The 288,358-nt window shown below is 32.9% G+C and overlaps 1 protein-coding gene across 2 annotated transcripts; it reads left to right on the plus strand.

The window, feature by feature from the left end:
• The first annotated feature begins 6,814 nt into the window (after window positions 1-6,814).
• olf413 (DBH like monooxygenase olf413) lies at window positions 6,815-184,617 on the plus strand. Of its 2 annotated transcripts, none has more exons than XM_076413598.1 (8): window positions 6,815-7,278; window positions 56,826-57,148; window positions 139,624-139,788; window positions 159,212-159,496; window positions 171,757-171,986; window positions 174,014-174,610; window positions 175,766-175,934; window positions 181,053-184,617. In XM_076413598.1, the coding sequence occupies exons 2-8, from the start codon at window positions 56,882-56,884 to the stop codon at window positions 181,341-181,343; spliced, it is 2,004 nt and encodes a 667-aa protein (XP_076269713.1). In that variant the 5' UTR covers window positions 6,815-7,278; window positions 56,826-56,881; the 3' UTR covers window positions 181,344-184,617. The 2 variants fall into 2 exon arrangements, with proteins under 2 accessions (XP_076269713.1, XP_076269714.1); XM_076413599.1 differs by having other exon boundaries at window positions 7,261-7,389.
• Window positions 184,618-288,358: the final 103,741 nt, after the last annotated feature.

A 288,358-nucleotide genomic window follows, 5' to 3' on the forward strand; every position in this document is an offset into this window, starting at 1 on the left:
CATTTGCATTGATGAAGCTTTGAAGTACAAAAACTGTACATTGTCCCATATAGCTTCCTTTGGTCGCCAGCAGCTTTGTTTATCGATGTTAACATTAATTCCAAAGGAGAAACAATTAATTAAATGGAATCGATTTAATATCATACTCACCTGATATGGTTCGTGAGAGGTTCTTTACTATTTCACAAGATAAAACCGTTAAAACAATAATAAAATATAGGTTCATTAATCTTATAATATGGTAGTTTTATGCAGTTGTTTTCTTTTAAATGGCTTGCCTATTGTGTCAGGAGTAAGTGTCGTCATAAATTGTCCAAAAATATTTCGAAATCAGCTGATACAAATGTGCCTTCAAAAAGCCCAATAAAAAACTAGCCAAAAAGAGCAGGGGCGGGATTGATTAATCTTGAGATACTAGACGCTGTTCACCAAAGAGATGTTTGTTCATTGCTTTTCAACGTAATAGTGGAAGCAATTATGCGAGAGGTTAAGATGAAATGTGGACGAATTCCTTACGGCTTTCTATAACAAAATCTAGTATTTGCATTATAGAAGTCCCAGCAAGCAGCTTCAAAAATCACATGAACCAAAATGCGTGAATTGGGTCAATGATGGTCAACTTGACGAATATTGAAATAGCCACTCTCTAGGACTGCCGATTATGGATTGATGATAATGATGATGCTGCTTCACTGAATGTTAATTTTATGTTAAGTGCATATGTACAGGCAACAAAGAATTGGAAAGATAGTAATTTATAGATTTAAATTGTATAGTTTTATTTATTTACCAAAACATTATTTTTAGCTTCGCACATAAACACTAGTATCTAAAATCAATCAGCCATTATTTACATTCTTTCAATTCAATTTAGCTTAATTATTATTTGCTTAGTAAATACTATCTGATATTTCAATATTATCTATGCAAATTTCTCGATAACTATATATTTTCAAATATAAATATCCACAAATATTTTCCCTCTTGAACGAAATGCATATCGAATATTGACCGAATGAAATACAACATCCCTCTCATAAATATCCCATTCAATTTAGATTTTAAAAGCCTACTGATTAAATTCTTCACAAAAATTAAGGGGCAGGGGATTAGGATGCCCGGAGGGCGGGGCGGTCCTGTCTCTGTGATTCGCATATTCTGCTTTGGCTTAACTAACCGAGGGACAGTTGTATAACAGGAATTAATAAAGACCTCTAGCATTTGATTTTGGAAACGTGGTTTTAATGCTTCGTCGTGAAAGAAGTTATTTTTTATGACTAGACTTGTGATTGGCATATGATCTTCGGCTCTTTTTCTTTGTCTGGACAATAATCAATGAACAATAATCTCATTGTTTGTTATTAATCAATTGCATTAAGATTGTTTTAATTTGTGGATAGTGTTTAATTAAGACTGTTAAAGATTATATAGAAAATTGTATCCGATATTTATTGAAAGGTTTAACTATATTAATTAAAAACAAAAAACTTAGGAATAGGACAAAATTTAGGAAATCAAGATAACATTAATGAACACTTTTTTCACACCGCAATTTTTCAAAAATATTTTTAATTTTTTTATCTTTATATTATAATTGGTTTTAAGTAATTTTAGTATAATTTATTTTTATAATAACTTAAATAACTAGGTATATATACTTTTTACTACATATTCTACATCAGTTTTTACAGCAATAACGTTCATATTCAAGTTTTAATTGACACTGCTCTATGTTGTGTTAAATACACCTTAGGGCACCAGAAAATCAAAATATTTGAATTTTTCTGTTTCTCTTGCTGCAGTGCCATCCTCAAGAGTTGTGATACTTCGGTATTAACATGAAAGTGGAGTCCTCATGTCTCGTTGAAAATTTGATTATCTTGATTTCCAGCGACAGTTGGTGCTGAAAGTCCTTGGTATAAGAAATCATTCTTATACTATCTGAATGCATCTACGGTACCCCTTAGGTGCTTCTTCTAAAAAATTTTTATTTTATTTATATTATTTAGGAAACATTATATACTGATGATTGGGAGAAAAAAATTGGTTATTTAGTTTTCCAGGTTTGTTTCATTTTGTAACTTTGTAAAATTTCCGTTGATTAACATTAATATTCCTACTCGTAACGATATCCTCAAAGCGCTTTTTTAACTTCTAGCTGATCTAGATCTAGATATGTCTTATGACTTAATCATAAAATTTTAGTCTTATTTTTATCACAGTATTAGGACAGGAACCAAATGAACGCAATATTTCCTGTAAGCTATCTGATTTCAAAGTATGAAAAATGTGCAAACAATGTGTCATTTAATCCCAATAAAATATTAGTTAAGTGAAAAAATCATAAAGCAATATCGTTCATAAAATGAATGATAAGAAATTATTAGACTTACAGTTCCTATAGCCGAGTATATGCAGGAAAAGACTTCCACAATTCCTAATTATTCAACAATGCTTTCGTTATAACGAACATAATCTGAGATGTGAAGCTAAACTATAGAGATATCGGCCGCGGAAAAAAATATCGATATATCGGAGAAAAAATATCAATCTATATTTTTGTTCTCTAATAAAAATTTCGATACTTTACAAAAATGAGTAGATATTTAAAAAAACAAAGAATATTGATATATCTGCCCAACCAAATATCGATATTCTCCAATTACTTTAAAAATAGAGATATTTTTAATAAACCTTTAAAATCAAGTACCAAAATGCACTAAACCTTCAACCAATTTTAAAGTTTTATTAAATATAATAAAAAAATTCTATTAAACGTTTAAGAAATATCTTTAGTTAAAAAAAATCGAAAAATATCTATATTTTTTCGGCACCACTAACTTACACCACCACATACTCATTAAACTTATTATTAAAATTTGAAATAGATTATGCTACTTTTTATAAGTTACACTACAACACGATTTATTGAAACGAATACGTCAAATAGCTTTCCGATATTCTAGTACATATGTAGGTTAAATTTAAACGCCCAACATTTATCGGTTTTTTACTTGTCAGTTTTCTACTTCGACGTACGTAACCACACCACTTTCCTAGATAAAAATACATTCCTAGGTACGCGTGTTTATACCATACACGTTAATAGACAGGCAAAGTTTTAAAAATGTATTTGTGTTAGGATAAAAGCAGTTCACTGACACAATAATAAACAATGAACCCAACCAATATTTACCATCCTATTTTATTAACCGAGTAAAACAACATAAATTGAATAGTAACATATTTTTATATTATTCTCTACAAAAATTTAATTATGAACAAAAATTGATTTCTATATTTTAAATGGAAAACATTAAAATTCACTGCAACATAATATAATAAACGTTTTAATTTCTGGCTTCAACAAAATTTTATATTGATTTGTACATTTTTCTTTAACTTTTACATTTTAGCTTATAATATATATATATATATATATATATATATATATATATATATATATATATATATATATATATATATATATATATATATATATATATATATATATTGATTTGTACATTTTTCTTTAACTTTTACATTTTAGCTTATAATACTAATATCGAGATTCTATCAAATATCTCCATTAATTTGTTATCCAAAAGCAATATTGCGATGGTTTCAAAAATGATTCCTGTCGCACTATGCAGAGAGTGTTATAGATAGAGAGATAATACAGATAACTAAAAAAATATTCGTTAAACAAAAAGCAGAGTAGATCTGATTCAGAATCAAACAACTGTGCTGGGTAGTCATGCACTCTCAATTTAACCCAAAAACAAAGAAATTGCTTTATCAATCAATTGTAAAACCAATTTGGCCTATTGGGATACCAACCTAGGGTTGCACTAAAACATTAAACCATCTAGCGATACCACAACAAAGCTCTACGGTCAATTAGTAATGCTTATCGCTACGTAACCAACGAAGAACAGCACGGTGAGCTCGAAATCAAATGGATTTATGAAGTTGTCTAAGATTTCGCATCAAAACTTGAAATAAGGTTACTAAGTCACAGCAATATGGATGTAATACAGCTACTGAACAACGCGCAGAAGAAAATTGAAGCATACCACACGAACTTGTATCGTTTATAAGTGTTACCTTCAATTTTAACTCAGTCTAACTTAATTTTAAATTTTGAAGTGCACACAGATGTATTTATCCTGCACTTGTTTTGCTCATGTATCGATTTAAATACAGAACTAGGATTGTTAGGTGAAATAGAATAAACAAAATAAAAAAAACACATAAAAATTATTAAATTATGACAAAAGTATTGGAGTCCCCTGAGACCAAGTGACAGCCAGCATTTTCAAGACTCTGTTCATGATGAGCATAAAATAAAGCTATGATACTACCAAGGAACAGCTTTAAAACAAATAGTTTATAAAAATAACAGTTTTTGTAACAATTATGCAAATGAGGCTGCAAGGCCTTCAAACAAAAGTTTATGGTAGTATTTATAGTATAGTAAAGTATTTATTCAATTAGTAATATTGGATTTCCTTTCAGGCTGCGACTGTATTAGCTTTAGAAGATAAACAGTTTAAAAAATAAACTACTTGTAGAAAAGTCTCAAATATTGACAACATATGTGGCATTTAATACAATGAAAATCCGATCTCACATCTTTAGAAGATATCTCAAATATTGACAACATATGTGGCATTTAATACAATGAAAATCCGATCTCATTGCTTTTGATTGCTGACAAACAACTTTAATAAATGTTAAAATTCACAAGTTTCATAAAAAATCTACATTGATTAATATTATATAGAAAGATATGAACTATAAAACGAGTAAGAGAAGCCAGTCATTAGAGTAACTCAGAATAGCTATATTTTCTAATCCAACAGTGGCGTATTGGATAAATCTGTTTTTCAACATTTTGCATGATGAATCCGTAGTCCGGCTAGCTCCTACATCTTTTTTTCCTGGCTTTAGAAGAACTGAAACAAGAAAAAAAAACTTTTAAAATTATCTATAACAATTAATTTTTCTCTTTTATATTCTACTTAATATTATTATTTTATTTATTAATTCGTACTAATTAATAAAAAGGTAATTTTTAAAAAGATCTAAATTGTTATATAATAACCAATTATGATTATGATAATTAATAATAATAATAATTTATTATTAATATTAATAATAAATATTAATTAATTAATTATTAATATGATTTAAACACGATATATAACATATATTAAATAAGGAAACAGGATATTTACATATTTATATTTCTATTTACATTAAGGTATATTAAACAAGATTATATATAAATAAGTTATTTGTCGTTCTAAAAAGGTTTTAATATATTATAATTTTATTGTAAACAATATAACAGTAATTTTTGTATTAAAAGAATGAATTGTTCACTTGAACCTCACTAAAAATATTTCAATAAATTATTACCTGACTAATATCGATCAGAAAGTAACATTGAGATGTCTATATCAAATACTATTAAATTAATTTAAATTAGTCAGTATTTAAAAAATAAATCTTACAAATTCTACAAAATTATTATTTTATTGTGAGAATTATTATTTATTTAAATATATTTATTATGTTATAGTTGTTTGTATAACGTCTGTTTTAACAAATAATGCGAATTAAAAAATTTATTTTAAAACAAACAATGTAGGAAATATTTTTTATTATATTAGTTGAATGTTATACTAAATGAATATTAATTGAAAAAAATTGATTAAAAGAAAGTGTTGTATAATTGTTATAAAAAATATTAGGTATCTTATTCTCTATAATATACGAAATTGTTATATTTATAGTAGAAATTCTTCTTATGTTTATTATGATTATGTATATTTTTACAAATTAAATATATAAATTTTAAGATTTTAAATTAAGGGGCATTCAAATATGAGTGAATAACATTTTTAATTGTTGTAATTGTTTAATTTAAACATTTCTATTATATTTGTTATGATGATTTATGTTTTTACAAGTTAAATATATAAATTTCTTCAATTTAAGGATAAGTAAATAAGAAATGAGAATTACATAAGGGATGTTAATCAATATTATATATGACCAAGATAAAAATTTATTATTAACGTTATAAGTAATTCGCATATATTATTATATATTTGTTTATATGTTTCCAAATTCTAAATTGAAATAATGTTAATTAAAAAATATTTATTTAACATAAAGTATTGTTGTTTATTAAAGAATATTAATTAAAATAAAATCTCGGATATTTTGTACATTTATTTGATTTAAAAATTCTTTTAATTTTTATTATAATTGTTTACAGTTTTACAAATTAAATGTGTTAATTGAAATTTCTAATTTAATTTAATTAATATCATTACTGTCATGTTAAACAAGAAAGGTTTCTTTGCATTGTGATATGGTATTTGGTCGTTATTTGGATAAAAATGATTTTACTATCAAATAATGATATGAAAGTGATTGTACTTATAAAAGAAGCATCGGACATTGAGAACGAAAAGCTTGAGAAGTCCCTTCTGTTCGCAATCCGGATCCCATCACCAGGTCGTCATCGAGCGGAAACACTTTTAATACAATGCGAACCAGCCGGGAGAGTCAAGTTTCGCTCCTTTTTACACCCGGACGTCATCATCAGCGTCTGCTCAACGTGTATACCGGCCAGGGTATCGTCATTTGATCGCGGGAGCATCGAAAACCCGACAATCGCAATGTTGTGACGTGAGGTTCGACAGTTCTTTTCGCGTTTCCGGCATACGGACTCATTGTTCGACCTCCGTCCTCGCCGCACACCAATAAGAGCCGAACGACGCCGGGTGCTCCAGGTAGTAGTAGACGATGTAGGGAAGCGACGACGGGTCGAGCCGTCGGTGTGGTGGGGCGCGAACGTTCTCCGCGAGCTTCGAAGTCGGACGGACTGAACGAACGGTCCTCTCTCGGCCCGACTCAGTTCGTACGCAGCTTTTCTGACGGTAGGACACGCGCGCACCGCGATTTCGGGGCAGTCGCCGTCTGCACTGACGGGTTTCGTTTTTCGCGATAAATTGTCAGTTGGGATCGCGCTCACGCCAGTTCTCTATAGGACACCAGTAGGGATGCTAAGGATCGTCGTCCAGGCCGATTGTTGTTCGTGCAGCCCGACGATCATTGGAATTTACGCGTTCTAATCCTCCCGATTATCCGGAAAAGTGATTGGTGGTGAAGCTGGTGGGAAACTAGTTGTTTTGTGGATAGATAGCGATTGGTGACTGTGCGATAATTCAGTGAGAACTCTCCTAAGCCCGTGCGCTTTTGGTGAGTACCTTTCATTATTTGTTTTTCCTTGGATTGGAGTACCCCACGACAAGTGCTACGATGAAGTGATTTAAATTTGGATACCGTTATTTTAAAACTCATTACAACAAGGTAACACCAAAATCAGTTAATAAAACACAACCGATGAGATAAATTGCGGTGTCCAACACGTTTTCCCACACACGCATACCGAACACAAAGCAAAATTATCCTCCAGGAAATTGTTCTTTTAGACACGCCATGCATTGATTATGAATTGATTAATACGGAACAATAATGACGTGACATACATTTTTCTGCTGCCTACCATAAAAAGGAATATGTTAATTCCCCCCACCACCACCGCCGCCAGCAAATTAACCCGACGATGATAATCTGGATAACGCCGTGAACTTGATCACGTGAAAAGTAGATTAATTCGTTTAAATGACAATTATTTTACCAATCAAGATAGGTGGAATTGCATGAGCGTCATTTAGAACTGGGGTAAAGAAATTTATTACCGACGGAGCTCCCCCCCTCCACCCTGAAAACCTGCATTATAAATCAGAATTTTGAGGAGGTGAACTATGAGTTATTACCTTGGGTGCATTTTTAGCTGGCAAATTGAAAATTTGCATGTTGCAGGTCGTGTAACTATAACAGTGTAAAATCGAATAAACGAAGGGAGTGCTGATATATTTTATACAGTTGTAATCAGGAGTAAATACAGTACCATAGTTATCGGCCTTTAACTGGTATCTTAGTATGACTAACATAATTAATAATTATTATGTATTGTATACATGATTTCTTTGTTGTTTTTCTCGGTAACTTTACGTTTACGTCTAGTCGTCTAGTATGAAAGGTAATAAGTTATTAAATTTTGACACTATTCTATTATAACATCTGACTAGTCACTAGGATATTTATTATATTTATCAGCCAAAGAGTATTCTGATTTACTATAAGTCAGCTTGAAATAATTCAATGATTCGCACTTCGTTTTTATAATGTGATATTTTTCACGAACAAGTATAAAACTTTTTGACTATTATATGAGAAACTGTGATAATGTCGTTATGGTCAATGTGATTGATTAAATTTTCTAATCCTTTAAACTGGTAATTTAAAAACTGCAGAATTTGTGTCAAAACATTTGAACGTTTTTAGTTTTATTATTGAGATGTATATAAAATAATAAAATAAAACTAAATCGGACCGTTGAGTGATTAGAAAAAGTATTGTGAATGATTTAAATATTATATATTGATTTTATCCAAGAAAAAGTATCAATGTTCGAAAATGTTTAGTTTGCTTATTGAAATTTATATATATTATATAACTATTTTAATATCTGCACAAACTACATCTGGTCAATAAAAGAGAAGAATGAATATCATGAAAAATATGTATTCGCTAATGAGTATTGTGAATGATTATTATTAATTAATTTATAGAATATTTCAATCGTTCGTTTCGATATATATATATATATGTAGAACTTTTTTAAAATTAATTTCTTAGAATTTCAACAATCTGCCCATAGGCAATAAGTTTTATAATATGATTTCCGTTATATAATATAACTCTACTGACATCTAGAAGATCGCTTCAGTTAGTGATCTGCTGTACAAATTTATAATCTAAATCTTATTCTACATACTATTCTAACTTATTCTAAAGTTTATCCTAACTTATTCTAAAGACTATTCTAACTTATTTTAGAGATTATTATATCTCACTCTATGTTCGTTTGGTAGTTGTAAGTTTAGTAGTAACAGTCTTTCACAGTACTTCGCACTAAAATTTCGAATCACATCGTTATGGGTTCTAAAAGACTAAAAAAGTCACTAAAAGATAAATTACCTGTTTTTTTTTGGACTTAATATTTCAACAGATTAAGGTATTGCTTCTGGTGATATTAAGAAAATATGCGTATTAATATAATTGTTAGTAAATTACCTATTTAAATGTTAGTTTCTGTACTAAATTTGTACTTCAGGGAAATTATTTTCGTTTAAATTTTTAAAGCTTTTAACAGTTCGAAGGTTTAAAACAATTGTATTACTGAATCTAAGTTATAATATTTTAGTAAAATGGCATTATTTGCTTGGGCATTATGTTATATATGTCATCAAATTTTCAGGTGTTAGTAATTTTATGTTTATGATATATATTTCTTAGTATAAATAAGAAATATTTAATATTCCTCCTCTCCATTTCATAATTACGCGTTACATGTAATCGAATTCAACGACCAGCTGTCCAACTGTTCAATATCAGAGTCATTCCACTCTCATCACGTACATCTCGAACGTTTCTTTGAAGCTATAAGGAAAAAAATCCTCCGTCTAAAACAATGACCAGGTCTATGGCGAGCATTTAACCCGACCATCACGACCACTCTTCAAATTTCATTCGTCGACCATATCCGAAAACAATGAGGTCTTTATGAGCCGAAGCCCGGCCATTAGAATCGAAGGTTTTTCGCCTTCACGGACCTACATCGTTCTTCGGGACCCCGTATCCATCTTAGTCCGGCTCCATGGACCGACCGAATGACAAATCGGTTTCGAGACGTAGCGGGTACCGCGGAGATCTTGATGGGCAATGAAATATTAAGATGGAGCGACGTATAAAACACGGCAGGGGGAAGGGAGGCGCGGACCAGCGGTCGGTAATACTAGAGAGATGAACACGGCGTGGGTCAAGAGTGATTAAGATGAGATTGCAAATTGGACATGATTGTGGTTGTATTTCGAATGATGCTCGGCTCTTTATGTCGGGTCTGACGGGCGGTTTTTGTTTTTTTTTTCTCTCTCGTTCTGGCTTTGTTGGTATTTAATTCGATTAAATGCCGAATAAAGCGCGAATGTTGAGTCGCGCTCTTGACATCGATATATCATAAAAGACGGTTATTGTGGCGTGTTTTGTGGCTTCGGGCGTTCGAATTTGTTATTCTAATTCGTGTTTATATCATTAATTTTGTCGGTGTACAATGGACACTAAATTACGTTCTAATAGTGCTTCAGAATATTCATTTATAATATGTAATAATAACAGATACATTGATTTCAGCACTGACGAGCCAAGCATCTTCTGAACCATCGTGCGAAATACTGATTTTATTGAGACGAAAGTACGACCACTCTAATTTTTAACGTTATTCATTGGTTGGTGGTTTCGTCTTCGTTTTTTTTTTAAATTCTGAATCGCGACGTTTAAGTCATCTACATATTTGTTCTTATTTTTCGAAATTGCTCACTCACTCTGTTATTATTTCAATGAGACGATTGTCATGAGACTAATACCAACAGTTAACAATTCTTGGATAAATCTTCAGCAGATGGATATAGACGTAAATTCCGCGAGAGGCGCCTTCTGCACATCTTCTTCTGCACCGTCGTGTTAAATAGTGATAAGCGGATACTGATATTTATATTGACTTTTTAATGTTACTTTTTTAAATAGACGTTAAATACGTGGAAGAATGTGGAAATATCTCATAGAAATTGCACTTTTGCAGTGCTACTTTTAGAATAGGAATTTCGACATCTACCTGCTTTAACAAATCAGTCTCTACAGAAATCATAGCAAAATTTTTTAACCGCTGCTGGCACATTAGAGATCGTAAGTTAGATCGATTCCTTAATTAATTCTAATTTAAACGATGATCTCTCAACTGTAACTCCAGAAATTGGTATAGTTAATAATATACCTAATACAGTAGTAATGTATGGGAATGAATGAGTTAAGTAATTTGTCATAATGTGATTGAGCTCTTAAATACTATAGATGACGTCGCATTGCGATAAAAATCGATCTTGAGGAAATTATAAAAAAGTATGTGTCGTCTGTATCTTCCTAATTTTGATCTTTATCAGTTAAGGCTTCATAAAGCTATTTACAAGAATTGTTTGTCTTGGGCAAAATACTGGGCAAAATCACCAATATTCTATAAAAATATCAGAACGAAAGGATAATCTCTCAAATCTTTCATTAAAAGGTGAAAAAAGTCTAGTACTACAGAAATAACTCACTTTAATTTTTAACTCTGGACTTTCAATTGGCTGATATCCACTTACGTAAACTCGTAAAATTTCCGAATATTTGAATTTCGCATCTTCCACATCAGATTTTTATCGCATTTTTTTGCAGAAATTGTAATCGATGCATAATTCTGTCCCGCCTGTATCCTTTCTATTTCGATCTTTGTTGTTTAAAGCTTCATCAGACTTTCTACAAAAAATAAATTAGTAATGCTGTTCATTTATTGCAAGTTGTCAGATATAGTTAAATTATACGCCTGCAGTTTTGCACTTTCCACTAAAATCAACGTTAAGAAAACTATAAATCTATTTTATCTTTATGCATATATCTGCATGTTCAACTGCATAGTGCATCAAATGGTATCGGTGGTAATTAAGATCCAAATATGTTAGGTACGAATATATATATCGAACTAACTCAAATTCAGACAAACATATAATCACTTTAAGTTGTTAATATACTGATTCTAAAGGTTATATAAAGTTACGCGCTTCAGCTTTTCAATAAGTATCCATGCTGATTCAGTTATCCTTAGCTGAAGACTAGTTGACTATCTAAATACTAGTCCATTTCTTCATTATCTATTATAAATAATAATTATCTATATAGTATATATATGATTTTCTCACTGATTTAGTCACTTACCTATTTCTGTGACTTATAAAATTTTTAGCTGTAATTTAGTTCAGTTTATTTCCAACAGATGGCGCTATGCTTCCATCGCCGTTCCTAAATATCAAATCTCAATATAAAATGCGCTACAAAAACATCGACGACGGAGTCCATGTAATTATGTCCTTAATATTTCAGCGATTCCATCAATAAAACAATTAAACCCGTCTGAATTAGTCATTCAACACTGACCTTTTTTAAGTTAAACTCGGGAAAATAAAAGTTTCATCGGTCTTTCTTCGAATTGGCCCACTTAAGTACAGCGTTAGCTTCGGGTCCCGAATACTAATAGAAGCGGGACTAAACCACAACCCTTGAAACGACTTGTATAAATTTTTAACGACGCTGTGCCTCAATCAACGGACAATTTCGACGGGCTGCCTCCGCACCAAACTTTCTTGGTGGTAGAGTCTCGAAGGGGATGGGCTAAATTTAACTTGTGTTCCAGACGAATTCTCCGCGGATGTGGCGATGGCTGGACACCATGAATTCTACAATATTTTGGGTTCGGATAACTGCACTTCTCAGGCCGGGATAATCTCTTAAATTAGTTAAGTCTCGAGATAAATTAGTTAATTAAAATTCATGCTTTGTGATATTTTAGTGCTTCTTTAAGTAAGCATTGCTAGGTAGTTATCGTACAAAAACACCCTATTGTTTATACCGCCTATAACAGTCAACGAATGTCGTTTTCCTGTCACATTTTTTCTAAACTTAATTTAGAATTTAATTAATGTAATAAAATTAACTAAAAATTCAAGTTCAATAACTTATTAGGATAATATATATATAACGAAAATAAATATCAATAAAAGTACAAGAATCGAGTATTTCAAAAGTGACTCAGGAAGACTCTAATTTTATAGAAAAAATATATTTTGCTGTATGAGCTGTACTCGGATTGATCCTCTTCCCTAAGCGTTTTGTTATATATATTTTTTTAATTAATTACCCCTTACATTACATTACATATGCTTAGTACAATCTTAATTTACATATTAATTTATTAATTATTTTATGTTTTAAGGGAAAATCTTGGATACCTTCGTATATCTATTTGATTTAGAAGTCATGGTGCAGCTCTTTGTTGGTTACGTAGCGATAAGCATTTGTAATTAAACGTAGAACTTTGTTTTCGGTGCGTTGGATTACTAAGTTGGTTTGACGTTTTAGCGCAACCACATATTTGCACCCCATAGGTCCAAATTGGCTTTATGATTGACTGATAAACCAATCTCGTTAGGTCAAGTTGAGAGTAACTTCCGACTAACTAAGCCGTATAGCTGCTTGACTATGAGTCTAATCTGCTCTGTTTTTTTGTCATTTCGCCGCAATGCAAAATTAAAATGGACAATTCAGCTGTATTTTCCAGTCTTTGTTGATAGCTACTTGTATTTTCTCTACAGCCTTAGACAGAGATACATCTTTTGTCTTGATAACTCTATCATCGGCAAATGTTCCAGGTACTGTTTAATTTTTGAAATACGTTAATATAATATTGTCGTTGTCGTTAATGAGCAGAATAATATTGTTTTGTGCTTGTAACGGGGATATAGCTTCATGAGTGACGGTCTCCTCGATCTGAATATCGCGTCGGAGATGTCAAGATGATTTGACCGACGATTTCTCATAACTATCAAGCGAAACCGTCACATTTTTCACTGTCCATCTCTAAACCTGTATAAACAGAAACGGTTTCACAATATTTTTTCCTCGACGGCATTTAACGCCGCCGTATTTCACGAACTAACGAGCTCCAGTTCCGGACCATCGCGTCACCGTGTACCCGAAAGCATCGCGTTTCATTAGCTCTCTCGGTGACAAACCCGAAGACGCATTAATCAAAACTTTTTGATCTCTTTCCATTCCCGACGTTAATGGAGCCGACAACCGGCTGCTGCTGCCGCCGTTCTGCTTGACGATGGACCCGACGCACACGCATTTTTTAACCGAACCGAACAAACGTCGAGATATACGAAACAACGCTTCCTGCGTGCCAGAGAAAGCCAGAAACAACGCGGTGACGTCGGGCTCGTCTGCATCGGGTGTATAATTCATTTATCATTTTAAGATGTCTCTTTAAGGACAAGCTGTTAAAAGCTTTAGCATGTTGTGTTGAGTAAATCTGTGAACGTTGCACTGCGACACTTCCTATTTATAGATCGGGGGAATAAAAGTCGAGGGGATGGGATTTTCGGCATTCGCTGGATGACGGCGAGCTAAAGGGTTCAACCCCCCGGAAGGGAACTTGTTGATTGTTAACAGTTTATCTTCCCGTTTCAGAAAACCTTGCTGTTATGTTAGAAACTGCCAAAGACAATCGAAATCAGCATATAAGACGCGTTGAGATGTTCCTTTGTGCATCTGATCACCTTTAATCTTTAACCAGTTACTTGTATAAATATTTCACCTTTTTAAATCCTCATATATTATCTTAGACGTTATGTAAAAATAGTTTGTGCGTCTTAATTGAAACTATTGTATTTAATTTATCCAGATTACTTGGCATTAATTTCTTAAGAAATTATCATACATTTTCATATATAAGGTGTCACATCGCTATCGGTACATAGCAATTTATTGAGTAACAGGAATGTTCGATTTTAATCCTTCAAGTTTCCAGCGACAGTCGTTTTTATTAGATATTGGGGAAATATATAGTTCGGTGAATGGAGGCAAGACGAAATAAAATGGCGATGGTTACCTGATATGATCGTTTTTTGCTGACGTTATAAAAAGGTGAAAATACAAAAAGATAAGGCGATGCCAGCGCAGTATCACCTGTAGAGACCTGGGTGGTACACCTAAATTGAATGCCGGTCAGTATCTGAATGATACAAAGCGCCCTTTAATGATATCCGAAATCAACTTATGGGGGTTTCTAGATCTTCGTTATAGTTTACTGGGCGTAGCTATTGGCATCCTCCACCTCTTCAGCGTATTTAGTAGGCCGCTATTTTAAATTGTAAAATTCGACATGCCTGAAGGTGGCTAGAGATGTTTTTGTTGCCAATACGGAGTCTTCAGTTTATGAAACACTACTGTACCATTTGGTTGGTGAATGAGTAAATTTAACACTGAAATTTTGTACCGTTTTGGGTGTAGTTATATTTATTCATCACCTTGTCCAGTGAACTAGATATCTGTACATCAAGACTTCAATAATTGAAACTGTGGGTAGTGGAGAAGCCTTTAGATTATAATATGTATTACATTTACAATAATCTAGATCGTTATTTGGTTTACTGGTGTATGGTTGCTGATCGAAATATTTATATCATTTACTTGACATGTTTTAGATTATATAATATTATTTTCAAGCAATATATTATATGTAGTTTTATGTTGTCTCATTATTAGCATTGATGACACAATAAAGACTATCAACTTATGATATATATACATAATACAAATACAAACCCGTTAGACAAATAGCACAGAAGAGGCAGAAATGAAAGAACTATACTGATTATTCGGAAGATTCTCCTCACTTGAGCTAAAATTAATGAGGACTTATATTTTTATTTGAACTTATGGGATTCAAATTTGAGGTTGCACTAAAACATTAACCCAACTATTGATTAAACGATGCCAAAACAAGTTGTTCGATTAATTACCAATACTTATCGCTGCGTATCTAAAGACATAAAAACTTGTAGCGACATTGAGGCAAGTCGAATTTTACATAGTGGAATAACGGTCTACAAAATACCCAGAAATATAAACCCAGATGTGGAACACGGGCTGCAGGGTCAACTAGAACCCGATAACGAATAGCAGGCAACCCCGAGACGTTTATCTGGGATGTTATTGAAGGGTATTTCCATTCATTCAGTACCCGACCATCGTTTGGTTTAGACTTGCCACCATCGACTGCCCAAGCCTCGTCTCCAGGTAACACCGCTGCCATCCGTTTTATCTCTTTTGTATTTTCCACATTTTTATATTACTTCAATAAATAACGGTCACATAATGTAAACACCACTGTTTCATTTCGTTTTACCTCCGTTCACCGAGTCATATCATTTACCCTAATAACTTAATTTCTAATTAAGAATGTACTAAGCACATTTAACGTAAGACTACAGTAAATTATTTTCGATTGTTCACTTCTACGATATTTTTGTAATGATAAATGATAACTGATTATAATAATTGATATATGATAACCCTGGCTTTATTTTGTTTATTAATTAATCGATGTTTGTTTAATTAGTTTTTTTAGTGTAACAGTACCGTTTCATTCATCGTAGCCGATAAAATGTACCTACGTTCTCAAAAGCACACACGTATAATTGGTTTCCGAGCCTCTCGCTCGCATCGCCTTTCTCTCTCTTGCGCTCTGAATACGAATATGCCGGCGCAACATTAATATTGTCGTTTCTAATTTAAATTATCATCAATCACGCCCGGGAGGAGACATGTAAAAATGAGAAAATTTTAACAAGTGTCAGCCTACACTTCCCTAAGCTCTCGTCACACAGACACACTTAACGTGTATTAAAAAAAAAGATGACTTTAAAAACTCGGAATAATATTAAATGATTTATTAGCTCGAGAAAAACAGCAACGAATGCTTAAATAACTTTAGTTACTCAATCTCGTTCACCAATTTAATTTCTTTATGGATAACACGAGTTTACAAAGTCGGGTCAACTTTTAGGCCCGAACAGATGAGAAGGATTCTTAATATTAATTGATGCTCTGAATTTAGATCTTCACTCCGTGTGTCAAGATTCACACATAATGGCAGCAGTATGCTCTTACAAAGACAGTCAGTTGACGGCGTTGCATTAAACATGATTGGGAACTTGATTTTGTACTCTGCCTGTACTTCGAAACTTGCGAAAAAGTAGAGACAATGTTGCAAAGTCGATTAAAATTATTGTGGATATTATAACAATTAAGTCACTTGAAAAGTCCCCGACCTGACACATATATACTAGAATTAAATACATATGTTTTTAGTTAGTTCTAAACGTCAAAGGATGCGTGTATAAATTTGACAGCTCTCGGATCATTAGTTTGTGAATCATAGCATTTTGAGTGAAGCAACTTTTGTTATTGTGAAAAAATTGATAAAAAGGAATTCCGTATGTTGATAAAATATTGATTTTCAAGGGAAAGAATACAGTTGAAGCAAAAACTTGGCTTGATGCCGAGTTTCCGGACACTGCCCCAGGAAAATCAACCATCAAGGATTGGTATGCTAAGTTTAGACGTGGTGAAATGAGCACCGAAGACGGTGAACGCAGTGGACGTCCAAAATATGTTGTTACCAAAGAAAGCCTTAAAACAACCCATAAAATGATTTTAAATGACCGTAAATTAAAATTGAGTGAAATTGCAGACACTCCAATGATGTCAACTGGACGTATACATCATATCATTCACGAATATTTGGGTATGAGAAAGCTCTCTGCAAAATGGGTGCCACGCTAGCTCACTTTTGATCATAAACAACGACGATTTGACGATTCGGAGCAGTGTTTGACGATGATCAAGCATAATAAATCCGAGTTTTTGTATCTATATGTGACAATGGATTAAACATTGCTCCATCATTTCACTCCGAATGGACTGCATACGATGAACCCACTCCAAAGCGTAGGAAAACGCAACAGTCGGTTGGCAAGGTTATGACGTCTGTATTTTAGGATGCGCATTGAATAATTTTCATTGACTACCTTGAAATAGGAAGGACTATCAACGGAGACTATTAGATAGCGTTATTGGACCGTTTGAAGGACGAAATCGCCGAAAAATGGCCGCCTTTGAAGAAAAAGAAAGTGCTGCTTCACCAAAATAATGCACAGCGTCGAAAGTCAGTGAAAACGATGGGAAAAGTTCATGAATTGGACTTTGAATTGCTTCCTCATTCTCCATGTTCTCCAGATCTGCACAAGGTTCGAAAACTAAAGGCTGACGCAAAGTTTACATTATTTTAAACGCCCAATGAAGCAGTGGTATGGGTAAAGTCTTCTTCACAACTTTCTTCAACCACAAATTACCGCTTACAAGCACATAATGGACAATTTGTTGCAAAATTTGGCAAAATGCCACAGGATTGGAGCTCGAATGTGTCTCAAAATACATTTTCAGTATTCACTTCCTGATTTTTTCGCGTAGAACTTGGGCCACACAAGCGACGAACAAGGAGAATGTCCACACCAAGATATAGTGAAAAATCGAAAGGCAATATGAATAATTTTAGGACGAAGGCATGATGAGCGATAATTATTGGACCCTAATGCCTGGAACAGATTCCAAGTAGTATATAGTCTGTTCCTACCTTATTTATACCTTTTAATTCAATAAAAGGCCATTAATGGAAACCAAGAACGAACTTTAAAAAACGGGTTGCTGATTTGGATTCAGCCGAACAGCTTATGGTTTCTCATGTCTATAACCGTGAATACTTGTGTAATTATTCTAACTAGAGATACGGCCAGTATATACGACGACATTAATCTTCTGTTTCCATTCATCTCGATAAATAACCGAACAGAAGTCCCCGTGATTAAAATTGTCGTTACGTCGTACCGATCTCAACCGTTTAATTAAGACGAATTCAGTTGTCCATCCGTCATCGCCGCATCTCTATCCGAGTGTTATAAGGAGGAAAATCGAGTTCAATAACATTCCTCTTGTCGCTGGCATCAACGAAACGAAAATAAAATCGTTTTATCAACTAAAACCGAACGGTTTTTTACGAGTTTGTCAATTAACAACCGCAGCCGTTGTGTTCGATATCATCGTACTGAATCGTTGAGAGATGCTATCGGGCAATTTAACAATTTCATTAAGATTCTTCAAGCCCAGGACATTGGACACTTTATTTTTTAATTGAAACGATATCCTAGAAAGGGAAGGCGCTAGTGGGAATAGAGTTTCATCGCTTGATGCACCAAATGGTCGTTAGTTATTAGCTAGAAGGTTTAATTCATGCGTGATATTGGTGGACAGACTGCATCGATAAATATCTATTCATTCGGAGAGAGATTGAAAGCGAGTGCAACGAAACGAGAGTCCTGTACATCGTTTCGATTTGGTTTGTGGCTAATAAGGTAAAAAAAACAAGGAATGATGATTTGCACGGAGGAAAACTAACCGACCTTTTTGGGATAGAGATTAATTCTTTTGTTTAGTTGAGATTTTTTAGATTAGTTAGTTCATGGTGGTCTAGACTTTAAAGCAGTAGATTCTCTAATACATTTTTCTTTAATATAAAAGCTGCTTTCAAGACTTTTGTATGTGAAAATAAATTATTTAATTTTTATTATCAAGAGAACTACAACGAACATGACGAAACTACTACACTAAAACTGATAACAAAATATATTTAGGAGATTTTTTTATTATATTTTAGCTTAGATATACAATTTTAATTTACAAACAAATTTATTAGTATTAACTTTATTAGTATATACTACTTATACATTATACAAGTTCGTGTGGTTTCGTTCGTTTCAATTTCTTGATTTCCTGCACTTATTTCAATAGTTATATTACTTCCACGTTGCTCCAATTTTTTAACCTTTTTTCATATTATGAGTCGAAATCTTGCATAACTTAACTTGCATAAATCCATGTTGTATTAAGTCAAAATAGGCTTTAGAAGTGAGTGATTAGCGAATATTTTCGACTTTCTGAGCTTGTTTACTTTTTATCTATGTGAAGTGATATTTCTAATTTAACTAATAAACCTAAATATAAATCTCTAATTTCTAATAAATTTTCTACTATTATGGAAACGAATTCTGAAGTATTTCATTGAACAGTGACATCATCAGACTTTTAGCTATTAAACTGTATTTTCCAGTATCTAGTCCATTTTGGATATTTTTGACTGCCACTTGTACTTAGGCGTAGATATATAATTTGCCACACTGACAATGAAGAGAAAAATCTTTTATTTTATCCATTTGTTTACTGATATATTTATTTATAGATCCAAATATTGATTTACTTTTTTAATACTTTTAATCTAATCTGAAAAAGAAAGATGTTGTGGTCATTGTTTGATTTCGATTTTAAATAATATCATCATCAAGTGTAAAAAGAATTATGCATAGTTTAATGTCGAACTGAACGCTTGCCTACCGTACAAAATATTTAAAAATAAAAACTATACAGTTATTTCGACCAGTTTACAGAAAACATGCCCGTATAAAGAATAATATGCAAATTATCACGTAAATATGATGATAAAAAAATGGTTGGGAACCAGCGAATTTCTAGCTACTGATTCCACTTTATTTAACTGGTCTTAACCAAATTTAACACACGCTGTTTTTACGTGAATTATTTCACGTAGTTTGTGGTCGGATACGTAAAAATTGAATGAAAACCGAGTATTCTGAATAGTATAATTTAATATGCCGTAGAAGTGTTTTTCGTTTCTTGTTGTGGTACTTAATAAATAAGCATGAAACCATTGTTATAAAATCGGGAAAGTAATAATGAAGATTTTTATGACAAAAAATGTTCATCTTATACTAAGAGCAGAGCAGATCAGGCTCATATTCAAGCAACCGTACTAGTTATTTGAAAAATATACTCTCAATTTGACCTAATATCAAAAATATTCATTTATTACTCAATGATAAAGCCGATTTCAACCTATGATGTGAAAATATGGGGCTGTATTAAAACATCAAAGTGTTTTAAGTGTCAAAGTTTACTAAGTCATAGCAACCTGAAAGCAATATAGCACTGAGCAACGTTTGGGAAATACCCTACGTAAAATATTTTATTCCAAATATTGTTCCAAAAATATAGTCTGGCTACTGGCGTGATTGGGATCATTTTCCTTGTCGGATTTTGCACCCTTGCCTAGGGATAATCACAAATGTTAAACAATTACAAATATAAATTCGTGACCATGCCCCGGCATGATTCGAACCCGCGACTATCGCAACAGTAGGAGGACCATCCTGACGCTTTTGCCACTGCGCCAACCAAAGCAGCTATAAATATTATTGATTTGAATTTCTATAATTATTCTTCAAATTTTAGTATCCCTCAAAGGAAAACAATATTATTAATTTTATTGGTATTTCATGAATATAATTTTAACTTGCATATTTTTGTACGAAACAATGGGTGGGTAAAACAAAATACAAAATATTGCGTTTTTCTCTTACCAAATACCGAAAAAAACCTAATCCATTCGAAGCTCTGCTTCATTAAAACCATAAAAGTTCGATTCCGTTCAATTTCTACTCGACTGTGAAATAAATCGCTTTTTCTTGTTTCAAAAGAACTATCATTGTTTTTGTGTACTAATTGAGGCAAGATGGAGTCGCCCATCGTCAAATCGGGAACGTCCCACCGTCTATCGATTCGTTACCGATAATTGATTCCGCGCTGTCCCCGGAAAAGGGGGAAAATGGAAAACTGTTCGTTTACATGTCGAATTAGAACGAAAGAAATCCAAACATGACGGTCGTGGATTGTAATTAATCTTAACAGTCGGGCTTGGTCTTCTTCGTTTGTATCGTGACCGTACGGGTTACGGAATAGCTTTCTAATCATACAACACACGTAGATGATTGACGCGTTAAATTTCAGGGTTGGCATTAAATTTGATTAATTTCGTTAATAAGCCTCTATAGCCTGTAATTATTAAATTGTTTTACTCGGTTTTGAAACGTGTATAGTAGGCTGTGGCTTGTAGTTTTGATATTCGGGCTTAATTATAGAGATCTTCCGACATTTCGCGGTGTGTACTACATTTTTTTTATAGGTTACAGGAAGATAATTGTTTTTTATGCTGTTTTTCTAATTTTTCAGCTATTCGGTTTTAGTTTAAATAGCGAGTCATATATATACTACAATGATCGAAAAATAATAAGTGAATCATGGTGTTGTTAATTATGAATTCCCCTCTGCTGGGTTTAATTTAAGAGTTATTATTGAATATTGACCAAAACTGTTTTTTGAGTCATTGCCTTGTCACTTCAGAACCAAAGTCCCACTAGTTTATCTCGATCGGACTTCCACTTTTCCATAAACAACTCCGGAGATTTGATTGTGAGTCCTCCATTTAGGTGAACAAGGCTTTAAAGATCATTATATAGATATTCCTTGGGAGAAATAAAATAAATGTGGACATACATTTTTGACAGTAATTATTCTTTACAATTGCTTGCAGGTTATTGCATAAAATAATATAATTTTCTGTAGGTTTCCCTTGTTCTTTCTTGGTTGTCTCCTTCTGCTCCTTAGTCAGAAGCTACATCAGAAACGACCACTATAATATATTTACTCTTCTTAAGAACGCTCATTAGCTCAATCATCGATTAAACTTATGTTATGTACAGATACAGATATCGATCTTTATATAGTTCTTGTGTCCGTATGTATGTAATACAACTCCTCCTAAACGGTTGAACAGATTTTGATGAAATATTTTCTGTATATTTGCGTGCAGAATACAGTCAATATATATATATATATATATATATATATATATATTGACTGTATTCTGCACGCAAATATATAGACTAACATTATACATTAGACTTTTTCAGATCGACAGCCTTAACTAAAAAGACTGTCCTTATCTTTGCGGTGAAATTCTCTGAGGGGCAATAAAATCTCATCGCGACCACGACCAGTTTCGGCACGAAGATCGTGCTCCAGTCGTTAACCTATATCCGACATAGTTCATATGGATGACACTGGGGGTCAGCGACAATAACAAACAGTTTTATTTCGGTCTCCCAGAGATGCGCGACTCAATGATATAGATAAAACCGATATCATTCACGAATTAATTTGTTTTCTTATGATATCGATCTGAGTTAGATTGCGAGATATAGATCGATAGAAGTTGTGATATATATTACAAAGATAGGAATTATCGTGGCTAAAATTGCAGGCCTGGTTCAGCTTATTATAATGTACATTTTAATTTGTAAAATATAGTACAAGAAAACAACTAATTAATATGGTGTATTTAAATGATATTTTATTAATTAATATGGCTTGGTGTATGAACTCCAAATATTGAGATGTGTTGCAAAATCGATCATGTATGAAGAAGAAATAGTACAGGATAGTTAAAAATTTGTTACAAAGTTGCTAAAAGGTTAATTTCTTAGCAATAATTAAATCTCACATATGGAAGAGTTACTTATTTTTACAATGTACTGTTTCAGTATTTTGTTCATATTGTGAGTTAACTCTCTAAGGCTTATATGGAAATTTTGGAAGACTAGCTTCTTCATTTTTTTGATCAAGAAGCAGTTTTTGTATGAGACACCGACTTGGATGCTTCTTGCTACTGCTTGGATGACAATCAGAATTGTCACTCTACAATAAATGCTTATTAGATAAATACATTTAGAAGACAGCCTGCAACTATGGGCTTGCATATATAAATCTAATATCAATATAATTTAATCTTATGAATGTTCTCTGCAGCGTGGTATATTAGAAATAAGAACATCTACAAACACCTAGGAATACTAAATGTTAATGAAGAAATACCAAATGCTTTTGGCTGAACTTAAAAACCTCGAAGTAGTACAATCGCTTGACAAAAGTGGACTCTAGCGTTGAAGAACAAAATTTTTTTTAACGGAAATCATTTGACTTGATTGTGAGTGTGTCTATTAATATGTCTATCAAGTGTATGCGAATTAGGTTTGGATCAGAAATATAAAAATGAAATTCTAATGACAGTATAATGAAAATTATTAGGGAGTGAATATTACGAACTAGTAGAAGTATGTGTTCCATGTGCTTTTTGAATAAAATGAGGAAACTAACCTTCTCGAAGCAGATTCAAAAACAAAACTTACACCAAGCTAATTAATGAAACATGTGTCACGCATTTATCAGTCATCAATCATCAGTCAGTCAATAAATGATCTTATAGAAAAAAACCCTTTAAGTTCATATTGCATATAACACATTCCAGATATTTTTTTTACATAATATGTTTACACATAACACAATATGTGAATTACGAGTGTAATTCAACGTGTTCGTGTGATATACTTTGAAAGAGTGTCAGTGCATCTCAATGTACTCGCTAATCAGCTAAATATGCGACGTGATAGTGAAGTGCGTAGACTAAAACGTCTAACACCACCGGATCTGATTACTAGACATACGTAGACTTTAGAATTAGCTTTAGAATAAGTCTAGTTAATTAAGATAATACTTTATGCAGAAGATTGCTTAATGAAGTGATTTTCTACATTCCATGTATAATAATATAGACATAAGAATTACTTATTGCCAATAGGGCAAATTGTGGAATCACGAAGAGTAATAAAAAAAAATTAATTATGGAATAGTGTAATCTGCAGTTTCCAAATATCGCGAGTGAAAAGAAATAGTGAAACAGTTTAGTCTCTTGATTATTCCTCTGTTCTCGCCACTAGATTAAAAGTTCGCGGCAAACTTAAACTTTATATATACCTCTATTTATTTTCGAAACGCAACCCGAGTACTGGAGACACCGAAGTTTACTACAGTATTCCATCCTTGTCAACGTCTCCTGAGCATTAGACGGTGACAACTAAGGCACTGTTTCCAAAGCAGTTGCTTGAATTAAGTAAAATTTATTGTTTTCTATAACTCATTTCGCAAGTGGAATTGTTCCCCTTGGTGGTTTTGACAGGATATTATTAACGAAACTGGGCTCGTTATCTCGAAACATCCATTGTATCAGGATGTTTCGTTCGCATCTACCCAACAACTATTCGTCCCGGTCCCAACAATATTTAACAATCGCATTATTTAACATGGAAATATATCTCGCTTTAGCTTAAATGGATAATTATTTCCTTATTAATTATTATTTTTTTGTATTGTTACAGTGTTCTTATCATTTTTTTCTTTTAAAAAGGCATTTAGCGAAAAAATTGGTACAATGTATATTAATCAAAATATTTTGCAAAAACTTCCTAACGCTGGTCTTTTTTGCAACAACACCTTACTTAATTTATTCAATTTATATTGATAAATATCTAAATTAATAGTTTCAACTGGTTTTAGCAGTTCGTACCGCACGACACCTTGTTGATACCATCATATGCATAGCAAGACACTATACGATGAAAATACTGCTACAGTGGCGATATGCATGACACTCCTGATCTAATTTATCACTTTTTACACTTGGGATTGTCGTGGTACAATTATTTTTCATGCGAAACAAGGAAACGCCACAGCAAACTCCCCTTTTTGTCTAGTGGGCAATGAAAACAGTTTGAAATAGATCATCTAGTCAATTTATGTGATAGCTGTTTCCCACCTTCCATCTGCTAATCTAAGTGTGAAACTTGTTTCAGAGTTAGAACTGCATTTTTCTTCTATAAATCTTCGAATTTATTTAGTCTTTTGTCATTAACATCGAAATTGCCGCTTGAATGATTGAAACCAAATATTTTTTATGCAAACTTCTTCAGATCAAGCAACAAAAGTGTGTTTTCCAAGATTAGAGTATGTATACTCTGAATAGCTTAATATTATTAAGAGAAAAACTATTATTTTGTGAATAGAAATGTCAAAGCCATCGAATACAATTAGTAGTTAAGTTATTTAACAGTTCTTAACAGTTCTTTACATTGATACTTCTCAATTTTCACCTATAGATGCGGTAGGTCAACATACAGACAAACATCTAACATTGCAAAAAGCATAGTGTAAATAACAGGTGCGGCAAAAATCCCGCTACCATTTTGATTGTGCGCCATCTTGATTACGTGACGTTTAGCTCAGTTTCACAAGAACGAGCAAAAATAGCGATTTATCATGACCAGTCATATCTCCGGATTTAACAGCACCGGACTTTTTCTTATGGGGTTTTTTAAAATCAATAGTTTATGTGAATAAGCCCCAAACGATTCAACATCTTAAAGACAATATTCGTCATGAAACTGAAGAAATTCAGCCTCAGATGTTGCAGTATGTCATAAAAATTGCCTCAAAAAGTTACCATCTAGCCGATATGATTTTTCAATCATAATGATAAAAAATGTAAACACCAGATAAACTTTTTATGGACACCATATTTACTTATCTTTTCTTTGAGCAAAGTTATAGGCAATCAAAATGACAGCGGAACTTTTGCTCCACGTTATATATTCTATTTATTTGAAGAATTTGAGATATTTTTTAGGTCAATTGTTTCAACTATATCGCTACAGGGCTAACTCAATAATTTTTCATATATTATATTACTTAATTCATGAAATTCGATTCAAATTTGTAATTGTTTGTTTTTCTTTTTCTCATACTTTCTCCACATTAACCATCACTAATGCTATAAAACTGGTAATAATTTGTGAGTTCTTCTAGAACTTGTCAATGTTATAGCTTTCAATGAAGTATAGTTACCTCTGTATTTTTTTGGATAATTTGAGCTTAATTTTTATATATTTTTACCGTGTTTGCGCATTTGTATAAGGGGTGAATATTATTAATTATAAAACGGTTAGGAGATGATGTTGCTACTATACGTTTCCAAAACTAACTTTCCTATATCTAATTTGATGCAATAAAGAAACTAACACCTATTACTGAGTCATTTTACGCCTACTATATATTTATTACATTTCAAACAATGCTAGTTTCGAACAAAATCGAATGCCCTACATTTTCGATAGTATTTCGATAAATACGGCTGAATATTACGTTTTTTTTCGCAATTACAAAATCTTTTATATTCACCATGTACCGGAGGCAAGGGCGTAGGACCCAACGACCCTACAATTCCACGCGGGGCTAAGGCGTTATTGATGGAATCTGAACACACAATGGGGATCCAGCCGGCATAAAAAGCGCGTCTCATTTCACGGGCATTATTTCAATTCAATGAATCGCTTTTGGCCGGCTTCTTTTGTGACTTGCCTACGAGAGAATATATATCTATATATGAAATTGTGTGTTCCGAAATGGTCTCTCCCGACAGTAATTTAGAATATGTCGGCGTGCGTAGTGAGAGAACAAAAAGAATCGTTTTCATAAACTTCAGTTTGTTCGATGCTTTTAGAAGTATGGTTAAATAATGTTAAAGATATTAACATTTTTATAAAAAGTTTAGAATAAATTAATTATCATCATAAACTATTGGGTTCTGGAATGGAGTTTATTGATTGTTGAGTTACTCTATTAAGCACCTGTTACTGATGAATGATATGGTCTTTGTTTTTTCATGGTTGGTTTATGTCGATGTCGTCAGTCTTATAACCCCCTGTCTTTGTTGAGATTATGTCTGTGTTGGTCATGGTGATTTTTTTTGGTTTTATCTTCTTTTTCTCTGATTATAGTTAGTGAATACTGAATTTATTGCTCATTTGGCCAATATTAGATATAATAATAGATTAATATCTGTTGGTATGACGTAGCGCGAGGAAATACGTTTGTCTATGTGGCTTTCCTGGAAATCTCAGGCTAAAATATCTAAGAGTAGAACTTTTTGCATTTAGTTTATTTTTATTAAAAAATATTGTTCTAGTAATGAGAAATCATAGCTACTTGAAGTACTAAATAAGTCAATCTAAAAAATTATTAAGATGCTTTAAAATGTCGGCATTGTTGTTAAGGTTTACTTATATTCAAGCTACTATAATTGTTATTTTGTATATTTTCATTTAATAACACATATATTTTTTTCCTATGTAGTATTTCAGACCCAATAAGATGTCCAAGATATGTATATTTTTAAAAGCGCCACATTTCCAGCTAGTAGTATTACGTAAATTATATAATGTAAGAAAATGTGTTATAAATTAAAAATCGTGAACTAGAGGATATTACGCAACTCCTCCTATTACTCAACATTCCAGTCCAGCATTGTATTCTGAAAAAAACTAATAACAAGAAACGATTTTAAAAACATTACGCGTTTCATTTTGATATTGTGGGCCTCCCATTATTAGTACCTGTAAACGTAAACGTTTTTGCTTTGTTGATTCGGCTCATTAAAATATTTCCTTTCAATCACGACATTGTGTTTGGACATCGATTTCATGAATTACGTTGGTTATCATTTTTTTAAATGGACCTTTTAATGCAAAAAATTGATTATTCCTGAAATACACATTGACGGATATGTGGCATAAAATCGGGTTTCGTATTCAAGCACGATTTTATATTTTCAACCTTGTGTTTGGTTGGTTCAAGCAAAAAAACGATCGAAAGTGATTATTGTTTCCATAGGATATTAGTTTAGACCAAACCAAACTTCCTGTTGTGATTTATTTTTCCAAAAAGTACGAACAATTGAGAGTGTTATTTTTAATATTATTCGTGTTATTAGTGAATATATTTTGAATGTGAGCAAAAACTTGTTCATGTTCATTTAAAATGATTAATTTGGTACTAATTTTGGATATTTAGATTTGAGAAGATCCGAATTAAACATAAGAATACCTTGCTTACCTACGCCTAGCGTTTAGAGGCATATCTTTTGAATGAAAGGCGAAGAAATTGCTCACGAGTATCTGTGCCGAAATCGAGCTTTTTGCTCCGAAAAAGACGTGGATCAAGATCATAGAAAACGACTTGAAAAATAGAGGATTAATATTATCCGAGGCCAAAACGGTCAAGAACATTCGAAATCTTGTGGTAGCTACAATAGTACGTTGGTTGAAAAGTAGACACTCCCAAGTTTCTAATATGCATTGATGATGATGGCCATGAGACTAATGATGGTCGAAAACGTAAATGTCATTACGTTTGTTACAGAGTGAAATAATATGTTTACTGTCTGACGTTGGTTGAAAGGCGTAAACAAGGACAGCATGAAGTAAAATTTTTAAATTGCGATGACAAAGGTACTAGTACAAAAGACTAGGGAAACTAATCATTTTAATTAAAAAAACGCCTTAAAATTACTAATTATTTGGAAGATACATACAATTTTCCACAGCAATGTGGAAAGTCATGTCATTTCAGTCATGATGCTAAATCGGATGAAAATATATTCGAAAAACTTTGTCTTTTTATGCCATACCGAATCTCGATTTCGTATAGGTTCCTTTATTAATATCATGACCTCAACACTAAATCAAATAGAACAAAATAACCACAGCTCTAATTATCATTATTCATTTTGTCGATATTTGTGATACTTTGATCTATTTGAATAGTATACTCTGCTCAGCCCAGCAAATGGCACCACTTCTTATCTATTTTTGGTATTGCCCATTTTTGTTGCTGGCGTGATTAAAATTACTGTTTCTTGTTGACAATTATACTGCTTTTTTAACTATAGGCAATCACAAACTAAAATTAAAAATACTCATTATAATATAAAGCATACTCTCGCCTTGACCAATACTCTAGCAAAATAGTATGAACCAATAAATTAAGTTTAATTCAGAGCCACAGTGATTTAAATAGCATTGATTGATATAACATTGGTTCAATTTATTTCAATCAACTCCATGCTGTTACATGACGAATAAAAAACAATTCACGTGTTACAACTTAAGAACATCTCGATAATTAGTACTTCCCAGTTAAAAATAAGCTGTAACAACACCTATGGTATCACCAGCGAGACAATGACAGCCCGTCATTTAACACCAAAATTTTGTCACGCCTCTATTCCGTTTCAACGACGGCGTATTTGACGCGTCAGTGACGATACAGGCGGCTGTTGCTTCACCAATCAGCGATGCCAACTGTTCCCGTTCGTCAGTAAACCCAAAATCTGCAAGTCAACCCGTCTTTTAGATCGCCGGCGCTCATTATCGTTCTCAAAATGCGAATTCCGACTTATTTTAATTTAACGATCTTTCCACCACTCTCTTTCGATAGCACGACGTCAGCATTTCGACCCACCACCGTTCGAAAGCTGAAAGGTAAAGTTAATAAAATGATATGCAATTTCAGATCGAACCGACGCTGCATCGGTAACGATCAAACCGGAAAAATCGCTCGTCAAATACGTCCAGAATAAATGAACGAAAAAAAATGAGCATCGTCTGTAACCCCGATTACAATCAAGGCCTACTAATTCATTTAGTTTACGGGAAATAAAATGGAATTCCTTATGTTAAATATAGAAAGTAATTTGGTGTTTATATAGAGGGCAGGGGGAATTTCTGGTATCTTACCATACCCCGGTTCCCCCGTCAGACTAAACAACCGTCAAAGCCGGCGAAATCGTGAGTGATGCCCAGGGAGGACGAATCAGTTTCCCCGCAACGTTTGCATGTCCTCGAACTGGGTCGTGGAGGAAAATTTGATTAGACCGAATGAATTGTTTTAACCCCTGATGCTAATGTCACTATTCGTTAGCCTACGTCTGACTAACGTTTAATTAATTTTCGGCAAAGGGTTTCGGCCCGCTAAACCGCAAAACTGGAGACGATTCTGGAAACTGTTGGCGGTGTCAAGATATGTCGAGAGTATCCTAAACTGGTTTTATGGTGTGGGGCGGTGGGCGGTTGTGTGTGTGTGAACGTCTATTGTACGCATCAAGTTTGGTCTCTGTGTTTCAACTAAAGCGGATTATTATTGAGGCGAATTCGTTTGTAGTTATGTCTTTATCTCTCCAACTCTGTCGAGCTTTGGTTTGGTTCATTACTCCAATGAACAACATTACACAGAACTCCTCTACTGTTATTGGTTAAAGGATTTTACCGAAATCGTCATGAGATTAAGGATATTTGAACAGTAACAAATTATTTTCTTTAAAAGCTTTTTTTATTTCAATATTGTTATTCAATCGTCATTTTTTGTTATATGGAAATGCCATTAAGATTTATAACAACATATTTTAAGATGTTTCGGTCGAGACATTTTAATTTATTATTATTTTTTGTTGTACTTGCATCAATTCACAAGCAGGATAAATATATCACAAAGTATTGTCCAATATAAAATTAAATTATACTACTTCAGCTTATATTAAAAGTAAAAACTTAGACACTATACAAGTTCATGGGTTTTGGTTCGCGCCAAGCTTCTATTTCTTGCGTGTTATCCAGTATAGGTTCTGCATCGCTGTGATATAATAACCTTATTTCATGTTTTAGGGCAAAATCTTGGATCACTTCGTATATCTATTTCATTTGAGGTGATCGTGCAACTCTTCGTTAGTTACTTAGCGTTAAACATTGGTTATTAAACGCAGAACTTGGTTCTGTTTTGGTTGGATTACTAGTTCATTTGATGTTTAAGTGCAACCCCATATTTGCACCCCATATGTTCAAATTCGCTTTATCATTGACTGATAAACCAAAAAGGATAAAAGGATAAAACCGACTATGATCACACAGGACTTGGACTTTACTTGACCTACGAAAATTAGATCGATTCTCAAGAAATAGAAAGTCGAAATCTTATCGGCATGTAGTTTTGGAAACGTATATCCACTATTGTTATATTTGATAGAAATTTAGATAAGATGTATAATTTGCGAATATATCTTGAAAAAATAACTGGTTCAGTTTCGTACATATTTCTCTAAAACTTTTACCATTATAGTCGATGTATGGATTACTGGGAATATTTAGTTTTTGTGGTCTAAATCTTAACATATGTAACTCTAATTAGCTAGAGCCACTTGCTGTCAGCTTATCCTGTAATAGCGAATCTTTTCAAAATTTAAGTAAAACTTCTGTGAAAAAGTAGGTGATACCTTTCGAATATACAATGAAAATATTAGTGCAATGTTCGATTTTTATTATTCTAGTATGAAATGTGAGTCGCTCTGAAAGAGCTGATGGAATCGTTGGATGAAACTTCAGCATGAGTTAAGTATCAGCATTGTCGATAATGATATGCAACTAGTCATTGACCACATTATTCTTTTGAAGTAGTTACACAATCCCAGCTGTAAAAACGAATGTCTCATAAGTTCTGGTGAAAATTAAAGCAAGTCAAATCAAATACCAAATATAAATACTCACAATGGACCTCAAATAATGTGATGGAACAAGAAGGAGTCGTCCACCATTAATTTATTCCTGCCAATCAAGTGGTTCTTAGTTCTACTGTAGACCTTCCATCATAACAATACCCGATTAAATATTTCTTTGGTGATTAATTTTAGATCTGGTTGGGAGCAGGTATAGTGACTCCGACTATCATTTGTCACTTATATCATTCAGTTTTTCAGCGACAAGCTATAGAAATTCATCATCGATCGATGATAGTGTCTGAGTATTTCTGAAAAATTGTGAAACATTGTCAATAATTCTAGTGTCTAGTCTAGTATAGGTATTCCAGTGTAGAAATTGGAAGAATGGATTTTTTCTTATTTTGAAACTTTGAAAAAGTTTTTAACTATTTAAGAATATCTCCTAAAAAGATTTCTCAAAATTTAAATTATTTTCGAAGATATAGTTGTTTAAGTAAGGTGGCATCTAAAAATAAAAATATGAACGCATATTTCTCGAAAATGTTGTTTTCTAGACGATTGATATGGTTACACTGAACCGATTTACTTGAGATTTGATGTAAGCCTTCTTTATACATTCTTCTATCGCATCAAAGTAAAAATATAATTTCTAAAATATTATAAAATATTAAAAAATTGTAAAAAACAATCCTAATTTGGTGACAAAAATGTGTTTAACTTTTTCGATTCCTTGATACCATAGACAAATGATGAATAGTGAAGACTCACACAAGAGCATTAAGAAAACCAAGTGAATTTTACTAGAAAAAAGCCTTACATTTTTCCTACTCCCGATATTTGTAACAATAGTACCACAAATATTCCGTATTATTAACTTCAAGTCAACTATTTGGAGTAGTAATTATTTTCCATGAGATTTAATGGAATAGCTCTATTCCATCAGATATCCGTCGGTTTATATTCAAGTCGTATTCCCATATATCAGCACTGTAGCACTTGTAAATCCTTGTTTGGATGTATTTACTGACTGAGACTGGCAGATTAGAAATTAGTGCAAACATCTAGCGAGATATCCACGTTCCTCTGTGACACCGCCCTCGTTATCTCCACGACAGCGGTTTTACTCTTAGCGTAGGTCCCACTCTCCTCGCCTCCCGCGCCGCCGCCTCCACCGCCGACCTTCGAAAGTTAAAGGGGTTGATAAAGAAAGCTTCTCGGGCTTTGTTCCGTCGACTTTTTCAAACGCAATCTAATCACTTCTGACTTCTGGACCAATTAATTCCCGTTTTACTTCTTGCGGGAGTTCCGGGGCCCTCTTCAAGCGCCAGGAAAATTATCTCGTTTGTTCCCGCCCTTCTCTTTTTCTATATTGATATTACACACTCCTTTCCGTATTCGTATCTTTTTTTTGTCGTTGTAATTAATCGTCCTCGATTCTTGCTGCAGTTTTTAATTAATTTAGTGCTCGTTTTAGTTAATATATCACGATATCCAATTAAAGTGCGTCCGCGCGGTGTATAACGTCCACAAAACGAAATTATTCATTTTATAATGTTTACAATGAATACGTCAAATCCCTGGTCGCCAGCGTGGTTCGTTTGAGAGTCGTACTAATTAAATTTTTACACTTTGTTACCCTTTGGCTTTATTATCTAATTAATCTGATCATTTTGGTCCCGGCGAAAGGGCTTATTAACTATTTCGTTTTTTTTCTCCTTTCGATCTCTGGTGGTGGTCGATGGCGTACGGTCGGTGCAGTTAAAACGAAACGAAATTAATCAAATAATAAGTTGGGTGGTCGATTTTGGTGATTGGGTTCATGTTCATTATCAGTTCCCAGTGGTGAAGGCGTACAAGTTTTAGTTGCAAATTTTAAAATTCATATTGTGATTTTGACCACCAAGCGCCTTCCATTGTATAGCCATCTTCAGTTTTAAATTGTGGTGGTAAACCATGTACGTCCAGAGAATATATACATTTAGTTATATAGCTGGCGGCTTCGTCTTCGATTGTGACACAGTCGGTAGATTTGAGTGCAGAATACCAACGATTTGAATCTGAATTACGATGTTTATAAGCTACCCATCAATCGTAAGAATAACAAAAAAATTAAAATCCGAACTTAAATAAATACAAAATAAAGAACATTACAATAACGATATTACATCTGTATAATAAAACTTAATTAATTTACCCAACTAAGAAACTGATTTGCTCTCAAATTAAATTTTGATTATTAGGCATAAGGATAAATCCTCACAAAAAACATCATATCAATCTTATCAGTACAAATGCTGGGTATTCGGTAGCTTAATGCCGAAGTAAAATTAACGTTAAGTAGTCTAAAATCTGACTATGCTAGACTATCCTTCCGCATAATTTTCCTAAATATTTAACTATAATATTTTAAACACATGTATTAATGAGGAACAAAAGAGAACAAAATATGTAGACTTATAAAACGATTTAGAATAAAATTTTGAAATAATAGTTCAAATTTCAGCATTTTGAGATACATTGAGAATTTAGACATTTTGAATTTTTGATTTGAACAGTACCAATTTTTATCAATAAATGCTTTTCTAAAACGAAAATAATATCAGAATACAAGCAATTAAAAATATAATCATTAAAATAAATGTAACTTAATATTTGATAGCTGAGATGCCACAAAACTTTTAACAGGTATTCTTGGAAGGTTACTGCTTTTCAGCCGACGTGTTATATATTCCCGAAAAAACGTCACCAAGATAAAGTAAAGACAAAATAAGTTATGCTCAAGGGTGAATGTTCAATATGAGTTAATATTCTCGAGTGGGTAATAGAGAAAGTTATGTTATTATATAAGTTTTTCGCTGTGAATCACCGACAACGATACGCTCGTAGCGGAGTGTGCTAAGTTGACTGGAAAAGGGAGAGAAAAAAAAGTCTCCTAAACCAAAAGTTTCGTCGATCGACTTTGCCGATGTGTCGGGCCTGTCGAGACAACGGCGGCCCTGACCGAAACCTTATATAACCCGTCAAAATGACGTCTCGTCGATCCACGATGCCGGAATAAAAGTTAAATTGATTGTAAAATTGCTGATAAGATTCGGCGAATAAAAAATGACGACGTGTGCGTGAAGGTCCTGGACCTGGCCTCTGCTAGCTGGGACGGGTGTTTTATGAAGTGGATCTCTGGCGCTGTAGCGGCAGTAATTCCGAACCGGGGGGACCGTTTTAGCTCAATGGTTTGAGACAAGGCGATACGGCGAATAGGGCTGACATTATTTCGGAAGTGCCGTTCATTGTTTCGGGTCGGGGTATTAACGGGCCGATAATATTTCAAGCGCGTAGAAAAACCCATTCGGCGAGAGGACGGATGGACTCCCGGACGAGCGCTGAAATGAAACTATCGCCGCGTTTCGCTCGACTGGATGAACGCCTTGCACGCTGCACTCGAACAAAGATCAACCGCGTTATTTTTCTCGCTTTAATACGAATAGTTTCGCGGTTTTATCTCACGTCGTCTGTTATAAATGTCGTGGAATATTTCGTACCGTAAAAGAGGCACTCAAAACTTGGTCTCCTACATCAACTGTTAATTTATTCTTAATATTGATATACTGCTTTCTCATTTTGTACTTGTTTTACTCTTGAAATTTTATACAGCCTCCAAGGGATTGATCATTTTCTTCCCAGCTTCCTCTTCGCGGTTCTTCCTAGGTTCCGCATCAAGTCACCATAACATATTAACATATTATTAGTTATTATTAACTGTCATAACCAGTCATTATCTTATTTTGTTCTGGCATTTTACGTTTTCCTCCAAGAAGCCAATGCAGCTATCTATACTTTATTTTCAGTGTGGCTAATTTTGTTCTTAATATATTCCCTTCATTCCAATCATAGCATCCTATCGATATATTCACTGTTATTCATAGATTTTTTTGAGAGCATCCTTATTAGATATGCTGAGTACAATCTTAAGCTATAGTTTACACTAAAGATATACACTTTATATAAGTTCGTATGGTTTGGTTTGCTTCAATCTTCTGATATCCTGCGTGTTGTCCCGAAGTTGTATTGCTTCCACGTTAGTACGATTTAGTAATCTCCTTTCGTATTTTAAGACGAAATCTTAGATAACTTCGCAAATCCATTTGCATTTCCTAGTAATCGTCCAGTTCTTCGTTGGTTACGTATCGATTAGTAATTAATCGAATAATTTTGTTTTGACAGCGTTGGATGCCTAGTTGATTTGAATTTTTAGTACAACCCCATATTTGCACCCCGTAGGTCCAAATTGGCTTTATGGTTGTCTGATAAATCAATCTCTTTGATTTTAGATCAAGTTGAGAATATCTTCCGAGTAACCAGTATGGTTGTTTTATTTTGGTTCTAATGTGTCTCGCTTTTTGTCTAACATAATGTTATTCATAGATGAAAATCATACATCCCTAAATGCTTTAACATTTTTCTGTATTCTATTACAAAGATATTTTAGGAATTTAACTTAAGTCTAGTGAAATATTGGCACCGAAGCTGTGGGGCAAATAAAAATATTGGTCAGAATCGGTTTTAATAAATGAATGTACTCTACAGTCCACGGATGCGTCTACATCCTTGGAATCAGTCTTCCATGAGTTTCATATGATATATTTTCACAAATAAGTAGTTCTGGTATTATATCAATATTTAGGGACAGTAATACATTATAATATCCACTGAATAACAATTATTTTTCGTTAAAATCAATTCATCTTTTTTTTTACTGTCATAAGTTTTTACGACATCAACATTGTTTAATGTTAAAGAAAAAACGAAATACAGTTATCAAAAATCACCTTTTTTAATTAGTTAATAATCAATAAAAATCATTATCGTTAACTCGATATTAAAAATGTTCCCAAACTTCGAAAACTGAAGTCAAATGTTTACTGATGCTAATTAATAGGCATAATTAACATTTATAACGAGCTCGTAACTTTTTGCGCCTTGAAGTTCGGAACGAGTGGCGTTGTAAACTTTCTCTGTAAAAAATCAAAGAACCTTTTCCCTCTGTACTTTCCTTGTTATCGTAAAAAAATTGCCGGTGTTTCGCCGAAGCTCGACATTTCGATTGCTTTATTCGCGGATTATACTAAGAACCCATTTCTGCGTCATTTAGTTTTATTTTTATTATTATTGAGTCGTAAAAACGGAAAGGGGCCAATAAGAATATAGGAAGTCTGAAGAAGTCTTCCCCATATCTACCTATAAAAACTTATTTCCAACAACAACTTGCTCAATTGAAAAATATCCTCGAGTATATAAGTTCATTCCTGTGGAAGAGTTTGAAGTTTTTCAACGTTTATGTTCATGTTAGCTCGGGCTATTACAGAGTTGACATAATAACTCCACGTTGGCTTGTACGATTTTTAATTTAACGTCTCATAAAAACATGGGAACTGGCCTAGAAATGCCTTTTAGTTGATCGTACTACCTGGTTGTAAAACATAACTAGATTCCATCGATACAGTGGTGAGAACTTCGACTTGCAGTGTGGAAAAACCACTGTACATACCGCTACGTCCGCTAGCGAATGGGTTTGATAATTTAAGTGTTCAGTATGTGTCAAGAATTTATTGGAAATCATGTATAACAAGTCGTAATTTATATTCTATCGTTATCTAACAGGTTTCCTTATACGTATGAAAAGCGACTGAAGTATTATTCTGTTTTATTATTTATTCTTCTGCGTCGATTTTCGTGAATATATATCAGCTGATATTAAATGAAAATAAGAAGAGTTTATACGGCACCTATTATGTTGAGACCTGTATTGAACAAGCAAAACATATAAAGTATCAGTGCCAAGGACAGATAAATCTGCTCCCCTGGTAAAACATGGAGGAAGATTTATTAGGAAGCGTTGAAAAATGCCCAAGCCTACTGTTCGATACAAATTGGCCATTGGTTCTTTGACAGAATCGCTATCAGTACCTGATACCGGCTAAAAATGATTTCCAGTCAGCCCTCTGGGGGGTTAATGCTAAAAATGCGATTGGGGGGGGGGGGGGACTCCGGAAGATTAATTTCGCGCGATAACAGAGGAATTTTGTTGTTTCGTAGGAAAAAGCCGTGATTTTTATCATACAGTATGCGATGGGGGAGACGGTAATCTCTGGTGGATGTTCGTAATTTTTTTCGCTGGGCTTTTCCCGATGTTATCGCGTTGTTTTTCGACCGGAATTTAATTAAAATGAATTAGAACGGGGAATCGAATCAGCGGATTTAACCAGGGGAAGAATTAACGAAGCAATTAATATTCTGACAAATTGCTACTGATTATACTTTACCTTATGTTTATTTGAGTCTTTTTTTGTTTCAGGTAAGGAGACTGTTCAATGCTGTGGTGGTGGTAAGTTTGGTGTGACTTATATCCATATACACCAACAGTAGTTTCTTTTTCATTTCTTTATATTTTAATTTGTTCACAAATTATTTGGACTAGCAGTATCAGTATAGTCAGTGGCTTTTATATTATTTGTAAGAAGTAATCTTAATAATATATATTTTATTATAGTTTTTTATTGAAATAAGCGGCGACTTGTTGAATGGCGATACATAACGACACTGTGGCATTCTAAAGCAGGTAAAAATCGCTATCTATCGACAACTTCTATTTTTAGATATCTCATTCATTCAACCGTTCAGTCTTAACACAAGCACTTGAATATATGTAGTCAGTAGTCAATGATGTAAAAGTCGCTCGATATATTGTAACATATATTGGTCAGAGATGAAAATACGAAGTAGCAATATAAACAATTGTGAAAGAACCGAACCTAACTACTTACTATATTTGATGGTTTGATATTTTTTTGATAAAATAACAGTTTTTCATTTCGTATTATTGGGTTACTAAATATATACAAATAGTTATTATAGAACGCTCTAAATCGTATTTTCGACGGTCATTACTTTTATTGTTTGATTTTAAGATATCTGTTTGTCGAAGCTTATCAAACAGTTTTCTAAAACGAATGGTGTTTCTACTTCGTCCTGTTGTCGGTTTTGGTTTTATCTATCTTAAAGTGGTAACTTTGACATAAATAATAAAGGACGGTGTGGATGATAAAAATAGTTCGAAGACAATGTACGGAAGGACTTATTAGATTAAAACCTAGTTCAAACTCTCAAACAACCTCCAAAGATCTTCGCAGTTAATCAATTTCATTGCTTGGGACACAAAGAAAATTAAAAATCAAATTAAAAAGAATATTTTGTCTGAAAATGAATCTACTTTGAAAATATCACTTAGAAAAAGGTCATAGGTCATCAATGTTAGTAGTAAGATTAATCTTAAACGAAAAAAGTCTCCAAAGCGTCGCCAGTATAGCCTTGGTGGGCATATCGTTGGATCAGCAAGGTATAGTGCTGCTAAAACCGAACCGAACTAATACTGAGATGTCTATCAACATCAAATAAATACGTTGAATAATGTCTATGATGTATTGTTATAAAAAAGGCAGGATAACAAGCAGAATACAAGAAAACACCTGATATTAATATTTCCGCAAAAGAAGTTCGAAGAAAAATTTGTACATATTAAATCATACTACGATCCAATATTTTTATTATTGCATCTAGCATACTAAAACCATTTTTCGAAAACTGTGATATTAACAGACATTCTACAGTAAAATAGACCTATTACTTGATATTCTGATCAAACAAAACATTGTTTTGGATAACCTGTTGTTGATACTAACTTCCGAACTAGATAGTACACCCAAAACAAATCTAATTAAATCGACGTAATTTACATAGCATCAAATTTCTATTTATTAACATCCCCATAACCCTTCCAGTTAGCGGGATCATCATTAATCCGAAGTCGAGCATTAATGAGGAACTGTCACCGTAATAAAACCGACGAAACTACAAAACTGGGGCTCATTAATAACGGCCGATTCGAAATATGGCAATTGGAACTGATAATTTTTGCCGTGACTGTACGATGTACACGGAAGAACCCAACGACAAAGCATTCGCTATTGTCGAATGGGTTTCGTTTAAACCCTCATCATGAGGCGAACTTAACTATCTCGAATATCTCCAAGTTCGGCATTGATAAACTAGTTTCCAACTTTGTTAAATAAGGGGGGCGCGACACGAAGGGGCCTCGTATCCGAGGCGTTTCTTTGTTTTCGCGAAACTTTTCAGTCATAACTGTTATTTCGTCCTGATTAGGACTAAAAATGACGGTTAGCGAAATGGGAGACTGCTTTCGTTGACAGTTTCAATTACGGTACCGGGTTATGTGGCTATGTAGGCGGGTAAAACTAACGCCCTATTTTGACGTTAGTATACTTTTCGTGTATTTTAACATTTATTTTCAAATGTTTATGTAGTATTTCAGAATTTAAAAATTATTCAGCACCCACATCATAAGTACCTCTATTGTCTGTCTGCATTTGTTCTCTTTGTTCCATCAACAATATCCGTTATATTCACCAGATAGTTATCTTACATATGTCCATGATGCAGATGTTCCCGAACCTTTAACAGAAAGTTTTTATATTAGCTGCGTGCGTGTGTGATAATAACAAAATTATTCACGGTTTCGGATCTGAGTACCAAAAAGTCGTTTTATAAAAGTGATTCTAGTTCTCGAGATATTCCATAAATTCATTATTCTACTATTTTTGGCTATTGAGTAAATATAAATCACAAAATAAACACAGGACGAAATGAGTCTTGTGTCCAGTGTCGAAAAGTAATCGCTTATCAGATCCTCGTCCCAAAATTCTTCTTCACTTTTCGATTTTCGCTTTTATTTTTTGACCAAAAAACATCAAGATGTGAATGCGGAAAATATACGATTCAGCTCCAATGTTGTGGTAATTTTTCAGTAAATTGTCGATTATATCATTGTAATCCGGTGATTTCTGGTTACCGAGAAAATTGTGACCAACACTTTAAAACTGTATTAATATTCCTTCATCAGGCATTAAATATCTTGTAAACTTTGCGTTATTCATTAGTTTTCGAATATCAGGCCTGAGCAATATTCCTTCTATGATTTTGCGGATTGAAATTTTGGAAACAACTTGGTCAAGTACTGAAAAGTCGGTCTTTAGTGATTGAGCGCTTTGACAATGTTCTCAATAAGGCCATGTTTACTGTGGAGAAGTATACCGATGACATTCGTCGAGAAAAAGTTGCAGTTATCAATATGTTCTCTCCATATCATTGACATAGAAGATGAAAAGTATACATTTTCGTCAAGTGACTTGTTCAGCACCAGTTACAAAACAATTTCGGTACCCATAGTTTATCAGTGTTAACTACAGTAAAACAGAAGTACTGCAAATAAGCATATTTGAGTATATTTGTCATGACATTTCCAGGTTTTCCGAACATATAACTTTCACATAGGGAACGAAAACATTTTGAATCGACTTTTCGACATTTCACACCTTTCGAAACACAATCACAGCAGAAATACAAATTCCAAATTATCTTTATTGCAACGTCGTTAAACTCAAAAACTAAAACCAATCTTGACACAGGGATTCATGAAGATCTAAGTTCAGGCCATCAAATAACGTTAAGAATAGTTATGATCTGGTCGGGTCCAAAAATTGACCCGAATTTGTAAACCTGTGTAAGACATTTGTTAAGAAAAATTAGTAGAATATATATTAATCAAAATATCATTTATCATTTTATACGTTTTTCCATATTTCTGTCGTCGAAAGAATTATGTTTGTTTGGCAGTGTTCCAAGCTTCGATACATTTTCCCACTTCTTATGCCATGCTTCATAGATCTAAACAAATATTAATAAGACTGCATTACGTCTGGTAAATATGCTGGGTTCTGCAAAAGTTCGTGCAGAAACAGTAATCATTCACAACTTTTGCAATGTATGGCCGAGCCTTGTCATGACTTTGCATCTGTTACTCACTATTATTGTTTTGTGCAACAATACGTCTTTCAATTTGTTCAATTGAAGTCAGTAGATCTCTGTAGTAATAGTTTGATTTAGTTTTAATAGCTCCTAATATACTTTGCACCTTGCTGATCCCACCAAATGCACTGAAAGCCTTTATGTCCATGAATGTTCAGAGCTAGCGTCAATTTAGGTCGTTCTTCTGGGTTAACCCAAATTTCTTGAGTGGAATGGTCGCAGTACTTTCAGTAATCATCGGCAGTTGCAAATACACTACAGAAAACTTTCTTCTCGATAAGTGACCAAACCGCGCTGTTAAAATTAGGTTTCTGACTTCTTTTTATTATTTTTAGATGTGGCAATGTATGGCCACCATAGGCTACCAGCATCATCACTCATATATTGAAAAGCCCTACATGTATCGCAAAGGGCTCAATATGCCCAATGAAATATATGGTTTTAGTACAAAGGTCTCTGATGGCTTCACAGATAAGAGAACAATGAACAACGAGCTTACACGTCACGAGATAGAATAACTAGGATTCTTAACAAGACCATCATTAGTTTGCATCGCGACAGAGGTACTTTTTACGTCACCGAATCTCGTCGCCAGACATCCTGCCGGTTTTTCCATTAATACTCCATTTTATTCGCAAAAACCTACAAAAGCGGCGAGCAGTCAAAAGCCGAAACTAATGCTCCCCAATGTAAAAAGGGGCCCTTTTTACATGGATACATAGGGACACTTTGTCAAACATCGGACGTCTCGAGGAAACAAAAATTGAAATTGCAATTTTCGCTTTTTGCCTGCGGACCCATTCGTACCCGGGGAAAAGTTCATTTATTATCTGGATCTTTTGTTCCTGGGAACTTTTCGGGGACTTTATCTCGATCCGGTGGGACCTCATAAGGAATCTATTAATATAAATCTCGGCGCGGACGATCGCGCTCTCTCCGGCGCCCTCTCTCGGCCGATTTTAAAACCGTTTAAGGGCGACTCCGAAATGGGTAATAATTTGTTTTGGGGAAATCATCCTTAGGGCAATAGTTGTTACACGACGTGAATTATAACGTAGACAGAGGGGAGAAGGGATTAAAAACAGTGTCGCGATGTCCACTTAAATCAAGTTCTTTTATATTTCAGACGAAATAATGTTTTATAAGGCTTGGTTTTATTTATTTAATTTCGTTGTAATAAAAATATAGTAAGGCTGTATGTTATTCTAGTCTGCAGATTTGACAAAATCGATTTTTTTCTTCATATTTTTATAAAATTATTTTTGGAGACATAGCTGTTGAGGTGACACGGTATCTGAAAACGAAACTCTAAAGGATGTTTTTCTTGAAATACAGTTTTTGTAGACGGTTGACATGATATCTCAAATTCTACCGAACTTAATTGCTTGCAATTTCGCGTGAGTCTCGTTTTGTGTCACTAAAACACCTGTATCTCCAAAAACATTTTAAATTTTAAAATCTATCCTTAAGGACTTATTCCTAAATTTCGAGAATCCAAAATAAATCCATTTTTTCATATTTTCAGGCTAGGGTATTCTGTAATAAACATTCGGCATCCAATATATCCAAATATCTATATTTTAAACAGATTTATTATTTTAATAATACTACAGTTGAACATTCGTGCTGTATCATGTATTATCATTCGAAGGTTTCCTATAAATCTTGTATGTATCTCGACGTTCAAGCTACTGTGTGTGTGAATGACGAATGGTGACATTTTCAAAGGGACTAAATATCCTGAAAACCTCTCTCATTTCGCTTAAATAAATATCCCTATGCTCCTGGAGTTTAGAGTTTTGCTAGTTTCTGAGAAAGGTAGTCTACCTGCACCTTTGCCTACCTATATATTTTATATTTTCTCTTTTAATATAGCCCGCCCATTTAATCTTATTCTGCCCTTGAGATTTCTATGTTAGCTGCATTTTATACGTAAATATATATTTTTTGAAAAGTGTTTGCTCTGGTTTATGTATACCTTGGAAAAGTTATAATTTACAGAAGGGTAGTTCATCAATCAGAATTTGAATAAAACTGACCACGTTTTACATAGACAATGACTTCATTTCAATTAATTTATATTTTCATTAATACTCAATTCACTGTTTGGAATAATGGTGGCAAGTTAATATATAAAAATTATGGCGATTATATATAATTATTACCTAATTTATAGGTTTATATTTCAAATGGATTTTTAAATATTTTATTAAACAAATATTGCAATCAAACTGCCCTTAAACATCAATCATTAATATTTTATATCGCTTCTAAGAAACTATTTCATTAATAGTTTTCCACCATTATTAACTAGATCAACTTTTAACTAATCTGCAAGTTTATTTGTTTTTTTGAAAAAGAGAAGCAGATCTGTTATCATATAAAACAATATTTCCTTAAATTAATTGAGTTGTCTTGGAGCTTTGCTTACGAGCTTTTTTCTACCAATGTTTTCATCAAATTTCTGTTTCATGTTTAAAGTTTCTATCTTAACGGAGATATAGGTTTTAATTAATAAATAATGTTTATAAATCGATAGATATTTACTTATAAAATATATTATATATGTATGCACCGATGCAAATTTTAAAACCAAGTTTGTTGTAAGGGGATTAACTCTTTAATACTGTCTAGGCCCCGAAGACTTAGAATCCTTACTATTTGTCACGTAAATCGATGCAATAGCAAGCCAATTTATATATATTCGCGATTTTTTGCGGATTCATACTAACCGAACACCGGCTAAGAATAGTAAAGATCTATAATATCACCCGAACAAAACAATTTCCTGTTTTTTTTTTAATACAGTAACAAATGTATCCTTTAAGTTAATTTAGGATATATATTTTAATTTTTTTTTAATGATTAGGATTTACAGGATGGTGTTACTGTGTATTAAATCGCATCGGGTACATCTGTAACTCGCTTGATGTTAAAGCTTCACTAACTTCCAGTATGTGTTAAGTCAACAAAAAAATCTTTTAATTTGAACAAAACGACGACTGAATGTCATTAAATACTGTGCGAAAATTGTGGGAACTAATGTGCATCGATTTCAACATGTGAATACTGATTTTGATCTTTTAAGACTGGTGATTTTCACACTGAATACAGAACGTTTTGGACAGGCAAGAAACTTAGACGGCGAGGATTGGAAAGCACTAATCTATGATTATCTGTATAAAAAGCAAAAGGAATATGCAGAGTTCTTGGATATAATACACGAAATAATTTCCAATCGCTTAAATAACATGGGAGTGATTCAAAAGTTTGGATATTTGGTGCCCTATGAATTGGAGCCTAGATATATTGAAAAGCGTTGGGTAATTTGTGAAATGCTAAAATATGATGAATCCAAAATGAAAAAAATTATGGTCATGAATTAACATCAAGGGCAAAGCCGAACACCGATGGCTCCAAGTTAATGCTCCGTATTTAGTTGAATCTGCTTATATTATGAGATGGAAAAGTCTATCATAAAATTATTATATCATTAAATCAATGTCTTAAAAATTATAGCCTACCAAAATATTGGGTATCAATGTTGTGAAAGCTGCACCTGAAATAATTTGCAAATAAATTGATATTATGTAAATAATCTACGAGACATCGAGTGCTACACCTTTGCGGTTTCACCTCCCCACTTATCTCTCATTATTTCGTGACGTCGCTCAAACGACACGGGGACGAAAAAAACCAGAAAAGAAGAAAGCGTAATTACGTAGTGACAAGGCCCTGATTAGAGGGCGCTGGCTCCGTACGAATACTGTGGCCAAATTGAGGCGACGATAACACTTCAGCGGTTTCGAAAATGCTTAAAATGCAAATATGGCCGGCTTCGAATGCCATATTAGACGCTTTCCAGGTATGCACGCAATTCGCTGCTTAATTATACATACGTCGTGCAGGCAGTCTTCTTGGTTCCGACTAATTGCATGTCGATGGCCAGGATCGAAAAACAACATGCTTAATGGTTACGAACTTTGCACAAGCAACGTCTAAAAATATATATATTTGGTCAAGCACGGAACGCCGTTATTAATAGAAATGTTTTTCTTTTATAGTAAAATCAATTAATGCAACCAAAAATAAATGTAGCTTAACCCAGAATTACATGAGATATAATATTTTGTATTTCTATTAATTCGAGGCCATTTATTTCTAATGAGATTCGATTTGTGGGCGGAGGGGTCGACTGTCTTATTTTGTCATTTCACAACGGGTAGGAATGGATATTTGATAGTTTTTATATATGATCACAAAAATAATGAATGGTAAAGACTTTAAAATAGAACACAAGTTAACTATTGTCAAAAAATAAAAAAAAATTTGGACGTACAGGTAAAGGGCCCTAAAATTTATTTGTGTATGTTGTACAAGTGTTGTCGTTGTTGATTTATCGAAAAATCTTTAAAAGTCTTTTTTGCGTTTCCTGATTATTACGTGGTATTATTTGTTGTTGAAATCTCCTAGAATGTATAATTTTCCTTCACATTCGTCCGTTATAAGTGTAAGGTTCTCTCAGAACTTTTCTTTATTAGCAGTCGTATTGTCTTGGCCTGGAACTTTAATGGTAATATACTTTTTGAATGAACTGTCAATTTTCATCTCTTCTCATCCATCAATTTGCTGTTCTAGATTCTTGTTTTTATTTATAGATGAACGTATTGGCTTTATTCATTCTATAAATATAAGAGCCCCTCTTTGTTGGATGGTTTAATGTTAATATATCCAACTCAACCTATTATATATATATATATATATATATATATATATATATACATATATACATATATATAATATATCCTATAGCCTAAAGTCTCCTTTTTACCACCGAGGGTTTATCTGCCCTGGACCTACAATTTAACGTGGGCTCCGAACCACGGTCCTCGGCATTAAGCCTACCGACTGGCGAGTGACCAACTTAGAAATAATCCCAGAAGACATCCGGTCTTACCCAGCCTCGTTACTGGCGTGACTGGGATCCTTGTCGGATTTTGCAGTCTTGCCCAAGGCCAACCACAAATGTTAAACAATCAAAAGAGTAGGAGGTCCGACTTTACCACTGCACCAACGAAGCCGGCTTTCCCCATTTTTGTTAAATTAAGGTTGATTTATAAGTTGCTTCCTATTTTACCCGTTGTTTCTTTCCAAACCTTTCATTTTCCCGTTCCATGTCTACAAGTGGCCTTCTTCCTCTCTTCCCTCGTTTTATTTATGATTTTTCTCTGCATTTGTCTCCATTAGACATGCCTTTATTAATATATGTTTTGTCTCTTAATGTGATCAGTTCCATAATTAACTAAATGGAATTTAAACTATATAATTGAATGAAATTCTATATATCTGTCTTGCTTTTATTTCTATTATAACCAGATTGAACAAAATTCTTTCCTGCTCCATGATTTTTTACAACTCAGTTACTTCCAAATACTCATTGTTTACCTCATATAACTAGGTCCTGAAGCATGCAGATATATCTGGAAGAAAAATCAAGAAGACAAAATGTTCCATAATATAGATATATGTATAAAAATAATAACAACAGTATAAATAAGAATAAAATAGTAACATTGATCAAGGTAAACTTGAGTGAGATTCAGCATCCAGAAAGACAAACACAGTAATTTAGTCTAGTCTCATTTATATTAGACAACACTTAAAAGGAATCCTGTCTTTTCCAACTTGGTTACCTTGGTTACTGATTAGTAACAGTAAGTTAATTTTTATCAGATTTTATACTTTTACCAATAGTAGAAACACAAACATTCATATTTTTGGTTTTGGATATTCTTGGCCGATATTTATTTAACCGATATATCTATATTTTGTTAGTCGATAGTTTTCCATATTTTTTCTTTATTATAGAAAATAAAGACATTTCTTAGACAATTAAAAAATCTTGCAATTATTTTCTACAAACTTTTAAAATTGTTACTCATTATTAAATGTTATATTAGAAATATTATTATGACCCTACCCACTATACTGCTGCTACAAATATTCGTGAATAATATGATGTACATGTTCAGTTAATATCGTTAAAGTGTCTGCTATTTCGTTCAATTTTAATTTACTGTCATTCAAAATGATTTTGTGGATTTTTTTAATGTTTTCCTCTCAAGCATACCAATCCTTGATGGTTGATTTTCCTGCGTTAGTGTCCCGAAACTCGGCATCAAGCCAAGTGTTTGCTTCAACTGTATTTTTTGCCTTCAAAAATCAATATTTAATCAACACGTGAAATTCCTTTATATCCATTTTATTCACAATAACAAAAGTTGTTTCACTCAAAGTGCTATAATTCACATACTAAGTATCCGACAGCTGCCAAATTTATACACGCATCTTTTGAGGGTTATGGCTAACTAAAAAACATATAGATTTAATTCTAGTAGTCCTTCTATATGCCAGGCCTGGGACTTTTCAATTGACCTGTTTCATTACATGCCTTACTATTAAGTAAAACATATTATTTAACACCACTGCAGAATTATTTATTACGAATGTCGGTGCAACGTTTTATTTAAATGTATTAGCCCCGATACTTTAGATATTCTCTAATTTAAATTTGAAACAAAATCATCGGAGCAAAGCGACTTGAGCTCTTGATTGCGCAAATAATAAAGTAATTAGCGCCTATCGATAACTTTTTTATTATCTTAAAAGTTTTAATATATTCATAGTATAGAAACTCTTATCGATAATAACAGCGAAAAAAACCCATTAATGTATCTATGAATTATTTTATTGTCATTGATTTTTTATCCCTCGACCTTTTGTTGTCGATATAGTCGAAGTATCGGAACACCGACCGCGTCCACAAAAGCCAAACTAATGTCGTGATTATCGTCATTCTTTTGTTCTTTCGAATTTACTACACTAATCTCTTACAATCAGTCAACTGATCTCGACATCTTTTGTGGTGGATCGGCCGGGTACCGCAACCTTGGACGGGCCCGACGCACAGAGAGCCGTCTAATGTTCTCAGGGAGGGCCGAAGATCATTCTAATTTTCGCTGTTTCATCGACATTACGAGAAAAGGTCGAGCTCCGACGATAATTACGAATTTTAATTCGAATTCGCGACCATATCGTGTGGAATTTACAAATAAATTGATATTATGCAAATGACAGCGGCGCTGGCTTCTCGTGCAGACCGTAAAAGTAATTTACCTTTCATTCCTACGTCCCGGTCACAATAGAGATACATTTAATAAATTAAGCGGGTGAAACAAAAAATCCGGACAATAGAAAAGAAATCCAACCAACAAAACTGTGTATTGTTGTTTGACTATTAACGTTCCCATGACATACTTGATGAGGAATAATCGATATTTATGTAATAACATAAATTGGTTGCGTTTTAAGTTTTTTCTTATTTAATATGTGTTAACAATAATGTTGTCAAACATGTTTTAATAGTGAACAAAAACGATTCAGAAGATTGTGGACATTACTAAAACTTATCGTCAGGTTGTATCAATTAGTATAATGTATGGGATAGTTTAATTATATTGATAATCTAATTAACATCTTCAAAGATACCAGATCTAGGAATCCTTGAGGTGTCGAGTCCTATAGCCTTTAAAATTGGTTGAGTTAAGAAATAAATAAAAAGGGTATTTTAAAGGACTCTCTAGACAATATCAAAAGCAGATTAATCGAAAATGCTGGATATATTAGGCTTATAAATTAGTTTTAAAGGATTTTTCGAGTAATGAGTAATGCTTCAAATTTACCTCTTCTATTATTTTTTGATGTCCAAAATGGTTTTTGTCCTCGGTGTCTTTTAACTTGTAGTCCTATCTAATAACCACTTTTAAAAAATTTAAACCAATATTCATATGTTGAAATCAATTGAGCATGGTTGGCATAAATTTCACACAGCATTTGATGCCCTTAAGCCACCTTTCTTCTTAAAATTGATGCGAAAAAGAAAAAGTTTTCGAAAATGAGATTTTGTCGACACAAATTCAGACATTTTTGACAGACAAACTTGACACATATAGAAAAATGAGATCTGTAAGAGAGGCTTCAACATAAAGAGATGAACAACGTGCGCGATGTAATTAAGTACATAACAAGACCATCTGTTGTGAATCTTTGAATCCCAATAGAGAAATATTGCATTAAATGCAAATAAATAGACAAACCCGAAATTGATATGTTAGTTGTTAAGTTGTGAATCAAAGAATATACAAATGTTTGATTAAAAATTTAATGCATATTGCGTCAGAACTATATTAAATATTAGGGGATCTAAAACATAACGTAATATAATTATAATGTCTTACAACTCAAAAATTAATATATACATTTAAAACGATATACAAATAATATGTGAAGTTGATAACAATCAGGAACATTGAACGTAACATTTCAGCTAATGATTTTGCGTAACAGATCTAAGATACACATATAAAAAAAACAGTCATTTATATGACGAAACGAATTAATATATAACTAGAACTGGTGTTATTTAGGTCGTTTTTTACCTCTTTCAGATGTCTATCAGTCAGAAATTATCGTCAAAAACTTAAAAGCTTTTGTAATGTATATGTACGCGGCTAGGCTTTACGTTGATGATAGTGATGACAATGTTAACTCAAATGTTTAATTGAATCGAATAATGGTAAAAAATGGGGTTATATTAAGTGCTTTTAATAACAGACATCTGTCAATAATAGGATGATATGGCACAATAATATGTCTATTGTATCGCTAGCCTCGGATCCCCTGTCTAATAGAATTAACAGTTGTAGAAATGGTTACCATTAGTCGCATAAATTATAAGATTATTTTAAAGTGTTAAAAGGTGGTGTTGAAAACAAGAAAGAAGAAGGTGATTGAAATCAAGAGCTTTAATTTAAGCGATTGTATCTAATCAAAAGGTATAACATAAAGAGTTTCCTTTTATATTTGGCTGAATGCCCTTTTTAACAATTTTACAATTTAAATGTATACTATATAACCTGGTGAATTTCGTGTTAACCACATATATCTAGCAAACTTTCTCCAACAATCATAATAGCCCCCTTTGAATGTCAAGAAGGACTTAAATCACTTCCCATATTAGTAACTAACAAGATCGTCTCACCATATAAACCCTGGACTGGAAATATTTGAAAACCAACATTAGCCAAGTGTTGATTGAATTTATTGATTACTTCCAGCGACAGCGTTTAGTGTATATTTTCTGCGTTTACTCTGAAACTACAGTATAGCTGATCCCCTTGCTGAAGGCAAGAAACTTTTAACACCATAGAACCTCTTCTAACCTAAAACAACTAAAATTATCTAAATCTAACTTTATCAGTTGAAAGTTTTTTCTTAGATCAGAAAATCTATGCCTGTAACACCAGATAATTACATAAAACCTTTAGCAGTATCGCTCTCCGGAGGTAGGCCAAAACCAAACCAGACCTAATCTGTAACTAAATCTATCCTGGTTGGGATTTAATCGATTTTTTCATCGAGAAAAAATAGCCTCGGATAATGTTATTTTAACGGCGAGTAGAGTGAAGGAATCTTTCTCCCCCTTACCTGTAATTTAACTTATTTAGAATGATTTTTTTTTATATGAAGCCAACTTTTTAATAATATATATTCGATTGATTTTTTCAGTTTCTTGCGGTGTTGTGGTATAGGAAACGTCTCGGTCTCGCTACTATTTACGCTACATTAACTATCGTGGAGAAGAGACGTATAAATCTAGAGACATTTGAAAATTATATTTGTACAGTTTTGTTTTCGAACATATCCTAAATAAACAGAAATTCTACTCCGCAATAGACGTCTATCCGTTGCAGCATCAAGCTGTGGTGGATGGCAATATCAAAATATCTGTCGTTATGGCGAACGTATTTCGTATTAAATGGAAATAAAGTTCCTACGAAAATATGTGGTCTTATTTATGTCCAATCCAGAAAGGATAAAAATAACATTTTATACGAGTTATTAGTAGAATATGGTTAAATTTTCTCTATATAAAAACATATAGTAGTTGCTGGACGTGCTGCAAACATATTATATTTATACTTACTTTCTGAAGTCTATATTTTTGTTAAGGCCAAGTTACTTTTTCCTACTTTTTGTAGAATTAAAATTAAATTAGACCACTTAAAGGAAAGTTGGGATTAAACACTTATATACTATACAAGTTTATGTGGTTTGGTTTGCTTCAATCTTATAATTTCATGCATGCTGTCTAGCCTCCACATTGTTTTGATTTAGTAACCTTATTTTACATTTTAAGGCGAAATCTTGGATAACCCAACATTTATGATTTATTATTTCTTTCATATCGAATTTTATAGCATTTTACGAAGAAAGGAAAAAAAACTGACCTAACTAAAAAACAAGTGAGTTATAAGTAGCATACTTAAGCTATCTGACTACCTGTTGACCTTTCGAAAAACGTTTTTTGTTGTTTGATGATCATTTTTGATGAAAAGCAATAGTAGAAGTTCATCTCAACTAACACCTGATCGATAAATTTAACGAACACCTGATCGATAAATTTAACGCTTTATCGACAGTTCCGGCACTGAGCACTGATTCGTCATTATTTCCATCAACTGCATATTATGTCGTGGTAAATACTTATTTTAGAGAACATATTTTTATATGATTACTTCATCAATTTGTCTGCCGAACAGCATCGGAGGTATGATTTTTCTCCCACTATCCCTTTGATCATTAAGAATTAGATGGTTTATGTATTATTAACTTTTTGGTATCGTCCTTATATTTCCAACTAGTTCCAAGTTATTTCAAATTATTTTGTTCTATATTTATATTATTTAACATAAGTATCCCTTTATTCCTATAGCAATACACAAACTTACTGTTACTAAATTATAATGTTTCACTAATAATTCATACCTTGTACAAGTATTATGATATTGTGTGCTACTAATTATTATTTCTATTAATATATGATTTTATTTTCTCACCAAACGCATTGAAGAACAATGTGAACGTAAAATTAACCTAAAAAATACCACCTAATGAAAGAATACATCCCTGATGAGCCTGTTTAAGCTTTATATAAGTTCTGTTTGCTACAGTCTTTTGTTTGACAGCAGCTTTGTCTGTTTAACAGAGGTCTTAAGGATACAGTGTCTTCAGCTACAGTGATATAAGCTCAATCTTCAGTATTCTTCATAATATAATATATCTCTAGAAACTGATGAATTTATCGATAAAATTTCACTCCACTTTGGAAGCTATTCTAGGTCCATCGTTTTCAATGACTCGTTGATGGGAAAAAGTACGTAACATACACACGAGTGAGAAACAAAGAGAAAGCCATATTTCTTAAGAAACACGCCCACGAATAACTTCATTAAATGGCATTGGTAAATATTATATATCGATTTAATCAACATGCTATTGAAAAATACTTTCTTAATCAGACATATTTATGAATAATATATATGCGAACGTTCTACGCAGCACACACTCGAACAATAGACCCGAACAAAAAATCATTAATTCCAAACAGTGCGTGTTTTATTCAACGATTGAGTTACAAAATCAGAAAAGTCACAATACCCGGTGAAAGTCAACGACATTCAGACCCGAACGGTCTATAGATAAAGGATCGTAACTTAATTAATAAAGTGATTGCCAAATAATACCAGACGCCAACGCATCGGCCAGCGATTTTTTTTCCATCCATTGTGAGTCGTTTTGTCGGAAATAATTCGTTATTTGCTCATCGGATGGTAATGGGTGCGTTGAAGACACAAGAGTCTAATTCTGGAGGGTCATGAGATGCGCAGGAGGATCTGACTCTGTAAGGTTGCTAGCTCTTGCAAATTATACGAACATTTGAAGACTAATTAATAAAATAAATTATCTTGAAATCACAATTTGGAGTCCAGAAAAAATGTAATATGCAGAATTTTTATAACATTCTTGATTTTAAAATAACGTTGATAGGAAAAACAATAAAATAAAACTATATGTAATTATTAATAATATAAAAACGTTACAATAACAAAGTTAAAGTTCTTGTGAATTATTCGAATTTACAAGTTAAACCAAAATATCCCTTGAAAGTCAACTTCAAAATTATTGTTTATTAATATTAATTACTGTCCAAGTTATTTACCCTTTTATAAACGTATTTAATTTTAAAATGATACTGGGAAATTAAAACAATGTGTAAGATAACAAACATAATTTACTTATCAATATATATAAATACAAGCATCCATTTGTCTTTAAAATTACTCAATAATATATTTGCACGGCACTAAAAAAATATCTTCATAGCTTCCTCATCAGATATGTTTGATATACAAAAACAATATGCAATTCAATAAAATACAATTCAATACAAGGAAGGAATGCAATTCAAATCCATATGCATTAAGTTCTTGTGTGAAATCTACACATGATAACTATATATCATGATAACTATATACTTTTAACATTTCATATTATCCTTCATTCATCATGATTACCATAAAACCTTCTTCTTTCAAAGTGATACCGATCCTACTTCATACCTTCCAGAAACTAACGTTGTGGTTCATATAACAGCACACATCCTGTATATTTTACCTCATTTACCCATGCTTCAATATTTGTAACGTCCCTTTTTTGCCTTGTACCTGTGAAATTCAACTTGGTTGCTTGCTGAATATTATATAAATCTTTACCTGTCCTTGAATCTAGCCTTGCCTAATTGTCGCTGATTATTATTAATTATTTCGGATTTCATTGATATAACATCCATTGATAATTCAGCAGCTAGATTGGCAACAAATTTTGCATCACATTTATCTGATTTTTTACCTCTCTTCGGCACACTCTTATAAGTTCCCGATCGATTAAACTCAAATATAGAAGTCAATAGAATATTTTTACGAAAATAGATATCACAACCTTAAAAAGTTAGGATTTAGTTGTTTTTTCAATATTATCTTTCCTAGCATCAAAATCTTCTTGAATAATCAGCGAGTTGTGATTTTGATGAGATGCTCACATAAAGGATGTCCAGTTATATTTATCTGTACTTTTACTTTTGCATGGGCAACTGTGATTAAAATATAATGAATTTGGTATAAAATGGAATACAATGTACAAAACTGAAATAAAAATTGCAGATAGGAATCTGAATGTAATATGCTCATATTCCTGTTCAGATTAAAAGTATAAACGTTTTTTGACATTATGGTTGTAAATTACCACCTACTATTCATAATCTAGATATGAACGGTACAAAAACAAAAAAACCCTCTCGATTTTTTTGCAAGTGACAACATTGCAAAATCAGGCGGAAATTACCGAAGTTTTCCGACTGCCGAATCGTTCTCTAGAACTAACTTATTACTATTGAATACACGCTAATGAAATCTCCGTTTTCGACTAGCGGCTCCAATTCTCTTCGAAAGGTCACTCTTAGCGTTGCAAAACCTGTAGAACGTCTTGTGCGAGAGATTGATTACATGGAACGGAACTGTGACGGGCAGGACGTAGATCACATGACGCCGTAACCATATCCTCGGTTAGAATTTCGTGATATTCCCAAAAATGGTCGTTATAAACTATAAATTTCGTGTTATTAAGGACTTGTGCGTGAGGCGGCTTGATATATAAGTAACAGGATATTTCTGGTCTAACTAGTTTGGTCTAAAGCGTAAGAAAATCAATCGCGGTTCTATATAGACTAGTATAATTATGATTATATAGTTCTTATCATTCTGTATATGGCTTAATAGTAGATTTAATTGGAATTTTTATTAGATGCCGTTGACTAATTCATGATATATATAATTTATGTTTCATTACAATTATCTAAAATGGTAATGGTGCCATATTTATTATATCAAGTCAGTAATATATGAAGGCGTTTATATATTCATATGACCCATCATTTCATTTCTTAAAAGTATCTCAAAATATTTTGTATCACATCCTTATGGCTCCAGTAAATCGAGAGTGTTATTTTTTGGTAGAAATCTACATATGCATTGCTATTTAAATTAACTAGCGATTACCAAATTCAACTGTTTCTCTGTAAAGGAAACCAATAAAAGCATAATTTAATATTTTTAAAACAATATTCTGGGGTCTTGCTTATGCTTTTTTAAAATATTAATGTCGATAGGGATGTCTAACAGTTTTATTTTGAAATATCTTTACAACTTCGTCAAGTAGCATCGTCTAAAGTTAATGAAGTAATAATGATATATACGAATATTCAGACTATACAGACCTTTTTGCGAATTTGCGAATGATTACACTGTGATTGAATGATTACACACACATTATGAATAATGAAATTGATGTCAGTGGTCTTAAGCTAAGACTTTATTTATAAACTTTATCATCGTTATTTTAAATTTTGGGTATCGAAAAGTATCAAAAATAAAACAAAAGGAATTGAGTTAGGATTCAAAAGACGCTGTTGGTTATTTGGAAGAAAATCTAAACTATCCTTATATAATAAGTTGCTGATTATTATGTACATACAAGCAGATACTCAAACTTATATGAACTGATGGAATTTAATTATTGGGATGTTCTGCGAGAAGTAATTCAATTGGTTCTGAATAATGTCCTGAAAAGTGTTGTGAATGCTACCAATACGAGCAATTACTTACCTTCAGATTCTTACTGTCGTAGAGTAAAACAAGAGATTCCCAACAGGACATGAGTAAAGTCTCTACTCGCCTCTAAATACTGAAATGCTGCAACTCTTAGACAATGAATTAAGGCACTGACTCAAGAGAACCAAACCTTGTGATCGCGTGTAGTTGTCTAGAGATGTGTAGTCAATGACAAAAACACCAAAAAGTGCTACTAACTTCTATTTTATTAGAAAGTAATAATAACAGAGTAAGGGCGATTGAGTATATTCCTTGATTGTAGCTGTAAAGACAAATTTTTAATTAATCGCCTACAACTAGTAATAATATATTAGTAAATTAAAAAAACATTGAAATCGAAACGTTTTTTACAAGATATATTATTTTTTAAAAGCATCGATCAGAATCAAAATTATTTGGAGTACTTCTGTAATTAACCCAACTTTCTAATTTTGTTTCAGATAATGCCAAAATAAGTGGTGAACAAAGACGAAGTTTAACACACAAAACCGACAATATGGAACTATACAACGGAATAATTTTGTTCCTTAGTGCGGTTGCCCTTTTAACCGACACCGTCTCCTCAGCCCGATGGTCTCACTCCACCTACCTTAGCCCGGACTACAGACTTCTGTGGTCTTTGGGGCCGGGACCCCAAGATATCACGTTCGAAGTTCAAGTGAGAACATTGGGATACGTGGGATTTGGATTTTCCAAAGACGGACGGATGGCCGGCGCCGATATGGTCGTGGGCTGGGTCGACCAGGGACAAGTCTATTTCCAGGTAAGCAGAAACTTTATCTAGATCTCCGTTTAATGAAGCTGTTACTTTAACGATACCGCTGTCGTTAAATTGATGCTGATGGACTTGACGGTTTACGTTTATAGACATTTTCGTGCTCGAAATTATAACCATTAATATCGCGTTTCATAACGTATTTTTAATTAGGTAAATGGTCGGTTTGTGTATCAAAAAATGCTGGGCAAACAACCGACGATCTAATGGAGAGCCTTCGTAAAATTTGATGGCTCGTTAATTGAGACGGTTTCGTCTTTTGCTGGCGAGGTGTCTTTTAGATTAGTGGTATTTCGGTGGTAAAAAACCACTTCGCTCGTTTTATTATGCAATTAGTTAAGAATGATTATTATACGGTGAGTAAATTGCAGATTTTTATGTTTCCCTCAACACGTTTCATTAAGTTATTATTTATATATCTTAGTCTCAAAATTTAGCCTGAAAATGATCATGTTAAAATAATCTCCGAGCTTCCTTATTACCATATTCTGCTTCTGTGACGAGATGGACATAGCCCAATGTTTTTGACACTTGATATATATCCACTTTTCATGGCCAGTAACAGTACGTCATAGAAAGCTCTTTCTTGTCAAAGGCAATGGCTGATCGTCAAAATATTGCAAACATCCATCATATTTTCTATTAAGTCAAATTGATTACATGATATATGATCTCACATAATATTTGTAATCAAATATCTCCTATAATTCCTAAGAACGGTATGGGTATATTGAAAGTAGTAAAATTCAGTGTGAAAAACAATGGTATTAATTACAATACAATACTTACAATAATATTATATACAGCTATTGATATAAAAAATGTTGCGTCTTATATTTATGATTATCAAATAGTATCCATCTATATATGCAATGGAAAAGATTTGAGACTGAAATCTGAAAGAATACGCTAAATAAAAAGCCCCACTTGTAGGGGACGATTTGTAAGATTTAATACGTGGGGGAAGAAAGAAGCCAGCCTTATTTTCGGTGACACTAAACAGAAAATGCCACAGCGACATAAAAATTATGGCTATACATATGAGCAGGAGACGGGGAAAATGGTGGAAACGTTTGCAAAAAATTCCGTCAGCGTAATCACACGATATTACACGAACTAACGGAGATTAACATTTTTAGGTTCAATTCTTTCATATAATTGTATTTTCGACCTCTTTCAGCTATCTATTAATCATCGATGTTAGTTTAAGTTGACTTTAGCAATTTTCTGCTGATAATTTACAATTGCCATGCTATTTGATAACGAATCAAAGGAGATATAATGACGAGTTTCAAATGCTTCTCACCTTTTAGTATGTAATTATGTATAATACTTGATCGATGACGAGAAAATCTAGATATAATTAAATCTAGATATGATTAAGATAATTACTGGATGAAATGACGTTTGCCCAAATGCTTGTTCGTTTGGCCATATCAGCAACTAAGAACCCTGTCCGTTATCGCCTACTATATAAAAGTAAAATATATACGGTGCAAGAACAATTAACAATATAATACTTTACTCTACAGATAAAATAAGTGAATAAACACAATACAGACGGTATAGTCTTATCAATAACTTCTTAACCGTGCTTATAAAATGAAAAATGTATTGCAGGCCAATACATTAGTTTTAGAGGATCTAATAGGTCAATTGAAAAGTTTCCGACCTACCATAGTATAACACATTTTTTGGTAAAATTAGTTTTTCTTATTCAACATAATTGCCTTCAAGGCTGATTACACTGAATATAGCGACTTTTCGATACCATTTTTGTAGTATGATTTGTCCTTTACTTCAAAATAGGCCTCAGTTTCGGCACACAGCACATACTGCTTTTTTCAGTATGTGTTATTTCGTCGAACAAAACCTTTTTCAGTGCGTTGAAATGAATTTGTACGGTGTAAATTGTATTTTCGGGAAGCTTTCATTTTTTAGTTCAATTTTCAATTTTTTTTCTCTACAGCGATGCTCTATCGATTTCAGCATATGAGTACTTGTTTTGATTTTTTATGTGATTTTTGTTTCGTTCGTTTGTAATTTTTGCACCAAAAACACCTTCTGGGCAGCTAAAAACAATTAGAAGTCGAGTATTTGAAGGCATTACTCGATGAAAATATCAATAGGGATCGCTATCGACTACAGCTGATGGGTTTAAGCCGAATAATGTGTAAACAACGGCCGGATTAGGAGCAAAAACACAACAATGTTATTCTTAAGCATGACAACGCTCGACAAATGTTGCAAGATAGGTGGAAACATACTTGGCAAACTTTAAAATGGGAAGTTCAATTTTATGCCAATTTTGCACAATGAAGCTTCGAATTTGAGAAGAAATCTTTAAAACTAATTTATAGGCTTAACAATAAACTGAAATATAGGTAAAATAACGATAAATTGATAATAATGCACAATACAGAACCTAATAATAAATAATAGCTCTAAATCTCAGTGAGTGATGTTATATATTTCGCCAGTCTCAGGACCAAAACAAAAATCGCTGTATTGTGGTGACTGGAGTATACTTCTCGATTACTTGCAAGCGACAACGTCGCCAAATAAGGCTAAGAATGGTTGAGAACCTCTACTACAACTTAGTCCAGAGAAGGTATAGAATCATTAATAATGGCCTTACTTGATCTAATTCAGCCAAAATAAAATATCAATACTGTTTTTGTGGCCGTTATTTAAACGCCTCTCTATTTAACGTCTCCAATAAACCTTGAACTGAAAGAAATCAATGGTAGGACTGGGAAACCGACAGAACGCAAAAAAACACCGCTTAATCCCGCCTGGAAAATCCTTAAAAGGCGACCGTTTTTAATTACGACGTTTAGTAGAGGGCGCTCGGGTGACCATTCTTCATCGCGCCGACCCTCGCACCAGTTTTCGTTTGCATCGCGTCTTTTCTCTCCTTCATCCGAGCGGAAGAATGACGGCGAACCGGCGTCGTTAGGCAAAACCGCCGCGTGTCTCAAAATTTGAGGTTCCTCTAATCCTCCTAATATCAATCAGGCCGGTCTCGCCGCGGAGGTCGTTCGTATTTTACGGACGCGGAGAAAAACCGGGACGAATTTTTTCCTTAATGGGACCTGGAGGGTCGTTCCTAATTCAGGGCGAAAATATTATTGCGATTTCGCCAAAGCGTTCGACGCTAATGACGCCCGAAACTTAAACAGAAAGGGAAAAGGGGTAAAGATAAATAAAAAAATAATTGAAAGGGATTCCGGATCTCTCCGGTTTTTTTCTCCGTTGCGAATTCGTTCCGCTTCATTCCGCTAAATTGACTTATTCAAATTTTCTCGCTCCGGACCATTTTGAGTCGTGTGGTGCTGGACGATATAAATCCGACGTTTTAGGTGTACAAAAGCTTTGGTTTATTTTTAGGGTACTCATTCTAGTCTAGAAAGTTGAAAATATCGATTTATTTTCCTATTTTTATTACAAAGCAATATCAAGATATTTAATTTTAAAAAAGATTTGATTCTGGGAAAAAATGTTGAAAATAAAACAATACGTGGGAAGAACATTGAAAACTGAACTTGTGATATTCAAAGCTTTATTCCACGTCATAACACAATTCTTCAAAGATTAGCTATTCCGGACCGACTTCCGAAATGCTCTTGAATGTTTGCTGGAACAGAAGTTCAACCGTCCCCTGGTCTCCGACTGACTATCGGTCATCCATACCCTCTATCTGCATGGGTTCTATCGAATACAGGCACTAAATGAGTTTTGATTGAAAAAAAATTAAATATAAATAGCACATCAGTGAATCTTCTGATGTATTCAAGTAGCTTGCATTAATTTTTAGGTTGTCTTTTTAATTGCAAAGCTGCTAATTAATTAATTTTTTATTGACACTGTGATTTGGTATTCGTTTTCTTTGTTGGAATAATACAGTCGGTAAATGATTCGAGCGTTTTAAGATTTGTGTTGACGTATTGACCAAATCGATATTGCTTCACAATCTCAAAAAATCGATTCTTCGATTAACCTATCTCAGATCGCCAACCTTATAATTGGCAGCCTTGAAAAGTTAGAGAGAGTATATATTGTCAAGTCTTCGAATGTATTAAGGTCATAGAATAACAATTCATGTATAGAGTGGTGGCTAAATTTTGTATGTTTTAGATCCAAGTGGGCGCACATAAAAATAATTTTATTTATTTGTTTCGTAAAGAGTCACTGCTTTATTAAAAATTGGACTAACCTTGATTGCTACTCTTTTACAATGATATTTTTTACGTTTTGATGTTTTTTATATTCATTTTGGGATTAAGGATGGTTGAAAGAAAATAATTTTTACATTTTCCGTGAAATTTTTCCAATATTTTGCTTCATAAAATCCTTAACCAGACTTCAACGCGTAATTGGCTAATTTGGTTTTACGCTTACGAACATATTTAACAGGTCAAAAGATGGCGCTACTAGAACTAAATCCATATGTTTTTAGTTAGCACTAACCCTCGAAAGATGCGTGTATAAATTTGACAACCGTCGGATTATTAGTCGTCGGATTATTAGTTTGTGAATTATAACCGTTTGAATGAAGCAACTTTTGTTATTGAGAAAAAAATCGATAAAAAGGAATGTCGAGTGTTGATAAAATATTGCATTTTGAAGAGAAAAATATAGTTAAAGCAAAAACTTGGTTGGATGCCAAGATTTCGGACACTGTCCCAGGAAAATCATCCATCAAGGATTGGTATGCTAAGTTTAGACGTGGTGAAATGAGTTCCGAAGGCAGTGAACCCAGTGGACGCCCAAAAGAAGTTGTTACCGACAAAAACATTAAATAAATCCACAAAATGATTTTGAATTACTGTAAATTGAAATTGAATGAAATAGCATACACACTGAAGATATCAACAGAACGTGTACATCATATCATTCACGAATATCGATATATCACAACGGATGAACCCTGACTCCATCACTTCACTTTGAAGTCCAATTGACAGTCATCCGAGTGGTCTTCACACGATGAACTCGCTCCAAAACGTAGGAAAACGCAACAGTCAGCTTGCAAGATTATGGTGTCTATATTTTGAGAGGCGCATTGAACAATTTTTATTGACTACCTTGAAAAAGGAAGGACCATCAACAGCGACTATTACATATCGTTATTGGACGGTTTGAAGGATAAAATCGGCGAAATACGACCGCATTTGAAGAAAAAGAAGCTGCTTCACCAAGACAATGCATCGTCCCGCAAGTCAGTCAAAACGGTTCATGAATTGGGCTTCGAATTGCTTCCTCACCCACTGTATTCTCCAGATCTGTCGCACAGCGACTATTTCCTGTTCTCAGATCTCAAAAGAATGCTCGCTGGGGAGAAATTTTCATCGAATGAAGAGGTGATCGCCGAAACTGAGGCCTATTTTGAAGCAAAGGAAAAATCGTACTACGAAAATGGTATCGAAAAGTTGGAGGGTCTCTATAATCAGTGTATCACTCTTGAAGGGAATTATGTGGAATAAAAAAACTAATTTTGGCAAAAAAATGTGTTTTACTATGGACTTCTCAATTGATCTCTTACTCATTAATTTTTACTTATATGGTCTAACGAATGCCTCCTGTTATTTATAAACATCGATATAAAGAGAAACATTTTTATATTACGTAAGCAGACCGAATTCTCCATCGATCCGATAAAACAGCGGACTATGTTTTACTCTAGAACGTAGTGTTGTAATTTTCCTCGAGCGGTATTTCTCCAGTTATATCGAAATTGAATTATCACGATTCCGATATTGCGGCAACGTTGCGGCGATCCTCTCACGGCTGCCGGTTCGAAGGACCATGTCTTCTCCAATAATCCGAGTTCGTTACGTAACTCACGTAAGGCCTGGGGGAACGGCGACGGGCTGTAATTTCGCCGTATCTGGATAGAAAACGTGATGATATATCTCGGTGAGAGACCCTCTCTGTCGGCCACCTTGACCAAGTCCGTACTTTATGGCGGTCGTATGTTAATCTGGGACATTTAGATGGAGATCTGAACGTCGCTACTTCTTTCTTGATGCCGACCGTTTCTCTACATGTGAAGAATGTTTTACGTTAGCGCGGCATCATGAACACGTCCGGGGTCGGTGAGGATGGTTGCGTGCTCGGTAAAGTTTCGAGAAATTGATAAGAGTACTGGGTTGGGAGACGAGTTTCTGTGACTGTGCGTGAATAAATAAGATCGAATTTTTCGGCGTGCATTCTCATTGTTCGTGAAGCCGTGAAATATTAACGAGTCGTTTAAGTTTATTTTGTCTGGGTTGGGTTGACACGATGTTAACGTTTTTGTTTTCATGTTCTTGAGGATAACTAGAATATTCCATCCACTTTACAGACAGAGTTTGTGTTATCCGATTACAATATAGAGGAAGAAAAATTGATAGCAAAAAATTTGCAATATTTGATACTGAAGAACCATACAATACTAAATTAAATGTTTTTTTTTGTCAAATTGTATCTGCTCAACACAAATTTAAATTGTATCTGCTCAACACAAATTTAAACGGATTTTTGATAACACTTACCATTTTAAATTTATGAAAAACTAAAATATTATAAAGAAATAAAGACAATATGAAAATTTTAAATCATATTTTTTTATTTCTATTATTAATTCTGTAAAAAAATCGTAATATATATTTACAAATAGAAAATGAATCAAAATAGCTCAGGTTTAAGAGATCAGGGGAAAAAATGAGCTATATATTTTGAAAGAAAATGACAAAATATTAACTTTTGCTCTTGTGTACAGTAGAATCCTCTTTCATTACAAACCACAGGTAACCTACTAACATTTTAGCATTCCATCCTCCTTGATAACTCTCTTCTATCTGTTTTATATCCGTTAAATTATCCAGGAAAGCGTTCGCATTGTTCATCACTCATCATTTCAACATTAGGGGCGACAAATCGAAATAGGAACGCAAGAAATGTATTTTTAAAGACATTCCACACCCATCGTTTTAAATGTTTGTAACAAGTCATTCTCAAAAAACTCGGCATTCTCAGTTCTAAGATTGTCTAAAAGTTTTTGAGTTGGTTTCTTTAGATATAAGCAAGCCGCAAACTCTTTCGCGGTAAGACTTTCATCCAATTCACTGTTCTTTTATAAGTTTTCTTATTTATAGGTTAACAAAAATGCCTTCTATTAATTTAGCATCTATCTCCAAATTTAGAGAAAAACAGTCTTCAGTTACAAAAATCCTTTACTATTCAAAACACGTAATCTTATATATGTCAAAAAAAATTGGGTCGCACTTGGGTGTTAAGAGTAAAGACTTATACACTATACAAGTTAATATGGTTTGGTTTAACAAGTTAATTTAATTTTTTATATTTTTATTTATTGTATCAATGGAGCCATGACAAGTACAACGTCTAGTACTCGTTAAAAACTATTATAAACACTATAAAACCGTAGTGAGTTAAAATATATTACTTTTTTATCAGTTGCCCCTTCTTTCCAGACTTTCCAGACTTCACTACCGTATAAATTCTATAGAATCCAAATTCAATTTTAAGAAATCTGATATCTGGAGAGAATACGACAGCAGATGAAAAACATTTTTGTTGATGTAATGGAAATTATATTGGTGACGCTGTAGTTTTGGTGTTACTTTTTCAAAATATAACATACTTTAATAGCTTTGATGTTTGATATCAGTAGAATAAAGTGACATATGTGTCAAATCATAACATTGCTTAATTAAGCCTAGTGATATTTGTTAGAAAAACCGGCAATTACTTTCCGGTACATCTGGTATAGCCGACACCATCATTAACGTTAAAAGATGTTCGTTGTCCAACAATTTCGTGAACGCTTTTATTCTGTTATTTATTCCTAAATATTGTTCCTTCGAGAAAAACGACCTGAAATTGAATATTCGCGCCCAAAAAGGGACGCAGAAAAAATGACGTTCGTCACCTCGGCCGAAACACAAAATCACCCGGAAGAAGGACCCGCATAATTCGGTTTTGTCTGAACCCACTGTTTAATATAAAATTTCCAATTTCCTGTCCGACAAAAGGCCCAATCGTGTTTATCAATCTATCCGTTAGAAGCAGAACGGAGCTGCGAGAGCTTTTTTCGGACGGGATAGGAAGGATTGACCCTTTTTATCTTTCGGTTTTGTCGTGGGATAAAAATCGTCGGGATTCCGCCCGGGATAAAATTGACACCGCAAAAAACTAACGATAATTTTTGATGATTTAATACCTTCGTCGACGAACGACAACAACAACGTTTCACCATCTGGTTATTTAACTCGTTCCTCATTAGTTAGGACGTTTTTAGAGAAGAATAATTGGACGAATAAATTACGAGAGGTGTGTTTTGGGTGGGGGGGAAATAAAAGAGATGATACGGAAAAAAATAAATTATGCTCTGGCCGGAATTATGATAAAAAAGACAAACAAACAAACAAGCTGAAATATTCTAGGTGGAAAGCGCTCCCGTGCTCTGCGAAAATTCCCCGTCCCGCTGCCGGGTCGACTCATCGATCTTTTTCCAACGACTGGGAGGACATTACGCTCCGCTCTAAATTCCCAGAACGGTGAGCTCCCGGCTCGGAGAGAGTGGAACGTACCTGTGCGATGTCGAATGATCTATGCGACCGTAGCGTGATGTCGATCTTTCGGCGGCTTTTGTCTTCTTCCGTTTTTATCTGACGAGTCAACACGACGTTACGAATGTTTATTGCGCTAAATAGAAATGAAAAATGTGTATTCTGCTCAATTTTTAATGTTTATAGCATTGGTTAACTCATATATAGTCCGCTCAATGAAACAGTAAATTCACGTCATCTGAATTGGTGTCAAAACATCGTAATATTGACGCATCAACTCTGAGTATTAGATCATTTTGGGTTTGTTATTTTAATTGTTACATCTAATGCATTTGCTAAAATGCATTAAGCTAAAGTTATATTATGAATGAATTATAGTCACAATAATTTGTAGGTTAGGGTTAAGTTTCATAATATTTATATAGAACTTTTTTCGACACCACTTATAAGGTTCGAGACGCGCTTTTTTATATAGTGGTAGGAGGCCTAATCCACCTAATTAACGATTTAGGCTTAGTCTTGTTTCCTTCGGTACAGTGTTTCCTTATAAAGTAATTTCGATATCACTGCATTTATCGTTAGTTTGTTCTGTTAATACCTGTATACATCTTGATAAAACTAGATTTAATTACTGCATTCTCCTTAATGAATTTGCCATATGCCCGAAAGAGTTACTATTCATTTTCTCATTACTCTAATTCATTACAATTAGACACATATGTGTCTAATTGTATGCATCTTAACAATAAAATTTCCACAGTTATCTTATATTAAATATGTACTCACCTTTACTTGTTTCTATTCTCATCACCCTATCTTACAAATTTGCAGCATTGAATCATATCACATTCGGAGGGTTTCATTTAAGTGAATAAGTAAGCTGTTAATTTCCAATCTATCTAATATTTGTTCACAATTCCATCATTTGTCAATTTCCTTTTTAATTTGTTTGATTGAGTTTGCCCAACCCGAAGGTATTATTAACCATCCCTATTCTTGCATGAAGAACAATATGTCTGTCAGTCAATTGTTATTCCAACATGTACCATTTTCCGTCAAATTTGTTTGTCTTGAAATATTAAGTTTTCCTTTTATTGTCTCTTAATACCTTAATATAATCTTATCTGTGGATGACTTTATAGCCCCTTTATTTATAAACATACGTGATGTTATCTACACTTTTATTATATATTCAAACAATCTGTAACTTATACATTGGATAAACTAAATTAACGAACATATAATATTGAGCACAAAATGAAATTGTGTGTTGAATTAGTAAAAATATCGCAAAATATCACTATACCCACTTATATCAAAAACCTACGTGCATTGGTTTTGAAATATGTAGGGTTCAAAAACAAAACTTTTATCTTTCCTCAAAATTATTCTGTCTTAATGAAAGAAATAGTGACTTGTAGTGATTAATTTTACTGGCAACACTGCCGAACATATCCTGTTTTAATTTAAATGTAACCCTTATAATGTAAACACAAGACGTCATATCAGATCATCAGCCAGATCGATTTCGATATAAGACCTCTATCCTGAAGAAACAACAACCAAAATCTGAATAATAACTTACAGTTTATTTTAAAATTATTTGTTAACTTACAATTATTTGTGGGCATTGACTGTATCTTCGTATTAAAATTTTACTTAATATATTAAGGCAAGAAAATAATGATGCTGGAAATAATAATTGAGGAACTTTAAAATTATAAATTTTAAAACATTATTGCAATGAAGCACCAATCATGTTCCAATGTACCACTGTTTTTCTACTGTTACAAACATTTTAAAGCATTACAATAAAGCGTCAATATATCTTTCATTTCCTGTCGTGTTTGAAACGTATATGTTCACTAGATGGCATGGATGATAACAATTAAAGTGAAAAGACCTTTTGAATTAGCCATTTTTAGCTTATAGGCGTTTGAAAAGCAGGCTTCCTCTTGTAACTTAGTTACCCCAAACTACTTTCCTAGTGATAGTGATCAGGTAACTGGGTTTGACATTCTGAAAACTAATAATTAGTTATATTACTACTAATAAATAAACCTTACGAAAAAGCAAGCTGCTGTTTCATCAACAGTTCAAAGACGGTTTGCTTGAATCCATTCCAAAGGTCACGATAAAATCTGAATACATATATTAATGCTGTTATAAATTAACGCTATACCTGTTTTTGTCAAGTAATACTTGTACAGTCTATCCTGCTTTCTAAGAATTAAAATAAATAAATCCAAAAATTTTATCGTAAAAACTAACAATACGCCTAAGATCATAAATTGGGTGATAATCTCCAATCTGACGTTCTGTCTTTTAAATTATCCTCGAATTCCTTCAGATCTCCTTTAACATAATTAATATTAAACCGGCCAAGAATATATTTTACGGTATGTCGTGATATTTTAAAAACGGAAAGGGATTCTGTATTTCCGTAAAACCACCAGTATCTTTGGATCTGTTTTTTCCTAAATATAGCCTGTAACTTAATTATTTTTATCTAATATAAAGAGTAGTTTTGTATGTATGAGCTTTTATCGCTAGAGAGCCGATGAAATTTAATGAACAATATGTGTAAAGTCATAAATCCAGTGATAATCTTCGATCTGGCTTTTAAATCATTCTTTCACATTCAATTTTTTTTAATTCAAAATCTAATTAATGCTTGACTGGTTGATGAAAACATTGTATGTTTAGTAAAGTGTGTGATAAATTATGATATATTTAATTATATAAAAAATATTACCAGGAATTTGAATTAACTTCGAGTAATTTATAGTGGATATTTTTACTTATGTTATATCGTTTTTGTAGATATTTATGTTGAATTGTTATATGTTATTAGGTTTTATATTAATTTGGTCCCTATAGTTTCAAAATATTCTCTATAAAAATTAAGGTGCTCTAAAATCAGGTAATTGGTTTTTAACGTGTGTAATTAATATTCAATTCGATATATTGATCAAAAATTCTACCATTGTTCGCTCTCGCTATCGTGATTAAGAATAAATCGACACTTTTTTGAATATTTTTTACTTCCTTCAGAGACTTTGGAAAAGAAAATAGTATTATGCCATTCAGAATCGATCATAATTTTTATTAGGATTTGGCTCTTGCTTGAAGATCCCTACATTCAATTTGTTTTGTTTCGAATTCATAACGTATATTTACTTCACCTGTATATATGTTAAGTATAGATTGCACGTATTTTTTTAAATTTCGGTGTACCAATTGATAAGAACCATTTTTGGACTATCGTCAAACGAAATAACTTCTTAATACTTGTCGAGCTAACGTCCAAGGATACTTCAATCTTATGGTATATCGTACCATGATCGGGCTTCATGAGATCAACTCAAGCATCGATTTTTTCTAGATCATATTAGCCGATTGCGGAAGAGCTTTATTCATCTTCTTCTTCCATTCACCATTGAATTCTTCAACCACGTTGAATGATATATTAACCCCTTTTTATTGCTGTAAATTGGCCTTTATATTATCGTATAAAGAATCATGTTAATCATAGACATTACACTGTGTTAATAACTTACGTTGAAACTTGTTAAATTTAATTATTTGACCAAACAAGATATTGACAGGGCTTAGTGCTACAAAGGACAGAAATACATTTAACAGAAATATTAACAATTAATTATCGACAATTTAAGATGGAAAAATTATTATTGATTAAGCAGTAAAGAAGTAAATGTTATATATGTTATGTTGTGCGACTATATTGTACCGCACTGGTTACGAATAACACTGTTATCTGAGGACCATCTGTTAAGAATGGTACTAATACCTATATTTATCAGCAGTGTTGCTTTGTATCGCCTCTTTTCGTATTTTTTTTTTCGTAACAATTTTTTGAAGTACATTAATAGTTTTATTTCTAAGTGGCGCAGTAGATAGGATCCCGAGGAGTTTATAAGGCGGTTCTCTTTTAAATTCCTTTAACCGGAATCAAATTAATTATGAAGAAGGGAAGACAGGTTGAAGTTAGATTGGCACGTTCCTAAGTTACACGAAGCGTTTGTTGGTGTAGTTAAGTGGAGTTCGGGATAAAGTAACGTAGTTGAAGCTGCAAGCCCACTAAAGGTAGATCGAAGGTGTCTAGCCATAAACTATTTCGACTAAAAATGATAAATGGCCGAAAAAGGTGGATTGCGGTAGCTCAATCTATTAACCCCAGGCTATTAGAATCTAGAGTAACCAAAACTGTAAAACCATTGCATAGAGGATCACTATGGAAATTTGTGTACAAACAGTGCTACTTCGAAGATCTCGAATATATATATATATATATATATATATATATATATATATATATATATATATATAGTGCTAATACGTCTATATGACTTCTACCTGCTTTTACCATCGGCGTAGCTTTGTATCGCCGTTGAGTCAGTCGCCTCTTCTTTCCGTAAAGTAACATTTTTTTTTATATTTTATATATTATATGCCCTTTCACACATATAGTGGTCTCAATATTTTAAATATATATATTAGTTCATAAAGCACGGAATGTTCAAATAGTGACTGAAACCAATATAAAGTGTAAAAATGTTTGTACTGGACAAAAAAACTGGTTGAAAATATGATCTAATTGAGCAACATCAGTTTTACGATAATGAGTTATTTCGTTTCTATGACGTTTAGTATTAAATAGTGCGCCAAGACTTAGGAAATGATGGACGCTGGTGGTCATTGTTAATTTACGAAAGAGAAGAAATTTACAATCTTCATTTGTATATATTTGGTCAGTTTTCTTCGCCCATTTTTATATCTATTTTATACTGCTGACCTACCGACCCCAAGAAACACCACTGTTGCAACATATTCTGACAATACAGCGCTTTTAACCACACGAGGACCCAATATCAGCTACAAGAATCTTCCAACTTCATCTTAACAAAGTCGAATTTAGGTTAAGAACGTGGCGAATCAGTAATTGTCCCTCAGTAAAATTGAAATACATATATATATATATATATATATATATATATATATATATATATATATATATATATATATATATATATATGCCACAAAACGCAAACAGCTTGAGCTTAAATTAAACCAAATGTATTGGCTCATTGGAGAACAAGGTTTTGCTCTATAAGTTAATAAGTCCATTTGGACCTATAGTATTGAACTGTGGGGTACCACCAGCAAATCTAACATAGCTATCCTCCAGAGGTTCCAGAATAATATGTTGCGTGTCATCGTCGAGGCCCCATATTACGCGTCCAACAAACTGATTCAGCGCGATATCCCCTTAGAACCCATAACGAGTGTGATTCGGAGTGTTAGTGCGACTTAACTCCAAAAGACTATTAGCGCATCCCAAGGCACTCGCCAAACCGTTAAATGTGCGCAATGGCAGTGTAGTGCCTAGACAAACTACCATTCGAACTGATTAATAGACACATAGAGTGAGATTTAATAATCTCTGAATAGGTTAGAATAGTCTTTAGAATAAGTTAGGATAGACTTTGAAATAATTCAGAATAGTATCTAGAATAAAATTTAGATTATAAGTTGTACAACAGATCACTTACTGAAGCGATCTTCTACATGCCAGGATAGTTATATTAGATAACGGAAATCATATAATATTGGCGGGCAGATTGTTAAAGTTCTAAGAAATTAATAAAAGAATTAGTATATATTTGAGATCTTTCTCGGTCATCTAACTATATACTCTTTTTAAATATATCCTACAAAAGCAGTTAATATAAGTCAAGGTAGTTCCTAAAAACCGTTTTGTACCTTGTCGGAATACCCATCGTTAAAAAGAACATTATCATCGAGTATCATTTATCAAAGAGCTTCGAATACAACGCTAATATGCCATTTTGCATGTTGAACCTATTAAAGTCGTTGCAGCAGCTGCGCTACCACACGATTTACGTATGGTAATGAGATCAACCCACACGTCGAACATGAGATACAGTTATCGGAGCGACTGTGCGTGGATCTTCGGCAGCGGGTCCGCTCGATACCGATCCGTTTTTCGACGGTTCGAACGACTCGCGATCCGCGGCGTGCGTGTCGAATTTAGAAAAACCATTCCTGTTTGTTTAAAAGATTAATGTTCGATTCCCTCGATGTGGATGCGGATACGAAGGGGGGAGGGGACGAAAAGCACGCCACGTTGTATTAAATCAGCCGGATGTTGTTTTATTGACAGCCCGAAAAGTCTGTATATTATTCCGAATAGAATTCCGTGCTTTTTATGTGTTCATCGGTTGAGGAGTTAATGAAAATGTGTTGTTTCATTTCGGATGTGTTCTCGGAAAGTTGTCAAGTTGTTGGCGTGTTATTTTACTAATTTAATGCTTGGAATATATCATTCAATATGAATACTTCACGGTTTAGACAGCTTCAACGCTTTATTTTAGAATAATTTCTTATATATATTATATTATTTCTTTAAAATGATGAACAAGGTGCATCTTAGTCTCTAGTATAATAATCTTTATGTAACAGGTGGGGTAAAAGTCCCGCTACCATTTTGATTGCGCGCCATTTTGGTTATGTGACGTTTTCTCAGTTTCGCTTTAACCATTGTGTTGTGTAGACGTCCAAATTTTATTATGCATAAATATGCGGCACAAAAACGAGCAAAAATAGTGACAATATTTATTGAATATAATCGTTCCATTATTGCCACTCAGCGGAGATTGCGTCAAAAATATCCTAATAGTTCAGTGCCTCACACCACCACAGTTTATCATTTACATGTAAATTTTCGACACTACGGTACGATAGCAGACAGGCCTCATTTTAGAAAACAACGGACGCCTCGTAATGCTGAAAATGTGGCTCCGGTGCGCGATAGTTCCCGTATTAAATACAATTAGTCCAAAAATTGCTACCGAGAGATCCTGATCGACGGGTTGAGTACAGTAATGCAATCCTAAGGCTGCCTGTTGAAATCGAAGAAATTTTCGTCTAATAAGCGATGAAGCCGATTTCCGAAATGTGTTAACAGAGACTGCCTCTGGTTAAAAAATAAATTTTTATAACATTTCTAGCATCTAAAATATGCTATAAAGTGTACTTGTGAAGATGCAGTGATATTTGGTGAAGTTCTTAATACTTATTTTTGTTGATATCAAAAATTCGCAAGTATAATATAGTTAACAATGAAACAATCTCTATATAGTTGTCACAAATAGGTTTAACAAATTATTTTCTTGTTGTTTCAGGTATGTCCTCAGTTTAATAGTACAAGACGAGATCGTAAGTATATGCTAGGTACAAAATTAGTTGTTCATTGTAATCGATCAAAGAGCAAAACATCAGAATCATCAAAGTAGAACTTATACTATAACATAATAACCATTTTATTTTGAAATTCCCGAAAATTACCAATACGCAGTATAATTTGCATATACAATATGTCAAAGTTTTGACGCAACTTTGGTAACAACAGTCAATTGGTGCCTTTTGAGACTACTCGTGCATCGATAACTCGACAGTTGCGAACATGGCCGATATAACCGTAATTTACCATCTATTTCAGCGATGAATTTAAATACATTTCACGGTAATGCATGTACCAGTACGGAACGGGTCCTAAATTATAAGAAAATCTAATTTCCCGGTAAACGTATACTATATTAATAAAACGCGAAGAATGGCTCCGTCGTTGTCTGTAATGGGAAAAGAAACAAGAGTTTATTTAACCTACTAAAAGGAAATTAAACCCGGGGAAATTGTCTGAACATATAATACATTGTGCCGGACAAAAGCCGAATCATTTTTCTTTCTTTCGCTCTCATATTTTAAAAGGGTTAAATATGCAAGACATAATGTGAAATAAATTACCCAGCTAGCAATTGTTCTGTTCCACCAATAAAATACTAGATTAGAATTAAAACTTTGGTTCTGTATGTTTCCAGGAAGCGATAATGCTTTTTTTTTGTTTAATGATTATCTAGTCTCCTACGGCTATCTTGTAGTCTTATGGCACAGTTTTCTTATTCTCAACAATAATTCCAGATGCTTCGAAATTCTTTCTGGAATGACAGGAAAAGTTTATTCATATATAGATTTTACGTGGCGGTGCTCTTCAAATATGTTCACCCTAAAAAGTTTCGATTTTTGAATTGATATTAAATTGATACAATATTCTGTGTCCTCCAATTTTAACGTTTTGTTTGCCACTAAAATTAATTACCCTGACCTTGAGAATTTGTACATTCGAAAACCCTTATTCATTCATTTTGTTTGTATCTGAATTGTGACAAAAAAATTTAAAAATAATTAACTTAACGAATTAGAATTATTTGATATTGAGAGTGTATAAATTGTAGTATATATTAAGCACTACATCATCAAGATATACGATTATTGCCTTCAAATTATTGGCTGTTGAACTCAAAAAGAATCACTATCACTTATAGTTTTTAGAATATTTGGAAGAATTAAAATTTAGACTCAAAATTATTAACATATAAAGTTATTTGGGAACTGCAGTTTAATTGAGCCTAATTTTGTGGCTCAGTGTCAAGCTACAGAGAGAGGCATGAAAGTTTGAAGACAATATATTGCAATACTTATGGGGCAAAACTACAGCCCAAATTATACGGCATATTTCAGACAGGTTAGTTGATAAATCAACTGTTTTCGAACGAATGCGATGGGAAAGAACTAAAAGTGTATGTGATAGCAAGGTGTAGTGTCACAAAAAAGAACAGCAATGCGAGTAGCATACAGGGATTTATCCTCTTGTAGGATAAGGCTGGGCCACATACTGTAATACTTGTAAAGATTACAGTATTGTAGAATAGAATGCGAAATTCCATTGAATTCAGCAGATAACGTCTGATTGTTGACCAGTTGTTTTGATTTAGGACATACGGTTTAAATTTTTTTAAATGTTTTTCTTACATTGTTACTAGTCGTTGCCGACTAACCTACAGTTTGTCTTTACCTTTACCTAAATCTACGTATATAAGTAATATAAGTAAGACCCATCGGCCCTTTCTTATTCTCTAACGTAATTAATGTTTATGTATTGACATTACTGTTTTTCTCTCATCTCATTAGCCTACATACTACACAAGACTCTGTCTTATTCTTGTTATGTTATCCTGTTATGTTGTTATGTTGGTATGTTATCCAAGAGTTGTATTACTTCGATACCGACATGAGTATGGAATCTGTCCTCATGTCTTCTTGCAATTCTCTTAATTTCTTGTGTTATAATATGTATCTGAAGGTCTGAAGTACTTCTTGGGACTGTATTCTGGAAAACTTGTATTGTATTTATATTTATTTTCGAAGAACGTCCCCATAATTATTTTCCGTAAATCCATATAGAATTTCATATTTGCTTGTATAATATCAATTTTTCATGTACTGATAATTGAGATTATCTTCTAGTTATAACCAATATATTTTGCTATATTTTAACTGGAATTCTCTGCTTTTCTTTTTTACATATTTCTTCCAGCGAAATTTTGCATTAGAGAGCATGTGCAGCATGTGATTTGCATGTTATCAGAGATATGGGATACATTGTTGCAATTTTTCTCAATAAACGCCATTTTAAAGTGGAAAAAAAAACGATCATAATACATATAAAAACCTAATAAAAAATGTCAATTAATGTTTTCGAAGTTTCTGACTACAATATCCTGTTAAAAGTATCCTTGTCGAAAATATTGGAAGATATCGATATCCGGTACTAAAGATTTTTCTGTCATTTAATTAAATAATGCATCTTTGTAGGTCGATCGAAAGGGACTAGGAAAAAAAAGGAGTAAAAACGAAACAGGGACCAATTTAATCCACTCAAAGGAAACGTAACGTTCGTTCCTGCAAAGGCGAACGGTTCGTATCGTGGAGAATTGGCAAGGATCGGTCGCTGGAAAAGTTTTTCGGGGTCGAAGCCTGCCGCCGTCCCGCCCGTCTCCGGATATAATAAATGATTATACGTTCTAACTCTCACGAAAACTGGCCATTCAATCATAGAGTTTCATCTCGTCGTTCGTGATCCCCGGCAGTAAACTACGACCGATCTGGGCTATTTATGATGATTTCGGGAAATTGTGCATGATTAGGTTATTTTTCTTCGGTGCTGATGGGATTATTGAAATAAAATTGGAGTTTGATTGATTGGGAAACACGCGGCTGATGGGATGGGGTGCGTCCGATTGGCTGCCAAAGGGATTACGGACAGGCGTCAAACAAATTCGAGCTTTACCAGAGATTAAAAGGATTTCTGATGAAAAAATGTTTCCTGTTTATTATATATAACAGGGTTGTTGATCGATTGTTTATTACAATAAGTATTGTTAGAGAAATCATCATTTGTATGTTGCTTATTCATAAGCTATCATTTTCATTCAATTATACATAGTATAACTAGTTTAGTTTAGTAACTTAGTTTTTTGTAAACAATTGTTGATCTATTGGTTTTTTTATATTAGATCATTATTTGATGGATTAAAGGTTTAATTTTAAATAGTGAATATGTTGTTTATTATAACAGAGCTAATGAGTTTTCCAAATGAATTGAGATTGATTTTTCTGCTGCGAATATCGTCATTGATAAAATCCTTCAAAATCCAAGTAGTACTAAAACAAGTCGGAAGGTTAAACACAACCCCATTTATAATCTTAATAGATGAAATATTAAAAACTGTCAAATAGACAAAACAAAAACAAAATTAAAATTCGGTTGCGAGAAAGCGTTCTTATATCTTACTTAGAATAGAGCAACTGTTAATTTAAATAATACTGAATTAGTTAGTTAATTATATATTAGTTACAGAGTTATATAATTAAAAATATATGTGGCATAGTGATACATACATTTTCTGCCATTTTACACACGTATATCACGCATATGTACTAGGCAGAAACACAAACTGTTATATCCCAACTAAATCAATAAACGTATTATATAACTAATCATTTTAACATACCTATCATTGCAACACATACCTGGTACTGCTTGATAATTAATTTTATATTACTGATGTGTTCCATTCACATATGACATTCATATTACATTTTAAGTTGATTCTGTTTTCATAGTGCATAATGTAAATTAACAAAATTCAGTCGTATTTAAATCGATTTTTTTGGGTAGGAAACCTTGGCGGTAAAACACGAAACCCACGAAACTTTCGGTACAATCAGATCAATGGTTTAGAAATGCAAATTGGTTTCATATTGGACTTAAATATTATTAGCAGGTCTATTATGAATTGTGTTAAATATCACATAAACTCTTCGATAATTCAGATTCATATTATATATTAGTTTTTACATTTTGTTTAACTAAATAAATGCGAAATAAAATAAATGATAGTTTAAATACAACGACTTGGAATTTCAAAACTTATGATTAACTCATTTTATTGATGAAATAAAAAACAGTGTTATTATTAACAGTATTTTAATTACTTCATACATTAAATATGTCTAGTACAATCTTAATTTACATATTAATTTATTATTATTATTGCATTACACAAGCAATTTTTTTTATTAATATTCTAGAACGTCAACAATCTGCCCGTGGGCAATAAGTATAATTATATGATTTTAGTTATATAATATAACCGTCCTGACATGTAGAAGACCACTTCCGTATGTGATCTGCTTTACAACTTATAATCTAAGTCTTATTATAGATTCTAACTTATTTTAAAGTCTAACTTAATTTATTCTAAAAACTATTCTAGCTTATTCTTGAGATTAACAAATCTCACTCTATATGCCTGTTAATGGGTGTTATGGGGATATCGCGCTGAATCAGTTTGTTGGACACGTAATATTGGGACCGACGATGACTCGCAACACTTTATTCTGAAACCTCCGGAGGATATCCATGTTAGATTTGCTAGTAGCACCCCACATTTCAATATCATAGGTCCAAATGAGCTTAAGTATTGACTTAGACAGCAAAATCTTTTTATTTAATGATAATTTAATTTTACGCCCTAACAGACTGTACATTTGGTTTAGTTTAGACTAATAATGAAACAGAAGCAATATGAGTGCGAGGTCAATTCTTCAGTATAGATTTCCCAATTTAAAATAAAAAGAGTCTACTTAAGCTAAAGTTAACTGTGATACTTTACACTAAACAAGTTCGTGTGGTTTGGTTCTCTTCAATCTTCTGATTTGCGCGATTATTACTGTTATTAGTGTGGGATTAGTGGTCTATAAAACGAAATAGACCTTATGATTGACTAACTAACCAATCTCTTTGATCTTAGGCCAATTTGAGAGTATTTTCCGACTAAATTTGTTACTAACTAACTACTCTTCTCTGATTTTGATTCAGATCTACTCTACTCTGGTCCAAAGCCTTGTTATCAATTGCAAATGACACATTTTTGTCGAACGATATATGAAAACAATTTGCTGGAAGCTAATTTCCCTCTAGATATTATTCAATACTTGTAGTAACGGTACTATTCTTCCTTATTTATGGCACTTACATGGGAATTACTCTATTTAGCTCAAATGGTATATTGTTTTCCCAGTATAGAACGTAAAGGGGTCAATATGGCTAGTGGTTAGTATTGAATAGTTCATTGAAAATATACACTATTGAGTAAATTAATTCCACATAATTCATCATCCGTTTCATTTGAAACTAATTTTAGACTGTTTAGAGAATGTACGATCAATTACAGTCATTGTATATATATTAAGATAGAGAAAGATAGAAAATTATGGTAAATATAAATAACAAGATATATGAATCATCTCGAACTAAAGTTTCTGCCATCTGACACGCGTAAATCCAAGATATATAAATGACGATTTCTTCCCCCTTCTGTCTCTCGAATACCGTCATTAGACGCAATCATAGAACAATTATAAAACGCTAAACCGCAGCATATAATGAGATCCGTGTGCCAGTCTGTTCTCGTTATAAATCAGGTCATTTATTCTCTTCTAATGGAGATTCTTTTAGACAGGCGAGGTTGCGTCCGAATTACGCGGCGCCGCGCTATTATATCATTTCCTCGGCCGCCATTTATAACGAGCCGATACGCGCCGCGATACCTTAAACAAAGGTATACTTGCGTCGGCCAGCTGAAAATATTAGCATACGGGTCCAGATGACATACGGATGATATACTGGCCCTCTGTCCGCTATGGTAATATGCGGTTGGACCAGTGCCACTTTTTCTCTCCCCCGCCCCCCTGGCTCCGCGGACGGAAAGGGCGGTTATTTATGCGCTATTCACACGAGATTTATCTTGTTTTATCTTTCGAAAGGTGAAATACGACGAGTAAAAAGATACCTAGGCCATCGTCATGGCATGATATCATGCGAATTCTTATAGGTCGTCATTCATTTCGTGTCTATTTATATCTTATATATTCTGGGAAATATCATAATTATAGTCTTACTTGCTTGACTTGTTACTATTCACTTCATTTCATTAATTTCATTGATACGAAGAAAACAGATGCTGTTATATAATAATGATGTTGAAGGAAAGCTCTAAGACTAAAAGAGTACAAATTCCGTTTTAGAAAAAAAATGTTTTTATAGGGATTACCGATATGATTAAAAATTTATTTAACATCATCTTTCCTTTTACCTGCTAGAGTTTATCTGGGCTCATTAATGTGATCTCTCAAATGTGATCATCGGTATTCAGCGTACTGAAATATTTGTCATGTTAAGAGCTCAGGTCTCATACAGTTGTATTATCGGAGCTTCACTGGGCTGGTTGTTCCTTATCGAATTTTAATACTCTTATCAGTTGGTGAATATACCCAGACACTGACTTCTGCAGCAGTAGGAGATGCAGATCTTTACCTTGACTAGAGTGCTAGTAAGTAAAATGAAGCGGTTGAAGAAATAGGTTGGCATTATTATTCTAGGTAAACAAAAACAAAATTTTTAGCAAGATCACCAGAAACTGTTGTTTATTTATTAACGTACTCCCTTCCCCATTCAATCTTACGTAATATAAGGTATCACTAAAGAACTAGCAAGGAAATAACAAGGCAAGCAATTTAAAGTGCTTATTTTTTAGAGTTATACGCTTTATATCATATTTTGATCAACCAAGAGATTCAACAACCACTCAGCAATAAGTCAGCCATTGGAGCTATCTCAGTAATCTGTCGGCCCTATTCTAGCTGACTTTGTATGATCTTATGGTGAAAGCACGAAGACTCTTCTCCTCGTTAGCTAAAATCAAAATGTGCTCAAAAAAATCCCCTCCTCCATAAGTCTTTTGAATTTAATGAAAAATCGCTATAACCCCTAATGCAGACATAATCAACAATACTGTTCGATAAAATCAGTTAAGCTGTTTAAATATTTCTTTGCTTTTTTTTTAATTATTTAAAAATATATTTAAAATAAATAGGTTTCAAAAAAAATTTAAATATCATGTGAAATATGCTGAAAAATTAGGCATGAGAATTTTATTATTATTATAACTTAAACATTAAAATAAATTCTAGACCTGATTATCCTATTAGTTGTGTTGTGTTCTTGTCTTAATTTCTTAAATATCTTGTTTTTAATATCATATTCCTTTAGATATAACATGTTATTGAATTTTTGGTAACATTAAATTGAACAAAAAGCTGAGTAGTTTAAATAAAATATTGGTTATCCAGAATATACTCTTAACTTAATCTAAGATCAAAAAGCCAAGTCCAACGCCGCCAAAATAGAGTTCTTCGATTAATTATCAATGCTTATCGCTACATAACCAACAAAGTTATAAATTTGAAACATTCATAATAATTACTGTATGACAACAACGTGAAAGCAATACATTTACTGAACAACAGGCAGGAAATTAAAAATTTGAAGGGAATCAAATGACATGAATTTGTACATTGTATAAGTGTTACCCTTAATTTTAGCGTAAGTAGTTTAATTTAATTTTAATTTGGAAATTTCTAATAGTAACCTTTTTACTTATAAAGATAGTAATAAATTAATTTGTAAAATGTACTAAGCACATCTAATGTTAAAGAAACTTGAACGAAGTATAATAATATGATATGAAATTAGGAAATATTCCCGCAGTACACGTAATTAAAATTAAATTAATATAATTACGCACGAATGCCATATCAAAACCTTTCTTCGACAAGGCTTTGTATAATTCAATCCGATGGAATAAATTAAGCCAATACCATATTCGGTATAAATAATCAGATTAAATTCGCAGTAATAGTAGAGTGGCGGCTTTGACATTCAATCAGTTCAGCGATCCTTCAGCCACCAGCCGGCGAATTAATATTTTACGGAATAAACGCTGCATAATTGAGAGCTACTACGTTCGCCACACTCAGCGCCATATTTAATGCAGCTCGCGTTAACAGAGGCCCGTTAAACAAATAGCGAAATGTCAAACACAAACGTATACACGGTGTCGGCATTTTAAAACACACCGATCGAACTAATTAGGCCCCATCTTGTGAGAGTAGCGAGGAGACGCAACGGATATAAAGACGGAAACGACAAGAGGAAAGGAGGAATCCTCTTCCGCCTTTTTGCGTGAAAAGAATATAATGAAAATATTTGGAAAACACTTCCACGGGTAAAAAAAAGTAAATTGTTTTTCTTCCCTTTATATTTTTTTTTGTTAATGCCTTGACGTGTATTTCAAAATGGTGTCATCTAGATAAACAACCCGGGTTCTCAAAGGATGAGAAGGGGTGGCGAGGAGGAGGAGGACGAGGAAAAAAGAATAACGAGTGGTAAAGGAATGTCAAAGAAACAGGAACAACAGAAATATCTTGTCCTTTTTATCTCGGCTTTTATTAACGACTGGAATGAGAAGAGGGTAACTAATGAAGTTGCTATCTCTCCACGCAAGTCCTGCTATTTCATTTCCTCCATCTAATTTCATTATAATAGGCGATACTGTTTGGTACGCTCGCTGAGATGGCATGATACGGTTTCCTTTTGAAACTGTCTAATTTATTATGTAGGCAAATTTGGTGAAATTGTGGACAAATGTAATACCAATAAACTTTTATTTAATATTGTTTAATCTAATTGGATTTTTTAAAATTTAAGTATCAGTAGGACTAGAAGTTTGTCCGATTATATGTTGTCAATACTATATTAATGCTTTCCACTAGAAAAATGTTTACTCATAATCTTTAAAAGAATTAAAATTTTGTTGAGGATCTATCAATTCAATCACTTATGTATTTTTATTACAATTTATGTAAATATTTCAAAAATAAATATGTTTCCTTGTACATTACATGAATATAATTAAAAAAATAGATGTACCTGTTCTGAGTCTAGTCAGATGGTCTCTGAAGTCTTCAAGGGAATTTTAAACAAATTATCTCATTCGTATAATCTGTTCAAAGTTATTTTGTACATACGTCATCTAATTTGTAATATCAAAACGTGGCAATGTTGCCGCATCAACTCTGAGTTTTAGTTCACCTTGGTTTTGACATACAACAAAATTCTAATCTAAATAAAATAACTGAAACTGTTATCAAATATAGTTTATTTTAATACTATCGTATATCTACAGCTAATCATACAGCCATAATTGTTTATAGGTTAGAGTTATTACCTCTTATCCATTATTGCTTTCAAGAATTTTGCATACGTCTGACAACCGGGCGACTTTAACAGGCTCATTCGTTTACGTGTTCGAACTAATCAGACAACATTGTGTCTCTTTTTAACTAGAATAAAATGAGAAGGAAAATATTGTCTGATTATAAGTCGAATATACAAATTGCGACAGGCAATACATTGAGTATCTTGACGACGTATGTACAAAACAAACCTTGAATATACTCTATATTTTTATTAGTAGCTTGTATGTCTCCTGATCAGTAATATATATTGGTGAACGTTTCAACGATTTGAAAGTGACAATTTTCAATCTCTTTCCAACAAACGCTTTCATTTCCTCATGAATCTCATGAATAGGGGTAACTGGCTATTGGGTTTTGTTTGGTTTTGTTGGCAGTTGTGAGGCAAAAAGGAAGGGTTTCTGTGATATATTGTGACTAATGATATAAAGTGGATCTAGTATAACAATCCCAGATGCACAAGTCATGGGTTATTTCAGGAGAGTCATCCACATCAACACTGAAACGGAATATTCATGGACATAAAACCTTCCTGTGCATTTATAAAACCCATTCAAACTGTAACTGTAGATATCTATATCAATTGAATGATATATTGTAGCAAAAAGACCTACTAGCGAGTTATGTATGCATCTGATCCTCAGCCTGTTGCATGACAACGCTAGGTTTCATGTTGCAAAAGTTTTGAAGGATGCACTATTGAAGCTCGAATGACAAGTTCTGCCACACTCAGCATATTCACCTGACAGCGCCTTCCAAATGATACTTGTTGAGATCGATGTAGCATAGCTGGTGGACACATTGTTTCAAACTACTGAAGAAGTTAGAAAATTAGAGATGATTAGATCACTGCCTCATCGTTCTTTCGACATGGTTTCTTCTTATTTCTATAAATATGAGAAAAAGTTGCAAAAATGATGTTTTTTGATTAATATATATTGTAATAGATTGTATTAATATAGCAGTAAGTGTCCTTTCACTTTCGGCCTTTTTATAGTAGAATATTTTTGACAGCGATCAAAATTAGTTACTTACGCTTTTGTACATTCCCATAAATAGTAGTCACATCCTATTTCCTAACCAAATCGGTGACCCAACCGACTACACCTAGTTATTAACGATGCTATCTGTTTTAATAATTCGGCGACCTACATAGGAAATATTCACTTACTTCTTTGGTAATGATTTTGTCTCGATAATTAATATCGAGCCGGCCATATTAATCATATTAAAACGATCTGATTAGACCAATCAGTCAAAAAAGTGATTGGGTTTTCAATTACCAGTAGTTCGGCGGGGTGTGGGTATGCTCCGGCCGTTATTAATGGTCCGGTGGCTGTGGTCGATTTTACTAAATGTACGACGCGTTCCAGTGATGTCGAAGAACGATTAATATAAATGATATTCGGGTTTTGTTGGATTAGATTGACAGCCGATGGTCTATATACCGTGCCACTAACAATAGAGCTTTTTTGTTCTTGTCATATCGTATTAATAGTTAGGCGACGAACCCTTGATTTGCTTTTAAACGCTTACAACTGAGTTTTTTAATTATCTGTCCTGTTGTGTCCTTGCATTTTTATCATGCTTATTACCATCTTACCTTGTCACTTTATGTGATCACTAGATACGTTTCTTCGCATAGTTTTGGTTGGTTTAGATGTCGAAGCAATTGTAAAACTAAAATTATAATATTCTTATCAATTTTATGAACAGCAAAAAGCTTCAAGTTCATCGATGTTTTTTAGTACTAATTATAGTAACTAGTGAACAGTAAATGATGTTTCTCTCATAACAGAGTAGAGAGAGTAATTTAAAAGTGTTATTTTAATATTACTAATATTTGTTGTGGCAATATTTTTAATATTAGATCAGAAATATATTGGATATTTTGATAAATATGTATTAATTAATAATATTAAAATACATGCAAGTAATGTATATATAATAATTAAATAAACCCTTCTCAAAGCTGAATCAAATAACTCTAAATAATTAATAAAGAGTTCAAGGAATACATTGTCATATAGTTACATATTTTAGTGCATTAATTGTTAAACGTCTTAGTATCTTAATATTCTCATTCACTCCAATTATCAGTGGTTTGAAATATTTACCAAATTACCGCTAATAATCCATATTTTCTTCTATTTTTCCCATGTACTCCGTCTAGGCAAATTATGTAGTTATAGTTTTTTAGTATTATAAAGTGTATTGAAACAATAAATTGAATAAATACCAGACCTATTTAATACACGTATCTGATTTACGACTTTCTAGAATAATATGTTGCGAGTCATCGTCGATGTCCCATATTACATCTCCAACAAACTGATTCAGCGCTGTATCCCCTTAGTACCCATAACAGTATAGTGCTATACATCGGCTCACCATACGAACTGATTAATGGACACATAGAGTGAGATTTAATAATCTCTAGATAAGTTAGGATAGACTTTAGAATAAGTTAGAATAGTATCTAGAATAAGATTTAGATTATAAGTTTTATACCAGATCATTTACTGGAGCGATCTTCTACATGTCAGGATAGTTATACTATATACCTCAAATCGTATAATAATACTTAGAGCAGATTGTTGAAGTTCTTAGGGATTAACAAACAAATTTATGTATATTACGTGTCACTGATCTGACGGCCATTCTTGGTTCTCTGATTTAGGCGTATTTAATTTTTTTTGAACTTACGTATTTACACTCCATATTACACGAAACATTTAAGCCTAAAAATTCTTCCTCAAGAGGAAGTCATATTTTTCGCTATCTGGAATTTTCGTATGATCTGGAATTATTCAGACCATTCTATTTGACAGTTGATATCATTTGTTCTCTATATTTTTGTTACGCATTCTTTTGTTTCGGGTATCTCTACTGATCTGAAGTATCTAAAGGTAAATTTGTTTCTAATTTTCAATGATTCAGTTCTCTTCAAATTAGATACACAGCTGATTAAGAATACGCATGATGATACCCGAATTGTATCTTTCCATTTATGCGAAAATTCAGGTGCGTCCACTTCCACAGTGCAATCTGCATATAATTTGGATTAGGCATTGATCTAAAGCCGAGGGATGTTGCAAATTTTACACGCATTCGTAGACGTCATAATAAATCTGAGCGGTCGGCGCATATGCTCGTCAGCCTAAATAGTTTTCAATGAAATATTGAAGATTAAATCTACGTCGGACGCGGTATACATAATATTCTAATAAGTCCCCCTCGAGGATCATGAACAGCTGTTGCAATAGGGTCTTGCTTTGACGGTACGGGGATAAAAAGGTGTTGGTATAATATATAGTCAGGTAGGATGAGAGAACGGTCTATTAAATTTCAAGAGTCTGTACGCCAGTATAGTTTCAGTAGTTGTTTTATGTAGGGTGTAATTTTGTGTTACGTTCAAGGTACAAGAGGTTGTTATAAATCTTATTTTTTTATTGTTTTAATTTCTGTTTATATTTATCTAATTATTTGAATCTTAACATTGTTTTTCCTTAAGCTTTTGTACTAGTAAACTACATGACATACTTTTTGTTCCACAAGATGAGCAAATTGTTACCGTAAGTCATATCTTTTGGAAAGATAATTTAAGAGTATAATTTTTTAGATAATTTAGAGTGTCGCATAAAAGGACATTCTCAAAACTTAAACCTATTTCGGCTGAAGTTCCCCAGGGTAATATACTGGGACCCCTTCTGCATCTGCTCTACATTTTTGATATCCCAACAACGGAAGAAATACTACTTGGAACAGTATTGATGATACAGTTATCATAGCAAAAATATGTATCTGCCTAATGATATAGAAAAAGTGGAAGTGGCAGTCAACAAAATCTGTAAATGGACTAGAGACTGCAAAATACTTAATAGCTCCAAATGTGTTCATAATAATTTTGTGTTGCTGGGAACTGACAAATATCTAATTATATTACTTGATGGATACCATATGCCTCAAGCAGAATCAGCTAAATGCCTCAGTGGTAGGTTAAATTAGAAACATTATGTTTGACAAAAAGCAGAGTAGACTCGAATCAAATAATTGTAGGGATAAGTTGGAAGGTGCTCTGAACTTGAACAAAAATCAAAGGGATTGGTTTATCAGCCAGTCAGAAAGCCAATTTAGAGCTATGGAATGCAAATGTGGTGTACCACTAAAACATCAAACCAACTAGTAATCCAACGCTGTCAATACAAAGTTCTACGATAAATTACCAATGCTTATCGCTACATAACCAACGAAGAGCTACACTATAACCTAGCAATCAAATGGATTTACGAAATGATCAAGGTTGCTAAATCACAGCAACGTTGAAGCAATACAGCTACTGGACAACACGTAGCCAATCAGAAGATTGGAGCGAACAAAACTACACGTAGTAGTGTAAAATGTATCGTTAGCTTAGGTAGTTTAAATTTATTTTATCGTAGGAAATATATATTTATGTATTTATCCCGTTTTCGCTTTGCTTGAATATTAATGCAAGTACAACAGAATAGTAGTAATAAATTAAGTTGTAAATTAAGATTTTACTAAGCGTATCTAATGTAATATGTAATTGATAAAAAATATGGTTTCTGTAAAATAGTTTCCACCTATATTGTCAAAACTCTGTTTGATGGAATGATTTCAATCAGCCTTATTCTTAAAGAAGGAGGAACTAATGACGCTTCCATCCTATAAACCTTACGTACCGTGATGACCATAGATTTTTTATTATTTTTATGATGGATACGCTGCGAACATTATGGACGCACAAATGTTGGGAAAAGATTCTAATTTATCTAGGAAACCATTAAATTGTAGGTAAATTGTATTCTCTTGTTTGAGTTTGAAAATTTTGTTGTAACGTAGATTTCTCTCATTAAAATAAAATGGTGCTTTATTTCTTCGTCTTTTTTGTATCATTTAGCCTTGCTAATCGAGAGAATTGCAAGGGGGCATAGAGACAGACTCCATTCTCATACTAATATTGAAATATTGCAACTTTTGGATACCACCAGAACAGGACACAGACTCAAAAGAACCAAACCATCTGATCTTGTGTAGTGTTGTGTAGTGAGGTGCATATATTAAATTAGCAGTAGTGACATATATAAACATTATTTCACCAGAGACTGAGATAGGGCCGATGGGTCCTCCTAGTTATATACCTAGATTTAAGTTAGCATAAAGACAAATTGTAGGTTAGGCGGAAACGACTAGTAACAATATATTGATTAAATAATAAAAAACAATTAGCCTTGAAGATATATTTGTTTCAAAATATTTAAACCAAAAACTAAAAATTTTGAGCATGTTTGATATTTGAATTTGCATAGCAGAATGAAATATTTAGTTTTTTGTATTCGTTTCCCGAACCACAGTTAACAATATATTTTTTTTGTTCTATGATAATATTTATTATAAAATTTTTGATACCCTTATTGGCTGAATAATGTACCCAGTGTGCAATACGTTTTAATTTATTTATTACTTACCTATATACATAATATACAGAAGATCACTTCAGTAAGTGATCTCATGTATAAAACATTAATTATTTTATATACAGCTCTTAAGTATACATATGGAATTGTAGTAAAAGTTTTAGTTTATGCAGTTCATTGTTCGTACTCGTTTAGTAAATTTGCTAGTATATTGGTATTCTTTTGATAAACTTAACACTAATACCTTGAATGGACTATGGCTTAATGTTACGGATTCAAAATACTACGTTGTATCACTTCATTAGAAACGCAATATTACGCATCGACTATAGCATGCAACACTTTTTAAAAGTTTATAAACATCATTTGGTAGTAAAACTGACTGGGAGATAATTGTGATAAATCAATACTTTGGTCCTGACATAATCTGAATAAGGCTGTCTTACATAATGTGTCTAAAAGTTCTTCATTTGTTTCACTGTACATAATTTCTTTATTTCATCTTACATCTTATATTATACAAATTCATGTGTTTAGTTCGCATCAATTTTCTGAATTCTTAACTGTTGTCTAGTAGCTATATTTCTTTGACGTTGCCGTGATGTAGTAATCGTATTCCATTTTTTGTGGCGATATTTTCGATAAATTTGTAAATACATTTGATTTAGAGTTCAGAGCAGTTCTTCGTTGGCTACGTAGCCCATATGCATTGGCTATTAATAGAAGTCTTCATTTTAGTGTAACCCTTTATTTCAACATTCAAAAAAAGCGTTATAATTAAATGATAAACCAGTCTTTTTAATTTTAAGCCAAGTTCAGAGTATCTTCTGACTAACCAGTATATTTATTTGCTTTGTTTTTTTGTTTAACGTCATGTCAGTCTACATAATGCAAATTACTTATTTATCTATCCAAAATATAAGTATACATTAAGAATCCCTAGAGTTAATACTATTTATAAAAAAATATCGGAATGCTGATAAGTGTGAAGTTCTTGCCTCTATCTAAAGTTGATTTAGATCATAAAGCGCTTATAATATGAACAGAGTGTTAACCGTTAAAAATTAAGCTACCGCATTTTTTTCAATTTTTACGATCAGGACGTGAAATCTTCTCTCTCCTGGCTTTATTTTTTAACGTCGTCCTTAACAAATATGTGTTTTGCGACTTAAAATTTTCGAATACCTGTCGGATCTAGCGCGGCCTTTTATTTTTCAAAAAAGGAACAATAAAGTCGCTCTTAGGCAGCTCTAATATACGGCCGCAGTTTATGTGCATCTTAAAAATTGATCCCGTGTGCGAGCCCATGTATTATTCACGACCATATCGGTTTTTATTCCGAAGATTACCCTACCGTTGAGGTTATAAATACGCGTTTACTTCTAACAATTATTTCTCGAAGCCTCTCATTAATTGGTTTTCTTATTTTTATAAGAAATAAATACTATATTCTCATCGATAAGAAAATGTTTGGATTACAGAAACGAAGCACAATAAAAGGCCTTAATGTTCCGGATAAAATCGAACGATAAATTAACTCGGGGAACAATCCATTCTCCAGATCGCCCTTTAATGATTGCCATTCATTTTATAGTTGTCTGCAAAAGTAAAGCGCCCCGACCTCCACTATCTACTTATAAAAGTTTATAGGGTCACATTGTATCAAAATTTTATAGATCCATTCCTGTTACCCGGTATCAGCGTGGTCCTGGTCGCCCGCTCTCTAAGTAGTAATAAATTTTCGAAAAATTTAAAGCCAACTCTGGCCGTTTTTATCATTTATAAAGGGCTCGATTATGATTTAGATCTCGGTGCGATCAAAATTGTCCTTTATACACTCTCTTTTATATCGAACGGAGTAGATATTCGATTTAATGTTAAAGCTGTAGGCTTTATATATATTAAATTTAAGTTGTATGTAGGTTTGTACTATGATAGGTGTAGTAAAAATAGAATTAAACGATTTATTTAACATACAATATAACATATAACATTGTGCGTATCTCATAGAAGTTATATGATTCAGTTTTGTTTAGACTAGCTCCTCATTCTGTAATAAAATACTGAGGCAGTAAATTTTGTTAGTAAAACAACTCGTTATACACCAGAACATCAGATGATAATCACTTGGTGGTATGTCTAGACTATATAGGTGGTTGTGGGATATTCAGAAAACCAAGCTTTCGACGCTCCTGGTGAGTTGCTGTAGATATATGTGGTGATGTCTTGATGATTAGCTCTCTTGAGAGCAGTTCAGATTATATTGCTAATCATCAAACTTGCAGCAAACTTTTTCCTGGTCGTCAGTTCTGACCTGTTAACCTTGCTTCGGCCAAAAGTGCTTTTTCATGATATTGTCATAAGTGATACAGTTCTTCAGAAATTGGTTAGTATTGTTGCGATTCACAGATTAACATTAACAACATAACATATATACTAGATAGTAGATAGTACCAGCCATTTCTATTTTTCACATTTTCGACACATGGCTTCCCAGTGCCTAGAAATTGACAGCGTAACATAAATTACACGGAACCAAAACCGCTTGACTGACTGTTACAGCATCAAAAATTTAAACATGATTAAAACCTTAAAATATAATTTATTTTATCTTTGCTTCTGGTACCCATATATTTACAAAACTGAATAACAATTTTTTAATACATAATATGAGCTGTCTAATGCTACTTAGTGCAAACCAGTCGGTCTCCTCAATTGCGTGATCGAATTTATTAAAACCGTCTATAGGAGAAATATTGTATTTCTTCTTATTAGATGATTTGCCGAAGCAAAAGTAAAACAGATATGATTAAATATTTGATTAAAACTTATTACTACTCCTAACCTGTTGTATAATAAAGAAATTGAAGCAGTAACTAAGTCTCTAGGACTAATTTTATATTGTTGAAGCATCAAAAGAATCTCTGAATTTTTGTCTTAATGGTACTAAACTTGCATAATGTTGGAAAGCTTTAATGATTTTATATTCCTTTTAGATTAGAGTGAGTTCCCTAGCTAAAGTTAAGGAAGTCTCTCAAACATAGAGAATTCATCTGGTCTAATAAAGAAATTGATACAATAAACATGCCCCTTCAATCGTACTAAATCTGAAAAGTATTGGAAAACTGAAATGATTTTCCTAATGAATCTATGAATTTCGATACGTCCAAACATTCTTTTAAACTTTTTTAGAGTGAGTTAAGAAAGTCTCTCAGGTAGGGTATTTGTCTTAATGGAATGCTGTTGAGCCAAAGCTGTTAAACTTGAAGTTTGTAGTATTTATGATTCCGAATCACTGGAGGTTTTGTTTAAATTGTATTATTGAAATATATACTCAGTAAAGCATCCGTTGAATCTTAGTAGCAGAATATATAACTGTAAAATCATTGCACGATTTAATTATATTTGCATAATTAATTAAAAATTACTCCTAACATTTTTTTATATTCCTCGAAAACTTTGCCATATTTCCATACTTTCTGCAACAGTATCCCATTCTAATTAAGCTCCAATCAAGCGGCATTAAACTGGCTCCGGAAAAAATCGCGTTTTCTTCAGCGACAGATACAAGACTGTAAGGAATATTTTCCGATTTTTGCATAATAAATTAACCAGGCAAGCAGAACTCCGATGCGCAACAAAGACCTCCGCCCTCCCCATTTAAATTCAAAAGCAATTGCTAGTTTAATTAAAATGGGATTAAAATATTCCGCCGTCTAATTAAAGTGGGTTCCTCTCGTTCTATACCTGGCCGGGATTGAAACATCGATAACATTTACATCGGCCTTCAAAGACAGCGGCTTCGTTTTCGTTAAAAGTTATGAAATAAATCTCTTTTCGGCCAACTTCGAGGAATTGCGGGAGCTTTATTCGAGCTCCGGTAAAAGGTAGATTCGGATTTCTGAACGGTACACGTTACTTGACAAATAATTTGAATTTTGCTCATGCGTATATATAGCTTCATTTACTCCTATTTTTATACCTAACTATATATAAGTTTGGTCTGTTATTGTAATATTTGAAACTATATGTAAGGAGGGAAATAAACATTGAAGAATTTTCGACATATCATATTTTATTTAAACAACTTTGTATCAAATGAAATAATAAAAGTTTAATTATTATATGTCCAGCATTACTATTTTTATAAAAACACCATATTTAAATTCATTTACATATTTGAATAATTAGTATTTACATCGTTTAGATCAATTCCAGACAATATAGTTAAAATCAAACAAAAAAGCAACCAGCACCATATATGAACGCAGTGAAAATGTCTTAAAATTCTCTAGATATCATCAGCTGTGATAAGATACAATTGCTACTATTCTTGATCAACAAATTCCATTACTGAATTGATTACCTCGACCTTTTGGTTCACATATTGTACATTTACTAACGAAAAATGAATGGATGATCGTAATTCTCGTCTGAAATAAGTCAATACATTATTTTTACAAAACAGTAATTTATTTATATATACTCTTTTAGACAAATGCGTTCTCTTTTCTTGTTTGCCATTAAATCACTCGGGTGTCATTGATAGTTATATATTTTGATTATTGGTACAGGTATAGTTTTGTATTTTGTAAGAAATTTAATTTTTTCATCACCCTCCACTATTCTTGCATCTTAGAAAAATTCTGTCTAATTTGTTCTTCGCTGATTCTAAGTTCACCATCTCACTTTCTCTCACCTATAAAATAAAAATTAAATCATTGCTAAAATATATCATGATTAAAATAAATGTCTAATTATTACCAGTTACTATAGTTTTTGCTACTATTCTTGATGGACAAACTTCATTAATGAATTGACTACTTCCAACACAACAAGAATAATTTTATTTTCTGTTCTTGTTATTGATTTGAAATATGCTGCTATTGGTCGTTGATGCCATGCCAAATTGATGCCATTTGGATTTTATAACTTTTAAAAATTTAACCTTACATTCTGCACTTACCCTTGTTCTTCCATATTTTAAAACCAATATATGTTAAACCACCAAAAATAATACAACAATTTAATTTTTATTGTTACAGTAGTTTGTTCTTTATTGGTTTATTCTGTGTATTATAGTGCACATGCGACAAATCCAAAAATATTTGTAAGTAATGTATGTCTTTTCTGATGAGGATTCGATGTAATTGCGACTGAAGCGGACAGAGGAGCTTATTAATTAATTTCAATTACCGGCAAGTTTCGTTCACTATCGACGCGTTAGATCGTAGCGTAGTTAAAAATTACGCCTCTAACTATACAAACAGCCAGAAAATGACCGTTATTAGTCTCGGCAGAACTAGGGACCGTGATAACGATTTAATTTGTTAAATAAATACAGTAATTCTGATCCCAAACAATGTTTACCGGATATTTCTTGTCGCTTAACTGAGTATTACGTAAGGTCGGCCTTGCCGGTTAACATTTTTTGTATTCCGGCTGCAACTCTATCTGTAAGCCTCATTAATAAAATTATATATTCTTGATGATCCGAACCCAAGTATTTTGATCTTTTTTAATATAATAGAAATTGTACTGGTATTTTTTATCATTTATTCTAGTTCATTATTCCTTGGAAGATTCATACAGTGGATTGTTGTTTTATTTGCGGCTGATACGTATTGATCTAAGATTAGTGACCTGTGTACATGTACATGCGTTTCTTTACGCCATTTGATAACAGAATTTTTTGAGCTTTTATCAAAATATGTAGGATTCAACATGAACAAATATTTTTCACAACAAAATATTCCGAAATACTGCCCAAGGATGATTCAATGTCATGGTAAGACACATTTCACTCACAACATCAATGTTTTATGGCACAACCACTGATTTTGGATTATCTTCGCTGCGTTAGTCCCTGAACCAATTGCTGTTCTGATTAAATTCGTTATACCAACGCTTTACAGTGACCAAGAATGGTACCTCATCGCCAAAAGTTAAAGTAAGTTGACCGGTGCACTCCTGTCTTGGTAATCCATGTCAAAAGTCATAAAAAATCACGGTACGAATTCGTTAACTATAGTCTATAACACAATCTATAATTCTATAATCATTAACTGTTTTTTTCTTCACTGAGACAAAATTATCAAGTCAGTGTAAATGAAACAAATTGTGCTCAATAGATACTTCAACACAAGTTTATGTGTATAAAAGTTAATAATTCAATTGAAAACGTTAGATGTAGCCTAACAACACTTATATGCCGTATAGCCAATGCTGAAAATATAAATAACAAACCTCGTAACCCTTTTAGCAAATACTAATTCTCCTAGTGTACTTTTTTGAATTTATATAAGACTAAAGTTCAGTCTGAACCATCAATGTGTTCTTGTTTTTGCTATATTTTGCAAATAGTCATTAGAATTTTAAAATATATCCATTAATAGCTGCAATCAGGGATATTATTTCAATAATCTATGTCAAATGTTAAAGGGATGTCTTGATATATGGTTAACGATATTTAAACAAAAACTTATTGCAAATGTATTAGTCCAATGACCGAAGGCTTCTTGTTCTGGAAAATATATCGGTTTGTTGAAAAACATTTTTGAAACCATTTCTTTGTTCGAAAAAGATATATAGTCTATTCAAAGTTATTTTGTACATACGTCATCAAGTGGTTTAATGTATTGCCTGCCGCAATTTGTAAATTCGTTTTGGCAGACAATATTCCTTCACATTTTATTTTAGTTAAAAGAGACACAATGCTGTCTGATCAGTTCGAACGCATAAACGAATGAGCCTGTCAATGTGGTCCGGTTGTCAGATTTATGCAAAATTCCTAAAAATAATTGTGATAAGAGGTTTTAATTGTAACTTATAAACTATTTTAGCTGTATAATTAACTTAATTTGATAACATTTTTAGTCAATTATTTTATTTAGATTAAAATTTTGTTATATGTAAAAGTCAAACTGAACTAAAACTCAGAGTTGATGCGGCAATATTGCAACGCTTTGATGTCACACATTTTGATGACGTGTGTACAAAATTACTTTAAATAGATTATAGATTATATTTTTGGATATTTTGTAGATATATCCTTATTTTCCTAACAAAGATTGACGATAATAAAAGTAATTTTGCTCTCTGAGAGCTTACAAAAACCTACAAGGCTTAAGGCCTACAAAAATATATTTTCAAGAAATATTAGCATAGAATATTATGGAATAATTTTTTAAATTTACTCATCATTCCAAGTAAGACAGTTAGAGGTAGATATTTTAACATTAGTGCATTGTTATTAGTCATTAACAACTAACCTACAATTTATTTTTACATTAAATTACTAACTGGGAATATTTCTCTAATAATAGTGCTCATATATTAACGCAATAAATTTGACTGCATCACATTATCCAATGTTTTGATCTTTTTGAGTCTGTGGTATTAAGTCTTTTTGCTGTTCTTAAGACACAACAAATAATCAACTTAGCACTTTTCCCAAAACATCCGGAATTCGTATTTAGAATTTGTTATTCAACAGCAATTTCTTCTAACCTAAATACTACTTTTGTAAATCTTGTTCTTGTATTTTTAGTGCGTTAATCTAGTTGTAATAGATGAGGGATGAACGTATTTAATTAGATAAAACATAATGTTAATGTTTAGCACTACATTGACCTTTATTCATTCAAGGACCATGTCTATTAATAGAAAAACAATGGCGAATAACGACAAAGTAAAACTTGCAAAAAAAACATCGTTTCTCCTTCAGCGATCAGCATAGAAGCGTTTAGTGATTGGTTTCGTGTCATTTTTCGCCTATAAAGACGATTTAATTTTAAGAACTATTAAACAAAATGCGGTAACGTTCTGGAAACCGCAAATTGCAAAACTATTCAAGCAAATATTTAATTGATACATAACTGTTGTCTAAATCATCGACGTCGACCAATTTAATGATAAATCGGTATTGATCAAAGATCCTGAAAAAGTGCATTGACAGGTTTTTTTTTTTCGAAATCCGAATGGATTATTAGAAAGTAGACGGTAAAAAAGGAATCGATTCGTATCCGACTTCTCCAAGCTCGATTTATGTTCCACTTATTTACTACTGATGTATTAAGTATATTTAGTTTCCCTAAAATTATCCAATAAAATTGTTTTATGGCTTCTGAATATCGATGGGCTGGTTATTTTATAGGCGGTCTGTTGTGTGTGTTTCCTTTGTCGTTGCCATAAAGCCTTTATCTTTATCGATACAAATTTTTCCTGCTATCTTTCCCCGTGTGTTTTTATTGCTTCACGTCCTAAACGGTGCTTTTATTAGTTTCACCTTGTTATCATGTCCACGTCCGACGTTTATAAATGAAAGAAACTTTTTTCCTCTACTTTTTATTTTCTTTGATTCGATACGACGGCTCAGATAAGCAACCGTTCCAATCAATATGTAATTGAAAGGCATTAATATTCATAGTTTCGTTTTGAATGGTTCTACTTTTTTATCGCTTTTTCATTATCTACAAAAAGAAACCGTAAATAGTTTAGTAGTATCGTTCCTACAATTAAGCAATGATTTACATTCTAATATTAGGTGTTCATATATTATTCAATCGTTTTAAAAGAACGATAGTCAAAATCAAGGAGCATGGAAATCACAGGAGAGGAATGTTCCATGGAATAAGTAATTTCGGTTTTTTCTGTAGACGATTTTAATATCGCATCTCTCCAGTATTATTTATTGAATAACGTCATATTATAGCGTATTTTAAATATATTACTGTGGGAGCGTTATCAGTTTACTCAATCCAAAATTATTGCGCCTTGAAAATAAAGACTCCAGAAGGAATATTTTACTTGAAAAAAAATTGTGGTGCAGAGTCAATGAAAATAGTGTTGAGTGATTAAGTGCTAGCGTGAAAGAATCAAAAACATCTTTTGAAGTATTTATGTAAAACTAGTTCAATAAAATGTTAAACCATGGTTTCACGTGATTCTACAGTGAAAAGTTTTATGAAGCAGTATTGATTATGATTTCAAGAAGTCGTAGTGAAGCCTAAACAGTATTTACTGTTAGCAACTAATGCGAATCAAGATTAATAGGAGTTGTTGAACACAACAACGCTAAACCACAACATGTTTAGTTACTTGAATTTTTGATGCATGGACCAGACCTTACCCTTTAAAATCCTGTTCAGCTTTTCGCCTAAAAATCTTCAGTGAATCTTCAGTCATCAAAGTGTTAATAGATATCATCGATATGAACATCCAAAATTACCAACTCATAAATCGACTATTGGGGATATATTTGTGCAGTACAACAAGCAATAAAGGGTTTTAAATAATAAGGGTGCCTTTAAAATTTTGATACACAAAAAAACGAAACAAATTTATACAAAGGGGGCTTTACAAATTCCCTTCTACACACAAGATGTAGTTTTAAATGAAGCATACCTCAACTAATATATAAGAAAAGCGCAATCATACTTGTAGAGCTAATATTTCCTCGACATTTTTGGCAGTAAGTTCTAAAACTACATTGGTGCTTATTTTTCAGTCAGAAACAAACCGACTCTTTAACATAGTTGACAGTTACCATTCATCATAATTTCAATAAACAAGAAACGGATGATTTCAAGCGGGTAAATTTAGAATTTTGTTCTTGGAGAGATTCCAAGTCGCCTATCATTATGACTACCAAATTAATTGGATCTATCATTTATAGATGTCTGTCCGAGTTTATTCATTTGTGGCTATTATGTTGGAACATGTTGGAAATGTTGAGGATTTATTAAATGTTATGTTAGTTCTTATTTTAAACACATATTAGGTGCCTTAAGGGCGGATATAACCGGAACAAATTTGTCCTGAAACCTGTAAGTAGATGATATAAAAGTAATGAATATTTTATTAATTTTCATGTAATTTGTTGATGAAAATGCGAAATATCAACGTAATCAGAGTAACTTAGCTATTAAATTCGGTAGTTTTGGGGTTTCTGTATATAAAATAGCGGTTCTTTAAATGTATTTAGTATATACAGACGCTAATCATTAAATGCTCAATATTGCATTACACTTTCCTTGTTTGATTTAAAGAAATCTGCTACCGAAGCTCCTCAAACATTTTTAGAAACCTATGGTGATGCTGCTTCGTCATATATCGATTGCCGGTTTCGATTCCATCAATTTAGAAGTGGTAATTTTGACGTCAATGACAAAGAACAACCTGAAAGATCAAAAGAGTTTGAAGACAGTCATGCCAAGGGACGAAGCTTAAATCCTCAAAAAACTATCTGCAGCTGGTGAAGTCGACTGTTTCTAAATATTCTGCTAAATATCCGTGTGACTTTCAACACCGCGGTTCAATTTTTGCCAGAAAAAGACATGACTTTGTGTGGCTCATTGAATGATGAACTATCAAAAATGAATTTTCGTTAATATGTATTGTTCTAATTTTTCTCTAAAGGCTTTATAACTTTTTTGTGTTCAACAACTCCTACTAATCTTGATTCGCATTAGTTGTTAACAGTAAAGACTGTTTAGGCTTCAGCTACGACATTCAATTATAACATTCAAATAATATTAGAGCTACAAGAACATACAGGTTCTAGTTACTTTCTTGTCAACTAACGTTACGTATTTGACATCGAAAAATAAGAAGATTAAAATATATATAGATAGAAATGGAGTGGTTATATATGTAAACCATACTTATGTTTGTTCCTTTGTTTTCTGACCCTCATGTTAAACAATTTACGACTTTTTTGATGTTATCAATACGTTCATGATTAAACTCATGTCATCCCAGAGACATAAAACAAACAACATTAATATCGTTGCATCAACATGGGGTCCTTTACATACATACTGAACCGACGTTTGGTCGTCGCAGGACACTGAAATAATTAAAGTTAAAAATGACCCGAGACCGTGCTCTAGACAAAAGTCAAATAAAGAACGTTTATAACGTACCGCCGACTGATATCCGAACGTTACCTTGTAAAACACCCACCAACATCGACTATCTTATGTATCGGCTCTAAAAGCCAAACAGCATGTGGTTCAGCCTGATACCAATGCGAAATAATTAATATAATTAAATTATTGTTCGGACCGTGCATTGATTTATTTTTAGTTATTTTAATATCTTGTATGGGTTAGATGTTACACAGTACTACAACTACTTATATTAGCAAGTGATTTGTTTTCAATAACTATTTAATACTAGAAATCGGTTTACAACTCTTTGTTCTTAATTTGTTCCTGACAACAGTTTTTTTTTATTTTGCGTCAGTATTCTTGCGTTTTTTATGAACCATTAATATGTATTAATCTGATAGAATTAGGAAATATTTAACAAGCTAAATATCTGCGAGTACTTGGATTAGAAGTTTTTCATACTATTTTTATCCCTGCACCATTTTTTACTACATTTCAAATATTTTGCACATTAGAGCTCGATATATTCATTAAATTATTCTCTAAAATAATAAAACCTTTCATATCTAGGCACATTTTATCTTGCGACATTGCAACTGAACATGTAGCAGGATACTAAAAGAAACTCCGGGCTTGAGTTTCTCATGAAGTAATAGGGAAAGATATAATGAGATGAGTTTATATTTCTAAATTGCTGATTAAGCTAGATTATTCACGACAATAATATTATGATACAAGCCTAGAAGAGCTTCACAAGCAACCACACTACACAAACACAAATCTCATATTAGTACCAAGGAAAATGATGGTAAATGTTCGGTGGGATTGGAAAGGAAATATTCAGAGCAGGCTTCAAAACATGCAGTTTTTCTTGCTGTTGAGACTGTGGGAAGATTACAGTTATGATATTGTGGTTTTAATAGAAAACTCATCGAACAAAACAGTGCTTATATCATGGGTAAAACCAGAAGAAACGAAATAATGTTTTAACTAATGATTTTTTCAAAATATGCTTGTCAGTAATAATTAGATAGTGGAAGCTTATATTATATTTAAAAGGTATTCTAGTTGCGTGAATTTTACATTAGTTGCGTGGTTAAAGATTAACCCACACTGTCTCCCATAACTACCGTATCGACAGTACGACCGATCGAGATCGGACTGACAAATCGACCAGTATGGGGACACCTTTACGTTGAAAAATATCAAACGCTGACCGAAAATCGAACGCGGAAAATAACACGGAGAGCCGGGGGGATCCGTCCTCGTTAGAGAACCTTTCCGGTGTGTGCGTGCGTGTTAGTGCCGGGCCCTACACGGAGAGAGTGATTCATCTGGCCCCGGTATCCGCGGGATTTCTCGCCGGCCACGTCGAATTTAACACCCCCGAATCGACCCGGTCTCACGATATCTCTTTCTATTTTTCTTTCGGTCCTAACAGATTTTTAGTGCCGACGATTAATTTCGCCCGTGGTGCTCGTAGTTTATCTTTAAGATTTATTAATTTCTGCTCCACCGACGTGTTTATCGGAGGTCTTTCCCTTTACTTCTAATTAAGTTAAAAGCCTCCGGTTCGACAAGAATTTGTTGTTCTTGCTAATAGCATTAAGCGCCCTCTATTTAACACATCATAGAAATTGGAAATACAACATTTCGTGAAACTTTTTATTGTTATTCCGGGGAACATTTTCTTAATTCCTGTATACCTGTATCTTTGGTTATTAATAATTACGTGAAGTACACAACAAGTAACAATTAAACTTTAAACGAAGGAACGTTCAAAACTTTATAGTTGAAAAAATTTTTGACCAATTCTTGGTAGCTATCGGTTTTGACTATACAGAATAATGACAGGCAAATGAATACCTTTTGTTTTATCACATCTTTGAAGCAATATATTGAGAAACTATTGATACGTTTTCGAAGTAAGATCCGAAGTATAGTACAGCTATTTCAACACCCCATTTAACATATAGAAATTAAAAATACATTTCGTTTAATTTTTTATTGTTAACATTCCTTAGAATATCTGTATTTATTACAATTAATAATTGCTGATAATACATTTCTTTCCCTTATTTATTTAATTAATATTATTTGATATTAAATCTTAGTATTGTAAAAAAATTTTCAGAAGCTATTTTGATAAATATATATTTTGGATGTTAAATATAAAACACATTTAATAAGCATCTCTCATCAGATGATATATATTGAATTTTCTTGTGATATTATAACTATCTAACCAGAATAGAACAAGTAATTAAAACCGGACATAAATTATAAGAAGAGTTATAAATATTACACACGAAATATCAACTATAAAACTATAATGTCGCCAAGAAAACTGTATCTAAGCATAAACTAACATGAAAATAACATTAGCTTTTTCTCTTATATCCATTATCGTTGTTGTTGAATTAATTCATTAAAAACTAGCTATAGTAAGGATAACGCCAAAAGCTAGCACAATAGCTCGGTGTATTCGAGGCCAAAATATCATTTGCGTGAGTTTCTTATATCCAGCATCTGAAAAGACTAAAATTATTAGACAGATTACCAAAATTATATAGAAGCAGTAATTATGATGTATGCATGTCAATTCTAAAATTGGAATGCAATAGCAATTCAATTGGATTATTCGCTACCATGTTAATATTAACGAAAATAATCGACGTATATAATTTATAAGCATTCTAGTAACAGAACAGTGTCAGAGAACAATGAGTCAGTAAATGATTCACCCAGATCACTAACACAAAATTAGTTCTTCATAGTATCAATGCATGTTTTTTTGTGACGAGTTCAAGTCCAACCTTCCTGTGTAAACAACGCGAAGCTTAGATTGTACAGCAGGGCAGATTTTCAATTATAATAGCGACAAAACTCCGCACAATTTATTAAATTAAGAAGCTCGAAGTCATTATATTAAAAGTTCTTTGGCAAGTTTTAATTAGTTCCCTAGTCGATTCCACTTTTCCTAGTCGAGAGTTTGTCCATTAATTTTTCCACCTTGTGCGCCTTTTAGGTATGTCAACATTGCATCAAGGCAACCCCTTAGGATCTTCGAAAAGAAAAACAATATTCAAGTTCTCAAAATTTCTATTTCCTGCTTGGGACACACTTTCTACATTCCAAGTGGTTATTTTAATTTTCTTGTTACTTTTTAAATTCTTAATTATTTATTTATTTACTAAATTCTATCTTGTTTATCCTGTCGATTTTCGACATAATTTCGATTTTTTATTAGTGTTGCACTGTCTTTTTCTCCCGGGTTGGGGTTTTTCTCACTTGCATTTTCATTTCCTGCCTCTCTGAATGCCTTGATTTGTTTCCTCCCTTTTGTTCTGTCCTATTTCTTTCGTGTTTGTTTTTCATCTGTTCCTTTTTCTTCCTTTCTTTCTCTCTATTTCAGCCATCGTCCATCCCTTTTTCCATTTGTGGAGAAAATAATCTGTTCTGTTTGTATGAAAGAAACGTTTATGATGTTTATGATTACAATGGACCAGCCTTAATGGGTTTCTTCTTTCTTATTTTTTCTCATTTGGATATTTTTATTCTTCTGTTCCTTCATTCAGTCATTTGCTGTATCACTGTATTAGTTACTAAATCACAGTAACGTGGAAGCTATTCAACTACTAGAAGACTTGCAAAAAGTTAGAAACCTGAAGCAAACCAAACCACATGAACTTCTATAAAATGTATCAGTGTTCCTATTAATATTAGCTATATTACTATTAAGTTGATCTAATTAAATTTGAGTCACACTGATCTGCACTCGCTTTACCTGTAAATTGATTCAAATGGAAAGGAACAACATATTAGTTTATAATTAAGATATTATTAAGCGTAGCTAATGAAAGTTGCTATTTTAAGAAACTGTTATTTATTATGATTTATTCATTGGCTAGTGTTAGGTAACACTGCCGGTATTAAATGTTATATTTATTTATAAAGTCATTTTAATGTAGTGTAAATTTTCATGATTTGGTCCTCTAAATATAGTGCTAATACATATTTTGTTTTCTTTTCAGGTAATTCACGTGTTCTTGTAGATACCACACCCAGTAAGTAACAATAATTTACCAAAAAAATCGATTTATCAATATTATAAATCGAACAGGAACACGTTTTAACTGATCTTGATTAATTTAACATTATCCGTAAGTATTTATCTTAACTTTTGACATGTAGTTCCACGTGCTTGCTCGGAAGAAAAATAAATCAACTTCCACCATAGGCGGGTGGCGCCCAAGAAGGGTTTTTTTGTAGTTGACTTTTAATAATGGCGAGTAAACAACTTTGACATGAAATATATATACTCCATTCGCTACAGTCCTCCATATCAGTCATATTTTTTGCCGAATTTCTCGTTAGGGACGTTTTAAAACCAGAGCCTGACATCAACAGCTGTATCCGCCAAAAGTCGAACGGATGACAGATCTGCATCGCGCCCAGCATATTCGGCATTTGCTCGACGCGAGAACGTAATTGTTTAGTTCTCAAACTTGGGACAATGTTCGCGAGATAAAGTCGAGTTTGTATTTATTTAGGGCCGTAAATTTTAATATTCTAATTAATATTTCAGAAATAAATCCGGTCTAAACAATATTAAGTTTTCGGTACCGTACCGAATTGTTCTAATCTTCGTTCAGAGTCGCAACTATTATCTTTGTTTTCGACTTAACTAGGTGAATAAATTAAAGTGGATTATTTCAAAGTGGTTCCCGAGTTACGTGTAATAAAGTTCTTGTTTATTTTTGATTCAGTGTTGAAGTACACCGGCTAGAAGTATAAAAGTCGTGATGTAATATCCTGTTTACACAAGAATTTAAGTAATTTTGTGTCACGGCAATGCGTTCTAGTTGCTATATCCACTTTAATATCCAGATTTGGCTTTGATTTAGATTTTATTTTACTGGTGTTCTCTTCCAAGAGCTTTCTGTCTACTCTTCCTAAATGGTTGGACCTGTTTTGATGACGTTTTTCCTGTAAATTTAGATGGACTCAGGGTTCCAGATACAGTTCAATCTCTACTGCTGGTACCTTGTTCTTATCCCTCGTTTTATTTTCCTATGTTGGTTTAAAAACATGTTGCTTACGTAGTAGATATATATGATTTCCAAATAAACAAATGGAAACATTAATATTAATCTAATATATGATGGATATCTGGACTTCGTGGCTTAGAATTTAATTGACTCTTCTCAGTTATATTCAAATTGAGATGACGGAAAAGTTACCACCGGTTATTTTTATCTTCTTTTTTTTCATTTATTGCCAACGAGTTTTGGGGGAACCTCAATTATTTTTCGAGTATTATTCGAACCAGAAAAAAAAACTCGGCGTAAAAAAACTAATGGCGTTTTCATTATAGACATGGAGGGACTGAATTCTTGTATTAGGACGACCTGATGGATATTTAAAACGTTATTTTCAAAGGAATCGTTAACTTTTTGGTATCTCACGCATTCTAGAGGAGAAAAAAAACGACAGGTCTCGAATGGCGTGGCATTTCTTCTGGGCGTTACTAATTAGCAGTATCGAACGGGGAGACAGATGTTTTCGATGTTCTATCGATCTAGTAGTGAAAAATAACTGACCGAGATCGTTAACTGAACATGTAAAAAATACACACACACACACACACAACACAATACGTACTGTGCACTGACAGAGAACTAATGATGGTAGCATATCTCGACATTATATTAACGTGTTGTTTCTCTTAACAACCTCGTTGTTTTATTAATCATTACAATGGCGAGTTCCTCTAGCAGTTTGTTCAACGTGTTCCATAGGAAATGGCTTTTTTACGAAAGAATGAATTATTATATTATTTTGCTTTTGTTTTTATGTGGAGAATTAAGTAACAAACTCGTTTAGATTAAGTTAACATGGATACGTTGTGTAACAGTTATAATTACGGCAGTTTAAAGTAAGGTTATGAAATTGATACTAAAATATTTTTATCATTTTCTTGATGTTATGTAATTATGTCTTTGTTTTTTTATTTTTGTAAATGTTTCAAATATACTTAATACCTGAGCCTAATATATTTTAGGGAGTTTTTAATCGATATAGAATAATATTACCGCACAAGTAAGTACGCGGTACTATATTTTGGACGTATTATCCCTTTAATAGAACTAACTATGACAAAACTGAAGAATATATATTATATATTCCAGATTATATATTATTTAATATATATAGTACGATTGTATTTTTATTCAAAAACAATTGCATTTTTAATATTCTCATATAATGGTCATAGAGATTGATAAGGCTATGTGTCGGCTGTGGGTTTGACCATAGTGAAAAAACCAAGAGGAGTCCCCAAGAGGCATTAGAGAAAAAAATAGAAACAATGGGTTATATTAGAACAAAGATATTTAGGAAATGATATGGCTCGGAGAATGGAGATAAAACGAAATGAAACAGTGGTGTTTACATTATGTGACCGTTTGGCTATATAAAAATGTGAAAAATACAATTAGAGAAGACGGATGGCAGCGGTGTTACCTGGTGACGAGGCTTGGGCAGTCGATGGTGGCACGTCTAAACCAAACGATAGTCGAGTACTGAATGAATCGAAATACCCTTCAATAACATCCCAGATAAACGTCTCGGGGTTGCCGCCAGCTATTCGTTATCGGGTTCTAGTTGGCGCTGCTGGCCCCCGCCCGTGTTCAACATCTGGGATTATATTTCTGGGTATTTTGTAGACCGTTATTCCACGATGTAAAATTTGAAATGCCTCAATGTCGCTACAGATATAAAATTGTAATTATAAGAATAACTCGATAAATATACAGGATAAATATTATAGAAATAGGATAGTGATAAACTTATGGAAAAATAGACATGTTGGTAGAAGGTCTTGTAGATAATATAATAAAAATGTCTGATAGGCAATAAAAACTGCAGAAAAAATTAAATAGATGTAACATAATAGTAAGAGAATATAGAATAACAATGAATAAAAGCAAAACGACATTCATGATGATGGGAGAGCCACAACTAACAAATATCCAAATATGGAGTATAAAAATAGAACAAGTAAATCCGTTTAAGTATCTGGGTATAGAAATCTAAAGTAATGAATGCCAGAGTTGGAAAAACGATGCATTTGTATTTGAAGAAGAAATATCAAGCAGAACTAAAAGATACAATTATATAAAGCTACTTACAGGCCAGCACTGACTTTTGATTGCAGAATCTATTTCAAAGACCGACAAATGTAAGAAATAAGTAGTATAAATGAAAATATATCTCAAAACTGAATCGATAGAGGCATATATAGAGAATATAGAACAACCTATAAGAGGTACAAAAGACGTTTTTGATATATAATCAAAGGCTTCAAAATCGAAAGCCTCCAAGAAAATAACTGTTATAAATAAGGTTTTATTAATAATTTTAATGGTGACCTTTGTAAAAAAATTATATTTTTGAGTTCGATATATATCATTATCTGCGATCGAATGTTTATTTATGTCTACACCTATTCGAAAAACATATTAGCGTCGTACATTTCGCAGCTAAATAAATAATTTAAAATATCTCGTCGTAAATCTGAAGTATACACTCGTAAAATCAAATAATCATCACGGATCGACTACTATCGCGAAAAAGGAAGGCAGGAAAAAATGGTTGAAAGCACTCAGGCAAAGCTCGCAGGTGTATTTGCGGAATAATGGCCGGCATAATGGGAAAAAGCGATACCCGTGTACTCAGTATTGACTAGCGTTTACCGTTCTATGGCGGAATAATATCCGAGCAAAGAGAATTTTTCTTAATTCGTCGACGCACCAGACTCCGGGGTTAAAAATTCAATTTCGAGATAACCTGAAGCCGCGCCGCAGCAACTATTTTGTAAGTCCCATCTCTGGCTGGGTCTTATAAATAATTCACCCTGATAGATATTGCCTCGGCTGCAATCCTTTTTAGTTTCAACTCCGGTGTGATCTGGATGATTCCTGCACAAGTCCTTTTTCGGTTATAAAAGTTTTACCGACTCGAACTGCTCGAGAGGAAAATCAAACGGTTTTACTGTTCTAGGTGAGAGCAAGATATGCTTTTAACGAATTTAGTCCCGATTGAATATGAACGGTGACGCTGTCGTTGAACATTTGCGTCTGGAAACGCTTTATCAAGTTATGGTTAGATGCTTACCTGGAATTGTATATTTTGAACGTTATTCGCGAGAGTTTAAATAAATGATATTAATGCTTTGGATAATATTCTCCCTGGTCTTTAAACGAATTAGAAAAAGGAGGAGGTTCTATGTTCGGTTGTATGTATGTTGTATTTTTTAATGTATGTTCACTAATTTCCCCGTCCATTATGGACCGATTTTCAAATTTTTTTTTATTCGAATGAGTGCCCTTCCGAGGTGGTCCCATTGGAACCAATTTAGGATCAGTTGGGGTAAGGGGGGAAATCGAGGGAAAACCTCAAATTTCAAACGCACGTACAATGTTTTCACATATTTTTTATCCAGTATAATCATATATTTGGGTATAATGTAATTGCTGAACTGTTCTGATAAAAAATCGGAAGTAGTTCAGTGTAAAAGCCATTCAGTTTGCTTTCTAAGTACTAACTATATCATAAGAGAAGTCGTTAAACTCACACGCGGAGATCGCAGGTTCGATTCCCAACAGAGCAGCAACTTTCTTTTTTATAGTTTGGTTGGAACATTTGCCAAATCATCTAGACTACCTAGCGGGCCCCAGTGCCCAAAATATTTCATATTTTTAATAATTCTTTCTTTGTTCTCATTTTTAATATAACACTTAATAAAATAACTGCGTATTTTATTGAGTAAATATCTAAAACTAAAAAGAGAAAAATAAAATATTTTTGCAAAAAAAATTGAACCCACTTCAAAAAATAAATAACGAACATTAACTACAGGAACATCCTGGTAGGCGATAATAGTGACAGTAATGGGATTTAATTAATAACATAGAAATTCACTTAAAAAATCGTTTGGAATCGAAATATTTATGGACATCAAACTTGCTGTGCATATGGAAGGATTACCAAGGTTTATGTATTGCTAGGTACTAAAATTGGATGGAAGAGTTACTGAGGGTATCTACTGCTGACAATTGACTAAAGTTTTTGCATTTTGCTCCTGCATAAGAACGCCAGACCATACGTTACATGAGTTTTGAAGATATAACTATTTCTGATCACCACTTATTCAGATCCATGCAGCGTATCTTAGTTGACAAATCGTTTCCATATGCTGAAGAAGTACGAAAATTGAGCGATTATGCGCTCTCTGCTGAACCAACTTCGTTCTATCTACATGATAGCACCATGTGTCAGATGGGAAATGTTGTAGAATATGATGGAAAATATTCTGCTTCTCTACAAACTTGTTAAGAGTACGTTTTTAACATAAATAACAGACCTAGCAACAATTAAAAACTGAAGAAAATGCCATAAAGCGCCGAAAGAGGTCAGGTAAACGAACAAATCCCAGAAAATTAATAATACTTGGAAAATCTGACTTGAATGATACTACATGATGAATGACTACATGATAGCACCATGTTGTCAGATGGGAAAAGTTGTAGAATATGATGGAAAATATTCTGCTTCTCTACAAACTTGTTAAAGGTACGTTTTAACATAAATAAACAAAAACGAATTTCGATATTTGATGTCGGATGGCAGCAACAACAACCAATTACCTCGAAGTATGTCATATCGGTTTACTCAGTTCTTTACCATTAACTCATAAAACTAGTTTAAAGCGCATGGCACGTCGCGCACATATATAGTGTAAATATTTTATCGCCCGCATCGCTTGCCAGCGATGCATGGTAAAACTGCACGGAACTTCCTTTTGTTCACACAGAAACCACTGTATAAAAGTTTACCGAACTAATTGATAAGTTCTATTAGCGCTGTCTATTATTATCTTTTTAGTTTTAAGAGTTCCGTCTCGAGTGGGATGACTGTCGTTTGTTCGACGATATATCGATGGCTTTGAAGTTACCTCCGTAATAATGGTCGTATTAATTGCTCTGAAAATTCAACGAGCTTAAATGGAGTTATTTCTTAATGATACTTGCATTTTACTTGGTTCGTTTCAAGCATAAAAATAACAATGGAAATGTATTGTTTTAAAAGGATTCTCTTTATATGAATATAATTAAATTCTATTTTTAGTTATCAGTTTCTAATTTTTTGTAATTCTTATTACACTGTTACTGGTTGTTTCTGTATAAAATAAAATTTCTTTTGACAACAGTTTAAATCTAAATATATATCACTCACCAGCCCTAACTTAGTCTTTCCAAGTTCTGTCTGTGCGTGTCAAGTCCAAGTCTGTCTAAGTTTTTTAATAATGATGCTTTATTAAAACAGCTCTTTTTCTATTAAGTGCGATTCCCTATACTACACTACACAAGGTCAAATGCTTTTATTCTCTTGAGTTTGTATCCTGTTCTGAGTTTATCCAAGAGTTGAAATACCTCGCTATTAACATGAGAAGTGTCTTTCGAAATCAAAATCTGGAATGCCACAACACACCAGGGAACTAAAGACAGCTCCAGAGTTGAAAGGTTGATAACTGAACAGAACATTGACGCAATGATGGATTCTAAAACACACTTCGCGGACAAGCACTATCTGGGAATTCCCAAATATAAGTTTTATTATACAACACACTCAGATGATACTCAATGGGCATGCCATAATTATTAGAAGAATCATGTTTTGATCTATCATTTGAGCATTCATCAGTAATAATAGTTTTTCCACATACAATCTTTAAATAATATATTACTTCTCTGTATAACAATATAACTAACTGGCAACTATTCAGAACTAAGCTAGAGAAAATGCTTTCTCTAAATATACCATTAAAATCTGAAATTGATTTATAAACTTTAGGGATAAACATAATATAAAATAGATAGAATGGTGGACAATAGTAGAAAAACTTATATATCATTCAGTAAAAATATAAAAAAAGGAAACTACGGAAGAACTAGTAACAATTAAAAACTGAAGGAAACAAAAGAAAATGTCAAAAAGCACCGAGAGAGGTCAGGTAAAACGAACAAATCCAACAAAATCAATAATACTTGGAAAATCTGACTTGAACTGTGGCTACAGATTATTCATTGCGTATATAATTCATGTATGAAGATATTGAAAATGTTGTCACGCTGGCTCCAGAATTTGCTGGTTTCTAATAAACAGATAATTTTAAGATTCTTTCTATTAAAACTCTTTCTGCAAAATTGTCTTGCAATTATTTTCTTGGTTGGTCTTTATAATTCAACTGAACAACATTTATGTTAAATAAAAAAAGGTTTTATTCGATTTTACTGAGAAGCAATCTGAATTTAAACTGATTGCAGATTCCACCGAAAAGAAATTCGTATTCATTTCGGGAAAATAGACTGGAAAAGGGAAGGGAATCAACATCCTGCGGTAGGAATGTTGGCGGGTGGACATAGTGGCGTGGTAACGATGGCGGTCCCTACACGGGAGGCGCGTTTATACGCGTTGCATGCAAAGCCGGAGTTAACATCTCCCTAGAGGGGTCTTCGCCTGAAGTCGCATATTTAACTGTTTCGTTTTGTAGGTATATTCGTACGAATGCTGTTGGAAGCTTTTCAAGCGAAAACGATGGAAAAAATTGAAATTGGTCACAGTCAAGGGGCGGTTTTTTTTCGCTGCTCTTTTTTTCATGAAATCGTCTCGGTTTCAGAGGGAGTTTCAAATTGGTCATTATTGGTCGTATTTTTAGTAGTTCAAAAGATTATACCTGTTTCACTATTTTTGAATACTTATTTTATATACTACATTAAATTTCCTTTTGTTATGTTAGTGAAGTTAGTAGAAAAAGTATAAGCAAGCAAATCAATTTAGAAAAGCATAGATTTTAGAGAAAGCCTACAAGAAGAAGAGAGGGTGCTAAGATATATTCTTGGACATAGCACAAGCATAATATAATAGCGATAATATCTGGCATAAGTTAGTCATACGTAAATTTCATAAAATGTTATTGAAGCATTACTTTAAGCTCTTAAACTTCTACATCTCAGCTATAATGTTTAAAGTTAAACAAGGGAAACTTACTCACCAGTAATATAAAGATAAATGCCGCAAAATGCGAGAGCAGATATCTCCTCTACACATAGGACATTCAAATAGAAAATAGTACCATTACTATATTTGCTGATAGCACTGCGATACTTGCTATTGGAGACTACAGCAAAGAAATAACCAAAAACAGTAACAGACATGCGATAATATAAATGATGAATTCACTCTCATATACCTCAACTGTTTATATACCAATAAAGATGTATCATACTGTTATCCCATACAGTAGCAATGCTTGTAAAGCACCAAAGGATGCTTATAAACTGTTGAAAAACTTCGTTGGAAGGACCATTTTAGAAGGATAATAAATGAAATTAAAATACAAAAAATTGTATTGGTTGTTTGGTAGAAAATATAAATTATCTGTACAAAATAAGTTGCTGTTCTACAAGTAAATACTAAAACCTAATGGAATTCAGTTACGGGGCTGTTCTGTGAGAAATACTATTAACGTTATACAAGTACCTCAGAATACAAGACCTTTAGAAGTATTGCAGATGCATCCAAATATTATTGAAACAAGTACTTACACCGATAATTTTAGATTCACTTAACTACCATAGAGGAAATGGGTTTCCCATCGATTAATGATATGTACCTAGTGCGAAATCACTGTAGAAACAAACCTAAGTTAATAACTGTTTTGTCCGTTTTTAATTCATATTACAAATCAGCTTGTAATCAATCAAGGTAGGTAAGAAATAGATTTGAATAGAAAGTAAAAGTAAAAGTACACGAAAACATTGACTTACAAAAACACAAACAAACAAATCACCATGAAATATCCCTACAAATTAAAAAAAGAACACATTTTAAATATTAATTTTGTTTGAATTCACGTTTTGGGTCGTTAAAAGTAAATTTGCTTATTAAGTCATTCTCAAAACCCCCTTCGTCCTCCCACTCGACGCATTTCCTTCAGAAAATTATCGCGGAGCATGCGCCTGCCTCTGAGGTGTAGTTCCTGCTGCCCTGAGGTGCCATACGTGAGATATACGACGTGATAAATACGTTGTTCAACTCGGAATATATTACCCATTCAACGAGCGTAATTAAGCGATTTTAAGGGGTCCCTTATCGGGAGATAAACCGGCGCGGGTTGACGCCGAAGGGTTGTTTTCGACCGAATTCTTACGATAAAAACCATACGCCCTATAAACCAAATGCAGGTGTAATTGGAAAACTAAGTCCCTATGTAAATAGGAGGCATTAACTCTCGGGGAATCGGCCGATAATAATCTTGCTGTGTACCAACTGTATACCAGGTAATTTAAATTGGAATAGACAATATATTCTCCGCTATCTTTCTGGGTTTATCTTTTTGGAAAATAGGTGATGAAAAAATACTATATAGGTGGCCTACTATATACTAGATAGTAATCAATATTATTAACCTTAAATTTAAATTTGATCATTAACAGTAATTAGAATTATATATATATATATATAGTTTAGCTCCACATGTTTCAGTTTTGTATAAGTTTACTTTCTTTTCTTGAACTAGTCAGGCCAAATTAGTATAGCACACATATTAAATAAATGACCATTTTGATGTCTGTAGCTACTATTCTATATGGATGGCTTTTTGTTGCAAATTTTTCTGTGATCTTTGATTATCTTCCGAATATCACTCTTTTACCAAATTTTCCATAGTATACCCTGTATGAAATGGTTTAGCAAGTTTTAGTGACTCCAAATTCCAATAATCTACGACTGAGCAACTGAACTAACGCAATCCCCATTTGGCAGATGTACAAATCCTGAATTACGAGATTCTGTCCAAATTCTAGTTCACTGCACCAGTTCACAGCAAGTTCAGTCTATCCTTGGTAATCATAATCCCCGAACTGTGATGTTTGTCCCAAGAATTTACAAATTAGGTGTGATTTTCAAAGCCTAGATGCTTCCTTATTCTAATAATTTATGACTAACGGATTTTGATCATTTTTCATTCTGTTTTTGGCCACCTTACAGCTCGAACTTTGGTACTTTTGCCCAATTTCCATTTAACTATTCTAAATAGAGTCCTCGGTATAATTTCCAATATTTTTTTGATAAATAAGTTCCATCACATCATGGCATTATTATTTTTTTACAACTAACTATTCCTATCCAACGACTTCCTGAATTTTTTTTCTAGGAAAGGAATTCTAATTCTATTAATACAAATTGTTCTAACAAACCCTATATTAAAAATGTATTAGTCTTGAAGTTGTAAATTGTGTTCTTAGTTAATTGAGATAAAACCCAAGATATCTTTATATTATTTAAGATATTTTTCAAATCGTTTGAAGGTTCCTAGAAATACCTAATAAAATAAAGGATGCTATTTTTAATGATGTTATATGTAATTAAAAATATTTCAAGTTTCAAGTACGTTGTACGTGTGGAAGAAATATTATTTTTTTATTATTTTATTCTAATAGTATTTCTATATAATTTATTGTCGACTAACCAATAATTTGTACAATAACTAGGTATAGTGTATTTAGGAGAACCCAATGATCCTTAATTAGTATGTATAGTAATATTGCTTAAGTAATAACACACCTGTTTTTATGTTAAATACACTTCGCTATACTACAAGATCAAATGGTTGAACCTTTTAACTCCGTGTCCTATCTGTTGATAAGCATTCCTATATTATTTGAGCGCATCTAAGATATTTCTTAGGTCTTTGTTTTAAAAAATATGTATTTTCTTTATGTTACTTTTCACAGAATATCCTAACGGTCCATGTTAGTTTTTAGTTTAGATTTTCTCAATTTCTCAAAAATATTAATGAAGCAATGGTTTGGTTTGATAGGTGTTGATGATGATTTTGTCCGAAAAAATCAATATAGGAATCGTTCACATAAAGAACCCATGGAAGAACATTTTTATTTTTATAATAGTAATATCTATTTTAAAACATTAAAAACTAAAACATGGGATGGGGAATACTGAAGGAATTCTGTTGGAGAAAATGTATTCAGGTGATTATAAAGGAGTATTAGACTCAGGATTAGATGTATTCAAGTCCCTCGCCGATTTCTAACAAGGGAAAAAAGGTCCGGGACTTTTATGCGTAGCATATAGATAAAACATTTTAATATAAAATATGGGGCGCGCCGAAAGTCGTTGGGGAGGTAGGATGCCGACGCATCCAGAACCAGGGGCAGGGGTTGGGGGGAAAAAAAGGTAAAATATTTGGAGAATGTGGCCGGTTCGAAAAGGGTTTTCCATAAAGAATGGAAAAAAGTTCTGGGCGGCCGTTTCCTCTAACGTTTTATTATGTCGGCGAAAGGCAAATGGAAAAAAATAAATTTGCTTTAATACGTCTTGACCAGAACACATGCCGCCCCTTTTGTTGGAGCATATTTAGGGCCGATAAAAAAAATCGTAAAGATGCAAAATGAAAATAGTTTCGTTGACACAGGAAGGAAACGAGGATACGTTGATTGTTCTTGTTGCCTGTTTAAATGTTGCTGCTTTTGCGAAAGGAAACGTCGACCTTCGTTTCTGGTTTTCTCTGTTTCTGCGTTTCATTGTGGAATTTGATTGTATCTCATACACGATTTTTTATTAAAAGTGATTCGTGTCTAATGTAAGCTGGAGTTTTGGAGAGTAGTAGTGTCTTAAGACCACTCGTGCATTTGCTCAACACAACTAATATCCCAACAACAAAAAAACAGTAATAGGAACATTTGCCGATGATATCCAGCCATTGCCATAAAATTTATATATGTGTTTAGGGCTATATAGACGCTGAACAAAATGTACAGTAGAGTCTCCCTCCTCATGTCCTCGTGCGATTCTCTTGATTTCCTGAGAAGCAGTCGGTGTCTGAATATCTGTGTGTAAGTACTCAATGCGATAGTATCTGGGTGCACATAAAATACTTCTTAGGACTCGAGATATTTGAACTCCATTTCTTTCCTTTTCTTTATTGCATGTTTCCTGCAGTGAGGTTTTTCCTTAGGATTGATTCCCATATACTAAGAGTTATTGCTATTTGGAATTATAATCTTATTTATTGTTATTGATGCTTTTGCGGTTTCATTATAGGCGAATTGTACATGCACAGATTTACTCTCCTTAATTTTTACTTTCCAAGTTTGGATCCAATTATTTATATTGTCACTTGCCTGTTATCATTTTCATATAGCTTCTTCTCTATTGCCTTTGACCGTAAGTATCCCAGTATCATCAGCAAATGTAACCATCGTGATATATAAAAGTTGGCCCCAATGTACTTCCGCAAGTACACTTGTTTCAGCTTTTTTTTATTGTCGAATAGGCTTCCTTCTGTTTGATAATAAAGGTTTTGGCTGTCAGGTCATATGTTAATTGTTCAGTATTCTTGCTTCGGTAACATTTACTGTAGCTTATGTCGTATTATACATTATCGAAAGCTTGTGCTACACCTAAGAGTATAGCAGAACATACCCTTTTACCTTCATAGGCTTGTCTGTTAATAAAGCTAAACTGCTATTAGGATTTTCTCTATGTAATAAATTAATTTGTTTATTAATATTCTACTGAGATTACAGAAAGAAGTGTAAAATGCGACAAGAAAAACTATACTGGTTACGCCAGTAACCAGACTGAATAAGATCAGGTATCTTCTTGCATGGGCTTTGCAAAAGTTGATCACTCGTCAGTCGGTAGGTTTTAAAGCTCAGTACCACAATGGAGACCACATTAAGTAGTAGATAGACGTGAATAAAATTTTTATCTGTACCTTAATAATATTTTATATTTGTTTGGTTGCAAAATATGTATTGTTAAAAGAACCTTTATCATTAATGCAGATATCGATAAAGAGTGAAAAAAATGCAGCGTCGGACTTGTAGCAGATCACCATCGGAACAGCCGTCTCTGCTGTGGTTATCATCGTCTTCTTTCCACACCATTCGTATCAGGTGATATATTGGCCCGACCTGTTAATTATTAATTACCTGAAAAGACGCCCTAGTACAAGGTGTTCACATTCACATGCAATTTTGTTTTTGTTTCTTTCTATCATGAAGCACGAAAGTTCGAAATATGGCATTGTTCGATAGAGAAACGAAAAACTCTTAATGTTTATTTTAGAGCAAACATATACAAATAGAGTCAAAATATGTTTATCAAAAGACTGATAAAAACTTAGCGAATTCAATACAATTTTCACTTGGTTCGTCGGACCAATTGAAGAGATCTTTCGTACGATTACCATGCAATTTACGTTCCATTCAGAGGTTGTATCTTGTCAAGCTACCGGTTTCGAGTCAGTATACACAACTAATACACATTTATAGCGGCTTTAATTAAGTTTTTTTGCCTCGTAGAGAACTATCAGACCGGTTTCGAGATCAGACCGCTGTAAGACACTGCACGTATGGTAGCGCAGATCACCTGTAAAGATTGCAGTCTTTGAATTATTGGTTTGTAATCGACGCACCGTAATTATTTAAATTAGACGACCTCACAGAAGCTATTCTTCGGGCTAGCTCTGTCTTTTATCCGTACCAGACCGTTTTATATTGATACATCATTGAATAACTGCACATGCAGCAACCATATAGCTATAGTAATGTAGAGTGGTGAATTCAACCATTTGTTTACCTTAATTGATTTGTGAAATACTAAGAAACGACGATGAAGGATGATCTTTATCATTCCTTTTTTATTATTTAATTATTACATTATTACTAGTCGTTTCCGACTAACCTACAATTTACCTTTATATTAACTTAAAATTATGTATATAACTCGTACGACCCATCGGCCAAATAATGGTTATATATGTTAGTGCTGTATTTTTTATTATATGCGCCTCACTACACAACACTACAAAAGATCAGATGGTTTGATTCTTTTGAGTCTGTGTCCTGTTCTGGTGGTATCCAAAAGCTGCAATACTTCAATATTCTCGTGAGAATAGAATCTTTCCTCATGGGGTATGCCCACAATACCTCTCGGGACTTTGTTCTGAAAAATGTGTATTTTATTTGTGTTACTCTTTGCAGAACATCGCCATAATTGAACTGCGTATGTCCATATAGGTTTCAGTATTTGCTTATATAACAGCAATTTATTATGTACTGATAATTGTGCTTTTCTTCCAATTAGCCACTACATTTTCATATATTTCAATTCCAGGTATTTTCTTTTCTTCTTTGTGTGTTTATTCCAGCGAAGTTTTGCATCAAGATTCATTCCGAGATATTTAGCGTTGTTGCTGTATGGAATGATAGATATAATATGATTATGAATATGATTTAAGTATTATTTAATGTTATAGGTGCTTGTACGATATGATTGTAGGTGAACTGCACATGCATAGATTTACTTTCGTTAAGTTCGTAATTTATATTGCCACTTGCCTGTTGTAATTTTCGTAAGGCTTCTTCATTATCGTCTCCAACAGCAGAATACATCGTAATATTCTCCATTTGTGGTATGTTACAACTGTAGAGTAGATTAAGTATTAGCCCCGGTACACTTCCTTATGGTACACCTGCTTTAGCTTCTTTTATTGTAGAGTAAGCTGGTTCTTGTTTCTTGTGCTCGTTCTGTGACTATACATTCTGTTTGTAGTGTACTATTTTAATAGTTCAGTGTGTTGCTTTGGTAGCATTTTCTGTAGTTTATGAACAAGACCTTCATGCCCAATCTTATCGTAGGCTTGTGCTACATCCAAGAATACAGCTGAGCATACTTTTTACTTTCGTAATTATCTTTATCAAGACAATACAATATCTATCACATATCGGCTGAAACATCCACTTGTTTTACTGGCTATAAGGTCAAATTGATCCTCACTGATTGATCCTTCGTGCAGCCCTGATTTAACAGCATTTGATTTTGTTTTATTTCTTCATCTTAATCGTTTTTTGCCTCCAAGAGGTTGTTAATGCATTCAAGAACTATGATTTTATGGTAAATCAATCAGAGTGGAAAAAGTGTTACGAAGATTGCTTCATGCGAATGCAAAAGTATATTGATCATTATGGAGAGTACTTCCAAAAACAATAAAACCGTTTTCGTTATTTTTATTTTATTTTCATTATTGGGCTCCAAATATAAATGAAAACTCCTATGTATTTGCAGATTTTTCGCTTGATTATCATTATCTAGAAATATGTATATCAATGAGATAATGGTCTATTAGAATATCGCTATGAATAACTGCAACAACCTAATCTAACTGTTAAATTCGATGGTTTCGATACTTCTCTACATAAAATTATAATTTTCCAATGGCATTTTCGATACTCGCCTTTTTTGTTGTTTGATTTGAGGAAACCTGTTGCCGAAGCTCATCAAATATTCATTGACATTTATGGTGATGCTGCTCCATCATATCCTAAATGTAGGTTTTAATTTTGTTTAGTTTCGTTTAGTCAAAAAAATTCGAAGACAATGAATTGGAAAAATCCTTGAATAAAAGCCGTACTTCAAATTTTAGAGAACTTTCAGACAGATTAGCAGTCGATGAGTCAACTATTTCAAGACGTTTATATATAGTGAAAAATATAAAATATCAGAGGAAATCGCTACCATATGAATTGACATCGTTCTTTTGATACGTTATCGCCTCGTTACTGTAACTATTTCATGGATACCTTAAATAAGTTGGATGGGTTCGACAATTGAAAAATAAAAGATGGAGTCCTGCCGGGGACAGTGTCAACAAGACCTGGGTACATAGCCGTCGCGTTGTAAGCACACAGTAGTTAACTCTAGGTAAACTGTATCAGGATTAAGTGGATGATGGGAGTTGAAGTCCTAATTTAAAATAAACATCGCGGTGACCGAAAGATCGCGCTCGATTACCACCGATAGGACGGCAACAAGTGATTAGCGATTTAAGAGGAATTATCACGTGTTTGTTCAGCACAAATACCGTTTTATATTACGACGATTTCCACATAAATGTTTCTCTATCATTCTGCAATTCGTATTTATTGTTATTTCGATTGATTTGGAACGTTGTTGGAAGTTCTGCTACCAATCAATCGAATTAGATGTGTTTGAATTCTTTAGGCCTTTTAAGGCATTCGTTATGGGAGGCAAACGCACGTCGCTTAATTGATCGAAGAATGGATGCACGTAAAACCACGTAATAGAGTCATAAATTAAAAGTGAAGTTAAAATAACCGGCGAGACACGTATCCTTTGTGAATTCTTAGAAGCCATATTATATTTCTTCGTGTTCCTCGTCCCGACTATGACATACCGAGACTCTTTTCCATTGCACGGAACGACGTGTTCTCTCTGATAATTTATTAGAGGTGGTACCCTCGCGGCTATCTTTTCATCTTTGCTAATGAGATTTATTGGTAATAACTATTTCTTATTAGTTTTCGGATCCCATATTTCAAACTAGGGGTCGTTTAAATATTAATAAGATTCCTGATTAACTATAGTCATAGGATGACCATAGAGTTTGACGCAGAGTAGGGAAATTAGCAGTATATCAGTTTTGATTTATGTATTAGGAGTTTATATGTATTTTGCAATATATATTAAGCCTTATTGCGTACAACCGAACCTAACTATTAGTTATTATTCTATATACAGTATTAATGCTAAGCCTTTGGATAAATCTTGATACAAAACTTGTTTGGAAGAAGAATATCTAAAAGAAAAAATTCTAATTAAAATACAATGTATGGTTATTTGGACAAAAGTCTAATTTATCCGCTAATCCATCTAATCTAATTTACTTTTTTCAAAGTACTCGCCACGATGATCGATACACTTTTGCATAAGCTTAAACCAATTTCCAAAGCATTTATTCCATTGCGAATGAGGTATCTTCAAAACATAATTTTTCAACGCTTCTTCAGGCGACGAAAATCGTTTACCACGCAGTTTATTCTTCACAGATGGGAACAAAAAGAAGTTATTGGGTGCCAAATCAGAGCTTTACGGCGAATGACCCATCAATTCGATATTTAGAGTGCTCAAATAGTATCTTGTTTGAGAGCTCGCATTGTTATGATGAAGTGCAATCCGGCGTCTCTTGTTTGTTTTTCTTCATCACCGAAGACTTCTGGCAAACAAATGGTTGTGTGCTAATCAGAATCTACTGTTCTACGATCCTCTAGAGGTACTGTTGCAATGTGACCAGTTCTCCCGAAGAAACAGGCCACCATTTTCTTTAAAGTGCTTCGTGCGCTAACAGCTTTTTTTGGATTTGGTTCTTTTGGAGTTTTTTTTGATCGATTGTCAAATTGTGTGGCATCCAACGCGGACATAACTTTCGCACAGCTAAGTGTTCATATAAAATTGCATATATGCTCGTGAAACTAATGCTTAGAGCTGCCTCAATCTCACAATAGGTGACATGACGATCTTGCTTAATCATTTCGCACACAGCATCGATGTTTTTTGGCACAACAGCCGATTTTGGACGACCTTCACGAAACTCGTCGATATAATAGCGCCCGTGCGACTAAATCTTCTGAGTACGTATATCGTCAAAAATGTCAAAGTTTACGGTGGAACCATCAGATGGACACACATGACAACAGCGTTGCCAATTCTCGAAATATAAATAGTGATCCTCGTAAGGCATCTAAATATAGCTAGAGAAGTATCTGGTTTTGTTTTAGATTCTACTAAATTCTATAAAATTAATTCAGTAACTTCAAGTTGGTATGCATATAATTGATTCTAAGACATAATTTTGTGATGTAGCGTCATAAGTCACTTAAGAGTATATATTGTTCTACTTAGTTTTAAATATTTGTATAAGTTTAAAAATATTGCTGCAAAACTTGTTTTTTCTAAAACATTCCGATGTTCCGACTTAATTTTTGCAGATATCGGTGTAAGTGCTGTAATTTAATCAAAATAAAAAACCATCTGGTGGATCTGGTTTTGATATCTGTTAGCGATCTTGTTGAACATTTCACACAGATGCAAACGGTCGCCGTAAAGACAGGCAGGCATCCATTCGAAATTTATTACGTTAGATTAATCGATGTAGTCCGACCGAGACGTGTAAAATTAAATCGTCCCAACATTCGTTTTCCCATAAAACCGAAGCCCGAGAAAGACGACCCACCGAAACAACTCTTAATTACCTCGGCCTTTGCCGTTTTTAAAATTTCTGCTCGTACGTTTCTCTCTCTCCTGCGACTGAAATTTTCGATACGATCTAGCGGTGTATGTCGCCGCACAATTACCGGCCTTAATGGCCTTAAGTGGACGTGTCGCTGTGGAGTTATATCGTTTTTATTGCACCGGTTATAAGTTAATTGCCGCTACGTGAGCGCTTCCTCGGTGAGCTTCAGTGTACGCGCAACAGAAACGGACACCGACAGGCGAATTAATAAGAACTCGTAATTTTCTGAACAAAAAATCATAAATAAATAACCTACGGCGTTTAATAGTTTGCTTTTTTCGCTTTTATGGCTTACGCGATATAGTAACTTGATATAAAAAATCTAATCCATCAAATACTTTTAGAGACTAATGATGATGATATTGCTGTCCATATGGAGGAATTAGCTATTGCAAATATATTTTCATTATTAACTTAAAACGCCCATTCCAATCTGATATTTGATATAAATGAGCAATTTTGTTAAATTAAGTTTAAAGTTTTTGTTAAGGTCTTCATTTATTAGTTCGCCCTGCTTCTTGAATTAACTACACTAATGTTGAAGTTTATGCTACATACTCTAGAACTATTTATTTAACTTATGAGACTTCATCTTCTGGAATCTTTTTACTGGGTTTATGGTATCCAGGAACTGGACAACCTTGATATTTTGTATTGTGGAATAACCTGTGTTCTTAAGAGTATCCATTTGAAAGACCTAATGGATGTCCCTGTTTCGGCAATATGAAGGTGCGAATTTGAAAATGTGGAGAAGCTTAAGAACGAGTAGATTGTTAAATCGTATTCTTTCGACATGCCATTTCCAGAGAGAAGGAATTCAAATAACTAACAATATTAGTGGATGAAATAATATATAACATTTATTATGTATAAGTATTACTTAACTATACTACAACTATAATTTTATATTAAATTGGAGTACCTGTGAAATAATAACCATTACCTGTATTTTAAATTTTTGTACTAACACTCAAAATTGTTTTCGATATTTTAAATATAATAACTTAATTATTTTATATTCGAATCATTTCAAAATTATTGATATCAGAAATAAATCTTATGAAGCAATAAAACAATTAATTGTTTTTCACCATATTGAATGGCATGATTTAGTTTCTTCTTTACAATGTAATTGTCTAAAGAATAATGTTTATGAAAGGCCTACTTTCCTATCTATTACAGTTCAAGTCAAAAACTATAAAAAGATCGCGTAGGCGTTGATGTCAATCTCAACAGTAAAACCGGTCATAAAATAATAAATTTTATCTTTTTATGGTCCAATAACAAACCCATAATAATAAATTATCGAAATTATCCTTAAACCGATTAAACTGGTGCATTAATAAAGATTTTTCTAATTTATTGTCGGTTTGATTTGAGGAAATGTGTTATTTTGAGCTTCTAATAACTGATATTTTGGGCTAGGGATGCATTTAATGAATGCAATTACATAATAATGGGATGCATTATTTTTAATGAACTTTATGGCGATAATAAACATTAAAAATTATGTAGCATTGGCAATTTATGCATTTTAAGCTGTCCATATTTTATGATTTATAAGTATTCCCTACATTTTATTTATACATAACGTTTGCTTATATTGGTATTCTATCTTGTCTTATTCTGTAACATTATATTGTATTAAGTCCTAAGTTGCCCACGAGGCTGACGGGCCTATAATAAATAAATCCATTTTTACCAACTGGAGACCAACAACGTGGGGTCCAAACCACGGTCCTCGACATTAATCCTACCGATCGGTGAGTGTCCAACTTAGAGATCTTCCCAAAAGACATCCGGTCTATAAGGGCTGTTTTCGTCACGTGTACTATGTTATTTGAAAACAATCCGATGGGATTTAATCTTTATCTAGATATTGTGCATCCTCCATTTACGAACCACACGTTCCGAACGGAATCCAACAAGGCGAAAAAACTAACTCGGTTTTTGTTCCTTTAACGGTCAGGCCGGGCGAAAGCGGGGAGGAAAATGGCAGCGGCTCGCAAACCACGTCCATAATTAAGTCATGTTCCGACTGCCGAGGAGCTTTTACCATACAGGGCGGTCATCTGCGAGGAAAGCGCACATAAAACAATCGCGAAGGTTTATGGCCCGTTCAATTAAGGACCGTTCCGCATTACGCATGCGCGGTGACGGTGTGTGCGGTCCCCGGATCCGCTACCGTGTGTTACGCTCGCTCGCAATCGCTCGTCTTTTGTCTAATTGACATCCGATTCTATATGGGCGAAGTCTCGCCGTCGCCAGGGGGCGTTCTGGCCTCGAATGGATGCCGTAACTCTCCGGCGACGACAATAATGGACCGATTTAAGGCGAATTTTATCGGATGCGAAATTTAATTGATTCCGAGCCCCGCTTTTTTATCTCTTCTTTTATTTTGCTACGTGAGTCAATTACTTAAGCGCGCAAATATTCTGGTCTCGATGATATACCGTCCGGGAGACTCCATAAAAAGTCAGAGAAATTCGTTTTATAGACAATAGCGTCGTCCCCGTGGCGTTGGTGCCGCTTTTTATGGCATCAATGAACGATCGGGAATCAACGCTGGACGGCTAGGTGGTAATTTTAAGGGCCCATATAAATGACTCTAGGTTTAAGCAGGTACCAAGCTGGTTCCCAACGTATTGGATGTCCCTACGCTCGGAACAATGATAATACGACGAAAATATTTCGGAGAGTTCGTTTATTTTAAATGAGGCGTGAGCTTTTATGCCTCAGTTGTCACTATACGTACTAAATCATTATGAAATTTGGCTTGGAAGGAAAGCTTTGTTTAAATTTAATGGTGATAGAAACATGATCCCTCCTAATTTTACCTGATATAAAAAATACTATAAACCAACGACAGGTATTTTTATAATTAACACGATAATATAAAAAATCTCAAAAAGTCACACTGTAGAATATAGAGAAGCTGCTAGAAGACATACCTTTGAAGTTCTCATAAAGTTCACGGAATAAATAGTTGATCTATTCAAATTATAAAATTATTAGTGTAGAAAATTGGTATTTGGTGTCGTTATCTACAATATTTAAAAATGTTTGCAGTGGTGTCCAAGCTCTTATTATTGAGTCGTACTCTGAATCTTTGGATTACCTTCTTATCTATCAAAATCTGCTATCAGAGGTTACTAAAATCGAGACGAAAACTGCCAAAATCTGCTTCCAGTTTTCGAATTCAGAAGTAGTTATTTATTTATGGTACGCCCAGCCAAACAGGCATCATCTGTATTACGTGCAATCATTATATCTCTTATTGTTATGAAATTAAGAACGCTGTTCCCTCCGGATATCAGGTAGTGTTTTATTAAAATAGGTTAGAAGGTTACTGAATTATTAATGGAAATTACTTTTTAGAATAGGGAAAGGAGAACGAATGCCACAGAATTTGCAAGTTGTTTTAAATATTTGGATGCATAAGAGAATGTTATGGTCATATTAAAACATTGAGGATTATGTAAGAAAATAGGAAGAATAATTCAATATATGCAGTCCTTTAATTTAATGTATATATATGAAATCAATCTGAGAATATCAACCGAACCATAACGAATGAACTTTAACCTTCCCCAATCGAAATATCCGCTACCCGCTCCACCTGGAGAATAATAACATAACGACGGAATTGGAATCGAACAAACGATGGAGATTGACCTTCAGGTGGAAACCGATCTCGTCGAGCAATCAAGAAATTAAAACGACAAACCGATCTGGCTCTGGTTCCGAGGGAAATTTAATTAGGCGGCCGTGACGTGCCGTTTTCTTCTTTTTTTTTTTTTTTTTTCGTTAACGTTTCCCTCTTTCGATGCCGTACCTTTTCGGCGGAGGATATTAAGGTTGAAAGTGGGGAGGCGGACCGTCGCTTTGCTTCGGATAATCGCCATTAAACTAGCGACGTGTGAGGCACGCCGGGTATTAAAGCTGCAACGTTCAGATATCAATTAAATTCCTTTTTTGTTGACGGCCTAATGGAGATGCGTAAAAGTGGTCTGGTGGTTGAGAAACATTGAATGGGAATCCATTATAAACTTTAATAGGGGGTAAATTAACCATACATATGTTTTTTTTTCCTTTTTACTTCATACATTGTCCGAGCGTAAACGATATTTTCTAGCATCTAGTCTTTCTGGATGACATTAATGACTATCATGTTGTTAGTTTTTGATCAGATACTCTTTTCCTAAAACCATCGGGGAATCGCATGGTACGAGTACACTAGTGTAGCCAACCTTTGAACTTAACGTAGATGTAATAGTGGCGGCCTAAGGAGTTGTAGTGGTCGCTACATAACTATATAGATTTTAATTTCATTAATATGGAAATAATAAATATCGACTAGTTTATTTGTAGCTTACTAAATATATTGAATAAAATCACGTATACCCATATTTATATATGGGTATATTTATACATTATGTTGTGCGTTTCCTTGAGAAAAATCAGTATAGTGTATATTAATCAAGATATTTCTAATTTTCTGCAATTTTTTCACATATTTCTGAAAACATTAGGTACCGTATTGACCGGGCGAGGTTGGTTTGGCTAGGTTCCAATTATTGCTTAATTTTCTCCATGCTATGCGTACTGAATACGTGATACTCAGAAGGTTGTATGCCTGATAATAATCTCATTCGAGCTGCAACAGCCTACTCTTTAGAACTCTTGTAGCTTGTGGGGTAAATTAACCATACATATGTTTTTTTTCCTTTTTACTTCATACATTGTCCGAGCGTAAACGATATTTTCTAGCATCTAGTCTTTCTGGATGACACTATCATGTTGTTAGTTTTTGATCAGTTACTTTTTTCCTAAAACCACATGTAAATTTTATGTAAGTTAAGTTCTGTACTTCATCTGTGCCATATTTGGTTTTTTAGTTCATTTCTGCATATTTGTGCATATATTTTGCATTACGATCTAACTTAGTTTAGCTTCCAACCGTACATCTCTCTTTGTTGACTGTTTTTGTTGAAACGATTCATTGTCTTGTCTTCTTTTGTCTGTCATTAACACTAACTAGAGATTACTTTCTATTTCTACTTCACGCATCCTTTTTGTGTCCATAATATCACTTACGTTTCATCTCTGAAACAATATTTCATCTAAAATGGAGTGCTCATTTCTACCTTTTGCCCACTAATGATAAAACATAATAAAAATAATTTAGAAAAATTGTATAATGAAAAGATTTGGTTATTGATTTATTTCTAAAGATTTTTTAATATTCATTTAACAACTGTATTCGAGGATATCTCCACTTATAATATTTATTCTATACCAGAAGAGTATCCCGTGGTTTCCTTCGATTCCTTTCCCGAAAAGGGATTTAATTAGTATTTGCCACGGTATCCATATGGCGCTGATGAAGCGAGAACGAGAGAACTTTTTGCGAAACTACAGATGGCGCGGCTTCCAATACGGAACGCTATTTCGTACGAGAAAAAATGGTGATATAGGCATCGGTGGAAGGGTAGTTCGCGGAGAGGGAAATAATTAGTCGGGTTTTCGAAGGGCGAGCGGCAAAAACTATGCCCCAAGCGTAATAAGTTTAAGGTCAAGGATAATTTCGAACCACGTGGCTCCATACGGTTTCACTCTTTGGTTGAAAGTGAGGATATCCGTGTCAACAAAAAAAAAAACACGGCAGTACACAAAAAGGTAGAGATACTAATCTCCAGCTGGTACTCGATAGGGTGGGTGGTCCTTTCGACGTTCTCGGTAATTACAGTTGTAGTTTCGTCGCTTTCATCATCTAAATAACATAAAACTTGATACTTAAAAATGTGTTTGAATATTTTTTGTAGCTAGGATAAACGCAATGTATATATAGATTTATACAGATTCTCTAGGGCTAAGAACTTTTCATATTTATATGTTTTCTGAGAAAGGCTCAATAGTGAAGTGAATATTTCAGATATGGTTGTGCACTCCACCGTCCTCATTTTTGCTACTAAAATTTTTGAAAAGAAATGTGATGTTTTAACAATTAAACAATTTTTTGTTTTTTTATGGTTGTTCTTTATACTTGTAAAAAATATATTTTTGTCTCAAATTAGTATTTAATTTTAAAAATGTAAAGTATTTTAATAGATTTAACTGAGATAATTAAATGGTATTAGATTTTTATAATCATTAATATGCATATTGTTAAGAAACATTATGGAACATTCGTGCATTTTCTTTAAGACATATGTTAAAAAATATATAAAAACAATTAGTTCTGTACTAAAAATAACCCACTTAAATTTATACCTCCATAATTATATGTTATTAAGGAACTGATCGATACAATATAAATTAGTCTTATTTTAGTAAAACCATTTCAAATAAAACAAAGTGTACCATTTTCCTAACATGCTGTGGTTGCTGTTAATTCTCCATTAATAAATTATTATTCAACTCATGGACATGCAAAGAAGTAATTAGCAAAAAACGACATCATGATTAATGTAAAGCTCTTTCTTTGATTCGTATTATTTTTTTTATATCAGGGCAACATTTTCGTTGATATGATATCGAGTATGATTCCATCGTCAACACGAGGTATATCGCAATAATGCGGATGTCGAATTTTAATTATAGTTGATTCTTGGTGACCATTTGTCTGTAACTAAAGTAACGTCTTTGTTTCGCTTGTTTCCGATTATTGATTGAAACTGTCGTTGTTACATTTACATTACGACCCACACGTCCTGGTTCCGCTCTATTCTCTTGATAGCTCTATCGATTCGATCGATCTTTCAATCGCATCAGCGTTAAGTTGTTCCCGAGCTATATAGCGACTTTCTATTAGAAACCATTTAACATAAATGAACGTCGACATTATTTATTTCCCCGTTTATGTCTGTTTCTATTTTTGATACGATCGATGCGGTGCTCGTAGTTTACGAGGGTCGTCTTTTGTATTTCGGGATTGTTTTGATCAACCTATCGTTCGATGTTATCTTTGATAAAATGTGATATGATATGACAGGTAGACTGTCAGATCAAAGTAAACTGTAACGAATTTTGGTTTTTCCGAACAGTCGTAATTTGGTGGAAAAATGTTTAACTTTTTTACCTTGGCAGGATAGAAGAATACGTGAATGAAATGAAGGTTCACTAAATATCAAACAAATCAGTTCAGTAGAACTGGAGATATCAAGTCAACTGTCTAAAAAAAGTAGTTTCCAGAAAGACGACTTTAAACTTTCATTTTTAGATGTCGCGTCACTAAAAGAGCTCTAAAATATCTACGAAAATAATTTCAATTTTGAAAAGTCCTCTTAAATGTATGCTCTTAAAGGGTTAAGCTTTGAAAATATGAAAAAAATCTACTTTTCAAACTACTTCTATTACTCGACATACTTGATAAAGAAAGATACACAGTTGGATATCATCTACAAATCAGATACTTAAAATAGCTTTTGTAACTTTTACCTTTTATGCGATTTTGTTACTTCCAAATTTCACTGTTTCGATTTTTTATTATTATCTTGTATATGTTATGTATTAAATTTGCATTATAATTCAGGGTAGATTTGTTAAACCACCATATCCTTAACATTACTATTTTCTTATTAACTACTGTTTCTGTTGGCATTTGATTTAACTTTTGTTTGGTATTATAACATTGCTGGTGAATCATCCTAAATAAACCTGTTTAATAAGCCGACATGATGTATAGGTTCACAGATTCATTTATGTTACGGACTACAGATTAAAATAAATAAATATTTGTTAGTTAATTTATTTATAATTATCTGAAAATGTTATTTTTCGCAAGATCGTCTTATCTGCTATATCCCCCAATATATATATTAGTTTTTAGACTCTTAAAAATTAAGTATTTTAATAGATTTAACTGAGATAATTAACTGGTATTAGCTTTTCGTAATCATTAAAATGCATATTGTTAAGAAACATTCTACGTGAATACGTGAATGATATGAAGGCTCACTAAATATCAAACAAATCAATTCAGTACAACTGGAGATATCAAGTCAACTGTCTAAAAAAAGTAGTTTCCAGAAAGACGACTTTAAACTTTCATTTTTAGATGTCGCGTCACTAAAAGAGCTCTAAAATATCTACGAAAATAATTTCAATTTTAAAAAATCCTCTTAAATGTATGCTCTTAAAGGGTTAAGCTTTCAAAATATGAAAAAATCTGCTTTTCAAACTACTTCTATTACTCGACATACTTGATAAAGAAAGGTACACAGTTGGATATCATCTACAAATCAGATACTTAAAATAGCTTTTGTAACTTTTACCTTTTATGCGATTTTGTTACTTCCAAATTTCACTGTTTCGATTTTTTATTATTATCTTGTATATGTTATGTATTAAATTTGCATTATAATTCAGGGTAGATTTGTTAAACCACCATATCCTTAACATTACTATTTTCTTATTAACTACTGTTTCTGTTGGCATTTGATTTAACTTTTGTTTGGTATTATAACATTGCTGGTGAATCATCCTAAATAAACCTGTTTAATAAGCCGACATGATGTATAGGTTCACAGATTCATTTATGTTACGGACTACAGATTAAAATAAATAAATATTTGTTAGTTAATTTATTTATAATTATCTGAAAATGTTATTTTTCGCAAGATCGTCTTATCTGCTATATCCCCCAATATATATATTAGTTTTTAGACTCTTAAAAATTAAGTATTTTAATAGATTTAACTGAGATAATTAACTGGTATTAGCTTTTCGTAATCATTAAAATGCATATTGTTAAGAAACATTCTACGTGAATACGTGAATGATATGAAGGCTCACTAAATATCAAACAAATCAATTCAGTACAACTGGAGATATCAAGTCAACTGTCTAAAAAAAGTAGTTTCCAGAAAGACGACTTTAAACTTTCATTTTTAGATGTCGCGTCACTAAAAGAGCTCTAAAATATCTACGAAAATAATTTCAATTTTAAAAAATCCTCTTAAATGTATGCTCTTAAAGGGTTAAGCTTTCAAAATATGAAAAAATCTGCTTTTCAAACTACTTCTATTACTCGACATACTTGATAAAGAAAGGTACACAGTTGGATATCATCTACAAATCAGATACTTAAAATAGCTTTTGTAACTTTTACCTTTTATGCGATTTTGTTACTTCCAAATTTCACTGTTTCGATTTTTTATTATTATCTTGTATATGTTATGTATTAAATTTGCATTATAATTCAGGGTAGATTTGTTAAACCACCATATCCTTAACATTACTATTTTCTTATTAACTACTGTTTCTGTTGGCATTTGATTTAACTTTTGTTTGGTATTATAACATTGCTGGTGAATCATCCTAAATAAACCTGTTTAATAAGCCGACATGATGTATAGGTTCACAGATTCATTTATGTTACGGACTACAGATTAAAATAAATAAATATTTGTTAGTTAATTTATTTATAATTATCTGAAAATGTTATTTTTCGCAAGATCGTCTTATCTGCTATATCCCCCAATATATATATTAGTTTTTAGACTCTTAAAAATGAAGTATTTTAATAGATTTAACTGAGATAATTAACTGGTATTAGCTTTTCGTAATCATTAAAATGCATATTGTTAAGAAACATTCTACGTGAATACGTGAATGATATGAAGGCTCACTAAATATCAAACAAATCAATTCAGTACAACTGGAGATATCAAGTCAACTGTCTAATAAAAGTAGTTTCCAGAAAGACGACTTTAAACTTTCATTTTTAGATGTCGCGTCACTAAAAGAGCTCTAAAATATCTACGAAAATAATTTCAATTTTGAAAAATCCTCTTAAATGTATGCTCTTAAAGGGTTAAGCTTTGAAAATATGAAAAAAATCAACTTTTCAAACTACTTCTATTACTCGACATACTTGATAAAGAAAGGTACACAGTTGGAAAACATTAGAAAATTTCAGTTAAGCTTTCTAGGTGAGATATTTGGGCTTAGTTATCCAATTGCGGCTACTACACTTTTTGTATATACAAATCCTCAGCATTTTAGTAAACTTTAAGAATTATATTATTACGTTATTACTCGGGGTGAATTCTCTATCCAAGTTGATATTTTGAATGACATTGTTAACTGATGTTTTAATAAATACTGGACGCCGTGTCATTGTAATGGTAATTAATGATCATCTTAGCTTGTAAAACACAAAATTTCCACCGTCGACTTAATTTATGTGTTCTAAATTTGAAATCCTTGTCCATGCGAGGATATAAAAGGACCAGAGCTTGTTAACTGACCAGAGAAATTTTATCGAGCGCATCGAGAACTGAATTCCTGACTGTCCAACGGAGGATTTCGACATTTTAATTACGATCCAGCCAGTTAATTAAGGTGTAGAATTTCGGTCGCTGGCGCTGAACGCAATAAAAGTCAAATATGGGAAATGATCATTTCCTTTTTACATAGATTACGCCGCGGGCCTTAATCTTATCCCCCCTAAATGAAACAGAGGGGGCGGCACAAGCGCGCGGGTTCCCCTTCGCAATACATTACCCCGCCACGGTGCCTCTAATTGCTTTTCAGTCGGGTCAAGGTGAGGCACCGCCCCAAATACGGTTGAAGTACGTGAACGGTTCGCGTTTTTAACGGCTACAAAATTCATGATTTCCTTTGAAATATTTACGTTTTATTTGGCAATAATTACGTTCGGTCTAATCCTACCTGTGTTACGGAATTAGCGTCAACACTTTCTGGTATTATTCCGGATTTATCATAATGATTCGTGCCCATTCGTATAATATTTCAATGTTTGCTCTAGTTGGATTTTAACAGCTTCTATAATTTTACTGCACTGTAATAAATTTTATTATTGTAAAAAATACTGTAATAAATTGTTATTTTAGTGAACTTCAAAAGGACGCGAAAATATATCGTTGGCAAAACCTTCTAATCGTTTTTTTTAAATTAATTTACGATTATCTTACCTCAGTACATTGGTTTTAAGTATTATATTTCTAGATTAATTGTATTTGTTATAATGTTTAGAGTATGTCTGTTTTAGTATATACAGCTTTACTGTTTGCATATTAACATTTGCTCATTATATGTTGCCTAGAAAAGAAGAATTCTTAACGTATATATGACTATAAGGTATGGTTTTGAACGGACTTCGACAAAGGAGGAGGTTCTATATTCGGCTGCATATATATTTTTTAAATGTATGTTCGCTGATTTCTCCGTCTATTATAGACCGATTTTCAAAATACTTTTTTATTCGAAAGAGTACACTTCCGAGGAGGTCCCATTGGAACTAAATCAGGATCTGTTGCGGGGTAGGGGGCAAATCGTGGGAAATCTTTATATGTTTTAATTCAAGTTAAACCATCAATATTTGAAGTTTTGTATAAACAATGTTTTTATTCGAGATACGTGATATATTTTAGACAAATTTCAATTTTAACGATATGAATTTTCAGTTCACAGACATTTTTTAAAGTATGAGCATTTATGTGCAATTACTCAGAGGTCATAATAAATAAAAGAAACGTTTCACTGCCGGGCATAGTCATATAACGTCCGCAGCGAAAAAGATTTTTTCCTCCAAGAGTGAGAAAAAAAACGGAATTTTTTCAAAGGCATATATTTCAATTTCCCCCCATTCTTTTTACGCGTTCCTTTTGTTATGACATTTCTTCGAATTAAGCATGCCCATTCATATTAAAAGAGAAAAATAACGGTCTCGCCTTGTCGTGAATCAACCCACTTCTCGCGGATTTTCTTCGTCACATTGTTATCAAATATTATCAAAATATTTCCACATTCTTCGACGATATCCCCCCTTTGCCGTCGACGACGCAAAATCAATATCATTATTTTTTCAGGGAATTTTACAGACTTTCCCTTCTTCTTCGGCACTGGTTTCGGATGTTTTCATTGTTTGGATCGTTCCGATTTTCGCGATGTAAAAACATCCAACGCCCCCTGTCGCCGGTCCCGTTCCTTTGTTGTTCGGTTGAAAAGACAAAAGATTTTTTCTCGGTCTTGTATAAAACATGAAGTTTTTTTCTTTTCCGGAATCGCCGATCTTTTGAGGACATGCACCAAAGGCTTTATGGCGAGTTCATAATTGTCATTAGTATAAATATTGAGTTTTCAAGAAAAGCATTCTTTTGTTAGCATTACTTTAGTTTATATAGGTCAGGCTTTTGCTCAAAATGGGTACAACAATATATAACTGTAGAAATGTTCGTCTTGCCGGTCGGAATGTGCATGGAATTTGCATGGGAACGAGACACACTGGTTGAATAAGAACTTGTTTATTTCATGTGTTAAATACTACATGTGCTCGAAGAGAGGATAGACATGATATTAGGTTAGGTTAAGGAAGTACGGAAGCGTTATGGAAATGGTACTGCTACAAGGAGTAGAGAAAATAGAAAGAGTCGTCGTCGTGGTGGCCTTTTATAGCTGGGAATCGCATGGTACGAGTACACCAGTGTTGCCAACCTTTGAACTTAACGTAGATGTAATAGTGGCGACCTAAGGAGTTGTAGTGGTCGCTACATAACTATATAGATTTTAGTTTCATTAATATGAAAATAATAAATATCGACTAGTTTATTTGTAGCTTACCAAATATATTGAATAAAATGACGTATACCCATATTTATATATCTACATACATTATGTTGTGCGTTTTCTTGAGAAAAATCAGTATAGTGTATATTAATAAAGATATTTCTAATTTTCTGCAATTTTTTCACATATTTCTGAAAACATTAGGTACCGTATTGACCGGGCAAGGTTGGTTTGGCTAGGTTCCAATTATTGCTTAATTTTCTCCATAGTATGCGTACTGAATACGTGATACTCAGAAGGTTGTATGCCTGATAATAATCTCATTCGAGCTACAACAGCCTACTCCTTAGAGCTCTTGTAGCTTGTGGGTGACTGTTGATTTTTAAGAGGATAATTTTGCGCCTGGTACGACCTATGAAGCTCTTTATTATTACTCTTCTTCTTCTACTTATATTGCTCTTCTTGCTGCTTAATAGTAACATAAATCAATTTTTTTAATTCACGACGCTAAATCATGTAGTTTCATTCAGTTTTTAGTAGCATTGCTTCCTTTTGAGGCTTCCCCATTTGACTTATTCATAAAACTCTAAGCTGTCTTAAGTTTCTTAGGGAGCTTGCGTTGGATTTTCGCTCAATAAATCTCGCAATGCATTTGCCTTCTAACTTTTCTGGCTTTTTGCCATTGACATCAAAATCACCACATTTAAGGTGAGGGGTAATGGGTAATGGGATATAACAGGCAATATTACATAAAATTTTTGAAAATATTTTATGGGCTTTGATAGAAAATTTCGTCAATACTTATTAACGTAATATCACTAAATGTAAAACTCTTATATTATGACTAAAAAAGCTATGGTTTCTTCTATAGATTTAAGGATCTTATATGGCCTATACATCTATGCATTTTATATTTTCTAGATATATGCCAATTTTAAATATCTTGTAAATCTAATGTTTCATTATTTAATAATGCCATAAAAAGTTTGTTTGGTTTCCCAATGCTTTATGATACAGCTGATAATAACGTGAGCAAAATGTAAAAAAGCCGCACTATGATTGTTTTAAAAATTCCTTAAAAATAACTAGAATAATATGTATATGTTAGGTGGCAGTTCCCATCAAAATGTAATAGTAACTAGAGTGGTAATTAAAAAATGTAATTACGGAACTTGAAATTATATACTAAAACCCATTTTACCAGCAGCAACACTTACCCGTGTTTCTTATTTCTTTTTTTTTATTCTTTGTAATTCCACAATCTGCCCTATAGGCAATAAGTATTTCTTATGTCTATATTATATATACATAGCATGGTATCAGTTCATTAAGCGATCTCCTGTATAAAATATTATCTTCATTAATTAGTCTTGTTCTAAAGCTTCTTCTAAAGTCTATATATGTCCAGTAATCAGATCAGGTGGCGCTAAACGTTCTAGTCTACGAACTTCACTATCACGTCGCATATTTAGCTCCTTAGCGAGTACGTTGGGATGCACTGACACTCTTTCGAAGTACTTCACACAAACACGTTGAATTACACTCGTTATAGGTTCTAGAGGAATATCGCGTTGTATCACTTTATTTTAAATATAGTACGGAGCATCAACAATGGCACATAACACTATATTTTGGAACCGTTGAATGATGGATATATTAGATTTGCTAGCGGTACTCTATAGTTAGATTCCATATGACCAAATAGACTTGAGTATAGACTCATACAGCAATACCTTGTTATCCCGATGAGCCAATACATTTGATATAATTTAAGTTGTTTGACGTCCAACGACGTATGGCGAATATTTCTAACACAGTAATAAAAATGTTGGGATATAAGTAATAAAATGTGAAAGGGATTAGAAAACAAAACTATTTAATATAACGGATAACGGAAGGAAGAGAAGACAGGCGACGAACGGCTATACAAAGCGCCACTGAAGGTATAATAATGTGAAAATCATCCTGACCTTTTTTGTTAGATACCTCACTCGTAACACCATTCATAACAGATGGCCCCTCAAATTACACTCCGTAGCCAATGCACAACTAGTCGAATAATATAACATTAGAGAGATTCAACCTCAGCTTAAACCTATGCATTATGCTAAATATGTTTAAGATTCCATTATTATTTTAATTTTTCCGTTTGCACGTTAGCGAAACAATCGATACTAGATCCAGCATAAATAAATAATCGTCGCTAACTTATAATCGTCGCTAATACTGAACATTAGCAGGAAACGGAGCCCATTTCCACGTAAAGCAAAACCACTCAAAAACAAACGACGCTACATAACTCAAGACCGACGTCATGAAAACGACCGAATATCGTGGAAACTCAACCTGTTATTAGCTATTCGCCCGATACCCCCGGGAACTTAATAATCCGCAGTTATTAAACCGGTCACATGCCCTTCACTTCCGGCGAAACCAAACCCAGAAAAAAAACTCGCCCAAATACCAAGATTCGGTTTTTATTATTATGAATTTCTTTCTCCCCCCGACGAGAGCATTTTCCGCGAGGCGGAGGGGGGCGGGGTCGATTATTTTCGACTTTCTACGTGACCCGTAGGAATAAAAAACAACGTCTCCGACATGGCCCGGGAGAGGGGAGAGGTCGCATGCAATCAGGTCATAAAACAATTTGGCTCCAGTTTTATCCATGACAAAGAGACCGGTCATATTTTTTGCTTATTTCGTGCGACGGGGAGCTTGTGTTCCGTCCCAATGTTCGAAATTACGTTTTCACGTTGTTTCTTTTTGTTCGTTAGCCCATTCATTAGCCGGCTGGGCTCGTTTTCTATTCCTAAATTGTATTTAAGATGTTTTTTCTGATAGATTAATTTTGTTTATGTACGGGGAAGTTTTAGGGGGATGTTTCGGTTATGTTTTCGGTTTCTGGAATGTCTTGCTAACATAAATACAGAAATGTTATGCCTTAAATAGATTCAGGATTTGTTTAAGATATAAGAATGATCATATTTTCGAAAAATATATGACGTAACTTGGATTTACTTAAGAAATCATTACAAAATAGTCGACATTACAAGAAATCAATCACAAAACTTTTTAACTATCAGTTCTCATCACACATATTCTTTTATCAACAACGATTTATCTGGAATCGACCTACAGTTTACGTGGGATTTGAACCACGGCCCTCGGCATTAGGCCTACCGACTGGCAAGTGACCAACTTAGAAAACATCTCAGAAGACATCTGGTCTTATACAGCCTAGTTACTAGCGTGACTGGGATCATTTTCCATGTCGCATTTTGCACTCTTGCCTCAGAACAGGATAATCACAAATATTAAACAATCACAAGCATAAATTTACGACCATGCCCCAACAAGATTCGAACCCGCGACTATCGTAACAGTAGGTGGACCGTCCTGTCGCCTTTACCGCTGCGCCAACCAAGTCGGCGTAATACATTTTGTGTATGTATGTCTTAACATTTTAAGTAAATATTCGGAATTAATAAATAAATATTTTTATATATTAGAAATATGAGACATTCCATTAGAATAGTATGATAATTTTAAGTGGGATTTTATTAAATTTCATATTTTTAATGATATTAAATATATTACTATTTGATAAGCTCCTTTTCAGTGTACACGAACGAAACATTTTGTGTATCTATAAAAAAAATTCATTTGAAAATAAATGTAATATGATAATAGTTCTAGGTGATAACGGAATTTGAATAAATTCGTTATCGTTTATCACTGGTTATGAAGAGTTTTCATCAAACAAAGCTGTAATTAAACCCATGTTATGTTAGTTCAGTTTAATTTGGAAATCATTAAAAAAATATGTTTTAATTCACTCGTTCTTTTTATAGATACAGAAAGTATTTAAATATTCTAAGAAATAATACAGAATATATGTAATTAGCAATTTAAAAAAAACCAATATTTATTCAATCGAATAAACATAAATTTGTCATTCATTTTGCTTTTATACTTCTAGCCACCTAGCTGCAAATAAGAAAACTAAAACCCAATTTCACATGCGCTCATTTAAGAATTTGTTTATATATTTTGTTGATGAATAAGTGCTCGGTCCAGAAGCGTTAATTTGTAACCTTTAGCAAGGTTGGGAAGATAGGTAGTTTCGACAATCAAGGATCACTAACAGTATTTTTTTTTTTTAAATATATTAAAGCATACATCCGAATAATTGATGCTACTATTAGGATTATTAACTGAAATCAACAATAATATAAGTGTCATAAAAAATCGGAATGTTACTAAAACAAATAAAACGGCGATAATATATTACAAAACTAATAGTAGGAAAAACACACGCAAAGACTAAAACAACATTCCGACTTTTTCCGTTCTGGTTCTCGGATAATCTCGACTAGACGCGGGCATTTTATTTTTCAAATTATGTTGTACAGACCACAACGATCCGAACGCCAAGCGATACAAAAAGTCGTCTCTTTTAAACTGTGAAATTATGAATGCTCCAAAGAAAGAGCTCTCGGTGAGGTGCGGAAGAAAAAAACCTTTTACAACTAACCACTCTCGACGTTTTACACTGATACAATGTTTTTTGACGCTGGCAGCTCTTTTAGTTTTACGTTTACTCATCTCATCTCGCTAGGTGTTTTCCCACAATTTTTATGCGACTTTATGAGGAGATTTGTTTGTGCTGACGTTACAATATCGTAAAATTTTACCGTTCTGTACTGGCTGGCGTTTTGTTATAAGCAAGAGTCCCTGTAATATGGAGTTCATGGACTGTTTTTCTTCCCTTCTCAAACTCAGTAGGAGAAGGAATACATCAACCTATATCTTATTTATGGCGCTGTTGTTGTAGAAATACTAATAATCGAATAGTAAAACTATTTGAAAAGTCATGCGTACTTTCCAAATACTGCAAAAATATAGTAAACATTTGGAGTTAGCACTCCATCCATTATACTGTGACAATATTTTTCTTCTATAACGGCATTTTTTAGAGTTCCGAGATAACCAAGCCCCTAACTATTTAGTGGTAAGATTTTCATCCAATTCGTTGATGTATAAGTGTTCTTATTTGTGGTACGACAAAAATGCATTGTTTTAATTTAGCATCACTTAATGTAGAGAAAACAGTTTCCAAATAGAGAAATCCTTTACCACTTTTATCCATGACTTTGACAAAATTCATCATTAAACCAAGTTTTATAAGTAAAGGCGGGAGAATCACATTTTCCTGAGGAACAAGAGGTGAATATTTAAGTTTGATTTAACCACAAACAAATTCAGTTCTTTTTGGCAGATGTTTCACTTCATAGTGGTTGTTTGTGTTCACAAACAGTGAAAACAACAATATTTCGTGAAACCTCCTTGTAAATCCAGGCAATATAGTAACAACTTTTAAATTTGCACAAGCTTTCCGGTTTTATTCTTTTTACAAGAATAAGAATTTATGACAAGGATTTGAAATCTAAAATTAGTTTTAGGTTTTCTTACGTTAGTTTTAAAAACACTGAATATGCAATAGGTGTGGAAGGATATCTGCTGCCGCTGTGGAATAATGCAGCTTTTAAACATAAATAGTGTTCACACTATTACTAAGGAACGTAACATGTTACCATATCAACCAAGTTAATAGACAATGGAATACGGAATTTAAAACACGCAATCTTATTTATGTTAGAAGAATTGTGTTACACAGTGTTATTATTATTACCATTTCCATTCGATATTTATCATCACTACTATACTGTAGTTGCTCCTAGTTTAGCCGATTGTATAATTGAAACCTGCTGGTTATGGAGGAACTGATTTTCTATTTGGTCCTTACTAGAATTGGTGCGATGTTAAAAGATCAATGATTTTAAATATAATTTTACTTAAATTTTTGTATTTTATTTTTTGATAACCTAATTTTCCCAGGTCGAAAAAAATATAACCCGATTTTTTGTAAGAGTTCAAGGATTCTCTGCGTAAATTTAATTGAATTGTTTTGTTGAATGAGAAAGATAATTTCGAACAAAATAATTCATACGTATCTGAGTTTTCCTTGTGTTATTTAACTTCGCTGTCGGCCCGACTCCCCAAAAAAAAAATACGTTTCCTTTGTGTATTTTTTTACGGGTGGCGTGGTAAAAGCGACGGCACGGCACGAAAAAGTCGGAGAACATTAATTTTAATATTTCACGTTTGTTTCCAGGATCGGCATGTGAAAGACTCCCCCGGCAGCGCGATGGACCGGGAACCGGAAGTAGACCCCAGCCAGGATTACCAGCTCCTGCTAGGATACGAGAACAGCACCCACACCGTGCTGCGGTTCAGGCGTCGATTAGACACCTGCGACCATCATGACATCCCAATTACGGTAAGTCGTTAAGATAATTACGCGTACAGTTTCGAATTAGCATAATTGAATTTTACGCCGTCGTCGATTTCGACGGGAATGCTGCAGTATTTTTAATAATTTAGGATTTAAATGCGTGGCCTGATGTAACTCTGGGCTTTGCTGCATTAATTGCTATAGATGGTGTAGGTTATCATTAATAGTCAACAGTGACGTTGTTAAATAATCAGGTGAATTATCAGGAAATCATATATAAAATATATTAAAGGAGTACTGTAGTCAAATAATTTGAAAAAAATCTATTTTTTTTCATATTTTCAAAATTTAAATTATTTCAGGGATACACTTGACATGAAGTTCAAGTGAACCGATTTTCTTGAAAGTTGGTCTGAGGCTTTACTATACATTATTTTGTCGTATCAAAGCTGTAACAAAATTATCAAGATTTTTATTCTTTTATCTATTATATTTATTATTATATTTATATTATTATTATATTTATATTCAAGAAAAATCGGAAATGCTAAAAAAATAGTAAGATATGTCTCGTTGTTTTCAATAATAATTTGACGAAAAAAATTTGCTTGACTTTTTTACTTTTGGAAGCTTTGAAACTATGAAAATATATATTCCAAAGATATAGTAAAGAAAGACAAAAATTTCTATAGGCCTTCTGTATCGCCATAAATAAAGAAACTATCTAATAAAAGTAAAAAAATTTACTGACCAGAAAATATTTCTTTTTACATTTAAAACAATATTTGAAACAAATTAAAAAAATACACGGGTACTAACAATTCACTGCCCAGATAATATTGTTTTTGGCCATTAAAATGACATTTGACACTAAATTTCATTTACCAGACTGAACCATTCTCAACTGCTTTAAATACTATGATTCATACTGTTAAATCTGAACGTTGTTGTTAATTGTTACGAATAGTTGTTAGTGACTATAGTTAGCACTGACGTGTTTGTAAGCTGTTGACAGACGTAAAAAAAATGTTAAAATGTAATTTGAAAATTTTTTTAATAAATATAGTATATAGCTATATTGCTTCCATGTTGCTGTGATATAAAAACCTCGTATCATATTCTAAGGGAAAATTTTGAACTTCTTAAATGTATTTGATTTCTAGGTCATTTCTGTGTTATTGATCGAAGAACATTGTTTTGAAAGCATCTGATGTTATAGTCCTATCTCATTCAGGACATCAGAAACCACTAACTAATATTTTCATCACACAATTATTACTTATCTATCGATATAATAAGCTATGGTGATTTGAGCTTATTCAAACTATGTTAACTAATCGAGCTCATTCTATTTTATTTAATTACATATTCTAGTTGCCGCTTAACGAGCCTGTCGAGTCATTATAGCCAAAAATATAATTAATCTAAGAAAATAATAATTAAAACACTGTCTCGAACCATCTCGTGTTTACCAATTATCAAACAGATGACTAAGAAATTCTCCTGCAGTAATCCCGCGTTGGTCTATTGAAAATATTAAGCTCAGTTGTTTAACTCGCCCGCAATGACGAAGACCGACCACAAGGCTCGCCCGCCCGACAGTTATTCTTCATCGATATGCGCCCAGGGCAAGATTTACTATCGGCTCATCACCTAGAAACAAAATTTAGTACCGCTCCGAGAACTTTTAATTACCGAATCGGCCCGGTAATCATTATGATGCAAAAATATTAATGGGGAAGTAATAAATATTCGTAGGAAGATTTATTAGCTAATCGTCCGTAAGTAGAATATTAGTTTTGAAAAAACCAACGAGCACAATTTTCGGAATCGGAGCCCATCAATTATTCGGATTCTACCTGAGTCATCTGGTGGGTCTCTGGACTGACTAACGAACCAGTCACAGAATAAATCGGTTTCTTTTTAAACGGTACAAATGTTATTGCTCGGTTTCATTTAAATAACTGGAGGATAATGTAAATCTTCCGATGTAACACGAACCATTCTAGTTCGAATAGTCGATTATTAGTCAACTTGTTAATGTGAAGTAGAGATGCGTGAATGTATCGACTTACTGAGAATATCGATTTAGAAATTTGTAGCGTTGAGAACTATCGATTATCAAAAAACTAGCGACTGAAAATAGTGATTACTATTTTCACTCATATGCACGGTTCGACTGTTTTGTTCATTTCGTGAGGTCAGCCCAGTTCAACCCTTTGTTAATTTTATATGCGCTTATATTTGCCAACGGTAGTAAAAGCGAGACAGAGATGTACATATTCTTTCACGCACTAACTTTAAAAAAGAAAAGGAAAAAATAATTACTAAATACTGTATTATTAACATGCAATTAATAATGTTCTGTGAATATGTAAAAGGGAAAGGATTTTTTCTATGGAATGGGATAATTCTCTAATATTTTAGTATGTTAATTGCTATTTTCAAATAATATACTATAATAAATATAGACAATACAATAGAATTTTAAAAAACACCTAAAACTAAAGATGTGTAATAACCATTAATGTCAAATAAAAATATAAACAGACACTTAATCATAGAAAAAATCTAATTCATGACATACTTAAAAGTGATCGCACAATAACTACTACATTAACAATCTTCAAAACAATCGTTCAAAGATGCTCCAATATTAATATAGAATATATTGTTATTTACAAGCAAACTACCAAAAAAATTATAAAATTATATATTACATATAAATCTATGTAAGCATAAATTGGGTACATTTTTGTCAAGGTCGCGGCTAGGACGACAGAGCCAGAACGTTAAAAATCAGTCGAATGAAACTAGTAGAACCAAAAATAGTAACTAAAAGTACACGACTGAAACAGTCGATAGTAAATAGTAACAAAATCAGTCGAACCAAAAGTAGCAACTGAAACAGTCGATAGTAGAAAGTAGTTAATTACTAAACAGTCTATAGTCGATTTCAGTGTATAGTTCCCAACACTAGAAATTTGATTAGAAATATAGACAGTGTAGAATATTATAAAATATTTAATTAACAGGTCAAACTATCATCACAGCTATTATATATAAAAATTTAATTATTTTAGGTGCACTTTTATTTATTATTTTCGAAAAGCCATATTATTTTTTATTCTGGTTGACAGATAGGATAGTGTCTTGCGACCACTCCTCTATCTGCTCTCTGCTGCTGATATCCCAACAACAGAAACGGCACTTGGAACATTTGCCGACGACACAGTTATCATAACAAAAGATGTATCTCTATCTAAGGCTGTCGAAAATGCGACCAACGAGACATACAAATGGACTAGAAACTGGAAAATACAGCTTAATAGCTATAAATCTGGCCATGCTAATTTTGTGCAGCCGCGAAGTGACAAAAGCCTAGTTATATCACTTTACGGATGCCCGTTCCTCAAGCACAATCAGCTAAGTACCTCGGAATACATCTCGATAGTAGCTTAAATTGGAAATATCATGTTAGACAAAAAGCAAAGCAGGTTATAGAAGCAGAACTATACTGGTTAGTCGGAAGATACTCTCAACTTCGCCTAAATTCAAAGAGATTGGTTTAACAGTCAATCATTGTCGTTGTTGTTGAAAATTAGTTATATTTTAATGAAAAATAATTAGTTATACCGGATTGTTTCAATATTTCTGCTCATATGACATATCATAGCAACAGTTGAAAGCTTTAAATCGAATATTGGAACAAGAGAACTCTGGATATATAAAAAAACACAATAAGATATTTTTATAAGATAACGCTTGGTTTCCGAATCCTTTGTATTCATTGGGCCTAGCATCTATTCGATGTTTACTTACGCGTCACTTTTAGCTTTACTTTTGGAGGATATTAAATTTTTTCAGCATCCTGGAACTCTTGATATAAAACGGGGGTGGCAATCTGAAACGATATTATTTTTTTAAACATTAGGCCCTTGATGGGTATTCTGATTCTTTTTGCATTAAAAGGTTTTTATTGATTGGTATTATTTCACCATATGCACAGCTAGACTTTATGGCCATGAATATTCTGCTTCATTATCAATGTAAATGGTTCTACAAGTTTAGGCCGTAATCTTGCGCTTGGGAATGTAGTAGAGGATCCACTTTTTTTTCGAAAATAATGTTCTAATTACCTGATAATTCGTGTGATGATGCTTTGTCAACTGCTAAGATCTCTGAAAGTTATTTGAGGTAAGTTTTTGTCCAGTAAGTCTTGCAAATCTATGTCAGTATACACATAATTAGTGTACATTGTTAAATGTAACATTGTTATGTTATATAGAAAAATGTGAAAGCTATCGAACATAACAGGTGTTTGCAGTTATACTTCGCATTTTCACCAATGGATATTTGTGATCAAAATACGTGCAGTCACCTAATATATCGACACAATATCGACAACATTCTTAACTTCTACTATCCGCTCATTTAAATTATGTTTCGGTAACGAAGTTTTGGTAATATTAGTGTAAGTCCTTGTTGAAATAGCTTCAAACTAATTAAATGTTCCAACGTATAAGGAAATGGTATCTAGCTATAACTGTACTCGTAATATTAATAAAATATAGTTCCGAATATATACCGTCGTTAACAAGGAGTATCTAATTTAACCGGCTACAGTTCGTAACGGAAATAAGTGGACGTAAATGGGCATTTTTTCATCAAATATTTGTAATAATATTAACATAATCGAGTCATATGTTTCTGGTTAATATATTTTAATTCGAATTTACGGAGAATTTAACAGGTTCTCGATCGTAAGCCTGTCGTCCGTTCATAATAAATATCAAAAAATTATATTCCCCGAAAATATTCCGTAATTTGATTATTGATTCACATGATTTAGACCAAAAATATGAAATAAACGAGAATAAACAAGGAAAGGTAATACTTAAAATTAATTAAAGATGTCTTGAAGCATTCGGTTTGGTTTAAAATAAAAAATTAGTTTTACTTTACATTTTTTACTTAAAACTGTAGTGTTGTTATGGCCCTTAAAAGCATTTTTTATTCCAATGTAGCGACCTTGAGGCATGTCGAATTTTACATCGTTTATCTGGGATGTTATTGAAGGGTATTTCGGGTTCAGGAACCGAGTATCGTTTGGTTTAGACGTGCCACCATCGACTGCCCAAGTCTCGTTACCAGGTAACACCACTGCCATCCGTTTTACCTATTTTGTATTTTCACATTTTTTTTATATTGCCAATAAATAACGGTCACATAATGTAAACACCACTATTGTATTTCATTTTACCTCCATTCACTGAGCCATATCATTCACACCAAACCACACTGGAACCCTTGAGCCTTTTTCAATAAATATGCACATCTTGAAAAGTATTTGGCCACACAAGTAAGGGAATCAAGTTTTCAAAGAAAGCTATGATTTTCAGTGGTACGTTTTCTTAGTACACGATTAAAAGAGAATAATTTTTGGGATTGTTGGTCTGGTAATGTAGGTAAATAATCACCTTCAAAATATATAGGTTTCAAGAATCACCTTCAAAATATATAGGTTTCAAGACATAACGGAAAAGGCAAATTAGGCTAGATTCATTCCAACTTTCATCTAATTTTAGACACCTTTCTTACCCATCGACTCACGATCCCCGAAAATCTTCTTTATTTCACTTCAATAACTGAAAATCGATCAGAAATCATTAAACAAACCCAACATTTTTTATTGTATATATATTGTTTGATAATTGATAATGTATGAACATGTAATTTTCACATCTTCTGTTTGTAAATGAATAAATTAATGTTTATCTTAACATTCAGTGTGTGCCTAGTTCTTATTTTATTTTTTAACAGGTTTATTTTTGCCGGCTTGGTGGCGTTGTGGTAAAGGCGATGGGACTGTTGCGATAGCCGCGTGTTCGAATCCTGCTGGGACATGGTCGTAAATTTATGTTTGTTATTGTTTAAATTTTGTAACACGTTTATTTCGAACAAATCAAGCTTAAGTTCGTCGTTTGTCTAATCATGTCGATCTAGGTCTTCCTTTTTTCTTCTTCCTACTGCCATCAATTATGTTATTATGTTTTTTAGAGCATGTTATAGCCATTTTATATTATGCTTACTATGTCTATTATTCTTTCTATGACTACTTATATTTCTTTCTACAATTCATGGTTAATTTCAATACAAATGTTTTGCTATTTTTATTTGTTCTAGTATCGATTTGTTGTTTTATTGTCACTATATCTGTTCTATCATATATTTCTTGTCTCACTAGGTTTTTTTTATTATTTTGTTTTTTATTTGTATCCCTCTCTCTCTGTCTCAATCTTCTGACACCTTGATTCTTAGATATATGAACTTGTTTACCTCTTCTAACTCTTGATTATCCATTTTACGTTCTCTCACTGTGTATGTTTCCAACTCTTGCTATTTTTGTTTCCATCTCATTCATTCATAACCCCGTTTTTTACATTTTATATTACTTCTTCTAGCATTTTTGTTTGGTTTATATATTATTTTAGCTATTTTTGGAATCTTACAAATACAAACGTTGAAAACTCAAATACTATGCAGAACTATATGTGCCAGGCCAGAGACCTGAAGCTCAAGTAGAGCTTACAAGGTTTTCCTCCAACAATTGCATCGAAAAACGTCTAAAAGCATCATTATTAATATAGAAAGATATTTGAGTAATCAAGATTGGTTCGATGAAGATAAACTCAACGTTCGACAAGTCCTGCACGTCCAAAACCGACACAATAAGTAGCGAGGATACGACGGCGGCTGTTTCAGTTCTCGCCATTTAAATTCAACAGTATGTAAAGCGATTTAAATCTCCGCGACAGCTACGTCGGTACCGGAGCGGCATGGGGAAGGGCGGAAGGGGAGCAGGGCGCGCGCGGATGTCCCCGGATCAGATTACTCCCGGTACATTTTTAGGCCTGCTCTCGGCTCAAACCGAATTTACATAAACGGTGCGTTATTTATGCTCGACGCTCGAGACTTGCCGAAACGTCAGCTACGGAAATGCTCCTTAATTATTCAACGGTGACGTTTTGCGCGTATCGTATGGGACGCTCCGCGTTAGCTCGTCCGAAATTGCCGAATTTCCATTCCGGCTTTTGTTTTTTTTTTCGACACATCTTCGGGATCGTGATGATGTCGTCCCCTTCCTTAGTATCCTTGCTATTTTCTTTCGTTCAGGCCGGTAGTTCGATTCGACGGGAGCCTGACGATATCGCCTCAGCAATTCTTTGAATAAAACAAAAAAGAAATCTCACTTTCCGAACGGATACGGATCAAATGGTTTTGGCGACATTTTTTGTCGCTTCTGTTCGTTCTTAATTTATCTCTCTATATTTCAACATCATTCTTTTTGTTTTTTTTTATAGATACAAAGTGTAAATTCGGGGTGACGCATAATTGTGTAGGAATGTTCACCTTGTCGGTCGGTCGGAATGGTTGGCCGTCGATGCGATTGTTTGTCCGAACACTCACTACTATTTTGTGGATGGAATTCATGCGATAACTGGAAACACTGGTTGAATTAATACTTGTTTATTTTAATATTGAATGTGGTTGACGGGATAATGCACAGGATATTAGGTTAGGAACTACGGTAGCGCTGTGGAAGTGGTACATTTACAAGGGGTCTTTCATAGCCGTGAACCGCATAGTACCAATCCACCAGCGTTGCCAACCTTTCACTTTGATGTAGGTGAATGCGTGGTGACCTAAAGGGTTGTAGCGGTCGCTACAATTGACTAAATGATTTAGAATTGGCGTCAAAATGAAATGGAATTTCTGAGTTGTTGGACTAGTGAGCATTCTGATTTTTATCTATTGTGTTTCTTTACTCGGCTATGTTAACTCAGAGTTCTTTACAGTTCATAGCATAAAACCCATCGAGTAATAGTATTTAAATACAATACATAATATGAAATAATGCACAATCACAATAAGAAACATGTGATGGCCTGGCGAGATGTAAAGCCGTGATTCTTGCAGTATGGTAGGAGAAGAGTCTTGTTTCCGTAAAAACACCATTACCAAGATACTTAATAAGAAATTGAGATTTTGATCATAAGTAATGTAAACTGAATTTAAATGAAAATATCTTGGATATTTAATCTTAAGGTTCGGTTATAAACAAACAAATTCCGACTGAACAACCAACAAACTTTAATTATACCTCACAGAAAACGAGTTCCCAATTGATCCCTCGTCTATCCTGCTCGGACAATATTTGTCCTGCAGGTCCGACCCGTTAAACGTTATCGTTCCTCCAAAGGATTATTCTTTAATTATGCAACGGACACGGCGACGGCTCGACCTCCTTCTCCACCTCCCTCTGCGATCCCCACACCTCCCCAAGTCCCGACATCACCGAGTTTGAAATTGCAAATTTATCGTTTAAACTTTCACGCCAATATTAATCAAATTACGCGGGTTTCGAAAACTTTCTTTTTCTCTAACCCTCCCCCTCCTCTTCGCTCCCTTTCGGGCCGTCGTTCCACGCTTCTTCGCCTCCACCATCTCGACTGGATAAATTTTCAAAAGTTACTTTGGGGAGAAAAAGTTTCCCTCTCTCTTTCTCTCTGCTTCTTTTTTTTTCTCTTTCTTTCTGTGTGTTTTTTCTTCGGTCGGAGAGTCGGGAGTGCCACGTGCCCATCGAAGCGATTAGATGACATTCTTTTATTTTTATGGGTCCTTGGAAGTCGAATTTTATATTGATTAAATCGAGTAAATTATGATGTATGGCGCAAATAAATCTGTTACTTGTTTTCGGCCAGGGATTCGAGTTTCTTTCGGTATTATATTGATGCGGATGTAATTGAACAGTAATTTATTATCCATCGTTTTCTTAAATGTTTAGTTATAACCCAAAAAAAGCAAAAATAAGAGGATTTATTAATATATATTTCTAGTTCAACTGCCCGATCTAGATGTTCCTTAAAACATTTTCTTGATCTGCAAACAATTTTTTTCTCAATATATGACGATCAGTGAAAACCATAAATCTACTAAAGAGCTATACAATTTTGGAGTTATGTAAATATTTATTGTTCGGCTGTAGTCATAGTTTTATGTAGTCCAATGTTTTCTTAGATGTCTAATTATAACCCGAAAAAGCAAAAATAAGAGGCTATATTAATATATATTTTCAATATATATTAATAGTTTATATATATAAATAGTTCAACTGCCCGATCTAGATATTCCTTAAAATATTTTCTTGATCTGCAAACTATTTTTTTTTCTTAATATATGACAATCTATCGAAATCTATCGATATATGATGGAGCATCATACTAATACTCATGGCCTTTATACATGAATTTTCTTAATTAATTTGTAACACTATTTAGACTTTATTTTACTTTTTTTTCTCACAAAATCATCATTGGACATGTTATGTTAAACATGATTGTGCTAAAATATCCTCACTATAATCTTAATTTATAATATTAATATATTACTAGTGTTCCATTGTTTTTGCATAGATATACAATAATACGAGTGCAGAATAACAACAACAATATGTATTTCATGTTTTAATGGTATGTCTTCTGAGATCATTATGTAATTCTTCGTAGGTTATGTAGCGACAAGCATTAATATGTTCTATTTTTTATTTTGAGTGATGTACAAATGTTAAGTAAAACGGTAAACGAGGGAAGGCTAATCAAACAATTAATCTGGGATTGAACTCAACTAAAAGTACCTCTACCTCTGTTTTTCTGTACATGAACATCGCTAATTCCTTTACAACTTGATTTAAATTTTGTACCATTCCTTTTTTATCAAAGAAACATCACTGGACGTCAAATATCCTGACAAATAATAATGAGGGGCCAATATAAAAGGAAATCTGATTCTAACAATAAGAATTACCGCTTTATATAATGTTTGTTGAAAAATATTCACCCTATCTCAGTTCTTCACTGAATAGGGCTGGAGTATAGACAAATACTTCAAGAGCTTCTTATCTTAATTCATTTGCAATTTAATTTAAACTTTGTTTCTCTCTTTTGTTTCACACAAAATCGGCATAGAGCATCGAATAAACCTGGTGTGGCAAGTAATAAATGAAAAACAATATAATGACAAAGGAAATCTGATTCTAATAGTAGGAATTACCGCCTTATGTAATGTTTGTTGAAAAATATTCGTCCCACTTCCGTTCATCACTGAATTGAGCTATTCTATTTCAAAAGCAGCGGCGTTATTATCAAAAGTATGTTGTTAGTTCAGAGGCCATACAAAGCAACGTATTGTAATAGTGGTTGAGGATCCGAAAGATGTAAATTTCGAATTTCCGTTTGTTACCTCCGGGCATAAACAGTTCCAACGTAATTGTTTTGCTTACTCTATGCACATGTGTACACAATTAAACCGGGACCGAATCGCACCCAGGTATGAGTCCTAGTTCCTTACCCTTATTTACGCAATGGGACGCCCTCCGGCGAGACCGTCCACCACCGGATCAGGGGCGGCGTTAATACCCGAGCAAATATTTAAAGAATCTCCCGTACCGTTTCCGCAGCTACTGGCTTCGAGACAGGGCATACCGCCACGTCAATTTCGTGATTTATTACGTCGTTGGATGTTTAGCTTCGCGTCCGCGATAATTACCGGCTTCGCTTTAACTATCTCGTTAATTGCCTTTACCTTTTCGAGTCGTTAAAAAATTAAGGGTATAGTTATTGATGAATTGTTTAATGGGAAACATCGGTCGAGTGATGTTCTGTCTTCGGAGCCGACATACGGAACCATATGTTTGACACTCGCGCGACAAACCATTACGCTTGTTTTTTATTGTTTTAAAATGTAGCCCCCGTTAACCGGTCTTCGAAATTATGTTATTGCGTTTTTTTTGCCAGTTTCGCTCTATGATATTTTATATTAATTCACGTCTCCTTAGAAGTGCCTTCGTCTCTAAATTATTTCTATATCATAGAATACTGTGGATTTCCAGATATCAGACGGTAGCACTATCTAAGTCTGAATCTATATAGTTTTTGTAGTAGTTTTTAATATTTGCAATTGCAAGAGGTGCGTTTCTTATTAATATGTATGCATGTGAAAGATGGCGGAAATCATAATTATCCCAGAACCTGGGAAGTCACTAAACGAATTAAAAGCCTATAGACATATCACTGCTGCCAGTAATATCTAAGGTTTTTGAAAAACTTCTGTTGAGAAGAATAAAACCGATCATAGAGAGAAAAAACCTAATACCAACCAGTTTGGGTTTATTAATAAGCATACAACAATTGACCAGGTCCACCAGATTTTATAGAAAAAGCTTATTATAGTAAAAAATTATGCTAAGCTATATTTTTAGATGTAGCACAAGCCTTCGATAAGGTTTGGCATGAAGGCCTTGTTCATAGACTACAGAAAATGCTACCAAAACAACACAACGAACTGTTAAAATCGTTCATTACAACCAGAATGTTTAGAGTCAAACAAGAAGAAGCTTACTCTACAATAAAAGAAGTTAAAGCATGCTTACCACAAGGAATTGTACTGGAACCAATGCTTTATCTACTCTATATTTGTGACATACCACAAATGGAGAATATTACGATGGTTACATTTGCTGACGATACTGCGATTATAGTTGTTGGAGACAATAGTGAAGAAGCTTCACGAAAATTACAGGCAAGTGACAATATAAGTAATTGGACATAAGCTTGGAAAATAGAAATTAATGAAAGTAATTCTGTACATGTGCAGTTCACCTATAAACAGACCGTACAAGCACCAATAACATTAAATAATACTATTATTCCATATAGCAACAACGCTAATACGCATATAGTAATATCTCGGAATGAATCTTGATGCAAATCTTCGCTGGAAGGAATATATAAAGAAGAAAAGAAAAGAACTGGATTTGAAATATAGGAAAATGTATTATCAGTACATAATAAATTACTGTTATATAAGCAAATACTGAAACCTATGTGAACATACGGAATTCACTTATGGTGATGTTCTGCAAAGAGTACCATAAAATACAAATTTTTCAGAACAAAGTCCTGAGAGGTATTGTGGGCACGCCCAAATACTATAGGACTGATTTCCTACATTGAGACCTTCAGATACCCACAGTCAGTCAAGAGAGCAAGGGGGCATGAGGAAAGACTCCATTCTCATGAGAATATTGAAGTATTGCAACTTTTGGATGGCACCAGAACAGGACACAGACTCAAAAGAATCAAACCATCTGATCTTGTGTAGTGTTGTGTAGTGAGGTCCATATAATAAAAAATACAGTAATGACATGTATAAAGATTATTTCACCAGAGACTGAGATAGGGCCGATGGGTCCTCCTAGTTATATACCTAGATTTAAGTTATCATAAAGACAAATTGTAGGTTAGACGGAAACGACTAGTAACAAGATAACAATTGAATAATAAAAAGAAAAAACTTTCCCAACTGCTTCTGAAAGCTTCTTGAAAAGATTCTGAATTATTTTTTCACTTGTATTTGCTCTAACCGATTTACTATAGCAGGTGAAGCATTTGTTGGCAATATTTCGTTTTTTTTTTCATTTAATCTCAAACCGTAAGGTTTAAGCTGCATTTCTTTAGCTTTGTTGAAACTTTTAAAGTATTCATTCACTTGAACTTGCTCTACCCCAATATTCATGCAATATTCTTAATATTTGAACAGAAATTGGTTTTCTTGTGATCAATAATTTGGTCTTTTCTGTGTTTCTTTTTTTTTTGTTAGAGATCTTTAAGTATCCGATCTCTTAAACTTGCTCTGACGAGATAATATTTACGATGGCAAGTGGTTCGTTTGGTTTTGTTTTCATTAACTCTAACTTTTGAAGAATTCTCTAAGCAATTAACGTTCACTGTTATTCATATTTAACGATTTGCACAATTCCTATCAAAAAACAACCAGATGGCTGTCTTTAAAAATACTATCAATATAATACCTAATAGATATGCTAACATTTTATTCTAACTGGAGCTTTTCCAACCTTATATGTTTATATAGCTTTGGAAATACTGAAAAAGCTACCATGTATATTAAACAGGATGAAACAGGCAAATGGAACACAGGCAAAATAATTTTTGACATAAAATTTAGACCAAGTAATTAATTTCTCTATTTCGCATATTCAATGACACAAAACTTGAAAAAATATTGAATATTTATTAAAAATAATTTTGGAAATATCTTTATTTCTATCAAATTAAATATGAGAGCTCTCATTTCAAGAGTTTTAAAACAATTGTCTTTGGTCACTTCGTAACATGGCTTGCTCACATTTTATGAGAAAATTTAAGTAGCTCGTAATAATTTCTACATTGTTGTGACTCATTAAAAATATGATGTAATGTTACATATTTTAGCGAAATTAGCAGCATGTACAGCTGCAAGCGAACCTTGAGCGTATATGTACATGAGACAGAATAAAATAGTGTTTCTTTTTCATTTCTATATTGTTGTCTACAATAGAGTTATAACTTAACATAATTATTGCTATGGAATTATTGTATAATAAATTGAATCTGAATAATCTATTTGATATAAACAATATACAAGTGGAAATGCAGGTCCAAAATTATGTAACAGTTAATTTAACTTCTGTGGAGTACTAACAATGCATATTATTAAGAAAGTAACGCAAAATTGATATTATAGCGAATTATTTAAAAGACAGAAAAGGTATTTAGCGACAATTAAGAAAATAAAATACTACTATTAATAACAGCAGCTAAATAACAACCATTTTTTTTATTACATCTTACTTATATATCAGCATGTATTTCCCAAATTAATTAATTAAAATAATTATATTAGTTAGCCTTATATACTATATAAGTCTGTATGGTTTGGTTGATTGTTGATATGTTGCTGTGATTTAATAAGCATTTTATGTCCAGATTGGCTTCATAATTGACTCAGAAACGAGGAAGGAGGAGCAAGTATCCTCCAACTAACCAGTACAGTCCATTGCTTTTGAACCTCAGAAGTTTGTCTATTAAAATGTACATAAAAACCATGGAGTTAGACAAAATTATAATTTAAATTTGTGGTACTGTGCATATTAATTAAATATAATTTAGTTATGTTGGTAATAATATCGTGGATTAGTTATGTATTAAAACGAAACCAATGGAAATAAATATATTATCAAAAATAAGGTGCTTGTAACATACTTTCAATGATGGCTACAACGTTTTCAACTGACTTTCTTTTTACAAATTTCGACATTTCCGAATAATCACTATAATTATAAAACCTGAAATCACCACTACGACCACACCTAAATCATTATTCAACAATCATTTTATGCAAGCAATAATAACCGATTCGCTAGGAGTAATAATTAAATGGACAAAACCTCTTCTAACGGTGTAGGTTCGACGAGAGCAAAACGTGGGAACGTGAAGAATCCCACTTACTATCGTACTGCTTGCCGAACCATATGCTAATGAACATTGACGAAGGAAAATGATCGAAAGTTTATCGTCGTTCCTAGCTGAACCTGGTTCGAGATAATCGACGCCATCGAATGAGGAATAAAAAAGTTCCATTACGTTCCTGTCGGATGTGACGCAGACTTTCCATTGCGCTTGTTTAGTAATCTCGATTGCTTATATACGTTACGGCGTAATGAAATTGATCGTATTCAGTAGAAAAAAGCCGATATAGTATTGGAAACGAGTTAACGAAGAAAAAAATTGATGTCGTTTCCTGATTTAACCCCTGGTGATTTCTAGCGTTAGTGATATTCTCGCGCTTAATTCAACGGTTTCATGTTTAAAACGAAGCTAATTAGTTAACGGTAATGTTCTACTTAATATGTGTGCAGTATAATTGAAAAATTGTTACGTGGGATTAATTTTAGATAACACTAGTGCCTATACACTGCAGTTTTTTTATATAGAAATTATAAATATAATTGATATTTACCACTTCCTCGAATCAGGTGAACTTTCAAATATTTCTTGAATTTTACGAAGTGAATGATTGTGATCAGGACGAAGGAATTGTCAGTTTTCCCGGGTATGGAGATCTACGAAACCTCTGATATCGCTTTGATTTTTTATTCTGTTAAAACAGCTACCCAAAATTTTCTTTATATATTTTCCTGTTTTAAGATAGGCAGGGCGGATATTGCAAATTCATCCATTGTCACATATCGAGGCAAAAATTCCGGTTTTTTATGCTTAAATATGGGAAATCACTGCTCAGAGTCATCAACAAGTTCTTGTCAATTTTGGTCAACAGTGAGCAAACTTTTGAAGAGAACTTTCTCATAGTCAAATGCTCATGCAATATAAAACCAACACGTTCTTTTGTTACTTAGTTAAATCGCTTCGATGTTGACTAATCACGCAACTTCACTTTTCGATCATTCAAAACGTCAAAATTTAGACGTCCACTATGTTTGAAGTCAGCAAACCTACGTTTTATTATTGTTTCAGTCCTTATAAAACTTTTCAAGCTATTGCTTCCGTTGAACGATATTTTTTCCCATCAAGAAGCACTTTAAAATTACAGCACGGAATTATTTTTGTTCCACTGTTTTGAAAATGACAAAAGTAGTGTCACTATTTAGCACAATAAGTTACAAACTTATGAGTACAATATCATGAAATTGTAACAAATTTATTTTTGGAGGTTAAGACTTTCTGTTAAAGGAAGTTTTGAAGGACTTTTCGGCCCTATTTCCTATAATTGGTATTACTCTCCATACAGCTTCTGTTTTAAAATTTTGGAAATTCTCTAATATACTTCTGTTATTCGCCATTGTTACTTCTTTTGCAACAATATGGCATTTTATTTATTCAATTAATGTGAGTAGATATCTGAAGTAGCGGTTTTATACGGTTTTAGAAGCGCGTAATTACACTGCAGCTTGGTGGTACCACCATAGGCATAGCAAGACTTTATTTCCCCAACATGAATCTTTCACTTCTAATCGCCCGAAGATAGTTGATTCATTGGATTTCCATCCAATAATTCTTGTCCTTTTTTTAGACTTCCATGTGGTTCTCTCAATAACATCAAAATTGCTACTTCATTCAACAGCATCGCTATTATATTAGGAATATTAATATAATAAATATTCATATATATTCAAACAAGCATCACATATTTTAGTTATACTGAATATAATTAAAAATATTTAAACCAAGTCGTCTTTTTTTTAGGAAGGTCGCTCTAGGTTATTTAGTATGAAAATACGAACAGACAACATATAATAAATTGCTTTTGAAATCTCGACAATGTTTTTTTAGTGTTTATAAATAAAACAGGACGGGACTCCTAATGGACGCAGAACTAGTCTTTCACATCGCTAATGAACTAGATACTTCCATTTCTAAAGGTAAATTTTAAAACGGTACATAATCCATCATTAATGACTGACTAAATCGGCAAGACAAGATAAATGTGTTCGACGTAGAGCCTTGTTCGATTGGCCTTGGCCAACCGTATTATTGGAATATGGAGAAATGCTTCAACTACAGTGCCTAGTGTGATATTAATATTTATTGTATGTGATTGTTTCTTGTAATTTGTCTTTTTGTCAAGATTATTTACGTCAGGCTCAAAATTCCGTCATTAATATTAAATAGTTTCACCATATTAGTTATTTCTAGGTTTTATAGTGTAATTTTTTCGATTAAATCTTAAATATAAATACAAGGACTGTGGATAGTATCGTATCGAATACTTCTCTAATTGTATTTTTGAAAAAACTATGATGTTAAGCTTTATTGATACTATAGAATATCCAGAATTATTAAATTACCAACGTCCAATGTCCAAGCAAAACTAAAAATGTTGTATATCAAAAAGCATAAGCACTATGTTATTAAAATAATTTTTATTTTTGTTTATACCAGTTCGAGTTATTGGATATTGAAAATGCATGGCTCAGACAGAACAACGTCTGTCAGGTCAGCAAAGTAACAAAGGAATAAATGGGTTCAATATATTTCTGTATATCAAACATATTTAAAAGTATTTGGATATTTATTATCAAACAATATTTTCGTATATATTTTTTCAATTATATCTTACATTAGATAAGCCTTGTACAATCTTAATTTACAAACTACTTAATTGCTACTATTCTGTTGTACTTGCATTAATACACTAGCAAGAATACACTTATATACTAAAAAGCAAGTTCGAATGGTTTAGTCATTTATCTGTGTGTTCCGTTATGTATTTATTCGTCAGGTTTTTAAAACATAATTGTTGGAGCAAAGACATTCCGGACTATGCTTCAGTCACAAATAGCCATTGAATATATAAAACAATATATAACTAGAGGTATTTTAGATATGAGCTTAATGAGGAACATTTTTATCATGTCCTTCATATGTCTTAATGGATATAAATTATAGGATAGCATGGGAAGCTAACGACATGGAAATAAGGGATGACTAATAGACTTCGCGATGGAAAAAAAGGACGAACCCATAAGGGTGGATATACAAACCGCGAACAAATGTTAAATTAACCTCCTTAAGTCAACGTTCGCTTGACAGCGAGCTGGAGTGGCTCCTCGGCGTGACTTGCAGATACCCGAAGGAAATAAGGATTAAGGAAACATTTGGTTGCACGAAAAAGCTGACGTTTTAATGGGCGCCTTTAGGAGCTAAAACATATGGTTTTTAAGTAGCGAAATCCCCTACGGACGGGGCTTACCGTGGTCCCGCATCGGCGTTTTCGGACCTTTTTTTCGACGCAGACCTTAGAACAGATAACATTTATGGTCGGTCGGATGATGGGGCCGGTCTTTTCTGGTTCGTAATTGGTTTAAAGTGGCTACTTTTTACGTGTTTAATGCACTTGTCAAAGCGGGCGCGCTTCTTGCCTTATCTGATACCGTTTTAATTTATTCCACTACTGGTGCCGCTCTGGTTTAGTGGTGTCTGGAAATGAAGATAAAATACTTATAGGAAAACAAACTGAAAGGAAGTAAAGATGATTGAGTCGTTTATTACTGTTTCTTTTAAAACACTATTATTCCGTGAGATACTCTATCGGATTTTTGATTAACGGGTGAACTGTTCTGGGCCTTTATACTTTTAAAAGTACTCTAGGCCGACGAGGCACATATGGTTCTCTGGACTTGTATCGTAAATCTGAAAATTTCTATGCGAATGGGTTTTGAAATACAATGAACACCTTGCCACTGATAATTATTTTTCTTGATAATATTATTGACATATTTACCTAATAGTGCAAACAAAAGTCTGAAATTTCAACAGCGTCAACATAAACGTTCTCTAATTGGAAGCACTTCGCTATTTCAAGAAGTTGTTATTCTGATGCTATAAGAGGTTAAATACCTCGTCCATCATCTAGTCCAGCAGTCAAATGCGAAGAGTTCTCTTTCCTTATATCAGAGAATGGTATGTTCCCTTTCCTTTCCTTTGCGCTGCAAGTGTTCTAATATAAAAAATTGAGGATGATTGTGGATGTTCGGTGGTATGCTAGAAACGACCAAGTACATCGAGGAACAGGGATGCAATAGTCTGTGAGTTTATATCTACAATCACCGAAAAGTTTATGAAAAGAACGGGCATTAATAATAACTTAACTTGATCTATTTCGGCTTTGCTACTATAATGTTATGTTGCTCATTTTGAACTAGAATAATATATATATATATATATATATATATATATATATATATATATGTATGTGTGTATTTTTCATAGTAGTAATATATCAGGATGATGTATATAAGAGGATGTTATTTTCTATAGTCTTTTCCTTCAAATTGTAGTAAAAAAGTGGAGTCTTCATCATGAAGTTATTTATAAATGCACCGGATGGGATTTAATACACAATAACACCTGCTGTAAATAGTTCAAAATTAATTCATAGACCTAATATATTATATTATTATGATAGTTGAGGATTTGCTCATATCAAATGTATAACGATAAAATAAATATTACATTTTAACGATATAAAATCTCTGAAATTTTCAAAGTTTTCATAGTAGTAGTAAACACATTAAATTCCCATTAAAGTCTAGTTTGATATGGCTGCATAAATGGTATCTTTCGACGTTGTTAACGTCGATAATAATTTGTAATGTGATTGTACATATTAAGTAGTTTACGAAAAACAAGACGGATGAATTTTTCAACCACTTTTACATCAAATATTCAGATGCATATAAAACACAGTCGACGCTTTTTAATATTTAATAAATCGTAAATAATATAGAATTTATCCAGCCCGAGTTCGTGTCGGCTGATGCTACAATATTCTGCTTTATTATTACCATTGTTTGGTAGTGGAAACGGGACCTGCACAAATTATATAGCCCGAGATTTTGATATGTGGTATTTGCCGCTGTAAAAAAATGCTCACGGATACATCGGCATTGCCCCATTTATCGATTGTGTCGAAATATTCAAATTACATGTTATTACGGCCGCTTCGGAACGTTTTCCGATTTTTAACAGCGTTATTTTTTTCCTTTCAGAACGACACCATGCGTATTGTTTGGGCGTTTCACCGCGACGAACCGTCAGGTGGCGCTGTCGGTCCCAAATCCCTCCCGCGACACGACCTGGGGAACCGTGGTGCTCAGTCCCTGTATCTCGTCCAGCGAGCTGACCAAGATGTACCGCGATTAGACGAGACCGCCAGGATATGGGAGATGAGGAATCCCGCCGTGGCGCCACCATCCATACCAGGAGACACTCTGTATTGGTGCAGGGTATTCAAAATACCTTCTAGCATCACTGAGAAACATCATCTAATTCGGGTAAGTCTATACCAATGTTAGTTTTAGAAATATATCGCTCATTTAATGCTAAAATTATTATACCAATCCTTAAAAAACTCGTAAACAAACCACTTACTTATTCCTAACACTTTTAAGTTCGCGTACACTATAACTCAGGATTTGGTCCTCTTCAATTTACCAAGGATTTGTTATTGATCTAGTAACAGCGGAGCCTCTGGATCATCCTCTTGTTGTTTTTCGACGTGCTTTTTAACGTGTTCTAAAATTCAACCAAATATCAGGTTTTTTTGTAAATTGCTCTACATTTATTTTAGTTTTGCTTCATATTTCTTTTTTTTTTAATAAATATTTGATTTGTTGTGAATTACCAATTCATTTTTTGCTATTATGGCATTCATTCGCGTCTTCTGGCCTCAATTATCTTCGATTTCTATGCCTAGATATTTAAATGGTTTAACTTACTCTATTTTTGCATCCTGAAAATCGATATAATTATTAGTTTTGGCTCTCTGATCACTGTGCCTTTTGCTTTCGTGATTTTTTCGTACGCAAAAGCTCCTACCGACATTTTTTTATTAGTGTCTATTTATCCTATATAATTCGGTATTCTTACAATTTTATTACTTGCTCCTCTTAGTTCGAATATAACCCACAGTGTTTCTTTTCTTAATCGGTCAAATGCCTTGCCATCTGGTGTTGAACAAAAATTAATTCGCAGAACAAAATTAAAGGAGTGGGACAATGTATGCTAATTACTAAATTTCTTATCAAAAACAGTCACTGAAGTTCGATAGATAATTTCGAATAAATAGGTTCAAATAATAATTTACAGCTATATTATCAAAATCTAGACTTCGACAGGCCAAGCAGTTTTTTTTGGATCTGCAGAATTATAAAATTAAATTAACTGATGCATTGCAGCCATAGATGATCATTTGCAACATTGATTACACACAAACAATTCCCTGGAGCAAACATATTTGTTCTAAAAGCCAGGGATATTACGGATATGAACTTTCCAATCTGGATATGAAATTAGTTTGATTATCTGTTGATTTTGATAAAGGGGAAATTCAAATGCATAACTACTATAAAACCTTTATTCTTTTATACCTAGTCTTTTAATCATTTCAGAACTAGCAGAATTAAATTTTTATTATAAATTACAATATGTTAAAATCTGAAAAGTTTTATCAATCTTCACATATATATAGTTTTATTTTGACGATAAAGTAATCACGTTCTTTCCTGAAATTTAAATATTAACAAACAAAAATTCCATATTATGATAAACCAACCATAAAACTTCAGTAAAAGAGTGTTGAATTTCGAATATTAAATTCTTTGATATCTTTTCTCTTTATCTATATTTCATGTAGATTTTTCTTCTTCTCTATCCTTATTCTATTCAATAAGAAATAATATAAATTTTAGAGGTATGTCGGCTTGAATAAGAGTGAATCTGTATGCCGAATTCGAGCACCCTGTATTAGGATTAAAACGTCCTCAGAATAATAATAAAAAATAGACGGTTATTGTATATTTTTCACTGAATTCAAAAGATGTTTTCTCTAAAAATCTATATACATATATATTTCAACATTAACCGAGTTATAAGTTCGCGCTTACAGTAAAACATTAGATCCGTGAGAAAGCCAGTCGAAACGCTGGGTAATTTGCATCGCTCCCTCGGGAACTTCGGAAAGGTACGGTAGAAAATCTTTGTATTTCCCCGACAGGATCGGGAAATTGAATAAGCGTATATGGAAGGAAAATCTGTACGTTAAGGTTTCCTTCTGACACCTACTGAATGTAAAATATAAGCTATTCCTGCAAAGTATTCCGAATTTATTTCGAATATGCTTACGATGTCTGGGAACCGTCCGTAGCCAGCTGGTTCTTAAGAAAATATCTGCTTGTATGTACGCTCTGTCTCGTCCTCAATGCAGGGACCATTAGTTCAACACAATATCCATTTTGATATTTATTTATTTCTTGCCTGTCTTTTACTAACTTTATACTTCAAAAGGTAATTATTGAAAAAAAGTGGTATAATGCCTATCAATCAAATTATTTTCCATCTTCGGCTAGAGCTTTTCTCCATTCTTATGGCAACACGGCCATACTGTGTCGAAAGAACAATGTTCGTTTGGTAGGGATACAATTACCCTACAAGCCGACTATTATTTTTCTGATTTCAACAATAACATATTCTTAATGACGTTTTTTAACGTCTGTCCAGTCTAGACTTTTTTGTGTCACGTGCTAGAGCATGATCGGCACTGAGGTGAATTTTTATTGCTGATGGCCGCAGAACGCGCAAGTGCGTGGCAAATGAAAATGGACAGAATAGAAAAATACATCGTTGATTAGAAGATATAATTTAATATACTATAGCAAAATTATACATATAATGGGAATGAATCAACTACTAAAATAAGGTAAAAAAATATTCAGCAGAAAAACGAGCAAAAAATAACTAAGTAAATATTACTACAGACAAAACAATATCTATTCAAGTAAATTGAGAAGTCAATAGAAATAAATGCTCACAAAATAAATAGAAATCTTACTCAGATAATTCATAATAGGTCACTCTTGACTAATTTTTACGCAGTCTAACCAGTAACTAGGATATCCACGACATGCATTGCATACATAAATAGTACCTTTTCTTTTAATTTTTTTTGTAAATAACAATTTTTACATTGCTTTCTCGTTACCTTTCCTGCTTTCTTCTCCTCTAGTATATTTAAAAGATGTTCGCTGATAACCGCTCTGGAAGTAGTCCTGGACGAAGCCTTTGGTAACCTTTTTATGACGGATAGACGAAAGTTATAAGTTGGAATACGATTGCCTGATTATTTATTGTAAAGTTAGGGTACGTTTCATATTTATTTTTCCACTTTTAGGACGAAAGGGCCCTGACATATAGATATTTTTTCACGCCATATGCAAATGTAATACATATGAACCAAAAAGGAAAAATCGAAACCAAGCACGTAAATGACTCACCTATTGCCTTCAGTTAATGCCAATACAACTCTATGGGCACGCTGCTGATGCTGAACTAGATACAAGGCTTAGAAAGACCATCGCACATATAACGTGCTGGAGCGTAATTGGCGTCCAATGAAAGCTTCATATTGCGCGCTAGAGCGTTATTCGCAGCGAACCTGTTAAGTAATGAAACTGCCATTTGTAAACAAAACCGATAACTTTCTAAAATTGTTTGGTGTACTTCAACACCACATTTCTTCAACTCAAACAACAAAATTGATGAATGCTGAAAATACAATTTGAGCGTTCCATGACTAGCGTCTATATATATTGAATAACTGAAGAACTGAAATGTCTGAATATATTGAATTGAATAACAGAACTGAAGTGACTGATCAAAATACATACAAACACCTAATACATAAATAAATTTTATATTTCCTATAATTACTAACTGGAAATTATCCATTAAATTGAAGTGTAAAATTTTAATTTCTGCTAATTACACATTAAAAGCTATGTAGCTGAACCTGCGGCTTATTGGTGTGGTCAAATTAATTTAAACTAATTATTCCGTACATCCCTCCCATTATGCACGTCAAGTTTGCCATTAATATAAATTTATAAAAGATAATTTAACGAAAATTAAAAATGTATTGGTACATTTTGCATAGTTTTAACTGAAAATGTTATATTAACATTATTAATAACACCTATTTGGTATATTTTTAATTTAATTTAAACATTTAATTCAAACATTATTGCTACGGCTTTTTATGTATATAAACAAGACTTCGATGATCTAGTTATTTTTCATTAATCTCCTAAAACGTCAACAATCTGCCCGTGGACGATAAGTATTATTATATGATTTTAGTTATATAATATAACTATCCTAACTTATTCTAAAAACTATTCTAGCTAATTCTAGAGATTGCTAAATCTCACTTTACGTCTCTATTAATCAGTTCGTATGGCAGTTTGCGTTTGAGCCTACGCACTTCACTGTCATCGCGCACATTTTACTGTTTGGCGAGTGTATTGGGATGCACTAATAGTCTTTCAGAGTATTTCGCACTATCACTCCAAATCACACTCGTTATGGGTTCTATGAGGATATCGCCCTGAATCAGTTTGTTGGACACGTAATATGGGGCATTGACGATGACTCGCAACACTTTATTCTGGAACCTCTGGAGGATATCTCTGTTAGATTTGCTAGTACTACCCCACAGTTCAATACCATAGGTCCGAATAGGCCTAAGTATTGACTTATATAGCAAAGCCTTGTTATCTAATATTAATATAATATAATTTAGATTTACGCCGCATCAGCCAGTATATTTGGTTTAATTTAAGCCCAAACTGTTTTGTAACTATATGTTTTTCCATGTCAAATGTCGATGTCCGCTTGCGGAAGTTCATGATTATTCAATTTTACTGATAGAGATGTTCTTCTACGAAGGGTGAATGTCACATTGGTAGATTTTGTCTGATTTGCTTTGATACGCCACGGTTTCAATCACAATTCGACTTTTATAAAATGAAGTTGGAAGTTTCTTGTTGATATTGAATCCTCGTGTGATGATAAAACCGCTGTGGTCTGTTTCTTGAGGTCGGTAGGTTAGATGTATACAATAGATATAACAATGGGCCAAGAACACTGCCCTGCGGAACACCCGCCTATATTTGGTTTGTGTTTGATCTAGTGATGTCTATTTAAGAACTTTTACAGTACACAAAATTTCTATTTTAATATCTAATTAAACATTAATTTGGATGAATTGACACCATCAAACACACAATAACATACAATATCAAATAAACTCGAAGAAACCAGTTTATATCAAACAGAAATCCTGCTCCCCGTCCTGTCTGCGAGACCCCCATCAAAGCAAATCGACGTAACCTAATGATTTTTGTTTATTTAAGTCCAATATTGATTTTTCTTTCGTTCAGTTTCCTACCTGCCTCTCGACATCTTCAGACTTTTCCCCATTTCCATATGACAGGCGGGCTTTCTCGTTTTATTTTTATTATATATCGAAAAATAACATCTAAGTTTGCCTGGGATTCGTTATTTATTTAGATTGGCTTGTTTTTTCAGACATTGTTTACGCGATAGTTGAGATTTGGTTTCAATTTCAATTTAAAAGTTAATTATCTCATGTCTAGCCGGTATGAGATGATGTAAATTGGCATTATATAAAACAAAAAAGCGATATTATGATATTCAGAAAAAAACGCATCGTTTGAGATTGGATTTCGATTGACCACGGCTGGTAATAGTTTTTGGAGTTTGATTTAAAACGGGATACGGATATGTGAAGCCTTAATGATTAAAAATTATTGGATGTATAGTTTATTCCTGATTATGTAAAAAATATCTGAAATATATAAAACAATTTAAATTATTATTTTAATAATGACTGTTTTTGTGTTCGAAGAGTAGAACAAATCATAAGAAGAGGACAAATAAGTTCAAGCTGCTAAAAAACTGTAATATTGCTTTCCAATTTTGTTCCGTAAAATCAAAAAATACCAGGCCCTTGGTAAACATCAAACGTGCAATATTTAAAAGATCGATTCTACAATATTTAAGGTTCACTTTAAATCAAAGCCGTTATTATTTTAAAGCGGTTTTATCAAGGAGAACCGAGAAAAAAACGACTTTAAAGCTCCGAGAAGCAGGTCGAAATAGAACAAGCTCTGGTATCGAAGCCAAAGTATAACCGTTATTTGAAATGCCTCAAATCCAAACGGTGAAATAAAGCCAATAAAATAATAAAACTGCATCCATTCGGGCCAGTTCGTTGAAAGTTTTATATTTTGTTTCGACGGTCTACGTCTCCGGGGAATCGAACCGACCGTTTTGTGCGACTTCCATAGGACAATGCCTTGATTGAATATAAAATTGGTTTTCGGAAAGCCGCTTGGTCATGATTCTTCTCGACAAATTGTTAAAGGAAAGGAGACCCGTCTCGTCTGCCTTTTTTATTCTATTTAAATTCTTCGGAATAACTTTTTCTTTTCCTTTCTCGCAAATGGATCATATACATATGTAAGTTACAGTCTATCCAAAGTTGCTGTGAACTCGGGCCATCTCAATTTATGACATCAAAACGGTGCAAAGTTGCTGCATTTTGATATTTACGATATGCATTTTGATTTTTTAATAGTTTACGCATTTTACTTTATTTTAGATTCGACATATAACGACGTTCTATATAAATATACAAGTAAAATTTTATAAAATATAGTTTATTTTAACGTTACAGTACATCAAATGCATATATTATCGATGGACTTAAAGTACAGTTAGTTAAACAGGCACAACTGTTTGTAGATTAATGTTTTTTTTTTCTAAACCACCTATAGTATCTCCTGGAGGCTTAATCCACCCAATTAATAATTTTAAATCTAAGCAATGTATTTTATTACCATTAAAAAACATGCAACTTTTAATGATTAGTTCTTGCTTCCTTCGTTGTTGTGTTTTCTTGTCAAATCATTCTGTTGTCACTATATTTCTCCTTAGTTTTTTCTACTATACCTTTGTACATTTTTCTTGATATAATTTGATTTAACCATTGCATTATCACTAATTAATTCGCCATATATATATATATATATATATATATATATATATATATATATATATATATATATATATATATATATATATATATTAGCAATTATACCCATACCTATGCACATACATCTTTCATACTCTTACGTATACGATATTACAGTTCATATATATCCTATACTAATTATATGTTCAGTTAGTCCTTTCTACTCTCATCACTCTGTCTTGGTATTGTCAGCATTGTCAATTTCTTCTTCTGTGTTTGGTAAACGTTAAATATTTCTGTTACAAATATCGATGTCTATAAATATATTTCTGCCCTCAGCTGAATATTAACCTGTCTATTTATTGTGTTTGATGTGTCAGTTAGTATCATTGTCTCTTGAGCATATGTTCATATTTAAAATGTATCTAAGCAATAGTGTTGGGAACTATCGACTGAAAAGAATCGAAACGGTTGATAGTCGCAAAATAGTCGAAATAGTCGATATTAAAAAAACTGCACGGTTCGATTATTTTGTTCAACTCGTGATGTCAGACGAAGATGTACGAACCCTTTCCTGTATAAATTGAGAGAGAGGAAGGGACGGAGATAATTGCTTGGAACAGTTAATTGTATATGGGCTTATATTTCCAACGGTAGTATAAGCGAGACGGAAATGTACATATTCCTACGCGTACCAACTTTAAAAACAAAATGGAAAAAATATTACTGAATTCTAGTTCACTCCAACCAAAAATAGCGACTGAAACAGTCGATAGTAAAAAGTAGTCAATTACTAAACCGTACAGTCGAGAGTCAATTTCAGTCGATAGTTCCCAACAATACTAAGCCATATATTTTAGGAGTTAGGAGAGCATTTGAATGACAATATTTTATTTTAACAGTTAGTAGATCCCGGTAGGTTTAGAGGGAGTTAGATTTAATAAATTTTAGACACACATTATTGATAAATTCGTCAAAAGTTTAATAATCTTAAAACTTGACGTACATCGGTTATTTAACCACTTTTATCTAAATATTACGATTCTAATAAGTGTATAGGTGTATATAAGTGTAAAAAGTTGTTTTAAAAAATAGAACAAAATCGTATTTTTGACATAAAAGCTACACTAAAAATAATTTACACATTCTATGAAGTCAGCAATCGTGATTTCTTTTATTCAGCAATTCCAGACTGTTATACTTTCTTTTATTGCATCAGCCATTACGACTTGCGAGTGTGAACGTTATACGTTCTCTTCAAAGTAACGACATACGCCATTTATTTTATCTCATGTAATCTCTTCGTCGTGAAAACGACAGTTTCATATATGACAGAACGTCCATAAACAACCCGACGCAAAGTACGAGGCCCCATCCTAAATCATTTCGTCGTGCTGCAGGAAAGTAACTTTTAATAAGCCGAGGACCATATCCGGAATAACTAATTTAACATTTAATCAAGCTAATGTTCCGGGATTCGTTTAAGAATTGGAAGATTCTTAAGTCGGAACGTCGTACGGACCAGGCGTGACGTATATTAGGGAGGAAATAGGTATAGGACGGCGTCTTTCTGGTGATTTCTATGATTTTTTTTTTGAATTAATTGAGAATAAAGTTTTTTCCTTTATATTTTGAGAACGTATATGTATCTAAGCGTTTACAAACAAATTTTTAAAGCTTTTTTTTTTAAATCACACAGTAGATATATAGTCTACTCAAAGTTTTTTTGTACATACGTTATCAAGATGTTTAATGTATTACATTGTTTAACATATAAAGAAGAAAAGAAAAGAACTGGAATTTGAGTATACGAAAATATACTGGCTATTTGGAAGAAAATCACAATAATCAGTATATAAATAATCAGTATATAATCAATTGCTATTATATAAGCAAATACTGAAACCTATAAAGAGTAACATAAAAAAAATACAAATTTTTCAGAACAAAGTTCTGAGTGGTATTCTGGACACACGCTAATACTATAGGACTGATTACCTACACCACGACCTTAAAATACCCACAATCAGTCAAGAAATCAAGAGAATTGCAAGGAGCATGAGACTTCAATCTCATAAGAATATTGGAGTATTGTAGCTTTTGGATACCACCATAATAGGGCACAGGCTCAAAAGGATCAAACCCTCAGATCCAACATGTAGTGTTGTGTAGTGAGGTGCTTATACTAAAGAATACAGCAGTGACATGTATAAACATTATTTCACCAGAGACTGGGATAGGGCCGATGGGTCCTCCTAATTATATACCTAGATTTATGTTAGCATAAAGACAAATTCTAGGTTAGTCGGAAACGACTAGTAACAATATAATAGTTAAATTATAAAAAAAATTGACTACAATTATTGCACTGCCGATTTTCAAAATGTAAATATCCTTTCTGGGATTCACACTTACATACTGTATGCTGTTCATTTATATCGAAAATCTCTATTGCTAAAAGAAACAAAGAATCCTTCCATACCACCCCGTACTGCGTCTCGTGCTTCACCCATTAAACCGGAGGACGCTCACTAAAACGCTTATATCTATTAAATGGTTTAGGAATATTACGTTGAAATTTTCATTGTATATACTGAAATAGTTGTACTATGGATTTGTTAAACAATAACTGATATTTTTAAAGCCTCTACACCTATTTCCCCCCTTAATGAACCTTCATTTTTCCATTTGGTTTTTCTACCCGCCGAACTAAATGTTTTTCATGTATATCGATCAATGCTTGTTAAAGAAACGTCATTTGACTTGGAAGTGTTCTGGAAAGTTTCTGGAAAAAGTCGAACGTCGGCTTTTATCCGAGTTTAAAACTTTAAACGAAACCATATGACGAGAATCTAGGAGAAGTCGGATATGTCGTATTTCAGTTTCCGCGTTTCAAATATTTATGGTCTCGGAATATAAAATAACAGTATTGGGCGTCGAAATCTTGTTTTATCCGCTGGAAGGACTTGCTATTTTATTTTTTTCCACTTTTATGCTTATGTTTCGTTTAACTATTAATACTGTCATTTTTATTGTTGTTTAAAGTTTTGGGTACTACAGAAATGTAAATGCTAATATAATTTTTAAATTTATTGTTAACTTTCATTAAGCTGTAATATATTGTTTTGATATATATGTTTAATAATGGTTAATACATTTTTATAGAAATTTATATTAGTTGCTTGCATGTACTTTGATCATTTTTTCACTTCCATTGAGAAAAATTGGTTCAAAATATATTAATCGAAATATCTTAACTTTTTTCTCACTTATCAGAAGGTGCTATGTCTGATGTGTACGTTGTAATAGGTCGGGCAAATGCCCCACTGCCATTTTGGTTATGTGATGTTTAGCTCAGTTTCGCATTAACCATTGTGTTGTGTAGAAGCCCAGATTTTATTATGCATAAATATAAGCCACAAGAATGAGCCGAAATAGTGACAATATTAATTAAAAATAGTCGTTCCGTTATAGCCACTAAGCGGAAATTGTGTTAAAAATCCTAATCGTCCAGTGCCTCAAACAACGAGAATTTAACGTTTACATGCGAATTTTCGACAATACTGTACGACAGCAGATAGGCCGTATTCTGGAACATAACGGACGTCTCTTAACGCTGAAAATGTGGCTCTGGTGCGCGATAGTGTTACAGAGTGTCCAGAAACATCAATTCGGAGGCAAATTATGAAAACTAATTTGAAAATGCTCTCGTACAAACTTAGTTTGTCCAAAAATTGCTACCGAGAAATCTAGATCAACGAGTCGAATGCAGTAATGCAATCCTAAGGCTGTCTGGTGAGATTGAAAATCGTCTAAATTGATAATGAGCGATCAAGCCCATTTTCTTCTCGGTGGCCACCTCAATAAACAGAATAGTCGGCTTTGGGGAACTCAGAATCCTCAATTAATTCAGTAAACATCATTGCATCCACTAAAAACATCTCTATGGTGTAGTATTCCTGCTGGAAACATCATTGGTCCTTTTTTTGAAAATGACCAAGGTGTTTCAGTTACTGTTACTGCTGAATGGCCGCAAGACAGGATTCGAAATTTTTTTGTGTCTGAAATGGAAGAGCAAGGACTAGAGGACATGTGGTTTCAGCAAAATGGGACCACAGCACACACAGCTCGTTCAACAATTCAATTATTGAATAACGTTTTTCCACGAAGACTAATTTGGCGTAGTGGCTATTTAGCATGGCCAGCCAAATCTCCGGATTTAACAGCACCAGACTTTTTCTTATGGGTTTGTTTAAAATCAAAATTTTATGTGAATAAGCTTCAAGTGATTCAACATCTTAAGGACAATACAAAATTGAAGAAACTCAGCCTCAGATGTTGCAGGATGTCATGAAAAATTCGTTAAAAGAGCCGAAAGTTGCATAGCGAAGCGCGGTCACCATTTAATCGATATACATTTTCAATCATAGTGAAAAAATATATATAGATCAAATAAACTTTTTCTGAATACCAAGCTTACTTATCTTTTCTTTCAGCAAATTTATAGACAATTGAAATGGTAGCGGGCATTTTGACACACGTTGTATATGGCGGAAATTTTACCCGTTCTTATTGAGTCTGTAACTCGCTATTACTGGTCTTTGTTTGAAGCAACACGTCGTTCAATTTGTTTAATTGATTCCGATAGGTATTTACAGTAACAGTTTCATTCGGTTTTAGTAACACGAAATGAACAAGATTCTGTTAATCCCATCATATGCACAGCAAGACTTTATGGCTGTGGGTATTCCACTTCGACGTCGATGTGAATAGCTATTTTGAAATAATTCATGACTTTTTGAGCCTGAAAATGTTGAAATAGCACAACTTTTTAGTATCATCCATAATACGACACAAAAAAGCTCTTGCATTTTTCCTGGAAAGCAATAATATTACGATATTGAAGAGGTTTGAAACGACATTTTCAGTCAATATCTTGCATTCGCATCTAAATATCGGAAGACAGTTGACTCATCAACTGCTAAGCTGTTTGAAAGTTCTTTCAAAGAGTGTTAGCTAGGTTTTTTGTGTAATAAGTTCTGCATTTGTTTTGGAACTTTCTTGGTCTTGCGTTGACACCCCCTATTGGGATATGACGGCAACATATTTAGTCATTAATTGTTACGATTGTAACCTGTAGTATTGGACCCATGAGTAAACTTACTATATACTGAATAACTCAATCTGATAGTAATCGTCATCCTATCTGATAAATAGACATATAGTAGTTTTTAGAATAACATAATAGTGAAATTAAGTAGAATACTAGTTTATAAATTTGTACAAGATATCAATTAACATTGAAGCTATTCTATATATAAACAATATATTCTTATAATATTTAATAACAAAAAATTAGAAAAATAAAAACCGATACAAAAATAAATCAAGAACTTCCGCCCATGCGATATGTGTCGACCCCGTAAACTTTGAAGCGCCATAAAAATTATGGAGCACTATTTTTAAGGGACAAGTTTCACTCGTGTACGTCTCCATATATCCAGGTCAAACTCTGGTTAAAGTTTCTTAAGTGAGCTCGCCTGGTGAAATAAGAATAACGACTTGCAATCAGACCATAAAACCGACCGGAGAGCTGGGCTACGAGTGGGTCTCGGCGAAACATTAATTATAAAAAATCTTGGTCGTCTCCGAGTGGAGGAAAATGCGCAAAGTTTACGCTCAACCTTCCTTTCTTTGTTTCAGTACGAACCGCTACAGGGTGTTTCCGGAACCAACGGACTACAGCAGGTCGTTTTATACGAGTGCCAGGACAATCATCACGTTGAGAAATTGGCGGATACTCGAGGAAAACAGTGTCGCGACCCTCATTCGGAACCTCTTATGTGTAATACGGTGGTAGCCAGTTGGGCAAAAGGATCAGAGGGATTCAGTTTTCCACCAGAGGCTGGATATCCTTTAGATCCAAATAACAAGTAAGTACAATTAATTATATTTGCTTAAGATTCTTTTCCTCTTGCTTGCTTATTCATTATAATATGCTTTTTCATAATCTTTATATTACTTGTTCATTGAAATTGTCTCAAGTTCTTTTGATAAACACTCATATTTTTTATAAAATATGATATTTTGTTACCTCCCATAATATACAACTTATTAAATTATTGATTGTGACTTTAATATACTCAATAATAAATCAATTTTTTATTCAGGCAAATAACGGAAATGATTTCTCAAAGCAATCAATATTGTTTTTTTTTTGTTGTTTATATGTTTTATAAGGCATTTATTGAGAAAAATAGGCAAAATATGTATTAGTTAGCATTGAGAAATATCGACTGAAAACAGTCGAAACAGTCGATAGTCGCAAATTAGCCGAAACAGTCTGTAGTGCAAACACTAGCCACTGAAAATAGCAATTACTATTTCCAGTCAAATGCACGGTTCGACTTTTTTCAATTCCTGATGTCAGACGAAGATGTACGAAAGAAACCTTTCCTATATATATTGTGAGAGAGGAAAGGACGGAGATAATTGCTTGGAACAGTTAATTTAAATGTGCTTATATTTTACAACGGTAGTATAAGCGAGACGGAGATGTACATATTCGTTCACGTACTAATAAGAAAAGAAATGGAATTTTTCTATGGAATGGAATAATACCCCACAAATGTTTTATCGTATTTCAATATGTTAATTGCTATTTTTAAATAATATGCTATAATAAATATAGACAATACTATAGAACTTAAACAAACAGGATCTAAAAACTAAAAGATGTACAATAACCATAAATACTTTATAAAGTAAACAAATATATACTTAAACATATACCTAATCGTAGAAAAAAAACTAATCTATGATATAATTAAAAATGATCGCACAATAACTACTAGAACTTTTTTAAATAAAGTAAATGTTTTATTTATTATTGAACGCAAACATTTTTTAACAAATATCGAGAGAGTAATCGAAATATTACCTATTATTGCCATAAAGATATTTTACTATTTATCATTCCTATATATCATTCAATTTTAAACTTTTTACTCTATTACTTTAGCAATCTTGAAAAATATCGTTCCAAAATGCTGCTATATCAATATATAATATTTTGTTATTTACAAGCAAACTACCAAAAAAATCATAAAACTACATATATTACATATACATCTATATGTAAGCATAAATTGTGTACATTTTTGTCAATAATCGTGGCTAGTACGACAGAGCTAGAACGTTAAAAATCACTCGAATGAAACTGGTACAACCAAAAATAGTAACTAAAAGTGCATCTTGCAAATTTTCTCCGACAATAACAATAGCCACTGCCAAAATCTTTGTTTAGATGAAGAAATGTTTGTAGTTCTTGTACACTGGTTCGCTTCATCACCGGTCTGCATTTGATATGATAATTGCGCTCCTAGTAGGTGATAAATATATCCCTTTATCTGCAATCTTTTATAATTTTGTTACATATTTCTGGTAGAAATTTGGATAATAGTAAAACAAGTTTTATTGCAATATGTGTTGCGCTAAGCGACGTCATTTGGAAAAAACTATTATATGTTTGACGATATTGATTGATTTGTCATTGATTTGGCTTTCTCCTAGGTATTGTTAATAACAAACGTAACAACAAAAGTCGTCGCGTACTAAATTTCTGACTAAATAATAACAAATGTGAATTACATTTAATATTAATATGTCAATACCGAGAAATTTTATTAAATGTTATGTATTCAAAACACATTATGTATTCTAATCGCGGTTTTATAATAGTGGTCGGTAGTTTTAATCGGCATTCAACATTTTTAGTCACAAACGCATATATAAATATTTGACAACCAAGAAAAATATCGATTCTTATTACTTATCCTTTATATTATTCCATATTTTCTCGCCATATAAACCTTCCTTAGAAATCCGCAGATATTTCAAAACCAAATCGGTCTAGCCGTATTAATTTTAATACAAATTTCTTATCTATTTTCTTTTCCAGGTATTATCTGATGGAAACCCACTACGTGAGCCCCATGGACGGTAACATCGGTTCGATTGATGGGTCCGGCCTCCGGTTGTACTACACGCCCGAACTACGCAGACACGACGCGGGCGTCATCTCCATAGGCATGGACCCGAACTGGCGCCACATCATCCCCCCGGGCCAGAACCGTGTAGTGTCGTCGGGACATTGTGTGTCCGAGTGTACGCGACAAGCCTTCCCCAAAACCGGCATCAACATGTTCGCGGTCGTGATGAAAACGCACCGCATCGGAAAACAAGTGGCCCTGAAGCATATTCGGGGCAACGCGGAGCTAGCGCCGATCGCCAACGACGACAACGTCGACTCCGACTACCAGGAATACAGGAAGCTGGAGACCCCCGTGCGAATCCTGCCGAACGACCATCTGATCACGGAGTGTACGTATAATAGTTCGGAGCGTAGTGCGATAACTCTCGGAGGATTAACGAGCCGAGAGGAGACGTGCCTGGTGATGGGACTGTATTATCCGCGGCAAAAATCGCTGGCTGCGTGTCACAGTCTTCCCAGCCTGCCGACCGTGCTTCATTCCCTCGGAATCCAGGAGCTTAGCCCGTAAGTGAGATTAAATTCTAATTGATGTAACGCAACGATTTTGTACTGGATGCGATTTATATGGCGATAAAGGTGAACGGGACCTTTTCTAGTCAATTTATTCATGAGTTTTAACAACTAATTATTTTAGAGTATATCACATAAATAGTTAGGTATTTTAACCCAAGATAAGATGCTTTAAAAATAACTAAATCTCGCTATATTATGTCCCTCTTTCTCTATAAATTCTAAAACAAGCCTCTGACACAGTGACAGTGACAAGTGATAGCCTCTGATCAGAAGAATAAGATTTTAATGAATATTTGTGTAGAAAAACTTACAATTTACAAATATAGTAATTATAACTATGGAATTATAATTTATATACTACAGCTAACAGTTTAATTGAAAAGTCTTCTGGCAAAATTTTTTTTCAACATAATTCCTTTCAAGGGTGATTATAGCGACCCTCCAATTTTTCGATACCATTTTTGTAGTACGATTTGTCCTTTGCTTCAAAATATGCGTCAATTTCGGCGATCACGTCTTCATTCGACATGGATCATTATTTGTGGATATCGCTGATTAAAATACATTTTAGCACCTCATATGTAAATTAGTTGACAAAAATCAACAATTAATAAAATAAAACGAAAATGAATTATTTACTGTAATATTTATTAGGATCTGAGAAGGGAGTTGTTTTTGTGATAATGCTTCATTTATATAGTTCTAAACTACGAAGTTTTCTCTATTGTTAATTAACTTTTTTTATTTAAAAGTTTAACTAATTTTCCAATTTTTAATCATTATTATGATGTAAGAATCCAAACCAATTTCTGTATACCCTTTCTATCAATTCATCGCAGTAAATCTGAATAGTAATACAATGTGTCATGCAGAATTATTAATAATGATGCATCCATTTACCTGGAAATATGTCTCCTGAATTTTGCCATTTTGTTTTAAATATCTTAGAAATTTCTTACTATCATTATTTAAATACATTCAGTTCTCTCAAACCTATCTATCGGGAGAACATTGAAAACTTCAATTAATTATCCTAAAATATCGAACAATATTAAATTTGATATTAATCGTTCTGATTCTGGACACAACTCGAATATAAATCACTAAATTCACCCATTAACTTTTTTCCATTTCCTTCTTTTGCAGGGGTTCGAACCCAGTGAGGATAGCAGCGCCACCGGAACTGGCCGGGATGACCTTGGAATCCCGACTAATCTCCTACGACTGGGACAATCAATTCCAGAGTTTCCAGGATGCGACCATGAGGGGTTCTTTTAAGTCTATCTGTTGGACTTCACAACTCACGTTGCTCCCGGTAAGTGCAAGCCGTGACCTCTTTCATTCATTAATATTTAAGACAATATATTATTAGTATTTAAATTTAATTTCTGCCTTCTGTCGTTCGGGCATAAATAGTATTGAAATATATTTTATTAATGCATTATTTTATTTATAAATTGTCCGTTAACTAACAAACCCTTATTTTATTAACACCTATCGAAATAATGCAATTAAATTACTTTATTTTAGCAAGCGGAATGCTTTCCACTAGAATCGTTTTCAAATATATTTCATATCTGTAAAAATAGAATTAAATTCGACATATTTAGTCATTGAAAGTTAGCGTAATTTATTCGTTTGAATCTTTTAACATATTCTACCATATAAAATCAATAAAAAGTATTGCATTAACGAAATAAAAAGTATATAGGTAAATGAAAGATAATTTATGATATGCAATGAGAAAATAATATCAGAAAATACAATAACGTTCCTTAAAAATATATGGAAATGGTTAGCACAAATGCTGGAGTCGTGGAGGAATGAAATATTACACACATAGAACTACATCAGAAGGTAAAACCGAAGCTCAAACGCTACAATGCAGTTTTGCAAAATAAAAATCAATAATAGGTGGAAATTGAACAGATTCTAGGAAATACTGCAGAAATTAAAATAAAAACAGCAAGAATATTCCTTGATTTTCAAAAGGAAGGGAACTGGAACAATATGCAGATGAAGAAGAATTAATAATGGAAGAATAGAATAGTAGCAACACAAGAGACAAGATTGTAATCCAAGAATTTGATGAAGAAGATAGAATTTGATGAAGCAGATACTTCTAAATATCTTGTCAGGCGATGGAGATACAACACATATTTCAAACTAAAAACATCTCAAATAGGCGTAAAATAAGATTATTTTTCATATTATTAAAACGTTAATGATACATAAAGTAGAAACTGTACCAACGACAAGTGAAGGGTAAACAAAACACACTAGTAAAAACAACAATAGTTAGAACTCTACTGAGGTTATATTATATGGCGAAAAAGGATGAATTATGAGTTAAACGTAGATAGAGTCAGAAAACTAAATTAGACAGTAAATTTGTTTTTACAAAATCATTTTACGTTCATTTTTTATTGTAAATTAGAAAATACAAAAATAAATGAAAAGATTTTGATGGAAACATTAGAGTTTTTTTAAGCCTTAATAAACATTCAAAATTCCATTTCCATATCAGAAAGTGTAAATAATATTTTCTTAATTCTCATAGTAAGTTTTCATAATATATGTATAACCAAAATCAAAATTCAAGAAAAAACATAACCTATTCATTGCATTTTCTACTACATTTTGTGCCTAATACTGAGGTTATATTATATGGGGAAAAAGGATGAATTATGAGTTAAACGTAGATAGAGTCAGAAAACTAAATCAGACAGTAAATTTGTTTTCACGAAATCATTTTACGTTAATTTTTTGTTGTAAATTAGAAAATACAAATATAAAGGAAAAGATTTTGATGGAAACATTATAGTTTTTTTATGCCTTAATAAACATTCATAATTCCATTTCCATATCAGAAAATGTAAATACTATTCCTAATTCTCATAGTAATTTTTCATAGTATATGTATAACCAAAATCAAAATTCAAGAAAAAACACAACCTATTCATTGCAATTTCTCCTACATTTTGTGCCCAATAAACTTACTTTCAGTCTTGAAAGAATCATCACTAAAACCATTTTCGATGATAGTACCCAGTATTTTATTCAAATTATTATTGAATATGTACTACTATTATTAACCAGGATATGTCTCGAGTTCTTAAATTAATAACTATATAGATAACTACTTATATTTTATAAAAATACATTATGTAAGATTATAATTTACTGAATTATTTACTGGCAAAAATTAGTATACTAGATTTTTAAACTTTAACAAATCGTCAATGTCATCGTCAGAGCTTTAGTTAAAATGTTTGAAAAAACATAACAGACATAAGCTGAAAATGACAAAGAAAGGTAGTGGCTGGAAATATCATTTGAATTATATGAATACAAGATGATAGACTAATGAACTTATTAACACAAAAAGGCGTCGAATAGAAATGGCCAAGAACGTAGGTTTGAAGGATTTCAAATTCTATCATACTCATTCATATTAGTAATACTACATAATTATTGAAAGAGATACAAAACACAAACTTGGTTGTTGTTTTTATCTTCAAATTGTTATAACTGCCGTTAGGGCAATCTTAATTTCCTCTTTCCAGGTTGTAAATTTTAAAGCCAATAAAAGTTAATTTAACTAGGGAGGGGGGAGGCCCTTTAATGAACCGAATTAATTTCAATTAGAACTCAGTTTGATTAAAGCGTGCCTTTGTCGTATTAAACGCTGCAAAAACGTTAGATTTACCGAGGAATTTACCCAGATTACCTATTACCCAGCCGGGGTAATAAAAATATCACTTCGCTCGCGACGAAAGGCCGTCTACTTACAATAATTTATTTTCATTTCGGGTATCTTTGCCACTACGTAGGTGGCGCGAGGGGGTAGGGCGGTTTCTGATGAAAGACCTTCTCGTGGTCCTTATCGATTCCCCCGTCTTAAGCTTCGGTTTCTCCGCCTCAATTTCTGCTTATTTTAATTAAGCGTATTGCTTATTTTACGTTCTCGAAGTTTATGTTTGGGTTCACGGATCTGTGAACACCTTAACAATTCTAACTGATTAAGCACACAAAGTCAGTTTGACTCGTTGCCTCCTCCGCGTCCTTCTAAACTGTCTTCGGATGGGTTGTATCGCTCCAAGTGATAATACCTATCCATTTTTTATTTTAAAAAAATCCACGGAGTGCTTGCGCTGTACTTAGTATATTTTACCCCATTCTACAAAAAAATTAACTGAAAAAAATGTTTTTACTGATATAATAATCACTAATTCTGAATTGTTAATATAATAAGCAAATCACAAACAGAATATTTAAATTATGTTATATAACAGGTCAATAGAAAAGTCCCCAGCCTACCATAGTAAAACACTTTTTTTTAGCAAATTTAGTTTTTCTTTTTCAACATAATTGCCTTCAAGGGTGATTACACTGAATATAGCGACCCTCCAACTTTTCGATACCATTTTTGTAATACGATTTGTCTTTTGCTTCAAAATAGGCCTTAGTTTCGGCGATCACCTCTTCATTCGACGAAAATTTCTTCCAGGCGAGCATTCTCTTGAGATTTGAGAACAGAAAATAGTCACTGGGGGGTCAGATCTGGAGAATACTTTGGATGAGTAAGCAATTCGAAGCCCAATTCACGAATTTTGTCAACATTTTCACTCACTTGTGACATCGTCTTGATGAAGCAGCACTTTCTTTTTCTTCAAATGCGGCCGTTTTTCAACGATTTCGTCCTTTAAACGGTTCAGTAACGCTATGTAATAGTCGCTGTTGATGTTCCTTCCTTTTTCAAGGTGATTAGTGAAAATTAGTCCATGCGCATCCCAAAATACAGACGCCATAACTTTGTCAGCCGACTGTTTCGTTTTCCCACCCTTTGGAGAGGGTTCCTCGTGTGCAGTTCACTCGGACGAGTGTCGATTAGACTTCGGCGTGAAACGATTAAGCCATGTTTCATCTATTGTCACTTACCGACGCAAAAACTCGGGATTATTATGATTGATCATCTTCAAACACTGCTACGAATCATCAACTCATCGTTGTTTTTGGCCAAAAGTGAGCTCCCGCGGTCCCATTTTGCACAGAGCTTTCTCATACCCAAATATTCGTGAATAATATAATATACACGTTCAGTTGATATCTTTAGAGTGTCTGCTATTTCATTCACCTTCAATTTACGGTCCTTCAAAATCATTTTGTGGAATTTTTAAATGTTTTCGTTGGTAACAACCTATTTTTGGCCTATAGAATAATATATTTCTGATACTTTTCAATTGACCTGTTATAACGGACTATACGAACACAATTATTTACGCGTGACCTTTGATCCTTTCCATGAACTTGTCACATAAACAATAGTCAATACGGGCCTTTTAATGATATGTCCATAAACATAATAGGCGGCCGCGTAATATCAACGAGTTCCTTGACCCAAGAGCAGCAATAGATATGCATACAATCACAAAAAACACATTGTTAGATCGCGATATCTCGGTATTAATGATATTTTAATTGCGATGTCAGAACGGTGAATGCAATCTTACGTCGGATGGCAGCAGATAATGGGAATATCGTTGACCAGTTTTTAATTTTACGGAAATTGCTTTTTTTGCTGGCATTGCATCTGATATTTTTGTTTATAATCATAGGCAACATGTTGATTCATATAATGGTCTCAGTATTTCAGATCGAAAATATATGGTAACTTCAATTCAAGGTTGACTAATACGAATAGTTTCGAAAGTAGCCGAATCCCCGGACCACGATGATTTTTAATGTATACTCATTTTTTTCTGCCTAGTTGTCATTGGAATCTTGCAGGAATATATGCTGACTTTGTACACACTTACACACGAAAATATTAGGGGGTCATATACACAATAGACAAAATAAAGGAGACCTAACTACAACTGTTATCAACAATGTTATTTACCTTGATAATATGTTTGTAACAGATTTTAAACGTGATTAAAAAATCTAAATAGTAAATACTTACATGAGAATGGCCTTCATGACAATAAATTAAAGATTTTCAAACTATAGCGGCTGGTTTTTGCCTTCCTAGATTAAACCACATATCTCTGTCTTTTTACTGCTTTGGAACTGAAATAGCTTTTACTAATATATAATTATATTAGAGAACCTTATACCACCGATTTACATTAGAGTGCCTGATTATAACACTTGAAATTTATACTACTTGAAACTTACTTGAAATGTCCTTTTTCCTTACAAATCGAAGTTTTTTCAGAAATAACATTTAATAATAAATAAGTAATAAAGTATTTTTACATTGAATTGTCATACAGCAGTTTTTAAAATTAGTTGTATCTTCACAATATTTTGTCTGAAAATCAGCAGTTTATTTTGTTTGATATTTATTTTTCTGTCAATCTACAATTATTATTGTATCAAAATTATCAAAAAACTAATCAGTTTTATTGATGTTTTTATGTTGTTTCAGGGTACTGATGTTGAAGCTCACTATCCCAACATATCGAAACCCTACGTACGGCACAACCTCGACCAATGCAACTACAGGAGATACAGTACCGAAGGATGGCCCGGCGGTACGCCATTGCTGGAACTGGACGGTAACCACATCGAGGGAGTGACACGAAGCAAGGTCTCCCGCAGCAGTAGTCCCGCTCAGAAGGAGAGCCTGGGACTCAGCAGGTTTAATTCCACCAGTAGGACCATGAGTAACGTGTTTTTATCGATCGTTTCCCTCATACTGATCTGGTTCAACCGTTGAATCGGTCACGGTGACTTAGGAACGAACTGAACAATGTTTTTTTCTCGTATTTTAAGTCCTCGATAAGAGCGAGGACGACTCGTCAGTAAATAAGCTGCTGTGGTGTGAACTTTCCTATTATAATTATGATTATTAGTTTCATTATTATTACGATTGTTTATATAAGTTCGTTATCGAGTCATGTCTGTACTAGTCTGTTTGGCCAGCAGGTGTGTAATGTGGTGAAACAGTTGTTCGAATTATTGTGCGGTGACAGTGGTAAAGTATCCGTGATTTATGTCAGATTATAGGGTTTAGAAAAAACAAACGACAATCCATGTTATAATTTGTTACGAAATGAACATAAATAAATCGCTATATCCGATTCGAGTTGTTTCGTGAAGCCATGAAGGAACACAAGCACATTTTTTCATTCACCAAACCAAATACCGTTTTTAATTTAATCGTAAACCTACCGCAAATTTCCGCCGTATATTTTCCTTTGGTTTCGCGTCGAAAGAGACAATATTTTCGCGAAAGTTTCGCTTGTTTTTAATTAAAATCCATCAGGTCCTCGAAAACGACCATCGTTCTGATCAACTTTCAATTTAAAATTAATTAATGTAATGAATGAGAGCCAGAACGGAGAACGACACGAAATTACTTTATTTTGACGGATCAAAAATATTGGAGGACCCCCCGGGGCCCTGTTGGAGAGGCGGGGGCGAGGAGGTGCCCACTTTACGGCAGTAAATAATAGATTGGAGCTTAACCTGCACGTTTTGCGATAATTAATGGAAAAATATTTAAATTTTATCTTAATTAATTTTCGGGAGACGGTATCGTTTAAATGCATTTCCACCGTAATTTGACTCAAAATTATTAGCTGATATTTATTTAATATTTGTCAGAGTTGTTTTCAGATAGAAATTGTTCATGAAAATCCAGGGAAAATATTTCTGATATATTTTTTAGACAGGCAGAATACGATATTTGATATTTTTTTTCCTACAAACATTTGAAGTTATTTTCCGAAATTATTATGTTTTATAAATATATAAGACAAAAAAAATTCCAAAACTGAGAAAAAAATTCTCTAAACAGTCTTTAAAATCATGAAATATGGTTGTTTGTCTTATTAGTAACTAAATCTTCAAAACTTTTTATTTTAATAGTGATCAAGATTTAAAATTTTCAATTAATTTTCAGGAGTTATCATTGTTTTTTAATATATAATACAACATTACCAAAAATAATAAGCTAATAATTATATAAACAATCCTCAATGTCATGAAATGCGATTATTTGTCTTATGAGTAACTAAAAATTTAAAACTCTTTTCAATTAATAGTGATAAAGATTTTAAACATTTCAGTCCAGTTCAGGAATTTTTATTACTCATTAATATATAAAACAAAATTACCAAAAATAATAAGTAAACAGTTTCATGAACAATCTTCAAAACCATGAAATATGGTTGTTTGTCTTATTAGTAACTAAAACTTCAAAACTCTAAACATAATTAAGAGTGATCAAGATTTTTAAAATGTTCACTGCATTTTCAAGAGTCGTTATTTATAAATATATGAGACAAAGTTGCCAAAAATAATAAGCAAACAGTTATACATAATCTTAAAAATCATGAATTATGATTGTTTGTCTCACTAGTAAATAAAACTTTAAGAAAAACTGAAAACATTCAGATAAAAATCATTAAAATTTATAAATCTCTAGATAGATTGATAATAGAGTTCAAAATCACTTGTAATGTATTTATTAAACATAAAATATTCACAATCACAATATGCCTACGGTCTAGTAATTAAAAAACAAATACAGAAAACTATAATATCTAAATATAGATAACTAATAAATAATCAATTAATATATAACTGATAAATTTCTTTATATCTTTAGGGTTAATATTATTATATTATATTATAGTATAATTTACTACTTCTATTAGTAAAAAAATTGTAAGCTATGACAATCAAAAATCATTGAAAATAATGTCTATTTTATTGAATATATTATCATATATTTTAGAGTTGTCAAAAGTCGTTTATTTCGAAAAAAAAGTAAACGATTTCGATCATTTTTCGTTCAGCAATTTGGGCACGTTATTAAAAACGCCACGTCGGCAAATAGCGTCAGTTTTAATTTCTTCTTTTTTTGAAACGCGCCAGCCTCTCAGCCCCCTGACCCTCGGCGAACACGAAAATTTTATTTAATAAGCGCCCTGGTCATCATGTCGTTCCCGTTTGTCATCCCTTTCGCCCTCCTATCGTCGTTCGAAGCCACAAAAAAAAAGGGTGAACAAAATCGATAGATTACGTTACGGATTATTCGCGATATCAAATTGTGGCGTGGGCGAATTATTTTTACCGAATTTCCGAGTTTCGGCTACGACGCAAGTCCGCGGATCAACCGGAAATTCGAGGTTAGGCAACCTTCATGGCGATTTTGACATAAGATCACTGTCATTTTACCCGGTCGAATTTATTCAGCGGCACTCTGCCGATAAAACAGAAAACCATGCCGCGTAAGGTCTGTGATGTAAGTAGTAATAAGCATATTTTTATTATATTTAGTTATTTTCTATTTCAATTTAAGAGATTACTCCACGTTAAACGTTTCGCGGGCTGTACATAGATTATTGAGAAACTTCTAAAGTTGAACCACGTTGATTCTAACGAAAAAAATAACGATGCTAAGTGTATTTTTGATCATTTAACGTGGAACTGGAATTATGAATCCCTCGTAGTTGCTATCGCTGTTTTAATATGACGAAAATTTAGACCCTAACTAAGACTTTGATCAACGATATTGAATCGTTACACTAGCTACGTTTATTATTTCGAAAACTGTATACAGTAAAAAATAAATACAAAAAAAATCGAGCGTTATTTTTGTATAAACTAAAACTGCTTGCACTCTATTTTATTATTAGGTAAGTAGAATTTATAAATATTGTAATAAATTAATGTATAATCTATAAGATAATAAAGTAATTTATATTTTAATGTATTGTTGATCAAAGACTGTCACCAGTACTCCGAAAGTTGATGAAAAAGATAAATAATAATGTGCGGTTCCTTTTGTATATTCTTCTGTACATTTTTTGTCCGATTTTATTGTATATTGGTAGTTTAACTGGTGCTATACATAGTTTATTCTTTGTAAATGTACTGTATCTATTTATTTTTTGTTGTTAATCAACAAATCCCCTGTACAGTGTAGATAACTTGTGTAAAATATTTTATAAATAAATTGCAGTAACTTCTAGCAATCAACATGGTTATTTTATTTATTTCATCGTTTCTATCCCATTGTAGATAATCAATAAAAATTATTTCTTTAGGAAATCTGACTACACATGAAAAGAATACTATATGTGTTCTTAAGGAGAATTACTTTATTATTCAAAAGGTATGTTAACAAATTCTCCAAATTGGCCTGTACCATTTCTTAGCTATAAAAAAGTACTTTTCCGGAAGGTTAATGATGGTGAAGTCATCAACTACAACTTGCAAGAAGTGGAAAGTAATAATAAAGAGTGATTATTTAAAGGCATTACTTAAAAATTGTCTTGGAGAAGATGGCGCTGTCTTTACGATAAGTCTTCACGTATTCTCATAGTTGATAAGTTGTGTAAGACTAACACGACCCTAGTTAAAAATTCGTTGGTTATCAGAAAGCATCACAACAAATTAGTGGCAAATAATTCAAAATCTTGCAATTCTTGCTTTAGAGACAAACAATAGAAATACATGAAATAACACCTGGAAGTACCAAGAGTAGCAGTACTAGTGAAGATGATGTCTTTATTGTTTATGTGAACGGGGATAGTGGTCAACCACAGTCACCAAAAATGGAGTTAGCTGGTCTTCTAAATGATAAAGGCATAGAGCTTAACGTCTTTGGAATTTATTTAAATATAAAAACTATGCTTATACATTATAACACGAGTTTGTGTCTGACAATACATTTGCCTGAGGATTGATATATATATATATATATATATATATATATATATATATATATATATATATATATATATATATATATATATATATATATATATATATATATATAAAGCTTAAAGCCAGTACAGCCACTATTTTCTTTGTTAGACCTTCAGTTATTATGTCTTACACTGGGAAATCACTACAAAAATGTGAAATATTTTTTTTACTTTGGTTTTATTTATTTTTTAAACTCACTTTTTATGGGCGAAGTTCTACTTGAACGCTTTTCTCTCCATATATATATAGCTAGCTAATAGTTCGAGTTAAGTTATTCTTTCTCTTTTATTAAAGCAAACCAATACATCAATATACCGGTGACAGGCTGACAATTGATTTAATGGCTATCATAGTCGGCCTTATTCGAATTATACATTCATCATTCAATTCAATCGATAAAAGATTGTTTACATTAATGAATATATAGCTTCATATAATATTAAGCGCTGGTCATATTTAAATTAACAGTAGGTCGTATGTTTTGTCAGTTAATTTAAATAAAATATTTTATTAATATTTATTGGCGATATGTTGGTATAAACCAGATATGTATATATTAGCAGAGGAAACTAAAACGGACGTATTATGATCGTTGGTATAAATAGGCTACATTTGTTTTTTAGTTCTTGTTTTTTTCAGCTATATAGGCAAATGTTGTATAAGGTGGGGCAAAAGTCCTGCTACCATTTTGAATGCTTGGTTCTTGGTTATGTGACGTTCAGCTCAGTTTCACTTTAACCATTGTCTTGTGTAGACATCCAAAATTTATTATGGATAAATATACGCCACAAAAATGTAGAGAAATAGTGACAATATTTCTTCAAAATAATCGTTCCATTATTGCCACTCAGCGGAAATTGCATCAAAAATATCCTAATCGTCCAGTGTCGGTTTTTAGGGAACACAGAATCCTCAATTAATTCATGAAACATCATTGCATCCACTAAAAACAACTGTGTGGTGTGGGATTCATGCTGGAAACATCAATGTTCCCTTTTTTAAATGACCAGGGTATTGCAGTTACTGCTAAACGGTACCAAGACATGATTCGAAATTTTCTTCTGCTTGTGCTTGTGCTACATAATAACTGAAGGTCTAACAAAGAAAATACTGGCTGTACTGGCTTTAAGCTTTTATATAATGCATTTTGCAATATTATTATGTAAGGAAGATCGCTAGTCAGGTTTGTGAGAGAAATTATGATGTTAATAATGAAGGTACTTTTATTAAAATATTTGCTTGGCAGAAATAGTTTTCTCGATTTTATTCCCATTATTTAATGTAAAACATAACCAACGCTCTGATCGAATCCAATGTATTAAAAAGTTAGTAGAATTATTGCAAAGATCCTACTAGATAATATTGTGTACTGACCACAAAGTTATTTTGAACTATTTATGCACATCTAGCTACAAGAAGATGTTTGGTAGATAACAGTCTCTTTTCTTGAATGAATAAAATAGTACATACCAAATTAATGTCTAGTATCAAGAAATTTCTGATATATATTATAAACGGTGATGTAAAATAAATCGCATATGACAATCGGAGGCATCAACGTGGTGGGCTGTGCCTTGTGATGATGTGCCATCATTTGCACATCACCACAAGGCAAAATTGTCGCGAGAAAAACTGATTCCTTGTGTATGGTTAAGTTAGAAGCAAATGGATACCATGAGCTATCTCCACGTGATCCAACGATTGATTATTAACACTACCAACGCAGCTAGAGCTACTAAATTCAAATAATTGAAAGAAAACTACCTATACTGAATAAGAGGAGTAGTGATGACAACACTCGACAGCAAACCTTTGTGTTGACTCTCCAAAAATGTTGCTAAAAAGCTGGATTAATATATGCTACACATAATTAAAATACAGTACACTTTCCCTATCATTCCTTTTAACCTCTAGAATTATTTTAATGTAATTAACCTGTTTCCAAAAGAAGCCAGTGAAGACTACATGATTATTTAATTTTATTTAAGCCTCCTGCTGATTAGGAAGTTCTGGTTTCGAATTCCATTTAGAATCCCCCATAAATTAATAATTTACGGTCTTTTGTTTCGATAAAGATGAAAGCATACTTTAGGTGTATGAAAATGTAAATAATAGTTGTAGATCTGATAGTATAACAAGTTAAGTGCAGCTTTGGTTTTGTTGATTTCATTTCGAAAATGTCGATGTCTAAGCTCCATCATGCTCGAAAATGTGGAAAAAAATTAATCAATCTCTTCGAAAACTTTGAATCGCTAAAGGATCGCAATAAATTCAACTTATTTCTCTGACGGATGGTGACTAGTGATGAAAAGTGGATCACTTATGACAATGTCAAGTGAAAACCAGAAGACCAAGCCAGAATTGACGACCAGAAAAGTTCTGCTATGCTTTTGGTAGGAATAGCAAAGAATCATATACTATAAGCTGCTCATCAACGGCCAAATTTTTAGTTAAACCTACACGGTGTACCAATTGGACCGTTTGAAGGAAGAAATAGCCACAAATTGACCAACTTTGTCCTCTAGAACAAGAATTCTTTAACAAGACAATACCAGGCCACACACACATTGATAGTGACTCCCCAGAAGCTCCGGGAGTTTTGTTGTGAAATTCTTATGCATCTGCTTTATAGTCCAGATCCGGCATTAAGTAATTGCTAGCTCTTCCGGTCGATTGTGAACTATTTTGCTGGTCAACATTCGTCTCAAGGGCTTATATGAGACAAGCACAATGAAATTACTTTCAAAATGGCAAATTACTCTGTAAATATTTTCCAAACAGTTTTATATGCATCTAAATTAGTTCATCTTCATATTATATTAAGTGTTTCTGACATTATTTAATAGAATTACGAAGCTTGGAAATGCATATAATATTAAATATTTCAACAATTTCAAACACGGCAACTTTCTTAGGCATAGCTACGCTCAATAATAGTCTAAAACTCATTCTCGAACGGCTTTTCGTACGTAAAAACCTATTTCGCATGCGAAATTAAGTTTTAGTGTTAGGGCCGCGCCCGTTGAGAACTGCCGAGATGAACAACAATAAGAATATAGTAAGAAAACTCGTAGAGAAACTTTTCACACACTCTACGACTGTAATGGTACAAATAGCGGCAGTATTAAGTTTTAACAGCGTGTACTACATTTTCAGTTCATAAAATTGTATGTACTCTCTTGACGATCATTAAAATCCATTTAAATAATTTCAATTTATGAAAGACTATTGTCACTTAGAGAATTGCAATTACGTTGTAGTTGCATACATGATATCAGTGGTACAAAAATCAAATTTCTTCATATATAAATTAAATAGAATATGGAATAAGTAGCACATTACTTGTGCTTCTAACTGAACTCACTGCTGTTCACTACTAAACGACCATATTTCCTCAAAATACATAGAAAATTATTAATCAAATCGAAGGAAGAAGCATCAATTAAGTCGCTTCATGGTTAGATTACGAAAAGTAACCAATAACAAATATCTGGTTCTTATACATCAAATAGTTCGATGGGCTACACTTCATCAGGTTAAGGGTAACTGACACACTGTTAATAAAACAATGTGTTTTTATCAAGTGTTTATTGATTGTATATAGTTTATGACAAATGGAAATTTTAAATATTTCGAGCAATAGTTATATGTAGACAATGTATGAACACAAATGTCATAGAAATCAATTAGAGTAAAAGAAGCTAAGCAGAGATCTAGTTTAAGAATTCATAGAACAACTTAATATGTTAAAGCATGTGTTAACACATATTTAAGTACTTGATAAAGGATTGTAGTTGCAGATGTTATAAGATTGTAAAGTGATTTTAAAATAAACTTTTAAATTACAACTAATGCATTTTGTTTACTCAATTATTAAAAAAGCAATTTCATACAAAAACCGTATAGATCTTTTCATTTTAAAGAGCTGCTAAAAGTTTAAGAAAATTAAACATTCGCCATTAAATGTTTATGATTTAAACTTTTTTGTATTGTAGTACTATCAATTATGTAATATGAAAGTTTTAGTAACCCTGTCAAATATATTTGTATCTGTTTCTTCGAATTATAGTCATAAAATGTTTCAGAATGTTTGATCATTGATACAGTGTTTATTTATTTTGGCATATATAGGAATTGGTTTTAATAATACTATTCTCACTATTCTCAAGTAACGGTTATGTAACGACTGGGTACTTTTTAGAGTTATTACCTGGAGTTATTAATTGTCTTGCCAAATAATACACTAACACTATTTTTACTTAATACTCTACCATATTTCATGGTTTTTTGTGTCTCGAAAATTAATTCAATTATCTAAGAGGTTTGGTGTTCTTTTTAAAATTATTATTTCAGTTATAGTCACACAGTACAGTCATTATCGACGAATCGATAGTGGGCATATTTAGGTTCCTTACCTTGGTAAATCCCAGTACAAATTTTTCATTTATCGTTTCTTTCCGTTGGCCATGCCATTTTTGACTCTAAAAAATAGGATAAATAATCCAAATAAAATAGAAGCGCACAAACATTTTAAATTTGTTGTGGATTGCATGTTGTAAAGCGGAAATGATGGTTAAAAAATGGCAAGTGACGTCAATATTTTGAAGCGCTTCTGATAGATCTTTGACTTAACCTGGCGAATTTTTAAATTCTGTGTTTTTATTTATGCTAAAATCTTAGCAATCCCAATTTCAAATTTAGAATAAATGTCTTTTTAACAATCTCTCTACAATATATTGTTACCACAAGTGAATATTATTATAAGTTATTATTTCCATCAGTCATTCATTCTATCATCAATCGTCTAGCCTAATATGATGACACCCAACCAAACACAAACTCCAGAGGGAGGATTTAAATGACCACAATACCGTTACAGTTAATGAGAGTTTAAATATTTAAATTAACTACATTTTAATGAAATGACTGTAGCATATCATTCAATTGAACAGACTGTGTACATTATCACTTTATTAACAGAATACCCCGCACCGTCTGAACACAATTTGGCAATAGATCTTAGTCAAAGCCTTATATAAAACCAGCGTTGGGAACTATCGACTGAAAATAGTACAAACAGTCGCAAAACAGCCGAAATAGTCGATAGTCAAAAAACTAGCAAAAGGAAATAGTAATTCGTGATGTCAGACAAAGATGTACCAACCCATTCCTGAATAAATTGCTTAAACCTGTTAATTTTATATGTGCCTATAGTTTCCAATGGTAGTACAAGCGAGACAGAGATGTACATATCCCTTCTAGCACTAACTTTAAAAAAGAAACGGAGTCGGCTTGGTGGCGTAGTAGCAAAGACGATGGGACGGTCCTTCTACTCTTGCGACAGCCGCGGGTTCGAATGCTGCTGGGCCATGGTCGTAAATTTATGTTTATGATTCTTTAAAATTTGTGAATATAGAACATGGCAAGAGTGTAAAATCCGACAAGGAAAATGATCCCAGTCACGCCAGTGACCAGGCAGGCTGGGTAAGACCGGATTTCTTCTGGGATAATTTCTAAAGTTGGTCTAAAAAAGCTAATCCATGACATAATTAAAAATGCTCATGCAATAACTACTAGACCTTTTTAAATAAAGTAAATGCTTTATTTATTATTGAACGGAATTTTTTAAAGAAAAATCGAGATAGTTAGAGAAATATTACCTATTATTGCCATAAAAACAATCAAAAGTGTTTTACTATTTATCATTCCCAATTTTAATCTTTTTACCATATTACATTAACAATCCTGAAAATGATCCTTCCGAAATGCTGCTTTATTAATATTCAATATATTGTTTTTTACAAGCAAACTACCAAATAAATCATAAAACTATATATACTACATATAAATCTATGTAAGCATAAATTGGATACATTTTTGTCAAGGTCGTAACTAGGATGACAGAACCAGAACGTTAAAAATCAGTCCAATGAAACTAGTAGAACCAAAAATACTAAAAGTACTCGACTGAAACTGTCTTTAGTCAATGGTAAGAAAATCAGTCAATAGTAAAAAGTAGTCAATTACTAAACAGCCGATAGTTCCCAACGCTATTTAAAACAATCAACCATGCAAATAAAGAAAAAACAAACTTATTGAGTTACAATAAAGTTTTTATTACCAGTAAAGACAGCCACACCACACCTCCGAATATTCTAAACAATGTTTAGTAAATGTAAAATTAAATTAAGTGGGGTAAGTTATAACGTTATTACATAACTATTTGTGAGTTAAACTAAATGGACGCGCTATTGTATAACGGCAATCTCCTTTAATCAGTGTCTATTTTAAGCATTCACAGACGTCTGTGCAACGGCAAGCTGATTGGGTGTGAATTAAATATTGATTCATTCGGTGCACCTCCCGAATCTGAATCGTAACCGATGGAAATGTATGCAGCCGGTGTTTGGTGAAAGAGAATTATGAAGGTCCATAATGAATCGGATGGTGGATCCTAGCTGTGACAGAACCGAGGCAATTCAGGTTTCGCTTGATGTGCGGATGGAATGAGTATGTATCGATCTTAATGCACTGATAATATAATTTTCTCCTCATTATGCAGCTTACAGGTTATCGGTAAATATGGCTTTGATCTCCATTTTGTGAAAAATATCCTTTGTATCAATATACTATGCAGATATAATAGTACTTAAAATAATTGAGATCGTAAAAGACAACAGGGTTTAAGATTATTGAAACAAAACCGTTTTTACTTCAACTCATTGTTTTAATTAGCAAGACGAGTACATTAAATTAATTTCAATTATGAGAATGTCTCGCGAAAAGTAAAATAAATAGTATATAAATCTTTTAGTAAAGGCATCCAGATACTGTAAAACTGATTACATATACAGATAAAAGGTCAATTGAAAATTAGCCGACCTGACACATAGATGACGCTGACACTATAATTAAATACATATGTTTTCAGTCAGCTGTAACGCTCAAAAGATGCGTGTATAAATTTGACAGTGGTCGGACCGTTAGTTTGTGAATTATAGCATTTTGAGTGAAACAACTTTTATTATTGTGAAAAAAATGGATAAAAAGGAATTTCGCGTGTTGATAAAACACACTGCTTTTTGAAGGGAAAAATACAGTTGAAGCAAAAACTGGGCTTGATGCCGAGTTTCCGGACAGTGCCCCAGGAAAATCAACAATTAAGGATCGGTATGCTAAGTTTAGACGTGGTGAAATGAATACCGAATACGGTGAACGCAGTGGACACCCAAAAGAGGTTGTTACCGACCAAAAAACATTTAAAAAAATCCACAAAATGATTTCGAATGAACGTAAATTGAAATTGAACGAAATAACAGACACTCTAAAGATATAAACTGAACGTGTACATCATATAATTTACGAATATTTGGATATGAGAAAGCTCTGTGCACACAGCTCACTTTTGACCAAAAACAACGACGAGTTGATGATTCAGAGCAGTGTTTGTAGATGATTAAACGTAATAAACCCGAGTTTATGCTTCTATATGTAACAATGGATGAAACATGACTCTATCATTTTACTTCAAAGTCCAATCGACAGTCATCCGTGTGCACTACACACGATGAACCCGCTCCAAAGCTTGGGAAAACGCAACGTCGGCTGGAAAGGTGATGTGCATCTGTATTTTGGGATGCACATAGAATAATTTTCATTGACTGTCTTGAAAAAAGAAGTACCATCAACAGCTACAATTACCTAGCGTTATTGGACCATTTGAATGACGAAATCGCCGAAATACAATACACCGTGTCAAAAGTCAGTGAAAACGATGATAAAAATCCATGAATTGGGCAAATTGCGTCTTCATCCACCGTATTCTCCAGATCTGGCCCCCAGCGACTATTTGATGTTCTCAGAACTCAAAAAATGCTCGCTGGGAAGAAATTATCGTCGAATGAAGAGGTGATCGCCGAAACTGGAGCTTATTTTGAAGCACAGGACATATCGTACTACAAACATGGTATAGAAAAGTTGGAGGGTCGCTATAATCAGTGTATCACACTTGAAAGGAATTATGTTGAGTAAAAAAAACTAATTTTGCCAAAAAACTGTGTTTTACTTTGGTAGGCCGGGGACTTTTCAATTAACCTCTATCCCCAGATATCGACTGTTACTCAATAAATCAAAGAATCTCAAAAGATATAAGACTCAACTCAACTCCAGAATGTTCATTATTACAACTTTTGGATCATACTCGAGCTAGACGCAGACTTAATAGGATTAAACCTATTTGATATTGAAGTGCAGTGAAATGTATTCACAAAACCAGTTTATGAACAACATTATTAATTAATACGTGAATATTATTACATAAAGACTAAGGACTGATGGGTTCCAGATACATTCTCAGTTTTTAAGTTATTGTAAATACAAATTATAGGTTAGTTTGTAGGTTTATTTATTCGACTTGATTCAAAAATGAAGATTTCTGTTAAGAATTATGGTAACAGCAAACGGAATATGTTATTAAGTTTGTGGCGACCGCCACGACCCTTTAGGCCACCACCAATTCACCATCAACAACTACAAAGGTTGGCAACGCCGGTGGATTGGTACCATGCAGTTCCAGGGTATAAAAGACCATCAGGACGACGTCTCGCTCTCTTTTCTTATCACCGTCCCCCTGTAACAGTACCACTTCCACAGCGCTACCGTACTTCCTTCACCTTAACCTAATATCCTGTCAATTCTCCCATCGACCACATGTATCAATCGCAAGTTAAAATAAACAACTTTGATTCAACCCGTGTTTTTAGTTCCCGTGTAAATTTCTTCCAAAAATAGTAGTGAGTGTTCTGATAGATAACCGCAGCGGCAGCCATACGTTTCGACCGACCGACCGACACGACGAACATTCCTACAAGTTATTCAGTGTATATAAACGCTAGTAATGGAACACTCAACATTTATATTTTCCATATGTTTACTTTGGTACAATTGTTACTACTATTACTACTATATTTACTACAGTTACCACTATTTATTTTTACATTTTTTAAATTAACCTCTGCAAACTTATTAGTTTTATTGTTAGATATGAAGAAACTTACTGCTTAATCCCATCACTTTCAGAACTTTATGGTGACAAAGAACAGCAAATTTGATATAAATGCCAAATAATATCAAAATGGTCTGAAAACAATGAAACCCAAGAATTATTGGACGAAAACCTACCACAAACTCTCAAAAGACTTTCACATTTTTTTAGTTGTTGTTAGTTGACTGTTTCCAGATGTTATGAATGAAACGTAATTTGAAAGTATGGAAAACGGCTACCGCAACTTCGAACGAATTGTGACAGTCGATGAAAGACAAGCCCAAGCTCAACAAGATTGGGATTAATCGAGTAGAGTCATGCATTCACTTCGACACCGTAGCTGTTTACTATAGCATTTATTCATTAGTATACTTCCATTGTGTATATTAATGTACTTCCATATATGCGGATATTTTCTTTATGGGTGTTAAATTGCTGGCGTAGTGCATTTTCCATGCTTTATAGTCTATTTTGGCCTTTTTTTCGCTCAGTGTCTATTTTAAATTGGTCATGTGTTTTTCTTGACAACTATATCGAGCTTGTATTGGTATGGTACATTGCAGCATCAACATTACAACATTATATGTTATAGAAGCTATGCCAGAGCAACAAAATAACATAAAAAAAGATTAAAATAAGGCTGATGAGTCCTTCTAGATATATAACTAGATAAAGTTAATGTATTAAAATTGTAGACTAATTAGGCACGGCGAGCTGACATGACAGGTGTTAGTTTTAATACATGAAATCGCTACATATGCTATCGTTTTGAAATGAAGTAGTTGATTCGTGAGTTTCGATTTTTGATTCTAAATTTAAATTATATGGCGTGCCTGTCATAGAACACGTAATATGTGATGGGGCAACAAAATATGTTAAGAATCGATATCACATAAAAATGAAGCTGTTAAAAAAATCCCGGGACACAGAACATTAAAATAAAAACTAATTACATATTCAGCTATTCGGGGGATAATTTCAGAAAAAAGAGATAATATTATGTGTTTTTTTAACGGCCTCGTCCGTTTTATGTCCTAGCCAGTTCAGGTTCGATCTTTACACGTTTTGTTCCACCTTTTTATTAATTCCGTTTAATAAAACGACCAACGTGAACGTACTAGTTCCGACGTAACCTTTATTTATGATTAATATATCGCTACGGTTTTGGAACAGTAAAATTTTATATTCCAATAACCGTTCGGAATGTTTTGACTTGTACCGGATTCGGTCGAGTCGGAATCGTAAAAACAAACCGTTCGAAAAAAAGCGAAATCGTCTCGTAAAGTAGAGGTTACGATCAGTCAGTTTTTGCTTATATTGGAGCACTCTTGGATAAACACAGATTTACGGAATCCCGTTGCGAAAATGATTTATTGAACTCGTATTGAAACGCGGGGTTCTTGCGAGATTCCATATAGCTTTCGGTTTTTTTTTTCTGCAGACGTTGAATATGTTACCATTTCAATAGCTGCTACACGTCATACAGGTATATTTTGTAGTTTTTTTTGGTATATATCGTATATTGTAAAATTAAATTTTTTATCTTAATCGTATTTTTTTTAAATATTTTAAAGTCTCCTTTTTACTAACGAGGGTTTATCTGGACTGGACCTACGGTTTAACCGGAGCTTCAAGCCTACCGACTGGCGAGTGACCAACTTAGAAATTATCCCAGAAGACTTCCGATCTTACCCAGCCTGGATGCCGGCGTCACTGGGATCATTTTCCTCGTCAGATTTCGCACTCTTGCCTAGGACAATCGCAAATATTAAACAAACGCAAAAAAAATTACGGCCATGCCCTAGCAGGATTCAAACCCGCGACTATTGTAACATTATGTGGACCGTCCTGTCGCCTTTAGCACTGCGCCAACCAATGGTATTATTGAATATTATGTTAGGTTTTTATATGTATCCTATTTAGTTTATCGCCGTATTTTACCTTTTTTCACGAATAGTAATCGAAATATAGTCATTTTTCCACTACTTCTTCCTATCCCTCTGGCAACACGGCGATATCTTGTCGAAAGACCAACGCCGGTTTGCTAGTGATTCAATCATCTATACATTTTCGCCCTTACATACTTCAAAACTATGTACTAGACAAGCCATGCTATAGCAAAAGGCGTAGCTACTCTAGGTTGAACAGAACTTTGTGTTATGGTGAGTACGGACCTGAGGGTTCGGGGCGAATTTCGTAAGAACATTGAAAATGCGCGTGAGCAGAACTGAACATTACTGCCAAACAGGTTTCCAAATTGGTTTAAAGTCATAGTGCGTATGCACTTTGCTTAACTCCAGTTTTCGCCGCATGACTTTCAGCGCTTGGCGATGAACAAAACGTTGGTCCAGGGGCCGCGGGTCAGGCCAACAAATTTGGGCGAACCTGGGAAAAATTGCTGGGATTATGCATGACATGTGTTTTGTTTTAGAGAATATAACCCTGCTTTTCCTTGTAATATAATTATTGCTATAAAGATGTTTTTAATGATACATATGTATTTAATATCCATCATTAATGATTGATAATAATGCATATAATATAAAAATATTATAAAAAACACGAAAAATTAATATATGTATATGTTACTTGCAGGAACCTTGCTATAAAATCTGAAATAATATTTCACTTTTATTTCTATTAATTATATTTATTGATACACCCCATAGTACGACACTTATCAAATAATATGGAAAAAGTATTTCACAACTGGTGAAAAAAAAGATGTTTTATAATAATCTCATATAAAATAATTATTAATAACCTAAAATATTAAGCTTGCCACTGGTAGTTTTTTTTGACAGCAGCTATATCACTAGTTTCAAGGTATTTCTCGTTCATTTTTTTCCAAAGATATGTCTCAAATGTGCTTGTTAGCAAGTTTTTTTATAATTGGAAAAGATACTAGCATAATATCCTCTCATAAGGACTGTGGCTCTTCCATCCAAAACATCTTACACTTACTAACTTTTATTTTTTTATACTACTTAGCCATTGTGTCTGAAATAATTTAAACCCACTTAACAAATATTCCATCGTCAGAATATATACGAAATACACCATGGAGTAAATACAAATTCATACTTGTTTATATAATTCCTGTCTCTATTATTGACGAATGGATTGCCTGATGACTCTATTTATACATGTTGTGCCACCAAACAAAGAAAATATTCTTAATTTAAGGTTTCATTATGTCTATCTCATAGCGAAATTTACACATATACATTCTTTCCTCTTGAGACTGAATATATCTTCTGGTGCTTTTGGATTGTTTTGTAATCGTTACAGAATTGTAAATGTTCGAAAGCTCTCGAATAATCTATAAATAGAATACTGAAACTATATAAACATAAGAGTTTTATGTTATATTCTTACCATAAACTTCAAACTGGTTGAATTTCAATATTAGTCGTATTATCTTCCTTATCATAACTTTGTTTCTTGTGTTACCGGCTATACTTACACAATAATTTGACATTCTTTTAAAAACGCTTAGAGGGTACATATTATTTTAGGAATAAACATTGCTTTTTTGGAAAACAACACTACACGTACCGACATGCAAAAGAAAAGGACAACGCCTGTTGGATCAGTCTAAAAATCTATTCAGAAATAGTGTTTTTGAATGCTTTAATCATACCGAGCGTTGAGATTAAAAAAAAGAAACTAAACTAATTACACTAAACTTGTTGAATCGCCCGAATTCGTGGGGACTTAATATCGGCGAGCTTCCGGCTGTAAACTATTAATTCCGATGCAAATATTATACATTTATGCATTAGTCTGGCGGCAAAAAGTGGCCGGTCTACGAATGCAACTGCACATATTTGGTTCGGACGTTCCGCCTCGTAACCGACGGCAGTTCGGAGGCGCATTAAACAGGCAAAAACCCAAACCGACCCAGTTTCGGCGAAAGTTGTCAAAGTTACCCGCAAAGTGTCCGCACTTTTATTAATCGACCGACTGGGGCGGCGCTTTCTCATGGAACCGCCGAGCCACCAAAATCTCGCATTAAAAGCTTTAAACAAGAGCAGCATTTTATTCCTAATTACAAGACCGCCGAACTTTATCATTCGCTCTTATTTCCTAGACAAACATAAACCGATTATATATTCATTTCGGCTTAAAACGCGCATGAACAGTTTTGAAAATCATCATAATTGATCATTTTTATTAGTGAAATGGTGAAGTACATTCAGTTTAAGTACATTTAGTATACGTATCATGTTACAAACATTAAACATGGCCATAGTTATAGCTCGAGTTTGGAAGAGTGTCTACTTGTCAAGATAAATATGTAAAATGTGTTTTAAGCATCACTTTTTAATTAATTTAAGCTTACAGTTACGCTCTAATTTCGTAGACAAATAACAGGTCAATTGAAAAGTCCCCGGCCTGATATATTTTTTTTAGTTAGCCCTAACCCTCAAAACAGGCGTGTATAAATTTGACAGCTTTCGGATCATTAGTTTGTAAGTTATAGTATTTTGAATAAAGCAACTTTACTTATTGTGAAAAAAATGGATAAAAAGGAAATATGCGTGTTGATAAAATATTGATTTTTGAGGGGAAAAATACAGTTGAAGCAAAAACTTGGCTTGATGCCGAGTTTCCGGACACTGTCCCAGGAAAATCAACCATCAAGGATTGGTATGCTAAGTTTAGACGTGGTGAAAGGAGCACCGAAGACGGTAAATGGCGGAGTGGAGCCCAAAGGTTGTTACCGACGAGAACATTTAAAAAATCCACAAAATGATTTTGAATTACCGTAAATTGAAACAGCATACGCTCTAAAGATATCAACTGAACGTGTACATCATATCATTCACGAATATTTGGGTATGAGAAAGCTCTGTGTAAAGTGGGTGCCGCGTGATCTCACTTTTGACCAAAAACAACGAGTTGATGATTCGGAGCAGGGTTTGAAGATGATCAAGCGTAATATACCCGATTTTACATCGATATGTGATAATGGATGAAACTTGACTACATAATTTCACTCCAAAATCCAATAGACAGTTACCCAAGTAAACTGTATAAGATGAATGCGCTCCAAAGCGTGTGACAACGCAACAGTAGGTTTGCAAGGTTATGGCGTCTGTATTTTTGGATGCGCATGGAATAATTTTCATTGACTACCTTGAAAAAGAAATGATCAACAGCGACTATTACATAGCGTTATTGGACCGTTTGGAAGGACGAAATCGCCGAGAAACGGTTGCATTTGAAGAAAAAGAAAGTGCTGCATCACCAAGACAATGCACCGTGTCATAAATCAGTGAAAACGATTGCAAAAATCCATGAATTGAGCTTCGAATTGCTTCCTCATCCACCGTATTCTCCAGATCTGGCCCCCAGCGACAATTTCTTGTTCTCAGATTTCAAGAGAATGCTCGCTGGGAAGAGATTTTCGTCGAATGAAGAGGTGATCGCCGAAACTGAGGCCTGAAAGCTGGAGGGTCTCTATAATTAGTGTATCACTCTTGAAGGGAATTATATTGAATAAAGAAAAACTAATTTGGCCAAAAAAATGTGTTTTACTATGGTAGGCTAGGGGCTTTTCAATTGACCTGTTATAAACGGATGCTTATATACATTTATTTTTAAAACACACATTATCAGCTTTGAAAATCATCACGATCACTCGCTTTTATTAATGAAATGGTAAAGTACATTCTGCACGATTTGTTCAAGGACGTCTGAATAAATTTGTTATGTGTTTGCATCAATGTTTCGCTTAGTTTGAGAAGTATGAGTATATTGTTTCAAACTTTAAACACGACAACAGTTTTATCATAAATCCGTAACCCGAATTTGGGTCTATTCCTCTAGAGAAACATGTAAAATTTGCTTTAAGCATCCCATATTACAGACCTCATTTACGCTCTTATTTCGTAGACAAATATAAACTGATTATAATTTTCATTTCTCCTTAACAGACACATGAGCAGATTTGAAAATCATCATAATCAATCGATTTTATTAGTTAAATTTGTTTTATGCACTAAGCAATGACAATAAATGAAAGAACTTTGGTTTGGTTGTATTATTTTCTGTTAAATTAATCTCCTTTATCTGAAATAAAATGAGGAGTATCTTCCGACTAATCAGTACAGTTATTTACTCTTCCTGATCCGTATTTTATTTAAAATGATATTTCCAACTTAATCTACGATGGAGATAGTTGCCAAGGTATTTCGCTGATTATGTTTGAGATATTGGGCAACGACACTGTGATATAATTGGATATTATTCTTATTGGTGAAACTCAACAGTGAAATTGATAGATTTCGGAAATAATTATTGTAATTGTTAAATTATATATACACGCTTTTTAATTAAATAAACCTATAAATATTAGAAATTATTAATTAAAAATACCCGTATTTTGTTAAACTTTCATGCAACACTACATTAAATTCAAAATTATAATATTACTTAACTTGAAATTAAAAATTTCTTTTTATTCAGTCTTCATTCAGATTTTGCATGTTTTCATAAAGACTTTACGTGTATTTTCAGTGTGTTAATACGTACACAACCGAGCAGAGAACTAGTATTTAATATGTAACACCGTTGGTAGATCCATATGTATAAAAGTGAACGTATTTGTATCCTATCCAGTGGCACATCTTCTAGTATCGTCACATTGGTTTTTTTAAATTTAAAATAATTGTGCTACTTCATTTAATAAATTTAATTTATTTTCTTCGAGTTCCTCCTACGTGCCCCACGCTTGGACTCAGTTTACTAGCCGTACTAGAGCGATGAAACAGTCTACAAATTTGGATTGTGTAGAATTTATAATAAAATTCGAAAGAATTACATGAAAGAAACACATTATTTCATGCTTCTTGTTACACTTGCTTAACAAAAAATCATTAAGCATCTTGAAGTTTTATCATATCACATCTATTAGAAATGCATAGTTTCAACAATGTTTTCCTCCTTCCCTATTTCTTTAATTCTCATACGTGTTAATGGTGTCACGGATGGTAGGAGAAAAATAAAAAATATTCACATTTGCCTGAGCCAGATTCACAAAAAACTGATTTATTGTTTAAATATAAAAAACGTTTCATATATATATATATATATATATATATATATATATATATATATATATATATATATATATATATATAGAGAGAGAGAGAGAGAGAGCCATTTGTAGAAGTATTTCACATAACTTGTTATTTAATTATACATGAAAATGATAAAAAATAGAGTAACAGTGACAAGAACCACAAAATATAATTTAATAACAAACAACAGAAAAAAGACGTAACATGTCACATTTAAGCACAATAAATTATATATTTACGGCTTGTAATAATAGTAAAACATCTCGGCTTACTCCACTTACACGACACAAATAAGATGTGTTTTAAAAGGCTTCAGCACTATCGTTATTATGTACTTAAAAGCTTGTCCTTAATAACTCGATTAACTAATTTGTAGCTCATGGAAAATGGAACTGACGTTGCACACGCTTTAATTAATGGTTCTTATGAAACATTTATTGTCATTAGACGAATTTCATTGTGTCGATTGCATACGGAGCCGCTCATACTTAATTATTAATGATGGATAATTGTGGACGTGCTCGACCACATTTCTGAAACTATAGGCTTTAAATCATTTAAGTTAATCAAGATTTTTTAATTATTAATGAAGAAATATGTCAGGAGTCATACATGTTGAGAATTATTATGCGACTTTTTCTGTATGAAAGAGAAATTCTTTAAAAAAAACACTGCTACTGATGTTATTTCATCAAGGTTAATAATTCACTGCCTCATCTTCCTTTAATGATCCAATTTAGGTTAGACCAAACATGTGCCTATTTATTCGATAACTTTTTATTTTGCGGGTAGGTATATTCGGCTATATTCTTAGATGTAGCAGAAACTTTCGTTAAGTTATGGGCAGGTAGGACGGTTTTGTTCATAAATTACAGCAAAATGTTATCTAAATTAACTACTGAACTATTACAATCTATGCTACAGAATGTCTAGCGACAAACAAGAAGAAGCCTACTCTACAGTAAAAGAATCTAATATAGGTTTATCACAAGGAAGTATATTGGGGCATATGATTTACCTACTCTACACATTGACATACTATAAATGAAAATAATTTCATATAGCAACAACATTAAGTCTCTTGGAATAAATCTTGATTCAAAACTTTGCTGGAAGAAACCTGTAAAAGGAAAAGGACTAGAACTAGAGTTTAGATTTAGGAAGATGCATCGGTTAATTGGAGGAAATTTACCTTTAACAGTATATAATAAAGTGCTAGCATACCAGCAAGTATTGAAACCTATACTTACGCAATATAATATATATTCTTTTTCCAGAACAAGGTCCACACATGTGCCACAGATGCCAACAACCACACAGGAGAGCAAGAGAATCGCAAGGAGTCTGATGAGAGAGAGATGAGGAGAGACTCCATTCTCATGTTAACATCGAAGTACTGCAACTCTTGGATAACACCAGAACAGGACACAGACTCAAAAGTATCAAAGCATTTGACCTTATGTAGTGATAGTCGATTTTCATAAACTTGAGCAGATCTTACTCACTTGTTGTCTGATGACGATGTTGAACTAAAGTGAACGAAGACTAAAATGAATGCAAATATATATATATACATTGCCAATCCAAACTCTCAGCAAAACCTTCCTGGTCACTAAACCTGACTTTGTCAGCAGAAATGCCTCGATTTTGATGCAATTTATGGATATAAATTTAGTCCCTGAAGTTTTTTGGCTTAGTTCGTGAGGCACACAGACAGACATCCAGTTTTTTTATCCAGCCTTATTCAATTTAAATTCCAGAAAGTGGTGCATCTTCGATATCGAAATTGCCGAAAAGAATCGATGAAACTAAAAGCTGTATATGATTGGCCGTTACATTTATGGCCGTTTTTACAAACCGCTTACAAAACTGTCAAGTAAATTGTTTTACAATTAAATTGTGAGATATTAATTATTAGACTCATCTCTTGAAAAGACAATTTAATACTAATTAAACATTTAACTATTTTTTTTTGTTAAATTGATTTAAATTGGGTTGACTTGAAATGATTATACTTCTTAGAATTATTCTTTGAGTGATAAACAATAACAAAACGTATTAAAATATCATTGCATTACAATCTATTGAACCAAAATTGTGTTACTCACATCAGCACAACATATTCAGTTTAATCTATTAATTTCGGTTCAGAGTTTAAGCCGGGAGAAAGTTTTTAATGAAAATGATACATCGACCTTACACAATAAACTAGATGTGTGCTCAGTGGAGATATTAAATTAGAAAGCTAATTAAATTAAAATCGTCTGTAATCCGGGGTGAAAGGTTCCGTTAATCTGTGGAACAACTGATGCCATATGAATATGTAAAAGCTTTGACAGTCTGTATGTACGCTTGACGCAACAGAAATGTATCTGGCGATGGTTTATTTTGTCTACTGCTTTCGTCGTTCTGCGTCTAGGTTTCAATATTCGAGTTAAAAGGGAACTTTGACGTATAATAAACTTCAACCAATACGGCTAGAAAGCTACATTTTGTAGTCGTTTTAATAGGAAATACGTTTTATTGAAAATATGCTTCAAAATTGTGTAATTGTCTTTTATAATAATATGTTTCTCTGATATTAAGTTAGATTTAATTTGATTGATGGATTTTGATTTTGGAACTACATTCTACCCTTCAGCTTCTTTATTTACGATTTGACATACATATTTGTTTTCTAGTACCTCTAATGGTTTACCAATCTCGCCAGTGGACAAAAGGTACTTCTTATAATTATTATTAATACGCATGTGATGTAGAAAATTACTTCAGCAGGTGATTTCTAGTGTAAAGTATATTATTCGAAATTTCCATTGATCATACGCATTTATCTGATTGGAAATTATAATACGTTGAGGTAAACTGGTACTGTTTCAAAGTTCTTAACGCTAACATTACATTCATCATAGGTTTTAGAAGGTTATCGTTCTGTACCACTTCATCGAGTATTGCACGCGACATTTTATTTTGCGACGGTTGACGGATGGCTGCATTAGACTCGTTAGTAGTACCCATAATTGGATTCCATAGGATTAAATGAGCCTAAGTATTGATTTGTACAGTAATTTCTTGTTATTTAAAGAGAACTTGATGTGTGTGCTTCTTCCTCCATTTATATATCTGCAGGATTTAGAACTACTAATATTCACCGCTGAGCCTATTCTTCTACCGAAGGAAAGGTCTATATGGGTGGATTATCTTTCATTCGCGTAATTTATACACGCAAAGATTTTAGCCATAGTTGCTGATTTTCTTATTTTTTAATTTATTTTTGGTATTATATTGAGATGTTTTTAGTGACTTTTCGATATTCCTATTGGATATTACTGCGATGCTAAGGCAGCATGTTTGCCTGTATATAACCCCAGTTCTACCAATATTGCATAACAACCAAGATATACAACATTGCTCCCAGTAGTGTATAGGCGGTGATTTTGTTGAATTTTTGGATGGATTTCAATGTGATCTTCAACTTGTTTTATTGCAGACGGTCTATCTGTAAGATAAAATTTTAGTATCTGAAAGAGTGAATGGGGAAGAAGCTGACTCTTTCACTTTGTCTAAATCCCGGGATATAGTTAGGAATTCAGCAAAGCAATATTTTTCACCATTTAAATATTTACTTATCACCTTTTTAGGTTTTTCCGAGTAATAAGGAATTATTTCTTTCGTATTATTTATTTATATAACTATATATATTATTAAGTTTATATCCTATGAGGTATATCGTTGTACAATTATTCTAGTTATTTTTATTATTAACTCCTTCTAACACGAAATACATACAAAATATTGTATTGTTATATTGGCTAGTGAAGTGGAAACTAGAAAAAATGTACGTCATGATCAACAGAGTTACATATCCTTGGTATGTTCTTTAAAATAATCTTAAAAAATCTATGGAAAAACGAGGACATAGTTAAATAATTATAATTTTTTTTTGCTTTTAACGTTTATTCGTAGTTTGTATATATGAAGTATGAAAGAGTAGTTATAAATTATAAAGCTCTAATGATGTATTCAAGATCATATATTTAGTATAAAACGTGGAGTGGAGAAAGTCTAAATCAGAAAAAAAACAAATATACCTAGTTTCCTTTTATTTGGAAAACATTTTGCTGTATAAGAAGAGAAGCTTTATGGCTTGTATTAAAGCCAAGGGTGTAAGCAATAAAATTATGAGCATAGATAAATCCAAGGTGGAAGTTGAAGTCCAATCCTGATTATAATATTTATGGACAAAAGAGTAAAAAAATATACATATAGGATATACGAATATGTAATAATTAAAGTACCGAAAGGAGTTTTTGCAGATGATGTGATAATAACAATTGAATACTTACAGAAAATCTTAAATATACGGAATATGACACCGAGATAATACTTAAAGCACCAAGCTATGACTTTGTTACAGAAGAGATTTTTAAAAGACTCCAAAAAAAAACAATTGTTTAAATTAACGTACCTATTTGTATGCGGAATGCCTGAATTCGGTAAATACCAGATGAATGGAAAATTGTCGGATGATACAAAAGACTGGTAAAAATCTATGTGAAGTTGAATCATACCACCCCGAAATACTTTTTGCCAGTTTTAACTAAAATATTTGAAAAATAGATTGTGAAACGCCTGAAACATATTGTCGAGCAAAGAAAACTGATGTTATCTCATCGGTTTTGTTTCATAAATGTCCACTCAACAGTTGACCAAGTACATCAAATTACAGATGTAATTGAGAAATCTCTAGAAAATTAGGGTTGTCTTTCTCGATGTTGCTTAGGCTCTTGGCAGAAAATAACATGAGAGCCTTCTATATAAAATAAAGTCACTACCCCTAATCATTTCTGCCTGCTATTAAAATACTTTGATCCAAAAGCGATAAAGGCGATAAGTCCATACAACATTACACACAAGACCTTTGCCGATGATACGGAAATAGTAGCGGTAGCAGAAACTGCAGAGAGCTCGCCCCAGAAGCTCCAATCCTATCCTGATAAAGTTGCTATTTGGATTACGGAATGGCGAATCAAATTAAATGAAACAAAATCTACACACACTGAATTCACAAATAGAAGAAACACGTCGCAGCGTGCCTTTAACGGCACGTAAATTTCGTATGCCAATATAGCCAAATATTTTGGCACTACCCTGGATGCCAAGCTCAGAACGAAGGATCATCTAAAAAAGAAACGCGGTGAACTCAACATCAACTTATTGTATATCAGCATATACTAAGACCAGCGTGGAGCTACGGAATTCAGCTGTGAGGCTGCGCCAATGACTCTAATGTCAAATTGATTCAGAGGTTCTAAAATAAGGTTCTGAGAATGAACTTTGATATATACGCGTTTGTGACCTTCATCTCAACCTAGAAAGTTAGTTGTTAATTGTATATTAGTTTTAATAAATTTTAAAAGTATATTTTTAGTGAAATGTGAATAATATATTAAGAGAGTAAGGGCAGTTTAATAAATACATAAATATTAAGCGAGATATGCTTATTAGAAGGGAGAAGTGAACTGTACGAGGTGGTACTGAGGAATATGTGTCCGACATTCCACAATACGTCCTTTTGTAATGAACACCAATGGCTAACAATATATATATATATATATATATTAATTTGCCAACTCAGGACACCGTCTTTACCTAAAAACAAAGTACAATGTTTTTACCTATAAAGCTACATGACATATTTCTGACGGGGCTCTGAGCGCCCTAGTTAGTCGACTTCTTACGGGCGATAAAATACCCATAAAAAATCAACCATCGACGGTAATTAAGCAAATGGTTCGTGTTCTAATCGGTCATTCGCGAAACAGTCCGCTAATCTCACCGATCCTATCGAGAACTACACCACATCCATTAACATAACCATCATGCGTGATTAAAAGATAATAAAAGAGTTCGCGTTCCTACTGTTCCCTTAATCAGAGCGTAGGTGGCTCCCTCTAGGGTTCTCAATGGTGCAGCATAGCGTGCTAATACCGCGTTCGCCATTACGTATCATTTATGTTACATTAGTGCCTTGGCTAGCAGCTAATTTGGACTCGAAAACTTAAAGGTAATAGACCTATGGCACATAAGGTCCGTCTAATCATACTCCAGCCCTCCTGGTAATTGCAGATCCCGTATTGTACACACACACATGTAGGTATACGGTATCCAATTATTTTTAGGTCGGACCATAGACTGTACGATAATTCGCTTCGGCTTCTATAAACAATTATGTTGTTAGCGGTGGTTTATATAAAGTCGTAAAACCGAGTCGGGTTTTAAATAAAGAGTTTTCGATAAGGTCGGCGAATCAATAACGTTGTTTACTGCATCTTTACCTGCATAGAGACGAAATTGGAAAGTCGTAGTACGTCATTTCTCCGATGCAATTACGCCGCTACGTATTTTATTACGTTTTGTCTCAGGGCTGGTTGGCGTGTTTTGCCGTACTGTTTTTTTTTGGCCATCGGTGGGTCCTATTAAATATAATAACTTATTTTCCGAACGGGGAAACCCTAAGTTAATCCCGGACTAGCACGCGAATCGATCTATTTTTTATTATCCGATCTAATATTTGGTATTGTATATAAGGAATGACTAAAGTAAAGTCGGTTTTGCTAATTAGCTGACTTTTAAAATTATAGTTGAGGTTTTGGGAAAAAATAGTGTTGGAGTTGTATTTATTTCAAACTAATTAAAATTTATATTATATAGAGGAAGATTCTCAGAATATTGAAGGACAACTGTCTTCTTTATACTTTTGTTATTTCTTATATTCACAAGCAAGATGAATGCGGCGTAAGTGTAATCAATATTGTTAGTTTCAGTATATTTAGGTCACAAATAAAGGGGTATTGTTTTTGCGTAACGACCCAGATTGTAAAAAGCATCTTATTGATATAAAACTTAATTAAGAAATAGTTAAGCAATCGATTTGGAGGAGTTAGAATTTTATGCTTAACAACTAAAGAGGGATATTTGCGATTGTAAATGTAAGTGATAGGAAATAAGTGTGCAGTTAGCCAGGTAACAAGGCTAAGAAAGGCCGGATATCAGAGATGGTCTCTAAGTTAGTCAATAGGGATCAGGCTAGGGGAATATTCAAGTCGATAAAAACGATTTTTTTATATTCTCAAAGCTTAAACATTTGAGGATATGCCCTGAAGAGAGTTTTTTAAAATTTTAATTGTTTTCGGAGATATAGCTGATTTACTGACGTGGCATCTAAAAACTAAACGTTAAACGCGTTTTTTACGAAACTACCTTCTCGAAACGTCTGACATGATAACTGAACTTCGATTGAGCTGATTTAATTAAGGTTTGGGCCTAGATATCTCTACACATTCTTCCATCGTAGGATGTAAACAATAAAATTTAGATTTTTGCTTTTTTTAAAATTCGGAAATGGTAATAAAATTTCATGTTTTTCGAGTGGCCATAATTTGACAAAAAGGATATTTTGCCTTCCACTTTTTTTACTTTGTAAGATATAAAAATATATAGAGAAGGCTCGTTGCAAATTTCAAGTAAATAGATTCAGTAGAGCTTAAAGTATGATATCAACCAAGTCGAAAGAGTAGCTTCGATTTTTAATAAAGATCGATTTTTCAAATGTTTGGTTAAAATATAGATAGAAAAGAGTTTTGAAATTATCAGTTAATCTAAAAAAGTGATAGGTGGTACAGAGTCGTGATTAAATGATGAAAATGCAATGATTACTACTCCTTTAGTAAAGAAACATAATTATAACTTAATGAATTAATAGTGAGCGATTACTAGTACGAAATGAAAACAGAAAACTACTTTCGTATAAATATTTACTGACGGGCTTATTAATAACACACCGAAAAAGTCATAAATAAGGCTCAGCGAACTTGAAACGCACTAGTCTAATTTTCGGTTCAAATCCTTTTGACAATATTTGTGCTGTATTAACTCAGAACATAATAAATTGCCGTGCGAGCACGGCATCGCTGCGTTTAAATATTCAATTGTACATATTCAATTTTTCTTTTGTCCCCCTCCGTGTTTGCCCTCTAATTTTTTCTCTCTGTCATCCCGACGCCGGGGAAAAATATAAAAAACCGCAACTTTTCGCGTACGCTTGCAGAGTCAGCGATGGCAAATAAAAAAGGTCGGCACGGCAACGTTGCCTTTATTTAATGACGCGTGTATGTTGTAAATTAAATATTTTATGGCAGAGCTGTATTTCGCAAGAAAAAAATTGCTCCGATTCCGAAACAGTGGGAAAAAATCTACGTAATGAATAAGTCGGGCAGATTCTGAACAAGCTGAATTAATCATTAGGCAGATATATGGCGGGTTTCTAACAATCTATTTGCATAATGCTGTTATTTTTGTTGTAAATTGTTTCACATCAACTAAACTAGTTAGATACAATTTTATAATATTTTAATAGCAATATGAAAAACACTGGCAACATATTGAAACAAGAACCAAATTCGGTTTACTCTTATTGCCCCAAAATGTACTCTTTGCGCATGCTTCAAAATGCTGCCATTCCCAACGGTCAATTCTGTTTTTTACGAGAGTAAAGGTATAGTATAAGAGACCTAGGAAGAGATTGGGCACGCAACAGTCAACCAAAAGCTGAAGCGTAAACCAACAGAAATTGAGTTGTAATATGAAGTACCGATCAGCCAGCGTGAAAATTTTCCGGTTAATCTTGTTACCTCAAATGAAGTCTCCAAAGTTATAACAAGTGACGACACAAAAAAAGCACAAGGCTATGATTTAATAACTACTTCTTCAGTTGAAGAATCTTTTAAGATAGGCAGTTATAAAACTCACCAACTCTACTAATGCTGCATTTCGATTAAAATATGTAGTAAGATATATGAAGTTTAGAAGATGGCTGAGGTTATTGAGATTCCAAGACCTGGAAAACCGCATAATGAAGTAAAATCTTATCCATGAATTTCGATCAAATCTGTTACCTGTAATATCCAAAGAATTTGAAACGCAAGGCAGTATTTAGGGCACATAGCATAAATAGAAAATCTTGATATGGCTATATTTGCTGATTACACTGTTCATGTACCAATAAATATGAATAATACATTTATCCTTTATAGCAACAACGCTAAGCACCTTGCGATGAATATTGATACGAAACTTCGATGGAAGGAGAATATTAGAAAGGAAAGAAAATAATTCGATTTAAAATACAAGACCAGTTTATTGGTAAAATTTAAATTAACCCTACATAACAGGTTCCTGCTTCTCAAGAGAATAATAATACCTATATGAACCTATCGAATTAAATTTTGGCGATTTTGTATTGTTTGGGCTCGGCACCGACTTCAAACTGATCAGTTGCTACTAGTTAAAATAATATTGTAAATAGATGAATAGATTTGGGTAGGTATTAAGCTAAATTGTGTGTATATAGTAGAATATAAAATACGTGTAGTAGATAGGTTAAATAAGTGTTTTGTTTATATTCATTTAGTAACTACAATGATTATTATATACATATTTTATTTAAAACGTTTTTTTTTTCTGTTAAAAATCTAAGTTTGATTATAGTTCCCTTTTTAATGAGATCCTTATTTATTCTTTGATGCAACTCAATTTTTTTGTTAAAAATATTTTTTTAAGTGTTAGATATTTACTCAATAAATTTGAATTAATTTATTAAGTATTAAAATGGATAGCCCAAGTAAAAGTACAGCCCGTATGATTTTTTTTTTGTTCTGGCCTAAAAACCAGGCGGTGGAATGCATGACGCATACCTGGTCGCGGAGACTTGCCCTGGAGTGACGGGTTGGACCGGGTTATGTGGGACTGCCTCTGGGCTTACCAATACACTAAACCGAAACCGCCTCACAGTTGACCCCTGTGGATCGCTACTGCTACTGCATTAAATTTGGGGATATTGCACCCGCTGATCGGGCTGATCGTGCCGTTATTGGGCACGAGAGCCCGGCGATTCTATTGATTCGCGAACCTGAGTTAACACACAACTGGATACTGTTGTATGGGGGCAAAAGTTATGACTGTAGCGACGGATGAGGCCGTTTCAGCCTGGAAAAGGGGGGTAGCTTGGCGGTGACGCGGTGCTAAGCTCGCAGCATGTCGACTAGCTCGCGAACAAGCGCATTTTCAGAAGAACTTGAGCTGAGTTGTTTGTGGAATGATAGAGATATGAAGTGCTTGATTTCTGGAGCGTCAGTTTTCCTATGAATTTGATTATTTCTGACAAACCATGGAGCGTTTAATATTCTCCTGAGGAGCTTATTTTGGAAAACTTGAAGCCGTTTGACCTGGTTGGGTGTAACAAACTTGAAGCATCTTATGCTTAATGTAATATGAAGTAATAAAATTAATTTATTACTATTGTTCTGTTATATTTGCATCTATATACAGCAGGAAATGCGTGGGATAAAGACATCATTATGTGCTTTCGAAATTAAACTCAATTAGTCTGCTTAATAGGAGATTAAACACGTATACACCATATAAGTTTATACGGTTTGGTTCGGTTTAATTCTTCATTTGATTTCTAGGACATCATGTAGTTATTCGTTCGTTACGTAGCGATACGTATTGGTAATAGCAAGAATCCATGACCCTTTGGCAATGTTAGATTAATTTTGTTTTGGTATTTTAGTGCAATCCCATATTTGAGCTTCATGAGTTTAAGTTGTCTTTATAGTAGATAGATGAACCAATGATTGTGATCTTTGTGATTTTAAGTCAAGTTGGGAGCCCGACTAACCAGAAAAATTCTTTGATTTTCAGTATGATCAGTTCTAGTTTCTATCTAACGTAATATTACACCAAATGTGAAACAAAATAATTCATGTACTAGCAAGTTCACTACCTCAGCTTCTCAGGTCACGCGAGAAATGAGTTATTAGTCATCCCGAGAGCATAAAATCAACCGACATAGTATACTGGAGACTAGCAGCATTATATTTGAAATCGATATTCGAATTAAAATATAACCCCATCTAACTATTTTCTATTTTTAATATTAGAAACTCTCGCATGTAGAAGTATATCGACAATAAAAGGATAGATAAATATAGTCAATTCCAAACAGCAGTGAACCCACGTGATCTGTCAAAACGTCACAGTGTTGCCGCAGCAAAGAGTTTTAATACATTTTGACTTTGGCATATAACAAAATTCTAAATTAAATAAAATAATGAAACAGAAATATTATGTATTATAATTTATTTTAACATTATGTTACATCTAACGCATATATTTTCGAAGAACTTCTTTAAAAATAAACTATCTTTAATTATACAGCGACAATAATTTTTAGGTTAGAATAATTTCCTCTTCCATCGCCCTGACTTGGTAATTGTCAGCATTGAATCATAAACCAACATTCATAAAGATTTATTCAATCACTGTCACTTTCAAAGTCACTACTCAAAAAATTGCTCACGGTTTCACCATTTGTCAATTTCTTTTTCAGTGTGTCTGATCGATCTCATCCAAACCGAAGATGTTAATGTCGACAATGTTTCTTCCCATAAATCCAGACAGTTCTAGTTTAAATATCCTCTTCGGCCTGGATTGAGAAAACCTCAAATAGCTGAATACCATTGGGCTTATTATGGATACTTTCCGGTCTAACAATTTTCTCTGAAATAATTGTATTAAATTATGTTTCCATTGAAAAAACTACTTACTGTCTTTATGCAATTTGTATATTTGATTTCTGATATAGCTAACATCAAGCTGTTCTTGATTCGTCACCTGAATCATATAAAGACGGTTTCTCTTTGGTGAATTTAAGGTTATATTGTTGTTCAATTTTTGAGATATTTTAATAAACGTGTCCGTAGTAATATTCAGTGCAGCTACAACGCGCATACAAATATTTGAAATATATTAAAACAAAGCCGGTTTATAATCCGTAATTATAATATTTTCAAGAAAATTGCAGACGTTTGGCAACTTCGAACTTCTCTTTTTCTCTTTTTAAGTAGAATAAAATGAGAAAGAAAATATTTTCTGACGGTAAAACGAATTTACAACTTTCGACAGCCACATATTGATGAGGTGCATCACCACTGTGTAGAATAGACTAGTTTTTGAATTTTTTCTAAACACATGCAGGAAAAATGCACATACGTGTAAACATATCGTTAAAAAAATTCATACATTTTATTATAAAAAAAAGTAAAAAAGGCAATAAGCTCAAAAAAAAAACGAAACAGTACATTTGTTTATATTTCAAGTTTTTCCATTCTTCCCTCAAACAACTCTGGGGATCATAGCGGCGCACGTGTGACTCAATTTATATTTGCTGTATTATTCTTGCAATTTATTGTCAGTGGGGAAACCAATAAGGAAAAGTTCTCGCATTTTACCGCGGTTAGTTGGAGGAAATATATTGCTTCATTTGCCGACTGCTAAAACCGAATTTTCTCCAGGACCTCAAGCAGTTGAAAGCGACCGTCTCGGTTCGCTAGATTTACAGTTTCTGGATAGGCAACTCCGTTACGGTTTCGAATGAAATTTTCTCTTTAGACAAGACCGTTTCGTCTAGGACTGTTTCCTAAAAATTTATAATTTACATAATAATGTTTTATTCCACCGTTACCAAAAAAGGAGTAATAGAAAGTCCTCTTACTTTTTACCTCCCTTGGGTTAATATATTCTTGAAAACACTATTTTTAATCTTCGATGAATGAAATAGCTAAATAAATTATTGGAATTGATATATGAAATTTTATAGTCCTTGAAGCTTTCTTTGATTTCGATTTTATAATTTAATAATGGATGTTTTGTTTAAAGCCTCAAAGCTTCGAAGCTTTTTCTGTTTAGAGAAGAAACAGTGGAGCTAAACCAAGCGGATATGGCAGAGTGGCATATATTGAGGTTTTGGAAATACTATTAATTTTTGACAGTTCGATGAGGGGGATTCGTAATGTACAGCAATAATCTACCAATTCTAAAAGTCGATTATTCTTCGAACTGATAAATGTTTCAAAAAAAAACTGGTTTGAAAAGAAAAACTAATCTTTCTACGAGAATTGGATTTTTCCTAAAAGTTATCGTTCTATTGTGAGGTTCTTCATATTTTGAGGTAATCGAATGATCCTCTCTTACTGATGTAATAAAACGGGGTTACTCTTCATTTCGTGTTATTGTTGTAATAGAGCTAAGAACGTAGTTTATTTCTTATTATTAAATCATATATTTTTACTGATATTACTAAGAATTACAATCTGAAGAATAGAATATTTGAATACACCAAAAGTGCACGACATATTTATATTAATGATCTTATGATAAGTCACAGTGTCTCGTGTCCTTTTTCGGAATAATGTTTCAGTGAAATTTGATATAATATAACGTGGATCTGATATCGATTGAACTATAAATAATAATAGCAAAAATTAGTGATTGAACTGCATTTATTTCTTAAATAAAACAAAAATGAATATAAAACAGCTACTGTGGTTAGGTACCCATAGGTCAATTGAAAAGTGCCCGGTCTGACAGATAGATGGCGCTACTAGAATTAAATCCATATTAAATTTGTATTAAATTTTGAGCGAAGCAACTTTTGTTATTGTGAAAAAATGGATAAAAACAAATTTCGCGTGTTGATAAAATATTGCTTTTTGAAAGGAAAAAATATAGTCGAATCAAAAACTTGGCTTGATGCCGAGTTTCCGGATACTGCCCCAGGAAAATCAACTATCAAGGATTGGTATGCTAAGTTTAGATGTGGTGAAAAGAGCACCGAAGACGGTGAACGCAGTGGATGCCCAAAAGAGTTTGCTACCGACGAAAATATTTTAAAAATCCACAAAGTTATTTTGAATGACCGCAAATTTAAATTGAATGAAATAGTAGATACTCTAAAGATGTCAACTGAAAGTATCATATCATATACGAAGCAAAGTAGGTGCCTCGCAAGCTCACATTTTACCAAAAACAACAACGAGTTGATGATTTGGAGCAATGTTTCAAGATGATCAAACGCAATAAACCCGAGTTTTTGCGTTGATATGTGACAATGGATGAATGATGCTCCTTCATTTCACTCCGAAGTCCAATCGACAGTCATCTGAGTGGAAAAAAACGTGGGAAAAGGCAACATTCGGCTGGCAAGGTTATGGCGTCTGTATTTTAGGATGCGCATGGAAAAATTTTCACTAACTACCTTGAAAAAGGAAGGACCACCAACAGCGACTATTACATAGCGTTATTGGGCCGTTAGATGGACGAAATCGCGAAATCGGCTGCATTTGAAGAAAAAGTACGTGCTGCTTCACCAAAAGAATGCACCGTGTTACAAGTAAGTGAAAATGATGGCAAAAATCCATGAATTGGGCTTCAAAATACTTCCATCTACCGTATTCTCCAGATCTGGCCACAAGCCACAATTTCTTGTTCTCAAATCTTAAAAGAATGCTCGCTGGGAAGAAATTTTGGTCGAATGAAGAGGTGATAGCCGAAACTGAGGCCTATTTTTAAGCAAAGGACAAATCGTACTACAAAAATGGTATCGAAAAGTTTGAGGGTTGCTATAATCAGTGTATCACCCTTAAAGGGAATTATGTTGAATAAAGAAAACTAATTTTGGCAAAAAATGTGTTTTACTATGGTAGGCCGGGAACTTTTCAATTGACATGTTATAATTGCAGTAAATGTTAAATGTTAATCTAGTGCTCAGATCATATTTTTGAATATCTGAGATATTTTTTCAGGTTTTGTTTGCGATTGTTTTGAAGAAAATCTTAAAAATGTAAACATCGTATATTCTGATGTCATACAATACAATCAAGTCATATATAATGTAATAGAGTTCACATTATATTCTATGATGATGACTGAGGGAGAACCGAAAGAATATAAATCGCCACAATAATTCCGTTTATTAAAAATTCCTTTTTAAATCTGGCCCTCATTAATCCCAGACTTTTGCAAAAACTAATGAAATGAAAACGTAATAAAATCCCTTTAGAGCATAAATTTAGCACAGTCGAGCTTAAATTACGACCGACGTCGCTTTTTATAGTTTATTTAGAACATATTTAGAGAGAAATAAGGATTTACAACTTTTCGATGATCTCATGCTTATTTATTACATTTTCATTCCATAGTTTAAAATTATAGCGATTGTTTTTGAAATAGATTAAGGCTGTCGAATTGTGTATTAATGGCGTCAATACTCCTTAAAATAGGGTTACTGATACAGAGGCTTTGGTAGTAACATTGACCTCATGAAAACTCAATTTATAATTCTTTATCAATAACTGACTCTGTAATCCATTATAGATGTGGAATATTCACAAGGTGACTACTGATACATCTACAAGAATACATTTATGTTTATATCCTTATTATGCATTAAGGATGTATGCAAATTCTTCAACAATTCAGGCAATATTAGATTGGAAAATATGTAATTTCGATTTCTTAAATAAACAGCCTTCAAATGGCCAAACGAAGTCATGTTCACTTAAACCTTTAATTACTCAGTCAAAACTTATTCCCCTTTTTAACTGAAGATTTCATAATGATATTTTTCAGAAAACGAGAAAACGCAGCCCAAGCTTATTAGGAAGAATATGTGATATTTATGGTCACGTGTGCTTAAGTTAATGTCAGTGTGAGAATTGGTTCGCTCATTTGTGTTTAGATGTTAATAATGTACATATTTGGCCTGGCCAAATCGTTGAAAATGTCAAAGATATTCTTAAAAATATCGTAGCAGACTTAGGCATTTCATCTGACAACATCACTGCGGATATAAAAATCAACTATGAAACAGTTTTGAACTATGTACATAAGACTAAACACCAAAACTATCAATTAAACGCATGCGCACATGGTGTCAAGTGTTCGCTAGACTTGGAAAGGAATTTTAGATAAATTTTCTTGGCCATACCAATAATCCCAATACGATTGAAGTAGGCCATTTTCATCAGAATATTACAATTTATCTTTACCATACAAATCTTGACGCAAATATGAGAGAGAAAGAGAGTGGCTGGAAGGTCATGCACCGTATATACCGGATCTATCTCCGTGTGACTGCTATATACTGCAGTCTCTATAAAATTCACTTAATGGCATAAATATGATTTTGAAAGGAGTTTGTGAAAATCACTTGATTCGGTACTAGTATTGATTACTATTTGAAAATGTATACAAATGAATTTGTTTTGGAAAACATGTAAACATTAAATTAAATTTTCGAGAACTGACAACTATAAACATCGAATTAATTTCCTCTGATTTTACTGATGAAAATTAAAGGCTAGAAACGTATATTCCATTATATATTATAAATATATAAATATGAGTCAATTATTTTATTTGCACCTTGACATAAACTACTTGTAGAGCGTTCATGCTTCTCTTCATTCTTATCAAAATTCAACATTCAACCTCCCTTTGGGACTAATCCTCTATCTGCTCTACACATCAGATATCCCAGCTCCCAAAAAAAAACAGTGATTGGAACATTTGCTGTGTACAGTCATAGTCAGCAAAAGATACCTAGACTAGAGCTGCAGAAAAAGTATTAGTTAACAAGATCCAAAAATGAATCGAATATTGAAAAACATAGCATGAAAAATATAAAATATATGACATGAATATTTATAAAAATTAGCTTGAAATCTGACCTTGAAAATGTCAATTTTGGGTTGAGGAGAAATGACTGAATCACTTGTGGTAAGAGTAATTCCTCAAGCAGAATGTTCTATTGATTACCATCACATATTGTTATACAAGCAACGGAAACTACTCGATGATATTAAATTTCACAATTTTACCTTAAAATATAAAAACATGTTACTAAGCTATATTACTATTGGAAGGCTGAAGCAGACCAATCCTCTCAAACTCGAAATTTCACTTTAATTTTAATTTGAGAAACATACTGATGTATTTATCTGGCACTTGTCTTGCTCGTATATTAATGGATGGTACAACAAAATAATAGTAATACATTAATTTGTAAATTAAGATTCTATTATATATATTATATATTATATGTTTAGGTATATTTAATTAGGATGTAATTATCAAAACAATCAGTGAATAATATTCTATATATGAATCCATAGTTTATACTGGCTCTTGTTAATATTTTCCGTCATCATCTTTTGACTACTTAGCAGATTTTCCATGTGATTTTAGTGCTTTGATATTGTATAGATTAGATATATCACATATTTTTTATCCGGTATCTTCAATTGGCAATAATGGGAGAAAAAAAAAACAATTTTTTCATGGCAGTATTTATTACCACTCCAATTTACATACAAATCCTGCCTTTGATACATTGGCGTGTAAAAAAAAAGAAAGAACAACGCAATGTAGTTTGCATTAAATCCATCTCCGGACAATCAAAGAACAACCTGTACAGCAAAAAACAATTTTGTGGGAACTTTGCCCGCATTAGCTTCAGACTTTTGAAAAAAAAAACATAATGAAATGAGAACGTTACGAAATCCCTTTTAGGCGCAAATTTAGTATGGCAAAATTTAAATTGTGGACTACCGGAGTCGTCTTTTTTTCTCTAAAATATTTAAAAAGCATTTAAGAAAAAGCGGGAGCTTTTATGTAGAAACGTATCGAGGCTGTCGATCTTATTATTTTAATATTCTCTTTTTGATATGATATCTTATGAAGCTCGAAATTTAACTTAATTATTTATTGATACGTCAAAAGGTTTTTTTTATATACCCAAAGATGTTTTAAAAGTATCTCAAAATAGTATAATGAAATTTATGATTCTAAGAAAATGTAATTATGTAAGTTAGTATTATTTAATTTTACATGAACCAATTAAAACTTGGAATCTGATTTTTAAACTTGAAATCTGATTTTTTTTATTTCATACTTTATATCCTATAAATATTTATCTATTTATCATCAATCTGTAGTTCAAGGAAAGGGTTCACTTTTCAATCAATAGTCTGCAGTTGATGCTATACGACTTTTAGGAATATTTTTCATCAAATATTGGCACTATCAATAATAGAATATGACTGTTCTAGACTCGGATTGTTAAATCCCCTTTAATGATTTTGATCCATGTCTTTCTTGAAACTGCTCATTATGTTTTTTATTTCATCTAAAAGGTTCCAATATATTTCAAACTTCATTCCATTATCGTTTTCGTTTGATCTTGCATACGACAGCTATATCGAAATCATTTTAATCTGTATTTCTGTATTTGCTGATTAACTGTGAACTTCATATATCTCTCTGTATATGGTGCTCTCTATTGTTGATATCCCTACAACAAAAAGAACTCTACTTGGAACATTTGGCGTCTACACAATTATCATGACAAAGATATATCTCTACCTAAGGCTGTAGCAGTAATAGAAGTAGCTATGAACAAAATTTACAAATGGACTAGAGACCGTAGATCATACAGCTAAATAGCCCCAAATCTATCCATGTTAATTTTACGTTGCGGCGAAATGATATAAAATAACTATATCATTCGACGGATGCTTGATTCCTCAAACAAAATCATCTAAATACCTCGACATCCATTTCAAACAAGACATGATTTGATGCCAATTTGATAATGTCAATTCCAAGACCTACGGGGTGCAAATATGGGGTTGCATTAAAACATAAAACAAACTAGTAATCCATCGTAGCTAAGACAAAGTCCTATAATTTATTACCAATACTTATTTCTACGTAAACAACGAAGAGCTGCATGATGACCTTGAAATGAAATGAATATATGAAACTATCCAAGATTTCGTTTAAAAACATGACATAAGTCGCTAAATCACAGTAGAGTGGAAGTATTTCATCTAATGCAAAATATGCAGGAAATCAGAAGACTGAAGTGAACCAAACGACACGAACTTGTATGCTGTATAAGTGTTGTTCTTAATTTAAAATTAAAATGGTTTAGTACAAAACAAATTTATTTTTTTTTAATATATACTTTAATACATATATTAAGTAAATCTTAATATATAATATACATATTTGGAACACTAATCAAAGACAACATCTTTTCATTTATTTATTTATGAACACTTCCTAATAATATACATAAAATATTTTATTTTAATTAGTATTAACTATTAGTATTAATTATTTATAAAATTATATATTTATTGTTATTATTAACTGTATTAACAAACATATTACATTTCTGTCCTTTGCAAAGTTATTCATAAAAGAACTGTGGCGACCGCCACGACCCTTTAGGCCACCACTCATTCACTTACAACAAGTTCAAAGGTTGGCAACGCCGGTTTATTGGTACCATGCAGTTCCAGGCTCTGTTTTTTTTTCTCCACCCCCTTGTAACAGTACCACTTCTACAGCGCTACCGTACTTACATTACCTAACCTAATATCCTGTCAATTGTTCCGTCGACCATACGTATCAATTATAATAAACAAGTATTTCTTCAACCAGTGTTTTTAGTTCTCGTGCAAATTCCTTCCAAAAATAGTAGTGAGTGTTCGGACAAACAATCGCATCGACAGCCTCACATTCCGACCGATCAGACGAACATTCTTATAGTACATATATTCTGCATATATCTTCCCAATATTTTACAAATATTTTGTAACTTACCTTTTAACACACGCTTTATATATATTCCACTTAAAGTTTTCTTGTGTTCAATACACATTTTACATACATTTGTTTGTTAATACCATTTTAATTCCTATTTTCGTACCTTTTAATTAAATATTTACTATTATCACAATAACACTTTATATGCAATATCTATAGGGGATTCGTACCCTGGAAAGCAACTCGAGGATTTAAATGACCAATTATTAGAGTACCGCCTATTAAAAATTTTCAAAATAAATGGGTTCGACGCAAGGATGAAAAAGCTGAATTATTCGCAGAACATTTAGCTAACGTATTCCAACCGAATGATATAGAATCTTCAATAGATATAAATCCTGTTTGTCAGCACGATGTAGCTGTAAATCTGATTTCATTTCTCCAGTGGAAGTTGCTACAGAAATTGACAACAACCTTAATCCTAAAGATTCGCCTTGGTTGTTAAAAGGGCTGTCACGAAAAGCAATAATCATGTTGACATATATATTCAATGCCCGCTTGAGACTGGACCATGTTCTCATGTTATGCTTAAAAACCTGACAAATCGGTAGAACAAGTTGGATCTTACAGACTAATTTCGCTGGTACCTTCGATATCAAAATTATCTGAGAAGATGCTATTAAAACGCATTAAATCATTTATAGAAATACCAGATATCCAGTTTGGATTTCGCAATCACCACTAAACAATCGAAAAAGTGCACAAAGTAACAGCGGTTGTTGAAAAGGCATTCGAAGAAAAGATATACTGCCTTGCAATATTCTTGGAAGCTTTTGATTGGGTATGGAATTTGGGATTAACATACAAAATGAGCAAATTGCTACCGCCGAATTACTATCTACTGCTGGAATCATATCTTAAACCTATTTCGGCTGGAATTCCACAGGGTAGAGTCTTGGGACCACTCCAATATCTGCTCTATACTGCTGATATCTGGCCGACAACACAGTTATCATGGAAAAATATGTATCTCCGTCTAGGGCCGTAGAAAAAGTACAAGTAGCGGTTAACAAAATCTGCAAATGGACTAGAAACTGGAAAACACTGCGAAATCGATGGTAGGTTAAAGTCAAGTAACTGTACTGGTTAGTCGGAAGATACCCTCAACTTGACCTAAAATCAAAGAGATTGGTTTATCGGTCAATCTTAAAGCCAAGTTGGACCTATGGGGTGCAAATATGGGGTTGCACTAAGACATAAAACCAACTAGTAATCCAACGCACCCAAAACAATGTTCTACGATTATTTACTAATGCTTATCGCTACGTAACCAACGAAGAGCTACACGATGACCCCCAAATCAAATGTATACATGAAGTGGTCCAAGATTTCATCTTAAAACATGAAATAAAACTGCTAAATTACAGCAACGTGGAAGCAATACAGCTGCAGGACAACACGCAGGAAATTAGAAGATTGAAGCGAATCAAACCACACGAGCTTGTTTAGTGTATAAGTATTTTAAACTTTAGCTTAAGTAGTTTTAGTAGATTAGTTTTATCTTAATTTGGAAAATACATACTGATGCATTAAAACCCCACTGGCCTTGATGGTGTATTAATGCAAGTACAACAGAACAGTGCTAATAAATTAGTTGTAAATTAAGATTGTACTAGGCATATCGAATGTAAGATGTAATTAATTTTAAAAAATTGTACCATTTTCATATATATTACATATATTCTCTATACAATTTCTTTATATTCTATTCTGCAACATACACGTAACGTACAACAAATATTTTACTTACAGTTTATATTAATTTACTTGCATTTTACATAGCTCTTGTTTATTACCTATTTATTATCATTGTTACACGTTACGTACAATATTAATAGGATTGTTGTACTATTTACATACTTATTACCTACATTTTATATATCGCATGCAGTCAATATTATTAAGCTTCAATTAGCCGTGCCTTTATATTATGAATTTACATCATTAACGTGGGAATGCGACGCATTAAATTAAACAAGAAAATGTAATTAGGTGCTTGGTCGAAATACCAAATTAATCATTACATATGGAGATTAAAAGCACATTAATTCGATATTGATTGGCGGGAACTTATTTTCGAACGACAACAGAATTCAACTATTCTCAATAATTGACCTATTACCGGGGTTTTGTGAAAACCACTTATTGTACTAGTTGGTCTGGCATAGAATGATGATATTCCACTATAATTTTTTTTGTAAAGGAAAAAAGAAAAATTTAGGTCAACTTTGAAATGTTATGAATCGCGTCATTTTAATTGATTTGTTATAAATACTTTTATAATATCTGTTATTTTTTATTTGTCACTTTTCTTTATAATTTATATTAAAAATATATTGAAGATTTTTTACCAGGCATTACATTGTGAAAACAAATGAAAAATCTACCTAGGAATAATTGAATGGTAACTTTAACTATTGGTTGTTCTCACCCAAAGGGAGAGTGCTCCTGTGGAAGAAGGTTCCTCGAAGTCCTCAAACCGTCAACGGGGGTAGTCTTTTCTCTTCTTTCTGATAATTAATTGGACTGATATTAAAGAGTATTTTTGTCGAAATGATTGTAAGCTAAGATATTATATTAATAGCTTGCAGTCTCTCTATTTCGGTCTCAGCTTTGACTGTTAAAGAGTAATAATGGAAACAGGTATAATTAGCATTGTGAACAATAATGAGTGTACTTATAAATAATATATTTTAGTTTGAGTGGGATTAAGTATTAGTTTATTATATAACAGGTCTATTCACATTAACAGGTAAAGTCCCTGGCCTACCATAGTAAAACACATTTTGGCAAAATTATTATTTTTTATTCAACATAATTTCCTTCAAGATCTTGAGATCATTTTCTTCAGATCTTGAGAACACGGTGGATGAGGAGACAATTTGAAGCCTACTTCATGGATTTTTGCCATCGATTTCACTGACTTGTGACACGGTGAATTGTCTTGGTGAAGGAGCACTTCCTTTATCTTCAAATGCGGCCGTTTTTTGGCGATTTCGTCCTTCAAACGATCCAATAACGCTACGTAATAGTCGCTGTTTATGGTCGTCCCTTTTTCCAGTTAGTCAATGAAAATTACTTCATGCGCATCCCAAAATAAAGACGCCATAAGCTTGCCAGCCGACTGTTGCGTTTTCCCACGCTTTAGAGCGGGTTCATAGTGTGCAGTCCACTCGGACGACTGTCGATTGGTCTTCGGAGTGAAATGATGTAGCCATGTTTCATCCATTGTCACAAATCGACGCAAAAACTCGGGTATATTACGCTTGATCATCTTCGAATACTGCTCCGAATCATCAACTCGTCGTTGTTTTTGGTCAAAAGTGAGCTCGCGCGGCACCCACTTCGCACAGAGCTTTCTAATACCGAAATATTCGTGAATGATATGATGTACACATTCGGTTAATATCTTTAAAGTGTTTGCTATTTCATTCAATTTCAATTTACGGCCATTCAAATCATTTTGTGGATTTTTTAAAATATTTTCGTCGATAAAAACTTCGTTTGGGCGTCCACCGCGTTCACCGTCTTCGGTGCTCATTTCACCACGTCTAAACTTAACATACCAATCCTTGATGGTGGATTTTCCTGGGGCAGTGTCCGGAAACTCGACATCAAGCCAAGTTTTTGCTTCAACTTCATCCATTTTTTTCACAATAACAAAAGTTGCTTCACTCAAAATGCTATAACTTACACACTAATGATCCGACAGCTGTCAAAGTGTTACACGCATCTTTTGAGGGTTAGGGCTAATTAAAAAACTTTACGGATTTAATTCTAGTAGCGCCATCTATGTGGCAGACCGGGGATTTTTAAATTGACCGGTTATATTGTAACATATTTGTAGTTATATATAGTAATATAATATAACATGTTTATAGATATGGTTATATTTTATCTCATCTTTCCTTGTACCCTCCTATTAGTCCTTTTTATTTAGAGCACCTCGTAACCCCTTTGTGGTTTGGGATATAGGGGAGAGCCAAGAACCACATTGTCGACGAATGGATCGACCCACAGTTATGTTGTATCAATATTATGAGTTATATGCATTAATATATTGCATTATGTAATGTAAATCACGTATGGCTAATAATTATGGCTAATTGGTCATATTTTAAAATGCTGAAAGAATGAAAACATTAATAGAGTTAAATATAATACTTGCTCATTGCTCTTTGCTCATGGAAAAACTAATAAGACAAGTAAATGAGCTTACGAAGCTTAAGCTTCCGAAAAAAACCCGGTCCCATTCGAAAAAAGGAATGTTAAATGTCAACCGAGCTGACTTGTCAGATAAAAATCTTGCGAAATTTCGAGAAAATTGTGTCGGAAACCGGCGAAAAAACCACCGAACGACGACCGAATGATGGATCGTCGCGGCAGATGAACGGGGAACGCAGCGCAACGGAGCCAGCCAGCCAGCGCCGCTTCGGAGATTGGCTTTTTGCCGGGCCCGGGGTACGGAAAAAACGCGTCTTTGATGTTTCAAACTGTTCACACATCCCCCGGTTCGCAGTAGTCGTTTATAACGCGATCATCTCATTGAAAAACGACGCAGGTATTCCGGGTTTGGGATTCTTCCGGACCGGGCGAAAACAAATAAAACCTCAGCAACAAAGACGCGGGAATCCGGTCGGTCGGGATGGAATTATTTAATTGTTTTGCCGTTCTCGATCCGATTCCTGGTGCGGTTTGGTTTTTTATCCGGGGGAAACGAAGAGATATATTGCCTCGCTATATATATAACACAAGAAATATCGTGAAATGAAGAAATTCAACAGGATGATGAGTTAAACTGCTAAAATATTTTTAACAAAAAAAATTGAACCGACGACCAAAAATTAAATCACTAAAAGGTTAAAAATAATCAAACTTAGATTTTTGATACAAAGTAAAAGTTTTACAACAATATATGTAGAAAATAATTGTTGTAATAACTAAATAAAAATAAACAAAAAAACTTATTTAAGCTATCTGCTACACGTATTTTATATTTTACTATATACACACAATTTAGCTTAATACCTACCTAAAGTTTGGTTATTTTTTAACTTTTAGTGAGTTCCTTATTTATTTTTTGAAGTCGGTCGGTTATTTTTTATTTTATTTTTCTCTTTTCAGTGTTAGATATTTACTCAAAAAATTACGCTGTTATTTTATTAAGTATAACAATGGATAGCCCAAGTAAAAGAGCAGTATGAGGAAAAATAAAAATGAAGAAACAATGATTGGAAATAGAGAACGCTTCAGGTCCCGGGGCTCGCTATCTAGGCGATTTGACAAATGTTCCCACCAAACTAGAAGAAAATATCTGCTGATCCTGTTGGGAATTGAACTTCCAACCTTCGCGTGTAAGCTTAACGTTTTAACCGTTACACCATAGAAATAGCTGCCATCTGAATTTCAACGACCTGTTATATAATATGATTAGTGCTTAAAAGGCAAACAGAACGGCTTTTACACTGAACTACTTCCGATTTTTTGTCACATCAGTTCAGGAATAACATTATAAACATATATTTGACTATTTTAGATAAACAAATTGGTGAAAACATTGTACGTGTCTTCAAAATTTGAGCCTATATATAGAAAAATACCTCTTTAACTGAGCAGCAATCGACAAATGGAAACTAGGTGTAATGAATATTACGGTAAATGCACGTGGAACCTCAATATCCAGTTTTTTGGCATTTAGTCTTGTGTAAATGCTTTAAAATTATATAATGGTAGATATTTAGTTTAGCAGTAATGCCGTGAGAGTAAGTATATTGATATACCTCGGTCCTTTCACGAGTATATTCAACAATTGATCAGCCAGAGCGGGATCTCCAATATCGGGTTTTCCGGAATAGAAACGGAAGCACTCATCTCCCTAAATACAATTTCACAATTTTGACAATTTTCGGTAAACCTATTGCATTTTTCCAATTTCGATATTAAAAAGGCAAAATTTGATGAAAATGACTTTATGAAATCTCCATGTAAACTGCTATAACTTATGATTATATAGAGGAATGACCTTACATTTATATCTAGAATTTTCTATAAATTGTTAATTTTAAAACATACTATAAAATGATTCACCATTTTTTATTTTTAAGAAAAACTAAAAATACTTTTCCCTTACCTGGATTATAGGTCATAGATAATTAAAGGGATTAAGCCAAGGTATTTAAAATAAAGAATTGAATAAAAGGAAAAACATCTTTTTTCATCATGATATAGATCGACCGCACATCTTCTTAATAGAAGAATATTTCAACTTGTTAAAATCGGTAAATATAATTTTTCGTCAAGGAACCACAGAAATGCACAAAAAGCAATATAACCGATAGCATTACAACACTAATGGAATATATATCATTTAAATAGATCTATTTTCATATTAAAGAACAACTGAAACTATATAATTTTTTTTTACTCTTCGTGACTCCACAATCTGCCCTATTGGCAATAAATATTTCTTATGTCTATATTATATATACATGGCATGTAGAAAATCACTTCATTAAGCAATGTTCTGTATAAAATATTTTCTTAATTAATTAGTCTTATTCTAAAGCTTATTCTAAAGTCTACATATGTCCAGTAATCAGATCAAGTGGTGTTAAACGTTTTAGTCTACGCACTTCACTATCACGTCGCATATTTAGCTGATTAGCGAGTACATTTGGATGCACTGACACTCTTTCGAAGTACTTCACATAAACATGTTGAATTACACTCGTTATAGGTTCTAGAGGAATATCGCGTTGTTTCACTTTATTTGAAATATAGTACGGAGCATCAACAATGGCACGCAACACCTTATTTTGGAACCGTTGAATGATGGATATATTAGATTTGCTAGCGGTACCCCATAGAAACTATATAATATAATATAATTTAAATTTTTATATTAATATTAAAAATGTTTGATACATAATATACTTTAACTGCCTTTCTAAAGTAAAAAAAAACTGATTAGAATCGATGCAAATCACTAAATTATAATATTTCAGAATGCATTTTTAAAAATTAATAACACACTCCTTGGTTTTATGTAAAATCCCGAAATATAAGTAACATCCCTCGTATATATAGTACAATACATAAAAAGAAGTGCGAAGGATTTTTGCCGCTGATTTTATCATATATATACCACAAAACAAGTGATATGCTCCAATAAAATATATCTGAAAATTACATTCAGACATAAAAGGAAATTTAGCATAACAAAAGATACTCCTCGGCCAAGAAAAGGAAATATGAACTAACCGGTACCGTTTGTAAAGGAAAAAATAAACTTAATGTTATTTAAATTAGAAATAATTTTACATTACAACTAGATGGAGCGGACGGACAATTCATGACAAAGGAGTGTTACAAAAGGCGGATGTTAGATTTCTTTCAGTTTAAGACTGATTACTTTAATAGTGGGGAACATTGAACACCTTCTATTTCAATTATGAATATTCAGAAGAAATGCGTAAATTTAAACATTTTGTTTTGAGAATACCAATGTATCTAAAAAAAATAAAACAAATAAAACCTGGACACTGATAAGAAAATAAAAATTTGTTAAATAGAGATAATTCCGTAATTATTCCTGATAACTAGGACAGGAGATAAGTGTAGTCTTTTGAAAGCTTTTTTGTATATGTGTCATCGCAATGTTGTTGCATCAACTCTGAGTTTTAGTTCAGTTTAGTTTTGATATACAAGAAAATTCTAATATCTAAATAAAATAATTGAACAAACATGTTATCAAACACATTTAGTTTATGTTAACATTACAGTACATCTAATGCATATATTATCGAAGGACTTAAAACTACAATTAAGAACACAGGCATAATAGTGTGTAGGTTAGAGTTGTTTTGTTATATTTACATTGAACTATTTTCCACACCAACAAAGAGGTAGAGTTCTAGGCACGTTTTTTTTTTTCTCTAGTGGTATACCCCTGGAGTCCACCTAATTAACAATTATATATTAAAGTAATGTATTTTACTGATTAAACAATTATATATTAAAGTAATGTATTTAACTTTCGTTCGAAAGCTTTTAAGTTTAGTTCTTGTTTCATTCTTTTATATGACTTATTGAGTTCATCCAAACCGAAGGTTTTATGGTCGACAAGGCTGCATACCACATATCCAAACAGTTCTTGATACAACATCCTTCTCGACCAGCATGTCTATTATAATAAGTCTTTGCTATCCCCATATCAATTGGATTGTATTGAATATGCAGTGATAGGGTGGAGTCGTAATACTATGTGACCACATTATTCAGATATCTGGTCTACTGTATTAATTAATATCGGGCTAGTTTCTAAAAAAACTAAATTGCAAGAAACACAATGAAACATTTAATTTATATTTACTTAGTAACAATTCGAAATAGTTCATTATTTAACATGGTTTCTTCAAAACTTATTTTATGTACTTTAAACCAGTCCTTAATTGCAGCCCTTGTTGGGAACTTATCCACCAGTGTACTATGATATGGTCAAATATCCATAACACTAACTGATGGTTCCACCAAGTTCTTTAAAAGCTGATTTTACAAACCACAGCAAAAACAAGTTATGGTTCCTTTCATTCATTCTATACCAGGAAAAATATATTTCATTCATATTGCTGTTTCCAGCATGAAGTAGTTCATGATATATAGTTATGTCTGCAATGAATCATTAAATGTTATGACTAGCAAAACCTAATAGATAGTTATTTTCACGTTTACCTCTTTCCATCAACTTTTGCTGCTCTTGAGCTATATATGAGCTATTATCTTGCCATATTTCTTGATTCTTCCTTGATTTTGTTATGTTTTTAGAAATTGTATTCTTTTGAAAGCAATGTCTGCAAGTTTTTCTTTACACCCCTTAAATCCTATATTACCCAACAGTGTATGAAGGGATGTTCAACATCCCTCAAATACCTGCATATGATTCCGCTTTTTATAGATACTTTCAAGACTAACAATTTTCTCTGAAATAATTGTATTAAATTAAGTTTCGATTGAAAAAACTCCTTATTGTTTTTATACGTTTCGTGTATTTGAACTCTGATACAGCCAATACCAAGCTGATCTTGATTCATCACTAATTTCTTATAAAGACGGTTTATTTTTGGTGAATTTAAGGGCATATTGCTTTTAATTTTTTGAGATATATTAGATACCGTTCCCGTAATGATATTCAGCTAAGCTGCAACACGTTAAAAATTTTCTCAATAAAAACCGCGGCGATTTCAAATTTATTAAAACAAAGCCTTAAAACAACATCCAGATAGTATATGTCTCTTTTTAACTAGATTAAAATGAGAATGAAAATATTGTCTGATTCTGAAACGAACTTACAAACTGCGGCAGGCAATACATTAAACATCTTGATGACGCATGTACATAAAAACTTTGAAAATTATCGTCTTTTTGAACTGGCGATATGATAAAAATTGTGAAAAATTGTACTATGAAAAGTACTTTCATGATATATCCATGGTTAAGCTCATTTTCCAGTCTCTAGTCCATTTGTGGATCTTTTTGACTGTCATTTGTAGTTTTTTTTACTAGGCTAGTCTTAGTTTAATTTCGTTTTTAAGTTATGTTGAATATTCTTGTCAAATTCTTATAATATAAAAATATAAGCTGATATGATGCTATGAAAGAATAAATTACCATCAGAATATCCAGCACGTCTTGTCCGTAAAAATAGTACCTGAGATAGTTGTAAACTTACAGCCGTTGCAAATGTCAAAGGTTTTTATACGCAATAGTAAATAGCGACGACGAACTTCACCGAAGTTTTTCGAGTACAATACTTCCGTGCTCCAGTCTGTTTTAATCTATGAAATTGTTCAAGACAGAAAATATTAAGAACAAAATTCGTTTCGTTTTTCTCCCCACTGTCGGAGTTTTCTTTCCCCAAGCACCGTGTTTAGACTCTAAACTTTCCTCCTTATTTCATATTTCATTAAAGAGTAGCTAAAGATAACGACGCATGTTCAAAACTTCGAGCATTTTTAACACAAGTAGTTACCATTGGCGTGCATTTCCTTTAAATTTATTTTAAGCTGTAAATTTTAATCGTTTTATATTCACTCTATTGTATGTACTCTAGGTCGAATTGTATTTGTACTTGGGTTCAGTCATAAAATCTTTCAAAGTGATTTCTTGATGTATAAACAACAAATTACGTAATCTCCATATGTCTACAAAAGTGTAACATTCTACAAGAAACAACAGAAACAGTAGTTTGGTTAGGTAAGAACGGGTGCCTTCTGGGATGATTTCTAAATTCTCCACTCTATGTCAGATATACTGTATATATACTATATATAAGGCAGCTTAACAATGGATCAGGAATTGGATTGGAAATCAGGAATTGAAATTGCAAATTGGTAAATTAGCTTCTATAGTTTGGTTGTGATTCGTGAAGAACTCGTTTTGCTATCAAGTAAATAACATATGTCGGGATTACATATAGTTGAAGGTATAATTTTCATGTGTTAATAATATTTTAATCATAATAGGTTTTGGACGAAATTATTTTATATGATTTTGTGACCATTGGTGTCAATAAAACACTTCATCAGAAACTCAATTGGTTTATAGATGAAATTATGATACAAGACGAAGAAAAAGCAATACAATTGCATACGTTACTGAAAAAATTGCCAAATAATGGCTGGACTGGAAATTGGACCAATTAATGGCGAATCAAATTGAAGTAGTCTAAATTTGTCCACCACAAATTTATGAATAAAGGAAATCATCACATCCATATAAAATTAACCATATCCAATGCCAATGCAGCAAAATATTTAGGAATATTATTGGGGCTATGTTTCATAGTTAATGTGAAGAAGAAAAAATATACCTGTATATTAATTTTATAAATACGTAACGATTATATGGACGAAAATCTCTCTTGTTAACATAAACAACAACATAACACAATAACATGTTTATCTATAAATAAATCCTCAAACTAACATGGGCATATGGCATCCAGATAGACTGCTAAATGGAATACTGTTAAAATTCTGTGGTATTTCGGAAATAATAATTTCCATAGAGTCTTAATCAAGTCATAAAAAATGTTTCCAATAATTATAAGAACACACCAATAGGAACACACAGACTTCTTCATCACATCAATATCGAGGAAACAGTTTCTCGACGACACGGATCTGATAAAATGACCCAAGAGGATCAAACATTGACCTGGTGTTGTGGAGAGTAAATGCAAAAGATCATGGAGGTATTGTACACGTTAATAGAATAGTAGTTATTATTAAACATATACTTAGTACTTAGCATGGATGGTAAAAAGATTATTCGACAATTTAATATCGAAGAAAAATCCTCTGTCCGTTATTATTTCACGAAGAACTGCTTCGCAATGTTATCGCATTATCGTAAAATATTTTTTTTATTAATCTCCTAGAACGTCAACAATCTGCCCGTGGACAATAAGTATTATTATATGATTTCCATTATATAATTTAACTATCCTGACATGTAGAAGATCGTTTCATTAAGTGATCTACTGTACAACTTATAATCTAAATCTTATACAAAATTTTATTTTAACTTATTTTAAAGTCTATCCTAACTTATTCTAAAAACTATTGTAGCTTATTCTAGAGATTATTAAATCTCACTCTATGTGTCCATTAATCAGTACGTACTGTCATCGCGCACATGGAACTGTTTGGCGAGTGCATTGGGATACACTAATAGACTTGTAGAGTACATCGCACTAACACTCCGAATCACACTCGTTATAGGTTTATGGGGATATCGCGCTGAATCAGTTTGTTTGACATGTAAAATGGGGCATCGACGATGAATCGTAACACTTTATTCTGGAACCTCTGGAGGATATCTATGTTAGATTTGCTAGTAATACCCCACAGTTCAATACCATAGATCCAAACGGGCTTAAGTATTGACTTATACATTAAAACCTTATTATCTAATGATAGTTTAGATTTACGCCCTATCAGCCAATACATTTGGTTTAGTATAAGCCGAACCTGATTGTAGAAGATAATTTGGAGAAAATAGTTTCAACACTTTGAAAATAATTTTTTTAATTTATTATTATTTAATTAATATATTGTTACTAGTCGTTTCCGTCTAACCTACAATTTGTCTTTATAATAACTTAAATCTAGGTATATAACTAGGAGGACCAATTAGCCCTAACTCAGTCTCTGGTGAAATAATGTTTATACATGTCACTGCTGATTTTTTTAATATATGCGCCTCACTACACAACACTACACAAGATCAGATGTTTTGATTCTTTTGAGTCTGTGTCCTGTTATGGTGGTATCAAAAAGTTGCAATATTTCAATATTAGTATGAGAATGGAGTCCTTCCTCATGCCCCCTTTCAAATCTCTTGATTTCTTGACTGACTGTGGGTATCTGAAGGTCTCGATGTAGGTAATCAGTCCTATAGTATTTAGGTGCACCTACAACACCTCTCAAGACTTCTGTTCTGAAAAATTTGTATTTTATTAATGTTACCCTTTGCAGAACATCCCCATAATAGAACTCCATATGTCCATATAGGTTTCAATATTTGCTTATATAATAACAATTTATTATGTACTGATATCAAGTGCAAAAAAACTCATAAAGCTCTTAGGGCCAGAAATCGTGACTGTAATAATAGTAAGTCAAGCTTAACATAGTCAAAAATGTACAAGACATACATGCCTGGTGATTTCAGAATTTTTGGTCGTTTTATAAGCCATTAAAACCGAGTGAAGCGTTTAAAAATTAATTAATTTGTATCCAGTAAAAAAAATAATTCTCCAAAAATAATTAAAATAGTAATATAAAAATAATGCTTCACATGAAAAATGGAAGATATAAAAATCTGCTCCAGACTTCCTATAACCGAGATATATATTTTAGATCCTATAAGGCTATCGGATATTATCTGAGTACTTTTCTAGACTCACTAGAATCTTTCGTTAGGTATGGGTAATATGATCCAAAACACGAAAATCACAGACAAAATCTTTAATGATCTAAATAACATTAAATTTTAATAAATATGTCCAATATTACTACAAAAAAGCTATTAGAATTTATGAGATTCTAGTGAACAATCGTTTTTTTTTAATTCGCAATAATTTTAACTGTATAATTTTACTCATCGAACAACGATTTACTTAGATTATAATTATGGCACCTTCACTAAGATATCATTTTATAAAATGTACTATAACAAATTCGAAAATGCCGTCTTGGTTGGCGCAGTGGTAAAGGCGACAGGACGATTCTCCTGCTCATACGATAATCGGGGGTTCGAATCCTGCTGGGGTATGGTCATAAATTTATGTTTGTGATTATTTAACATTTGTGATTGTCCTTAGGCAAAAGTGTAAAATCCGATAAGAAAAATGATCCCAGTCACGCTAGTAACCAGGCTGGGTAAGACCGGATGTCTTCTCGGATGAATCTCCATAGTTGGTCACTCGCCAGTCGGTAGTCTTAATGCCTAGGACTGTTCGGAGCCCACTTTAAACTGTAGGTCCAGTCCAGATAAACCCTTGTTGGTAAAAAGGAGACTTTAAAGTATACAGAAAAAATCGAAAATATGAAAATAAAGATAAGGTCCCAACTTAACAAACAATTAATACTTGATGGTAAAGAACTTCTTAATCAATTTAATAGTGCAGCAATAGTAATATTTGATTAGCTAGAAAAATCACACTAAAAAATATACTATAAAATATTTAGATTAAAATTTAAAATAAAAGTAAAATATATAAAATTGCTATGGAAGATTTATGGCCTGTGCATGTGAACAGATTTAATTCCAAACAACTGCCGTAACGCCCCTGAGGACCACTCCCCCTAAACTTTAATAATGCTCGATGATTTAACTGCAAACTTTCCTAACCTCTCTACATGCACATAATTTTTAAGCACTTTTGAAAGTTTACTTCAGCAAGTCATTGTTTTAAAACGGTTTTTTCCTGTTGGATTTTCCTCTTTCCCCGGTTTTATTATCGACAGCGACTGGAGATAAAATTGCATTCGCATTCGTCTCTTTTTTCCTATGGGGTTTCCGTAGCTTTATTTTAGTACTTTAGGTGAACGTTTATTTTGATGTATACTTTTTCCTTTGTTCGAAAATTACCAATAAATATAAAAAATGAGCCAATGCATTAGTCTTATTATAATTGTTCCGTTATTATTTATGATTAATTGCGTCTAATTTGATTTAATATTAATTTGGATAATAAGAGTTTTTCCTGTTCAAATACTTTTTTGTTATTCATCAACGTCCATCAAGAGCCACACAATCATTCCAGCACTGAACTAACATTTCAATACCACTTTTGTAGAACGATTTATCTTTTGCCTCAAAATAGGGCTGTCATCAGCTGCTGTGCTGCACTGCAGATGACGATGGTTTTGATTCCACATTTGATCATCACACATCGAAGAAAAAATTCTGGTTTGTTACGTTTAAATATCGCCAAATACCGCTCAGTATCGTGAACACGTTCTTGTTCTTGGTCAACAGTGAGCAAACGCGGCAGCCACTTTCCCGAAGAACATAACACACACACAGAACCCACAGAACCGACAGAAAAGAGCTTCCTCATAGTCAAATACTTATACAATATAAAACCAATAAGTTTTTTGATATCTTTATGATGTTAGCTAACTCACGCAACTTCGTTTTTCATTTATTTATTTATCATTTCAATTCATTAGTTCATTCAAAACGATTTTGTGAATTTTTTTGATATTTTCTGGTGTTTTCCACCTCACTTGGACATCCACTGCGTTTTGCATCATCAGTATCTCTACGACCACGTTTGAAGTCAGTAAACCAACGTTGCTTCTGATGGAGTGGAGTCCTTATAACATTTGGCAAGCCGATGCCTCGATTGAACTAATAGTTTGAAAATAACAAAAATAGTGTTACTCTTAGCTTAATTACTCATAAACTACTCCTCAGTAAAATATCATGAAATTTTAACAATATCTTTGTGAAGATTAGTACTAACTGAAAACGCGGTGAATGCAATAAAACTACCACTATGTATCTATTAGGCCCGGGACTACGTTGTTAATTAAAGCCAAGTATGTATTTTAACCATATCATGAATACTGTAGGATATGTAGTGTGTTCAAAGTTATTTCGTACATATACGTTGTTTGTCATTTAATTGTGCGACTTCAAAACGTCGCAATATTGCCGCATCAACTATGAGTTTTAGTTCAGTTTGTTTTTGACATACAAGAAAATTCTGATCTAAATAAGATAATTGAACAAAAATGTTAACAAATATAATTTATTTTAACATTTTAGTACATCTAAAAACTACAGCCACAATATTTTATAGTTTAGAGATATAGCCTCTTATCACTATTGCTTTCGTTTACGCGTTCGAACTAATCAGACAGTATTGTGTATCATTTAACTAGAATAAAATGAGAAGTAGAATATTATCTGATTCTACAAAAAAAATACAAATTGCAGCAGGTAATACATTAAACATCTTGATGACGTATGTACAAAACACTTTGAATAGACTGTACATGTATTTCGCAGTGAAAAACTGTTATTTGTGTCTCTAGGTTTTAACTGAATATCTCCTCGGAAACCACAGTACAATTTATTTTCATTCGTGAATTTCTCCATAAGAGAATGATATTGACAAACGAGGGAAGCCTTCACCTAAATGACTAAGACAAATAATTACCAACCGGATGATTCAAGCTTAATGAACTGCATATTTCGTAAGATCCCCCACGCTGTAGTAAACAACGAAAACAATGTCATAATAGAATAATTGCTAATTAGCAGGCCATGTAATACCTACGGGGATTACCAAGCATTCATTAAGATTAATTTAGTCACCATTGTCAATACAACAACTTAATTTTATTACCAAATATCACGAAACTTAAAAAATGTTCGGCTATTTTTAATCACACAGTCACTCTCAATATATATTTTATTAATCTTAGCACCACCATTACTTAGAAAAGTGACCTACTTAGAAACCATCCCAGAAGACATTCGGTCTTACTCGGTCTGGTTACGGGCGTGACTGGGATGGTTATTCCTGGTCGGAATTTGCACTGTTGCCTATAAAGACATTTACAATTTCAATCACAAACATAAAGTACATTCATGCCCTAGCTGCATCACGTTAGACAAAAAGCAAAACACATTAGAACCAAAATAAAACAATTTTACTAGTTATTCGGAAGATACTCTCAACTTGATCTAAAATCATAGAGGTTCATCTATAATACAGTTATAAAGCCAATTTGGACCTATGGGGTGCAAATATTTGGTTGCAATAAAAATTCTCAACTAGTCATACAACGCTGTCAAAACAAGGTTCTTCGATTGATTACCAATGCCTATCGCTATGTAACCAATGAAGAACTGTACGATGACCTGGAAATCAAATGGATTTTCGAAGTTATCCAAGATTTCGCCTTAAAACACAAAATAATATTACTAAATCATACTAACGTGGAAGCAATACAACTGCTGGACAGCGCGCAGGATGTCAGGAGATTGAAGCGAACAAAACCATACCAACTTATATAAAGTATACATATTTAGTGTAAACTATAGCTATAAGTTAATAATTAATAAATAATTATAATTTTATAATTGAGGAATACATACTGATGTATTCTCTCGCACTCGTCTTGCTTGATAATTAATCCAAGTACATAGAAAAGTAGTAATAAATTAATTGTAAATTAAGATTGTTCTAAGCGTATCTAATAAAGGTGTTATAAAAAAATGCACTAGCAGGATTCGAAACCGCGACTACCGATACAGCCTGATAAACCTATCTTTATCTCTGTTGTAAAATTTGTTTGGTTTATTATGAATATATTTATATGTATTAGTCGTTTGTTTTAATAAAACTTTTATTATTTATAGCTCTAAAATCATGTTTATAAATATAAATGTAAGGAGCTTTACTATATTTTAATAAATATGTTTTAAAGTTATACAGTCCATTATAACTCTAGATAGAAAATCGTATATAACAATACAATTTACAAAGTTTGACAAATACTGAAGAACATTTCCATCTCGTCTTTTATCAATATACATCAAAAGACAAATTCTGTTTTTACTTATTTTCATCGTCATTTATTCCAGAAAATAGCTCGACGCAAAAAGTTGCGTATGTTCCTCTTGCAAAGTGAAATATGACGTTCATAAGTTTTAGGCCTTTTTTGATACATTTCAACGGACGTTTGTCTGGAAAGTTTGCTATAAAAACATTTATCATACTTTGAGATCGCCAAAATAACTTTTACAAATTCACGTCCAAATTGTAGCCGATGCTATAGTTTTAGAATGGAATATGTTTATAAAAACCTGTTTTCATGATTGTGATTTTTTGCAATAGAAAAATTTTTACAATAAATAGAGCGGCCGGGAATCCAGCTAGGTCTTAGATGTACTTTATATTTTCGATTGTTTTTAATAGTTAATGCTCATATACTATTTATAAGCGACAACAAGAAACATCTATTGCATTTATGCCAATAACCAGGCTGGATAAAACCTAAGTATGAAGATGTCTTCCAAGAAGGAGTTTGGTTCTAAATATTTGCTCTGAACTGAACATGAAATAGTTTTATAGCCCAGAAACCTAATTGATATAAAGGAAACGCCAAAATATAATATTACTGATACTAATTCTTTATATCACTTAAAACTTTCTTACAAATTTTATCCGAGAATAAAAATAACTATTTCATGGATTATCGGTGAATTGAACCTTCTCCCGAGCTACCTTTCACCTGCAGGCTGAGGTGTTTTGCCAGGTTTGATGGATCACATTAGATCTGATCCAGCGCTATTTTGAACATTTTGACTAAATCGTTGTGTTGATGCAAAAGCGTTTACAGTTCTTGGACAATAGTTCGCATCATTATTGGACTGAGAGCACTTATGTCTATCAATATTCGCATTCGGATTTTCTATAAAATAAATTTTCAAAAACTGATGATCTGGTAGTGGGAATAGCCAACATGTCCTAACATGTGATAAATTTGCCCTTGTATCTGCTATAAATTATTTTTGATACAAATTAGGACGTTACCAAACAATTTTACTATTTTCCTCGCACTATTTTTCCTTTTACTATTATATTAGCATTCCTTAAAGATACAATCAGTACCGTTGTCTTAATTAAACCATTTTTGAGAATTTACATATTCTTGATTAAGTACCACGTAAATATTTTTAAAATTTTTTAAAATTATTACATTGTTACCAGTCGTTTTCTACTAACCTACAGTTTGTCTTTATGATAACTTAAATCTAGATATATAACTTGGAGGAACCATCGGCCCTATCTCAGTCTCTGGTGAAATAATGTTTATACATGTCATTGCTGTATTTTTTATTATATGCACCTCACTACACAACACTACACAAGATCAGATGGTTTGATTCATTTAACTCTGTGTCCTGCTCTGGTAGTATCTAAAAGTTGCAATACTTCAATATTCCCATGAGGATCCTCATGTCCCTTGCGATTCTCTTGTAGAATTTGGATGCGCCCGCAATACTTTGTTCTGAAAAATTTGTATTTTGTTATGTTACTCTTTGCAGAACATCCCCATAATTGAACTCCGTATGTCCATATAGGTTTCAGTATTTGCTTATAGCAATTTATTATGCAGTGATAATTGTGATTTTCTTCCAATTAGCCAATAGATTTTCTTATATTTCAATTCCAGATCTTTTCATTTCTTCTTTATATGTTCCTTCCAGCAAAGTTTTGCACCAAGATTCATTCCGAGATATTTAGCGTAGCTGCTATATGGAATGTTAGTATTATTTAAAGTTATTGTCGCTTTTACGGGCTGATTGTGAACTGAGGTGAACTGCGGACGCACACATTTACTTTCATTAATTATTATTTTCCAACTTTGTGCCCAATTATTTATATTGTCACTTGCCTGTCGTAAATTTCGTGTGGCTTCTTCACCATTGTCTCTGACAGCTATAATCGCAGTATCATCAGAAAATGTAGCCATCGCAATATTCTCCATTTTTCGTATATCACAAGTGTAAAGTAGATAACGCATTGGCCTCAGTACACTTATTTGTGGTATACTTGCTTTAGCTTCTTTTATTGTAGAGTAAGTTTCTTTACTTGTTTAACTCTAAACATTCTGGCTGTAATGTACAATTTTACTAGTTCTGTGTGTTGTTTTGGTAACATTTTCTCTACCAAAAAGACAATATATAGGCTATATAGCTTTTGTTTAATAGACAGTCATAAAAAATAAGATCCTGTATTTTTTACGATGTGTGTTGTGGATTGACGCTTTGCTGTTAATACATCAATGATCAGATAGTTCTCCATAAAATTTTAGGGTTAAAAGAAAAGTTGTTTTTTAAGTAATATTTTTTGTATGAAGTAAACTCGTCAAAATTAATTTACAGTTATTTTACACGTGATTTTAATATACCAATTTCATATACCTTACAGATTAATATAATTTAATCTGCACCCAGAACCCTGATAAGTTTCACGAAAACTAGCCATCGCTTCACCGCACTAATAAAGAAAAATGTTTCGTTCAACCTAAAGGTTAATTATAATTAAAACTGCACTTAAAAACTAATTACACCGAGGCATACACCACCCATTTGTTTCCTCTTGAGTACTCTCCGGCGAATTTTTATTTTTACAAAATACGTTTTTAAATGTATCGCCGGCAAACGAGCGGCGTATGCTGCAGCATTTCTTGCATAAAACGCTATATATTTGGGTTATTGAGGTAATATATAATTCTTAAAAATGAAAATGGTTTTTAATATTAGCCTGATGTTAACAAATTATTTTCTTTAGTAGAGAAATAGATAATATTTAATAGAAAATGTTAGAAGTGTCTTTAGTTTATTTGTCTAAGTTTTCGCTTCAAACTTTATATACTTCGACTACTTTGCTGGTAATATTTTATACCGGGTTTCAATACTTCAACTTTTTAAAATAACATTAGTCATTTCAACACAATTTAGCTACTTAGTCACTGGTAAGAAAGTATTGGAAACATTGTCATAGATTAAGTATATTATTGCTATATACATATTATGCATTGAATAAAAATAAGATATAACACAAGAATACGAACATATTAGATACATAATAAATAACGTAGGATCAAATGTATTATAAGAAAATAATTACAACTTATAGTATATCGAAAATAGCAGTGAACTCACGTCATCGCTACGTAACTACGTAATGTATTTTATTTTCATTAGACAACATATCTACCTTTGTATGTTTAGTTATTGTTTCCTTCGTTGCTGTATATTCTTGTCAAATTATTCTGATATTAGTCCATTTCTCCTTAATTTTGTTCCGTTACTAAATGTGTACATTTTTCTCGATAAAACTAATTTTAATCATTGCATTCTCCCTAAAGCATTTGCCATATCCGCAAAACAGTTTTGTCAAACATCTTTCATATTCTACAATACAATTTTCTACAATTTTCCTATATTATTATATACTCACCTTTAGTCATATCTACTCTCATCACACTATCTTGGCATTGTTAGCATTAAATCAAAATTCAGAAAGTTACACTTAATAGTCAATAATTAAGCTGTTAATGTCCAATCTAACTCTACCCACTCATACAATAGATATAATACCTCATACCACTAGATACTATCTCATACTATAATGAGGCTGATTCGGTTTACCTGTTTGAATGTATTATGTTATTTTAAAATACATCGATTAATATTTTTTAAAAAATTCGATATATCGTTATATCGATGAGCCGAAAATATCGATACCTCTCTTTAATAATATCGATAATTCCTGACTCCAACCCTACATTTCCATTCAAAATTCATTTTTCGTGTCGAGCTTTTTCACCTCCAATGCTACTTTTCATCAAAATACTTACAGATACCAGGGAGAGAAAATTTTAAATATAAAAGAAACCCTAATATTTCGATATCGGTATTTGAATTTAAATCTCAAAGTTATTATTATATTCTCTTTTACAAATATCGATACTTTTTAAAAAACATATCGAAAAATATCGGAAATACACGGATTGACTGGCTAACACTAATATATAAATAGCCAATTGCCATAAAACATATTCTTGCTCCTTATTTTGTGTATTTTGTGATGTTGTTTACAACCATTGTCAATGAACTGAAATAGAAAAGACGAAAACAACTAAGAGACACTGACACTCTCAATCTATTACAATCCTATTAATATTTACTAGACTTATTAATATTAAATACATGGAACTGAATAACAAAAGTGGTTATATTGTGTGTGTTGTTTTTTCTTCCCGAAGTTTACCATACTCAAATTGCCTGATTAATAATGTGCACTTCATCTTCAAACTGTCTGGGTATAATTTCTCACTCAGCTCGAATATGCCCGTGTGCTCATCTTATATCTCTCCGTGACATCCACGTCAGCATAGGGGTGAAAGTTTCTTGACCCCAGACACGCGTGTAAACCCTTTGCAACCAAAAGGACTTAAAAAATATCACTGAATAGGATGCACAAGTACCCTTAAATAGGGAATATTTAAAGCTCATTCCTCTGAAATAATACTGTTCAATTATGAAGCCTAAATACTGACGCTATTGTTGCAGCTTATTGTTGTCACGTAGTGTAAAATAAGGTGTTGCAGTATTTGAAAAAAAGTTATCGATTATTTTCATTGAGATACAGTAATAATCGAAAATTGCTATTTACAAATCTGGCCTAATATTGAAAAATCAAATATTTATGATCGAAATTTAATTTATTGTTTTCTTAAATACTACTTTTTACCTGATAAAAAATACACTTTTCTGATTTTTCAGGTCAGCTTGGGGAATTCAAAAACACAAATTTTTAATGTGTATCAACCGCATCCTTGTGTTTTGAAAATTGTTGATCGCGAATTTTTTCCGATTAGTTCTGGCGAACAAATGGCCGTATTTAGAAAACACTGTCCTAGAAGACACTAAAAAGGATCCCTCCGTACGTGTCGACTAGCCAGAACTAATCACGTGCATTTATTTTAAACTAGCTTAACAGAATTCAGATCTACGCGTTGTTGTTTGCGATAGTAGTTAGTAAGTAATTTTTAGGTTAATTTTATTCTTACACAAGTTAAGGTAATACAACTATTTATTATTTAATAAAGAAACTATTCAAATATTCAAGGCAAAAAGAAAAAATCTGAAAGATAGAGCACAAATGAAAGAATAAATGAGAAAAATTATTAATCAAATAGACTAGATAAAATTTATGCAGCTAGTGAATGTGTAATTACAAAATTACAAGAGTTGACAAAGTTGCATTTTTAAATTATTTGTAACCTTAAACATTGTAACCAACTGTTTCTATGATGTAATGGTTAGAACGTTGAGCTCACACGCGGAGGTCGCGGATTCGATTCCCAACAGAGCTCTCCAATCCGTAATTCTTTGTGCACCATGCATTACAATATGTTATTTCTTCTGATATTTCTATCGCTTCAGTAATCGTTCAGCATCATATAATGCACTGATTTGATTTAATGGTTTCTGATGTTATTAAGGTTTTTGGTCGTCCTTTACGTGGGTTACTTGGATGGGCATATGACCAAGTTTATATTCAGCTTCCCACATTTTAACGGATAGAAAGTAAAGTTTTGGAAAGTTCGGGTGAATTTTCTTAACGACTAGTCCTTTGAAAAAATAGAAGTTTGTGATTGCGTGATATTCAAGTTTGTACATTTTAACGAAAAATACGTAAGACAAATTACACGGGGATAAAGTTGAAACTTGTTATATGTGCACTCAATAATAACAATTTCAATAATATTTTATAATTCTTATTTATATTTTAACATTATATTAAATAATTAGTCTGCAGTACATTAAATTATTGTTAATATTTAAACGGTATCTTCACGTTTAAAAGCAGCAACGAGGGGAGAGCACCCGAACTACCCTACCCCTTGAATAAAATTCGGTTTTAGCAGTCGAAAAATGAAGCAATATATTTCCGCTGAAGTAACCGCAGCAAAGCGCGAAAACTTTTTCGTGGTGGTTTCTTTACAAGCAATAAATTGCAAGAATAATAGCCAACATACATTATGTAACACGTGCATCAAAGGGGAGTTCCGCTTATAAAAGTAATATCGAGTAGCTTTTTAGTTTTAAATTGTTTTGAACGTTGTTTTGAAACTATAGAATAGGTGTCGAATTTACCACCATAACACACTTGAGTCGCAGACAAAAATAACGTATCATCACTAGTACGGGTAGTATGGTCGTGAACTATTGGGAATTAATGTGTAAGGGAGTATTACAATGTAAATATTCGAAAAATTGATTCCTTAATATCTGAGTCGAATTTTATAATTATTTCGAACAGAATTCAATTCATTTTTTCAATTCAATTTCAAATTTCTATATTAGAATATCGTCTTAATTTTTTTTTGTGAAGATTATGATTGAATGTTCATAAACAATACCTGAATGTGAAGCATTACTATATTCAAATATTCTGTAGATCTTATAAAATACGACTGAGCCTCGTATTATATATTTTTTAAGACTATGGGGTAGACCAAAAGGAAGGTGTAATGATGGATCAGATATTTACACTAGAAATAATCCAAAGTGAAGCTACGAAAGGACTTTTGACCTTCACATCCTATTTGTTGACCTTCTGAGAGCCTATGACTTAACAAAAAAGAAAATGCTCTATTTTAAATGATACAAAAGATAAATAGAAAAAGTCTTCAAGAGTTTCAGAAGTGCGTATGGTGTTATTGAGTTATGTCGGAGTGGAAAAAGAGGATAATTAACGACGGTTTATTTAAAAGTATGCTTTTGGATAATGAAACTATAATAATCAAAGAAGTAACGAAAAAAATAGTATTTGAATACAGAAAAAGCACTAAATATGCATTAATGAAAGAGTATTTTATAATGCAGCAAAAAGATTAAGTGTAACCCAATTAAGTACGACCAAATTAGGGCGGAAGATCGACAGAGTGAAATACCAGATTACCTGGAGTACCAATAACTAGTGGCAATGAACAAAAATAAAATAACTTCGTGAATTTTAAAATAGAGTTTAATATTTAACACAAAACACAAAGAGACAGATGGTTGGGACATCAATAGGTTGCCAAAGAATATAGATAGCAAGACAGAGTTGCTGGAAAAAGAGAGTGAAAAAAAAACGAGGGAAATAGGTTTGAAATTTTGAAGAGTATTTAAGGAAAGTAGTAGCGATAGTAGTTTATAACTAGACTTGATGACCTGTAGAACTAGACTTTATTCTAAATTGAAGAATCACTTCCAATCACATTTCTAGATTCCTGATTATTTTATATTATAGATTAAATTGACAAACTATTGAAATTAAATTAAATAATGCTAATATGTTTTGCTTCAAATAAGTAAAATTTAAAATTCATAACAAGTTTTAGGCTGAATAAGCGTACATTGCGGGAAGATTCTTCGTTAACGAGTATTGATTGCTTATGTATATGGTAAAGCTATTGAGAGTGAATTCAGAGGAACAATCATTTTTAAAAATCAAAAAATTAATATAAGATGTTTCAAACAATAAAATACCGCAGAATTATAAATTCAAATCGAATGAAATCATCATGGAACATAACTATTGATTATTTTTGATGAGTTTGAATTGAGTATTGAAAGAAATAGAAATCTCATAATCATCCTGTAAAATAAATAATATAGCATAAACACCTATATATGTGGAAGAAAACAAATCTTGACGGTGTTGCTAGATGCGGTATGAGACATTGCCTTTTCTTTATAAACTTGATCATAAGAGAATATAAACAAAAATAGTATTTAATTAATTTTTTAAAATATATTTACCAGGTATATAAAAATATATACTCAACTGTATTTGTGGGTGTTAGCATGTGATAAAAGTTTTTTAAAATTACATGTTAAGTGTTACTAGTCCGTTGCCCTTTGCCGACTAACCTACAATTAGTCTTTCCAATAACTTCAATTTATATGTATATATCTAAGAAGACCATCGGCCCTCTCTTAGTGTCTGGTGTAATAATGTTTGTATTGTTATATTAACACTGCTGTTTTTCTAGAACTTTCACCTCACTACATTACTCTACACAAGATCAAATGGTTTGATACTTTTGAGTCTGTGTCCTGTTCTGGTGTTGTAACATTTCGATACTGACATGTGAATAATCTCACGTTTTCTTGCGATTTCCTTAATATCCTGAGTGGCAGTCTATATTTGAAGATCTCGGTGTAAGTAATCAGTCCTGTAGTATCTAGGTGAACCTACAATACTTCTCAGGACTTTATTCTGAAAAACTTGTATTTTATTTATATTACTTCTCACAGAACATCTCCATTATTGAATTTAGTATGTCCATATAGGTTTCAATACTTGCTTGTATAATAGTAATTTATTATGCACTAAAAATAGTGAATTGTTTCAATTATTTCAGTTCTTTCCTTTTTTACATGTTCCTTCCAGTAAAGTTTTTCGTCAAGATTGATTCCAAGATACTTAGCGTTGTTGCTATATGGCACATTCACATGCATAAATTTACTTTCATCAATTTTTATGTTTTAGATTTGAGTCGAAATATTTATATTGCCACTAGCTTGTTGTAACTCTCATTGTTGTAATACAAATAATCCAATAAAATGGATTGAAAGGACAATTGCAGTTGCATCTCTAGATTTGACATTACCAAACATTTCCCTTAACTTGCAAATTATTGTCGATTAATTAGCACACTGATCATTTTTATCATTTCAGATATTTACTTTTAACGCTTAGTTCTTGTTTCCCTCGATGCAATGTTTCCTTGTAAAGTCATTTTGATACTACTGTATTTCTGCTTAATTTGTTCTGTTACTAGCTGTGTACATCCTTCTTGTCAAAACTAGATTTAAATACTGTATTCTCATTACTGTATTTGTCATCTCTGCAAAACAGTTAATATTATATCACTCCACATACATTTTAACCAAAATTTCATGTATATTCTGAACAATAACACAGCACATAAAGATTTCACACTATATAATACAATATCGTACAGCTAAAGTATAATAATTATGTACTGACCTTTAGTTGTTTGCTCTTTCATGACCCTATCTTGGTAATTGTCAGCATTGAATCATAAACCAACATTCATAAAGTTTTACTATACACTACTCAAGGAAATAACTAAGCTGCTTATTTCCGACCTAACAAAAATTTGCTCACAGTTCCACCATTTGTCAATTTCTTGTTCAGTGTGTCTGATCGACCTCATTCTAACCGAAGGTGTTAACGTCGACAGTGTTTCTTTCCATAAATCCAGACAGTTTTGGTTTGAATATCTTCCTCGACCTGAATGTCTATTGTAATAATTCTTTGCAATACCCCATATCAACTCAGTTGGATTAAATATGCAATGATAGGGATGAAGTGTGGCCATATCGTTCTGCAATCTGATGTATCATGTATATTTTCTCAAGCTTATTAAAAAAATAAATTAGATAAGATGCAATTAAATGTTTAATTTATTTTAATATTTTACGTACTTTAAACCATTCCTTAATTGCAGCCCTTATTGGTGCACTTGTTGGGATCATTTCCAGCTGTACTGATATGGATTTTTATGGTTTATTAAGGGGTTCTTTAAAAACTAAATTTTAAGCCACTGCAAAAACAAGTTATGGTTCATTTCTGCGTAGTCACCCTTGAAGTTAGAGGTAAACACTAACTATGTACCAGGAATAAAACAATTCCTGTTTCCAGCATCAAGAACTATATGTCTGCACATGAACTATGAATAAATGTTATGACTAACGAAACCTAATCGATAGTTATTCCAACTTTTCCATTTTTCCATCAATTATCTGTTGTCTTTATACTACATTTGTTATCAACTTGCCATGAGTAACCCTAGGTACCATTCTGAAATATCCATGCCTCATGTAACTATACGAATTGATATAATAATATGTTTTTAAAAAATGTATTCTTTTAAAATCAATGTCTGAAAGTTCCATTAAACCTCTTCGTGGGTTATCTTTACACCACTTAAATCGTGTTATACCCAACAGTGTATGAAGGGATGTTCTACATCCCTCAAATAGCTGCATATCGTTTAGCTTTTTATGGATACTTTCAAAACTAACAATTTTCTCTGAAATAATTGTATTGAATTATGTTTAGATTGAAAAAAACTACCAACTGTTTTTATACATTTCGTATATTTGATCTCCTATACAGCCAACATCAAGCTGATTTTGATTCGCTACCCATCTCGCCAAGACGGTTTCTTTTTAGTGAGTTTAAGATTATATTGTTTTTTATTTTTTGAGATATTTTAGTGACCTTGTCCGTACTAATATTCAGTGCAGCTGCAAAAAGCTATAAATATATTCAATAAACAGCGCTAAAACAATGTCTGCCGGTTTATAATCAATAATTATAATATATTAACAATTTTGCGGACGTTTGACAAACGGACGACTTTTACAGCCTCATTCGGTTACATGTTCGAACTTGTTAAATAACATTGTATCTCTTTTTAATTGGAATAAAATGAGAAGGAAACTATTATCTGAATGTGAAACGAATTATTGTTTTGAATAGACTATATGATGATTTTCTCCAACAAGAGGTCGTAATTTTTCGATTCTAATCAGAGCCAGTGTTGCCCGAACGGGGATATCCGAATAAAATCGTTTTAAGCAGTCGGCAATGAAGCAATATATTTCCCGAAAAGTAACCGCGGCAAAACGCGAAAACTTTTCCTTGCCGGTTTCTCTCTTGCCAATAAATTGTCGGAATAATAGCGAGTATACATTATGTAACACGTGCGTCAATGCGAACGCCAGCTCATAAAGGGGAATATTGGAAAGCTCGAATTCTTAATAAATTTCCCCGGTTAAAAGCCACCGCGTTTTTTTAATATGTCTTAAATAAATTAGATAAAACGTTCTCGCACGACCGCAATTTAAACTCGACCGCGTCGAATTTATGCGCCCTGAAGAGGCCCCATAACGATTTCGTTTCATTAGATTTTACAAAAGTCTGAAGTTAATGGACGCGAGATTTCTTCGGAAAAATTTAATCAGCCGAATTATTACGGGGATTTAGGATTTTTGGGTTCTTTAATATTTCTCAGAGGGTTGCAGGCTGACATTATTAGGCTTTGTTTATTGGATGATGCATCAGAGTGATTAATACTAAAATTCCTTTGGATTATATTCCGCAGTAGGTACTAGCGCGTCTTCTCATCACTGATAAGTATTGGCTAAGATGCGAAGTATAAATATAAAGAATTACTTGATGATTTTTATATTTCCCAATACAAAATAACGGTTTTCAGTATCATATTATTTAATATTTAATAAATAATTAAAATTAAAATTTCCATATCCATTGTTTCTTCCTTTTTTGCTATAATTTAAAGTCTCGTACTACCAACGATAGTTTGTCTGGACTGTACCTATAGATTAAGGTGTGACCACCTAAGAAATCATCCCAGAAGACATTCGGTCTTACCCAGCCTGTTTACTGGCGTGACTGGGATCATTTTCCTTGTCAGATTTTGCCCTCTTGCCCAAGGACAACCACAAATGTTACACAACAGAAACATAAATTTACGACCATGTACCAGCAGGATTCAAACCCGCGACTTTTCAGGATTCAGTTATGTATCTATATATGTATATATTAATGTATACTCGCAGAATTCGGACTCTCGCTTTTACCACTACGCAAACCAAGCCAGTAATTGTTTATTTTAGCGACGACTTTTATGTTTGTGACAAAGAATCAGTGAAAATCTGATTGTCTTTTTTGAACATTATTCAAACCTGTGATATAGTCTGGCATACAAAGCTGAAAAGGAAACTTCCACATATATATGACCACATACTCTTACCTTATCTCAATTTAAGAAGCTTTTTGGTTAAGTATAATGATGGAGGTAGTATCTAAATATGAGAAAAACAAATTAAAGAACATGCTCAATATCCCCTATAGAAACATATAAACAAATAACAGAAAAGCAGAATATAAATTAGTACGGCATGAAGTATCAGAGAAGACTATCAGAAGAAGAGAACACAATTAGGAGGACAACGGCACGCGAAGATGTTCTTATGTATAGGGATGAGGATTGCGCCAATATATCGAAGTCCTCTCAAAAGAAAAGAACACAGTGGCATTGATACTGTTTTGAGACAGATGTGCAGAATAGAGAAGAAATCAGAGAAGTAGCAGCAGCTTGAAGGGCCAAAAAATCAAACATTGTCAATAAATACCTTTTTAAAATGAAAAATTGATTATAATATATTCCACCACTTTCTCATCTGCATAAAAAATTAGCCCGTTTTAAAAACCTGAAGCTAAACCTAAAACTAAAAATTGCTTTCTTATTGACGAGTAGGCTCCTCGTGTTTGAATGTAAACATCTTGGTTCTAACGTAAGAGTTTTAAAATATTAGAACTAGTAATTTATTGAATGTATGGTAATAAAAGCAAACTTATTTGGTTATAATCTTATAAGTTATAATAAAGATTTTTCTGCTTATATTTGATACTAGATTTATCAGCAGAAGTTTGAATACTATCTAATGTATTTATAAAGCATTAAGTACTGGTTATGGTGAAACTGGTTCATAATAACTTTGATCATCTTCCAAAAAATTGGTGGTTGTTTTACGCACCTTTTCAGAATTTTTATCCCCATCAACACAATATCTTCAACTCTATAGTGTTCATTTGAAGCTATAGTTGATTGCTGTTTTCGATGTACCTAACTGAATATATAATACAATATTTTCATTAGACACACATTATTTTTGGTATGTACACACACACATAATAATTAGGATAAGCAAAGCAAGTAAATATACCAAAAATTCAGCAACCACATAGAACATACTAAATTTTGATTTATGAGCTTCATAATCTTCAGTAATTTTATATTTATTTGTATTTATAAATAGTTCTAATGAAATATTATCAGTTATCATTTTTGATAATTTAATTTTGACCGGGCAGGCTGCAGAAAATCCATGATTTTTTCCAAAATCATAGATATGTGGAATAAGTCATAGGATAAGATAGAAAGTTGGAGACGTTATTGTATACCGAATAAAATTTCATCTAGCGGATTTTTAACTGTTAGTTAGACAACTGTTCTAACGGCTCTCCAAATTATTGAAATTGAAACTGAAAGATGGGGTTATATCCAATAGGACACGCCAAAAAAAATTACATCTATTACATAAAGTATATTCACGATATCATTATTTTTTTTATAACATCTGTATTAGATGCGCTTAGTACAATATTAATTATACACTAATTTATTACTACTTTTCATTTATACTTGAAATAATTCATTCAAGACGAGTGCGAGAAAATACATCAATATGTATTCCTCAATAATAAAATTATAATAACTTATAGCTATAGTTTACACTAAAGGTATACACTTTTTATAAGTTCGTATGGTTTGGTTCGCTTCAATCTCCTGATATCCTGCGCACTGTCCAGCAGTTGTATTGCTTCCACGTTAGTATGATTTAGTAACCTTCCTTCGTGTTTCTAGGTGAAATCTTGGATAACTTCGCAAATCCATTTGATTTCCAGGTCATTGTGCAGTTCTTCCTTGGCTACGTAGCGATAAGCATTGGTAATCAATCGAAGAACCTTGTTTTGACAGCGTTGTACGACTAGTTGATATGAATTTTTAGTGCAACCCCATATTTGCACCCCATAGGTCCAAATTGGCTTTATAATTGTCCCATAGATCAACCTTTTGATTTTAGATTAAGTTGAGAGTATCTTTCGACCAACCAGTATAGTTGTTTTATTTGGGTTCTAATGTGTTTTGCATTTTGTCTAATGTCATGTTTCCAATTTAATCTACCGTCAAGATGGATTCCAAGGTATTTAGCTGATTCTGCTTGAGGAATCGGACATCCATTGAGCGAAATTCAAAATTAACGTACACAGATTTGGAGTTATTAAGTTGAATTTTCCAATATTTCGTCCATCTGTAGATTTGTTGACTTCCACTTGTATTTTTTCTATTGTCCTAGCTAGATATATGTCGTTTGCCATAATAATTGTGTCGTCAGCAAAGGTTCCAAGTAGTGCTTCTTTTGTTGTTGGAATGTCAGCAGTGTAGAACAGTTATAGGGGAGGTCCTAAGACGCTACCTTGTGGAACTCCAGCCGAAATAGTTTTAAATGTCGAGAACGCCATTTCGTGCGATACTCTAAATTTTCCTCCGAAAACATATGACTCCAGCAATTGACAATAGTTACGCGATAACAATTTGTCCATCTTACAGATTAATCCCAAAAGCTTGTGAGACCTCCAGGAATATTGCAGGGCAGTATTTATTTTCATCAAACGCTTTTTCAATTTCAACAGTTACTCTGTACATTTGATCAATTGTTGAATGGTGATTTCGAAAACCAAACTGGAAATCTGGTATTATTAAAACATTTTTAACACCTTTAATTATTAGTTTCTCAAATAGCTTTGATATTGCAGCTACTACCGAAAAAGTCCAGTAAGATTCGACTTGTTCTGAAGGTTTGTCAGGTTTTTTGAGCATAATTATTTCTGCCAACTTAAAGCATTCCGGAACATGCTTCAGTCGTAAATAGGCATATTGATATATATATATATATATATATATATATATATATATATATATATATATATATATATATATATATATACATATATATATATGATTGCTTTTCGTGGCATTTCTTTCAATAATCGATCGTGATTCACGATATCATGATACGGATATACTTACATTGAGATCAGAAGGCTCAGAATATTATAAGCTACAAGATATGATTAGGATTATTAATAACTAACGCGTAGATTGACAAGACCTAAAAGAATCACTGGCCATATTAGGTTGACAGGGAGTATTTCCATTTTGACAGTGCCAGGTCTCATATTGCGCAAAATTTGAAAAAATATTTCAAAAATAGCGAATGGCGGATGAAATGATACTACGATATAAGACGGATTTAATTACTTTCGCCTCTCCCTTGTATTCGTACAAGAATAAGCTGTAAAAGTTATACGATTTCTTGGAACTACATTCACGAACTGTCTGGAAAAGAGAAAAAAATATTAGTTCTTAATAATTGAGAATTCAAGATAATTTGGTAAGGGCATAGTCAGGTAATAATTAAACGTTACGGGCAGTGGTGACATAGCGATTGCTAAACCAATTAGTTCGCCGATCTAATTTCTAAATCAGTATCCTGAGCCATATGCGAATAATTTTCACTTACACGCAGCGTAATCGCGATCCGTAATTTTCGGAAAATGTAGATTTTCGAGGATTTAATTCTGCGATCGGCCTAATATCCGACCGCAACGGCGGAATACTGTCCTGGCTTCGAGCCATACCAACCACCACAAATGTTTGTACATTGTACATTATAAATCCAAATTGAGCGGTAGTTCAATTTACATACCTGGCCAAGTTAATCAGACAAAGGATTGATTTTGCAATTTCAACGCACTCCACATTTTCATATATATAAAGCTATTCAGTGATCACATTGCTGCGAAAACGTATAACAAAATATTAGATGTTGTTCCTAATAAATTGTTTGAAGGACACATATTTTTTGTTACTAATGGTCGAATTTCGTTAAGTTAATAATGTTTCCCTTCTAATAGAATCGAAAAAATATTTAGAGGATTATATGTTAACAAAGTTACAAGATTTAATAATCAACAAAGTATTAATTTTTTCTATTAATCTCTTGGAACGTCAACAATCTGCACGTGGGCAATAAGTATTATTGTTTGATTTTATATTATATAATATAACCATCCTAAAATGTAGAAGATCACTCAATAAGTGATCTGCTATGCTAATTATAATCTAAATTTTATTATTTTATTTTTATTATATCCTAATTTATTCTAATGACTATTCTAACTTATCCTAGAAATTATTAAATCTTATGTTAACCAGTTCGTACGGTAGTTTGCGTTTGAGCCTACGCACTTCACTGTCATCGCGCACATTTAACTGTTTGGCGAGTGCATTAGGAGGCACTAATATTCTTCCATAGTACTTCGCGCTAGCACTTCAAATCACACTCGTTATGGGTTCTATTTGGATATCGCGTTGAATCAGTTTCTTGGGCACGTAATGTGTGGCATGGATGATGACTCGCAACACTTTACCAGGTAAGGTCCATAGGTCCAGATGGGCTTATTGACTTATATAGCAAAACCTTGTTATCTAATGATAATTTAGATTTACGCCCTATCAGCCAATACATTTGGTTTAATTAATTAAGCCCAAACTGTTTGTGTTTTGTCACTATATGTTTTTTCCAAGTCAGACGTCGATCAAAATGTCTTCGCAGATATTTAACGCTGCCTGCTTGCGAAACTTCATGATTATTCAATTTTACTGAGGCACATGTTTTTCTGCAAAGGGTGAATGTCATATGGGTGGATTTTGTCTCATTTGCTTTGATACTCAACGTTTTCAACCACAATTCGACTTTGTTCAGATGAAGTTGGAGGCTTTTTGCGGCTGATATTGGATCCTCGTGTGATGATAAAACCGCTACATCGTCAGCATATGTTGCAACAGTGGTGTTTCGCGAGATGGGTAGGTCAGCTGTATACATAAGATATAACAATGGGCCGAGAACACTGCCCTGCGGAACACCCGAATACATGGGCTGTAGGTCAGTATATTCCTCACCCTGTTTGACAATGAAATGTCTCTCCGAGAGGTACGATTTCAGCAATTGAAAGTGCGTATGGAGCAATAGATTTTTCAATTTAACGTGCCAGTGCGCCACACCTTGTCTTAGGCTTGAGAAATATCGAGAAATGCAGCTGACCAATATTTTTTATCGTTTAAGTTTTTGTTAATTTGGTTGACTACTCTATGTATTTGTTCTGTTGTTCCGGGTTTATTACGGAAGACAAATTGATGGTCTGAAATAATATTTCTCTTCTCTGCGATTAATTTTCATCTCTTAATATATAGTTTTTCGAAAAGTTTTGACAATAACAGGTAACAGGCTTATAGGACGATAAGAGGAGACGTCTTCTGATTTTTTCCCAGGTTTAAGAATCTTAATGATAATTTGATTAACTTTCCTGAGAGCTCTTTCAAGATTCTTCCAGTAATTAAGTCAAAACCGGGAGCTTTTTTATCATTGATTTCTTTAAGTATTATTTGTTTTACTTCCTTAACAGTAAATTTCTTATGTGGCAGATCAATTTGAAACGGAGTGTTCAGAAAGTTAATTATGTTATTTTCTTCTGTTGTGGGTATTTCAGATGGGTACGGATTAAATACTGGTTTTAAGTGTTTAGAGAAAACTTCCGATTAATCTTTATCATTCCTAGCCCAGGTATTGTTGTCAATTTTAATGGGTAGTTTATGTTGTTAAGGTTTTTTAATTTTTTTTGTTACTTTCCACAGATAATATTCTGATAATATTCTTTCCACAGATATAATAAATATAGATAATATTCTATTCTGTTTGTGACCTTACAACCTAAATTGCTGTAATTTCGGCTGAATTCCACTTAACCAACAATTAATATGGAGTTCAGAAGGGAAAAAGATATTTAGTGTCTTCAAATCGACTTTACAATTTATTTCTATTGATTATACTTTCAATTCACTTACCCCATTTTGTAAAGGAAAGCAAGCGTGTTAATTTGCTTCACACTGAATGTAGTTGTTCTCCTATCCTTCCAGATATTAATACTGCAAATAAAGATCATCTACGTTGAAAGAGTTAGAAAATGAATAGGAACGTCTATCAGATAAATGTTTGTAGACTAATTTGTTTGTAACAAAATTACTGTAAATTTCTTTTTCTGTTAAGTATAAGATCCGTTTATGTCAGTTAATACTTAAAAAAGAGCTTTTTTGAGACCTGAAAAATCCACATGCATAATATTTGGATCAATAAACATTCGATAACATTGTTAGACTCTCTTAATATTTTTCCACATATGAGTAATTTATTATAGTTTCTTAGTAAAACATTATTTTTTTAATTTTACCGTAAGCAATAGCAAAATTGCTGCTATAAACTTCGGGAGTTCTATTAAATTTTTAGCTTTCCAATATGCCTTCCGTTGGAATTTGAATTGGCACAAGTGTTACATAACAACGTCTTTCTGCCCATTATATCCACAATTTATCGCTAGTAGAGAATACGTAGAGAAAAAGCTATGCGCGCTTAACGCTAGTTCCCTAACGGAAATATATTGCTTCATTTGCCAACTGCAAAAACGAAATTTTCTACCCGATATCTGCCAGTGTGATATTGCTATTCCAAGAAATGCAAAGTGGATAATTTTCACACTCACAAAAAACAAAAATAATCTTATTATTTCTCTATGTGAGATAATCAACGTTTGACAAAAATTATTATAAAACGTACATATCAAGCAAATATAGTGTTCAGTAATGTCGGTTATCTAAGGTTTGTTTCTTTATTCAAGCCATATGCCTCTACGAATGAAATATATCGAGAAAAATGCTTGAATCTCATCAGCTTATCGGTATTAAGGAACAGTTAGGGAACAACAGGCCGGAAAAGAAGTTATATCATAACCTTGGACTTTAATTTTGTTTGTAATATACTTATCAGTTTAGAACATCACATAACTAACATAGTACTAAAATTCATTCATTTGATATCGGACGCCGTGAAGATGCTAAAACACTTCGCTTCGCTAAAATAAACTTAAGATACCACCACTGGTCCAAAGGCTCATATATTTTCCGTCAGACATAATGAAGCTCGAAATGATAGTTCTGATCTGCGAATATCAGTTGCTTCAAAATAAACTAGAACAGCTTCCTCAATGAAAGAATTTCAGAAAATCTTAATTCTGAAGTAGAAGAAAGACCATTATATAGATCAGAGATTGCCGATTAACGAAAAGTGAGTACTAAATACGAGTACCATTATACAGTTCTGCAAAAAAACATCTAGGAGCTATTTGGGTTTTGTGACGTAATATCTATATTTTAAGGTATGCTGAATTGCCACTTACTTCCTTTTGGCACAATTCTTGACAATTTGTGTAACTGTGTTAAATGGGTTATTACATTAATACCCAGGTCCACAGAATAACGAATGTTATTGAAAAAGAATACGAAAGTAAAAAAGTAAGCTCACAAGCCTTCGATAAGGTTTGGCATCAAGGATTTGTTCATAAACTATAGCAAATGTAATCAAAACAACACACCGAATTATTACAAACATACATTACAACCAGAATATCTAGAGTCAAACAGGAAGGAGCTTACTTTAAATAAAAAACTACATTTGCTGATGATACAGCGATTATAGCTCTCGAAGACAATAGTGAAGAAGCCTCACGAAAATTACAACAGGCAAGTGACAACATAAATAATTGGAAACAAACTTGGAAAATAAATATAATCGAAAGTATATCTGTGCATGTGCAGTTCACCTACAATCAGACCATACAAGCTCCAATAATATTAAATAATACTATCATTCCAACGCTCAATATATCGGTATGAATCTTGATGCAAAACTTTGCTGGAAGGAACATATAAAGAATAAAAGGAAAGAACTGGAATTGAAATATAGGAAAATGTACTGGCTAATTGGAAGAAAATCACAATTATCAGTACATAACAAATTGCTATTAGATATCAAATACTGAAACCTATATGGACATACGGAGTTCAATTATAGGGATGTTCTGCAAAGAGTAAATAAAAAATAAATAAAATACAAATTTTTCAGACCAAAGTCCTGAAAGGTGGCGGAATTGTGGGCGCACCCAAATTCTATAGGACTGATTGCCTACATCGAGACCTCCAAATACCCACAGTCAGTCAAGATATCGCGAGAATTGCAAGGGGGCATGAGCAAAGACTGGATTCTCATGAAAATATTGAAGTATTGCAGCTTTTTGATACCACTAGAACAGGGCACACATTCAAAAGGATCAAACCATCTGATGTGGTGTAGTGTTGGGTAGTGAAGTGCATATTAAAAAAATAGAGCAGTGACATTATTTCACCAGAGACTGAGATAGGGCGGATGGGCACTCCTAGTTATATAGATTAGTTACCTAGATTTAAGTTATCATAAAGACAAATTCTATGTTAGTCGGAAACGACTAGTAACAATGTAATAATTAAATAATTTTAAAAAAATACATTAAAACAAAAGAGAATAGACTTGACAAATATTATTTTGTTTACAAACCATTAACGATACCAAGTTTTTAAAATCTAATATACGTTCACTAGCATACCATTTCTTTTTCCCAGTGAGGCTCCCCTTTCTACATTTTTGCTTGTACGGAAAAACTGAAAGGTGCCCCAGTAGTCGGCTTTGTAGTAGTTTGTGGTCATTCAGTAGTAAATTTCCTTGGTACCTTTTCTCCATATCTTTAATGTCCCTATAAAATCGTTTACCTTGCTCTTCACTAACTTCTTCCAAATTTTTCGCACAATAGTCGAACATAGAAAATGTTGAAAATATAGTTTTAAACTTATTAGGCTGTCTAAAACTTGAGATACTGTTAGCATTATTTTGACGATTTGTTTATAGTTAGTAAAAGCAATCCACTCCTCTTTCATTTTGACGAAAACCTTCACCTTTGCTTCTGAGAGGCCTTGAAACTTTGAAAGTATTGTATTGAAGTAATTTCCATCTTACAGAAGCGATTTTACATATTGCTTCATTAGGCCCAACTATATGTACAGCGGTGACAAAAAAACTTTATGTGGAGGTACCAAATTCTTGGAGAATCTTCTTTTCACCAACTTTAACTTATTTAACCCGGATGCCAGTACTTTTAGCGACACTGATTTGCTACGTGTCTATTATCACACAGACATAATAAACAGGGAATTTAATAATACAAATTTGTTGTCCGAGCAACATGCACAACATTTTAAAATCGCTACACACCTATCAACTGTTGTCTTCGTATTTTATTTGGCGAGTTCTTAAAAAATGCAATTATCTGCAAGTTATTATTAAGTTATTCCTTGAGGTGAACGGAATAACTTATAGGAATGAAAACAGTGTAAAAAACTTCCAAGAAGGCTACTTTTGATCAATCTGTGAAAAATACGGCATTGTGCTGTATCCTATTGGACCTTAAATACATCTACCAAATATTCTGGACGCCCTGCAAATTTTTCAATGTTATTTTCGTTTTCAGTATATGACAATACATAGACTTCATTTGAAAATACTCAAGCAGCTTTTTTTTATTGTAAGCCTTTGTAATTAATAACCATTCTTGATAAACTTCCTTTGAAATAACTGAATATTACTTTTGTTATATATTTAGAAACAAAAAGCAATATTTTGTGTGTGTGCTTGTGTTTGGTGCAAATCCAAATAACTTGTGGGCTGATGTATGACAAAGTCTCCTAAATAAGCTTTGTTTTTGCATGTTAACGATCTATTTTTAAAATATAAACAACAAAATATACAAAAAGCCGCATCTGAATTTAAAACGACACTTTAAATGGACAGTTCATAGTTTTTTATTCAAATTTTTACAGTCAAAAAATGAGTAAAACATAATATAACGCCAGCAGGGCCTTTTGATGATATCGCGCTGGCCGTAAATTCGCAAAAAATCATATTATATAATAAAAAAATACTCAGTATACGCATTCGCTCGTACGTTGTGTGCGGTAGCTTTATGTCGCCTATTCTCTCTCGGAAAAATAAAGCGCCCCAGCTTTTATTTATTCATTCAGACAGTTGTGCTTGATGCTACGATGAACGCCAGTCGTCGACGTAGACGTCATAAAGAGGAGACTGCAGAAACGGCCACAAGAAAAATTATACTGATAATTATAGTGTGTGACTAAGTATCTTTAGCCGGGAGGTAATTACCATAATTGTGAATTTCAGGGCGCGGTGCGACAGTAATGACGCCGTATTATTTATTAGACATAAATAAAAGCAGGATAGCAGGAAATGTTTATGCGGCGAGCGCCTATGGAGACTAAATATGAATTTATTTCGGGTAATTCGGTTTATCTTTTAATTTAAACATAGAGGAAATTAATTTCATTGTTAATATACCTTACGTGACGACGGTATCTACTCATTTATCAGCTTAAGAAAGTTAACTGATAAAATATACGACGGCTAATTAAGTAGTTATTAGGTGGTGGAATTAGTTCATACCTTATAAAAAATAAGGTGTAGGTAATACAACATTCCGTTGCTCTCTCCAAAGATATAGGTCTGCCAAACACCTATTAATAAAGGCCTATTTTAGTATATTTAATTTAATTTCAGAGTAAGTAAAGTAAATATTTTTTTAATGAACAGAAATGATTTTGATTAGAATTCAAGATTTAGTGGAAGATGCGGACTATCAGAACCAACCCAGAACACGTTTTTGTTTTAATGCCCTTTTGGCAATCACCAACGAGGCTCTAGATAGCAACTTTGAGATACCTGTATCTCCTTTCATAGCCAACATCTTCTTGGATTATCTTGAAAACCAAGCACTAGTACATAATCCATTTAAACTTCCTACACAGTTTAGAGAGATGGACAACACCTCTGTCATTTGGAATCGTGGAATGGAAAAACTCAACCAGTCCCTGACTAACCTGAATTCTTGATGAAGACCAAGAACAAATTCGTGGAATTCCATAACAATTAAGGCATTCATCACATTCTATTAATGTCAGACAAAATCTTCAAAAGCATGAGACATCTGATTAAAATTACTTTCTAAATGAGTGATAAGATCCAATCCCCTACTAAAGTACTAAACACCTACACTAAAAAGAGAAACAGTAAAAGATAATATCGAAGAATTTATTGGAATTTTAATTAAAAAAAACACTTTCAATGTTTCTACGGATGATTATTATATCGAGGAATTGAACGCCAGGGACACCATTCACTTAAAGTGTACAATTATAACTTTTTATAATTAAAATAAGGTATCACAACAAAATACGTAAACCTACAAACTCACTAAATATCATTTCTAATGTTTTCTTCAAAAGGATGTGGAGCTTTGATTTCTAAATGTTCCAAAAGATTGGATTTATTGGAACTTTAATAAGAAAAAAACACCTCCAGTGTTTCTACGGATGATTATTATATCGAAAAATTAAATGCCAAGGACACCATTCACTTAGAGTGCACAATTATAACTTGTTATAATTAAAATAAGGTATCACAACAAAATACGTTAACGTACAAACTCACTAAATCTCTTTTCTAATCGTTTTTGTTTTCTTCAAAAGGATCTGGAGCTTTGATTTCTAAATGTTCTAAAAGATAAAAGAAATAAATATCTAAAAATTAAAATTTGTTTTGACTAATCTAAGATGGCCGAATAATTTTTAAAAATTATTAATTATGCCCATTAATGTCGATGTATAATAAGAAATATTTATATTAATGAAAACGTATTGTATGTATTATGATCAGAAATCTCTATTAATGAAAATATGAAGTATCGATGTAAACTACTATTATATTCGATGGTTGTGACATCCTCTAGATAAAATAGCAGTTTTTCAATTAGCATTACTTAGTTATTGGGTATATACAGACGCTAATCAAAAATAACTCGAAGATTTTAAATTGCAAGGCATATTGTACCAAGCCCCAGCTCATATTCATAAAGAAAATGCAGACACTTAGGAGTTAATGAATTAAATATTTCAAGATCTTTTGCATGCAATGGGCAATATTCTAAACAGTTGTAATTTCGTGATTTCATTGGTTGCCCGGCAAGTGAAGCAGATTTTCCTATATAACATTGTGACTGGCTGGGGAACATGGTAAAGTGATAGAAACTAACGGGATTATTTATGACTTTTTCAAGTGATTAACAATTTACAATTCATGCCACAGCTACTCGAGGGAGTCCGGAGGGGAAGAGACCGTCTGTGTTTTTTTCTTGTTTCACAATGACCAGCTAGAACCAAATGGTCTTCGGCTGATGTTGCTTCAGGTTCGGGATATGATTGTTTTGCGGGCGACAGAGACTCTGGGTTACGACTGGGATTGTCGTAGTTGGTTATTTACCGAGATATGTGGATGGGCAGGGATTTCATTAGGATGTCGTCGTGTTCTAAGGCGCTTAGGGAACCTTATACTGAGCATGTTCGTGAAATTCTTCCTGAACGAATGCATAATTCGAAGTGATTGTTGACGTTCCTCATAAACCATGGGGCATTGAGTAACGCGTGGATAGGAACACGTGTAGTAAAGCAAGTTGTGTCTCAGTGACGTACCTGTACTAGCAATTTGTAAAGTGTAGGTTCCCGGGAGATTGGGAGTTTACTTTTTCTGCAGAGGAGTGGGAAGAGCAGAGTGCCTTTGCAGATAGTGTGCTGAATTTAGGCAGACCGTTAGAAACTGCGGTTGAACTTGAGACCGAGGTATGTTACCTTCTGGAGCCAGCGGATAGTAACTTTATCGATTTGGAGGCGGTAGGCGCGGAACTCCTTGCAGTGGAACCGAATAGATTAAGTTTTTGAGTTTTTGAGCAGTTTGACTTGGAATCTGTCGGGAATAACGTCAAGATTGTAGCCGGTTGTAAAGAACGCTGTGTCATCTGCATAAAATGCTGTGTGAGAATGACTGTAAAATGGGAAATCCGCCATGTATAGGTTGAACAGGACAGGGGCTAGTAGACCACCTTGCAGAATTCCTGCGGAGACGAGAGCATGTTTCCAATTCTTCGGAAAAGGCTTATTTAACCTCAGGATGGAGTTGATGATCGTCGAATACTGTGTGAAGCCTATATGTTCGCAAACATTCTCATCAATTTCAACATATAAATACTTACTGGTTTCGGCGTTTTAGAAGTGGCGATAGTGACACAGAAGTCAAAGAGCGTTCTAGAAAATATACTTGGAAACATTAAAATGCGAAGTTCCCACCCGCTCTATTCTCTGGGCCATGCTCCTTCTGGCTACAATTTCTTCCGACATATGAGTCTGACTTGTCTGAGGGACGCTTCACGCGAAAATATATTCGAACACGATGATTTTAAGGCATTAGTCGATGAAACCATCAATGGAGGCTGCTATAGACAATAACCGATGCCTTTGAGACGATCACTGCGCGAAAAACGGTCGGAATACGAGCAAAGAGACAACAATGTTATTCCTCAGCATGACAACGCTCGACAACATTGCAAAGCCAGTGAAAATATACTTGGAAACATTAAAATGCGAAGTCCCCAACCGCTGTATTCTTCGAATCATGATCCTTCTGACCACAATTTGTTCCGACATAAGAGTCTGACTTGTCTGAGTAACGCTTCACTTCTTATGAAATACGTACACGAAAGAAATATGTCAATTCGTGGATATCATCAAAAGATATATTGTATTTTCGATGAATATCCTGAATGAAAACATAGTATCGATTATGCACACCAAGCTTGAAGTTAAAAAAGTTCTTTAAATGTAATTTAGTTGACATAAATTAGAGAAAATTTTAAAGAAATGTGTGCAAATACATGTGCATTAACAGTTGTATATTAATTACAACCAAGGCCATATTTTATTCTGTTAAACGAAATTAATAACCCTAATCAGTGTAATAATTTTTAAGCGAATATCCACCGAGCAATTAGTTACTGTCACGATAAAATCCGGCGTTGTGTAACAATCATCATTTTTCAATTCAAAGACCAGAACAAATAACAAAACCCGTAATTTCAATGGAATCGAGACGAACGAACGGACGTGAATTATTAAGTCATACACTCGCTGGCAATTAAACCTTCTGCTAGAGAAAGCGCGGCCAGAGGAAGACGAAAGAAGGCCGAAACGTCGCGGCGTAAAAGGAGATCGGGAACTTTTTCCTTGTTTGAATTAAATACCGTTTCGTATTTATTTTCCTTGGCGAAGTGAAATTCGATTTTAATATTTATGAGGGAAAATTGGTGCCGGGCTTTTAATCAATAATAATAAGCGGGAATATAAATCAGATGACGGCGGCGTTTTACCCGCTTCGTTAAAAAATCATATTTTAAAACAGAAAATACCTGGCATTGATTCTAAATAAACCGCCGGGCTATTGAATTTGGGGATGTTTAATTGATGAATTCTGGAGATGCTTCGGGATGTCGGCTCGGGCTGATAATATTGCGATTTTCACAGTAAAAGAATTAAATATTTATACGTAGATACGCATTTTATTAACAAATAATTTCTACAAATCAATTTGTGTTATTTAACAATTCGACAATTCGTTTATTCGACAATTGACCAGTTGCATAGAATAACAGAGGTTAGTGTATAAGCCTATGAAGGTAAAGAGATATATTCAGCTATATAGTTTGGTGTAGCACAAGCGCACTTCTATAAAGAATGAAAAATATTCGATAAATCGATAAATCGTTAAGTAGATAAATAAGTTTAGGTAGGTATTAAGCTAAATAGTGTGTATAGTAGAATATAAAATAGGTGTAGTAGATAGGTTAACAATAATAAAAATAATAAATATTTTATTTTGAAAGGTTATTTTTATGTTAAAAATCTAAATTTGATTATTTTTTAAATTCCTTATTTATTTTTTGAAGTCGGTTCAGTTTTTTGTTAAACATATTTTATTTCTGTCTTTTAATCAATAATAATGAGCGGGAATATAAATCAGACGACGGCGGCGTTTTACCCGCTTCGTTAAAAAATCATATTTTAAAACAGAAAATACCTGGCATTGATTCTAAATAAACCGCCGGGCTATTGAATTTGGGGATGTTTAATTGATGAATTCTGGAGATGCTTCGGGATGTCGGCTCGGGCTGATAATATTGCGATTTTCACAGTAAAAGAATTAAATATTTATACGTAGATACGCATTTTTATTAACAATAAATAATTTCTACAAATCAATTTGTGTTATTTAACAATTCGACAATTCGTTTATTCGACAATTGACCAGTTGCATAGAATAACAGATGTTAGTGTATAAGCTTATGAAGGTAAAAAGGTATATTCAGCTATATAGTTAGGTGTAGCACAAGCACACTTCGATAAAGTATGAAGAATATTCGATAAGCTACAGAAGATATAACCTAAACAATACACTGAATTATTCAAATCTTACGTTACAGCCAGAATGTGTAGAGTTCAACGCGATGAAGTCTAATTTACAGTAAAATAAAGTATTTTTTACAAAAAACTGAACCGACTTCAAAAAATAAATAAGGAATTTAAAAAATAATCAAACGTAGATTTTTAACATAAAAGTAACCTTTTAAAATAAAACATGTACATAATAATTGTTGTACAGAACCCAAACTGTTATATTTGTTTTGTTGGTAAATTAATTGTTTGTAATATATGTCCCACAATTATATTATTATTTTTGTATTATTTGGGCTTGGCACCGATATTAGAGTGATCAGTTGGTAGTAGTTAAAATAATCTTTTAAATAGATAAATAAGTTTAGATAGGGATTAAGCTAAATAGTGTGTATAGTAGAATATAAAATACGTGTAGTAGATAAAGAAACAATGATTGAAAATAAGGAGCGCTTCCACAACAAAGGCATTGGTGCCAATTGTAACATGTAACATACCACAAATGGAAAATATCACAATGAGAACATTTGCTAATGATCCTGTGATTCTTTCTATCGCATTTAATAGGGAAAAAGCCACACGAAAATTAAAACAGTTAGGTGACAATATAAATATTTGGACCCAGACTTGGAAAACAAATAATAATGAAAGTAAATCTGCGCATATGCAGTTTACATATAAACAGAGTTCTGCAAAGTATTCTATGTGCACCGATATCACTGATATCACCGATATCACCGACCTTCAGATATCGAATGTCATCCAGGAAATCAAGAGAATTGCAAGGGGACATAAGTACATTCTCTATTCTCATGTCAATGTCGAAGTAATATAACTCTTGGATAACACCAAAATAGAACACAGACTCAAAAGGGCCAAACCATTTATGATGAATGTAGACAAATTTTAGTTTAGTCGGGAACGACTAGTAACAATGTAACAAATAATTTTTAAAAAATGAAATTAATGAAATGCGTAAATAAAGCCGTTTTATTCACTTATTTCATTGGTATCACTCAAACTGAGAGTCCTTCGAAGCACTTAACACTAACTCTTTGAATTATACTCGTTTTGAATTCTACCATTAGAAACATACCACGAAATATCGGCTATAGTGAGTAACATTTTGGTTTGGAACCGTTAAATGATGGCTATAGTCTTTCCAAAATAACATTAACATATAACTCACATCAAATGTATTACCTATTACAATTTGTAAATTAATTTTAAAAAAGATTGTATTTTTCCTTCATTGTCATTTTATTCTAGTGCAAAAGAGATACAGTGCTATCCGAACATGTAACCGAATCGGCCTATAAAACTCGTCATCTTGTCAAATGTCTGCAAAATTCTTCAAAACATTAATGATATTTATTAGAGCTTATAAATTCATAAATATTTTGGCGTTTCACTTATTTTGATAAATTTCAAATCGCTGCTTGAGAATGCCGAAGTTAAGAAACACACATTCGGAGTCAGAAACAGATTACGTGTCTAATCAGTTACTTCTAGCAGGAAGGAGATAATGAGGGCTTCGTTTTACCAGTAAAATGCGTTAGAGAGGTAGGTATTCATACCATTATATGTTAAGTTTCTGCGGTTTCATTGGAAATATTTTTTGTAGCTGCACTGAAAATTAGTAACGAAGCTGTTAATCTGGTAAGTATTTTCAGAAAATTCAGGAATATGCAGCTTTTTGAGGGAGAACTATTTGAAATTGTCACTCGGTAAATATAAATTAGACTTTTATGCTTTATGTTTGTATTATATGTATAATTTTTTTGTAGATATAAACCTGAAAAAGTCACACAGTAGATCAAATGTCAGAAAAATATGATCACAGAATGTTACGCCCTCCTCCTTATGATTGCATCCTATCCAAGTAATTTAGGGTATGGCAAATAATTTTTATAATGAACATGCTGATTGAAAGAGGAATTGCCTACAATAATACCTTCGGTTTGGATAAATCAGACACACATAAATCGACAAATGGTAAAAATTGCACAAGTGTTTGATAGATTAGAGATTAATAATGTATTAGCTCACTAGAATATGGATTCCAGTAGTGAAAAGGACATTGAGCATAAAATGTGTATGCATAAATATGTGTATAATTGTTCACAATATACATGAGCTTTATTTTGTGAGGAGATAATGGATACTAACTCTTTTACAGATGATATGAAAAATGAATTAGGGGAAATGCAGTGATTAAAACAGAAGATATAGAGAAAATCAACAGAATTTTACCAGAAAAATATATAGAGTAAGTAATCGAGAAAAATAAAGAGAAATGCAAATAATAAATGAAGTGATATCTGATAGCAATACGACAACACAAGGAATATTGAAACACAGCAATGAAGGAGACAAGAACTAAATGTCAAATAGTGTAAATATTCTCTCCAGTTAAAATAAAATATAGTAGTCGGATATAAAATAGTGAAATAGGATATCAGAATTAGAATGATGAGGCGTTAGATCAAAACACGATTCTGTCCTACAACTTTTTTGTATCGTTATTTTTCGTCATACAAATGCCTTTGGCGTCGGTGTTTTTATTTTTCTCTAATAGCCAATATATTGCTCTATCTGGAGAAATATGTCGTATATGTATTTATATTTTTATAAGAGACATTTAATTAATCTCTCAAACTTCATTATTAAGTTATCAATGTTCAAATTATATTCAACTAAACTCAATTAAAATTATTAAAAGATAAGCGATCTTGCCTCGTATATTATTTTGATTACGGAGCTAATTGCTCCGAACGTATGCTCATTTGAATGAAACGACGCTTAAAACAATCTTCAGTCGCTCAATTGCCCGACATAAAGCAATTCTACTAAGCGGCCAGTTTTTAAATTTATTTCTTTAATGTTTTATTAATGAAGCCGAATACGTTCGAAAATAAATGGAAATTGCAGGTAAATGTTGGTTATTTTGCTGGTTGGACTCGATATTGATGTAAAGTTTTGTGTTATTTATTATTGATTTGACAGTTGGGCAGTTCTTCGTTATTTTATATAATTTAAACATTTGTTGGTGGTGGGGAATTTAAACTAGGATGATACAAATTATGCTAATAAACAATTTGGTTTTTAATAACAGAGATTATCAGAGTTTTGCTACCATGAAATTTCAACAGTCAATTAAAAACTGATTAGATTATCTACTTTAATTCATTTTTGGTGGTCAAACACTTTGAATTTCAAGCTTCTATTAAACTGCTATGCTTGTATTAAGGTCCCAGAGTCCCCCTCCAATAATTGATGGCTAGGAAATTTGTACAAATTGAAAAAAATTTGTACCCATAGACCACGTTAAGGAATACTTTGAGTAGAAAGGAACCAGTTGCTAATCCAACCTAAAACTATCTTCTTTTCTGTAAGAAACGTGCAGTGTTTAGAACAACTTTTAATTAATTGCTAAACTTGTTAAATTGACTGTACGAACTATATTGCCCATTGTAACATATTCTAGAATAATATAAACACTTTACCGATAACATCTCAGACAAAACATAAACATTCAGAATAATCAGGACAATATCAGTCGCGATATATAACTAACAAAATAGAATAATCTATAAAATATATTGTAATTCCCTCAGAATTAAGGAAAAGGTAAAGATAATTACAAAAATGTATTAATTTTAATCAGGTAATTCTTTTTGTTTCATGCAATGCAAAAATATGGTACCGGATACAGTAGGTAATTACATAATGCAATTAAATTTAACACAATTATTTAGTTGGGCTTAATATACTTAATATACTTAATAGTAGATGTGCTAAAAGTATTTTAATATTTTTGCATGTCATGGTTGTTATTTTTTAACACACCACGACAAATATTTCATTGCCCGAATAATATTGAAAAAATAGTTTTTGGTTGTAAACAGAAAAAAAACAACTGACCGATATTGTTTTATATGTGTTCATTCGTATTTCAATGAAGCAAAAACGAAAAGAAAAATATTGTTTTATACAGTTCGAGATATAAAATATTTCGCCCAGTTATTTCCAAATAGGGCGAATAGTAAACAATTACGGTATACATGATTCATTAAATATTGTACCTCTACAGTTTCAGTTTAAATTAGAATTTGTTCATATAGTATTTCTGGTCAAATATTAGGTAATTGTATGTATTCTGATCATTTTTCACTTTAAAAAGCCCTTTATTTGGAAATAATTACTTAAAATATATTGGTTCAAATATTTTTCGTCTTCTATATTTTTTTTATCCCTTTAGCTACACGGTGATGCGTCACTGAGGGAACAATATTGGTTTGACAGCAAACCTATTGCGCATATCTTCAGCATTTCGAATCATTACGGCAGCCAAGCTTTGCTTTGCTTGAATCAATAGGTGAGGAGGTCTGGTGAGTATACTGGGTGCGGCAGAAATCCTTATTCGAGAATCCGAAGTACCATATTGCAATTTGTGGTAGAACCTGACTTGAACTAGACAAACTTGCTTAAGTTACCGTTTACGTTTTAGCAGCTCGTAATATATAACAACTTGTAGATATCACCACACAAAAAGACTTTATGGTCATTTTTTGGTTGGTGTCAATATAAATTGTTCTCCATGATGTGTTAGACCACCATGCTTTTTTACTCTTGGGACTGTCGTAGAAAGCACGCTACAAACACTCTTCTTTTTTGCCTTGCAAACAATGACAATGCAATGTTAAAATAAAAAGAGATGATTTATCAACATTTAAGCTGTCTGAAAGCTTCTTGGGTGTTTGACCTGGGTTTTCCGTCAGGAAGTCTTACAAACAATTGTGTACCATACTTCATACATCAATACGTACTTGTACATCAATGTAAATGTGTGATAATATAGTGTTTAGACTAAAACATTTTACGCCCTCCGATCTTATTAAAAGACATTAGGTCAATTAAAAAGTCCCCGACCTGACGTATAGAGGGCGGTACTAGAATTAAATCCGTATGTCTTTTAGTTAGTCCTAACCCTCAAAATATGGGTGTATAAATTTGACAGCTCTCGGATTATTAGTTTGTGAATTACAGTATTTTGAGTTAAGCAACTTTTGTTATTATGAAAATAATGGATAAAAAGAAATTTTGCGCATTAATAAAATATTGCCTGTTGAAGGGAAAAAATATAGTTGAAGCAAACACTTGGGTTAATTCTAAGTTTCCGGACACTGCCCCAGCAAAATCAACCATCAACTATTGGTATTCTAATTTTAGACATGGTGAAATGAGCACCGAGACGGTGAACGCAGTGGACGCCCAAAAGAGGTTGTTATCGACTAAAACATTAAAAAAATCCACAAAATGATTTTGAATGACCGTAAATTGAAATTGAATAAAATAGCAGACATTCTAAAGATATCAACTGAACGTGTACATCATATCATTCAGGAATATTTGGGTAAGAGAAAGCTCTGTGCAAAGTGGGTGACGCGCGAGCTCACTTTTGACCAAAAACAACGACGAGTTGATGATTAGGGGGAGTGTTTGAAAATGATCAAGCGTAATAAACCCAAGTTTTTGCGTCGATATGTGACAATGGATGAAACGTGGTTCCATTATTTCACTCCGAACTCCAATCGAGAGTCATCCGAGTAGACTGCACACCATGAACCCGCTCCGAAGCGTGAAAAGAATGTGCTGTTTCACCAACACAATGCACCGTGTCACAAGTCAGTGAAAACGATAGCAAAAATCTATGAATTGGGCTTCATTAAAAACGGCCGCATTTGAAGAAAAAGAAAGTGCTGCTTCATCAAGACAATTAACCGTGTCAAAGGCCAATGAAAACGATGGCAAAAATGAATTTGGCTTCGAATTGCTTCCTCATCCACCATCTGCCCATCAGCGACTATTTCCTGTTCTCGGATACCAAAAGCATGCTCGCAGGGAAGAAATTTTCGTCGAATGAAGAGGTGATCGCCGAAACTGAGGCCTATTTTGAAGCAAAGGGCAAATCGTACTACAAAAATGTTTATGCACCTATCTTAGTCTCTAGTATGTTATAATAAAGTTTATGCAATATGTTTATGAGTCTGTGGTCTGCTCTAGTGTTATCCAACAGTTGTAATACTTCGATATTAACATGAGAATGGAGTCTGTGCTCATGCCTCTTGCAATTCTCTTGATTTCCTAAGTGATTGTCGGCATTTGAAAGTGTCGATAAAAGGATAATCTCGGTGCACTTACAATACAACAAATCTTGTATTGTATTTATAGTACTTTTAGTGATACATACCCATAATTACGTAATTAATATATATAATTAAAGTAAGTAATCAGTCCTATAGTATGTGAGTGCACCTACAATACTTCTCAGAATTTTGTTCTCGAAAATTTGTGTTGTATTTATATTGTTTTTTTCTCAGTTGATCCCCCCTGTCACTACATATTATTCTTCAAATGAACTTGTTTTAGTAAAATAAAAATGTTCATCCTTACAAATCAAAATTTACGTAGAATTTAAGTGAACATATCAGTTGATGCTTCATCGCTATTATTTAGATAACTATATAATTGCACTAATTAGCCATTAAACATGAATAACAATCAATGCAAGTTGCAGATCGATATAAAAGGAATTCATTCGATTACTGCAAGCACCGCCAAAAGGAAGATCTTTCTGAAATAGCAGTAATACTGTTATCGCTGGACAAGCTTTATCTGGTGGTATTTTTTGCAGTCGGCAGCCCGAAGCGAACGAACAGCAAAAACGAAATGGCGCGAAGCAATTCGACATAGCGATAAGATGGAAAGAGCCGATTCTAGATTACTGTATTCGCCCCGGAGACCTCACTATTGAATTAAATTTACATAACATGGCGTTTTTGCGTTTATTAGTGCACTTATCTCGGGCTTAGTCGGTCTCTTCTTTCTGTTTTGATGGAGGAGGTCGGAGCCTGCCTCAGACTTAGCGTAATAAAGTGAGATGGAAGTTATTAGAGTGAAATAAACTGATCTTGTTGTAATTATGTAGATATAAGTAATTTGTTATTGTATATATTTTAGGTACAGTTATATAACACTGGTTTTGTAAGACAGTTGAAAGAATTGATTCCAATATATCTACACCGATAACGGAAGATAGTTTTATTGGATTTGTCACATTTTCAGTTAGTACTAAACCTCAAGATAATGCTGTTAAAATTTCTTCATATTCTACCCGTAAGTTTGTGAGTTATTGTGCTTAGAGTGACACTACTTTTGTTATTTTCAAAACAATAGATTGAGAATTTCGTGTTTTAATTGTATACCGCTTCTTGATAGGAAAAATACCGTTCGAACGAAGCAATGGCTTCAAAAGTATTTTATGAACTGTACTCCATTATAAATAACAATAAAATGTTGATTTACTGTCTTTAAGCGTGGCTCCAAGCCTGTCCCAATGCAACAGCAACTCCTGCAAATATTATATTCTTTTTCTAATACGGCAATTAATTTTATGCCGATATTCCCCAGGTAGACGTCATTTCAATATAGATTTTCAACATCGTAGTAGATTGAATTATATGGAGTTTTAAAAACAGCCACCCATAAGATGCTACAAATACTTTAAGATCGATCCGTTGTACACTGATTTGCTATTCGCTGATGCAGATACTAAGACGTCTAGTATTCTTCATGATATAGTTCGTATTGGAAATCTATATGGCTTAAGAATTTAGTACAGATGTAAAAAATATTTTAAATCATAGTAGTGCCCGGTTTGATACTTGAAATCAGTAATACAGTAACGTTTCCTTCTTTGAGATGGTACATGCAAAAGAGAAGAAATATTATAACCAACACTAAAATTTGACAGTTTCGAACGCTTACCTTTCCAATCTTTCTATACGGCTCGGAGATTTGGATGCTGTTACAGTCTAACATTTGTAAGCTTGATGTCCCTCAAATGCAACAGTATTAGAAATGAAGATATTCGTTTAAGATGAGACTAAGAATAATTCATGCACTATTGCTGAGAAAAATTCCGACACGAGCATTACAGCACTTCGGATATCTATGGTAAATGAAACGTGAACGAATTCTTTACAGCTTTGTTTGGCGAAACCGACTTTTTGGATTGAAGACACAATACTAAATAAACTTGGTTATTGATAAAATTTATTCCTCCTTTTGAATAGTACAAACAGCTTGTGTATTCATTATTTATTTTATGTCCTAACTGATTAATATGTTCACGTTCAAGTAATAAAGGTATTTTCGTGACTCAATTTTCAACGTGCATCTCGTGCTTCCAATATCGACAATTTAGTCTAAATTATGTCCCATACATTTACATGTATTAATAACACAAACCAAATAGTTTAACATTTTCTACATATTTTCGGTTCCAAAATGAGTTTAGGCAACACACCTCATAAAATAATGTGTAAAAAGGTCTGTATGCTATAGTAATGAAACTATATATAGTCTATTCAAAGTTTTTTTATGCGTCATAGATATTTGTGACGCGAAACATCGCAATGTTGCCGAATCAACTCTGAGTTTTAGTTCAGTTTGGCTTTGATATAGAAAAAAAATTCTAATCTAAATAAAATAATTGAACGAAAATGTTATAAAATATAATTTATTTTAACACTATAATATATCAAATACATATATTATCGAAGCACTTGAAACTACGATTAAGAACACATTTATAATAGGTTCTAGGTTAGGTTTGTCTTGTTTACATTGAACTCTTTTCCACACCACCCATGTGGTAGAGTTTCTAGGTGCTTTTTTATGTAATAGTATCCCTCTGGAGGCCTAATCCACCTAATTAACAATTGTATATCTGAGATCGAGAGCATATTTACCTATTTACGTTTAGTTCTTGTTTTCTTCGATGGTGTGATTTGTCAAGTCATCTTAGTATCCCTGAGGTGGTGACACCAGAAAACATCAAAAAATTCATCAAAACTATCGTCAACAGAGTGGACAGAAACTGGTGGCAGGCCATACACAGGGTGACAGGGTGATATATATATATATATATATATATATATATATATATATATATATATATATATATATATATATATATATATATATATATATATATATATATATATACAAAAATTTACTTTACTGTCTTAATGTCCTGGAAAAGGACGTGATGAATGACAATCCAAATATCTATAATATATAATAATTTCACTCTAAAATCAATGGAGTTAGCAATGGTTATCCAGATTAATTAAAGTTTAATAATAACAATTGTAGTGTTTGAAAGAACTTTAATTGCCTATGTAGTTGATAATTATGTACGCTCAAAGAAACAAATGTTAGAAATTTCGTCTAAAATTCGATCTAAACTTTCGCCGAATGCTGTCACTGTGCCTGTATTTTTGCAACAATTTAATTTTATCTCAATTCTGTAGTTCGTCGTCGTTAGAACACGAACCAAAAAATTAGAAACGAGAACCCTTGCCGCGGGATAGCGTTCCTCCCAAAGTTACGTTAACATTGTTATCGCTGGTCAGGCTCTATTTGGGTGTATTTTTTGCGTAGCGTAAGCCTCTGGCGGTCGTATAAAAAAACGAAAAGCGGGTGTGTGGCAGCTTGTTATAGCGATAAGATGGAATGGACAGACTCTAGATTATTTCGTCTGCCCTTGGGACTTTAGATTGAATGTAATTTGCGTATCGAAGCATTCCCATATGGGTCTGTGTGATTGTTATACTTACTCAATTACGTTGAACTGTTAATATATATGCGAGTCGGTCATGTGAGCGCATTTGTTACAAAAGGTTTAGTTGGATTAGGTTTTTTGTTAGTTTTATTTTGCCTATTTAAGCAAATTTTCGACAGTATTTCTATATTGAAATCTATTTTATAGTCAGAAATGTTTAATTTCATAATATTAGGTGCTTTTTAATTTGATTTTGTTCAGCGTTGTCTATTGATGAAACAACCGTCAGATTAACTAGTAAATTCAATGGTTTTGACATGCGTCTACACAAAATACTATTTTTTAGATAGATAATATCATGAGGGTTCAAAGAATTTCAAGACAATGAATGGCAAGGATGGAAAACTGCTATTACAATATTGAACCGTTTCGAAATCGCGACTTAATGCAAAATAAGCAGAGCTATTTGTAGAATATTGCTGTTACTGGCTATGAAAATAGATCTACTATGACAATTGCAACTGCAAAAAAACACAGGTTTCTCCAGAAAAGCCGCCCATATCGACACCGAAGCTGAATATATGTCGCAGTAAAGTTTTGGTGTTCATATTTCCAGCTGGTATAAAGTGTAATGTATTATAAGGCGCTAATACAGAATGAAAATGTTACTGCAAATGTCTACCGACTTGAATTCAACATTTGAAAACAACAGCAATAGTGAATAACAGACCCAGATTTATTGTTTAGCATAACAATGCTTGAGCATACGTTACAAGACTTGTAAAGGATAAACTATTGCAGCTGGAATGGGAAGTTCTGGATCTCCAAGTATACTCTAAACATAGCGCCTTCTGATTATCACTTCGTACAAATAGACGTAGCATGGTTTTCCTGTACAATTTGTGCACATTTTTCTCAAGACATGCATATTTAATGAACAATGACCAAATTTATACAATCTCCTAGAATATACTGTTATATCTTGTCGATAAGCAAACTGTTTAGCCTAAAAAAACTCAAATGGGGAATATGAATGGGGCCATGTTATATATCATACTTGATACACTTGGGCCGCGTATTGAAAAGAAAAAGGCGGTTATAGAAACAGAAAGACAACAGACCAGACAACGCTCAGTCAAATCTCAAAAATACTTATTTAAACATCATTCTAATTAAACCAACCTGATCTGATAGGTTAACACTTATATTTTAATTAATATCACATTTACATGAAATACACACGTATCAAAATGAATCGATTTTTGATAAAATTAGAAAAAAATTAAATTATATTATCTTTAAATCCCTTAAAATTAATCCACTATCCTTAAATAGACTGTGGATAACCGTTTATTGGTCAACAGTAGAACTAACAAGGCAACTTTGTTTTGATATTTCAACTATCATAAGAACATAACTAAAATTTAATTTATATGTCTAAGTTGAAAATGATTAGCCACTATTTCCAACTACTACTACCAATACTATTGTGTTGTTGCTGGAGGACCAGATCTGGTCACTTTTTATAACCGGCTACATTGTTCTGAACTATTCGATATATGTATTTTTCGCACTACTTATTTAATACTATCAAAACATGGATTGGACCACATAAATAAAGGAGAAATTAGTTATAAATAAATTGAAATAATTCAAGATTAGAGATATTAGACTGTACTAGTGTCTAAGCCTTGAAGAAGTAGTAAAATAAGTGTTTCTATCTTTTTCAGCACATGCTCTAACATTATTTAAATATTGAATATATATTAGCCGGTGATCCATTAATATATCAATTTGTTTTTGAACGATACGAAAAATTTTTTAAAATATTTTAAAAACCATTTAATTATTTTTAATAAATCTGTAAGGTTGGTACTTCATTTTTAAAATTAAATATTTGTTAAAAATATCTCTACTTACTACTCGATATATCAAAGTATTTTTTTTTAACTATCGATATATCCTTTGTTAAATATCGATTATTTTCCTGGTTATTGCAAATAAAATTTAGATATATTTTTTATAATGCCTGAAGCACACACATCCAATGTAGATTTCATTTCTTGGGCTAAACTAAAAAGTATTAGCTAAACTTGGAGCGATTGTAAGATGTCTAAAACAGTTTTTAATATTATTTGGAGTACAGGTTCAAAGATCTCCGAAAAGAAATCTTTGGAAGCCTATTTTCCTTAAACCGTTACTAAATATTAACAATGTATGTAACTATATAACAGGTCAATTGAAAGGTCCCTGACACATAGATGGCACTACTAGAATTAAATATATATGTTTCCTAGTTAGCTCTAACCCTCAAAAGATGCGTGTATAAATTTAACATCTATTCAATCATTAGTTTGTGAATTATAGCATTTTGGGTGAAGTAACTTTTGTTACTATGAAAAAAATGCATAAAAAGAAATTTCGCTCGTTAATAAAACATTGCTTTTTGAAGACAAAATATACAGTTGAAGCAAAAACTTGGTTTGACGCCGAGTTTCTGGATACTGCTCCAGGAAAAAAACTATCAAGGATTGATATGCTAAATTTAAACGTGGTGAAATCAGCACCGAAGTCGGTGAACGCAGTGGACGTCCAAAAGAGGTTTTTACCGACGAAAACATTAAAAAATCCACAAAATAATTTCGAATGACCGTAAATTGAAACCTAATAAAATAGCAGACTCTCCAAAGATATCAACTGAACGTGTACATCATATCATTCACGAATATTTGGGTATGAGAAAGCTCTGTGCAAAGTGGGTGCCGTGCGAGATCACTTTTGACCAAAAACAACGATGCGTTGATGATTCGGAGTAGTGTTTGAAGATGATTAAGCGTAATAAACCCGAGTTTTTGCGTCGATATGTGACAATGGATGAAACATGGCTCCATTATTTATCCCCGAAGTCCAATCGGCAATCATCCGATCTCAATCGAATGTTAGCTGGGAAGAAATTTTCGTCGAATGAAGAGATGATCGACGAAACTGAGACTTATTTTGAAGCAAAGGACAAATCGTACCACAAAAATGGTATCGAAAATTTGGAGGGTCGCTATAATCAGTGTGTCACCCTTGAAGGTAATTATGTTGTGTTACCATAATGTATTTTATTATGGTAGCCGGGAACTTTTTAATTGATCTGTTATATAGATTTAATTATAACCTGGTACTGCACCCAATTTTATACCAGATTTATACAGTCGGAGAATTACCCTAAAATGATTTTAAAACTCTATTTTTAAAATATTTCGAAAAACTAGGAAAAAAATTAATTAAAACATTCTTTTATACTCAGTTGATGCGCTGGCATATACAGACAAATATAAATCCATTCGACGTATAAACAATGCAAAAAAAGAAACAAGACGAACCAGCAAAAACGCAGATAAATATACAGAGAAACGCAAAAAAACATCATGTTATGTAAATTTAATTCAATACGGAGGTCTCGAGGGCGGACACCGTAATCTAGAGCCGAGCTCGTTCCATCTTATCGCCAGAGCGAACTGCCGCACACCATTTTGCTTTTTCTGTTCGACCGCCATGGGCTTACAACTGCAAAAAATACCCACCCAGATAAAGCTTGTCCAGCGATAATGATATGAAAGTCGTTCGAGACGAGACGGTGCTTTGAAGATGTTCTTTTCGGCCTTTTCATCGACTTTTATTCGCGTATGTATTATTTAAGGATTACAATAGGCTACACTACAATAACAAATTTTTATGCTAGATAGATAGTAATAATCATGTAACATAACAATTATCTTTGTTTACTTAAAAGCAGTAATTGTCTAATATAAAATTAAGAGTCATATTTTTTAATATATATATATATATATATATATATATATATATATATATATATATGGGAAAATCCGTACAATGTCATTTATCAAGCAATTTTTCCAGTATTAGTAGTATTTTCGTAGTATTCCAGCCATTCTTGCCATCAAACGCATCTGGTTTCAGTAATGCGTAATCAAAATCCTTGTCAAATTGCATATCTAAAATGCTCTTTGTCTTTAGTGTTATAATCACGAGTCTTAAAACGGGTAAACGTTTGTCATAAGCTTCATATAACATTTAATCACTTTCTGCCTTCGCCTATTTCTTCAAATTGACTCAAAAAGTAAAACTTGTTGCAAATGTGATTTACTCTGCACTACAAACACTAAAAATAAATTTTTGTTCACAATTGACGAAAAGACACACTGGAAAGGCAAGCCAATAAGCGAGGCTTCAACATGAAATTGGTACCCAATGCGATTTAGTACACACTCTATCTGTAGTAAATCCTTTAAAATTAATTCTTAGGCCTGGTATAATATATATAGCTTAAAAGCATTTTCATATTTCTAACGTAACTTTGAATAAGCTTACGATGTCCATCAATAGATATAAATACTATAAATATTAAAAGCTGCAATAACCTATTGCAATAATTATCTTTTAATACTACTTTGGGTTTAATCATTGATGCACATTTAAAAAATATATTAAATAGAGACACTACTCTTTTTAAAAAATTTAACATTACCCCTCATTGGCTAAGAATATGGGTTAATAAAAACGAGACTAAGGTGATTAATCAGGCCAATAGCAACCAGAATAATAATATGTAACAAAATATCATATAATATCATGTTATAACACTTGTCTTATATTATACTAGTGACCCGCCCCGGCTTCGCACGGGTGCAATGCTGATACTAAATTAAATACACTACAGAAAAAATATGAACGTTGTATATAAAAATATAGCGGCCCGCTCAGACTTTGCACGGGCATAAAATATATATGCCTATGTCACTCAATGAAAACATGATTAAAATCGATCCAGTATTTTTGGTTCATTCATTACTGCCCTTGGCCTGCACGCATTAAATTTGTAGTAAAACAATTCCTCTTCCCCTATACTTACTATGAAGATTTCCTGCTATCTTTGGAATATCTAAATTCATACAATTTTTATTACATTACACATTTTTAAACGCAAATTTTAAATTTGTAATATCTCCGAAAATATTTGTTTAATTTACATGCTGTAAGGAACCATATTGATCTATATTAATTGCACACTGTATTTAAGGTACTTAATTCGATAAGGATTAATGCCGTATTGCTTAAAATAGCTTCGTAAATAAGCCATTTTCTCACGTAAAAAGTAAACAATAAAAATGGTTAATGTGGGTTATCCCTAAAAGATAAACATATACCATCGCGGACTTTTTTGTAGACCTTTTTATGGTGTACAATACTGTAGTACATTAATTTGATCTAACTCGTAGGGTTAGGCAGCGTTTTTGCTAATTGCTAAATAAGCCTAAAAAAATAGGTTAATTTACGACATCACGTTAGAAACCTCTAAAATTAGCAATGTTGTCTTAGTATATTATGCATGTATTATACATATAAACCTTCCTCTTGAATCACTCTATCTATTGAAAAAAACCGCATCAAAATCCGTTGCGTAGTTTTAAAGATTTAAGCGCACATAGAGATATAGGAACAGAAAAGGCGACTTTGTTTTATACTATGTAGTGATGACCTAAGTATAAACCTTATAAATATGTAACATAACAATTATCTTTATTTACTTAAAATCAGTAATTGTTTAATATAAAACTAACAGTCATATTTTTGGTAGAATCGGCAATCTTTTCTGGCAATTATACATGAAGGAACGTACTTTACATCACTGATCTGCCAACAATATTATATAGCAGAACTGCTACTTTTTTCGAACTAAATAATATTAAATTAAATAAGTGATGCAAAATCTACATACATTGACTCTACAAATAACAGGATTGCTCCACAATGTGTCTTTATTAACGACATGTAAATGCTGTGTGCCAACACAGCATAGAATTATTTTTCTATTAATTGGCATGAGCTTGGTATCCTAGCTCGGATCGAAGCAGCATATAAAAAATAAACGAGATAAACTCAACATCAAGTTTCGGAAAATGTATTGGTTGTTTAGCCAAAACTCTGAGCTATCAAACTTACAATAAGCTTATCTAAGTGATTCAGAGGTTTTAAAATAAAACGCTGAATTATATTATGAGTACGCCTTGGTATGTACACGTTTCTAACCTTCATCGCGACCTAAATATTGATATAGTTATGGGCGCTATGAGAAGATCTTTCCATTTCATTTAGAAGGCTCCAGAGCCACATCAACATGAAAGCGTCCAGACTTCTAAATGTGCATAATGGTATTAGACCTTTGAAACGAAAAAAAAATTCTGATCTTGCAAATGTTTGAACACTAAGTAATTCAGTGGAAAATATCTTAGTTTGTTAAATTAAATTTAATGTGTTGTAATATTTATATATAATAAGTAATAAGTAATTTAAGTAATTTTATAAATTGTAATAAACGTCAACTGGGCTTCTTAAGAGGTTATTCAATACTCGATCGGGTTTCAGGACGATCTTTGTGAAGCCGTTAACTTAGGATTTGGAATTCTCCCTCGATTTAGAATGGGTCTTATACGGGGGAAAATCTATGGATGTATTACCTCCTTTTTCTCTGAGAGATGTTTTCGGGTGAGGGTGAATGGTGCAATTTCATCGTCTTACCACCACACGAATTCAGTACCTCAGGGCTTCTGTATCAATCCGTTCTTATTTAATATTGCTATGAACTCAATAAACGAGATTGCCACTGCCCACATTAACGTTTGGATTTATGCGGATTATGTGATTATATATCGCAGGCATGCAGGTCATAAGTATAACCAGCACCTCCTACAGAAAGGCCTTAATGAAATACTTATATGGGTTAAACAAAATGTTCTGAAGTTCTCAGCTGAAAAATCCGTAAGTGTCCACTTTTGCAGACGGAGGAACTGCCCGCGGATGACTACATTAATACTGGTTGGTAAGAATTTAACAAACAAGTCGGAACAAAAATTCCTTGGTCTGGTTTTTGATCTGCTAATCTGGCTGTCAAACATAAACTATATTAAGGTAAATTGTTTATCATATTTACGCTAACTTAAGACTGTCTCTAGTCACTATTGTGGAGCACATCGAAAATCACTGAACGATATATACAAAGGGATAATAAGAAGTAATCTAAAGTGTGGTAGCCAGTGTTATATAACTACCACCCCTTCCTATGTGAAGAGACTAGACCCAGTTCAAAACATCACCTTGAGAATTATATTGAGAGCATTCCGCACTAGCCCTGTGGAAAGCCTACAATGTGAGACAGAGATACCATCACTCGGCTCACGAAGATAATTCCTACTAATGAATTACGCAATGAATGAGTCCGCCGTCAGTTTTACTTCGGGTAACTTGCAATCGACTGATGGTTCTGATCCCTGCTACAGACAACAAAATCACGGCTACATCACCATGGCAATTATTGAATATACATATAGAGTTGTCCACGAAGGTACTGCTAAAAGAAAGAATCAGCCCCTCTATAGCAAAACGGTATTATATCTGAATTATATTATGAATACGCCTTGGTACGTATGCGTTTCCGACCGTCATCGCGACCTAAATATTGATATGATTATGAGCGTTATCAGAAGATTTTCCCATCTCAATTAAAGAGACCTCCAGAACCACATCAACATGGAAGCGTCCAGACATCTAAATGAGCATAATCGTATTAGATCTCTCAAACGAAAAAAAAACCTTCTGATCTTGCAAATGTTTGAACGCTAAGAGATTCAGTAAAAATATCTTAGTTTGTTAGTAGGTTAAGTTGGATTAAAGTTAGTTGTTGTTTTAAAAATGCATTAAAATAAAAGATTCTTGTGTATTTTTGATCGTTTTCAGTTCACACCATTTCTTCGCACCTTACTTTAGGATTTTCAAATGATGAATTTTAAATAATGAAATTGGGTCGCTTTTTCAATTTTATTGGGTAAATCGGAACGTTCCCTTTTCCTCAGTAAAATAGCTGAAATTACAAGGAGAAAAAACATATTCGAATCGAACTGTTCGACACAAAGCCCAATGAAAAGGCGAACATGGCATTTTCGCCAGAAAGAGATTAACTTCACTTCGTAGATTGATTTCGGAATTCTGAAATAGGTTTCGTTCGGATGGAGGTGAAAATAAATTTTAATGTATAAACGTAGAGGAAATGCAATTTGTTAATGGGTTTCGCGTCGATTTGGTTTTTCTTTCTTTCTGCTTCTTTTTTTCTCCTCGCGCCGGTCGCGGGAATCTTTCAAGTCGCGTACCGTCGGCAAAACTCGAAAAATGTGAAGAGAAAAGGAACGAGGCGGAGATATGGTTTAGCGCGGAATAAATTTGTTTAACATTTTCGGTCTCCTCTTTTTCTGCTGCGGTTAGCAGTCGAAATTGGAAAGGCCGGACGGCGATTGAAATTCAGGTTATGCGCGTCTTGAATCCGAATTTTTGCTTAACTTACTTCCGAACCTGTTCATAATTTACTCCTAAAAAATTACGTTATACATATTCGATCGTTATTCTAACTAAAATCGTGGAAAACTTCATTATGTTTCGTCAGTTTTAGAAAATAATGAAGATATTGGTGATGTTAAAAAGTTATTGTCTAATAATTATATATGGTATTATAGAGAGAACTCCAAAATTTTTGAGAGAACTAAGAGAACTCAAAAAACTTACGGAGGTCAAGTCAGATGATATAATAGAACCAGTTAATTTTGGACGTCAGTGGATTCAGTTGCAAAATTTGAGAAATTAAATGAAAAGAAAAATTGATACTAGAGCAAGTAAACGTAGAAAAATAAGATATACTGTTCATACTAAGTTGGTAGACTTCATGGCCCCCTATACTCCTCTATCATACTCTTCATTATTTAAAAAACTTATATCTAGACTTTTCTAAATTTATTTAGTAATATATTTTCTAATGTTTGTTGGAGTTGTTTTATTAATATGAATGTATAATTTACCTCTGTTGCGATATCGGTTCGATATTTTAGGTTTCTCAATGTATTTTGCACCAACAATCCGGTGAAATTCATATCACCTACTTATGTCTTGCAAATTTTTTCCACAGTTTCTGATTTCTGACAGAGTTACTTAAAAAGCAGCCAGAAAATTTTGACATAGAAATATTCTTTTCAAAATCACATTTATCAGAGAAGTTTAATATTGTCAACTTCATTTCAATAAATTCTATATTTAGTTTTATTATTAACTCTAACTATAAACTGCTTAAAGTTAGAAGTTTAAATTGGAAGTGGTAATCTGATGGAATCAAAGGTATTCTTGGAATAAATACATTTTCGCCTTAATGATTTCCTGTGTAACTGATAGTTTCAGTTATATATCTCTGCCGACTTTGCTGACGTTTGGTAACATTACGTAACTTGGGTGGTTTGAAATTATGCAGTAGCATTATTAGTTCACTGATCTTTATATAAAGAGTATGAAGTGGTACTTCTAGTGGGTTGAATGTATGTAAAAATTTAATAGAATAGTTAACAGTATCTTACTGACTTACCTATATTGAGATATACAGAAAATTCTAATAGATGATTTAATAATTCATTCTTACTTAAATACTTTAAAATGGGAACACACAACGTTCATTATTTCAACAGTAACAATTCTTCACGTTATTCATTAGATCGATCAACTCGTATATATCTTTGACTTGTAGCATTGCGAGTTCTGCTGCCTAAGATGGAACGTCTAATCACGTACTATTGTATCAAAACTTACCAAACATGAATATTGAATTAACGTTTTTGTATAAGGCGTGATTGGTGCGTCGAACAAACACTTCTCAAAATACTAACTTAACAGAATCAAAGCTGAATAAAAGTTTAGATCGAAAAGATTGGGCAATAAGAAATAGATAAACGATTTTAGTGATATAATCAGATAAACATGATGAACATGAACACATAGCCCTTCAAATCACTTCCGCAGCTCAGTCAGTAGCCACTGCAGTACTAGTGGCATAACACAATCCTTCCTAAGGAAACGACCGCAGTGATAGAGGTGGTCGATATCCCGTCGGAACAGTTCATAGTTCTAATAAAATTATGTCTGATTATTGTCTACACCTCCACCCACCAGTTTGCCTTTGATGATCTTATAAAAACGAAAGGTTTCTGTTTTTACCTAAATTTCCATAGTCTGTATGGAATAGCATTCCAAATATTGTGTGACTTCAGATTCCAATAGTTTAAGGTTAAGAAATTGAGCTAAACTGCAAGCTTCTCTCCCAGTTTCAGTATACTGTGCTAGTTCACAGAAACTTTAGTCCGCCGTTAGCGTACTGACACTATAAACTGTGATGCATGTATGACAATCCACGGACTAGGGGTATTTTTCAAAGCTTGAATGTTCGTTAATGGAACAGTTTATGTATGTTTATGTTTTATGTGTCTTTGAATATCTTCAATCCACCTATTGTGATCTTACAGCTTCAGCTGGGATACTTTTATCTGAGTTATCTATACAATCTTGAAAAAAGAATAGCAAATAATTCCATTCCTCCGGCTTCTGGCTGTTTTCTACGGGTGAAACTAAAACTGAGTCGAATCGGAACTACTCTAGAAACCAACTGAACAACTAAATGACAACTTTTAAACAACTCTTAAGAAATAAATAAATGGTCTTTTTACATTCAGTTTCAAAAGTCTTGCCATTTCTTTATTTAATGTATTACATTTTTATTTAGAATTTAAATCTTTGGTCATTCTAATCCCCAAAAAAGTATAATATAATTTGAATTTATTAAATATACTACTAGTCTATTAACATACCAATTTTCCCTAAGTGTATTGGTTATTTAATCTGATTTTCCAGTAAGGGAAAACCAGAACGGAAAATTATGCGCCTGCAGTTATTGGTTTATTGATTAGAGATAAAACACGTCTAAGTAGAGATTCTCGTAGCTGTCATGGGGGTGGATTTCCTAGGAAACTCGATTTTACCCTCAAGGAACCAGGTTCGTTCACATGGAAAATAGCATTAGGCTGCATTCTTAGAATGTATGGCTCGTTGGCCCACCCTAAATGAACGGTTGAAGTACTTTGTAGTTTGTTAAAAAGGTAAGACAATACAGGCGTGTTTATTTTCGGCAGTGACATAGAAATTCAGTTTGTTCTTATATTTCACTTATATAAAACTTAAATTGAACGCTGTTTTTATATACCGATATACTACAATAACTTGAAAAAGAGCCAAACGTTTGATGCCATTTTAACATTCCATATTTCATAAGGACAAACAAAATTGTTATTTCTTATTTGAAAGCTATATAAAGGTTGCTACATTTTTATCAATTGAAAACATTATTCAGTAATGAAATTAATATTTTTTAGTTTAAATAATTCAAACCACAAAATAATTAACCATAAAATTTTAATTAATAATTTTATTTAACAATAGAAATGTTCTTTCCTTCCATCCGAATTGAACCAAATGCAAACTTATACAATAAATATCAAAACAAAACAAATATCTAGACACACAAGTAAATAACTAAATAAATAATAAAAATGTGAATAGATACAAATCACCTTGAAATGAAGCTATGTAACATATTCCTCAATGAATCCGACAAGCTACGACTGCTTCTAATAGTTGATAAGTTTCTGCATTTCTTTATATCATGAGAAACTGACATTGGTTCCTCACAATTGGGACACATATATCTCTGAGTTTGATCCATTAGGAAGTGTGAATAGGCAGTGACAAATCAGAAACTTAATTATTTTATTTGGAAATATCATGCAGTAAATAATAATTTTTTTTTAGTTTAAATACTTCAAACAATAAAAAATATATTTAACAACAAAACAAAGGTTGTATTAATGTGTAGTGAAATAAATTTCCAGTTCTATGGAGATTCTGCGGAGTTAAATAGAATATACTAAATTGCAATTTCATTTATTCTACAACGAAAATCTTGGTGATAATATTTCATATTTCATTAATGTTATATAATATAATATAATGGTAATATACATAATGGAATATGTATATTTACAACGCATTATGCGCACAGCCACTCTACAGTCAATGTCAATGAGTTAAAACTATCCTTAAATAACCTGTTGTACTATTACATTGGTTGAGGTGTTTATGTCATTGCATATTGAGTGTAACTCCCACCACAGTCGACTATAATCTGGTAATCTGCCGAAATGGATCTTAAGCTAAGCTTCATTTAAAAAAATTCAAATAAGGAACTAAAAAAGTAAATTTAATTGAAATTAAATATTAAAAAAAATAATAATATTTAAATAAAAAATAAATATAGTATTAAATAAAAATGAAATATAAAATCAATCAAAGTAAAGTTCCGTCTCCCAGGTACTACTTTTTCCTAAACTTCGATAAAATAAACCTTAAAATATAAGTATTTTCTGACCGCCCAAGAAGAGTAGTTTACCTATTACTAACTCGAAAAAAAGAGCCTTTGTTCTGTTTCACGCATTACAATTAGTTGATAACGTCCACGGTTTAGTTCATTCGGTGTAGTTCTAATTCTAATAGCATAGGAATTACGCGTGAGCAAACAGCGACAAGCCATTGGTAACTTCCAAATTAAATATACATTTTTATGCAAAACAATGGCCCCAACTATACAAAGCAAACATGGCGGATTATCCATTATTCACGGGGAATATTCAAAGAATTCTTGCTATGTTAAAGTAGATAATAAGTAAACATACGATCCCTTATATTTAGATATTTTAAGACACATGAGGCACAATGGTGGAGAATTTGCGGCAAAATTATTTATTTTTTGTATTCCGAGCACGTTTAAACAAACAACAAGATAGGTTCTAAGATTAACGTCATAGAAATCTTTATGTAATATATCGTCAAAGCCATACCATGCGTGTCTATGGTTTGTAACGCTTTACAATTCCACGCAGTCGAACTACTACTGTCGAATATAGTCGGCACATATTAGACATTCTCAAAACTACGTAGCATACAAAGTGGAGTATTTGCTAAGAAATCTAGTAGAGGAAAATACCAAGTTAAACGCGCGATTTAATACAGATTCTCAATAGATAACAAGAAATCTATTACCCTAGTTCAAACTGGCATATTGTTAGTTCAACATTTCGTTTATTCAGAAAGCTCTTAGCTCTATATTTTCTATAATTGAATGTTTTTTTTTGGTAAATCCGGCTTTAGTAAAAATATAAATAAAGATTAGGCATATTCATATTCTCATCGTATGTTTATAAATCAGTTTTAAAATAATTTTCACTGCTCCTCTAACGGTACTTTTAATGATATTAACTGATATAACAGTTGGGATAATTAGAAGAAGACAGTTAATTGTATTTTCGATTAGCTTTTCTCTACTGTGTATAAATTTGGCAATAAAAATTTGAAGAATCTTAAGAGTTATTGTATCCAGAGTTGTATATAGAGAGGCATGGATAAAAGATAAAATTATTACATCAAGCAGAAATTTCTCTACAAATAAGACATTTCCCATATTCATCAAAATAAAAATCTACAATATCATTAATAGGGTCGACAATATTATAAGAAGAAGAAGAACAATCC

This window comes from Rhynchophorus ferrugineus, unplaced genomic scaffold, assembly GCF_030347505.1.
Source record: "Rhynchophorus ferrugineus isolate W39M unplaced genomic scaffold, kcgeb_rfMv2 rfM9, whole genome shotgun sequence".
NCBI classification, from domain to species: Eukaryota; Metazoa; Arthropoda; class Insecta; order Coleoptera; family Curculionidae; genus Rhynchophorus; species Rhynchophorus ferrugineus.

What these genes read in the sequence shown, in the direction of transcription:
- olf413 (XM_076413598.1), top strand. Translation starts at nt 56,882, where the DNA reads ATGGAACTATACAACGGAATAATTTTGTTCCTTAGTGCGGTTGCCCTT. An exon ending in GGAATCCAGGAGCTTAGCCC is followed by an intron (nt 174,611 to 175,765) that starts GTAAGTGAGATT and finishes CTTCTTTTGCAG; the next exon opens with GGGTTCGAACCCAGTGAGGA. An exon ending in CACAACTCACGTTGCTCCCG is followed by an intron (nt 175,935 to 181,052) that starts GTAAGTGCAAGC and finishes ATGTTGTTTCAG; the next exon opens with GGTACTGATGTTGAAGCTCA.